At 36.4% G+C, this 288358-nt stretch overlaps 1 long non-coding RNA gene across 1 annotated transcript; it reads left to right on the forward strand.

Annotated features, from left to right (window-relative positions):
- Window positions 1-39097: 39097 nt before the first annotated feature.
- On the forward strand, window positions 39098-204960 carry LOC134738965 (uncharacterized). Its single transcript, XR_010125260.1, has 3 exons — window positions 39098-39677; window positions 43396-43531; window positions 201523-204960. It is a non-coding gene; the product is annotated as an uncharacterized LOC134738965 (long non-coding RNA).
- The last annotated feature ends 83398 nt before the right edge of the window (window positions 204961-288358 follow it).

Raw genomic sequence — 288358 nt, forward strand, 5'->3', positions numbered from 1 at the left:
AATCAGTAAGACCAAAAGCTAGCTCTTTTCAAAGATCAGTAAAATCCATAAGACTCTTGTAAGAGTAAAAACAAAAAAAAGTTGCCTGTTCACTCTGATGGTAGTTTCTTTTGCTGTGCAGAAGCTCTTGAGCCAATTAAAAAAAAAAAAAAAAAAAAAAGAAAAAAAGAAAAAAATAAACCGTTCATCCAACTAAAAAAAAAAAAAAAAAGGAAATGCAAAACTTATACTCTAAAAATGGCGAGATTTTGTTGAAAGAAATGAAAGAGGATTTAAATAAATGGAAAAAAATCTCTCTTGTAAAAAAAAAAAAGAGAGAGAAGACACAAATTAATAATATAAGAAATGAAAGAAGGACATCACTAAATATGCCACAGATATTAAAATGATAAGAAAAGAATAACTATGAATAAATCTGATAACCTAGATGAAATGGGCCAATTTCTTGAAACACACATTCTGTCAAATCTCGTACAAGAGCAGACCATCTGAATCTGTCTCTATCTAAGAAATAAATTGAATCAATAATTAATAACCTTCCAAAACAAAACGTACCAGATCCAGATGAGTTCAATGATAACTTCTAACAAACATTAAAGGAGGAAATTATGTAAATTCTCTACAGTCTCTTTCAGGATATATGAAGAGAGGTAATACTCACAAACTCATTCAGTGAAGTCAGTGTTACACTAATTCCAATACCAGAAAAAGGCACTGCAAGAAAACATCATACCAATATCTCTTATAAACACTGATGCAAAAATTATTGATAGAACATTAGCAAATCACAGCCAATGACTTCTCAAATGAATTATATACCACAGAAAAGTGGGACTTATCCCAGATCTGTAACACTGATTCAACACTCAAAAAAATCAATTAAAATATTCAGTCACTCAATAAGATAACAAAGGAAAATTACACAATCATGTGAATGGATTCTGAAAAAACATTTGACAAAATTCAACACATATTCATAATAAAAACTTATGGTAAACTAGGAATGGAGGAGAACTTCATCTTGAAGTCTATCTACAACAAAACTACAGCTAACATCATACCTAATAATGAGAAAATAGATGCTCTCCTACTAAGATCAAGAACAAGGCAAGGATGTTCCTTCTCACCATGACTTTTTATCATTGTACTGGAAGTCATATATAATGTACTAATACAAAAAAAGAAAAGTTACAGTTATTAGGAAGGAAGAAATGTACATGATAAGATATTCTATGTAGAACATCCAAAAGAATCAACAACAAAAAAAATTCCTGGAACTATGAGGTGATTACAGCAAGATTGTGTGATATAAGATTAACACAAATGTCAATTGATTTCCTATATACCAGCAAGGAGCAAATGAATGTGAATTTAAGACATATCATTTACATGAGCAAACTCCAAAATAAAATACTTAGATATAAATTAAACAAAATATATAAAAGGTCTGTATGAGAAAAAGTACATAACTCTGATAAAAGATATCAAGAAAAACTAAATAAGTGGAGAGATATTTCACGTTCATGGATAGACAGCCTCAATATTGTCAAGATGGCAGTTCTTCTGAACTTGACCAATAGTTTCAATATAATCCCCATCAACATTTCAGCAAGTCATTTTTGTAAATATCAACAATCTGACTCTCAAGTTTATATGGAAAGGGAATAGACTGAGACTAGCCAACACAATATTGAACAAAAAGAACAAAGTTTAAGGACTGACACTGCTCAACTTCAAGACTTATGATAAAGCTACAGTAATCAAGACAGTTTGGTATTAGCAAAAGCATGGACAAGTGGATCAAGGAAACAGTATAGAGAGCACAGAAACAGGTCCACATAAATACAGTCTGATCTTTGACACAAAATCAAGAGCAATACAATGGACAACAGATAGCCTTTTCCACAAATGGTGCTAAAACAACTAGACCTCATCAGACAAAAATATAAATCTAAACACAGAAATTAAATTCTTCACAAAAATTAACTCAAAATGTATTACAGATCTAAATGTAAAATTCAAAACTTCAAAATTCCTAGGAGACAACGTAGGAGAATATCTAGATGACTGTAGGTTTGATGATGACTTTATGGACACAATACCAAAGGTATTATTCATGAAAAAAATTGATAAGCTAAACTTTACTGAAATTAAAAATCTCTGCTTGGCAAGAGATACTGTTAAGAGAATGGAAAGTCAAGCTATAATAACAGAGGTATATACATATACACACACACACATATATATACACACATATATAAAAATCACAGATACGTATATATATATCCTCTTAAAACTCAACGATAAGAAAAAGAATAAATCAATTAAAAAATGGCCAAAAACCTTTACACCTCATGAAAGGAGATGTATAAATGACAAATAAGTATATAAAAAGTTGCTCCATACCATATGTCATCAGGGGACTACAAATTAAAACAATATAATACCACTATACACCTGTACGGTGGCCAACATTCAGAATACTGATAACACCAAATACTGGAGAGAAAATGGAGCAACAGGAATTCTCATTTATTTCTGGGGAAAATACAAAAGCACAGCCACTTGGAGGACAGTATGATGGTTTCTTAAAAAACTAAATGCACTCTTACTATGTGATCCAACAATCACACTTTTTGGTATTTCCTCAAAGAATGTGAAATCTCGTGTCCTCCCAAAAACATAATTGCCACAACCGTGAAGCAACCTAGATGTCCTTCTGTAGATGAATGGATAAACTGTGGCTCATCCAAACAATGAAATATTATTTAACACTAAAAAGAAATGAGCTATCAAGCTGTTAAAAGGCAAGGCAGAACATCAAATGCATATTACTAAGTGAAAGAAATCAATTTGAAAAGGCTACATACTGTATTATTCCAACCTATGACACTCGCAAAAGCAAAACTATGGAGATGGTAAGATGATCAGTGGTTGCAGATGCTGGAAAGAAGAGGGTGGTGAATAGGGGAAACACAGGATTTTTAGAGCAGTGAAATTATTCTGATGGATTCATGACATTGAATATAACCATCAGCACATACATACAAATGCACAGTTACGCATACATACATGCCATAACACAGGTAAATAAACTAATTTACCATTATGCAGACAAAATAACATCAACCTGGATATAGAGAGGACTGAGAACCAGAATTCAATTTAGCCCTAGCAGACAAAATCTCAAATCTCAGTTTTCATCCTCATCAATGATGTTTTGAAAAAGTTTTGTATTATTAAAACAGTTTTATCATATGAAAAAAATGAAAGTTTGGCTAATGAATTTATATTTTCCTGCCTAGAAATATTTGCCATGATTCTGCAAGGAAGACTCAACTTGTCCTAAGTATTACAATAATATTCAACTAGAACTATTTATTGAACTCTCCTAGGTGCTCAGAGTCAGACAGGTTGTGTTAGTCCATTTTCACACTGATCATAAAGACATACCTGGGACTGGGTAATTTATAAAGGAAAGAGGTTTAATTGACTCAAATTTGAGCATGGCTGGGGAAGCCTCAGGAAACTTAAAATCATAGCAGAAGGGGAAGCAAACACATCCTTCTTCAGATGGTAGCAGTAAGGGGAAGTGCCCAGCAAAAAGGTGAAAAAACCCCTCATAAAACCATCAGATCGGCCAGGCGCGGTGGCTTACGCCTGTAATCCCAGCACTCTGAGAGGCCGAGGCGGGGGGGATCACGAGGTCAGGAGATCGAGACCATCCTGTCTAACACGGTGAAACCCCGTCTCTACTAAAAATACAAAAAATTAGCCAGACGTGGTGGCGGGTGCCTGTAGTCCCAGCGACTCCGGAGGCTGAGGCAGGAGAATGGCGTGAACCCGGGAGGCGGAGCTTGCAGTGAGCCGAGATCGCGCCAATGCTCTCCAGCCTGGGCGACAGAGTGAGACTCCGTCTCAAAAAAAAAAAAAAAAAAAAAAAAATCAGATCTCATGAGAACGCACTATCACAAGAACAGCATGAGGGTAAACCACACCCATGATTCAATTACTTTCCACCAGATCCTTCCACAACATGTGGGGATTATGGGAACTTCAATTCAGGGTGAGATTTGGGTGGGAACATAACCAAACTATATCACAGGTTTAAGGAAATTTAGCTTCTATTTCATAAAGGAAATTATTAAGACTAAAAATATGCTCATATGAGGGCTTTGCTTTACAAATGTGACCAAACTATTTCATATTAACTGTGAAAACATTATTAGCTTTGAGAATTAATAATATGAGCAAGGAAAATCAGCTTCTTTTCCTTCCTTTAAAAATGTGCCAACCAAGATGAAAACATTAGCTCTGCTTGTAATCATCAATTTTCAATAACTCATCAAGTCCCAATGTTTGGTGATGTCACTCTGATCACCCTACTGGCAATCGGTTTTCTCTAACCTTATGATATAGTGTCCCTGATCCAGGGCCGCCACAGTAGTTAACTTATTCAATCATGCCTGCAGCAGTTCACTTTATACTTTAGAAAAATTAACCAGGAATAATGTTTCCAAATCATGTGGCCAAAACTAACTGTGCAAGGGACTATCATAACCCTTGCCCAGAGGATGAGTCAAGTTTATTAACAAGCCCATATGTCCATATCATGAATTGCCATTTTATGTGTATGGTGATGACTATAGAGGAGGAGAGGATTTGGATCTCTGCTAGAAAGTGTTGGTACATTTCCTACTCCTTTTTTAATACTTCATTCCAGAAACAATCTGCTAGGCACGTTAGGAAAATGCCAGTTCAGTCATAACTTTGAGCTGAAAATTAAGAATGTAGGGATCAAAGGAGGGTTAGTACTACTCTTAACACCCTCAGAGATGCAGGATCAAGAGTCAAGAAATAACTGACTTCAAATACGTTGAAACTGTGATGTTCACAGTTGAAGGACTGATTACAAAAAAACCCACAAAAAGTCCAGCCACCTCCAAAACTTAAAAATCATTAACATGTAAAAGAGTACAATATTTCTCAACACTTTCCACTTGTGGATATAGCTTAAGACTGAAAAGAAAGATCAAAATACTCGTAATGATTACATCATTTTTATGTATTGATGAGTATATTTTATAAATTCAGAAATGTCAAATAATGTACCAGATTGTATATTTCTGTGCACTCATACTGAATTATTTCTGACCTAAAAACAAAATAAAATTGACAACTACTAATTTAATATAAATATTTTGTGAGAAAAAGGAAAAACAATTCCAAATGAGATCAATTCATTTCACATAATGCTTCTTTGAAGGAAACTGGTGTCTGACTTTCTGTTGGAAATTTACTATCCTATAGCATTTCTGGTATGTGTACATAAATAAAATTATATATGTTCCTGAGTATTATTTTGTTTTTCCAGTTCATCTCTAGGCACAAATGATTTTGAAGAGTGGGAAGAATTTAGTCTTTATAAATAAAGAATATCTAATGGACAAAAGTAAGATTTCTGGATTATCATTAGCAATCTAAGTTGCTTATTTTCTTTAATTATGATATCTCAACCTTAATGAAGCAAAAGTAATATCTTATGAAGCATCTGTGAAATATTGACTTCTAAGATTTCTAAACATGTTTAGTTTTAAAAATTTACTTCAAATATGACTTCTAGATCTTTCAAAGTTCAGAAGACTGACCTATACTTCTACATGCCTATATTAAGAAAGGATTAAGGGAAGAACACGTCTGGAAAAGTAGAGTAAGAACTTCCAAAAATCCACTTTTCCATAAAAACAACGATAACACCGACAACATTGTCAAAATCAATGTTTTTCAGAACTCTAGAAATTAAACAAATGCTTGCAACCATCCAAGGAATGTTTATTCCACAAAAAAGAAAATTGGTGGAACTGCAAGTAGGAACAGTGAGGTTTGTAGTATTTAAGTTTCCTTATTCCCATGCACATTCACAAACTGCCCTCTCCAACAGCTTCCCAAACATGGTAGCTGTCAAAACCAGCAGGCTAGAAGCAACTTAAGGAAGTAGAACATGTTTGGATCTCCCCAAAATGCCCTTCTCCTATTGTCCGTATATGGCCCAACGGCTCCCTAAAAAATCTCCATTTGCAGGACTTGTCTTTTTTTGACCTGACACAGAGCTCAGGTGATAAAAAGCCCTCGATTCAATTTTAGTATCTTGCTGCTGACAGCGTTTAAGCTCTGCAACTACCTTGCTCTTTCCCTTCTGCTCCACTTCTGGAACTCTAATAGGGAAGTCTAGATGCCAGTTCCTTTGGTGTCTTTGCAACTTTTAAACCATGCAATTCTCTGTCCCTATGCAGGCGCCCTTGCACTGGCACCACCCCCTTATAACAATAAAAATCCCAAGCCTGTCTACTTCTATGTTTTTAGACAAGACATTTTGGACCAACCTGAGAGGCCTGTCCTGCTGTCCTCGTAAAGACTTAGTATGTAAATAATAAACTTTCCATATTTCAAAGTATTTGGTGTGTGCTTATGGCATCATTTGCCTTGACATCTGAAACAAATTATAGGTGGGAATTGGTACTGTCTCTGTAGGATGGCCTGAACAATTGCTTCAGTGAGCAAGGTGTCTAGAGAATGACCACTGTCACCATGGGTCTGTCTTCTCTTGCGTCAGCTTGTTAACTGACTCTGTTATCTGCAGGTAAGCATAGATTTTGAGCTGCTGCTTGCTGGTTAGCTTGCACTTTAAGCTGTGCTATGTCCTGCCTCATTTGCTGAATTACACCAAGCCTCTGTTAAAAAAAAAAGATCTAAGTCAGCAGTTTGGGTAATTGATATTTTGGGACAGGACCACAGGACTGGAAACTTCTTAAAGTCTCTCCTTTTTTCTTTTTTTTGAGACAGAGTCTCACTGTCTTGTCCAGGCTGGAGTGGGCAGTTGCATGATCTGGGCTCACTGCAGCCTCTGCCTCCCAGGTTCAAGCAATTCTCCTGCCTCAGCCTCCGAGTAGCTGAGACTACAGGCCCGCACCGCCACGCCAGCTAATGTTTTTGTATTTTGAGCAGAGACGGGGTTTCACCATGTTGGCCAGGATGATCTTGATCTCCTTACCTCATGATCCACCCACCTTGGCCCCCAAGGGTCTTTTGTCTTTATTCCACACCTATCTGTGTATCTTAGCATGAATCACGTCTCTCAATTCCAGCATAAGCCATGACCGATGCTATACTCAGGGGAACAACTTCTATATACCCTATGTGGTACATGGGCCCTTTGGATGGTAACATATGTGGAGAAAAAGCACTCATTATTTAATAAACAGTAATTCTTTAAAGATTTGAATTACTGATTTCTACACTCCTAAAGGTGAATGGCTCAGTTGGACCCTACAAAATGCTGTTGTTGCTGTTTCTGCCTCTGTTAAGACAAAGATCATGATTCTCAGGACTATAGGGAAATAGATCCATAACATTCCTGTGGTACAGCCACTTAAGCTCAGACCCTTATGGCCAATAAAACAACTATTATTGCCATGGCTGAGGCCCTAAAGATGCCAATACTACTGGTCTGAGGCTTTTTGGAGGAAGGAACTTAGAAATATGAGCAGGGTAGAAAGCCTACCACCCTAAAGTGTATCAAGTAATCACAGAGCTAGGGAGACAGAGAGAAAGAGACAAAAAGAGACAGGGAGGAAGAGAGAAAAAGGACAGAAAGAAAATGGAAGAGAGAGGGGGAGGCAGGGGAAGAAGTCTGGATATCGGAAAAGGAAACAAAAACAATGAAACAGAAGTCCCCAATTTGACCTAACTTGAAAACCAAAATTTGCTAAAAGAACTTATGTAACAGAAAGATACAAGGCACTGATTGTATTTTGCACCTCTACAGCAAAGGCTCTGAAATAATTTTAACACCTGCTAAATTACACAAATTTGCTAACCTTTGTGGCTTTAATACTAGAATTCAAATTACAGTTATAGCTGAGAATCTAATTTAAACACGATTTAACCTATAATTTTAGGGCAGTTCTTGAACACAAGATATAGGACAGTTATAATCCATCTTAACTACACTATTGCCTCGCTCAAATTCCCCGAGGACATAGTATTTATTGCCCTAAAATACCTCTAGTAGTCAAAATTGCTCTGATACAATATGTAATAGATTAAAATTAAATGAAACTTTTGGCATTTACAAACTGGCTTGACAAAATGGGGCCCCATAGATATTGTCCCTTCTTCCCAGTTAAAATAGTTAATACGTCCCAATGTAAATCAAGATACGACAATCAAAAATTGAAACCCATTGTATAAGAGCTATTTAGAGGAGGAATGATTATCTCCACTCATTTTCACTTAACCCAATTTTGCCGATTCTTAAATATTGAACAAATGAATGGTATCTCACAATATATTATTGTAGTCTTAATGCTAGGGCTTCATCTATTGGACCCCTATACTCAATATTATTGAAATTACCAACACAGTTGAATCAGCAAAATTATTTTCCTATTATACATCTCAATAATATATCCCGATGAATGCTTATTTCAACTGCTCTCTACAATTTGCCCTTCTCTCCAAAGAGATACAATAATCCTTTACCTGGCTATCCATGGGGTATGGGTACAGGCCTTGAAATAATTCATAACCATCATAAGCAAGATCTTCACAGCATCTAGCTTTCTTCAATAACACAGAGATGACATTGTATTGATGACATCCTTACCCAAAGAGATTCATTTGACATGCTCACAAGGAAGCTCACAAAAAAAGAGAAAGGGCCATTGCTCCACACATAGTTCGTGGGCCAACTGCCTCAATCAAATCCATGAGAATTATTTTAATAAGTTAACAGTTGTTTTATCCCTGATAGTATTGTGAAATACCTGCAATGTTAAAATAATCCTAATATATTTTAGGCTTTTATTGTGCTTTGAGTGCAACATATATTCCTCATATAAAAATTTTACTTAAGCCAATTTATGCTGTTACTTAAATTTACTGAGCTTTGAAATGGAGCTTTTCCCAACAAAAGTTTCTAGACTCTGTCAAAATTGCAAGACAACAGGCATTCCCATTTGTTTCTTCAGGCACTCTTCATTGTAGAAGCTTTGGAAACCTACTCTCATATCTTCTGGAGTATCTGAATCACCTATGATGACCGCACGTTGTCCATAGTCTTGTTCTGAAAAAAACTAGCCCCGTCGGCCAGGCGCAGTGGCTCACGCCCGTAATCCCAGCACTTTGGGAGCCTGAGGCGGGTGGATCACGAGGTCAGGAGTTCAAGACCAGCCTGGCCAAGATAGTGAAACCCCGTCTCTACTAAAAATACGAAAATTAGCTGGGCCTGGTGGCGGACACCTGTAATCCCAGCTACTCAGGAGGTTGAGGCAGAGAATTGCTTAACCTGGGAGGCAGAGGTTGCAGTGAGCCAAGATTGCGCCACTGCACTCTAGCCTGGGCAACAGAGTGAGACTCCTTCTCTAAAAAACAAAAAACAAACAAAACTAGGCCCATTGGTTCCATGCTGTATATAATTACAGCAGCAATTGCTTGTCACAAGCTGGGATCTCCTGGAAACCGAGGATCTCACAGGTTCTGGGTCTTTGATACTATCTTTCCAGTTGCATGTTATGCCTTGGGTCATAGAAGCAGCACCATACAAGCTCAGCATGGCTACTGAGGACTCTCCTGCAGGACGGAGCCAAACTCTGACATATCCCATAAGCAAGAGGAGGTAGCTACACCTTTACTCAGTTCTTCACAGATGCCTTGTTGCCAGAAAATGTCATCCTTCTTTCAGATGCCATGGCTACCTGGGAATATCCTTGTGATGACAGCAAGTGGTTCATACACATCACACTTGATATTACTGGTATTATGCAAGAGGAACCCAGGGGAGAGTTGCTACTTTTCACACCTTAACTAGGACATCCATGATAAAGGACAAGATCCAAGGGTCAGTACATTTGGCAGTCATCTTACCACTGGATGTCCTGGAAAACAATTAGCCTCAGCATATAGAATCTTGGGGTGTTAACAATGGTTGGCCTTCTGGGTCAAGCCAATGGCAGTGATGATAACTCTTTATCAAAGGTTACCCCCTTAGGAATCTCTTGACTCACAGACACTCAAAATGTAAACCAAGGTCACACATGTCTCTGCATATACTAAAGTCACAGTAAAGAGCCTCACCTCCTTAAACCCTTCAGACTTCCAGACATTGGCAATAATCATCTTGGAGAAATCACTTATTGTGGTTTCAAGTCTCTTATTTAATAAATGATAGAACTATATATTTTTCTCCTGTAAAAGAAAAGAAAATTTCTTTCTCTAGATGTCATATGGAGAGTCTCTTCATCAAGAACTATATTATTTTAATTTTAATAAAGATTTCCATATCATTTGGGTGATGCAACTTAAGACTATAGGTCAGCACTTTAGAGCTCTTTAGTTTCTGATTAATGTTTACCTTAGTCTTTTTTGGATAGAATGATGGTTTAATTACAATTTCTTCTTTTGCTGTTCCCTAATCTTGCACATAAATCTCCCTAGCCTCAGGAGGATGTCGAAAAGAGAGCTAATTTTTGCAGCATTTTTTTTTTCTGGGATCAGAATATGCCTGCTCTCTTGGCAGAATCAGTTTTTAGTCTAGAATTTTCCCTGGTAATTGTGGTGTATCTTATACGACTACCAAGATGTCTTATTTATTTTGGAAAGCCTTCTAATTATTCTCAGTGAAAAGACCAAATTAAACCACTCAATACTCTATTAACTGATGCAGAACCTTAACTAATGCTATGTCCTATGAAAAAACTATCATGAACTAGCACGAACAGATTCATAAGTAGTCTTATACAAGTGTAAGCTGTTAGGTTATTTTACATATAAAATGACAAAATCATTACTCTAATTCTAATAACTTGGCCTCATGATGGGGTTAGTGTCATCCTTTATGTGTGACTGTCACATTTAAGACACTCTCATCACACTATCAACCCCAAAATCCCTGGAAACTCAAATGCATTTCACCTACCTATCTATTCTTGATGAAGATCTATTTATAAATTCATGAGCATAGCTTTTATTTTAATGATACATCTTAGAGAGATGCTGTATTGCAGTGTCCAGTCTATCTTTAATCTACGTCTTATAATATTCTTTCATGAAAAACTGTGTAAATAAACAGACGGTAAGTTTATGTAAATTGTTAAGGTTGTATCTATGTATATGAATACATTAATATTACATACATACAGTACATGTATATGTGTGTATATACATATATGCATACATATGCATGCCATTTTTGGCTAGATAACTAGACAACTTTAGAATCATCTAAGTGAAAATGCTGTATTTTATTTACATATATATTTATTTGTAAGCTTCGTCCCAAAAATGAATCAAAGCAGCAGAATGTATGGCCTAAATGAAGGAGCTTTCACGTCACAGTACTCTGCACATTGTGTAGTATCTTTTTACATTTCCTAACCAAGTGAAATTCAAAAGAAAAGAACATGATTTTTCTTGTATTACAGCTTGATTAAGCTTCTTATTTAGAACATGACTGGATAAATTTACCGGATGTTTTATGAAGGTCATCTAAATTCCACTAAGAAAATTAAATTAATTCACAAGGGTTGGCTGGGTTTTTATTGAGTATTATGAAGAATTCCATTGTTATTACCTATTTTAAGATAATTGTTAATAAGTAGATATCCCTTGTTAAATTAACAGATTAATTTGAAAAATCATAGCTAATATAACAGTTACCCACCTGGTTATATTCTTTAATTACTCTATGGAAAAAATTACTAATATCAGGACCATCAGCAACAAGAATTAACTCAGTCAAAGCGCCCTCATTATGAAAAGAAAAACAATTTACTTTTTTTAATTTTTTTACAGTGCACTCAGAAATACAATTATTAAGCTTTTAGCACTTGACCAATATACAATTTTGTAATGAACAGATGTATACCATTTCAATTTTTCAATACGATAATTATTAATATTAAACATATTATTCCCTGTGATGGAAAACAAATTTTGAATATATTCATTCTTATAACTTTAAGAATATAGTTGTTATTGTTCTTGTCATTTTTTATGACTCATTGATTTCCCTCAAAAATTAAAAATAAAAAAGGCAACAGTTTTTATTACTGTTCAAGAAATGGCACAAACTGGATGTTAATTATTGAAGGTTTAAGAATGGGTTTCAAATATTTTTATTTCTAACTACATATTCTGAGCCAGGGGTTCTTAACCTCCAGGTCGCAGACTGGTACTAGTCCACGGCCTATTAGGAAACAGGTCGCACATCAGGCACATCAGGAGGTGAGCCTCAGGTGAGTAAGCATTACCCACCGAGCTCCACCTCCTGTCAGATCAGTGGGGGCATTAGATTCTCATCGGAGAAGGAACCCTATTGTGAGCTGCACATGTGAGGGATCCAGGTTGCACGCTCCTTATGAGACTCTAACTAATGCCTGATGATCTGAGGTGGAACAGTTTCATCCCGAAACCATCCTTCACCCACGTCTGTCCGTGGAAAAACTGCCTTCCATGAAACCAGTTCTTGGTACCAAAAAGGTTGGGGACCACTGTTCTAAGCAATCTGTGGTATAATACACTTTCTGAAGGCAAACATTTTAGGAAGCATTTGCTTTCCACTTGTAGACTGAATGTTTCTGTATCCCTGCCCCCACTTCCTATGTGGAAGCCCTAATCCCCAATGTGATGATATTTGGAGGTGGGGCCTTCGGGAGGTAATCACATTTATCTGCGGACATATAAGCAGGGGGCCCCATGATGGGATTAGTGTCCTTATAAAAGGAGGAAGAGAGACCAGGGCTACCTCACTTTAGCCACATGAGGTCACAGGAGAAGACAGCTATCTGCAAGCCAGGAGGAGGACACTCACCAGGAATCTGAGCATGCTGCACCCCAAACTTGGACTTCCTGCCTCCAGAACTATGAGAAAAAAATTGTTTGTTGTTTGCAAACACCACATGTTCTCACTCATAAGTGGGAGTTGAACAATGAGAACACATGGACACAGGGAGGGGAACATCATACACGGGGGCCTGTCGGGGGTGGGGGGCTAGAGGAGCAATAGCATTAGGAGAAATACCTAGTGTAGATGAGGGGTTGATAGGTGCAGCAAACCACCATGGCACATGTATACCTATGTAACAAACCTGCACGTTCTGCACTTGTACCCCAGAGCTTAAAGTATAATAATAATAAAAAAAAAAGTTTGTCGTTTAAACCACCCTGTCTATGTTATTCTATGATAGCAACCTGGACTAACATATAGCTCATTCACAAACATCACATTCAAGGCTAATTTGAAAACTTTTGTCTTGATTCCTTGATACTCTAATTTCTAATTAGCTAGAACTTATTTTGCATGTATAAACAACTTAAGTACCCCCAAAAGGGTGGTTAAACAAACAAACAAATGTTTGCAAGTATAAAATATCATTTTCTTGAACTTTAGTCATATACTGTGGAAGTGATAACAAATTTCAAGTTTTTGTTGCTGTGATTATCCTTGCAAATGTTAAAATAAAGAAAATTGAAAAAATGAATAGACTTTAAAAATAAAATAAACAGAAATAAATAATACAAAATTAATTAGAGCAATTCATATTTGTTGGCTGTTTTAATAATGCCCCTGAATAAAACTTTTTTGCTATTGATTTATGCAGCACAAGCTATAACTATATGGGTTTTCCCTCAAATTCTTGGCCTTTTTAAAAATAGCTTATGCTAACCAGAGGAATAATTTTACTGTAATGTCTGAGAGATTAGCTTTTTCCCCCATAGTATTTTTATGCTAGTGGTAAGCTGAATAGTGGCTCCAAAAACACCCAGATCCTAATCCCGGAGTCTGTGGTTCTTATGGCACAGAGAAAAAGAAAAAGAGTCTTTGCCACTGTGATTAAATTATGGATATTGAGAGAGAGAGATTATCCTCAGGTTGAACCTAAATATAATCACAGTATTTGTACAAAAGAAAGTCACAGGGCCAGTTGACTACAAATAGAAGAAAAGTCAGCCATGTGATAGGAACAGAGACTGGCAGAGTCAGAGAGAGAAGATGCTATACCTCTGCCTTTGAAGACAGATGGGCACCATGAGCCAAGAAATGTAGCTCTGCGTGCAGGAAAAGGCAAGACATAGATTCTGCCCTGGAGCCCCTGAAGGGAGCACAGCCTTGCCAACAGCTTGATTTTAGTCCCACAGCAGTGATTTCTGGTCACCAGAATTGTAAGAAAATTAATTTCTGTTGTCTGAAGTTGGCAAATTTGTAGTAACTTGTTACAGTGGCCATAGGATAGTGATGCAATATTGTGAATTTAGTTATTTTTTACTCGTTAATATATATTGTTTTTAGTGCTACACATTCTCCCCCACTCGCATAAACATCTGAAGGTACATGCAGTATGTTCTTTGCTTGTTTTCAAAATATCCTAATCAAAGTACAAAATTTTTCAATTGATAAATAAATTTTACTAACACTCTAAAATCCACTTCTATAAAGGTTAAATTAAATGTGTATACTTTTTGAAGCCTATTGATCAGAATCAAAGGTACTTAAATATGCATCTACTCTTCTGAATCCAATTTTGAAGGACATTTTGTGTTGTAATGTTAGAAATACTTAGAACCTGAAACAGTGTTTACTGAGGTTAAAATAGCTATTTTTCCCAAGACAGAGGTTATTCTGATATGTGATAGGAAGAACCTAGGTGGTATTTAACAACCCATTTCTTTGAATTACTGCTTCACACCAAAACAGTAAATCTCTTTCCATTTAGCATGGAGTTTTAAGATACTGACAAGTTACTATTGATTGAAGAAAGTAAATTCATTTATGACTGGAAAAGTGCCCACATTCTCATTTTAAAAACATTATCAGAGTACATATAAGACCGAAGTTCTTGTTCTGTTCTTCTCTAATCATAGTATTACATTCATTCCTAACATAATAACTAACTAACTGTATTGAGTGCTTACCATATGCCAGGCATTGGTTAAAAATTATTCCATGTAGGTAGCAAGGTAAGTAATTTATTTTATCACATTAGTCCTATAATATCAATAGTAGTTATGCTACAATTACAATTTTACTGGTGGAAAAACCGAGAAACAGAGAGGTTACAAAAACTTGCCGAAGAGTGCACACATAATAAATAGAAGAGCGGTTTATTTGCAAAGGCCGTATCCTTAACCATAACGTCTACTGAGTTTCTGTAAGCAGAGGGTGCACGAGCAACTGCTGGCAAGCCACCTAAAGCTCCTGAAGGTAGCAAGAGGGTAAAACATTTCTTAGTCGATGCTAAATATACAATGTATTGTTTACACACACACATGAATTTGCAGTGTGCAATATAATATTCATCTATGATGGATTAGACTGGCCACACGTTAGTACCATTCTCCCCAGAGCTGCATATGCTCTAACTATAAAACATTCAAAATGTTGCTTTTGTATGTAGGGTATACGAAATTTAGTAAGATACAATCTATAGATTCTACTTCTCAATAATTTTTAAACTTAATATGCAATCTAGATATATACATCTGTCTCTAGTACACGTATAAACAGTATAATCTGACCCATAAGTTCAGCATGAAAATCATTTTAAAATATATATAAACATGTTTTGAAGTTTTAAATTAAACTTTTTATGACTTTCAAATTTAAATTTATTACTACAATAATGTTTTCACAGGCTGCAAATATTCCTCTCTTGGATTTTCTGAACACCTCTAGGTTTCTGTAGTTCATCTGCCCTGGTAACCAGTTACATCCCAAATGAAAGAGTTAAGCTAAGTTGGTTTAGGCAATGAGTGGGGATGCCTCTTGCTTTTAATTATCCACTGAAAACTGGTCTACACAGTCTGATGTATGATACATATTTTGTATATTTCACGATCTCCCCTTAGACTTCCCATAGGCATTAAACAAGGTGATTTTCTCCTTTCAAGTTAAGCCTGCCTGAGAGTGCCTGTTCTGGTTTAGGGCAGGGGATGGAGGATTGGGAGGTGGCTACTTATTCACCAGCCCTAATGTTTTCTTCTAGGTGTAAGACTCCCTATTCACTTGGCACTCTTGTTCTTTTTTCACTCCCTTATTTACTCTCCTCATATCCATTTTTCTTCTCTTTTTCCTTTGTTATTTGTCTGCTCAAAAATGACATGTTTTCAATGGCTCTTGGATGTGCAGTATGCTGAATAGTAAAAGTTCCGTCCCTGTAGGGTATGGTTTTCCAAGATCCTGTGCCTACCAGGGGGTCACACTAATACTGAGATGTTCTGTTATAAAGCACATTTCGGACATACCAGATCGAGTCCTTCAGTTCAACTTTTCATTTTAGATAAAAGTATTATTTGATTTGTATCTACCTTTCATTGAATATTTCTCATCCTGTTACTTGCTGTAATTCATACTTTTTAAAAAGCTTTTAGGTGTTCTTTTTCATTTTAAATGTTCTTTTTCCATAATTACCATCTTATGTTTTTTCATCCTGTTCATGTACTATTAGGTATCCATCTATCTTTTTAATTCTATTGCAGATGAATTATTTGAAACCCTTCCCACTTACTCTGTACTACAGTCAAAGAGTTGGGCACAGTCTATTCTGTATCTTGAGAGGAGGGTAAGTAAGGAAGAACCCAGAAAGTATTTAACAACTCATTTCCTTGAATTATTGTTTCTCCCCAAAACAGTAGATCTCTTTTTATTTAGAATGGAGTTTCCAGAAAGTAATTTCTTTCCGATGAGTAGTGTCTTACATGGAAGACTTGAGCTCAGCTCTCTGTTAAGAAATTTTGTGGCCTGACTGTTTTTAGGGCCCAAATATCCTCTGTTTCAGCCCTTAGAAAAATGGTTTTAAAAGCATTGAATTGGAATTTAAAAGCAAGAATTGGAATTAGATTTTACATTTCATAACATTTCCTTTATGTGGTTGCTGTTTGTCTGAATTTAACTATCCCTTTAATAGGCTATTGAGGTTGGAATACTCTGGAATTTAGCTAGGTAGTCAATGGAATCTCTTCTGAATACCATCCGTCAAGGTTATAACCACAGACTACATAACTTTCAGACAGTAGCTATAAAATTCACCATGATCCATTCCAAGATTGGAATATCAGAGTGTAACTGAAATAAATTTTATCTAAAACCTCAAAATGCCAAATATGCACTTAGTTTTTGTTGTTGTTTGCTTGTTTGTTTTTTTCTGGGAGACACCCCCTCCCTATCATGGCTCGTGATCTCTGAAAGGGATCCCCCAAAGGGAGAAGACTGGGCTGACCTCCAGGCTCTAGTTGGGTAGATGTTAAAGTATGATCAGCCTGTATTTACCATTGCTTCACTTTGCCACATAGTGTAGATCCCGAAAACTGGTCTAGTGCTGGAAATCCCTGTGCTGCTCACTATGAACATTTGAGGGACACTGCCATAGTTCCTTCACTGCTTACACTGTTAAACGTGTTTCCTGGGACACAACTGACTCCTAGTGCCCTGAGTGTTCTGGGTCCTGTGTATTCACGAGCTAAATCATGAATCACTACCAAAAATCTTGTGCCAAAATTGGTTTAAACCAATGGTTCTCAACCATGAACAATTTTGCTCCCCCAGGAGACATTTGATTATGTTTGGAAACTTTTTGGTTGTCAAAGCAGGGACAGGAGGTTACAGCTGGCATCTAGTGTGCAGAGGCCAAGGATGCTGCTAAACATGTTACAATGCAAAGTGCCGCACCTCAAAACAAAGAATTGCATGGTCCCAAGTGTTAACAGGGCTGAGGTTGAGAAAGCCCAATTTAAACCCTTAGAACCTTAAGCCAGACTTTCAGTATGTGGTATTTGGTTTTCTGTTCCTGAGTTAGTTTGCTAAGGATAATGGCCTTCAGCTCCATCCATGTCCCTGCAAAGTATGCAATCTCATTCTTCTTTATGGCTGCATCCTCCCACAGCCAGGGACCATCTTAAGTGTAGGTCGTTATTCTGAGAGCATTGTAGTTGTGCCTACTGAGGATAAAGAAAATTGCGAAGAGCACCACACAATGCAGATTAGGCCTTCACCTCAGAATTCTGTTTGCTTAGAATTAAAGTATGGAGTCATGTTCTCATGTCTGATTAGTTTCTAAAGATTTAACGTTCCTGTTGTCTTCTGTGTTCTAGAGTTGTCTGATGAAGAAGGGATAATTTGATGTTCCTCTCATAGATGCATTTTGGTTCATAGAGGATTGTGTTCTCTCAGGTGGGAGAGTGCTAGGAAGGACAGTACCACAGCTGTGCCCATCTCCTTCCTTGTGTTTTCCGATGGGAAGAGGGAAGCTAATATGGACAGTTCGATATTGGAGTATCTATTGGGTGTCTTTCAACACCTGGCAGCCTTAGAATGACCAAAACACAAAGTGCTAATCACTTATTATCTTTCACTTTCTGTTTCAACGCACGTTAAGGTCTCTTAAATTGATGCTTTGTATAGAATAAGTGATTCTGAAGAGGCCTGCTCTGTTTCACTGTGACTTCCCCCAGCTCTCTCTGTACCTGCCAATCACAGCACTTTCTCTGTCCCTGCTTGTGACTGGGTGGGGTTATCCTTCCTCAGGAGATAACTTCCATCATGTCGCTGGTTGAATGGCCACAAAATTAGGGCCAGCTTTGCAGTCTGCTTTGCTATATATACAAAGATTAAATCGAATTACAAAACAAAGCTAATTACTAGTATTTCCTAAGGCTAAATATATTTAACTTGCTACTCTTATGTAGTTCACCCTTGCACCATCATTGAATAATTAATAGCATTGATTTTATCACAAATTCCATATGCTGTATGTGAAAATTAATTACTTTTATGAAAAAGCTATTATTGGACAGAAATGGTTCTTGGTTGTGGTGTCAGCCACCATGTGTCATTTAGGGATTCTGCAACTGAACCTAGGTCACTGCTCCTGTGTACAGTTTTGCCATCTGATCAGCTACAGTCAGGTGGCTTCATACTGGTAGGCTGGGCTCATTCCTGCAGATCAATGGAATAATTGCTCCTAGAACAGTTTTAATGAATTATGCAAAAGTTCATCTTAATTCTGTCTCAAGTAGCTCTATGATTTTGTCCATGCCTCTGATTTGCCATTTCTCCATGGTTCAAATGAGGGCATGGCAACAATAAGAGTTCACCACCTAATCTGTCAGTTACCAAATTTCCAGTGAGGGTCGGGGTAGGGTTCCTGTCATTGTCCGACACTGCTCTTAGTTGAATTAACAAGTAACCTAATACTGCAATTTCACAGTCAATGTAAGTACAGAGGGCTACATTTAACTTTCTTTTCCTTTCAGAAGCTAGGCCTTCCAGCTTTCTGTTTTGCTCCTAGACATGAAAATAGGGCTGCAGGTGGTGACTCTCATTAGCCTAGGTAGTTCATTTTCTATCTGGCAGTGAATAATCATAGTTGTGATCTATAGGCTCTGACAGGAGGTCAGTTTGGTAGTCTTCTATGTTTTTCAGTTCTACTTTTCCACTAAAATTACAAATACATGACTTACTTTTGCATTCACAAATTAAGTACCTCTCAGAGAACTTTTCTTGAAAGGTGTTTGGTCAGAATCTCTGAACTCTTTGGGATGTCTGCAGTGATCTTTATAAGAATTTTGCAGCCAATGATACCTTTCTCTATCCACTGCCTTCATGTCACCAAACACACGTAGGCAGATTAGGAGGGATTCTCCTATTGTGAGGTCAAATTTGCACCAATTTTATGGGGGTAGTCACACCTCAACAATATGACTAGATGAGTTATATTCTGTTAAAAATTTAGGTTTGGGAGGCTCTTTCCTCTAACGTAAATTTGGAAAATGTAAAATAGGAGACAGACTCCTAAAATCAGGTAATATAAGGAGATTAATATGTCATGTAACGACTGATCCCTCTGCAGTTTTGAATGGAGTATAGCAATATATTAGGTATAGAAAAACACCAAAATATTCCCACCTGATGGAATACAGCAGACCTAAGTTTCCATTAAATAGTTTTCTGAGAAGAAGGAAAAATGACTCAAATGACTCAATGTTCTCCTAATTCTGGAGGTCCCAAAGTCTATAAAGAAGCAGTTTCCATGTCTCAGTCCCGGTGTCTTCTTTTTGATGATGAACTTATTGTAGGAAATCTCTAGCAATATAATGATGCTCAAAATACTGAAACAATAATGAATTTCCTATTCATTGTATCTCAAACAAAGCCTTGTATCTTGCAGTTGTGAGTATATTTGTGTACATGAGTGTGTGTGTATAAATGTATTTACACGTTTTGACCTTACTGTTAGAAACATGAATATATTTATGTACGTAAATATATTTTCATACATGGTTTCAAATGGTTTTGATCATACCATTGTCTAACTCTGCATACATTTTGTAGATAAATGTTTTTTTTAATTATCTAAGGGATAGGCCATTGTCAGATGTAGTTAGAAGTTCCTTAACTACCCTTTTACGCATCTGAGATGATGTACAGTCATGTTCTGAGTGACATCATGCCAATGGCTTTTAGAAATGTCACTTAAACACCACTAAAGGCTTATAATCCCTGTTTAAACATCTTCAAAATGTTTTTCTCAGGCAGAAAGTACGTTTCTGTTCTTTTCCTTTAAAAGTTTATTGTTTTTGAGTTTTTATTTTTTAAGAATAAAATTATTATATTTCTTGCAATAATTAAAAGCAATTTTCTTCTTCATAATTATAATCTCACTGAATTAAATGAATGCCTGGAAGACATGTTATTTTACATTTCTTCTTGACTGAACACTCAATTACAAGGATCCTTATGACAGAAGCACTCAGACTGATGTAGAAGCACACAACCTACCAGAAACCTGGTAATGGAGCAAGACACAGAGGGCTCCCTGCAAACACACATCTTCACAGTCACAGACCATTCAATATTTGGTGTGATTTGTTTTTAAATTTAAAAATGCATATTAATTATATATTGTGTGTATGTGTGCATGTGTGTGTGTAAGCATGTGTGTGCATGTATGCCTAAATGCAAGCTGGAAATAAACTTATTCTGAAGCATAAGCATGCTATGTAAGTATTTCATATTTGTTCAGAAGGCCTATGCTTTCATACAGATATAGACACGTACATATCTATCAGCCATCTATCTATCTTTCTCTATTCTGAGTGAGACAGAGATCTACCATCTATATTTAAGCATAGTCCTTATATATATATGTAGACACACACACACATACATGTAAATAAACAGAGAGAGAAAGAGAAGTTCATTCCAGAAAATGGTTCATCTCAAGAAAAGTGACTGAGTACTAAAATAAAATATTCTTTGAGGATAAAGAAACAGCTGAGAGTTGGGGAGTAACACTGAATACAGTGCACGTTACTCAAATTTTATCTTATACCAAGTGTACTCCTCCTGGACCCTTAGAGTACTGGGTTTGAACTTAATGAACAAGAAAACTCATTAAAAAATATATTAACATTATAATGGGACTTTGAGAGTACATGGTGAAATGTACAAAGTCAGTCACTGACCCTGGTAGGATCCGGAAGTCACGCTAGTGCTTTTAGCACTTCCAGGAAAACAGTCCTCAGCACAGACAGCAGTCCCAGGTTCAGGCATTACTGTCATGGGCACAGATGGCAGCCCAGGGCCTATCACAGTGAGGCCAACGCCTTTGCCAGGTATGAGTGCCTTAGTAGTTTCTCCAGGCACAAAAGCACACGTGGAATAAAAGAGAAAACTGCCAGTTGCCAGGAAATGCCCAAGGAGACTAATTTATAGAGAAGATTCAAAACAATCCCCGAATTTCCCAGATTTTTTTGAGAAGTGTTTGGCTGGAATCCCAATACAGCGAGTGGAAGCAGAACTAGAGAAAATTATTTTCTTGTGTTTATAAGTAGCTACATAGTTTTGTATGGAGTTTGATGGTTTGGTTTCCTAGACATACATTGTTATTTTCTCCATAGTATAGGAACCTAAGAGACAACAGCAACTGGTATGAGTATCATTCTGTATGTGTGACTGTGTGTGTGGGTGTATGTGTATGCATGTATGTTTGTGACTACATAATATCAATGTCTTATCACAAAGTATCTCTGTAAAAATCTTATCACATTTTTGTGCATACGTGCTGTCAATTTATTTTAAAAGGGACATTCATTGGATTAAAACATAGAATACCAGCCACTACATTAACACTAAGGAAATGTTTTGTTTTAATTTTGGATAGATTAGAAAATAAGGATCTATTTTAAAATGCATTTGCATTACAAATGAAATACTACATATTTCAGAGGTTCCTACATTTTCTCTGTTCATGGAATCCTTTCATATTTTTATTTTTATTTTTTACCTTTTTTGTCAAAGGAATCCTAAACTAAAAGAAATATCTAATAGTTTCATGTATAGTAGTTAAGCCCAACAACTTACTAAGTATTATTTATTAACAACTTAACACCTATGGCATAGCACAACGTCTCACACTTCCAAATCGGATTGGATTCTATCACCCTCATTTTCTGCTCTCCACTGTTTTTTCTCAAAGTACTTTCCTTTAATGTTAGCTGTCTCTGAAAACCCAGGTTCGCAATAAGACACCACTATAAGGAGAGTCAGTGATCTAATGCTTATCTACGAACTACTTCAAGCGAGTAGTTTTGGAAAAGCTGCTGTGTTCCCTTGAAAATTTAAAATGACTCCTAATCTCAGTATGAAAATTTTAAAATTTTCAAGGCAACACAGCAGCTTCTCAAAAACTACTAGCTTGAAATAGTTCATAGTTAATCGTTAGTTAATATGATGAGTTATATTCCAGGTTCTCTCAGTTAGGAATATTAACTTATTGACAGATAATAGTCCTTTTAGTTAGTTGATGAATTCAGAAAAATTACAGATGAAAAATCTGGGAGAGGTATCTGAAACTCATACATCATCAGCGAAAGTTACTAGTACTCCTTACCTACGTGTGCTTGCTAATACAGCATCCCACTGAAAAGAACCTTATATCATCAGGATTTTTTTGCTGTAGATATATTGAGTATGCCCACTTACAACTTTTCACGTGATTATTTAATGGCTCGGAGTTCTTAAGAAATGACTTTCTTCTTTTATTAAAAAATTGAGGCTGAGGCCGGCAGATCACGAGGTGAGGAGATCGAGACCATCCTGGCTAACATGGTGAAACCCCATCTCTACTAAAAATACAAAAACAAAATTAGCTGGGCGTGGTGGTGGGCGCCTGTAGTCCCAGCTACTCAGGAGGCTGAGGCAGGAGAATAGCGTGAACCTGGGAGGTGGAGGTTGCAGTGAGCCGAGATCTTGCCACTGCACTCCAGGCTGGGCGACAGAGCGAAACTCCATCTCAAAAAAAAAAAAAAAATTGTTTTCCTCTTCACTATCCTCAGAGAAAAGGAAATGACTTTATCTTATTCAAAAGATGAATGTGAGTTATGTCACGTGATAGTATGTTTAAATTGGCTGATTAGAACCTAAAAAATAATATTTGAAAAATTTATGGCATATAAATAAGATTCAAAAATTAATTTGCTTTGTTTTTATATTTTAAAAATGACTCATAATCTAATATGACCCTTTAAAAAGTTAAAACAACCCTGTGAATTCACTGTGCTATACTGGATGGGCCTTAATGCGTAATGTAGGAAGAGCAGATGTACTCAAAAGTCAGTGGTAAATATCAGAGTAGTAAGTACAGTAGTTCTAGATATCCATGTTAAAATGTTTACCAAAAGGGAGCACTCAGCAATACTTGTCATTATAGACAAAGGCAAATAAAATTTGATCTTATCAAGGTAAATTAAATGTCTAGTGAATAGGGACCTTAGAATGGTATGTATGTTTCTAGGCTATGATTTGCAAGACATATCTAAGTTTTAAAGTTTTTCCTATTCTCAGACTATAGTAATATATCACCTGTAAGTGTTTTTACAGTGAAAGTGAATAAAAACCAGATAAAGTCATTATTTCACTTTAGTATGAAAGAAACAGTTTGTCTAAGAATTACTTCTCCACAGACGATTGAGATTTTATTGGCATTAAACTAAGCCATATTAATGATTTGCTGTTTGTATGAAACAATAATAAAAATTTTAATTAAAAATTCTAGCACATGAAAGTCTAGTACAAGTAAGAAGCTGCTGCTTTGTTCACTTGTAAGCAGGTGAGATATCAAAAAACAAATAAAAACTAAGATTCATTTTTGTCTGAATGAGAATTAATTTATATAAATGCATTATTTTATCTAATACCCTCTAATATGTTCCTAAGGTATTTCCAAATGCCATTATGAAGTTCCACCATTTTATAGTACTTCCTTTTAAATAATGTAAAGCTAAAATCAAATTTGAATAAAATCATAAATACATAGAATGCATTATTGCAGTGCTAAAAATGCTTAGCAGTTTTGTGTATGTATGTGTGTGTGTGAGTATGTTTTCCTTCCTCTATAATTATCCCTGTCTGTCAGCTTAGTCTATCTGAACACACAAGCTCCCTGTTGCAGCATGAAATCTTAATCTGGTGTCTTGGGGCTCTCATCACTGGCGGTTTTGCAGATCATGTTCCCAGTGGTAGACCACCAGGCCAAGACTCAGCCTTGGGTCACTGTTCCCTCCAGTGTCTCCAGAAGCAGCTCAGTGGATGAAACAGCCTCTCAGTAGTCACAAGATTCTAGCTTAATTTTTTCAAGGTTCAGGATTTATACTATACTAGGTCCAGCAGAATAAACACCATGAAAGCTCCGAACAAAAAATTGGAAGCCTTGGTTATATTTCCTAGTTTCTGTCCTGGAACCCAATGGGCCTGCAGGCTCAGCCTCAAACATAACTAATTTTTTTACTCTGATTCGGATCCATGGTGATTCACATCTTGTTTTTAAACACAGTTAACTCCTTTTTCCTATTTTATCGAAGTTTTCCAAAATTTGGCAAGTGAAGGAATGAAAGATTGTCTAACACGTGAAATAACAGCTCCAACTTGACAAGATATTTGCAGGCCAGGAAAAAAAAAAGCATAAGCAGAGTATGAATCAAATGTGAAGAGGAAATGGAGAAAATAGAGGAAAGTGATAAACATTGCTTAAATATAAAGAAAAGGGAATTTCATATTCAGAAATAACTCTCCCTTAGGGTAATGGATTTCAATAGAAAGCAAGTGCAGAGAAATTGAAAGCAGCTCCGTGAAAATTCAGGAAAATGTCCTTAATTCAATTAGGAACTGCCTGTCATTACAGCTTTCTATCAGGTCTGGACAGAGCCTGATGGGCACATGGAACAGCCTAATAATTTAGTTCTTAGTTAAAACAAAGTTAAAAAAATAAATATTTAGTTGGAAAGGAAACCTTTTTCTATAAATTTGTTCTATAAATGTTCATATTCCTTTAAACTTGAAATAACTGAAATAAAACGTTAATAGTCTACGTAAAATGCAACATTATAGTTTACCTTAACAGATACTGTTTTGATTTTTATATTTTTGCAACAACACAACTAAGTTGAAAGGATAATTTCCAGCTTTATTGAGGTAAAATTAACAAATAAAAATCATATATTTTAAGGTGTACTATGTGATAATTTGGTGTGCATATGCATTGCGTAAAGATTACAACAATTAAATTAATTAATACATTCATCACCACACAGTTACTCTTGTGTGTGTGGAGGGTGAGGACACTTAAGATCTACTCTTTTTGCAGATTTCAAGTAAAGAGTACAGTATTGTTACCTATAAAAATTAGATCCCCAGAACTGATTCATCTTATAACTGAAAGTTCCTACTTTTGGAGCAACATGTGAAATCATGTAGTATTTGTTTTTCTGCATCTGGCTTTTCCATTTAGCACAATGTCCTCCAGGTTCATCCAAGTTGTCACAAATGGCAGGATTTCCTTCTTTTAAATGTCCAAATAATATTAAATTATATATGTATATCTATACAGTATATATTAGTTTGGTGCAAATGTAATTGCTGTTTTTGCCATTACTTTTAATATATGTGTATATGTATTGTATATATGTGTATATTTGTGCATATGTACATATATATGTATACACACACCATATTTTCTTGGTCTATTAATGAACACTTAGGTTGTTTCCATATCTTAGCTACTGTGAATAGATCATTCTTTTCCATTTAGATGGCACTTGTCCTTCTACTCACTCATTCAGTAACCTTTTTTGGGAGGTTACTTAATAATTCGCCCTGCTTGCATCATATGTAAAATAGGGATGGTAAAAATAGTTCACTTACAGCATTGTTGTAGTAATTAAGTAATGTACTATGTGGAAATGTTCAGAGCTACACATAATGATGAATAAGTATCTTCTTTTGTTAACCTTTGATTGCAAAGTTGGATCTAATATGTTTTGTTTGATGGTCAGGACCACAAAACCCCCTGACACCTTACATATATTTATTACAAAAGTACTCAGGAGAGATCAGTCAACTCAGACGACAAGTGATTTTTGTTTCTATTCTAAGGTTTTGTTGCCTGTGGAAAGAATGTTACCAGGTGTATTTCATAAGATATATAAGGAGTCACATATAAAATTCTGAGATTCCAGGTACCATAATTCAAATTTAGACCAATGTTATAGCATTGCTTCTACTTTGGTGCCAAAGAAGCTTCCCAGATGGCCCATCCGTTAACCTGGCTCTGATTTTTAATAGAGTTAGTGTGATGTTTTGGAAAGAAAATTTGATTTGGAGTTAAGCAACCGAAGTTTGAACCCTAACTCGGAAATTACTTAGCTGTCTAAATTTGGGACAAGTTACTTAACTTGGCTGAGTTTCCATCAGGATGAAGATGATAAAACAAGAATCTTGTAATGATTCTGAAACTTACAGGGAACATAAGTAGGGAAAATAACTCAGTGCTTGGTCTTTCTATTTACCATACTTATGCTTCTCTCTCTTCTTTTTGATATCAGTGCCTTGGTTTTTCTTGAAGAAGCCACATCTTCCTCACTCCCTGTTCAGGCAGTGCAAGTGATCTATAGCAATCTTGAGCAATGCCACACGCCTAGGCCACCAGCTTTATGAGCACTCTCCCTGTGACTTTTGCAAGAACTAGTAGAGGAGACGTTCTGTTTGCCATGGAGTGGCCCAGCTAGTGGGGAGGCCCTATTTTCCACCACTCTGAAAATTTGTCCGAAGATGAAATCAACTGAAAGAATAAAACATATCTGAGCTGCAAGACCAAGAGTGATACCAGTCATTCCAGAAGACAAGTTTACCACATGGTTGGAATTAGTCAATAAATTCTTTTTTGTTAGTTAAAAAAAAGTTTCTATATTTTGTAATCAGTTTTAGTTGCCTCTTACTTTTTGCAAACTGAAATATTCCTGGAAAATATAGTAGCTAATCAATAGAGGAGGGATATATTTATTATTAATCTGTCTCTCAAATATTAGAGCCCCAAAAAGCAGAAGCCAATATCAATGACCTGGACCATCAGCTTTTTCAGGGTCTCAAGCCTGCTGCCTTCAGACTGGAACAGCGCCATAGGCCCTCATGGGTCTCCAGCCTGCTAGTTCACTCTGCAGCCTTGTCAGGCTCCATAATAGAGTGAGCCAATTCGTTGTAATAAAAATTTATGTGTGTACACATACACACACACACATACCCCCTATTGGCTCTGTTTGGTTCTATTTATCTGGAGAACATTGACTACGCAAAGCCCTACTTCTTAAGGTACACGTTTCATTGCAACAGAATGAGTTTCCAAAAAATCAGGCTCTTCAATTTTGCATGCCAATATAGGCCTACTAAAAATGAATTTTTATTCCTTTCGTTTCAACAATTATTAAATCATTAATGGCTTTTTATTGTTAATGAAACTGCAGCGTGGCTAATAAAAACTTAGTAGAAGAAATTTACAGTCTCCAGAGAAAAGGCATTTACTACTTATTATGGATATTACACTCCCCAAAGAAATAGGTTGAACCCCTAACTCCCAGCAGCTCGGAATGAGATGCTGTTTAGGAATAGAGCCATTGCAGTTAAATTAATATGAGGTCATATTGGAGTAGGGTGATCTCTTGATCCAACATGACAAGTGTTTTTATAAGAAAAGTGAAAACAACGTAAAGACAAACACAGGAGGAGAGATCTCCATTGGCAATGGAGGCAGAAAATGAGGTGTTACAGCTGTAAGCCAAGGAACTACAAGGATTGCCAGCAAACCACCACAATTTAGGAAACAGCAAGGAAGAATTCTCCCCTACAGATTTCAGAGGAAGAATGTCCCAGCAGACATCTTGATTTTGGACTCTGAGGCTTCAGAACTAAAAGAGTAATTTTCTGTTGTGTTAAGCCATGTAGTTTACTGTGCATTGTTACGGCAGCTCTGGGAAACTAAACACTGCCCAAGTAATATTTGTTCATTTCATTTTTTTAGATTTTACATCTAAAGTTACTCTATTTATATGGAACAGGATTTGGATGAATTTGTATAAGTTGTGGTATATTTTTTAAATAAATCTTAATTTGTACTACTATGGGGCAAAGAATAATTTTATATGAAACCAAAGTGAAGGTAGCTGAAAGTAATAGTAGCAATCTAAATTATCATGTCATTTTGTATATTATCTCCCAAAGAAAAATACATGGATACCATTTTGAGAGTATAGAAGTAGCCAATATAGTTACCTACTGACTGTCATTTCAGCCAAAAGTACCGGGTACTAGGCTTATTACCTGAGTGAGAAAATAATCTGCACACCAGACCCCCATGACACAAAATTTACCCACATAACAAACCTGCACGTGTGTTCCCAAACCTAAAATGAAAGTTTTAAAAAAAGTATTCTTTGTGATAAAGACTATAACCAACTCAATTCAATTTATTTTGATATTGAGAGCTTTATACAAAGTATCAAAATATCTAACAGAGAAATAAAACAATGAGAACGATGTTATTTTATTTTGAAGTACCTTACAAGGACCAAGAGAAGATCCTTGTAAGATAAGAAAGAAAATCAGTATCAAAAATTGCTTCTAAATTAAATAAATATCCTTACATTCTTTCTTTGCAGAAGGGGCATTCGGGGGAAAGTGAACACATTTGTACCTGTAATTAATATATTTGAAAGGTATTAAAAAATAATTAAATAAAATGTTCTGCAAGAGAGAAATTCCGTTTCAAAAATCTGACACATCTTTATTTCCTCTTTTTATTTCAAGCCCCACATTTAATTGAAGAGTATATACTATTGATTTCAAAATATATCAAAATTAAGCCACCTCTCTCTGCACTCCACTTCTGTACCAAGCCACTATTGTCTCCTATATGAGACAACAACTTTCCGGTGTTTAAGCCATCCAGTTTGTAGTACTTGGTTACACCAGCTTCTTAATGAGTTTTAACCTGACCTTCCTATTTTAAACTTTCTACATCTAGTACCCCAGCCCCACACTGACCCTGCTTACCCTGCTCTCTTTTTCCATAGCATTCAATATAATTTGCTTTTTAAATGTTAATTGCTTAATATCTTCTTTCTTCTACTAGTATACAAGTTCTACAAAGTCAGATGTTTTTGGTGCTTTCACAGTTGTACAGCAAGCGCTTTGCCTAAAGCTTTAAATGAAGTAAGTGCTTTGCTTAAAGCTTGGTATGAAGTAACTAAGTACTCAATATACTAGCTAAATGAATGAATTAATTATTACAATGTAATATATTCTACATTTCAGTTTGAATAAACAATACTGTGAGATATTTCAGTGTCACAGTATGGTATACTGGAGTGACTTGTGAAGTTGTTATCATTAACAGTTGGAAATGAGCATGCGATGCCATTGTGCAGGCATATATAAAATTAAATAGATTAAGGAACAATTTGGTTACAATATTTTAGTAACAAACTATCATTTCTAGATAGTAAAAGAAGGTAGAATTTCTGACAAGTTATGAAGCAGCTCTATAGTATTATCCATCAAGGACTAACAAGTAATAACTCCTCCTAGTGTTAGTCAATGCTGTTCTAGGATCTGAAGCAATAATTACAACATGAAATACTGGTCTCTGGGTCCACATGTCTCTTGATCTGTCTAAGTGAAAAACAATTAACAATAAAGCAAATTACAAAGCAAATAACTGTGTGATAAGAACAAAGAGAATTAAAACAAATACATTATTACAGTTCAAAAGCTGGAAAGGATGAAAAGAAGTTGATGGATGGGTACAAATAAACACTTAGAAGAAACAAGACTTGATGTCTGATAGATCAGTAGGGTGACTATAGCTATCATTAATCAATTAACCATTACAAAATAGCAAGAAGAGAAAAATATAAATATTCCTAGCCTAAAGAAAAGATAAATTTTTAAGATGATGGATATATCAATTGTCCTGTTCTGGTAATATGCATTTATAAGATTATCACATGTACACTGGAAATATGTCCCTCTAATATGTATTAATTTAAAAAATAAAATTATAAAAGCTGTAAAAAGTCATTATTGAAGAAGTCAAATGAAATGGATCTTGAAAAAAATGCCTAAAAGCTATGTTCAAGATACACCAGAAGGATTGGTTCATAATTCTGTTTCATCCATTGTATAGACTTAGAATCATTCACAGAAACAAAGGTATACAAGTCAGAAATGGCACTATAAATTTTATATGTACAGAAAAAGATTAAAATTGGAGAAATGTAAATTTTTTTTTTTTTTTTTTTTTTTTTTTTTTTTGAGAAGGAGTCTCTCGCTGTCGCCCAGGCTGGAGTGCAGTGGCGCGATCTCGGCTCACTGCAAGCTCCGCCTCCCGGGTTCACGCCATTCTCCTGCCTCAGCCTCCCTAGTAGTTGGGACTGCAGGCGCCCGCCACTACGCCCGGCTAATTTTTTGTATTTTTAGTAGAGGTTGGGTTTCACCGTGTTGGCCAGGATGGTCTGGATCTCTTGACTTCGTGATCCGCCCGCCTCGGCCTCCCAAAGTGCTGGGATTACAGGCGTGAGCCACAGCGCCTGGCCGCAGAAATGTAAATTTTGAAAGCATAATGTATAGCTGTAGCTTAACAAATAGTGGCACATTTATATTTACCAGATGAAATTGAGGTAATATAAAAATATACACATATTAGGTTGGTGCAAAAGTAATTGCAGTTTTTGCCATTGAAAGTAATGGCAAAAGGCCAGGCACCGTGGCTCACGCCTATAATCCCAGTACTTTGGGAGGTCGAGTAGGGCAGATCACAAGGTCAGGAGATCAAGGCCATCCTGGCTAACACGGTGAAACCCTGTCCCTGCTAAAAATACAAAAAATTAGCCAGGTGTGGTGGTGGGCGCCTGTAGTCCCAGCTACTCGGGAGGCTGAGGCAGGAGAATGGCGTGAACCCGGGAGGCGGAGCTTGTAGTGAGCTGTTGATCGCACCACTGCACTCCAGCCTGGGCGACAGCGAGATTCCGCCTCAAAAAAAAAAAAAGTAAGTAATGGCAAAAAACCTGCATTACTTTTGCACCAACCTAATATATTATTATATAAATATGTGCCTGTGTATTCTGATCCAAACACCTCAATAGCAAAGAAAAAACTTGATATATATTTTCATTCATCGAGCCCAGTAAGTGGTCAAAATTTACTTTGTGAGTGTGTATGATTCCATTAACATGAAATAGTATTTATTTATTTTAATTATATATTTTTAAAAGTTTTGTATTTTTAGAGAAAGGATCTCACTCTGTTGCCCAGGCTGGAGTGCAGTGGTGTGGTCATAGCTCACTGCAGCCTCAAACTCCTGGGCTCAAACGATCCTCCTGCCTCATCTTCCCCATTATCTAGGACTTCAGGCACCTGCCACCACATCTAGCTACATTTTTTTGGCGGGGGAGATGGGATTTCACTATGTTGCCTAAGCTTATCTTAAACTCCTAACTAACCTCAAGCAATCTTCCCATTTTGGCCTCCCAAAGTGCTGGTATTATTAGAGGCATAAGCCACCATGCCTGACCTTTAGTATTGGTATTACTATGTTTTAAAATAATTTTTACTTTTATTTTAGATTCAGGGAACACATGTGCAGGTTTGTTACATGGGTATATTGCATGATGCTGAGATTTGGGATATGAGGGATCCTGGCACACAGGTAGTGAGCATAGGACCCAATAGTTAGTTTTTCAACCTTTCTCACTGTCCCCCCCTCTCCCATGTAGCTGTCCCCAGTATCTATTGTTGCAGTCTTTGTGTCCATGAGTACTCAATATTCAGCTCCCACTTATAAGTGAGAACACGTGGTATTTGGTTTTCTGATCCTGTATTAATCAATTTATGATAAAGACCTCCAGCTTCATCCATGTTGCTGCAAAAGAAATAATTTCATTATTTTTAAGGCTGGGTGGTATTCAATGATGTATATGTACTACATTTTTATTATCTAATCTACTGTTGATGGGCACCTATGTTGATTCCATGTTTTTACGATTGTGAATAATGCTGCAATGAACATATGAGTGCATGTGTATTTTTGGTAGAATGATTTATTTTATTTTTTTGATATATACCCAGTAATGGGGTTGCCGGGTTGAATGGTCATTCTAAATCCTTTGAGAAATCTCGAAACTGATTTCCACAGTGGCTGGACTAATTTACCTTCCTACCAACAGTGTATAAGTCTTCTCTTTTCTCTGCAACCTCACAGGCATATGATATTTTTTGACTTTTTAATAATAGCCAATCTGACAGGTGTGAGATGGCATTCCATTGCGGTTTTGATTTGCATTTCTCTGATGATTACTGATATGGAGCATTTATTCATATGTTTGCTCATCACTTGTATGTCTTCTTGTGAGAAGTGTCTGTTTATACCATTTGCCCACTTGGTAATGGGGTTGTTTTTTGCTTGTCGACCTTTATTGGATCCTCTAGGTTTTCCAATTTATCGTCATGCAGTTTCTCATAGTATCCTCTGAAGACCCTTTGAATTTCTGTGATATAGGTTGTTATGTGTCCTTTTTCATCTTTGATTTTATTTTGGGGGGATCTTCTCTCTTTTTTTATCAGTCTACCTAAAAGTTTGTCGATTTTATCTTTTCAAAAAATCAACTTTTAATTTTGTTGATCTTTTCTATTGTTTTCATTTCAATTTCATTTATTTCTGCTCTGATCTTTTTTATTTCATTTATTCTACTAAGTTGGGGTTTGGTTGTCTCTTGCTTTTCTAGTTCTTTACAATTCAGCCTTAGATTATTTATTTGAAGTTTTCTTTTTCTGATGTAGGCACTTATAGCTATATACTTTGAGTATTGCTCTCACTGTATCTTATAGGTTTTGATATGTTGTGTTTCCATTATCATTTATTTCAATACATTTTTCTAATTTTTTCTTAATTTCTTCATTAAAATACTGTTTATTCAGGGGCATATTGTTTAATTTTCATGTGTTTCCAAAACGTTGGACTTAATCTGCGCTATAGACCAAATAAACCTAATAGATATTTAGAGAACATTTTGTTAAATGGCTGTAAAATATACATTCTTTGTCTTTCACAAGGATAGACCATATGTTAGGCTACAAAGCAAGTCTTACAAAATTGAAAAATGAAATTTATATCAAGTATCTTCTCTGACCACAGTGGAATAAAACAAGAAACCAATAACAGAGCACTGATTGGTGTGTTTTTACAGAGTGCTGATTGGTGTGGTTGCAAACCTTTATTTAGCTAGACACAGAGCACTGATCGGTGCATTTACAATCCTTTAGCTAGACAGAAAAGTTCTCCAAGTCTCCACCCAATTAGCTAGACACAGAGTGCTGATTGGTTTGTTTACAAACCTTTAGTTAGACACAGAGAGCTGATTGGTGCATTTACAATCCTTTAGCTAGACAGAAAATTTCTCCAAGTCCCCACCTGACCCAGAAGCCCAGCCAGCTTCACCTCTTATTATTACTGATGAGTAAGGACATATTCTTGCAATTTTGTTATTTCTTTTCTGGTTCTTTTGTGGTCTTCTTTCTTTTCTTCCTTTCTGTCTTCCTTTTAGTGAAGGTGATTTCTTCTGCTGGTATGTTTTAATTTCTTACTATTTATTTTTGTGTATATATTGTAGGTTTTTGTATTTGAGGTTACCATGAGGCTTGCAAATATAACTGATTATTTTAAACTGTTGATAACTTGACACTGATTGCATAAACAAATATACTAACTAAGAAGCAAAGGGAAAACTAAAAAAAAAAAACAACTCTACACTTTCAGTTCATCCCTCTGCTTCTGAACATATTATTGTTTTTATTTCTATCTGATTGTATTGTCTATGTCTTGAAAAGTTATTGTAGTTGTTTTTTAGTAATTCATCTTTCAGTCCTTCTACTCAAGACTTATGTTGTTTCCATATCACAATTACAGTGTTACAATATTCTGTGTTTTTCTGTGTACTTACTGTTATGAGAGGTTTTCATGTATTCAGATAATTTCTTATTGCTCATTAACATTCTCTCTCTCTCTTTTTTTTTTTTTTTTAAATTGAAGAACTTCCTTCAGCATTTCTTTTAGGACAGGTCAGGTGTTGATGAAATCCCTCTGTGTGTGTCAGCTGAGTTGTGTCCTGCGTTGCTTTCAGCTGTGCCAAGGCAGCACTGAGTTCTAATGCAAAGTCTCACAATCACTTCGCTCTTCCTTCCCCAAGTGTACAGATGATTCTCTCTTCCTGCCTCAGGGCCACTACCAGGGGATGGGGGGGCAGGCATTAGTAATTCAATGTTGTCTCCCCTACCCTCTTCAGTGTCTCTTTCAGTGACATGAAGTTAAAACCTGGTAGTGTGATCACTCACCTGACTTTTGGTTGTTATAAAGATGCATTTGTGTGTGTATAGTTTTTCAAGCTGGTATTTCTGTGGAGAGGACAAGTGGTGGAAACTTCGTTTGGCCATTTTACTCCATCTCCATCAATAAAAATAAGCTTTATCTTGGGTCTTAATTTTTCTACATAATTTTCACAATCTATCTGTCACTAAATCAGAAGTTATCAGGCATACCAGAAGATCAGAAAAGACTGAAACTATAAAGAAACACAGACTGAATGAAAACAACCATTATATATTGATTTTGATAAACATGTTTTTTTTTTTTTTGCACATTCAAAATATTTTATATTGAGCTTGAGTGTGACATTTTGTTTTATGTATGCATTGTAGAAAGATTCAATCAAGCTAATTAACATATCCTTCACCTCACCAACTAATTACACTGTACTCCATAAGTATACACAATTATTATTTGTCAGAAAATAAGTAAATACAAAAGTTATAAATATTTTATGTTAACATAATGATTATTTCATAAAAGTATACTACAATATTGTGCTTGAAATTTAAATCATAGAATTATCATGCATAAGTCAATATTAGGAATAGTGCTTCTATTCCAAAAAAAAAAAAAGAGCATGATTTTATTAATTAACTTGTACTTATGTTAGCTATGACAGGTGGAATTCTGGGGAATGAGAAAACATGTTTTTTGTTTGTTTGTTTGTTTCTTTTTATTATTATTATTATTATTATTTTATACTTTAGGCTCTATGGTACATGTGCGCAATGTGCAGGTAAGTTACATATGTATACATGTGCCATGCTGGTGCGCTGCACCCACCAACTCGTCATCTAGCATTAGGTATATCTCCCAATGCTATCCCTCCCCCCTCCCCCCACCCCACAACAGTCCCCGAAGTGTGATGTTCCCCTTCCTGTGTCCATGTGTTCTCATTGTTCAATTCCCACCTATGAGTGAGAATATGCGGTGTTTGGTTTTTTGTTCTTGCGATAGTTTACTGAGAATGATGATTTCCAATTTCATCCATGTCCCTACAAAGGATGTGAACTCATCATTTTTTATGGCTGCATAGTATTCCATGGTGTATATGTGCCACATTTTCTTAATCCAGTCTATCATTGTTGGACATTTGGGTTGGTTCCAAGTCTTTGCTATTGTGAATAATGCCGCAATAAAAGACCATCGAGACTAGGAAGAGACTGCATCAACTAACGAGCAAAATAACCAGCTAACATCGTAATGACAGGATCAGATTCACACATAACAATATTAACTTTAAATGTAAATGGACTAAATGCTCCAATTAAAAGACACAGACTGGCAAATTGGATAAAGACTCAAGACCCATCAGTGTGCTGTATTCAGGAAACCCATCTCACGTGCAGAGACACACATAGGCTCAAAATAAAAGGATGGAGGAAGATCTACCAAGCAAATGGAAAACAAAAAAAGGCAGGGGTTGCAATCCTAGTCTCTGATAAAACAGACTTTAAACCAACAATTATAAACATGTTTATAAAACCACTGGAGCTTCTGAACATCAAAGAAAACAATCAGCAAAAGAAAAGACAACTTATAAATTGAGAAAATGTATTTAGAAATTGTATTTCTGATAAGAAGTTAATATCAAAAATTTATAAAGAATTTATAGAATAGCCAAAAAACAATAACCCAATTAAAAAATTGAAAAAGGACCTGAAGAGACGTTTTTCCATAGAAGACTTAAAAATGGCCAGCAGTTACATGAAAAGATGCTCGACATCCCTAATCATCAGGGAAATGCAAATCAAAACCACTATGACATATTACCTCATACCTGTTGAGACGGCTATTCTCAAAAAGACAAAAGCTAATGACTATTGGTGAGTATGTGGAGGAAAGAGAACTCACTGCTGATTGGACTATAAGTTAGTGCAACCTTATCGACAATATGGAGTTCTCCATGAAATTGAAAATAGAACTGACTTATGACCCAGCAATTCCTCTCTTGAGTATACACCCAAAGAAAATAAAAATCACCATTTTGTAAAAATATGTGCCCTCCCATGTTTATTCAGCATTATTCACAATAACCAAAATACAGAAGCAACTTAGGCCAGGCGCAGTGGCTCATGCCTGTAATCCCAGCACTTCGGGAGGCCGGGGTGGGCACATCTCCTGAGATTAGGAGTTCGAGACCAGTTTTGCCAACATGGTGAAACCCCGTCTCTACTAAAAATACAAAAATTAGCCAGGCATGTTGGCGTGCACCTGTAATCCCAGATACCCGAGGGGCTGAGGCAGGAGAATCGCTTCAACCCGGGAGGCAGAGGTTGCAGTGAGCGGAGAGCACACCATTGCACTCCAGCATGGGGGACAAGAGTGAGACTTCTTCTCAAAAAAAAAAAAAAAAAAGAAGAAGAAGAAGCAACTTAAATGTCAATTGACAAAATACGCGTAAAGTAACTGTGGTACGAGTGTATGTGGGTCTGTGTGTGTATGTGTATGCATATAATCATATGTATAAAATGAATATTATTCAGCCTTTAAAAAGGAGATCCTGACTTTTGCCACAAAATGGATAAACCTGGAGGACATTATGCTAAGTAAGCCAAACACAGAAAGAAAAATATTGCATTATCTCATATGTGGAATCTATTTCTTTAAAAAGGGCAAATATACAGACACAGAATAACAGTGGTAACCAGGGATTGAGTGGAGAAGGAAAGTGGAGGATGTATGTCAAAGGATACAAAGTTGCAGATACATAGGATGAAGAAGGCTAGAGATCAACATGAAGATGTGAAAAAGACTATAGTTAATAATATTGTAGTTTTCGGGATCTTTGCTAAATGAATAGATTTTAGCTGTTCTTAGCACACAAAAAAATAAATAGCTAGGTGAGATGATAGATATTTTAATTTGCTTTATTATACTAACCATTTTACTATGTGTATCTCACATCGTGTTGCATACACCTTAAATATACACAACACAATTTACTTAACAAATAAAATAAATCAATGTTTATTCAAAAACCAAAAAAGAAAATAGATATGAAAACTCCATTTTATGTATTTAACAGCAGATTAGACACAGGTGAAGAGAAAATTAATCAGCAGAAAGATAGGTCAAAAGTAAACGTCCAGATAGAAGCATAAGCAATTAAAAGAAGGAAAATGGGCCAAGTGTGGTGACTTAATGCTTGTAATTCCAATGCTTTGGGAAGGCTAAGACGGGCAGATTGCCTGAGGCCCAGAGTTTGAGACAAGCCTGGCCAACACGGTGAAACCCCCCGTCTACTAAAAACACACATAAAAATTTTGCTGAGCATGAGTCCCAAGTAGCTGGGAGTACAGGCATGTGCCACCATTTTTTCTCGTGAAGCACAAGAATTCCTTGATCCTGGGAGGCGGAGGTTGCACTGAATCGAAATGTTGCCCCTGCACTCCAGACTCGGGGACAGATGGAGACCATGTCTCAAAAATAAATAAATAAAGTAAATAACAAAAGAAGGAAAATGTTGACTAGAGGGTAAGAGCACATGTAACATGGTGAAAGGGTCTAACATATTTAATTGGAGGAAAAGAGTTGAGAATTATTAGGAATCAATTATCAAATAGGTCATGTCTGAGAACTGTTGAAAGCCGGAAGTGACATAATGCCACAGACATAAAAATAATAAAAACCTTAAGTGGGGGAAACTAAAAAATACCAGACCACAAAACATCAAAAAGTATAAAAGAATTGTTGAAAACCAAAGATGTAAAGAAAAACTTAAAAACAGTCAGAAGTCAAGATGAGAGTAGAGATAGTGTGTCCCAAATTGGTGGGTTCTTGGTCTCCGTGACTTCATGAATGAAGCCGTGGAACCTCACGGTGTTACAGTTCTTAAAGATGGTCCGGAGTTTGTTCCTTCAGCTGTTCAGATGTGTCCGGAGTTTTTTCCTTCCGTAGGTTCGTGGTCTCGCTAACTTCAAGAGGGAAGCCGCAGACCTTCGCGGTGAGTGTTACAGCTCTTAAAGGTGGTGCATCTGGAGTTGTTTGTTCCTTCTGGTGGGTTCATGGTCTCCCTGGCCACAGGAGTGAAGCTGCAGACCTTCAGGGTGAGTGTTACAGCTCATAAAGGGGGCATGGACCCAAAAAGTCAACAGCAGCAAGATTTATTGCAAACAGCAAAAGACAAAAGCTATCACAGCGTGGAAGGTGACCCAAGAAGATTCCGCTGCTACCTCGGTGGCCTGCTTTTATTCCCTTATCTAGCCCCACCCACATCCTGCTGATTGGTCCATTTTACAGAGCGCTGACTGGTCTGTTTCACAGAGTGCTGATTGGTCCTTTTTGACAGCGTGCTGATTAGTGCGTTTACAAACGTTTAGCTAGACACAGAGTGCCAATTGGTGCGTTTAGGAACCTTTAGCCAGACAGAAAAGTTCTCCAGGTCCCCACCCAACCCAGAAGCCCTGCAGGCTTCACCGCTCAGTGGCACTCGCCCGGGACTTTGCGGCACCTAGTCCGGGCACTCTGGCAGCCCAGAGGGAGCTCGTCATCAAGCCCAGCAGGCGCCGGCCTGCCGCGCCGAGAGCAGGGGCCCGCCGAGCCTGGGCCCACCCGGAACGCGCGCCCGGCTTCAAGCGCCTCGCGCAGCCATGGATCCCGCCCGCGCCTCTCCCCACACACCTCCCCGCCAGCAGAGGGAGCCGGCTCAAGCCTCGGCCAGCCCTAGAGAGGGGCCCCCACAGCACAGCCGCGGGCCGAAGGGCTCCTGGAACGCGGCCAGAGCGGACGCAGAGGCCCAGGAGGCGCCGAGAGCCCAGAGCGAGCAAGGGCTGCCCTCACGTTTTCACCTCTCAACAGGAGGAAGTAAAGGAAATTTTACCTACGAAATAGCAATACTAAGCTTTACAGCTGATATTACAACAGCAACAAGAAAAGGTAAATTATAATGGAAAATATTTTCAAATAGTTAAAGGTAATTAACTGCAAATCACTTGGAATTCTCAACCCTCTAAAAAATAGTCTTCATTACTAACTTCCACTGTCATTAGAGTTAAAATTATTCGTGTTCCCTTTATGTTTAATGTATACATATTTATTCAGCTAGTTTGTCTATGTTTTCATCACCATGACAAACAGGTTTTGTGTTTATATTTGGTTTGATCATCTATCACAAGGGCTGCCTTATCATAGGCCTTAATAAATGTTGTTAGTCCTATGTATAAGTGCCCAAGAATCTCTTGACGATAGTCCCTCCTTAAAGTTAATCTTAAAACTCTTCTTTAAATAGGACTAAAATGGAAATACTGATTACCTTTAAGGTGAATCTATTTTTTTATATTAAAAAAGATGTAAAGTAATTTAAATGAATGCACATGTCAAAGGCATGTCTTTCAGTGACCCACATGATTATTGGTCCAATTGATATGGCTCCATTGTCTGGGGAAACACCCAGGGTTTTTGGTCTCGTGCTGAGAAAATTAGTGACACGGGCACACGTGGAGCGGATTAAGGACTGGAAAGTTTGGTAAGCAAGAAAGAAAAGAATAGTTCTTCCTTACACAGGGAGGAGGGCTCCAGACAGAATAACCCCGCATGGAGCAGAAGGCAGTAGGTTACACGTTACACTGGGAGGCTTGAGGAGGCGGTGTCTGATCTGCATAGGGCCCAAGGGATTGACTTGACCAGTTGTGTCATTCAAATAGCTCCCCCCCAAAAAGTCCCTCCCACCCTAACTTTGATTATGCAAATATGACTACTTGGCTGGTCGCCGTGATACCTGTACACATGGCCTCTACCTGGCTCACTGTCATGATGTCTGCACACGTAGCAACAAAGAAAAAGTAGTGGGAACCGCCATATTGGGTTTACCTGGCTCTGAGCCACCTGCATTTACAGGTGCAAGCAGGTCTGGTTTTTCAGACTGCTTTCTGTTAGAAAAGAAATATTTTGGGGGCTGCTTTATTATTAAAAGAAAAAGCCTTACCGAGGACTCTTTTACCCTTTCTAGCTGCCTAAAATAATTTCTTAATAACTCCTGTAATATAATCCCAGGAACATAAAAAGTACCTGAAGTTTAGTGGCGCCATTCAGAAATCTAATTTTTAGGAAGTAGCACTGTGTGCGTGGCCGTGTGTTATACTTCTTCAATTAGTCTCATTCTTTAAGTTCATTAGTTCACATCTTATACTTTTCTAATATAATCCATAAAATCAAATTTTATCAGTTACCATAGATATCTTTCTAAAATATAACTTTGGTTTCTTTTCTTTCTTTTGAAATAAAATGCATTTTACTTTTTATATTTTTATTTTTTAACTTTTTGTATTGATATAAATGTATACTTACAAGAGTTGCAGAAATAGCACAGAACGTATTTACCTATCCAGCTTCCCAAGTGGCGTTTACTTATATAATCAAAAAGTGCAATTATAAAAAATAGCAAGTTGACATTAATGCAATACTATTAGCCAATCTAGGGATTTTATTCATCTTTTATTCTTTGTATCACTAATATTCCTTTTCAATTCCAGAATCCAATTCAGGCTCACACATTGAATTTAGTTGGCATATTTCCATAGTTTCCTCTAATATGGAATATTTTCTCTGTCTGTCTTGACTTCGAAACTATTGAAGATTACTGGTCAGTCATTTTGTAGAATACATATCAATTTGCATTGTCTAATATACACTACAGAAATTATGCTGTGTTATTATTGCATTAGGAGGTATCTGATGTTGATAATATTACTGGGGTATTTATAAGAGAGGACCATGTTTCCAAAATATGAGGTACATGAATAAAAGCATTTAGGAATAATCTCTGCAAGCTTCTGTATTCCATCAAATTTAAGACATATTGATTATAAGATGCTTCATTGAGTTTACCTTCAATATTTAGAAGAGAAAAATAATGCTTTCATGAAAAGTACAATGCAATAACTTTCTAACAACTAGAAATGTTACAAAAGTCGAAAATTTTATTTTGTTTTTATTTAAATAATGGAAGTGCTGATAACATGAACAGTTATTGACCAGGTTCATAAAGAGCAGTCTGACAGTAGTATGTCACCACAACTGCCACCAAACCAGCTGTGATTGGTATTCCCTTCTTAGGTTCAGAGATGTTAAAATGGGCAGGGGGGGAAAGAGGAGAAATAAGTATTTTAGAATAAAAAAAAAGAGTAGATTAACACCCTTAAGCAATGGTAAGAAGTCACACTTCAGATTGTATACAGTGGAAACTCCTTCTTTTTTTTTGTTATGGTAGGGGAATAACATGATCATAACATGTTGTTGATATTATTACTGGGATGCTTATAAAAGAGGATAGTATTTCCAGAATATGAGGACAGTTTTATGCACTGGGATATATTACTTTCCCCCAACACCAGGAATGACAATAAGGGAAAAAGCTTCTGTTTCTTTGAGTTTGGGGATCATATTGCTAAGAAAAGAAAAACAGGACATCTATTTATATGCCTATGCTTACATAGCACTATAACCATAGTGCTAAGTTAATAGTCTCCTGCTTTAATGTAAATATTGGGAAAAGCTTAAAAAAATTTAGAAAACAAACATAAAGATCCTAAAGCCATGATTTTCCAAGCTGGAGGTCATTTTCCCATTTCACAGCCTGGTGTTTCATGGAAATGCTTTATATTCTCCACCCAATGATTGAGTAATGAATACAATTTCAACAGTAGGAAATTTAACAAGACAATAGGAAACAAAGTTAGAATTATGAGTATTCATTTACTGGAGTGGCAGATTTTTACCTGTGTAAAGTAAAAAAGTGCATTTCCAAAAATGTATGGTATGGCATAGAAAACCTGAATTAATTATTTTCATTAGAGAATCAATCTAGCAGCTTATGTTGAAGAAGCAAAGCCATTTCATTGTATCTGCGTAGACCCACCTCTAAGGGAACTGCCTGGGGCAATCCTTTATGCCTATTGTCCTGGCATAATTATTAATACCATTCTCTTTCACTGTCAACATTTTTCCAGTTTGACAATAAGTTATATGGCCATTGAACTGATAACTAAATTTAAGTTGTAAGTAATGTAGAATATACAATGTCAAAAATACATTTATTTTGACATTAATTTGCATAAGTGAAAAGCAAGAACCTAAAATTATAAATGTTATATAATAAACTCCCAAAACTTATTTTTAATTTCAAAAATGCATTTATACTCTTGAGTTTCTTACATTACTTTTATTTTCCATGCTTATTTGAGGTATATGGGATGCCCAGGAACTTTTCTAAATAAGTCAAATAGATATAAAAACATAGAGAATCTGGAGCAGTTAGGAGCATGGGATTTCCCATAGCATTTGAATCCTGGCTCTGTAGTTATCACTAAGTAACCTTGCAGACTCACTCTAAGCCTTCTCTGTCCCAGTTTTTAAATCTCTAAATTAGAGGTCATTGTAACATTTACCTTAAAGTATTGCTGTAAGAACTGAATGAGTGATAAAGCTTTATATAAATTAGAGAATGTGGCTGGCATTTTGTAAGCATTACTTAAGTACAGATAGCCCCCAACTTAACTATAGTTCAATTTATGTTTTTTTAATTAAAGGATACTGTGAAAGCAATATATATTTAGTAAAACTATACTTGAAATTTTATATTTTGATCTTTTCCCAGGCTGGTGATATGCAATATGATGCTCTCTCCAGATGCTAGGCAGTCAGCCAGGAAATCAGTAGGATAAACAACCGACATTCTTCAGCTTCTTCAGCGTACCGTGTTGTCAGATGATTCTGCCCAGCTGCAGGCTAATGTAAGTGTCCTGAGGATGTTCAAGGTAGGCTAGTCTATGCTATGATGGATGTTCAGTAGTTTAGGTATAGTAAATGCATTTTCGACTTAGAATACTTTCAATTTATCATGAGTGTATAGGGACATAACCCTATCATGAGTTGAGGAGCATCTATATTTAGATGAATAGATAGATAAAGAGGAATTAGGGGATTATTTCCTCTTATACAAGTTCAAATTCACTTGGGAAAATGGGGGAGGTTGCTGGGTTTTTAAGTACAACACTCTGAGAGAACATAGAAAGTATAAACAAGAAACTTGACCCAAAAAGAGATAGTGAATCTTTAACACACTTCAGGACTCAGGGCACCACACAAGTCTAAGGTAGCTTGCAGGAATATGACATGGGTACAACTTTCAAGAGCTTTGAATTTATTTCTTAAAAGAGCACATCATAAAATCAAAGTGAGAGCAAGAATATTTTAGCTTCCTCCTCTGTTCTCTTTATCTTTTACTCCATGTTTCATATATTAACAAACCATGTTGATACTACCTTTAAAATATTTTGAAAATGTGTCCATATATGATTACTTTCATTTATACTACATACTCCATGACATCATCACATTTATTTCAGTTGTCTCCTAATTTGTCTCCCTGTTCTGCCCTTGCTCTCTATTCAGTGTATTTTCTCCAAGTAACAAGAAATCTTCAGTTAAGGCAGAAGTCTTGTCTCTCAAAACCATCCATTGGTTTCCTGTTTCAGTCACCATAACAGTCAAAGTCCTTAGAATTGTATACAAAGCACTCCGTGCTTACCTCTTTATTTGACTTTTTTTTGTTTCTTTTTTTAAAAATTTTTTTAACTTTTTTATTTCAATAGGTGATTGGGGAACAGGTGGTGTTTGGTTACATGAATAAGTTCTTTAGTGCTGATTTCTGAGATTTCAGTGCACCCATCACCCAAGCAGTGTACACTGTACTCAATGTGTGGTCTTTTATCCGTCACCCCCACTCCCACCCTTTCCCCCAAGTCCCCAACGTCATAGTATCATTCTTATGCCTTTGCATCCTAATAGCTTAGCTCCCACTTGTAAGTGAGAACATACAAGGTTTGATTTTCTATTCCTTCACTTAGAACAATAGTCTCCAATTCCATCCAGGATACTGTGAATGCCATTATTTTGTTCCTTTTTATGGCTAAGTAGTAGTCCATAGTGTGATATATGTGTGTGTATATATATATACACATATATCACATTTTCTTATCCAGTCATTGATTTATGGGCTTTTAGTCGGGTTCCATATTTTTGCAATTGCAAATTGTGTTGCTGTAAACATGCATGTGCTTGTATCTTTTTTCATATGATGACTTCTTTTTCTCTGGGTAGATAGCCAGTAGGGGGATTGCGGGATTAAATGGTAGATCTATGTTTAGTTATTTAGGGACTCCCCACACTGTTACTCATAGTAGTCGTGTTTTAGTTTCAGCAATGCACCAAGACGTAGCAGTCTCTTGTCTGAGGTAATACCTGGAGTTCTTTGTCCTACCTCCAAGAACATTAAGGAGAACAGACACAAAAGTGAGGTTCGAGCAAAAGTTTTGATAAGCAAAAGAAGAAAGCTCTCTGCCAGCGGAGAGGGGAGCCCAAAGGGGGTGCCCCCTATGAGGCTGGGGTCCAGGGTTTTTATGGACTGGGAAAGGGAAGAAATGTGCTCAGTCCATAGACTGTCTTAGAGAATGTGTGATTCAGCTTGGCCCAGGACCTTGGCCTGGGACCAATTAGAAAGCTTGGCCCAGGACCAATCAGGGGCTGAAGCAATGATTTGTGGAGGCTACTCAGCTTGCCTCAGGACCTATCAGGAGCTGAAATAAAAGCTTGGCCTGAGACTTTGGTCCAGGACCAATCAGATGCTGAAGCGATGATTCATAGAGGCCAGGCTCACAATCAAAAAAAAGAAAGCAGAGTGCCCACCGGAACCCACCAGAGCCCACTGTGGCCATGCCCACAAAAAGAGAAGAAACTTTTTTCTTGGGAGCCCACTGACTATACAAGGGACAAAGGCATTTCTACTCTGGGCCTTGTTTTTTTTTAATCTGAGTGAGCCAGAGGTTTGTGCAAGTGTTTATCCAAATGGGCCAGAGGTTTTTCTATCTGTGCAGCCGTAGCCATGTCTCCAGGCACAGCACCATGTGCTAGTTCCCTTATGGTGTCTGCAGCTTGATTTTTTTCCCAGGCTGCTTTTTATGTTATGTGAGGATGAGGCAATGACCCATGGGCCAGGGGCTCTCTGGGGACCCTTCCCTTGCTGTCTACCTAAGACAAGCTAACTCCTTTCAGTTGTACTAGTTTACATTCCCAGCAACATTGTAAACGTCTTCCCTTTTTATCACATCCACACCAACATCTATTTTTTTTTGTTGTTTTTTGATTATAGCCATTCGTACAGGAGTAAGGTGGTATCGCATTGTGGTTTTGATTTGAATTTCCCCGATAATTAGTGATACTGAACGTTTTCCCATATGCTTGTTGGACATTTGTACATCTTCTTTTGAAAAATGTCTATTCATCTCCTTGCCTAATTTTTGATGAGATTGTTAGCTTGTTTTGATGATTTGTTTGAGTTCTTTGTAGATTCTGGATATTAGTCCTTTGTCAGATGTATAAGATTGTGAAGATTTTCTCCCACTCTGTAGGTTGTGTGTTAACTCTGCTGATTATTTCTGTTGCTCTGCAGAAGCTTTTTAGTTTAATCAAGTCCCATCTATTTATCTTTGTTTTCGTTGCATTTGCTTTTAGGTTCTTGGTCATAAAATTATGGCCTAAGCCAAGGTCTAGAAGGGTTTTTCCAATGTTATCTTCTAGAATGTTTATGGTCTCAGGTCTTAGATTTAAGTCTTTAATCAATTTTGAGTTGATTTTTGTATAAGGTGAGAGATGAGGATCCAGTTTCATTCTTCTACATGTAGCTTGCCAATTATCCCAGCACCATTTGTTAAATAGAGTGTCCTTTCTCCACTTTATGTTTTTGTTTTCTTTGTTGAAGATCAGTTGGCTGTAAGTATTTGGCTTTGTTTCTGGGTTCTTTATTCTGTTCCATTGGTCTATGTGCCTATTTTTATACCAATACCATGATGTTTTGGTGACTATGGCCTTATAGTATAGTTTGAAGTTGGGTAATGTGATGCCTCCAGATTTATTCTTTTTGGTTAGTCTTGCTTTGGCTATGTGGGCTATTTTTGGTTCCATACGAATTTTAGGATTTTTTTTTCTAGTTCTGCAATGATGGCATTGGCATTTTGATGAGAATTGCATTGAATTTGTAGATTGCTTTTGACAATATGGCCATTTTCACAATATTGATTCTACCCATCCACGAACATAGGATGTGTTTCCATTTGTTTGTGTCATCTATAATTTCTTTCAGCAATGTTTTGTAGTTTTCCTTGTAGAGGTCTTTCACCTCCTTTGTTGGGTATATTCCTAGGTATTTAATTTAATTTAATTTAAATTTTTGCAGCTATTGTAAAAGAAGTTGAGTTCTTCATTTGATTCTCAGCTTGCTCACTGTAGGCGTATAGCAGAACTACTGATTTGTGTACATTAATTTTGTATCCTGAAACTTTGCTGAATTCATTTACCAGCTTTAGGAGCTTTTTGGATGAGTCTTTAGGGTTTTCTAGGTATATGATCATAACCATCAGCAAACAGCGACAGTTTACATCCTCTTTATTATACTTTCTAGTATTCTCTCCTTTCCTTATTTTCATAGAAGCCGCAATGGTTCCATGCTTGTACCCAACAGACACATGGGTGACTCATAGCTTTGCTCTTCTTCCTTATACATGAAAACTCTCCCCCCCAACATAGCCATGTGGCTCCACAGTACACCTCCTCAGGATCTTTGCTAAACTTTCTTCTTTAGTAAACCCTTTTCTTGACTCTAGTAAGATAAGAAGTTCTCATCTGTTTTGGTCTAGATTGACAACATATCAAGGCATGTATAATAGGTAAATGCTTCTCAAACAGCCTGAGGCTTGTTAAACTTGGGCCATGTATTTCCTGTGATTAATATGTATTTCATTCAACTGTATATGAATATCTTATATAAAACAGTATAATGTATAACAATTCTGAGGAAAGTGCTTTTATGGAATAAAGCATTCAATTTTTTCTGAGCCTAACTTTGTATTTGGAGTTAGAAAAGAAGTGGAGGTATTCCATCTTTTTTTTTTTTTTTTTTTTTGAGACAGAGTTTCGCTGTTTCACCCAGGATAGAGTGCAGTGACACTATCTTGGCTCACTGCAATGTCCACATTCTGGTTTCAAGCGATTCTCCTGCCTCAGCCTCCCAGCTGGGATTACAGGCACCCACCACCACACCTGGCTAATTTTTGTATCTTTAGTAGAGACGCAGTTTCACCATGTTGGCCAGGCTGGTCTCGAACTCCTGACCTCGTGATCTGCCTGTCTTGGCCTCCCAAAGTGCTGAGATTACAGGCGTGAGCCACTGCACTGGGCCAGAGGCATTCCATCATTTAGGGGTTTCTCGTCTTCAAATATACTTCCCTTCCTGGTAGCCCTCTACAAAGAGTCAGACGTCCTAAAGAATCATTTTCTCCTTTCCAAAAACAACTCGTCTCTAGAACACTTGGTCAGTGCCCACTTAGTATACAGCATATTGTAGATTGAAGTTCATAAACCTGCTTAGCCAGAATGTGCTGTCAGCATTCTTTGCATCAGAAGACCAAACTTAGATTTGTTATGTTCGGAAAGAGAAGAATATATCATAAATTTAAAATACTGATAATTCTCTACAGAACATGTTTATGTACAAAATATAGGCAAAATTGTTATTATCTGTTAAAAGGGTGATTACTATATGATCAAAATATTCTTCGATAATACGATCAGATGTATCTTCTCAAAATGTCATGAAATAATATTTCAAAAAGCATTCTCAAAACAGGTAGGTCACAGTCTGCTAAATAAAAGGAAAAGAAACCAGTGTATATTCATTAACAAGTAGTTATTCCTTGAATGAATGTATTTTTGGCTTTTTACTCTTTTTAGTGTTGCTTTTGCTTCTCTGGACACTTCCCCCTATAAAGTGATTAGTTGCCATGCTCAGATGTCATGTGTTGAATCTGAGACAAGAGTTGCCAAAGTATGTTGAAATAGAATCAGACATTTAAAAAGACCAGCCACCTCTTTAATGACAGCTCCAAGACACTATTATTTTGATACTGAATTTTCTGCATCCACCCAAGATAAAAATGTTTAAACCTTTGTTAATAATGTAACTTAAACATTAACAATTGTTTTGGAATGCCAATTCATCTCCTTTATGTGCATTGAAGAGATTAAGTGACCTAAGATGCTTTATTTTGGAGGATACAAATATGCTGATTGCAGCAGAATCTGCCCTGGAAAGAATGTCAATAACATAGTGAATGGTGAACTCAGTGCACTGCATTTATCTTCTAGATTCATTATCAAAGTGTCCTTTGAGTTTAGCTTTTTTCGTTTAAAAAATGAAGACCAATACACTAAGGAAGCATTTTGTTTTCAGAAGTGATACTTTGGACAATTCTTATGTAGGAATTAATTAGGTAAAATGTCTTCAAGTGAACAATTGGTTCAATCACCAGATGAATTCAGAAATGTTTCTCTGAAGGCAGACCTATTATATTTTCACCTTCAGGCACAGGGGGTAACATGTCTTATTAATGCCTCTATTAAAATTGGTCTGCTTCCATAGGTATAGTACCAAATAGACAGCTCATCAAATAAAATGAATGCTTTTAAAAGGATTTTATACATACTTATGCATTTTCAAAAAACAAATTTCCATTTTGGTGCAGGAAAATGAGGAAATTTAAATACACTGAACCATTTTGCTAGCTAGAAGATAGCAATTTAAATCATTATTATTGGGAAAATACCAGATATGATTATATTATAGAAAGCTACTTAGCAAATAGCATGTTATACATTATAAGGATGAATTTTATGTGGTTTTCCTTACAGAGATCGTGCTTTTTTTCTATAGATAAATGCAATATTAAGGTTATTTAATTCGAAATTTGACTTACCCAGTGTGTATTGTTTAAAGAGATAGATTTGTGCGTTCCAAATCCAATTTAAATAATGCATAAATTGTAACGCTAACAGATAAGCTTGGTTTTCCTAAAATATCAGGATCAAGCAGACAAACCCTGTCTGGTTTTAACTTGATCAGTCATCTCTATGCTGTGGCTTGTATTCATCTGCTGGAGACATCTATGTGATATCCTCAAATAATTACAGACGTTTGTAGAAATTACATAGACTGTACACCAGAAAAAGGCAGTGTTCATAATTTGTTAACTGACAAATAAGATAAAATCTGAGACTCTTCATCATTCTTGACAATTTTGGCAATGGACATGTGATAGTGACAGATGTGTTCTGAAGAAGAGAACTAAGGTCCTTGAGGATGGATTGAGAGGATTTGAGGGAAGCCTGTGTAAGTTATTGTGAAAATGACAAATTTTATGGTCAACAGCTCTGTAAGTGGTCCTCTGTTTTATTGCCTATAATCAAGGATGAATTGGATGGGTGATTGCAGAATAAAATACTGAATAGCATCTGGTTATTACTAACTCCTCTGGGGAGGGAGAGTTACTCATTAACTGGCAGGCAGCCTCTGGTCCACCTCACTTTAACAACTAGTATTAAATCTGTGTAAGGTGGATAGAAAATCTAAATTCTTTTCAGATGCAGTTTACAGAGATGCACACCAACACTGGACAGAAAGCGAAGCAATTTACAACTACTCTGGGCAGTAAACAGGCAAATTATTAAATTTCCAGTGGTTCTCTTTGGAAAGGTAAAGGGTGTAATGCTTATAAAGGAAAAATGGCAATAGCTGGGACATCTTAGGGCTTAGACCTTCCTACACTTCTTAGAGTTGTTAGGATGAGACAGTAAAAGATCTCAGACTGCCTGTACAGTAGGTCTTGACTGTAATAATGGAGCTTTGGCTCTCTAGGAGATAGTTCCTTCAAAGAGATGAATTCCCATGGGAAAAAATATCAGTGAAACGTTAACTAGTACCGAGGTTTTTATAGCCTTAGATTGGGTTTAGGTACCTGTGACTTTATCCCACTGGAGAATGTGAAACAAAGCAATCTAGGTTTTTTTTGTGTTTATCCTTGTGTGCCATGGAATACTTCACTAGATACTATGTAGAGAACTGGGAAGAATTATAGAGATGTTATCTTAGTAATGGTGCAGGAGATGCCGTGGATTTAGGTGTACTCCTTAAAGGAGTCATAGCTGTGTGAGTCAAACTTGAATCATTCAGAGGGAGCACATCCACTGGCCCCAACCCAGAAAGCAGTGTGACTGGCGCTGTTGAGAGAAGGGATTCTCAGAACTGCCATAGATAGTGTCAGTCATGATATTCTCACAGCCTGATGGACAAGACACATTTAAAGTCTGTTTGATTGAGGCATTGGAAACTGAAAGTAAATGTACCTTGCCTGTTAGCTGCAAGCCACTCTCTACTGATGTGATCATCTTCTACGCCAGCCTCAGATGCTTTAAGAAAGATGAATAGAACTGGGACCAAGATGCCCCTGTCTCCAAAGAAAAATTAAAATGACATGCACACATTCAAGTTTGCAGGGAAACTTTGACCCTGGAATCTAGAACCCTGTAGGTAAGCTACAGCAGACCACTGAGTGTACTACACTGTGGAAGATTTCAGTGAACTATGTATGAATATTTATGCAAATGCATGTCTGGGGCAATATATAATATAGCCCATTTTCCATGCTGGTTATGTGAAGTGTTGAGTACAAGTTGTAGGAAGGACCTTTCAAAGCTTCTCTCTACCCTAATTATCTTATTAACTTTGCCTCAGTTCCCAATTCCTAAGCACCATGATACCTATCTTCCTTTATTCTTTCTTCTCACTATGTATTTTCCAGGATTGAGACTATGTTATAATTCTCTAGTTTCAACCCTTTCTTAAGTGATGTAGGTATTTTTCATGGCATTTTGCCTGTCCAAGTATTTAGCTCATGCTTAACCCATTGACTTGACATATCCCTGCTCACATAAAGGTATAGACAGAGTCCTCTACTACTACCCCTCTCTTTCCCCACAGGAACAGTTCCTCTGTACATCCCCTTAGGTAAAATGATCAAAATACGAGAAGGAGAGACAAAGTGTGGTTAGCATGAGTAAACCACATTAATACAGAGGGAACATTTGACTGCGTCAATTTTGCTCTATATGCTTTTTGTAAGTATATTTACCAGCCTTGTTGAGACCAAAATTTGGGCCAGAAATATAAGTACCTGGCTGTTAAAGCTGAGAGGGAACTATGTAGCATAATTATAACACTCTGAAAAGAAAAAATTTGAAGATGCTCATTTTGATTACGTTTAAAAACTCCAATCATGGATATAAAATTCCTAATTTGCCTACCGCATTGAACAAGTAGTACATCCTTGTATTTGTATAGCATCTGTTTCCATGGAATATAAGTAGTAAATGTTTGCTACAGAATATATATATGCAGATTTGAGTATAAAAAATATCTTTTACAAATAACATTTTATTTCCATTTTAGTAATAGCCCCAAACTCAGTCAGAAATGCAACAGTATTTTGGCTGAGGGCCTGTTTGTTGTAGGAAAACAGGGCTATTTTCCTCCTATTCATAACGTGCTTTTTCTTATATTCAATTCACAGCGTGTTTCATTTTTAGGAAAATTCATTTTGGAGAATTTTCCTTATTCTCCATTGCTTCACTATATCAATCTATGTGAATGACGTTGATTTCTTAGGGGAAAGCACTTCCCATCGAGATACATTTGGTTTACACATAACCAATGGAAGCAGAAAGGAAAAAAAAACAGTCTGATGATATTTAGAAGTAGACAAACTTTACTTAATTTACAGGAACCCCTACTTAGTTTAATGTGACAGAAAATAATGAGGAAAAAAAATTCTTGTTCATTGTCAGCTCGTTTAGATGTATCTGCATTGAATTTCAGAAATGAACATACATTAGGCTCTAAGTGTAAAATGTGTTGAATGCATCATTTGGGTGCAGTTTCTTCAGTAAATCCCCTAGAAACCAGAAGAGGCTCTTCTTCAGATTGGCTTCTAATAGTGAAGGAATTTTTTTTAATGTACAGGCTTTCATTAAACTTCATTTTTAATGGCCCAAATAAGTGACTCTTTCTTCCCAGACCATTAAAAATAGTAATAATAGGGAAATAGAAGCAAGAAAGGAGGTCATTCATAACTTAAAATTAAATAAAAATGAAATACATCCCTGAAAAAAAAAATGCTGGGAAACACACTTTGAAGACTAAAAAAAAAAAACAGCTTCCTCTTTCTCTTGAAGTATTATCTCTTGAATTTGCCTACCATTCATCTGACAGCACCCAAGGATTTTTTTCTAAAATATGAAAGTTTTAGTAGTATTGAAGCACTACCCTAACTCTCAATGTTTTAGAAAATAAACGAGGATTGATTTCTTCTTCTAAGTTACCTTAAAAAAAAGAAAAATTGATAAACCAAGAGGATTGAGTTGAGACATAAAGAAATTTCAAGAAACACTAACTCAGTCTTACCAAAGTCCTTAGCAAATTTCTTCTTCTTTTTTTTTTTTTTTAATTTGAGTGACTGCTTGTCCCTGGTAGAGTAGGGTACAGCTACATTCTATTGCAACAACAAATGCAAGGACAAACATGATGGTTAAGGTAAAAACATAGAACTCAAGAGTTTGCTGGTGCATTGTCTTCACAGAGCAATAGTTACTACAAACCTATCACCATGGGTTATATCATCAAAAGATCACAAGTGATTACAGGTAAAGTTCTCATCGATAAAGGCAATAACACGAGTTCAAATATAGGTCAGATATCAGAGAGATTCCATATCTACAAAAAATAATATGTGGTGAGTTTAGAATATGATTGCAAATTACTTGACAGTCTTCTCATTAAGGCTGTCATCTCCTAAAATCTGGTGGGCTAGTCACTATTTCAACCATTCGAGTATCACTGAAGTTATGCCGGATGATTGTTTTAGTTGACAATGGTATTGCCATAATATAATACCACAGAGTGGATGGCTTAAACAACAGAAATTTATTTTTTCTTTTAGTTCTGGAGGCTAGAACTCCAAAATAAGTTGCCAGCAGATTTGGCTTTTCCAGAGGTTTCTCTCCTTGGGTTGCAGACAGCTGCTTTCTTTCTTTCTGTGTCTTTCTTTGGCCTTTCCTTGGCGTTTGTCCTTCCCTAGTGTCTCTTCTTCCTATAAAGACATCATTCATATTGGATTAGGACCCCACCATTAGGTTCTGGTTTAACCTTAATTACCTCTTTAAAGGTGCTATTTCCAAATGTAGTCATATTGAGTGTTAGGGCTTCAACATATAAATTGGTTGGGGGCAGAGAGGTGCACTTCAGCTCTTAACAATGCCTTTTGAAGCTAGGTTATAACAGATTGCACGACCTCCAATTTTAATGCTGGAAAATTTAATTTCATAGCCTTGAGTTGTCATTTAAAATATTAAACTACCTTGAGACTACATGCCGTGAAAAACCAAAAGCTGTGTGTGGGGGGCGATGCAGAGAGCGGCCATTCCATATTTTAAATGAGACTTGAAGTATACATACAGATATATAGATAGGTTCCATGGATGTGAATATGTTGCAACATCAAGTTATTGACTTTTTACTTTCTACCTCTTGGGACCATAGTTGCAGTGTCTGGATCAAAGAATAATGTAATTATTGAATTCGAAAGTGAATGTATGAAGAAATGAACACGTGAATGCTGGAATGTCCCAAGACTTGGTTCTCAGTCTCTTCTCAATGTACAAATGTATCTCATTATTATTCCCAGTTATGTAAGTTGTGGCAGATTACATAGCTGGAGGCAATTGAGCCAAATTTGAACACATCTGTGGGATCTCAAAGCTGTCTAATGCATGTATCGATAATCTCTTTTTCAAATATATCTCCAAATGGACATATAAAAATAATATATTTATGTAACTACTGTAAAATATATGTGACTTTTGGAAGCAATAAGGATGATCAGAAAACACAGCTTTAGGTAGCTCCAAGTGCAAGCTTTACCACATATGATCTACGTGGCTTTGAGCGTCTACAAACATCGCTTCTTTAATAGGCAAAATGAGATTATTAATACCTTCCTGGAAGACTGGTTAAAAAAGTTAAATGATAAATGGATTCAATATATGAGAAAACATCCTAGAGTGTGTTAAGTACCATGCACATACACTATATTTTTATTATTTTAAGAATATAAATGCAGGGCCAGGTGCCAGTGGCTCAAGCCTGTAATCCCGGCACTTTGGGAGGTTGAGAGGGGTAGATCACTTGAGGCCAGGAGTTTGAGACCAGCCTGGCCAACATAGTGAAATCCTGTCTCTTCTAAAAAATACAAAAATTAGCTGGGCATGATGGCAGGGGCTTGTAATCCCAGCTAGTTGGGAGGCTGAGGAGGGAGAATCGCTTGAACCTGGGAGGGAGAGGTGGCAGGGAGCCAAGATCATACCACTGCACTCCAGCCTGTGCGACAGAGCAAGACTCCATCTACAGAAAGAAAAAAAAAAAAAAAGAAAAAAGAATATAAATGTAGTATAAATTTGTTGATTAGTTGTTGGAAGGTGCAAGCAAATAAAATCGGTTTGTAAATGGCTTTCAGTGACTCTGAACGCACCTTGAAGTGTATACATGACTTATGTAGCATGCTTCCTACTTGATTACATTTTAATTAATCAGAAATAATGAAAAGCATTTCATATAATGTATATATGCTATATATAACATATAGCATTTTTGTCGTAACATTTATATTTATTGAAGAAATATAATTTGAACTAACTTCAAAAGTATTTTAAGTTGCTAAGGTATTTCTACATTATTTAAATTCATAGGAACCACAGAAAAAATATTGGATAGTATGTTGTTTGGCTTGTTTTAATCTTTGTGGAAATTCCCAGGTATTCTTTTTTAATATGGCTAGGTTTGATTATTTTGCTTGCAAAATTTTTTCATTATAATCAGCTCCACCTTTTCTGTGTCCTGACATATGGTAAATAAAATATTGTTTTTTACCAAAATAGGCATGTAAAATAGATATAAAAGAATAAAGACTAGTAACATAATTATCTTTCTCTCCAATTAAAATTTGTAAAATTCTCTTAAATCATCATAGAATTTCTAAGCACAAGCTCATATTTCATTTATTTTATGAATTACAATTTACGGAGTACTATATATGTGCAATTTTGCCTATTTAAAAGCAGGTGATTTCTATGCACTGTCATATTAAAATTAATATTTCTTAACCTCATTTAATAAAAAGCATTCTATGTGATGTAAGTGAATCTTTAAATAGCACAACATATTGCAAGGTTACCAATGCCAAACATTTAGGGTCAGGAGTGCAACACAACATTTCCTAATGGGATAAAGTAAGAGAAAATTCTTCTTTTATTTTCTATCTCTGTATTTTTTTTAATCTAGAATAAGATATTTTATTCCTTAACACTCATTAAGAGTAATGGGCTTAGCCAAAATTGCAGGAATATAAAGGAGTCAAAATTAGTTACATATAAAGCATTCATCTTCCTTAAAACACTTTCAGAAGGTCAATTTCAACCTATAAAAACCAGCTAAAAATTATTCAACTACATATAAGGACTTATCCTAGAGATCAGTTCACTTAGAAAAAATTGTCTTTTGCCAGGAACGGTGGCAGCACATGTAATCCCAGCTCATTGGGAAGCCAAGGTAGGAGGATTGCTTGAGGCCAGGAATTTGAAACCAGCCTAGGCAACATGGCAAGATCCTGCCACTAAAAAAAAGAAAAGGAAAGAAGAAAAGAATGAAAAAGAAAGGTTTTTTGACCTATATGGGCATTTCAAAGTCTTAATACTTCCAAATCTGGCTCACAAATAATGATTTGTTTATATATATATATGAAAAGTCAATATAATATGTAAATTTATATATAATATTGAAGTTGAAATGTACAATGTTTGCTGTAATTATATTTATGTTTTCTTAACAATTCTTCTCTTGTACCTCAGTTATATCCGAATATTCAGCCTACACAGGACCTTTCTTAATTTTACCTTCCTTGACCACAACTACTCAACAGCAGCTTGTTTTAAATAAGCAGCCAAATGCACAATTTTTTTTTCTTTTTTCTTTTTTTCAGACAGGGTGTTGTCTTTGTCACCCAGGCTGAAGTGCATAGTGTGATCAGGGCTCACTGCAGCCTTGACTTTCTGGGCTCAGATCATCCTCCCACCTCAGCCTCCCAAGTAGCTGGGACTACAAGCATGCGCCACCACACCCAGCTAGTTTTTGTATTTTTACTAGAGATGAAGTTTCACTATGTTGCCCAGGCTGGCTTTAAAGTCCTGAGCTCAAGTGTTCTGTCTGCCTCAGCATCCCAAAGTGATGGGATTACAGGCATGAGCTACCATGCCCAGCCAAAATTTTTTTCTAAATGTTCACATATTATTGCCTAAGGCAATTAGCATACTTGCACATGTGTGTGTGTGTGTGTGTATATATATATATGTATAAAATTATGTTTCCATGAATATTTATGGAGTGACAAGTTTCTGCTAAAATCTCAACTAGTTGTTGGGTATAAGTGATCACTATTCCCATAGCCATAAAACTAACAATGAGGAGGCTCTCATTGAAAATATAGTCTAATATAGATGTACATATGTGTGTGTGCATATATATATTTATTTCTGGGAGCTAGAAGTATTACAAATATATACATATATGATCACACACACATACATACATCTATATGTGCACACACACATACATACATCTATATTAGATGCATATATATACACACATCTATATTAGATGCATATATATATACACACACACATAAATATACTAGTGTTCACCAGTCATTGTCAAAATTATTTGCAGTGCTGTCTTCTTCCAGCCTCAGGGTCTCTGCATAGAGAGTTCCCGAGGGTCTCTGCATAGAAAGTTCCTGAGGGCTATTGTTATACCTTCTCCCTGCCCTTATCTCTTGCTTATCCTGACCCCTTCAAGTCATAGCTCGGCAACCACCTCCTTAAGACATCCTCCTGTGACTCTACAGGGTATTGCAAATCACTTAACTAAGTATTTCTTATCACATCTATAATTATATGCTTATTTGTCTGATGAATACATAAGGCATTAACTATTCAAGTATTATCAGATTTTTCAAGAACTATGACAATTAGCATTTAATGAATGATTACATGTGTAATGGCTTAATGCATCATTTACTTTAATTCTCACAATGACACACCTAGGATCTGCAGAGCTAGAATTGGAACCGAAACAGTGTCAGTCTGGAAATCACAATTCTATATTTCTGAAAAACTTTCTTCTTATCTTTTTTTGTGAAGACATTTGTTTACATCACTGGGAAGCTATTAGTAGGGCATTAGAAGGAAACAGATTTTTTTTCAGTATAAAATATGTTTCATGTCACTCATGTATAAAGTGACGGTAGCATCCTTAAATCCCCAGGTTCTGAGTACACAGTTCCTAAGCTGATAATTGGCTGCTTTAGTTGAATATTTCTCACGTTTTTAAAATCTCATACATAGAGAATAGATCTGTTCATTCTTCATGAGAGTAATAGCTTGTGTCTAGTTTGCTTTGTGTCACTATCTTTATCTTCTACTCTGTTTATGACACCTTCTTTGTGCTTTTTGTCAGAGAAGCTTCTTGTTCTTCTGCTAATTCTATCAGCTGGGCTGATCAAATGATAATATTTGGCTAGTTCATGGCTCATTTGAAGAATTGTTTCCTTTTTTCCCACATAGCATTTTCTTAAAGAAGAACTTCTTGAGAATATTTTCACTGCTTGAACCTTGAAAGCCTGACTCACCACATGTTAGACAATTGAAAGTTATTATTAAGAAAATGTGGTACATATACACCATGGAATACCATGCAGCCATGAAAAAGAATGAGATCATATCCTTTGCATGGGAGCTGGAGGCCATTGTCCTTGGCAAACTAACATAGAAACAGAAAATCAAATACCGCATGTTATCACTTACAAGTGAGAGCTAAATGATGAAAACACATGAACACAGAGAGGGGAGCAACACACACTGGGGCCTGTCAGAGGATGAGGGTAGGTGGAGGGAAAGGATCAGGAACTAATAAGTAATGGGTGCTAGGCTTCATACCTCGGTGTTGAAATAATCTGTACAACAAACCCCAATGACAGAAGTTTACCTGTATAACAGACTTGCACGTGTACCCCTGAACTTAAAAGTTAAAAAAGTTATATAAATTTACCATTCACAGCCATTTCATAGGTTTAAAAAAATCACTCTTCAAACACAATTTCATTAAAAATTCTTGAATAACAATTTTTAGAAGTTCATAATTTATATTTCAGGTGCAAGAAACAAAACCCAAATAGAAGTGAACTAAAATTTAGAAAATATTCATTATGTCACTTAAGTTTTTAGGTAGATAAATCACAGAGCTGTTCAATTTATTGTCTTAATGACATTTTTAAAATGTGGCTTTTCACCTTTCTGTCATCTTTAGTAAATTGGCTTAGTTCTCCTCATGAAGCTGGCCAGCATAATTCCACAATTTGCATTTATAACAGCCAACTTTGAACCGTAAAATGTCACTGAGTCTTCCTATAAATATTCTTTGATTAGCCAGAAGACCATCTCAGAAGCATCCAATGGACTTTCTCTCTTGCTCCACTAGCTGGAAACCAAAATCGTTCTCACTCCTAACTAATAATAACAAAGGAAATTAGATCATTAGGATGACATGTTCAAGCTTTACTAAAGACAAGAGGGCTACATCCTCTTCTTTAAATAAACTAGGGATGAAGAGACAAAAAGGAGTTTTGCCTCAAGGGATATAGGGCATAAATGGTTTTTTGGAAGGCAACCAAAAGTATACCCTAAGGTTTTTTTCAATATTTTACTGTTAAAATAATCTTCAAAAATATATGAAAATGGGTGATACATGGGGTTTTATTGTTTTATCTTCAAATCAAAAATGATTATAAAGCAATTGATCATAGTAATATAGTTAAACTTTAGCTATTAACCATTTTAAAAGTAGTCAAATGAAAGTAAAACCTACCTCATTTATCATCAAACATTGAGCTGGTTGAATGTGCCAGGTACTCTCAAAGTGTGAAATACTCTCATACAGAGGAATAAAACCCAGCCCCAAACCTCATGGTGGGAGCTGGCATGATATAATAAAAGCCTCTTCAGGCAAAAATTACGTGACAGAGCCAAAGAATGCTTTTTGGAAGGTGATATTGTAAAAGCAATGAAAGGGAAGACTTTAATAAAAAAACCAAAAATGTATTCTGCCAGCTAAGGAAAAAAAAAAAAAAAGGCTTCTCATTATCTAAACATTGAAGTGGAAAAAGTGTTTTGAGTCCCCAAAAGACTAAAGTTCTGTGATATTGTTATCACCAGATATTAAATTCATATTTATCATCCCATTCAGCAGATGAACCATTCATACTTAATTAGGCACTTAGAAGATGTATGGTAAAATAGGTGTAATATAACAATCCAAATCAACATGGAACAAAATTAGAATTTGTGGGAAAAAGATCTAGATAATCAGACTTAATTTAAACCTGACTTAATAAACAAAGCTCACAAACATCCCTTATATCTACATTTTAGTTCTAGAATCTATTAGGTTTGTCATGAGCACAGCGGAATATTTTGTTTGAGCACCTGAAAGCTGAAATGTTTCATGTGTGTCCTCTTCAAGAGACATCAGATTATGCATGAGACAAAATTCAATGGTGAAAAGACACAACAAACAAACCAAACATTTCCAAAACTGTCTTTTTCTTCAAAAGCTTGTATACATCTTTGTGTCAGATAACCTGTCACTAAGACTGTATTAGGAATTTCAAATGCCTGTAACAAGGAGAAGTGCTGCAGACCTACATAAAAAATTCAAAGTTGATGTAAATATTTTCCTGGGAGCTAGAAGTATTACAAATATAAATTAAAAATATTTTAATTCCAAAGGTTAGAGTATTTGTTCTGTTAATATACCATAAAATACACATTGTTATGTATTCTTAGTTTAGTATTTGCTGTGGACTGAATATATGCATCTCCCTCAAATTGATACATTGAAATCTTAACTTTCGATATGATGGTGTAGAAGTGAGGTCTTTAGGAGGTGATAAGTTCATTGGGAAGGAATCCTCATGAATGAGATTAAAGTCCTCATAAAAGAAAACAGAGGGAGACCCCTCACCCCTTTCTCCAAGTGAGGTTACAGTGAGAACATAGCTGTCTATGAGGAAACAGGGCACCACCAGACACCATATCTGCCGTTGCTGTGATTGTGGACTTTCCAGCCTCCAGAATTGTGAGAAATAAATTTCTGTTGTGTATAATCTATTCAGTTTATGGTATTTTACTATAATAGCCTAAGCAGTCTAAGACAGTATGACTGTTGAAAAGTAGGAATGAGAAATGGGACTGTCAAAACAAGTTAGTTGTCCATTCTCAGACACACTGAGTTGACTTTGGATGTGTTGTAATGTAAACCGTCCAGAGCATATCGCTAAGCACTAGAAGAATATCACAGATTTTATGTTCTACAATCCCTCACTGATACCCTAATCTACCTTTTTATTTGTGTGTGTATGTTTGTTTGTTTGTTTATCTAAAGGCCAGATAAATAAGTCATAGTCCACCTATTTTTCTGCCCCCGTCCTACAAGTGATCAGACTCAAACTTATGGAAAGAAACTCTAATGGTCTCATTTGTTTTTAGAGCTAGTACTGAGCTCATTTATTTTATTTATTTTACTTAAATAAATGGAAATACTGGTGCCTATTTAAAGCACAACTGGACAAACCTCTGGAAACATTTTTTTGTTACTCCAAAAATGTACAATAGAACACTATAATACAAAATGCATTATTAATAACACACAGATGTCCTGAACATTTCCTTTAGAGTTTTCAATTAATGTACTGTGGTTTCAAGTTGCAATTATTTTACAGTGCAGAGTGAAGGGAATGCTAATTGTGATCAGTTCTTTCTCTGTTCTTTAGTCAAAGGCAAAGCACTCTGTAATAAAAGCAACAATATTTCCTTAGATTTGATATGAGTGTTGGGTCTAGGGACAATTATAAATTCAATTTGAAAAGGCGTATTCTTTAATATCTGGTATTTAATGACTGGAACTATTTCTGTCCAGTGTACAATAAATGACATTTCATGCTAACCAAATGTTTGAGGTTTCTTTTTGTTAACATTGGTCAATATAGAGCTGTTTTTAATAATAAATGTAGAGTTTATGACCCCTCATAATTTTACCTATAACCCTTAAGTTTTAAAAAGGTAAGGTTAAGTTCAGAATATTAATATTTTTATAATTATTCTGTTTTTTAATACATGTAAAATACATTGTATACAATTGTATAAAACATAATCTAAGAAACTGAACATCCAATAGATTTCCCTTCTTCTTATTTTACAGGTTTTGTTTTGTTAACATTGGTTCCTGCAAAACCTATATTTTGAAATGCTTTATTTAATACTTCAGGTTCTTGGGCCAAACTAAAACTGAAATAGCTCCTTTTAAAATACATTTTATTGCAATATAGTATTATATTGAAAATATGATCACATAGAAATATGGAGAGCTTCTCAATTTATTTAATGAGGCTAGTATAAGTCCAATATTAAAAAACAGCTGGCTCAAAAATGAAAAGTAAGAAGGATATAACCTTCTTATTGTGTATTTGCAAATAGAATTTATCATTGTGTTAAAAAGATTACTGTGCCATTAGGGTTTCTAATGTAAAATGGTAATTTCACATTAGAAAACCTATTATCTAACTCAGTAGATTTTAAGGAAAAATCTATTAATCTTTCGGGGTTACAAAAGCCCATAGAAGCAACAAAAAAATAAAGTTTGGTGCGTCTTCACAATAAAATTACTTGTGGATTCGAAATAGAACAAAATTTCTTTATCTTCATGTGTTTGAAAAGATATATTAATAAAAGCCCTACATTAAACATGATCATTAATATTGAATATGCTAAACATCCCTATTGAAAATAGAAAGAAGCATGAGAGCTCATTGTCACATAAACTATTTATCTTTTACTGAATCTTAATCAACACAATCCATAAAGGCAGTAAAATATAAACAACATATTGCAAAAGAAAAACAAACCCTTATTATCTCCAAACTGTACTATTTCCAAGCAAGATAAAACCCAAATAGTAAAAAACAAAAAATAGAATAGTTTAGCAAGATGACCAAATAAAAAATCAATTTACAAGGAAACAATTGCCTTACCCTCTATGAGAAATGGCATTTAGAACAAAATAATTACAATGACTTAATTTGCAATGGTAGCATGATCAAAACATACCCAGGAATATGCTTGTCAAGATATGCGAATTTTTTAAAGGACATAATAACAGCCACCAATTATATTCTGTGAGGTGGAAAGGTGTTATGCTATTCAGAAAAGGGCTTTAGTCCCAGTTGTTTGGAGAGCTCTAGGCAGCTTTCAGCTGTCAGGTGCCTCAGCTAGAGAGAAACAGCTTGTTAAAAGCCCTGCCTTTTACAGAGTGGCCCATATCAAATTGCTGATTGATAGAGGCATTGGTAAAAACACTTAGCTATTTTAGACCACTATGGGACAATATGGTGGGTGGTTGGTTTTAACTCCAGAGTTCCCAGTGCACTTTGCCAAAGTTGCCATGGAGTCTGAGAGCTTGATTTCTCCTTCTGCCTAATCCTGATTTTTTATCCTCCCTTCCACATGTTCATATCCCAAAGGCACTATCTAATAAAGTATCCTGCACACTACTTACCACCTCGGTTGGTATCTTCTTCCTAGAGAATCCAACCTGCAATACTGGGTGCCAAGAGTGGTCCAAGATATCAGGCAGTAAGATAAAGTTTTAGACCTGAATTATGATGACTGGTTGGTAAGAAGACTTCCATCAATGCTAGTAGGTAGATTACAAATAGCCCTGGTAAAGGGTGAATTTCCAGTTGTTCAGGTGGTGATTTAAGTTGGCATGGGTCGAAAAAAATCTACTAGCCAGGAATTGGGTATGTTTGGCTAACCTCTGGTGAGTACTCTGGAAGAATGGTTCTCAGAGTGTGAACCTGGAAATTTGTAAGAAATGCCAATAATCAAGTCTCACATTAAACACACTAAATTGACAGCTATGGAGGTGGGGCCCTGTGGTCCATGTTAGAGAAATGCCTACCAGATTATTCTGATATACTGCTTTATATGGCAATTAACAGGCAATTGAATGTCAATTTTACAAACTAGAAGTAACCTAAAATGAATCTATTATCTCCTGGAGCAGAAGAGCAGAAAAAGTAGACGCCAAGGCCCATGATTTTTTTGTCAATATAGACAAGAGAGTTAAACTCTGAGTTTAAGTAGTCATGCAACTACAATGTCTAAATCTAGTCTGGAACGGAGACGTCTTGCTTGATGTTCCTGAAAACATTAAAACTTTATATTCCTGCCAACCTTCTGAGGCTGTAGAAGTGGCACATTTTTTTTTTAAACTTTTACTTTAAGTTCAGGTGTACATGTGCATGTTTGTTACAGAGGTAAACTTGGGTCATAGGGGTTTAGGTAGTAAACCCATGGGGGAATTAGGTAGTAAGGCTAATTCCCATTAGTTATTTTTCCTAATCCTCTCCCTCCTCCCACCCTCCACCCTCCAATAGACCCCAGTGTATGTCATTCCCCTCCATGTGTCCATGTGTTCTCATTTCTATTAAGGATTAGCATCTGCTTGTCAAGAACACAAGACAAGGAAGACAAAGTTCTGAAAAATACACCAATAAAGGAACAATGAGCCATTTTAAGATTCAGATAATTTATTATTTCCATAGACAGTGAAGGAAAGAGTGCCCAAAGGTGCTAGCTTCCCAGGGCCCTTGTACAAGACAACACTAAGGAAAAAGGGGAGAAAAATTCAACATGGGTGATAGAATACAATTTGCTGAGGCCATTCTAGACTGCAACCAACTTGTTTCATGGCCTGCAAGCTGCATCTCAAGAGGGACAGTAGAAATCCTCATGCTTCATCAGAAAATGAGAGGCAATGAAAACATCTCTCATAATCATCTCTTTGGTAAATGGGGAAGCAAGTGAGAAAATGGCCTTGTGGAAGCTTCTTTTAAGCCTCACATGCTCTTATGTTCCAAGAGAATCACAAGGTGTCACACCAAAACTCAGATCAGTGGTGGCTCAAGGCTTTTCCATGTGACTTATATGGATATACACAAGACCATTGAGTACTGTCATGGAGTTCTCACCCCCATCACTGCCACTCTTTGTTGAAGACAATGCAAAGGCTTCTCCCTAGCAAGCCAATGTGTACCCCCACCCTGAATCAAGATCCCACCCTGAATCCTGCCATTAGCCCTATTTCTTGGGTTAAGTAACAGCGAGACCAAGTTAGGGATGTGGTCTCCCTCACACCCTCTCCATAGGTATTGATCCCCAAAGTGCTCCAAATTCAATATTCTGTATGTTGAGCACTGTCTTAGAGTCTGCTTCATGGAGACTCAACTTTTGCCGGCAAGAGAACTATGAATCCAGTACATATTCTATTTATTCTCAGATACATCTTTTGTTCATAAACTCACAGAGATTTTAAGTAGTCACAGTTGTAAAACTAGTAAATGATAAAGAAGTACAGACATTATGGAGTGGCTGCTTTTAACCACAATGCTAAAATGCCTCACTCTCTGAGAGATCTGTACATCAAAAAGGGTGAATTTTACTCAATAAAAATTTTACCTTAAGAAACAAAGACTGAAACTAAGTTAGTGAAGACATGAAACTAGTCTAACTGCTCTTCAATGGATGACTGAATAATGGAAATATGGTGCACATATACACAACAGAATATTATTCAGCCTTTAAAAAGAAGGAATTCTTACCATTTGCTGCAACATGGATGAACTTGGAGGACATCATGCTAAGTGTACTAAGCCAAGCATAGAAAAACAAATGCCATGTGATCCAACTTATATGAAGAATCTAAAAGAGTTGAACTCACAGAAACAATGAGTAGAATAGTGGTTGCTGGGGCTGCTGGTTGGGGGAAATGGAAGATGTTGGCCAAAGGATACACAATTTCTGTTATAAAATGAATACATTCTGGCGATCCAATGTTCAGCATACTGTCTATAGCTAAAATAATGTATTGTAAACTTGAAGTTTGATAAGAAAGTAGATCTTAAATGTTCTCACTACAAAAAATAGTAACTATGTGAGGTGATTGGATATGTTAATTAGGTTGGTTGGGGTCATAATTTCACAATGTGTACATATATTAAATTGTCATGCTGCATACCTTAAATATATACAACTTTTATTTGTCATTAATATCTCAGTAAAGCTGAAAAAAGAAAATCTACAGTCCATATTGACACTAGCATAGGACAAGTGTGTTTTTCTGTTTATTTAATAACAACTATATCAGCATAAAATTTTCTCTGTGTAAATCCTGTTAATTTTTGTATGAGAGCAAGAACAGTAAATCAAGCATAAAATATTTCAGATGATTTATAGATTCTAAAATTCCCTCCCTGTTTTATATGCTCAATAAACTACATGTTTTTGTTGTCCATATGGGATCCTTATGAAAACAAACTGAAGAACAGACTTAAGGTGTTATCAACTGTAATGAATAACAATTACATATGGACTCCTTTGTAGAGTACTCCAAAAAATAAAGGTTACCAAGAAATATACTAAGTATTTACATTTTTCTAAGTAATATACCAATAACTAATTTTCTATGGTCTGTCAAGTTTTTAAAGAGGTAAATGAAAAATAAAAAAGAATAAAAGTAAGTGAATAAAATGATAGAAAGGAAATAGTTGGGGGAAAAGATGAAATAAGAAAAACAATGAGTTGATAACTATTGAAGCTTAATGATGGGCCCAGAGGATTATTGTACCACTTTGTCTGTTTTTGACTGGTTGAAGCTTTCCACAATAAAAAATTTAAAATACAACAGTAAATTGCAAATTATTAAAGTCAAGATGTATGAGAGAGAGAAAATGACAATACCTTTAAAGAAAAAAATCTAGAAAAATAATCATCTCTTGGTATAAAAATCTTAAAAATACAATTAAAAAGCCATATTGACAGGATGATACAATTTACTTATTTAAAATTTTAATCATCTCTGTCAAAAAAAAGAATAGAAAAACAATTATGAAAATTGACAACTTGAGGAAAAACTTGGTTCAATTATAAGGGACATTTACTATTCATAATAAAAGGTTTCTAAAAACTAATAGATACATGACATCCAATTAGAAAACTGGCCAAAGAATATTGAACAGAAAATATCCAAAAGAACATATCCAGGTTTGCATGGATACACCACAATGATGACACTGGCTAATTCTGGGAAGGTAAATAAGATACATAAGCCGACTCAAGGGACATATTAGCATATTCTGCAATATTTATAAATGTTTTTCAAAACAATATAAAATTAATTTTGTTATTTAAGCAGTGTAATGAAAATAAAAGTAATACTATAGGTATGCAATTTTTATAATAAATAGGTGATTTAAAATTATATATATTTTTTAAATTGTACTAGTCTATAATTTTGAAAAGTTCAATAACAAGAACCACAGATTTGATTTGTTTAAAAAACATAAATTATAAACATTGGCTGATTAAGTAGAACACCTACATTTTACTGAAAAATAAAAATGTCAAAGAGAAACCTACCCATAAAAACAAGTCACAGAAACACCCTCACCTATATCCTCAAGATCTCAGGTCCAGATGCTTTTACGTGAGTATTTAAAAGTTAATAAAAAAGGAAAAATATTCATGGTATTCAGTGATCCTAGGATTACACGATACAAATCTGCTTAATTACTCTTCTAAACTCAACCCAAAGACAAACATTTACAATAATAATAAAATGTCTGGATTAATTTAATTTCTTAAAGAGACATGCAAAAACCTGACATAATATACTATCAAATTTGGTTCAAATACATATTAAAAGGATAATCCATGGTGATGAGAAGGATTTGCTATAGGAATGTAAAAATGACTTAGTGTTAGAAAATCTGGAAATACCATGATACATTAAGTTAAGTGTGGCTGTTAGGAGTTAAAATGAAAGTGACAGCTCAATTCTGATACTAGTGGCTAGAAATCCAAATTGTCGGGCAATCAGCAGTAACTCCGGACTCTGCTTACCTGTAGTGCTAGATACCTAAATATTGTCAGGATTGCCTTCATATGTTTGAGTTGTTGCAGGAATAAGTTTATAGATTTCAGTTATTTATGCCAGTAAAGAAAGCAGTTACTGACACTGAAACACAGATGCTCCTTGACTTATGATAGGGTCACATCCAGATAAACCCACTGTAAGCTGAAAATTTCCTAAGTCAAAAATACGCTTAATAACCCAATAAATTCAATGTGAAGTTGAAAAATCATTAACTTAAACCATTGCAAGTTAGAGATTGTCTGCTTACCTAAGGGTAAAAAATAGGATCATGGAAATTATGCAGCACGTTAGTATGTAAATACTTTTTTCTTAATCACAATCTTATGGCATTACACTTGAAAATCCCTTGGGTCAAACTACACAGGTTCAGCTATGTAATCAACACTTTACTTGATGTCCTAAGCTACTTAGAGTAAAATCTTAGAACCACTTGAAAAAAAAAAAAAAAAGTCATAGGCAGTTCATTCTGGAAAAAAGCAAAACAAGCTATTGAAATAAAGACACCAAGAGAATTACTTAATACATGAATCATTCAACTTTCCCTTCTGTCTAGATCTGGTTTGTCAAGAATTGTGGAGGCTCTTGAGATTTTAGCCTGTTTTCTATTGATAAAATAACCTACCGCAATTTTATAGACACTGGCAGAGCCCATTAGAGTTTTTATTCACAACAATAGCAGTAAACAGATTAACATCTTTGCTTGGGTTGACTCAACCCCAATTTTCACATGAATGAGGGTCAGTCAGACGTGCCAGCACACGCAGTGAGGTGCATTACTGGGGAAGAATATTAGGAAGATGTGATCTTATTAAAAGGGCTGTTGGCAAACCTGCCCAATCTCTAGAAGAAGAGTTATTTAATATTTATGATCCTGGAAAGTAACCAAATCTTCTCCAAAAGGGCACATTATCTTTACCTTCCAATTCTTCCAATAATGCCAACGGCATTGGAAAGATACCCTGGAGAAAATTAACCGATAAAGCTTTTGCCAACAAGATGGGGCAGAAATATTAGAGATCCATGAAGAATTGTCTTGGAATACAGACCCTTGCCTACCTTCATAAATAAAGTTTTGTTGAAACACAGTCACACTCATTCACTTATGCATAATCCGTGGCTACTTTTACATATCAGCAGCACCGTTGAGCAGCTGCAACAGAGGCTGTGTGGCACACAAAGGATAAAATATTACTATCCAAATTTTTAAAAACATATTGATACAAGTGTTAGAAAGCAGACTAAATATAAACAAGATCACAAGCAATATAGAAAGGCTTCACATGTCTTACTGAAGTTTCCTTCTTTCCTGGTAGCATTAGCTAACTTAAAATATATAAGCCACTCTCACATAAATAAAGATCACAATATCAACTAAATCTTTGTGTTTTAGGAAGTCATAATCCTGGTTTGTATGAATATAAATCTGAAAATCACATACACTTTTTCTGTACTTTTCATGGCAAAGAATGTGTTCAATTTGTATTTCTAAATTTAAAAATAATTTAATAATATCTATTGTTAACCTTTAAATTTTATCATAACTCAATTATTCTTTGATTAAATATCAATTATGATCTTTAAAATAAATAAAATGCAACATATTGAATTTTTAAATATAGAAATAAATATATAATTCATTGTTAGATCTGTTGTAGAAAAATTGCTCCACATTGTGCCAAGCCAATAGTGGTGCTACAATGTTCTGTAATAGGCAATTAAAAGTTCTTGTTGAACAAATTGATGTGTGTACCATAGGGTGACAAAGACTGTATCCACTGCAAAATGATGTTGCCCATACATCCATATCAATATAAAATTAAAATTAATTTAACAACTAAAATATGCATATTTTAATACATTTTATTAACTTTTATTTTAGATGCAGGGAGTACATTTGCAGGTTTGTTACATGAGCATATTGTGTGTGAGATTTGTGGTCTGGATGATCCTTTCACCCAGGTAGTGAACATGGCACCCATTAGGTAGTTTTTCAACCTTTACTCCCCTTTCTTCTTCTCCCTTCTAGTCGTCCCCAGTGTATATTGTTGACATCTTTGCATCCGTGAGTACCCAATGTTTAGCTCCTACTTCTAAGTGAGAACATTTGGTTGTCTGTTACTGCGTTAATTCCTTTAGGATTATGGCCTCCAGCTACATTCATGTTGCTGCAAAAGACATAATTTCATTCTTTTTATGGCTGCCTAATATTCCATTATGTGTATGTACCGCATTTTCTTTATCCAATCCACTCAAGTTGATGAACACCTAGGCTGATTCCATGTCTTTGCTATTGTGAATAGTGTCTCAATGAGCATAGAAGTCTGTGTCTTTTTGGTAGAACCATTCATTTTCCTGTGGGTATATCCCCACCAGTGGGATTGCTGGGTCAAATGGTAGCTCTGTTTTAAGTTTTTTGAGAAAATTCCCAACTGCTTTTCACAGTGGCTGAACTAATTTCCGTTCCTACCAACAGTATGTAGGTATCATCTTTTCTCTGCAGCCTCACAAGCCTCTGCATTTTTTGACATTTTAGTAACAGTCACTCTGACTGGTGGGAAATGGTATCTCCTTGCAATTTTGATTTGCATTTCACTGATGATTAATGATGTTGAGCATTTTTTCATATGTTTACCAGCCACGTGTATGCCATCTTTTGAGAAGTGTCTGTCTATGGCCTTTGCCCACTTTTTAATGGGATTATTTGTTTTTTGTGTGTTTAATTGTTTAAGTTCCTTATAGATTCTGGATATTAGACCTTTGTTGGATGCATAGGTTGTGAATATTTTCTCCCATTCCATGGGTTGTTTACTTTGTTGATAATTTCTTTTGCTGTTCAGAAGCACTTAATTAGGCCCCACTTGTCAATTTTTGGTCTTGTTGTCATTGCTCTTGAGGACAGTCATTACGCCTTTTCCAAGGCCAATGTTCTGAATAATATTTCCTACACTTTCTTCTGGGATTTTTATAGTTTGAGATCTTTAATTTAAATCTTTATATGTTTAATGCATTTTGAGTTATTTTTTTAATGTGGTGAAAGGTAAAGATCTAGTTTCACTCTTCTGCTTGTTAGTTATTCCAGCACCATTTATTGAACTGGAGTTCTTTTCCTATTGCTCATTTTTGTCATCTTTTTCAAAAACCAGATGGTTCTGGGTGTGTGGCTTTATTTCTGAATTCTCTATTCTATTTCATTGGTCTATGTGTCTGTTTCTGTAACAGTAGTATGCTGTTTTGATTACTGTAGCTTTATAGTACAGTTTGAAGTAGGCTAATGTGATGCCTCTGTCTTTGTTCTTTTTACTTAGGATTGCTTTGGCAATCTGGGCTCTTCTAATTCTGTGAAAACTTGCATTGGTAATTTAATAGAAACAGCATTGGACCTGTAGAGTGCTTTGGTCAGTATGTTCACTAACAATATTGATTCTTTCAATCCATGAGCATGGGATATTTTTCCATTTGTTTGTGTCATCTATAATTTCTTTTAGCCATGTTTTGTAATTATCCTTGTAGAGATCTTTTACCTTCTTGGTTACATGTATTCCTAGGTATTTTGTATGTATAGCTGTTGTATATGTGATTGTGTCCTTGATTTGGCTCTCAGCTTGAATGTTTCTGGTGTGTAGAAATGTTATGATTTTTGTACTCTGATTTTGTATCCTAAAACTTTACTCGAGTTGTTTATCAGTTCTAGGATTTTTTTGGTAGAATCTTTAGGATTTTCTAGGTATAGAATCATACTGTCAGTGAAGAAAGATAATTTGACTTCTTTTCTTATTTGGATGCCTTTTATTTCTTTCTCTTGCCTGACTGCTCTGACTAGGATTTCCCATGGAATGTTGAATACCAGTGGTGAGAGTGGGCTTTCTTGTCTTATTTCTATTCGCAAAGGGAATGCTTCCAGCTTTTGCTCACTCAATATAATGTCGGCTATAGTTTTGTCATATATGGCTCTTATTGTTTTAGGTAAATTCCTTCAATGCCTAGTTTGTTGAGGTTTTTATCACAAAGAGATGATCAGTTGTATCAAAAGATTTTTTCTGCATCTATTGAGATGATCACATGGTTTTTGTTTTAAATTCTGTTTATGTGATGAATTACATTTATTGATTTGCATATGTTAAACCAATTTTTCATCTCAAGAATAAAGCCTACCTGATTACAGCAAATTAACTTTTTGATGTGGTGCTGGAATAGGTTTGCCTGTACTTTGTTCAGGATTTTTGCATCTATATTCATCAGGGATATTGTCCAGTAGTTTTTTTTGTGTATGTCTTTGCCAGATTTTGCTATAGTATTGAAGCTGGCTTTGCAGAATGATTTAGGGAGAAGTGCTTCCTTCTGAATTGTCTGGAATAGTTTCTGTAGAATTGGTACTAGCTTTTCTTTGTACATCTAGAATAATTCAGCTATGGATCCGTCTGGTAAGGGGCTTTTTTTCATTGGTAGATTTTTTTATTACTGATACAATTTTGGAACTTGTTATTAATATATTTACAGTTTAAATTTCTTTTTGATTCAATCTTGGAAGTTTGTGTTTCCAGGAATTTATCCATTTTCTCTAGATTTTCTAGTTTGTGTGCTTACAGGTGTTCATAATAGTCTCTGAGGAGCTTTTGTATTTCTGTGGGATTGGTTGTAATATCACTGTTGTCATTTCTGATTGCACAAATTTTTAAATCTTATATATGCTGTAATATATGCTCAAAAATCAGATTTAAAGCAATGAGATAAAGACAATGATTTTAAATACTATGTATAAGCATAAACACTTGATTTGAAATACTTCATTAATTTTTATAATTCCTTTATAATCCAGTGATGTGAACTTTGTTAAAGCTATAGGAACTGGGGGAAAAAAACAAGCAAACACAGAGATCCAAGTGAAAGAACCTCCTCCTTGTCTGTGCTTATGGAAGCATACTAATTTATTTACCAATTTTACCTACTGGCTTTACAAATGATTTTGTTGAACTTAACGCAATTAAATGTCAACATTCTCTAAAGTCACTGTACGTTATTGGGGAAAAAGAAGAAAATAACAAATTATTTTTAAAGAATTTTTATTATACTAAAAAAAATCATTTCAAATATTAAAATTTGAAGTTATAAGATTTGTATATTGGGGAGGAGCCAAGATGGCCGAATAGGAACAGCTCCGGTCTACAGCCCCCAGCACGAGTGACGCAGAAGACGGGTGATTTCTGCATTTCCATCTGAGGTACCGTGTTCATCTCACTAGGGAGTGCCAGACAGTGGGCGCAGGTCAGTAGGTGAGTGCGCCCTGCGCCAGCCGAAGCAGGGGCGAGGCATTGCCTCACTCGGGAAGCGCAAGGGGTCAGGGAGTTCCCTTTCCAAGGGTGACAGAGGGCACCTGGAAAATCGGGCCACTCCCACCCGAATACTGTGCTTTTCCGACGGGCTTAGGAAACTGTGCCCCAGGAGAGTATAGCCCACACCTGGCTCAGAGGGTCCTACGCCCACAGAGTCTCCCTGATTGCTAGCACAGCAGTCTGAGATCAAACAGCAAGGCGGCAGCGAGGCTGGGGGAGGGGCGCCCGCCATTGCCCAGGCTCGCTTAGGTAAACAAAGCAGCCTGGAAGCTTGAACTGGGTGGAGCCCACCACAGCTCAAGGAGGCCTGCCTGCCTCTGTAGGCTCCGCCTCTGGGGGCAGGGCACAGACAAACAAAAAGACAGCAGTAACCTCTGCAGACTTAAATCTCCCTGTCTGACAGCTTTGAGGAGAGCAGTGGTTCTCCCAGCACGCAGCTGGAGATCTGAGAACGGGCTGACTGCCTCCTCAAGTGGGTCCCTGACACCTGACCCCCGAGCAGCCTAACTGGGAGGCACCCCCAAGCAGGGGCAGACTGACACCTCACACGGCCGGCCAGGTACTCCAACAGACCTGCAGCTGAGGGTCCTGTCTGTTGGAAGGAAAACTAACAGAAAGGACATCCACACCAAAAACCCATCTGTACATCACCATCATCAAAGACCAAAAGTAGGTAAAACCACAAAGATGGGGAAAAAACAGAGCAGAAAAACTGGAAACTCTAAAAAGCAGAGTACCTCTCCTCCTCCAAAGGAATGCAGTTCCTCACCAGCAACGGAACAAAGCTGGACGCAGAATGACTTTGACGAGCTGAGAGAAGAAGGCTTCAGACGATCAAATTACTCCGAGCTACGGGAGGATATTCAAACCAAAGGCAAAGAAGTTGAAAACTTTGAAAAAAATTTAGAAGAATGTATAACTAGAATAACCAATACAGAGAAGTGCTTAAAGGAGCTGATGGAGCTGAAAACCAAGGCTCGAGAACTACGTGAAGAATGCAGAAGCCTCAGGAGCCGATGTGATCAAATGGAAGAAAGGGTATCAGTGATGGAAGATGAAATGAATGAAATGAAGAGAGAAGGGAAGTTTAGAGAAAAAAGAATAAAAAGAAACGAGCAAAGCCTCCAAGAAATGTGGGACTATGTGAAAAGACCAAATCTACGTCTGATTGTGTACCTGAAAGTGACGGGGAGAATGGAAACAAGTTGGAAAACACTCTGCAGGATATTATCCAGGAGAACTTCCCCAATCTAGCAAGGCAGGCCAACATTCAGATTCAGGAAATACAGAGAACGCCACAAAGATACTCCTCGAGAAGAGCAACTCCGAGACACATAATTGTCAGATTCACTGAAGTTGAAATGAAGGAAAAAATGTTAAGGGCAGCCAGAGAGAAAGGTCGGGTTACCATCAAAGGGAAGCCCATCAGACTAACAGCGGATCTCTCGGCAGAAACCCTACAAGCCAGAAGAGAGTGGGGGCCAATATTCAACATTCTTAAAGAAAAGAATTTTCAACGCAGAATTTCATATCCTGCCAAACTAAGCTTCATAAGTGAAGGAGAAATAAAATACTTTACAGACAAGCAAATGCTGAGAGATTTTGTCACCACCAGGCCTGCCCTAAAAGAGCTCCTGAAGGAAGCGCTAAACATGGAAAGGCACAACCGGTACCAGCCACTGCAAAATCATACCGAAATGTAAAGACCATCGAGACTAGGAAGAGACTGCATCAACTAACGAGCAAAATAACCAGCTAACATCATAATGACAGGATCAGATTCACACGTAACAATATTAACTTTAAATGTAAATGGACTAAATGCTCCAATTAAAAGACACAGACTGGCAAATTGGATAAAGACTCAAGACCCATCAGTGTGCTGTATTCAGGAAACCCATCTCACGTGCAGAGACACACATAGGCTCAAAATAAAAGGATGGAGGAAGATCTACCAAGCAAATGGAAAACAAAAAAAGGCAGGGGTTGCAATCCTAGTCTCTGATAAAACAGACTTTAAACCAACAAAGATCAAAAGAGACAAAGAAGGCATTACATAATGGTAAAGGGATCAATTCAACAAGAAGAGCTAACTATCCTAAATATATATGCACCCAATACAGGAGCACCCAGATTCATAAAGCAAGTCCTGAGTGACCTACAAAGAGACTTAGACTCCCACACATTAATAATGGGAGACTTTAACACCCCACTGTCAACATTAGACAGATCAACGAAACAGAAAATCAACAAGGATACCCAGGAATTGAACTCAGCTCTGCACCAAGCAGACCTAATAGACATCTACAGAACTCTCCACCCCAAATCAACAGAATATACATTATTTTCAGCACCACACCACACCTATTCCAAAATTGACCATATACTTGGAAGTAAAGCTCTCCTCAATAAATGTAAAAGAACAGAAATTGTAACAAACTATCTCTCAGATCACAGTGCAATCAAGCTAGAACTCAGGATTAAGAATCTCACTCAAAACCGCTCAACTACGTGGAAACTGAACAACCTGCTCCTGAATGACTACTGGGTACATAATGAAATGAAGGCAGAAATAAAGATGTTCTTTGAAACCAACGAGAACCAAGACACAACATACCAGAATCTCTGGGATGCATTCAAAGCAGTGTGTAGAGGGAAATTTATAGCACTAAATGCCCACAAGAGAAAGCAGGAAAGATCCAAAATTGACACCCTAACATCACAATTAAAAGAACTAGAAAAGCAAGAGCAAACACATTCAAAAGCTAGCAGAAGGCAAGAAATAACTAAAATCAGAGCAGAACTGAAGGAAATAGAGACACAAAAATCCCTTCAAAAAATAAATGAATCCAGGAGCTGGTTTTTTGAAAGGATCAACAAAATTGATAGACCGCTAGCAAGATTAATAAAGAAAAAAAGAGAGAAGAATCAAATAGATGCAATAAAAAATGATAAAGGGGATATCACCACCGATCCCACAGAAATACAAACTACCATCAGAGAATATTACAAACACTTCTATGCAAATAAACTAGAAAATCTAGAAGAAATGGATAAATTCCTCAACACATACACCCTCCCAAGACTAAACCAGGAAGAAGTTGAATCTCCGAATAGACCAATAACAGGAACTGAAATTGTGGCAATAATCAATAGCTTACCAACCAAAAAAAGTCCAGGACCAGATAGGTTCACAGCCGAATTCTACCAGAGGTACAAGGAGGAGCTGGTACCATTCCTTCTGAAACTTTTCCAATCAATAGAAAAAGAGGGAATCCTCCCTAACTCATTTTATGAGGCCAGCATCATCCTGATACCAAAGCCTGGCAGAGACACAACAAAAAAAGAGAACTTTAGACCAATATCCTTGATGAACATTGATGCAAAAATCCTCAATAAAATACTGGCAAACAGAATCCAGCAGCACATCAAAAAGCTTATCCACCATGATCAAGTGGGCTTCATCCCTGGGATGCAAGGCTGGTTCAATATACGCAAATCAATAAATGTAATCCAGCATATAAACAACCAAAGTCAAAAACCACATGATTATCTCAATAGATGCAGAAAAGGCCTTTAACAAAATTCAACAACCCTTCATGCTAAAAACTCTCAATAAATTAGGTATTGATGGGTCGTATCTCAAAATAATAAGAGCTATTTATGACAAACCCACAGCCAATATCATCCTGAATGGGCAAAAACTGGAAGCATTCCCTTTGAAAACTGGCACAAGACAGGGATGCCCTCTCTCACCACTCCTATTCAACATAGTGTTGGAAGTTCTGGCCAGGGCAATTAGGCAAGAGAAGGAAATCAAGGGTATTCAATTAGGAAAAGAGGAAGTCAAATTGTCCCTGTTTGCAGATGACATGATAGTATATCTAGAAAACCCCATTGTCTCAGCCCAAAATCTCCTTAAGCTGATAAGCAACTTCAGCAAAGTCTCAGGATACAAAATCAATGTACAAAAATCACAAGCATTCTTATACATCAATAACAGACAAACAGAGAGCCAAATCATGAGTGAACTCCCATTCACAATTGCTTCAAAGAGAATAAAATACCTAGGAATCCAACTTACAAGGGATGTGAAGGACCTCTTTAAGGAGAACTACAAACCACTGCTCAAGGAAATAAAAGAGGATACAAACAAATGGAAGAACATTCCATGCTCATGGGTAGGAAGAATCAATATCATGAAAATGGCCATCCTTCCCAAGGTAATTTACAGATTCAGTGCCGTCCCCATCAAGTTACCAATGACTTTCTTCACAGAATTGGAAAAAACTACTTTTTTTTGGTTCATATGGAACCAAAAAAGAGCCCGCATCGCCAAGTCAATCCTAAGCCAAAAGAACAAAGCTGGACGCATCACGCTACCTGACTTCAAACTATACTACAAGGCTACAGTAACCAAAACAGCATGGTACTGGTACCAAAACAGAGATATAGATCAATGGAACAGAACAGAGCCCTCAGAAATAATGCCACATATCTACAACTATCTGATCTTTGACAAACCTGACAAAAACAAGAAATGGGGAAAGGATTCCCTATTTAATAAATGGTGCTGGGAAAACTGGCTAGCCATATGTAGAAAGCTGAAACTGGATCCCTTCTTTACACCTTATACAAAAATCAATTCAAGATGGATTAAAGACTTAAATGTTAGACCTAAAACCATAAAAACCCTAGAAGAAAACCTAGGCAATACCATTTAGGACATAGGCATGGGCAAGGACTTCATGTCTAAAACACCAAAAGCAATGGCAACAAAAGCCAGAATTGACAAATGGGATCTAATTAAACTAAAGAGCTTCTGCACAGCAAAGGAAACTACCATCAGAGTGAACAGGCAACCTACAAAATGGGAGAAAATTTTCGCAACCTACTCATCTGACAAAGGGCTAATATCCAGAATCTACAATGAACTCCAACAAATTTACAAGAAAAAAACAACCCAATCAAAAAGTGGGCAAAGGACATGAACAGACACTTCTCAAAAGAAGACATTTATGCAGCCAAAAAACACATGAAAAAATGCTCACCATCACTGGCCATCAGAGAAATGCAAATCAAAACCACAATGAGATACCATCTCACACCAGTTAGAATGGCAATCATTAAAAAGTCAGGAAACAACAGGTGCTGGAGAGGATGTGGACAAATAGGAACACTTTTACACTGTTGGTGGGACTGTAAACTAGTTCAACCCTTGTGGAAGTCAGTGTGGCGATTCCTCAGGGATCTAGAACTAGAAATTCCATTTGACCCAGCCATCCCATTACTGGGTATATACCCAAAGGACTATAAATCATGCTGCTATAAAGACACATGCACACATATGTTTATTGCGGCATTATTCACAATAGCAAAGACTTGGAACCAACCCAAATGTCCAACAATGATAGACTGGATTAAGAAAATGTGGCACATATACACCATGGAATACTATGCAGCCATAAAAAATGATGAGTTCACGTCCTTTGTAGGGACATGGATGAAATTGGAAATCATCATTCTCAGTAAACTATCGCAAGAACAAAAAACCAAACACCGCATATTCTCACTCATAGGTGGGAATTGAACAATGAGAACACATGGACACAGGAAGGGGAACATCACACTTCGGGGACTGTTGTGGGGTGGGGGGAGGGGGGAGGGATAGCATTGGGAGATATACCTAATCCTAGATGACGAGTTGGTGGGTGCAGTGCACCAGCATGGCACATGTATACATATGTAACTTACCTGCATGTTGCGCACATGTACCATAGAGCCTAAAGTATAATAATAATAATAATAATAAAAAGGAAAAAAAAAGACTTGTATATTTAACTCACTATAGTGTTTATGGCAACTAAAAAGTACACTTATAAAAATATTTTAAACAGAAGTTTGTATCTATAGCATGAGTTTCTTTCAAGAAGAAAGTTATGTTCTTAATTATTGTTAAGATGTTGGCTTTGCCTTGAATGGGGTTTGTGTATGTGTATTTGTGTGTGCCAGAAAGTTGGGTATGTGTATGTGTGATTTAATATATGCAGCATAGCAAAATGCTATTGACCCTGTTTTTATAGAAGTGCCTACAAAATCAAAATAATTGGGTTTTTCTTTTTACAATACATTTTAAAAAGTGCCTACTTTCATTTGATATCTAAAAATTTCTCACCACAGAATAATCACTATATGATATAAAATAGTTTATACTCATCATTTATTCTTTATATTATCTTTTAAAGTGTCTCATACATAAAATCTTAATTTTTAATTTTTAAAATTTTTGTGAGTACATAGTAAGTATATATTTATGGGGTATATTGGATATTTTGATGCAGGCATACGATGTATAATAATCACATCAGGGTAAATAGGGTATCCATCACTTCAAGCATTTATTTTTTGTGTTATAAATAATCCAAATGTATAATTAAATTACTCTTAATATTAACCATATCATCCCGTTGTGCTATCAAATACTAGATCTTATTTATTCTTCTAACTATTTTTTGTATCTATTAACCACCCCACCTATTCCCTTCCACTATCTCACAGTCTGGAAAGGGTAAAAATCTTATATTTAAAAACATAAGAACACATCTGTTCCACAGTACAGAAATAAAAATGCATTGCAATATGGAGGAAGCTCATTAACATGTGAAGGTGTCAATTATAACCCCTTGCACTGTGATTTTCCCTGTGTTTCCTCCAGAATCCTAAATCTAGGCCATGTGACCCTCTGGCATCTGTAATGAGTGAAAGTGGTAGTGTCAATCCTTATTCTGAACATTAGTAAATATTAAATGCTTCAACTTTTCCTGTTAGGCAAAAAATATACATGAAAGTCTAAGTTTTTTCTCACACCATTGACTTCTCTGCATACAATTTCTCCTTTTGGGGACAACTACATGGATATAGTAAATTATTACCTATAGGACTGTTTTAAAAATCACATTGGGCTTTTAAAATATTTTCATAATTAAACATTTCATAAGCATATATTTTTTCATAAGTAGATATTTTTGTAATCATATGGAAATATACACATCAATGTTGAGGATCAAAATTGTATCCTTTGGGCTATATAAATAGGACTTCTGGTTTGAGACTAATTATGTGACAGAGGTTTTGGCAGGATACTTTAATCTTTAGGTGACATATTGTTTCCAAAGTTCTATCTTTTGTAAGAAATATACATTTGTTAGATCAGAAGCTATATTTCAGGCACTGGAAGTTGTGTTGATTTGCTAAAGCAGATGACCAATATGAAATGGAATTGCTACAAATGATCCTGGTGAAAGGATAATCAAGTGTTATTCCCCAGTTCCCACTGTTTTCTGTCCAGATAAAACATATATGTCAAATGGAGATTTATAGATATTTTCACCTTTCTTACATTTTTGATAGTGGAATAATCACTTAGCGGGTCATAGGTTTATCTTCCCCAAAATACTGTTGGACTTACTGAGTGTCTCTTTGGCAGTCATGATGGCCCATACAGTGTTGCTTTATACCAAGAAAATTGCCTTCTAGCAAAATTGATTCTCACAGAATTAATTGATATCATCATATCCTCTATCACTCTGGTATAGATGACCTTATAAAATAATACGTTTGAATACTGAAGACAATTCCAGCACCAGCTAGAAGACACCTTGTAAGGGTGGATGTGATATATGCACTGAACCATGAAGTACAATTGTAAGAAGAGTGTTAATACATCTTTCTGTGTTGAAAAAAATAACTGCAGACTTAGGCTGGATTTATGTCTTATCATAAAATCTCTGGACATGGAACAATTTCAGTTCCCTAAGTTAGCAACTGTATCAGGTAATAAATTATTCACAAAATATTATCAACTAACTTTAGATAGCACAGCTGTTCCATTGATAGGTACATGTATTTTTATTTTTAATAAGAAGTTTACCTCTCTCGCACAGAATATAAATCTGTTAGTTTATGCATATCCACATATTCCATCTACTGTTATTTGATACTTAATACTTCACAACATGGTCCAAGATGGCTCCAACCATCTCATTCATATTCCAGCAGCAGGAAAGGAGAAGGGGTGAATAAAGATGTGGCCTATCTCTTATTTTTATGTCAGCCTTTTTATAACAAAGATAAAGTGCACACATTTACATGCACAACTTGATGATTTCTTACAAAAAATGCACGTAACTATTTCCCAGATTATTAAAATATTAATAGCAACTGTCTTTTTCCAGTGCTATAACAGAATATCACAGGTTGGGTAATTTATAAACAACAGAAGTGTGTTTCTCACCGTTCTGAAGACTGGGAAGTCCAAGATCAAGGCATCAGCATTCAGTGTCTGGTGAAGGTCTTCTTGCTTCATTCTCACATGGCAGAAAGTAGAGAGGCAAGAAGGGCTAAACGGCTCCCGCACACTCGTTTTATAAAGATATTAATTCCATTCAAGAGGACAGCGCTCTCATGGTCTAATCTCTTCCCCAAATATCCCACCTCTTAAGAATATAATGAGGGTTACATTCCGATGTGAATTTTGAGAAGGACACAAACATCTAAACCATAGCAGCAACCAAGAAGCTTTGTTTATGCCTTCCCCATATTAATCAAAAAAACAAAAACAATAAATAAAACAAACCCACAAACTTCTAAATTTCCAAGATCAAAAAAACAAATCCACAAACTTCTAAATTTATTCTAACAATATAGATTAGTCATATCTGGCTCATTTAAATCAAAGTTTTCAATATTTACCAAAACCTTGCATGTGGAAGCAGTATGTTCATTTATTTGATGTTTAATATACATTGCTTTAATATACTAGCTTATATAATTATTACAATTTTGATAAATTGGATATCTGAGATTTTTGAGATTTCAATTATTATAATTAATGGTGGTATAAATACTTTTGCTTATATCTTCTTTCACAGATATTTATTTCTTTTCAGCATACACTTAGAAGTCAAATAGCTGTGTCATGGAAGATGTGTATGCTTCATGGGAATAGATATTGCCAAAGCCTGTTTTAAAGGAGTTGTACCAATTTACACTCCTACCAACAGTGCATGAGAGTTTCAGTTTCTCCAAGTCCTCAGAGATTAGCTGACAAGGATTTTATAGTATCTTATAAATATATTCATAAACATAGAGATAAATGTACTATCATGAGTGAACACATTCAGAGTAACAGCAGATAAATGAAAACTATATGAAAGAGTAAATGTAAATTCTATAACAGAAGTACAATATCTTAAATTTAAAATGTACTAGACTGGCTTCTTTGTTTTATTTGTGGTGTTTTTCCTTTGTTTCTTTTTTTTTTTTTTCTTTGACAGAGGCTTGCTCTGTTGCCCAGGCTGGAGTGCAGTGACACGATCATGGTTCACTGCAACATCTGCCTCCCAGGTTCAAGTGATTCTCCTGCCTCAGCTTCCCGAGTAGCTGCAATTACAGGCGTGCACCACAATGCTCAGATGGTTTTCGTATTTTTAGTAGAGACAAGGTTTCACCATGTTGGCCAGGTTGGTCTCAAATTCCTGACCTCAGGTGATCCACCTGCCTCGGTCTCCCAGCGTGCTGGAATTATAGGTGTGAGCCACTGCGCCCGGCCTTAGATTGGTTTCTTAACACCATATTGGAGGTGCCAGGAAAAGGGTCTGGGAATTTGAAGGCAGATCAACAGAAATTATCTAACCAGAATCCTCTCACAATTCTGAAGATAGATCAACAGATTCAATCTACCAGATTCTGTCTAATCGAAGACAGAAAAAAACAAAGTCATGAATTCTGTAATCTCTGGGACATTAGCAAGAGATCTAACATATCCATAACTGAAATTCTATGAGGACAGGAGATAGAATAGAGAAGAAGAAAAACTGAAGAAAGAGAGGCTAAAAGTTTCCTAAATTTGAAAATGCAAACTTACAAATTGAAAACAAACAAAAAAACCCAGCGAACCTCACACACACACACACACACAAAAAAAAAAAAAAACACACACACACAAACCTAGACCCATCATAGTTATACAGCTAAAAAGCAAAGATGAACATGAAACCTGGAAACGGTCAGAATCAAACAGCCCATTACATAAAGGGAAAGAAAGAATCTCAGCTGACTTCTGCTGATATACAATAGATGCCAAAATACAGTGGAGCAATATCTTTAAAGTTTTGGCGTTGGGGTGGCTAGCTCCAGATTACTATATACAGTGAAAATATCCTTTTAAAATAAAGGAAAATAGACTGGGTGCTGTGTTTCATGCCTGTAATCCCAGCACTTTGGGAACCCAAGGAGGGCGGATTATTTGAGGTCAGGAGTTTGAGACCAGCCTGGCCAACATGGTGAAACCTCATATATATTTTTTATATATATTTATTTATATTTATTTTATTTATTATAAATTTATATATATTTTTATATATGTTTATATATATATTTATATATATATTTATATATATATATATATATATATATATAAAAATGTGAACAGCCACTAGCTGTTCACATTTTCATCAGCTAAGCACCGGATAAGTGAAGAAGTCTTCAAAATGACTGTAACCACAGCTACTCTCTGATTTTAGCCTCAAGAGGGACCTCATGAAACTCTCAGCCAGAAAATCCCATCTGAGTAACTCTGTCGCCCAGGCTGGAGTGCAGTGGCGAAATCTCGGCTCACTGCAGCCTCCACCCACCTGGTTTAAGCGATTCTCCTGCCTCAGCCTCCCAAGTAGCTAGGATTACAGATCCCTGCTACCAGGCCCAGCTAATTTTTGTATTTTTAGTAGAGACAAGGTTTCACCAGTTGAGACCAGTTGGCCAGGCTGGTCTCAAACTCCTGACCTCAGGTGATTGGCCTGCCTCAGCCTCCCAAAGTGCTGTGGATTACAGGCATGAGCCAACACACCCAGCCCGATTGAGGAGACACTATGATTGAGGTAGAAAATGTTTGTATCATCAAAAAAGACATGCACCATATATGTGTGCAGATGATTATGATGAGAAGAATGTGGGGTCTATTACCAGTTATATATGAATTCAAGGGTATCATAAGAACTCTGAACTACCAAGTGTGGTTAAAAAAAAAAGAAACAATTGGTCTATTGCCTGCCCATTATATAAGCAGAGTCTCTCCTGTAGTCAAGGAGAAATCATGATTGAGATTTGCAACTCTATGGAATCAGAATCAAGGCAAGGGCAGCTTTTACACTCTGATGGAAGACTAATTCATGTCTGAAGTTTGTGGCATAGTTAATTTTTTACTGCTCTTGCTAGGGTGAATGATATGATACCGTAAGTCTTCTGCACATTTATCACATGGAATCTTTCCTTTAGAAGTGTAAAAAACATACAGAATTCAATACTTGAACATACATATTAAAATATGTAAATACACATTAAAATATGTAAATACACATATTTTTTAATATTCATACTAAAAATTAGGCAACTCACAGTAACAATTTAAAACCCTACTATTTGAATGAAAAACTATCGTAGCAATATTTTAAGTTACCAGAGAAGTTATTCAAGGTGGTAAGAAGCTCCCTTCAATGGCCATTTGGATAACCTATCAGATTTGTTTTAAACAGCAACAGAAACCCAATGGTTGGAGTCACAGGGAGACTGATTTCAAAGATAAGTTTAAATATACATGAAAATGTGAATATGTGACTATGATGAGGATACGCACACATATACACATATGTAGACAAACCACACATAATATGTATTGTATATTTATCTGTGTACTTCACAGCTATTAAAGAAATAGAATGGGATTGCTTAAGAGAAAGCAAGATCTGGCTTAATGGAAAGTGTTAGATCTGCCTTTTCATCCAAAGATTTGATTACTCAAGCTGGATCCAGTGAGTGAATCCACAGTATCATTGTATTCCATTGATGAAATATGGGCTTAAGGAAATCAATATGTGTAGTTACTCAGACACTTTTAAAGGACAAATGTTTACAAGTGTATATTTATGGTCTAGAATCCTCTGCACAAAGCAATATTTTCATTTGTTCCTTCTGCACTGTTTTGTCTATCTACCCTCCTCATCTAGCACTTCAGTTAGTTGCCTTTTTCATCATCCTGGGGAATTCTCTTGTGTAAATACTCATAACCTGAAGGGAACTGACCCAAAAGAAGGGCCAAAATGCTTATGTGCACTGTGACTATCTTCACCTGCTTAGGGACTGGCTAAAGCTTGAGTTTGCTGTGATGATCTGCTATAAAAATGCTCCCCATAGAGTAACCAACCTGTGAAAGATTACTCAGCCTGCAGATTGCACAAGCTCTCTCATACCAAACACAGTATCTCTACTGAGCTAAGCGGCAACAAATATAGCATCTGACATTTACTTACTTAAATCTTAAACATATGCCCACAGGGAGTTTCAAGTAGAAACTGAATGAATACCTCATGGTGGAGGTGGAGAAATTTAAAATATCAGATAAATGATGCTTTCACATCTGGATTCTATGAAGTTCAGTGATTTAATCCATTCTTTGGCCTCAGCTTCAGCACAATGATTTCTGAGTCCAATCTTCTTTCTGTTACACTTCAATCTCTAGGAGTCATTGTTCCCAATTTGTCCACCTATATTGGGAGAAACCAGTTTGGCTGGAGAAAATAAGGCTATCATGATTCCACTTTTTAATTCAAACTGTTACAAATGTAAAACCTGTTAGGATTAAAAAAACACAAAATCAATCTGTAAGAAGTGGTGGGTATTTCATCAAATATTAAAAGGTCAAATAGTACTAAGTAATATTCCTACATTAGGAAAATTACTTAGGAACTCTTATCTTTGAAATGTTATAAAGGTCATAGAATGAATGATTTAAAAGTCTGGCAAACAAATAATTGTTTATAATTTACTTATCTTGCTGTCTTTTTTTTAGCGTACATCACTCCTTTATAAACCACTCTCACTGCAATGAAATCACATCTCAAAGATAATTAATAAACTTTTATTTACAAAATATAAAATTATCTTTAATTTTCATACAGTGTGGTCTCTGAAATATTTGAAACTATTCGTATCACTTTTTTGAAACCCTTATATATTTGCTTTCTATGACATATGCTCAGTGATTATCTTTTTGATCTCTGAAATGTACCTTAATCTATTTGCAGCTTGGAAATAGAGCTCCAGAAACCAGATGGCATGAGCTCTATAATTTATTCACACAGAACTTCTCACTATGTCCCCTTAAAAAATATGAACTTTTGGCCTGGTGCAGTGGCTCACGCCTGTAATCCCAACACTTTAGGAGGCCAAGGTGGGTGGATCACCTGAGGTTGGGAGTTCCAGACGAGCGTGACCAACATGGAGAAACCCGTCTCTACTAAAAATACAAAATTAGCCAGGCGTGGTGGTGCATGCTTGTAATCCCAGCTACTCGGGAGGCTGAGGCAGGAGAATCACTTGAACCCAGGTGGCGGAGGTTGCAGTGAGCCAAAATTGCACCATTGCACTCCAGCCTGGGCAACAAGAGCAAAACTCCATCTCAAAAATAAATAAATAAATAAATGAACTTTTGTAAAGTTGCTGATTTCATGGAAATATATTCTTCTTCCTCCCCATCTCTTTACACCTTTGATTACTGTGTTTACCAAATTCGTAGTCATTTTTCAAGATTTAGTTGATAATTTTCTTTCTCTGTGAGGCTTTTTACTCAAAATGTAAGTCAAATTCTACCAGACAGCCTTATTCCCATGGCATAGCAAAGTCCTGGGCAGATAAGAGACATTCAATTTATGTAATAAATCAAACAAGGGCTTTAGATTCAGAAGTCCTGGATTTAAATTTTGGCTCTCTTGTGGGTTTGAAATCCTTCTCTAGAAGCCTTTGCTTCTTCATAGAAAACAGAGCTAATAACCACTTTCCTGTAAGAATTGCATGAGAAAACAGAGGAACATCACCTAGGACAATATCTGGTACTTAGTAGAAGTTCTATAACCAGTTGCTACACTGACACTATTATTATTATTTCTCTGGTCTCCCACCTTTTTAAAAATAATGAAAAATAATTAAATATATAGAAATCTTGAAATGTCCTTTCTTTGTGAAGCTGTGTTACCAATCAAGATAATCACATCTCTTTAGACACCTGATATGGTTTGGCCGTGTCCCCACCCAAAAATCTCATGTTGAATTGTAACCCCCATAATCCGCGCTTGTCAAGAGTGGGACCAGGTGGAGGTACTTGGATCATGGGGGTGGTATCCCCCATGCTGTTCTCATGATAGTGAGTAAGTCTCATGAGAACTGATTCTTTTAAAGCATCCGGCATTTACTCCACTTGCACTCATTCTCTCTCCTGCCACCCTGTGGAGAAGGTGCCTGCTTCTCCTTTGCCTTCCTCCATGAGTGTAAGTTTCCTGAGGCCTCCCCAGCCATGTGGAACTGTGAGTCAATTGAACCTCTTTCCTTTATAAATTACCCAGTCTCATGTATTTCTTCATAGCAGTGTGAAAACAGACTAGTACAATACCCCTGAAATATACATGGCATTTGTTTTTCTCCTGCAAGATATTTAGTGGTTTATCTGTTTATTGAATTCTTCTCAAGTCAGAAACAATAAAAATATAGTAGCTTCTTCTTAGATCATATCAGTCCATCTTTCCAGTGTTATACTATTTTCTCTCACGGATTCAAAACTAAATCTAACTGTAGTAACATGATGATTTATATAACACAATAAACAAAATAATTATTGTGATAAGTAGTCATAGAATGTTGATGTTTGCTTATAAATGTATCATTTAGATAGAGAAGGTCCACATGATTTTTTGACTTTATGATGATGTGAAATGATAGGCATTTGGTGGAAACTGTATTTTGAGTAGCCATACAAACATTCTGTTTTTCACTTTCAGTACAATATTAATTATATGAAACATTTAACAGTTTATTATAAGATGGGCTTTGTGTTAGATGATTTTGTCCAACAGTGTGGGCAAAATATAGGTATTCTGAGCACATTTCAGGTAGCTTAGCCTAAGCTATGATGTTCAGCAAGTTAAATGTATTAAATGTATTTTGACTTATAATATTTTCAACTTATAATGTGTTTACTGGAACATAACTCCATCATAAGTAGGAGAGCATCTGTACTTTTCTCCTTTTTATCCTTCCCCCTCTTTGGGAGTTTGAAATATTTTTTAATTCACAAGAAAGCCAATTAATTGTTAAAATCTAGTTGTTGAATTTCCACTAGTTCCTCCTCCAGGTATTTAGCAGGACACTTAAAATTAGTATGAGTTTTTCTTCCACAGTGGACACTAGTTATGCAAAAAAGAAATTGCATATTAGATAAATGTTGTTTAGCCTTGATGAGTGGATGGGTACATATATTTAGTCATGTATGTTGGCTAACACTATTTAAGGGAAGAGATATGATATTGGAGATTGTATATTTCTTCAAAGGCTGTAACTGGAGAAACAAAGGGGTCAGAGGGAAACTAGTATAAGAAAAAAACATTAAAAAGAATGACAATTAAGCAGGTTTAGAAGGAAAGCAGGTCTCTGTCTATGACTAAAGGAGGAGAGAGAAGCCAGCATATTGGCAAGTCTTCTGCCCTTCAGAACACCTACACCTTATTTGTTTGGAGTAGTAGTGTTCAGCAATATTTATTTTCAAGATTGTAGGTCTGTGTATTAATCTGTTTTTACGTTGCTAATAAAGACATACCTGAGGCTGGGTAATTTATAAAGGAAAGAGGTTTAAGGAACTCACAGTTCCACATGACTGGGGAAGCCTCACAATCATAACAGAAGGCAAAGAAGGAGCAAAGGCATGTTTTACATGGTGGCAGACAAGAGAGCTTGTGCAGGGGAACTGCCTTTTATAAAACCATCAGATCTCATGAGACTTATTCACTATCATGAGAACAGCACAGGAAAAACACACTCCCATGATTCAACTACCTCCCACCAGGTCCCTCCCATGAAACGTGGGGCTTATGGGAGCTACAATTCAACATGAGATTTGGGTGGGGACATAGCCAAACCGTATCAGTCTTTAATGCTGCCTCTGCAGAAAAATCCCAATTTCTCTAATTTCTTTTATATATAAAATGTTTTGATCATGGACATCTCAATGTGTTAAACACTCAGATCAAGACCATGGGGAAATCTGAGTTATCTTTGCAATTAGAATAACCTCCCAGATAATTAACATTAGTAAATACTAAATTTCAATGCTCTATTTACCCCAAAAGATTTGCTAAAAATATTTTATTTATCAACATTCAGTACACTAACTCTATATATGAGCACCACAATTTTATACAGAAATAAGTCTTTGTATCTTGATGAACGTTTAAGGCTTAGTAGTTAACAGCATTTTTATCTACTGATGATACTAAGTGCTTTTGCAAGGTTAATGAATTTTAATATGGAGGCCATTATGTTACTCTGTCTGCTTCTCACTGTCTGCTGCACTGAAAAAAATCCAATCTATTAAAACTCAGTGTGGAGCAAAGCCATGAAGACCCACTAGTAATTGCTGGTTGACGATGTTGCACAATAGTTGGTCCAAAAGAAATCTGGCCTTGCAGATCTGGCAGAGGAGTCTAGTAAAATGCCACAAAAGTTATTGCAGAATATAAATCAGAAATTGAATAACAGTAGTCACCCCAGTGATAGAACATTGAGGTTATGTTTACTCAAGTGGTAGCAACATGGTTATAGACCCACTGGCAGCATTCGTCTCAGGCAAATTAATTAGCTTAGTCTACTCCAAAGCCACTTAGCAAAGATTGCAAATCATTGGAGAAACCAATTAAACCACAATAAAGAAGGCCATGCTGATCAGTTTGGCCATGTATTATGGACTGCAGAGTCTCCCAAGCATTCTCCTTTTATGTGCATTCACATAATTATGATCCTGGTCAGAATGGAAAAAGAGAAATTATTGAAACAATTGATTAAAATTTAGGTTTATATATGGGATGTTTGGATGTAATAAAATGCTAACAATTGGTCATCTGAGTGAGAGAATGGTTTAAACTTTTCTTATAACTTTTGTATACATTTTAAATTATTTCAAAGTATGAATTATTTTTAAAAATTAAACTTCCAAAGAATAAAAACGCATTATGAAATAAAAATAGTAATAATAAATAAATAACCTAATGCCAAACCTACCATAATAATTTTATTTTCAATCAACTCAACCTTAAAATTAAAAAGTAAATAGGAAAATGATGATATCTTTGTTTTTATTGTTGGTCAAATCACTCTCAGTGAATATAATACTTATTGAACAGAAACCCAAAAGGTAATAATACATTATGGACATTTGAAAAGCAGGTCTTGATAAAATTGTATTTTTTAGAAAGAGTCTATGTTTCCTGTTTTAAGGGCATGTACAATCAAGGCAGTGCATGGCACAAAATATTTTTTATATTTTAATATTGTTTGCACAACTGCCCAGTACTTTAGAAAAAAATCAGATCAGGCATATTTTGAAGTAATTCATGGTCTTTGGGAGTGCAGTAGAACGTAGAACAGCCACAGAGATGACATCTTCAGTGCTATTTGCAGCCTGTATATAACCTCACATGCTCTCTTGTCCCAAAAGACATCCAAAGCAGGCCTGGATGGCTTCTGAACATTTGGTGTTTTCTCATATCATCACCTTCTAAATTTAAGTTCCTTATTAGAGGAAGACAAGCCTATCAGAACAGATGTTCAGTTGAGTGGAAAGAACAGACTACAGATTGAATCAGTAAATCATTAAATGGATACTTTAAGAAAACAAATTAGTTATTTTTGTTTTTATATTACCCAGATTTTGACAAAATATGTGCCTTTTTCATATCATGATAATTTTCGTGAAGATTTTTCTCTCACACAAGCACTTACTAATGAAGATAACAGGATATTTGTTTCTGCTGAATTCAGACAAAAATTGTACATTTTCAGCCAAATTTCTTGAAAGAAATGTGAAAACATTTAGGCAACAGGAGTTGCCTGACATTGATGCCTCCCTCATTTGTGAAATGTTTTATTATTTAGTCTATCAATCAAGGCCATAGATTTTATTGGATTTAGCTACCTAATGTCTGCACCTCATTTCATTTTGGTAATTTATTTATTTATTTTTAAATGGATAAATAATTGTATATATTTATCAGGTACAACATGTTTTGAAATATGCATACATTGTGGAATCCCTAAATCAAACTAATTAACATATATATTTTCTCACATACCATTTTGTGGGAACACTTAAAATCTATTCTTTTAGCAGTTTTCAAGAATATATTGTTATTAGCTGTAATTCACTATATATTATCTCTGGAACTTGTTTCTCTTGCCTAACCAAAATTTTTTATTATTTGGTTAACATCCTCCTAACACCATTCTCCTGCCCACCCCCAATGCTTGGTAACTACCATTCTACTCTCTGCTTCTATGAGTTCCACATTTTTAGATTCCTCGTGTAAGTGAGTTTATGCGTAGTGTTTTTCTTTCTTTTAGGCAATATCCAGTTCAAATCCTCATTTTCCATAAAGCCTTGCAAGAGCACTCCTTCAAAAAGTTATCTCTCCTCTTCAGGTAGTATGGCATGATTTCCAAAAGTTTAATCCATTGAACATTCTGATCCTTGAAATGATGTATTTTCTATAAATTATATTTTCAATTAAGTTTGGAAAGAACTATAGACTACAATTCCTCTTGTAGAGATTGAAAAGGCAGATTCACTATTAAGAGTTCTGAAATTGCCAGAATTAATAAATCAAATTAGCTTGGTTTAGACTAGGTTTTTCTAATGTACTTGATGATGGACGCTTTCCCCATCCACTAAGATTTATTCACACCCTCCTGAATTATATTTCATATATCTCAATTTAAAAAATGCTATATTATGAAAAGTAGATAAAATATATAGTGATGAATTTTTTTACTATTTTAGGATGTGTTCATTTTTTGCAGTCAAATTGGTTGTTTTCTTATTTTCCTTTTTGCACATTCATGACTGCTTTGAGCATTGTGTTCTTTCTTGGTTCTCCCAAAGTACCTAACAACATGATGGTAGGTTTTCAATCTTTTTGATTTAGCAAAATTATTTTTATAAAAATATGAATTAAACAAATATAAAAATAAAAAATATGTCTTGATGATGAAACACTAAGTAATACCATGTTTAATTAATTGTCTGAAAAGACATAAAAATGGCATAAAGAATAGTGTAGGTATACACATAACACAGAGCTTAAGAAATAAAACTTGAAAATAAAAGTTGAAGATCCTTGTATATCTGTTCCTGGTGGCATTTCATGCTATTTAGAGGAACTCACCATCCTAAAGTTATTTTTCCTCATTTTTGAAGCTTTTTTAACAGTTTATTACAAGCCCTGTATCCTTAAGCAGTAGTGTCGACTTATTTTATAATTTATATAAATGGTTCTGTTTTAATTAACTTTTTTCTTATAAATATATTTGTGATGTTTAGCCTTACTAAAAAATAGTCCCAAGAATTTACACATTTAATGCTGAATAGAACCATGTTATTTGAGCACAATTATCATCATTATTATTATTATTATGGTATATGCATTACAATTTGCTGGTGCTTGAAACAATACTTCTGTGAACATTCTCAAATATAGCAGCATTAATGCTGTTGGATTTATTCCATTATACTTGGTCATAAAAGCAATTTCTGCACCATAATATATGCATATTTTTACTTTCATTGTGTCCCAGTTACCTATTACTGGGTAACAACTAACCTCCAAAACGTTGTAGTGAAAAAGAACCGCGATTTGATTTCACTGACAGAACTATGGATGTCTGGGATAGTGGAGAAGGCTGAGGTGGCTTAAATACTGATATAGCAGAATCCTTTAGCTTGTGGACTCACATCTGCTAGTCCAGGAATTAAAAGAAAAAAAAATACACATTGTAAAATCAGCCTGTGGCCTGATTGTATATGGTCCCTGAAATAGAAATCATTTTTACATTTGTAAAGGGTTATTTTTAAAAATAAAAAAAAAACCTCAAGGAAGTAATAGAAGTCTTTATGTGGTCCTCAAAACCTATATTATTTATACTATGTGGCCTATTACAGAGAAACAAAATAAAAACAAAAGCTTTGCTAACGAATATCTTGGATATGGCATGTGATGAATTTTTAAAAAAATATATTATTACAAACTCTGCCTTTACTGATAAATGTAGTACAGTTGTATTTATTGTGTTTACAAGAAGATTTAGGGTGTTTTCCCTACCATCATGTGTACTACTTTCTATTCATTATTTTTCCCTTTTACACATTTATATTTTACAATTTATTTTTGAAATAAAATGTACACAGTGAAAAAAATGTCTTCAATATCTTATTTTGTTTAAGGATCATAGCAAAGCTCTTAGTGTAACTTTAAAATAATCTATAACTTAATCTACTATTTTGAGTGAGAACCGGTCTCAAAAAAATATATATGTATATCTATCTATCTATATCTATCTATCTATCTATCTATATCTATATCTATATATTTAGAAATATATTTAGAAATAAATATATAGAAATATATAGATATATATATTTAGATATATATAGATATATATCTATATATTTAGATATATATAGATATAGATAGATATAGATAGATATATAGATAGATATACCTATATCTATATATATATAGATATATATATAATGTTCTAGTGCTATTTCAATATAAACTAACTTAACTCCTGCCATAAGTTCTGCCCCATTAGCCAAATGTATTTTTAATATTTTTCTTTGGATATAATTCCTAGGTACTTGCTTAGTAATATGATTCCATAATGCTTTGACCTAAAGCATCACATACATTTCAAAATTACCTGAATTCTTAATCTCTTATCCCCCAACTGATAGTCTTGTGCAGAGATGCACAAGAACATGGCTGAAGGCAATTTATATGCAGAATAAGTAATGCAGAGAGTGAGGCAATTATCGCAGCTGGTTATCTATAGTGATTAAATTCACCTTCGAGTTGCTCTCTTCTCCAAATCATATGACAAACACACAGGTAAAGGATTCAGTTAAAATTATAATTCCTTCCATTCACCAGGTAATACGTGTCTTCTTTCGTGGAAACAGAACTCATCTGAATGATTACGATTTGGCATTCACATAGAAAAGTGGTTCTCAAAGTTTAGTGCCTATCTAAATCACCTGAAGAGCCTCTTAAAAAATGGAGTGCTGAGTTCAAAAACAGAGTGCTGAGTCCTACTTCCAGAATTCCTGATTCAATGGGTCTATAAGAGGCCAAGCAGTTTTGTTTCTAGCAAGTTTCCAGGTAATGGTAAAGACGCGATTCTCGGCATCACTTTAAGAATCATTAATCATCGCTACTATTAAAGAATCGATCATATTGCAACACCTGGAATAATAAGGAATATTAAACATTCCCCCATTTTCAGAGCAAACCTAGCTTTATATAATCAATTAGGGCTTACCCATTCTTTTTGCCAACTTCTAGTAATTTACCAACTCTCTTAAGTATAAATTAAGCTGCTGACCGAAGTTCTTATTATATTTCCTCAATTGTGTATGAGAAATAAAATATTGAATGAAATCATCACTTGACCAGAGATTAATCCTTAGAATATTTTTAGAATGCTAAATCGTATTAGTATCTCCATTAAAGAAATTAGTACAAATTAAAGGAGATCAGGAAACTCTGTGGGACGGGTTTTGTGAATCAATTAGCTAGACTGATTATCAAATTAATACTTCCAATTATTCTTGAAAGAAATAATTAAGCACCATAGCCTGTCTGCTTAAGAAGAAGTTGGAACATAAATAGATAGAACCATGTTTATATATGTAGGGTAAGGCTGAGAGAGAAGAGAAGTCCGGTAACAATGATGCATTTCATGAGGCATCAGAAAACATCCATGATTTCATTAATTCTAGAACTGCTTAGATTTCTTGCATTTCTGAGGTTGCTACATAAAATACAGAACACCCAGTTAAATTTGAATTTCAAATGAACAATGGATTTTTTTTAGCACAAGGATGTCCTAAATATTGCATGGAAAATATATTACTATAAATTATTTATTATTTTTCTCAGCATTAAATTTAACTAAGGTTTTCATCTGCTAAATCTGGCAACCATATTCTAATTGGATCTGCTCATGTAAAACATTTGGCAGATGTATGGCTGTATATGACTAGGTAGGAATAAAGAGTTTTTTTTCTCTATTTTTCCCACTATATATCATTGTTTGTATCATACAGTGTTTAGTTAGGGAAACATAACTCCTTTTAGTATTAACAGCTCACACATTTGTTGGAAAAGCTAGGGAACAGAGGGTCCAAAAGTGGAAAAGTTACCAACGAGCCTCCTGAAACATTTATGTGGGTGGAAAATTTCCAACTGTCAAGAAAATCTGGGAAGGCCAGATGTGGTGGCTCACGCCTGTAATTCCAGCACTTTGGGAGGTCCAGGCAGGTGGATCACTTGAGGCCAGGAGTTCAAGACCAGCCTGGCCAACATGGCAAAACCCCATCTCTACTAAAAATACAAAAATTAGCCAGGTATGATGGCGCATGCCTGTAATCCCAGCTACTCGGGAGGCTGAGGCACGGTAATTGTCTGATCCAGGGAGGCAGAGGTTGCAGTGAGCCGAGATCATACCACTGCACTGCAGCCTAGGTGACAGAGAGAGACTGTCTCAAAAGAAAGAGAGAAAATCTGGGAATCCAGGCATGTCCAACTGCCAGAGTAGGAATGTGAAGGAAAATTAATAAAAAAGATTATGAAGGGCTCTTCCCTCTCCGCCTTTGGAGGTTAGCCTATGGACAACAAAAATATAGCCAATGGGTGAATGATGTTCACGACATAGATCAACAGGTCAAGAGTGAAGTTGGAATTGCAGATAAAGATTTCAGTTGCTCCCACTAACATAGTAATTTAAGCTATTTGGCACCCTATACTTCTTGTCTTAGTTGAGGGTGCTGTAACAAAAATACCATAGACTGGATAGCTAAACAACAAGCATGTATTTCTCACAGTTGTAGAGGCTGAGAAGTCCAAGATCAAGGTGCCACCAGATCCAGTGTCTGGTGAGAGCCCTCCTTCTGGTTGCACATGGCTGTCTTCTTGCTGCATCCTTACATGGTAGAGAGGGGAGAGCAAGAGCAAACAATTGTGTCTCTTCTTATAGGGGCACTAATGTTATTAATGAGGGTTCCACTCATAGCCCAATTACGTCTCAAAGGCACCACCTCCCAAAATCATCACATTGGGGTTTATGATTTCAACATTTGATGTTTTGGGGGTGATGCAAACATTCAGCCCATAGGACTTTTCCTATTTCTGTTCTTATCAGGCACTGTGGCAAGTTGTAGATTTGTAAATCCCCTGTTAATAAAGAGATCTGTCTAACTGAATTCTCACACCTGTGCCTTGGTTCATTATTTCAAAACACTAAAAATTTTTTAACGTTACTTAGTAGTAGATACGTTTCAATCAAAGATACATAGGAAAAATAAAGAATAAGACAGAGTCAACTTTTATTTTTCAAAGGTAGGGGAGGCATTTTATTTTATTTTTTAAACTTTCCTAACCCACAAATTCTCCTATTATATTTTTTATTCTTATGAAAACAAGACTAGAAGAGACTAAAGTGAAGACATCGAGCCTCCTCACAGGCTGACGTTTATTGTTGAGAAAAGTTTAAGCCCCTTCATATCTTCTGCATCTCCCATAACTTCTATTTTGGCATAATGCATAATGCTAAAAATTCTACATACTTAAATATAATGAAGGCTATAGTATATTCAAAAGTTGGATTACATTGACTAGTCAATTCAAACAACCATTAATGGTTGTCAGTCAATGTAATCCAACTTTAGAATATACTATAGCCTTCATTATATTGCATTAAATGCAGCTTAAACTTCCTGAGCAGTTTAAGCACTTTAAGCTACACTGCTAATCTGTTATAATAGACTAACCCAATGTTCCATTGTTTGTGTTCATTCTGAGTCTGCAAATTTAGTCCTTTCAATTCACTCTTTTTTTAATTTAATTTAATTTTATTTTATTTTTATTTATTTTTTATTATACTTTAAGCTCTGGGGTACAAGTGCAGAACGTGCAGGTTTATTACATAGGTATACATGTGCCATGGTGGTTTGCGGCACCCATCAACCCATCATCTACATTAGGTATTTCTCCTAATGCTATTCCTCCCCAGCCCCCTACCCACTGACAAGCCCTGGTGTTGATGTTCCCCTCTCTGTGTCCTTGTGTTCTAATTGTTCAACTCCCACTTTTGAATGAGAACACATGATGTTTGGTTTTCTGTTCTTGTGTTAGTTTGCTGAGAATGATGGTTTCCAGCTTCATCCATGTCTCTGCAAAGGGCATGAACTCATCCTTTTTTATGGCTGCGTAGTATTCCATGGTGTATATGTGTCACATTTTCTTTATCCAGTCTATCACTGATGGGCATTTGGGTTGGTATCAAGTCTTTGATACTGTGAACAGTGCCGCAGTAAACATATGTGTGCATGTGTCTTTATAATAGAATTATTTATTTTAATTTGAGATGGAGTCTTGCTCTGCTGCTCAGGCTGGAGCACAGTGGCGTGATCTCAGCTCACTGCAACCTTTGCTTCCCAGGTTCAAGTAATTCTCCTGCCTCAGCCTTCCAAATAGCTAGGATTACAGGTGCCCACCACCAAAGCCAGCTAATTTTTTGTATTTTTAGTAGAGACAGAACTTCACCATGTTGGCCAGGCTGGTCTCGAACTTCCAGCCTCAGGTGATCCACCCACCTCGGCCTCCCAAAGTTTTATGATTACAGGCATGAGCCACTGCACCTGGCCTCAATTCACTCTCTTAACCAGAAAAATCAGTCAAATAGTAGATTATTCCACAGTTAAATTATAATTAAAATAATCTGAGCAACTTAATCATCAACATTCTTTTATTTCTTAATATATATATTTTAAATTTCCTAACTAAAATGTATTGATGTAGTATTTTTTTTAAAAGTGTTTTTAGTATTCATATTTTGTACAAGTGCATGGCACATACATAAATTTAAGAAATATTAAACTTACTAAGGTAACAAGAATTTCAAGTACTTATTTTTTATATTTCCAATACCACTTCTTTTTTTATTTTCTATTTTAAGTTGTTTACCATTTTAGGGCTAATGCGCATGCAGTATAAAATGCTTACATATTATTTATGTAATTCTGGAATTAGCTATTTTGATGACAATGCTAAATTCTTATGCCTCTGGTTTTTTTTTTAATTACTACTGATAGCACAGTTAGATTTTCTACTCTCAATTTTATGAAAGTGGAAAAATATAATATTCATTTATATTTTAGGTAAAAATTTGAAAATCTATAATTTTAACAACTATTTTCCATAACCTAAATGTGACTGTATGCTTTGAATATGTATAAACAGTGAATATTTATTTTAATAAATACTGTTTTGCAGTCTATGTAAACCATGCAGAAGCAAATTTATTTGGGACTGATTACAGACTTTAATAGCTCATCTCATGAGGACATAAGCAGATCAAATTAAAGTATTAATGATACTCTGACACAATTGATTTGATATTCCAGGCAAAAATATTATCATGGATCACAATGCAGGAAAACATAGTATTGGTTATTCTAGGTAAATAAAGGGTAGGAAATTTATTATACTTTTTTTATTTTGACCCCATGGGGTAAGATTTGGTCTTAAATGCTAAATGATCATAGCATGAACCCAACAGCTTAGAATTTCTGAGCCATCCTAAAATTGCTTTAGTGATGTTTAGTAAACAAATATTTTTGGATGTTTCTTTTTACCAGGTAATATGCTGGGCATGGGGAATATGAAGATGACAGAAGTACACATTATCCCAGTTTATTAGTTTATGTTTACTATTTGTTTTATATGTTATGAAAGAAAACAAATGAATAGAAAATTCAAATAAACAGAGAAAACAAATAGTGGATAATGTGCACATGTTTACTTTAGAAAGGTGACTGGAACTGGCTTTTCTGTGGAAGCAGTATTGAATGGGAGATTTAAAAATCAAGAAGAATGGCCAGGCGCAGTGGCTCACACCTGTAATACCAGCACTTTGGGAGGCTGAGGCAGGTGGATCACATGAGGTCAGGAGTTCGAGACCAGCCTGGCCAACATAACGAAACCCCATCTCTACTAAAAATACAAAAATTAGCTGGGCCTGGTGATGAGCACCTGTAATCCCAGCTACTCGGGAGGCTGAGGCAGGAGAATTGCTTAAACCTAGGAAGCAGAAGTTGGCTAGGGGCAAGAGCAAAACTCCATCTCAAAAAAAAAAAAAAAAAAAAAGTCAAGGAAAAGATAGTCATAGGAACCACAGGGGGAAGAGCAGTCCAGAAAAGTGTGGTAGCCCTTGGTTGATGTGAAGAAATTAAGAGAAGTTCAGTTTAGCTTCAGAGTAGATCACATTAGGTGATATTGAAGACAGACGTGAATTCATATTTTATTTGAAGTAATAAGCAAACGTTGGCCCTTAGTAAACATAAAAGATAAGTCGTGCAATTTGTATTTTTGAAAAGTCATTCAGTTTGCTGTGTTGATATTGGAGAGTTATATAAAAAGTGGGAAGACCCTTTCCGTGGCTGTCACAGTAAGATAAGAGAGCTGATGGTGGCTTTCACTAGGAGAGTGGAGATGAAATTTGTGAGGAGTCAGGGAGAACAACTGTGATAGTAATAGTGATCGTAATATATAGTGGCCAAGGATATTTACAACAGGAATTGTAATGTTGCATAATGGATTCTAGGTTAGACAAAAGAAAAAAGGAATGTCAGAAGATACTAAATCATCATGAGAATAGCATGAGAATAATGGCTTAAAACTTACAATGAAATCAAATAATTGAGATACTGAGATTTTTAAGCAAGTATTATGGAAGATAAGAGGTTGTAGTTGGGAAACAAACTTCTAGAAATAAAATTCCAAAGGTAGCCCAAAATCTGAAGATGATACATCCAGCAGGGGGCTGTCTTAGTCCATTTGAGCTGCTGTAACAAAATGCCTTAGACTGGGTCATTTGTAAACAGCAGAAATGTATTGTTCACATTCTGGTGGCTGGAAAGTAAAAGATCAAGTTGCCAGCAGACACAGTGTCTGTTGAGGGCTTGCTCTCTCCTTCATAGTTGGCACCAGCTTGCTGCACCCTCACATGGTAGCAGGGACAAACAGGGTTTCTCAAGCATCTTTTACAAGACCACTAATTCCAGTCATGCCCTCATCACCTCCTAAAGGCTCCACCTCTTAACACTATCACAATGGCTATTACATTTCAACATAAGAATTTGTGGGGCACACTAACATTCAAACCTTAACAGTGTCCATGGCAGTGGATAGATAGGTAACTTGGAGGGGAAGGAAGATAAATGATAACAAGACAGACTAAGGCATTAGAGTGTTAGATAGTTAAGCTCTGCAGAGGTGGAATTCAAAGTGATTAATGACAGGCATTTAGGGAAAGGGGAACAAAGTCTTTAGTGAATTAGATGAAGTTAATAGAAGTTAAAAAATAGAGTCTGGACTTTTAAATATAATTGTTGAGCTTTAAAAGCAATCTAGAAGTTGAAGCTATAAACAAAGCTACAATTATTCATTAAAGTACTATAAAACAATGCAATCTTCTCATCTCAAATGTAGAGATAATTATATTTGATTTGAAATTACATAAATTGAATTTCAACCTTAGCATGATAAAGCCCTTTGAGAGTCTTAGAAAGAAGCTGCTGCATATATACAACTTATTACCATTAGAAAAGCAACTTGACCCTGAAATCTGTGCTTGGAATGCATTTTATTTTTCTAATTTATTATTTGAAGAGCAGTTGTAGTACAAAACACAATTCTGTTTAAATAGATGTATAGTATAGTATTTAATATGACTTCAGATTTGTTTATTGTGCTTTATTATCTAAGTAAAAGAAAAAATAATGTTTTCCTTAACAAAGCAATAAATTTATTGTGCAAAGGCAAAAATTGCTTCAGTTTGAATTTCTTGCCAAACCAGATAATTAAAACATACAAACAAGGGCTGATTTTTTTTCATAGAATATAAATACTGATATAAGGAGACATGCATTATTGGAAAGGCAATTATACATCAAGAGTTTGTCCAAAAGAGAAGATGCGTCTGGCATTTCTAATTTGATATATGAGTAATCTGAGATTGAATTTATCACAGGAAAACCTGTAATCATAGGACCTTTACAAAGATCAAATTATGGGTGATCAGAAAGCATTAGCATCACCTGTGAATCAGGAATGCTTCCGCTCTAAGGAAAAGCCTCTTGATTCAAAACTTTTTCAATTTTTTTACCCCAGTTTTTTCTTATCACAGTTTCCATCAGTCTGGCACAACAAATCTTTGGCTTAAAAAACAAATAGCAGGTAAGAAAATCTTAAAGTACAAACTCTACACACAATGCATAAATAAAGTTCAATATATTTAAAATATTTTTTATTTTCTTTGAGTTCCCTCCTAAATACTGGCTATATTTCTTTGGGTTCCTTCCTAAATGTGAGTATCAGCTAACATTATAAAACAAAACATGTAATTAAAAATTTAGTTTCATTGCTAATTATCCATTCCTAGAAGTCTAGGCTGAAAGACAGTGCTTAGTTTTAATATTCGAGTAAGGTATTTCTAAAAAACATTATGCATCTGGAACAGTGGTTTCTAAAGTCCAGGGTTATTTCCACAGACTTACATTCTTACCAGAGAAGTTTAGTTATTTATTGACATGGTAAATTATTTAGCTCTGAATTTTTGTTTCCTCTTCTCTGTGGAGGTAGATGAAGTTAGATGAAGCAAAAGATGATTTCTACCACTCTGTATTCTTTGGATTCCAGTGATGTAACTTAACTCAAAAACTTATAAAAGAAAATGAAGTCCACTGTACAAATGTGCAATGGAAATATGAAGACTTTGGTTGAAAGTTTGATTAAAATAAAACTGACATCATATAATTCTAACAGTGCTATCGAAGCCATGCATCTGATAGCATTGCTGCTTTAATTCATAATTTATAAGAATGAGGAAGAGCTGGCTAACATGTCTGCATCTGTCAACCTTAATGTGTTATGATTACTAAAAATCTGTAATTAAGTGAAGAACTGCTAGTCTTCTTTTGTGTTTAGCGGACAGATCTTAAAAAAATAAAATTATATGGAGGTGATTTGACAGAGCCTAGGAAAGAGGAGGAATGCTATAGCGTTAAGAGCTCATCCTCTGAGTTAGATAAACTGTGTGTTCGTTCTGTCTTTCCCACTTACAGGGGTGTAATTTTCAGAAATTCAGCCGGTCCCCCTAAGCCTCATATTTGTTTGTAAAATATTATTCTTAAATGAATAGAGTTTTGATAATTAAGTACATGTTATATATAAAACACTTAATGACCTTCATGTAGTTGACCTCAGTATATTACATATACATATACACAATACATGTATGCATATGTGTATTTATATGTATACTTGTAAATGTTTTCTTATTACTAGATAGATATTCAAAATGGATTTTGCTCAGAGAATTTACATCACAAATATTATTCTACTCTATAGCTTCTTCCATTAAAAAGGCATGTGCAAAATTCAAGTTCATAAAACCATTTCTTAAGTAGCGGGAAAATCACCATCTCCACTCTATTCTATTTTAAAATTTTCAGAAAAATCAGTTGACATTAAGATGGTGTATTAGTCTGTTAATTTATAAAGAATTTATAAAGAAAAAAGGTTTAATTAACTCACAGTTTCACATGGCTGGGGGGAGGCCTCAGGAAACTTACAATCATGGCAGAAGGTGAAGCAGGCACATATTACAGGGTGGCAGGTGAGAGAGAGAGAGAGAGAGAGAGAGACAGACAGATAGAGAGACAGAAAGAGGAAATCACCGCTTATGAAACCATCATATCTCATGAGAACTCACTATCACAAAAACAGCATGGGGGGAAACCACTTCCATGATCCGAACACCCCCCACAGGTCCCTCCCGCGAGAGGTGGACACTACAATTTAGATGGCAATTCAAGATGAGATTTGGGTGCGGACACAGTCAAACCATATCAGATGGTAAAAGAGATTTAATTTGCCATGTAAATACATCACAAATGTAATCTTTTACCTTTTTGTGTCTACTTTGCTGCATGTCATTCACTCATTTATCTATCCCTTGGTCACTGCAAAATGTAGAAGTGCCTACTAAACCACATTAAATTACTCTCAGTGTGATTTTTAAAATATGCTCTAATATTGCTTTAATCAGACTGTCTCAATAACCATAGCAGCTCATTGTACAGCTGTTAGATAAAAAGAGTTTTACTTAATTGCCTCGAAGTTTACTTGATTTTGGAACTGTACATATCTGAGTCACTGATAATGTTCTAGAAATGGTTTCTGCAAATTTGCAGTTTAACAGACCATTTCTATGAATTACTTATGTTTGAGTTCTGTAAATCTAATTTAAATAAGTAGCTGTTTTCCTCGATGAGCAATTTTATAAAGAAGCAACTATTAATGGGGATCTGTATATGGATTGTTTAATGTCACTATGAAGTTTTAAATTTTTTTCTTAGAGAACAGAAACACCAAATCTGAACAACAAACCAAATAAACACTTAAATTAGAAAATAAAATTAGATAAGCATAATAAAATTAGAAAAACGTGATATTTTTATTATCTTGAAGATAAATTATTTCTGCTCCATAACTTGTTTTTAGAATAATTTCTGCTCCATAATTTGTTTTTAGAATAATTTCTAAATAATGATTATTTACACATTCTACAGAAAATTATTCTGTCTGCACATTGGTTATTTCTAACTCTAGTGGGGAGAAGATTTTTACTGACTGATAATCAGCAAAATATAAAGTAACAAGAATTACATCACCAGAATTTGAGAATACCAGGTGCTCTTTAAAACACACTGACATATGGACTCTCATAATTTCCCCATATTATTTTTCTGAGATTGTTTCACAGGCAGAATTCATAAGTTTCTAAGTACTGTGATTTCAGCATTTGGCATCAGAAGAAAACAGCAGGCCTGAGAAGCTTATACTTAAAATATTGAAAAAGAAAAGTGAAGAAGAGATTTTAGAAGCAGAATATGGGGAATGTAAAGCCCCTTTTTCACTGCATCATATGCAGACTATCTTTAATTTATTAATAATATATTAACAGATAAAGCCTTTATTATTTTTAGATTTCATGTTCTATCTAAATTCATAGTGGGCTTTGCTTCTTTAGGATCCAGGTGATAATATTTGTCATGCACTGTTTCATAGCTACAAATTATGTAATATTTTCTTAGCACCCACTAAAGACAAACTTTCTACCATTCTCAGTGCCATTAAAGCACCTTGTACACATATCTATACCTTAAATTTTTTAAATGCCACCAGCCCATGAAAATACAGCCCAGTTTTAGTCTGGCATAATTTGGAGACTTCTTTTTGGCTATTGGACTTGACAATTATGGATAAAATCCAATTTGTCAAAATGCACATAATAAATTCTTACTAAGATAACACACTCTTTTGTAGGGTAAAAAGCAACTAATTTGTGCAATTGTATAAATTGATATTTTTAAAGGTTATCACCCAGTGACCTTATCATTAGCCTTATTATTGCCAACTTGTCCTAAAATGTTAACTAGGACTTTGGTCTCTCTGGCAGAGCAAGAAACTCCGTGTGGTAGAATCATCGTGGTTCTTCATGGCCTGGCTAGATGTGTGGATCTTTTCCAAAAGGAAAGCTAGGAGATAATTAATGGCTGGGTGCCATAATCTATAATATATGAGTTATACGAATTGCCTAGAAATCCTAAATAAACCCAGGTTTTACGCATTTTATAAAAAGATAAAACTTTACAGATGTATCATGTTTTATATGTAATGTATAAGATGTTATAAACTGTAAGAATTTAATTTTTAATACAGCTTAGGTTTATTTCTAAACCCAGTGCTATAGACTGGATGGTTTCATCCCACCGAAATTCATATGTTGAAATCCTAACCTCCAATGTGATGGTGTTAGGAGGTGCAGCCCTTGGTAAGTAATTAGGTCATGAGGGTGGAACCCTCATAAATAGGATTCATGCCCTTATAAAAGAGATCTCAGAGAGCTCCCTCCTCTCACCATGTTAGGACACAGCAAGAAGACATCTATCTATAAATTGGGAGGGCAGCCTTCACTTGACATAGAATCTACTGGTGCCTTGCTCTCAAATTTTCCAGGCTCCAGAAATCTAAGAAATAAATGTGTGCTGTTGATGAGCTCCCCAGTTTATAGCATTTTGTTATAGCAGCCCAAATGGATGAAGCCACCCTCTTTTTCAAGAACACAGTAAAATCTTGCTATAGTATGGTAATAGAGAGAAAGAGACTTCAAAAGGGAAAGCATTTTTAAATGACTAGTGCAAAGTAGGAAATTACCATTTTGTGGAACATAGAGCTAGTTAATACTAATAATTTTTAAGCTGGCTTTCAACTGCAGCTATCCAAGTGCCACACCTGTCATACCAGGAGCTGTCATCTGCCCTAGGCATTTTCCTCTTATTATAATTTAGCAGTATAAGTAAACCAGACATTTATTTAGGTTGATGCAAAAGTAATTGCGGTTTTGTCATTGAAAGTAATGGCAAAAGTAATAGAAACATAATTTTTCTGTGTCTGTTGATAACAGAGAAAGAATTAATTAAATGTATCTTTGCGCTTCTTTAGACAATATTGCAATACAGTAATGAGGTAATGCCTATTGCTTTAGGTGGAGACAATCTTATTCTTTAATAATTCTGAACTAATAGTTCAGAGCAGAAATTTCAGCTCAACCAATACAGCAAATAGCATCTCCCAAGACATTTATTTGCTTACTGGCACAACTGTTGGTGATAATTATTTGGCTGGTTTTCTTCCATAGAGGAGGTAATATTAGCAATGCTGCCCAGTTCCTGAATTGTTTCAAGTAAGAAAACTTTTATAATGAGGAAGTCAGTTCTATGTTGTGAATTACAAATAAGGTAAATGAGGCCCATACTTAGTTTATGGGGTGGCAGGGTGGAGAGAAAAAAAAAGAAATTATTAGCTATTGACAAACAGGCAGGAAGGCTGTCCTATTGAAGACTTTGCTAACCACACAGCATGGGATAAAACTCATTTAGAGCAGTTGTGAATGGTGGAGGAACAAGTCTGGGCTTGATTTTGACATACGGTTGATTTTACTAGTTAGCAGGAAGAAGTTAAATTAGGAGATCTACTACCAGCAACCACCAGGGTCTTCTTGTCAGCCATCATAACCAGAGCAATGTCCAAGTGAGGAGTGGATTTTGGGTCATATTTCTAGGGAGAAAAAGATAAATTAATATTATAAAGCTGTTTAGTGGGGGCAGCTGACATTTTCCAGTATTTGGTGACATAGATCTAAGATGCTAGTTCTTGGCACTTAATAGCTAATTATTAGACCAGAAACCAAGAAAAGGCTTTTCTAGTGAAGTTCCAGTGATGTTTCAACTGGAGATCCTTGTTGTGAACCCCATCACCAGGCATTTACCTTGGCAAGTTTTGTCCAAGTTAACCTGTGAAAGGAATTCTGTTGACTCAGTCTGATTGTTTGAAAAACATATAACATGAACCACATAATGGTGGTACTTCCCAAATTTGTTTATATCACTATACACAGAAAATGTGACGTTTATAGGCCACACTAGGGTTAACAGACAAGCCTGTCAAGGTTAAGGTGGGTGGTGGTGGTCGGGTATGAGGTCTTGAGCCTGGCCATCCTGACATGGCTCCTCTACCTGGGTCTAATCACACTACTTGGGCTATCTGATCTATCAAATATCTCAGTACACTAATAAACACTTTATATGTACTGCAAAGAATCCAAAGCTCTTCTTTTTCTGCAGCTGCCTTATTTTTAAGGGCCATAAGCAGAACATTTTGTAATGTAAACCGGTTCAAATCATAGTACTTGAACATGTTATTTTGGAATTTCTGATTCAACATTTCAGATGTTTTAGGAAACAATAGTGCTAATGAATTCAAGGTAAATGATAACTTTCTCTACCATAAGACTTGTAAAGTGTGTCCACACTTTACATTAAGAAGTATTTAAGTCATTAAGTCATTAAGAAGTATTCATACCTCAGGCCAAAATATTTTAGAAGAATCCTGCTGATGATCGCTGTATCAGTCTTGGCATATGGGTTTGTTTTACCCATTGTCGATATCATAAATGCTCTTAAATTTTTTCAGGTGAACAAATGGAACCTGAATACATTTACATGTGGATTCCCAAGGGCAAAGTGGAAGAAAGCAAACCTTATTTGTTTTGAGTGTCTGTCCCCAGTCCCCTACCCTGTTGTTGTGGCTGACAATAAAGCATCTCCAATATTACTAATGAGACACGCTGGAGAAATTTGGGGACATATTATTCATGTTCAAATCATCCTGGTATTACCCCTTTATAGTATATGCCAGGAGAAGGGTTATACAATAGAAACAGAATGAATACTCTAGTACTTTGAGCTACTATTGGGGAGCAACAAACACGACCTGAGGAGGGAGAAAAAAGACATCATGACTGTCTTCAAAGTTGCTTTCTCTTTCCTTTTTCTTTCCTTTTATTTGCTTTTAATTTAATGAGTGAAGGCCAGTATCTGAAAAAGCTGCCAAGAGAGACTGCTCTGTTGATAAAGTAGAAAGACAAAGCAATTTAAGAGTGAGAAATAACCACAGCCTTGGATGTGTTATTGGACAGAAAACCATCTTTTTTTTAACAGCCTAAGTAGAAAGAAACATAAGTACCATTAACAATTTAGCTTCTCCAAGAGTAAGAAACCCTCATTATCTTAATAATTTTTCTCAGCCAAGAAGCACCCAAAGGCATTATGAAAGGGGTGATAACTGATGCTTTTTAATATGTAAGTGAACATTCTGCAGGAGAGCTGCCAGTTCTGGCACCTGGGCAGAACACAGAGGCAAGGAGGAAATTTCACCACCTCACAGAGCACAAAGTGCAGAATGGAAACCAATTTTATTTACTCTCTGACCTACCAGTCTGTTTCCTTTTTTATCTATCATGTATAGGTTTCACTTACTACCTTTTAAATACATTGATTTAGTTTATATCTATGTAGTCATACAGGTTATATTTAAATGACATTATTCACAGATCTAAAACAGTTCCTGGTAACAAGTATATCAAAAGGCAAGCATATCACATAGCGTGATAACTAGACCTAATAATATGTTGCATAATTGAAATTTTCTGGGAGAGATTTCAAGTGTTCTCGCCACGCAAAATGGTTACTAGGTAAAGTGATGGATATGTTAGCTTGTTTGTGGTACTCATTTCACAAGGTATATGTGTATCAAAACACCACATTATATACTTTAAATATATACAATTTTTATTTGTCAATCATACCTCAGTAAAGCTGCGGGCAGGGGGTGTGGGCAGGGGATCCAAGCATATCAAAAGTTTGTAATATGTTCATCTAGGCTACTGTTTTCAGTGTCATAAAAAATTGCAAAATAATACAGATACATAGATAAATTCGTAGGTATTGTAATTTTTTCTTTTTTTTCTTTGGAACTATTCTTTTCTCAGAAGGCTTTTTATACATAGCTATTATTAATACTTCAGGTGTTAATAAATAACTTATTGTGTCTGCTCAAATTTCTTAAATGTATTATGAATTATTACCTAATATTTAATATTTATGTATCACTTAAGATTTAATTATTGATAATATATTATTAAATATAAATGTTTAATATTTAATTTATTATTGTTATTTAAAAGTTAATTTATTATATTATATATATATCTCATTTAATGTTGGTAATACATTTCTAAAAACAGACATTCTGCTTGAGAATGTAAATAGGGAGGCTATTTTCCATTATTTTAAAAGGGAAATAATTACAATTTATTTACAACGCTTAGCAATTTCTCAAAATGTAACAAATATACAGAAAAAATGTTTTAATATAAGTAACAAACAGTCATGCCAAGGTGTAAAATGCCTAAAGCACCACTTCTGCTTTCCGATCACCAAAAATTAACGTAGTTGTTACCTACCAGATAAAGCAACACAGCAATATATGCTCAAAACCAGTAGCATTTGCAATGTACCACTTCTTTGCTGACTTTTAGGGAGCTTTTCAAACCATTTACACTTGATTCTGATATTCCTCCAATTGTATTGGAAGTAAAACCTATAGACTTTTTCCCTTGGGGACTTTTATGTTCTGAGATATTAATATCATTTTTCCTATATGGTCATTAACTGAAACTCTTATTAAGAGTTAGATGTATACCATTCAGTTTGTATCTTAAAAACTGAGGGGCATTCTGGCCAGATGCTGTGGCTCACACCTGTAATCCTAGCACTTTGGGAGGCCAAGGCTGGTGGATTGCCTGAGCTCAGGAGTTCGAGACCAGCCTGGGCAACATGGTGAAACCCTGTCTCTACTAAAATACAAAAAAAAAATTAGCCAGGTGTAGCGGTGTGCGCCTGTAGTCCCAGCTACTAGGGAGGCTGAGGCAGGAGAATTGCTTGAACCCAGGAAGCGGAGATTGCAGTGAGGCAGGATGGTGCCACTGCACTCCAGCCTGGCGGCAGAGGGAGACTCTGTCTCAAAAACAAAAACAAACAAACAAAAATGTAAAACAAAACAAAACAAAACAAAACTGAGGGGCATTCTGACAGGTAAATACTTCTCTATGAAAATATAACTATTTGAAACAACCTTATTTCTTTATTTTTCTATTTTATTGCCTCTATCTTTGTACTCCTAAAGTAGACCCACAGATACAATCTTAGTCACTCACAAATGTCCACAATTGACTCTTTTCCTGTTACTCTCTGTAATTCTCAGGCAGGTTTTCTACACAAGGTGTCAAAAATGGTCCATAGCTTTCTTAGGTTTGTATGGTTTATGCCATTCACAAGATCATAAGAGCAGAGTGCTTCTCTCTTCCCGAATGCACATCCAATCCTGGAAAAGAACTCTGATTGACTCCACTTGAGCCATTCATGCATCTCTGAATGAATTAACATGTGAAAGGTTATAGGGTACTCGAATTGGACAATCTGGACATGAGAATCTATTCCTGTACAGATGGGGAGTCAGGAGATGACAAGGAGGATTTCTAGAAAAGAAAAATTCTGTATAGACACAAATGAAAATAACAGATTTTCATCAAATTCCATGTTCAGGGCAGTTTATCCATGCCAATTACCCTGAAAGATATATTGGGAAGTCAGCAGTGAATTCTCCTATTTCTTTCCTCCTTCCCAGATCAATACAAAAAAGAATTACATTCATCTAAATGTCTTTCTCAGATGGCTTGAATCATTGGAATGTTATATGCCATAGGAGATTACAGTTCCTACAATAAAGCAGTGCATTGACAGGGAAAAATTAAATATATATGCATGCTTTCCCAAGATTTCTAGTTATATTCATGTAAATTTGGGTCATCTCAATTCAGGGTGGGTGATTGTGTCATGCTTTCACCACAGTAAGAAATTCAGTAGTAGATTTTCTTTAATACCTTTGCCATTATGTCTTTGAGCACATGGGAGGAGGTTTTAAGACATGCGTTAGAGAAAAAAGCTGTTTCTGTTGTCAAAAGTAAATCTCTTATTATTATAATTTGCTTTTACTGTTGAATTGTGGCAAGAAAACAAATAGCACAGAAAATAGTAATATCTTATAGCATAGAAAATATTTCCTTTTTAAAAATTAGTGTACTTATACTGTGATGAAATTGTTTTCCATCTCTATATGGAACCACATATATAAAGTTAGGCAATCAAATATTAAGTAAAACTTTTTCATTAATATTTTATTAGGAGGTGCATGAAGCAAGGTTAAGAAGATGGGGGATGAAGAATGATGAATGGTAACATGCTAAATTCTGTTAAAAATGAGAAATAAGGCCAGGTGTGGTGGCTCATGCCTGTAATGGCGGCACTTTGGGAGGCCGAGCCAGAGAGAGCACCTGAGGTCAGGAGATGGAGACCATCCTGGCCAACATGATGAAACCTCATCTCTACTAAAAATACAAAAAAATTAGCTGGGCATGGTGGTGCATGCCTGTAATCCCAGCTACTCGGGAGGCTGAGGCAGGACAATCGCTTGAACCAGGGATGTGGAGGTTGCAGTGAGCCAAGATCATGCCATAGCACTCCAGCCTGGTGACAGAGTGAGACTCCGTCTCAAAAAAAAAAAAAAAAAGAGAGAAATAAAATAACCTTTTAGGTCAGATATAATAGGTGCTCACATGAAAATTACCTTCATAAGAAAAAGGAAATTAAAGAGGAACTCAAATTTTTAGTGTGTGGGAAGTAACCTGAGGTGAAAAGAGGATAGTGAGAGGTCAAATATAGTTTATGGAACCATGCAATTTCAGAAGGGGCTTGATTCATAGTGTCTATGTCATAAAGGTCTAATTATTCAATGTAGGGGACTAATCTACAAAACTTCACATAAAGCAATAATTCCCAGTGCAGATTTAGTGGCTGTTTATTTATGTCTGTGTTGAGATTCTGAACTTTTATCACAGTTTGTCTTACTCTGCACCTTTTTTGGTAACCAGTCTTCTTTGTCTTAACTCTGATTTTGTAATTTGACTTAATTTTCCTATAGGATCCCATCAGCATTTAACTTACCAGTTTTCCCTTGGTTTTCAACTTCAATAAGATTCATCTTTAAAAAAGTAATTTCTTTCAGTCTGGAACATTAGCATAGGATAAAGAAAAAAACTGAAAATGTCTTATGTCCTCAAAATCTAACATTTGGTAATTTTAATGATGTTAAATATATATTATCATATGTTCGAAGGGTTTGAATTCATGAAAATTGGCAGGTTGACCACAATTATGTAGTTAAATTCTATTTAAAATAAAAGGATCATATATGATACCTCAACCACTTTTATCTGTTCCCTACTCTGTTCTCCTTTCCCCACTCAGTTCACCAAGCAAAGGTAATCTGAAGCAATAAAGCGACACTGTAGTCATCCTACATACTCCAATGTATGTTTGGGCAGCATGGGATTCAAAGGAAGAGGCCATCAGTCACTAAGCATGAACAATAGATATCAGGGCCATTGCCATAGCTTTATCAAAGATGCAGTCTACTCCAGGCCTTTTTAAATTTTTGTTACATTACATTAATACACATTTATGGGGTACATGTGAAATTTTGTTACATGCAGAGAATGCGTAATGATCAATTGAAGATATTTAGGGTACTCATTGATTTATCATTTCCATATGTTGAGTACACTTCAGGTCCTATCTTCTGGCTAATTTTAAAGTACAATATGTTGTAGTTAACTATAGTCACCCTGCCCTTCTATCAGATTAGAACTTATTCCTTCTATCTAACTGTATGTTTGTACCTATTAATCCCCCCAATTTTATGTCGGTGTTCTCACAAGGACTATTCCTAAAGGAGGGCCTAATTGCTAAGGTTTAGACAATGGGAGTTTCTTTTGGAAATCTGTCTTTAAAAGAGGAAATGCTTCTGGGAAGGAAAGGGTAGTTGGAGATTGGAGTGGTTACTTTTACATGTCCACTTGGCTTGGCTATAGCACCCTTTATTCAGTCAAACACTGATCTAGATGTTGCTGTGAAGGTATTTTGCAGATGTGTGTAACGTCTACAATCAGTTGACTTTAAGTAAAGGAGATTATCCTCTGTACTGTGAGTGGGCCTTATCTAATCAATTGAAGCCCTCAAGAACAAATGGAATTTTCCATGAGGAAGAAGAAATTCCAGCCTTAAAGCCTGTCTGAGAGTTTCCAGCCTGCCAGCCTATCCTGTAGATTTCAGACATTCCTATCCAGATCCCATGATCATGTAAGCCAAGGTGAAGTCCTTGAAATATACCTTTTCACACACCTGGCCTCCCCACCACACAGACACATAGGATATACATATATACCTTCTGTTGGCTCAGTGTTGGTCTGGTGGATACAGAAATCCTATTAATTATTCATTTTATTCCTCTTATATCATACCAACCTCAGCCTGACAACATACCAGATTTCTCCCTTGTTCTAAGTTTTGGAGGGGTAGATGAAGTTCCTGATGCATCACGTATGTCTTGATATATTTGATAGGCCTTAAGTATTTATATTTAACAAAATGAAACCATGATCATTTTGAAGCAAAAGATATCTAAAGCTGGAATGAGAAACTTAAATGATTTCTTTATGAATATGAGATAATTTACTTGGATGTCATCCTTAGAGTAGCTTAATTTTAAGGATATTTTTTCTTCTCTAACTATACTAAATCAACAGTGGAAAAATCCCTAAACTCTGGAGGTGTTTTTATCTTACCAATCTATCTAAGACACACTCAATCATAGTCGCTATTGAATTTGGCATTTCAATTCTTCACTGTCACTTCTCATTAATTATTGGTTCTAATACTGTCTTTGATGACTTCTTCCTTGTCATTTTACATCATGAACTCACTATTTCTAATTGCTATTTTATGCCACTCTTTGGTTCATCAGTTTTTAATGTTCCACTTAATTGGCTCCATTGTTTAAATGATGTGAGGAAAAATGGGGTTAAATTTATCATTTATCTGATACATTCTGGTATGAGAGAGCTTAATTTGGTTGTTCCATTTTCTGGGTAGAAGAAGTAAGGAAATATTTTCTGCATTCTATTCAGATTGTTATTGCTGAAGTCATCTTATACTATGACCTTTTAAAATATTTTCAGAGGCTTTAGAAAAAAATTATAGGTACACTGACATTTGCTTACTGTGAAATGTTATATCATGTTCCTTTTTATGTTGTAATTTGTAGTATTCCACATGACAGATTTTTTTGTTAATTGTACATCAGGTCTCACACTCTTATAATTTAGCCAAGAATTAAAAAAGACAAGTCAAAGAATTGGTTTTAACATGCCAAAATATGTCAGGGATATATCTGTGGATTTAAAGTTAAATTACTAGAAAAAATAGATAAATATTAAAGAAGTATTTAATGTTTATAATAGTGCAATTTTTTACATAAAAAACAAAGTTTGTAAAATGTAAGCAGGGATATTTTATTGTTAATGTTAATGAAAATACAAGTATGCATTTTATAAGATGAGGAATCTAAATCATAGTAAATCTAAAAATTCATTGATTTAAATACCATAATATTCTCAATTTATGAAACCCCCCTTCAAACAGATGGAATTTAAATATATGACTTGGCCATCTATCTTTGACTCTAAATGTATTTATATGAGTCCCACATGTTAAATTTATTCCTGGAGATTATCATGACCAATAGAAGACTTTTATATATGTGTCACAATAAGCATGATATAATGTGATCTCTTTCTCCTTTATTATATACCCTTGCAGCCACCAGACTGCAGTATGTGACTTAATCCCACAGAGATATTTTACACTGAAAGTTTGTCTTAAATTGTGTTGCAAATCTTTTTGAACTCTTTACAAAATGGTTATTCTAATTCTCAGAGTACAGCCACAAGCTAGGTAGGTGTAGATCGTGGCACATGGGCAAAACTATGGTGGGTGTAACTGGAACCACACTGGATAAAAGGAAATTTGTCATCGCAAGTATCTTAAGAATGAAAAATTTTGAGGCAGTATTTTATTATTTGCAATGAATTTATATTAGTGAACTGACATATAAAATAAAATTTTATACAACATATAATTGATTAAAATCACACATACTTGGAAATTAAGCTCATGGGAAAGTTTTTGCAGAAACAAATTGTATGAGAATTTTTGATGTTGGTAAAATATTTATAACAAAAGTTAATATTTATGGGGCTCTCTCAGAATTTTCAGTCTAAATGTAATAGGAAAACAAATTCCAATATTTATCCAAGAATCATAGAGAGCACGGCGACAATATCAGCACAGATTTCCAGTTAAAAATAAAGAGAATAATGACTTCTAGCTCCATCCGTGTCCCTGCAAAAGACATGATTTCGTTCCTTTTTATGTCTGTATAGTATTCCATGATGTACATGTACTATATTTTCTTTATCCAGTCTATCATTGATGGCATTTGGGTTGATTCTATGCCTTTGCTATTGTGAATAGTGTGCAATGAACATATGTGTGCATGGATCTTTATAATAGAATCAGCAAACTAACGCAGGAACAGAAAACCAAACACCACATGTTCTTACTTATAAGTGGAAGCTAAACAATGAGAACACATGGACACATGGTGGGGTAAACAACACACACTGGGGCCTGTCGTCAGTGGGAGGGAGAGCATCAGGAAGAATAGTTAATGCATGCTGGGGTTAATACCTAGGTGATGGGTTGATCTGTGCAGCAAAGCACTATGGCACACATTTACCTATGTAACAAACCTGCACATCCTGCACATGGACCCCTGAACTTAAAATAAACGTTGATGAAAAAAATGAAAGAAATAAAACACAAATGGAATGTGAAAGATGGAGCTGTTGCTTTGCATGTCCACTTGGCTGAAAATAGCTAATACTAGTTGCTCTGATGCCCTTTTAATTCGGCATGGAGAGCTATAACTTCATTTCATGGTTAGAGATTAGTAAACATAAAATCTCACTTCCTAAATCTCTGATTTACATCTACTGATGTAATAGTTGATATTCTAAAGTCAGAAATCTTCCCATACTCTCTATCTCTACTATGTGTTTTGCAAGTCCCCTTTTTAAAAAATCTTGTTCCTCTTAATGAATTCAGAAAAGAAAGACCATTTAATACACATGGAAGCATTATTTGTCAACATTGTGTTACAAAAGTATGTTTTTATTTTACCAGCTTTATTATATGGAGTAATTGGCACACACTAAGCTGCACTTATTGACAGTGTACACCTTGAGAAAATTTGACATACGCTTGTATCTGGTGAATGCATTTACTAAAATCAAGATTTCAGACACGTCAATAATTCCACAAAGTTTCTTCATGCCTTTTTTAATCCCATCCTCCTACAATTCACCTCTATTTCAACCTCAGTCAATCACTGATCTACTTTCTGCTACTACAGATTAGTTCAAATTTCCTGGTATATATTTGAATTCATATACTATGTATTCTTTTTTTTCTTCTGGATTCCTCACTCAGCATATTTTCAGATTCATCCATATTGTAATGTATAGTTGATTCATTTGAATATATGACTAGCATTCCATTGTATGTATGTACCATAATTTGTTCATTGGTACATATGGAAATGGACATTGGAACTGCTTCCAAATTTCGTCTATTACAAATAAAACTATTATGAACTTTTCTTATAAATCTTTGTATGGATATATGCTTTCATTTTTCATGGGTAAAGTCTACCTAGGAATAGAATGGCTCAACTAAGTGGTAAATGTTTGCTTAGCATTGTAAGAAACTATCAAACTGTTTTCCAAAGTGGTTGTTCCATTTTACTTACCGACAGATGTATCTGAGAGTTCCAGTGCACACTATCACTTGGTAGGGTCAGTTCTTTTTTAAACGTGAGCCAATCTAATTGATGTTTCTCATTACGGTTTTAACTTTTATACCTGTAATAATGAATGAAGTTGAGCTTCTTTTTTTATTATACTTAAAGTTCTGGGATATGTGTGCAGAATGTGCAGGTCTGTTACATAGATATACACATGCCATAATGGTTTGCTGCACCCATCAATCCATCATCGACATTAGTTATTTCTCCTAATGCTATCCCTCCCCCAGGTCCCCACACTCCGATAGGCCCCAGTGTGTGAGCCCCTCCACTCACTGTTCAACTCCCACTTATGAGTGAGAACATGCAGTGTTTGGTTTTCTGTTCTTGTGTTAGTTTGCTGAGAATGATGGTTTCCAGCTTCATTGTGTCCCTGCAAAGGACATGAACTCACCCTTTTTTATGGCTGCATAGTATTCCATGGTGTGTATGTGCCACATTTTCTTTATCCAGTCTATCATTGATGGGCATTTGGGTTGGTTCCAAGTCTTTGCTATTGTGAACAGTGCCGCAATAAACATACGTGTGCATGTATCTTTGTAGTAGAATGATTTATAATCCGTTGGGTATATACCCAGTAATGGGATTGCTGGGTCAAATGGTATTTCTGGGTCTAGATCCTTGAGGAATCGCCATACTGTCTTCCACAATGGTTGAACTAATTTACACTCCCAGCAACAGTGTAAAAGCATCTCTATTTCTCCAAATCCTCTCCAGCATCTCTTGTTTCCTTACTTTTTAATGATCGCCATTGTAACTGGTGTGAGATGGTGTCTCATTGTGGTTTTGATTTGCATTTCTCTTATGACCAGTGATGATGAGCTTTTTTTCATGTTTGTTAGCCACATAAATGTCTTGTTTTAAGAAGTGTCTGTTCATATCCTTCACCCACTTTTTTATGGGGTTGTTTGTTTTTTCTTGTAAATTTCTTTAAATTCTTTGTAGATTCTGGATCTTAGCCATTCGTCAGATTGGTAGATTGAAAAAAATTTCTCCCATTCTGTAGGTTGCCTGTTCACTCTGATGATAATTTCTTTTGCTGTGAAGAAGCTCTTTAATTTAATTAGATCCGATTTGTCAGTTTTGGCCTTTGTTACTGTTGCTTTTGGTATTTTAGTCATGAAGTCTTTGCCCGTGCGTATGTCCTGAATGGTTTTGCCTAGGTTTTTTTCTAGGGTTTTTATGGTTTTAGGTCTTATGTTTAAGTCTTTAATCCATCCTGAGTTAATTTTTGTATAAAGTATAAGGAAGAGATCCAGTTTCAGCTTTCCACATATAGCTAGCCAGTTTTCCCAACACCATTTATTAAATAGGGAATTATTTCCCCATTGCTTGTTTTTGTCAGGTTTGTCAAAGATCAGATGGTTGTAGATGTGTGGTGTTATTTTTGAGGCCTCTGTTCTGTTCCATTGGTCTATGTCTCTGTTTTGGTACCAGTACTGTGCTGTTTTGCTTACTGTAGCCTTGTAGTTTGAAGTCAGGTAGCATGATGCCTCCAGCTTTGTTCTTTTTGCTTAGGATTGTCTTGGCTATGTGGGCTCTTTTTTGGTTCCATATGAAATTTAAAGTAGTTTTTTTTTACAGTTCTGTGAAGAAAGTCATCGGTAGCTTGATGGGGATAGCACTGAATCTATAAATTACTGTAGGCAATATGTCCATTTTCATGATATTGATTCTTCCTATCCATGAGCATGGAATGTTTTTCCATTTGTTTGTGTCCTCTCTTACTTCCTTGAGAAGTGGTTTGTAGTTCTCCTTGAAGAGGTCTTTCACATCCCTTGTAAGTTGTATTCCTAAGTATTTTATTCTCTTTGTAGCAGTTGTGAATGGGAGCTCACTCATGATTTGGCTCTCTGTTTGTCTGTTACTGGTGTATAGAAATGCTTGTGATTTTTGCACATTGATTTTGTATCCTGAGACTTTGCTGAAGTAGTTTATCAGCTTAAGGAGATTTTGGGCTGAGACAATGGGGTTTTCTAGATATACAATCATGTCATCTGCAAACAGAGACAATTTGACTTCCTCTTTTCCTAATTGGATACCTTTTATGTCTTTCTCTTGCCTGATTGTCCTGGCCAGAACTTCCAATACTATACTGAATAGGAGTGGTGAGAGAGAGCATCCTAGTCTTGTGCCAGTTTTCAAAGGGAATGCTTCCAGTCTTTGCCCATTCAGTATGATATTAGCTGTGGGTTTGTCATAAATAGCTCTTATTGTTTTGAGATACATTCCATCAATACCTAGTTTATTGAGAGCTTTTAGCATGAAGGGCTGTTGAATTTTGTCAAAGGCCTTTTCTGCATCTATTGAGATAATCATGTGGTTTTGTCATTGGTTCTGTTTATGTAATGTATTACATTTATTAATTTGCATATGTTGAACCAGGCTTGCATCCCAGGAATGGAGCTGACTCCATTGTGGTGGATAAGCTTTGTGATGTGCTGCTGGATTTGGTTTGCCAGTATTTTACTGAGGATTTTCACATATATGTTGATCAGGGATATTGACCTGAAATTTTCTCTTTTTTTCTTGTATCTCTGCCAGGTTTTTGTGTGAGGATGATGCTGGCCTCGTTAAATGAGTTAGGGAGGAGTCTCTCTTTTTCTATTGTTTGGAATAGTTTCAGAAGGAATGGTACCAACTCCTCTTTGTACCTCTGGTAGAATTCGGCTGTGAATCTATCTGGTCCTGGACTTTTTTTGGTTGGTAGGCTATTAATTACTGCCTCAATTTCAGAACTTGTTATTGGTCTATTCAAGGATTCGACTTCTTCCTGGTTTAGCATTGGGAGGGTGTATGTGTCCAGGAATTTATCCATTTCTTCTAGATTTTCTAGTTTATTTGCATAGAGGTGTTTATAGTATTCTCTGGTGGTAGTTTGTATTTCTGTGGTATAGGTGGTGATACCCCTTTATCATTTTTTATTGTGTCTATTTGATTCTTCTCTCTTTTCTTCTTTAATAGCCTGGCTAATGGTCTATTTTATTGATCTTTTAAAAAAAACCCAGCTCCTGGATTCATTGATTTTTTTTTTTTTGAAGGGTTTTCTTGTGTGTCTGTCTCCTTCAGTTCTGCTCTGATCTTAGTTATTTCTTGTCTTCTGCTAGCTTTTGAATTTGTTTGTTCTTGCTCCTCTAGTTCTTTTAATTGTGCTGTTAGGATGTCGATTTTAGATCTTTCCTGCTTTCTCTTGTGGGCATTTAGTGCATACTACTTTAAATGTGTCCCAGAAATTCTGGGACATTGTGTCTTTGTTCTCATTGGTTTCAAATGACATCTTTATTCCTGGCTTCATTTTGTTATTTACCCAGTAGTCATTCAGAAGCAGGTTGTTCAGTTTCTATGTAGTTGTGTGGTTTTGCCTGAGTTTCTTAATCTTGAGTTCTAATTTGATTGCACTGTGGTCTGAGAGACTGTTTGTTGTAATTTCTGTTTTTTTTGCATTTGCTGAGGAGTGTTTTACTTCCAGTTATGTGATCAGTTTTAGAATAAGTGAGATGTGTTGCTGAGAAGAATGTATATTTTATTGATTTGGGGTGGAGAGTTCTGTAGATGTCTATTATGTCTGCTTGGTCCAGAGCTTAGTTCAAGTCCTGGATATCCTTGTTAATTTTCTGTCTCATTGATCTGCCTAATATTGACAGTAGGGTGTTAAAGTCTCCCACTATTATTGTTTGGGAGTCTAAGTCTCTTTGTAGGTCTCTAAGAACTTGCTTTATGAATCTGGGTGCTCCTGTATTGAGTGCATATATATTTAGGATAGTTAGCTCTTCTTGTTGCATGGATCCCTTTATCATTATATAATGCCCTTCTCCATCTCTTTTGATCTTTGTTGGTTTAAAGTCTGTTTTATCAGAGACTAGGATTGCAGTCCCTGCTTTTTTTTTTTTTCCTTTCCATTTGCTTGGTAAATATTCCTTCACCCCTTTGTTTTGAGCCTTTGTGTCTTTGCATGTGAGATAGGTCTCCTGAGTACAGCACACCCATGGTGCTTGACTCTTTATCCAGTTTGCCAGTCTGTGTCTTTTAATTGGGGCATTTAGCCCATTTACATTTAAGGTTAATATTGTTATGTGTGAATTTGATTATGTCATTATGAGGCTAGACGGTTATTTTGCCCATTAGTTGATGCAGTTTCTTCATAGCGTTGATGGTCTTTACAATTTGGTATATTTTTGCAGTGGCTGGTACTGGTTGTTCCTTTCCATGTTTAGTGCTTCCTTCAGAAGCTCTTGTAAGGCAGGCCTTGGGGTAACAAAATCTCTCAGCATTTGCTTGTCTGTATAGGATTTTATTTCTCCTTCACTTATAAAGCTTAGTTTGGCTAGATATGAAATTCTGGGTTGAACATTATTTTCTTGGTCAGGTGTGGTGGCTGGCACCTGTAATTCCAGCACTTTAGGAGGCCGAGGTGGGTGGATCATAAGGTCAGGAGATTGAGACCGTCTTGGCCAACATGGTGAAACCCCATCTCTACTAAAATATAAAAAATTAGCCAGGTGTGATGGTGCGTGGCTGTAATCCCAGCTACTTGGGAGGCTGAGGCAGAGGAATTGCTTGAACCCGGGAGGCAGAGGTTGTGGTGAGCTGAGATCATGCCACTGCACTCCAGCCTGGCAACAGAGCAAAACTCTGTCTCTAAAAAAAAAAAAAAAAAAAAAAAATTCTTTTCCTTATGAGTGTTAAATATTGGCCCCCACTCTCTTCTTGCTTGTAGGGCTTCTGCGAAGACATCCGCTGTTAGTCCAACGGGCTTCTCTTTGTGGATAACCTGACCTTTCTCTCTGGCTGCCCTTAACATTTTTTCCTTCATTTCAACCTTGGTGAATCTCATGATTATGTGTCTTGGGGTTGCTCTTCTCGGGGAATATCTTTGTGGTGTTCTCTGTATTTCCTGAATTTGAATGTTGGCCTGCCTTACTAGGTTGGGGAAGTTCTCCTGGATAATATTCTGAAGAGTGTTGTCCAACTTGGTTCCATTCTCCCTGTCACTTTCAGGCACACCAGTCAAACGTAGATTTGGTCTTTTCACATAGTCTCATATTTCTTGGAGGCTTTGTTCATTTCTTTTCGCTCTTTTTTCTCTAATCTTGTCTTCTCACTTTATTTCATTGAGTTGATCTTCAATCTCTAATATCCTTTCTTCTGCTTGATTGATTCTTCTATTGATACTTGTGTATGCTTCATGAAGTTCTCGTGCTATGTTTTTCAGTTCCATCAGGTCATTTATGTTCTTCTCTAAGCTGGTTATTCCAGTTAGCAATTTGTCTAACCTTTTTTCAAGGTTCTTAGCTTCCTTGCAGCCTTAGAACATGCTCCTTTAGCTCGGAGGAGTTTGTATTACCCACCTTCTGAAACCTACTTCTGTCAATTTGTCAAACTCATTCTCCATCCAGTTTTGTTCTCTTGCTGGTAAGGAATTGTGAGAAGAGGCACTCTGGTTTTTGGAATTTTTCAGCCTTTTTGCACTGCTTTCTCCCCATCTTTGTGAATTTATCTACCTTTGGTCTTTGATGCTGGTGATCTTTCTGTGTCTGGATGTCCTTTTTGTTGATGTTGATGCTATTCCTGGTTGGTTTTCGTTCTAACAGTCAGGCCCCTCTGCTGCAGGTCTACTGGAGTTTGCTGGAGGTCCACTCCAGACCCTATTTGCCTGGGTATCACCAGCGGAGGATGAAGAACAGCAAAGATTGCTGCCTGCTCCTTCCTCTGCTATATGTTTTGCAAGTCCTTTCTTTAAAGAATATTGTTCCTCTTAATGAATCCTGAAAAGAAAGACCATTTAATACACATGACACTACTATAAAATATCATATCGCATCATCCTGTCAGGATGACTATTCTCTAAAAATAACCATACTAACAGAATCTCTTATACATAAATATAAGAGATAACAAGTGTTGGGGAGAGTTTGCAGAAAAGAGACCATTTGTATGCTCTTGATAGGAATGTGGATTGATGCAGCTATTGTGGAAAACAGCATGAATGTTCCTAAAGAAATTAAAAATAGAACTACCATGTGACCCAGCAATCCCTTTTTGGTATATATCCAAATTAAATGATATCATTATGTAGAAAAGATCTCTTCCTTCCAATGTTTATTGCATCATTATCCACAATTTTTAAGATATTGGAATCAATCTAAGCGTCCATGAATAGATGAATAGACAAATAAAAGTGGTATATGTACAAAATGAGTACTATTCCGCTTTAAAAGAGGTGGAAATCCTCTTATTTGTGACATCATGGATGAATTTTGAGAACATTATGTCAAGTAAAATAAGCCAGGCACAGAAAGACAAATACTACATCATAGATCCACTTACATGTAGAATCTAAATAAAATGAACTCTCAGAAAAAGAACATAATGCAGCATTTACCAGAGACCAATAGCATAGGTGAAGGGACTGGGGAGATATTGGTCAAAAGACACCAAATTTGAGTTAGATGGCAGGAATAATTGCAAGAGATCTATTGTACACCACGCTGACTATAGTTAGTAACAATGCATTGTATACTTAAAAATCACTGAGAGAACCATGTTCTCACAATAAAAAATGTTGTAAGTATATGAGGTAATGCATATGTTAGATTGCTTGATTTAACCATTCTTCAATGTATACATATATCAAAACACAATGCTGTACACCATAAAAATATGCAATTTTTACTAGGCATTTTAAAAATTTTAAAAACTGAGAGCAGATTTGGAAAGTTAAAGACAGAAACACGTCTGCATTTATTCGGAAAGGAAAGAGAAGTAAATTGTTAAGTATCACTCAACTAAGAAAAATGAGAAAGCCTTTCAAAGAGCAAAAGTTTTAATTTTTTAATCTGCTCTTTTTCTGCCCTCTCTGGTTTTAATCAAATATTTTAAATGATTCCATTTTCTATCCTTTTAGCATTTAAAATTATGCTTTATTTTTTGGATATTTTAGTGTTTGTTCTAGAGTTTGCAATATACTCTAAATATACAACTAATCTGTGTATACTTTCAAATAATACTATATTATTTTACAGTTAATGCACACAACTTATAGCAGAGTATTACCATTTCCTCTCCCTTATAATATTGATGTCATTCATTTTATGTATACATATTCTATAATCAATATATAATTGTGATTATGGCTTTGAATGCAAATTTATCTTTTGGATCAATTTAATTTTTTATTTATTTATTTTATCTTTATTTATTCCTAATGGGACACTGTTCTTTTGTGTGTGCGTAGATCTGATTTTGTGTTCTAGATTATTTTTCTTCTCACTGAAGAATTTATTTTAAGTTTTTTTAATAGTATGGGTCTTCTGTTGGCAGTAAATTTCCTTGGTTTTAGGTTGTCAGAGAAAAGATTTCTTCGTTTTTGAATAGTAATTTTCCTAGATATAGTATTCTAGTTTGGTAAATTTTTTCCTTCATCATTTTAAAAATGTTGCTCCAATTTTTCTTGCTGCAATGGTCTTTTAAGAGAAGGCTGATGTGTGTGTGTGTGTGTCTCTGTGTGTGTATATGTATATATTTATGGTGGTGAGTAAATTCTTTCAGAATGTTTATTTGAAGGCTTATATATGTACTATATATGTATCACATATAATATATAATATATCAGCCCTCAAAATACATATATATAAAGTATATATATAACTGTTCCTTATTTCTCTGATATATATGGTATATATCATATATATATCAGCCATTTATATATAATATATGTTTTTATTAACTTTCCTTATTTCTCTATAGTAAGGTGTTTTGTTTTCTACTTGCTGCTTTCAAGATTTTGTCTTTGTCCTTAGTTTTCAATAATCTGAATTTGCTATACCCAAGTACAGTTTTGGAATTTTTTTTTTTTTTTGCTCTATTTTTGGTATTTATCCTACTTAGTGTTCACTGAGATTCTTGTTCTATGGTTTGGTGTCTATCATTACTTTTAGAAGGTTCTCAGCCATTATTACTTCAAATATTCTTCCTCCCTTCTCTGTCTTCTCATTCTCATTCTAGTATTCCTATTACATATATGCTGAATATTTTGAGATAGTCTGCAGATCTTGAAATTTCTATTGTGTAGCTTTTTAAAATTAATTTTTCTTTTAATTTCTGTTCAAAAAGTTTATATTGATACATCTTCAGCTTTTTCACTGATTCTTTCTTCAGCCATGCGCAGCTTGCTGATGAGCTCATAAAAGCATTTCTGCATTTCTGTTAGCATTTTTTATTCCTAGAATCTCTTTTTAATTCTTTCTTAAATTTTCTTTGTCTTTACATTATTTACCTGTTAGTACATGTTGTCTACTTTTCTCATTAGAGACTTTTACATATTAATCATAATTATTTTAAATTCTGTCTGATAGTTCCAAAATCTGTATCATATATGAGTCTTGTTCTGTTTGTTTTATATCTTCAGACATTTTTTTCCTGTGTTTTGGCAAGACTTAAACTTTTCTGTTTAAAGCCAACATGATGTATTGGGCTAAAGGAACAGAGATAAGCAGTCCTTTATTTTGAGGTGTTACATCAATCTGACTAGGATTTGGGCTAATTTTAAAGTCTCTTGTAGCTATACGTTTCAGTCTTTTATTTTCTCTAATATCCTTGTTCTTGTCATTTGTTTTATCTTTGAGTTTCCCTAAAAACTCCTTCTTAAGTAGAATGTGCACCTGACAGCTCTTTCAGCTGTAATCTACTTTTATTATACAGGAACCCTGTTGATATGATGGGAGGGTGGAAGAGAGGGGAAGCATTTTATAATCTTATTATCAAATCTTGGTAGTAATGTTATATTCCCATCCTGATATTGACAACATGTGTCTACTCTCTTTTTGTTTTGGTCAGTCTAGCTAGAAGTTTATCAATCTGTATTTTTTAAAAAACTAGCTTTTGGTTTCTTTTATTTTTCTATTGTTTTTCTGTTTTTTACTTCACTAATTTTCATGCTGATCTTTATAATTTCTTTTATCTTCCTACTTTATGTTTAATTTGCTCTTCTTTTGTAGTTCTTTAATAAGAAGCTAAAGACCGTGATTTATGAATGTTCTTCTTTCCTAGTATAGGTATACAGTGTTATAAATTTCCAATTAAACACAGTTTTTGTCACATCTCACAGATTTTTACATATCTGTATCATATTATATTATATTATATTATATTATATTTTTTCAACTTTTATTTTAAGTCCCACGGTACATGCGCAGGATGTGCAGGTTTTTTACATAGGTAAACACGTGCCAGTATTGTTTGCTGCACAGATCAACCCATCACCTAGGTATTAAGCCCAGCATAAATTAGTTATTCTTCCTGATGCTCTCCCTCCTCCCATGCCTTCACTCCTGACAGGCCCCAGTGTGTACTGTTCCTGCTCATGTGTTCTCATCATACAACTCCCACTTGTAAGTGAGAATATGTGGTTTTTGGTCCTCTGTTACTGCATTTTCAGTTTACTGAGGATAATGGCTTCCAGCTCCATCCATGTCCCTGCAAAGGACATGATCTCATTCTTTTTTATGGCTGCATAGTATTCCAGAGTGTATATGTACTATATTTTCTTTATCCAATCTATCATTGATGGGCATTTAGATAGATTCCATGTCTTTGCTATTGTGAATAGTGCTACAGTGAATATACACGTGCATGAATCTTTATAATAGAATGATTTATATTCCTTTGGGTATGTATCCAGTAATGGGATAGCTGGGCCAAATGGTATTTCTGCTTCTAGATCTTTGAGGAATCACCCCATTGTCTTCCACAATAGTTAGACTAATTTAAACTCCCACTAACAGTGTAAAATGTTGCTTTCTCCACAACGTCACCAGAATCTGTTGTATTTTGTGTGCCTTTATTTTAACTGAATTTGAAATACTTTCTATTTTTTTGACACATGGATTATTGTGTTATTTATGTACAAATATCTGGATATCTCCTAGAGAATTTGTTATGAATTTCTAATTTAAATATATTGTGGTTATATTGTAGGACATACATTGTATGATTTCAATGCATTTAGATACATTGAGAGTTATTTTATGGCCTGCTTACTTGATTTGATTCCGTTTTCTCTCTGAATTTCATGTAAGACAGTTTTTCTTGCTATAAACCTTTGAACCTCTCTTTTTAGGTCTATAAACCTTTCATTTTGCAGTGTATAATTTGCTGTAATACCACTGAAGATATTTTTCACTTACCCAGTTGCTTTTATCACTACAAGTTCTGAGTCTTTTTAATGGCATCCATGTGTCTTTGAACATATGAGATATAGTTATATTTGTTTCCATATGCTTGTCTGTTAATTCTACAACCTCTGTCCATTCTGCATTCATTTTGATTGATTGATTTGTCTCTATTAGTAGTCATATTTCCCTGCCTCTTTATATGTTTGATGATTTTTATTAGATTTCAGATACTGTGAATTTTATCTGGGTAATTGATATTTTTATATTTTATAAATATTTTCTTCTAGGAAATGGTCAAGTATCGTGGGAGTCATTTGATCCTTTTTGTCTTTCTGGAAGAATTTTAGGCGGCGTTGGCACAGTGCTCAGTGTAGGGCTAATTATGCTCCACTTATTGAGGCAAGAGCATTCTGTGACCTCTGTCCAATGCAGCATGATTCATGAGGTTGTCTGGGATGCTTGGTGGGAACACCACTATTCCCAGCCCTCTTGCCAGTAATCCTTTAGGTGATTTGTTCCCTAGCCTTGGATTGTTTTCTTACACTTGAGTGCTAATCAGTATTCTGCTGAGCACTTGAGGGGGAAGCTCTACAGGTTCCCAAATTTCTCTTTAAATTTTGCAGTTCTATAATCACCAGTAGTCAGCCCTACAAATTTTAGGTCCTCTGTTCCTCTCTGACTGTCAGTTCTGTTTCCTCAATTCGGGGAGAATTCCGGTCTCCTACTGGGTTAACCTTTTCTTCACCATGGCCTCAGAACTGTCATAAAGCATAACCACGGACAACCATAAGGCTCCCCTCATTTGCTTCCCATTTCTGAAGAATCACTACTCTTTGTTGCTAAATTTTTAGTGCCTTAAAAATTATTGTTTTATATTATTTTAGTTTTTTGTTGTTGTTATTTTAGTCAGGAGGGTAAATCAAGTCTTTTTTTCTTCATCCTGACTGAAAGCAAAGTCTCTGATAGTAGTATTATCAAATACATTAAATTTTGAAATAATTTTGTATACTTTATTAAAACTTTGAGATTTAATCACTTTGAGATTATTACAATGTAATATATATGCCCTAAGAACTGTGGGGAAACTTCAAGTAATTTAATGTAGACAATTTTGTTATCAGAAAATTCTGAAACCAAACATTTAAGTGAGAAGCAAGAAGAAAGCTCAATACAGCACAAAGTAGAGTATAATAAGTTTTGATTTGTTCTTCACTTTAGCTTTTTGGATATAGGTGCTCTAAAATAAAGTGTTTTGTTTTTCTATTCCAATTTTAGTATAATGCTTAATGCCTGAGAAAAAAACTGGATAGATTACAAGCAAAATAGAACCTTAGCTTGGAGAAGGAAATCTTGATAAACACTTTTATTATTTTTATTTTTCTGAGACAAACATCTTAACTCTTCTTTAAAAATTTGTTAGTGGTACTTAACTGATGAAGAGGGCTCTAAAAATAGAGGAAAACAGTTATCCTACCACTGTGAACATTTTTCTTTCATACAGTACAATGTAACTTTTTTCACTCCTTTTAAAAATTAAGATAAAATTCAAAGTCATTACCATTAGTTAGAACCACGGGAAATAGCCTCCCAGTCAGACAGATGGCTCAACAAGCTTCTTAATGATGGTATTTTCCATTCTGGATTTCTCTACATGGAGACCAAAAAGGAAAACAAAACAAAAACCCCAGGATATCTGATTCAAAATTGGAATAGAAAATTTCAATAAAGAATAAGAAACATTGGCATGTATTTCAGAATGCACTTTAGAATCATTTCTTGCCTGCCCGTTTCCACCTTATTTCAGGTCTTCATTACTTTTCATATGAATTCTGTACTAGCCTTCTAGGTATTCCCAATTCCTGACATTCACAGCTCTAAATTGTTTTTCAAACTTCTGGTAGTGTAAGTTTCACATGGCCCAATTACTTTCAAGTCCCTGTGTACAAGCATCCAAGGTCGTTTGATTTAATTGTCACAGCTAATCAAAATTTAATGCCTGTTTTTAAGAAACTTGTTTTCAAGTTTCATCTAAACTTGTTTGTTCCTTGTTGTCTCCAAAATAAGCCACTAATCTACTCGTGTCAGACTTAATCTAACAGCCCTATTAATTACCCCACTGATATGGCTTGGATCTGTGCCTGTACAAATTGCAGTTCCAATTATAATACACAGTGTTGGAGGAGGGGTCTGTTGGAAGGTGGTTGTATTGTGGGGGCAGATTTCCCACTTGGTGCTCTTCTCATGATCAAGTGAGTTATCATGAGATATGGTTGTTTCAAAGTGTGTAGCACCTCCCCCACCCCTCTCTCTTGTTCCTGCTCTGGCATGTAACATGTCCCTGCTTCCCCTTCACCTTCTGCCATGATTGTAAGTTTCCTGAGATGCAGATGCCAGCATCATGCATCTTGTCCAGACTGCCAAACTGTGAGCCAATTAAACCTCTTTTCTTTATAAATTACCTGGTCTCAGGTATTTCTTTATAGCAATGTGAGAACAATTCAATACAAAAAATTGGTATCAGGGGTGGAGTATTTCTATAAAGATACCTGAAAACATGGAAGCATCTTTGGAACTGGATAACAGGTAGAGGTTGGAAGAGTATGGAGGGCTCAGAAGAAGACAGGAAGAAGAGGGAAAATTTGGAACTTCCTAGAGAGTTATTAAATTGTTGTGACCAAAATGCTGATAGTGACACCAACAATGAAGTCCAGGCTGCGGACATCTCAAATGGAAATGAGGAACTTATTGGGAACTGGAGCAAAGGACACATTTGTTACACCTTGGCGAAGACCTTGGTTGGATTGTTCCCCTGCCCTAGGGATCTGTGGAACTTTGACCTTGAGAGTGATGATTTAGGGTAACTGGCAGAAGAAATTTCTAACCATCAAAGTATTCAAATTGTGACCTGGCTATGTCTAACAACTTATGCTAACATGCGTGAGCAAAAAAATGACCTGAAACTGGAACTTATATTTAAAAAAGGTGCAAAGCATACAAATTTGGAAGATTTGCAGCCCAATAGAAAAGAAAAGTCTATTTTCAGGGGAAGAGTTCAAGCTGGCTTCAGAAATTTGGATAAGTAAAAAGAAGCCAAGTGCTAGTATCCAAGACAAAGGGGAAAAGGCCTTGAAGACATCTTAGAGACCTTCATGGCAGCCCCTCCCATCACAGGCCTGAAGGTTTAGAATGAAAAAATGGATTGGGGTGCCAGGTCCAGTGCCCCACTGCCCTGAGCAGCATAAGGACATCACTCTCTGTGTGCCCACTGCTCTAGTCCCAGCTGTGGTTCAAAGGGACCCAGACACAGCTTGGACCACTGCAAACCATAAATCTTGATGGCTTCCATGTGGTGTTAAGCCTGCAAGTGCACAAAATGTAAGAGTTGAGGCTTGGGAGCCTCTGCCTCAATTTCAGATGATGTATGGAAAAGCCTGGATGTCTAGACAGAAGCCTGCTGCATGGGCAGAGCCCTCATGGGGAACCTCTATGAGGGCATTGTGGAGGGGAAATGTGGGGTTGGATCCCCCACATAGAGTCCCCACTGGAGCACTGCCTGGTGACGCAGTGAGAAGAGACCCATCATCCTCCAGACCCCAGAACTGTAGATCCACTGGCAGTTTGCATCCTGCACCTGGGAGAGCCACAGGCATTCAACACCAGCCCATGACAGTAGCCATGAGAGCTAAACCCTGAAAAGCCACAAAGATGGAGCTCCCAAGGCCTTGGGAGCTCATCTCTGGCCCCTGTATGTCCTGGATGGAGACATGGAGTCAAAGGAGATTATTTTGAAGCTTTAAGGATTAATAACTGCCCTGCTGGGTTTCAGACTTGCATGGGGCCTGTATCCCTTTTGATTTGGCCAATTTCTTCCTTTTGGAACGAGAGTATTTGCCTAATGCCTATAGCCCCATTATATCTTGGGAGTAACTAAGTTGTTTTGTTTTGTTTTTTTTTATTTTACAGGCTCATAGGCGAACAGGGCTAGCCTTGTCTTAGATGAGACTTTGGACTTTGGTCTTTTGAGTTAGTGCTAGAATGAGTTAAGATTTTGGGGGACTGTTGGGAGGGTGTGACTGCATATTGCAATGTGAGAAAGACATGAGATTTGGGAGGGACCATGGATGAAATGATATGGTTTGGATCTGTGTCCCTGCTCAAATCTCAGTCAAATTATAATCACCAATGTCAGAGGTGGGGCCTGGTGGTAGGTGGTTTGATCATGGGGCATACTTCCACCTTGGTGCTGTTCTCATGATAGTGGGTGAGTTGTGAGATCTGGTCGTTTAAAAGTGTATAGTACCTCCTCTGTCTCTCTCTTGCTCCTGCTCTGGTTATGTAAGACGTGCCTGCTTCCTCTTCACCTTCTGACATGATTGTAAGTTTCCTGAGGCCTCCCCAGAAGCCAAGCAGATGTCAGCATTATGCATCCTGTACAGCCCGTGGAGCCATGAGCCAATTAAAACTCTTTTCTTTATAAATTACCTAGTCTCAGGTGTTCAAGATTTATAGCAATGCAAGAATGACCCAATACAGCCACTAACAGATTTGCTCATTCTGTATTCTAGCCGTGCATGCCCTGCTCCTTCTATAAAATCTGAGCCACCTCTCACATCCCACCTTCTGTGGTATTCACTTACCAAACACAAACCAGTGAATCTCTCTCTCTTCCAAATAGGCATTCATTTTCTTCTGTTGTTATTTAATCATCACCCATAATATTCCTTACAATAACTGTCCATCACATTTTCCAGCCTATAGGGTATAGCGCACATTTCCCAAACTCCCATCCTCCCATTCCCACTCCATTTTAGCAGTTAAGTAGGATTCAACTTCTCACATTCTACTTTAGGGAAAATAGAAGGCATACCTCTTATTTTCCGGTAATTAAACATATCCAGGATCCTTTGCTACCCTTCTCCCCTCCTATTACAATAGCAGAATTATTCTTCTTGTTACCTAAAGCCAATTACTCCACCTGTGATTGGTTCTCATCCACTCCTATCTTCTAAGCTATCCATGATCTCTTTTCCCTTTTGATATTTACCTTCTCCTCGAGTGAGTTCCTCTCACTGCCTTAAAATAAAATTTCTCCCATTGTGCTACATTTCTGCCTCTCACGGTCCCTTTCTCTATCTACCCTTCTGATCTTCAGACCAGCATTTTCAATAAGCTTTTTCCACTCATGTATTTAGATAACTCCAAGTCATTTGAAGCTCAGTATGCCCAAAATAAAATTTACAATTTCATACATTCCATCCCACTAAAAAAAAATAATAAACAAAACCCCACAGCTTGTCTATTTCCAGGGTTTTCTGTCTCAGTGACTATCACTATCAGCAAGCCAGTCACTTAGATGTCATAATTCATTTTGTCTTCTCCCTTTCATTCCATGTAGAGTCCATCAAAAGATCTGGTCAGTTGTGTATCCTAAATACCAATGACATTCACCTCCTTCTCTCCATCTCCACTTCTACCATCTCAGAAAAGCTGTCTTATTCATGCCTCCAAACATTTTAATCTGCATTTTCTGTCTACAGCATTCAGCCAAGTTCCTGCTAAAGTGTCCGATGACATCTCTAGCACTAAACCAAGGGAAAATTTTGTCCTTATCTTGCTTGACCTCTCAGCAAAATTCGGTACTGTTCATGATCCTGTCCTTCTAGAAACACTCTTGATCCTTGTCTTCCATGAAAACTTCTAAATTTTTGCCTATTTTAGCCACTCTTTTTCAGTGCTCTTTTTTGACTTTTCAATTTTAACTGGACCATTAAAACTGAAGTTTCATAAGAACTGTCTCTCTCTCTTTCTCTCTCTCTCGATCTTCTCTATTTCTACCATTTCTCATTAGATGATCTTATTCATGACATGACTTCAATGAATATTTACGTACACTACTCCATTCTCTTAGCTCATTAAAATCTCCCCTCCTGAAGAAAAGTCTTCTCAACCTCATAATGTTAATTGCCCTATTAATTACTTTTCACACCTTATATATTCCTTTATAGTACTTACTGTTTTCAATTGTAAACTTATTTACATGATTATTCTATTATTATTTTTACACCATAACACTGTTTGTTACATGAGATATAGTTTCACATTTTTAATGTTCATTTTACTGTTTATTTCTATGCAAAGGTCTTAGAACTATACCTTGAATATAACAAAATTGGAAACTAAAATATTTCCAAATTAGAAAACATTGAATGTTTAAATACATAATATTCAATGTACCATATTGGTTATGATTGATAGTCAAGAAACTCTTTACATTTATAATGTCTATAAAAATTAAGCAAATTTACTTCATAATACGTAGTGTGAAAATAAAATATCTTGGGTGCCCAAAATCACTAAGGAAAACTCAAGCTGGAAAGTGCTTAGGGCAAACTTGCCTCCCATTCTATTCAAAGTTATCCCTCTGCTCACTGCAATAGATGCATATATGACTGCCACCTTTGGAAAAGCTAGTCAGAAAGTCAAAAGAATGGAACTCTTTGTGTCTCACCTATCTGTGACCTGGAAGATCCCTCCCCATTTCAAGTCTTCCTGCCTTTGCTTCAAGTTGTCCTGCCTTTTCAGACCAAACCAATGCACTTCTTACATATGTTGATGAATGTCTCATGTCTGCCTAAAATGTATAAAATTCATAACCTCGACGGTCAGCAAGATAATCCGAAAAATAGGAGGACTATTCCAGTCTTTACCCCTCACTTCCTCCTCCCTTATTATTGGCAGCCTAGCTGTGTTGCGGGCACATTCTCAACCTTGGCAAAATAAACTTTCTGAATTAACTGAGACCTGTCTCAGATTTTCTGGGTTCCCAATAGTATTGCTTGCAAAGCAATTACAAAGATGACAAACTTAATGTGATATATTATTTCCTGTTTTACAGTGTAAATGTTGTAAGCTGTGACATAGTAAATATGTTTCAGTTATAAGGATCAATACACATTGTCTCACAAGTTAATAAGTAGATGTAATCTGGTGAAAAATTAAGAAATAAATGTTTAATTGCATTAAAATGATGGTTTTCCCAAAAAAATGATGAGCTAACCCACTTCTATACCAGCATAAATTAAATCATAATACTACATTCTTTTTCCTTTTTCTCTGCACAATACAATTATTGTGCTCATTGAGCTCTGAGAGTAATTATGGTCAATGAATTTATTTTCTCCATAATAAAGAACAAGATCATATTAGTACTTGAGAATTCAATTAGCATACTAGGCCTTTCAATCAATATATTCCTTCTCAAGTTGCGTTCTGTATTAAGATCTCCTTTATACTTATCATAATAGAAAAAATACATATGGCATTTCATTTTAAAGCAACTTTCATCTGCAAAGTCATCTGCTATGAAAATCCTGTTGAAACAAACAACACAGTAAGTATCACATATGTGTCCTTCTTACTCAAAAGTATATGTAAATGTCTATTTGCAGAAAAAGGTTTGCTTTGAAAGATCGCTTTCCAAAGAGAGCATGTTTTGTCCTTAAAATACTGCACTTTTAACAAATTGGTAGAATCGGTCACATCCTATCACATCATAGCAGTATAATTTTCTCCCCTTCCCTTCCCTACATTTATGGATCATCTCAGAATTTTTCATTCTATTCCCCTCTTTCTATCTTTAGAAAAACAATAATACTTGCTTCATTATTAGAACATAATTAATTTTAGTTGTCAATTTGTGAAAACTAAATGCTGTGGAAGAAAACGAAAAGAACTGAGAGTAGAATAGCAAGCAAGAGGCAGTTTGTTCTCGACCACCTATTAGCTAAAGTGTCTTTAATCCCTCAGAACTGTAGTTTGCCTGCATAGAAAGGAATGTTTATATATGTTATATATGTATAACATGTCTAATTTCATTAGTAAAGATAGAGAAGTCGGTGAAGTAATTAACTTTAAAGTTTTTGTTAGTTTGTTTGTTTTCCAAGACAGAATCTTGCTCTGTCGCCCAGGCTGGAGTGCAGTGGCACAATCTCAGCTCACTGCAACCTCCACCTCCCAGGTTCAAGCAGTTCTCCTGACTCAGCTTCCCAAGTAGCTGGGATTACAGGCGTGCACCACCACGCCTGGCTAATTTTTGTATTTTTAGTAGAGATGGGGTTTCACCATGTTGGCCATGTTGGTCTAGAACTCCTGACCTCATGATCTGCCCAGCTTGACATCCCAAAGTGCTGGGATTACAGGCGTGAGCCACCGCACCCCGCCTACAGTTTTTTATTAACCTGCACCATAGATAGGCATTGAGCAAATCTATTCTTCTCTATTTACATTATGCCAAAATGTTTTTATATGGCCTAATATGGTCTAATATTAATCTGTGTCTTCAAATTAAATACTATCATACATGATGGCTTTTTCTACCAAAAGATCTAAATCTTAAAAATATAATAAACATAATTTTAAAAAATAAATGGAGATGGTTTAGGACTTGTTTGGATTCAGTTTAGTTCTACCACTTACTGTCTATAACCATAAACATGTTTTATGGTCTCTGTTAATAACTTTACTCATTATTGTGTTTTCTTCTATATAATAGAGCATTTGAAAATTTAAGAAATATTTTAAAATTTAACAAAAAATTTAACAAAATTTTAAGAAAATTTAACAAAAAAAAAATTAACAAAAAATATGGCCAATATGGTAGCTGCTGATCTGATAATCAAATTAATTCATAAGATCAATAATTTCTATACAGTCATGTGCCACATAGCCATGTTTCAGTCAACGCTGGACTGCATATGTGACGAGGGCCCTGTAAGAGTATAATGAAGCTGAAAAATTCCTATCTCCTGGTGATGTCAAAGTCCATTTTTTGTTTTCCTTATAAATTTAGTGTAGCCTGAGTGTACAGTGCTTAGAGAGTCTACAGTTTGTACAGTAAAGTCCTAGGCTTTCACGTTCACTTACTACCTGTGGACTCACCCACAGCAATCTCCAGTCCTGCAACCTCTACTTATGAGGCCTTCCTGTACAGGTGTACCAATTTTTATCTTTTATACTGTATTTTTACTGTACCTTTTCCATGTTTAGGTATGTTTAGATACACAAATGCTTACCATTGTATTATGATTGCCTATAGTTTTTATTAATAATTAGTTAATTATTAATTTATTAATAGCATAGTAGCATGCTGTACAGGTTTGAAGACTAGAAGCAAAAGGTTATTCCACATAGCCCAGGTGTGTAGTAGGTTATACCACCTAAGTTTGTGTAAGTACATCCTATGGTGTTTGCACAATGATCAAATGACCTAATGACACACTTCTCCTCATGTAGCCCTGTCATTGTGATGTATGAGTGTTTTAGCTGAATGATAAAACAAGAGGATACCTCCTTAACAACAAGAAATAGAACATGTAAGGGTTAAGTCAATAAATTATGCCAGACAAAAATTGATAAAGTAACATCATTAGGTAAAAATGTTAAATAATCAAAAAGAGGTGTTTTAGTTTTTTGTTTAGTTTAACAAGTATTTATTAACAATCTAATATATAGCTAGCTTCATACTATGCTACCAGGAGTATAGAATAAGAAGATGGTAAACTCTTACCTCTGTTAATTATTGATTTAGAAATGTAATACCTCAGCATCAAATCCATAATCTTGCAGGAAAAAAATAAGATTTGCTTTTTGCAATCCCAGGACTTTGGGAGGCCGAGGCAGGATCACGAGGTCAGGAGTTCCAGACCAGCCTGACCAATATGGTGACACCCTGTCTCTACTAAAAATACAAAAATTAGCCGGGCTTGGTGGCACATGCCTGTAATCCCAGCTACTCAGGAGGCTGAGGCAGGAGAATCACTTGAACCCAGGAGGCGGAGATTGTAGTGAGCCGAGAGTGCACCACTGCACTCCAGCCTGGGTGACAGAGCAAGACTCTGTTTCAAAAAAAAAAAAAAATTGTGGTGAGAATGTAAGTTTGAAAGTAAATGCTGAGGGCAGCCAAGATGGCCAAATAGGAACAGCTCCAGTCTACAGCTCCCAGCATGAGCGATGCAGAAGACGGGTGATTTCTGCATTTCCATCTGAGGTACCGGGTTCATCTCACTAGGGAGTGCCAGACAGTGGGTGCAGGACAGTGGGTGCAGTGCACCGTGCGCCAGCTGAAGCAGGGGCGAGGTATTGCCTCACTCAGGAAGCGCAAGGGGTCAGGGAGTTCCCTTTCTTAGTCAAAGAAAGGGGTGACAGACGGCACCTGGAAAATTGGGTCACTCCCACCCTAATACTGCGCTTTTCCAACAGGCTTAAAAAACGGCGCACCAGGAGATTATATCCTGCACCTGGCTCAGAGGGTCCTATGCCCACAGAGTCTCGCTGATTGCTAGCACAGCAGTCTGAGATCAAACTGCAAGGCGGCAGTGAGGCTGGGGGAGGGGCGCCCGCCATTGCCCAAGCTCGCTTAGGTAAACAAAGCAGCCTGGAAGCTTGAACTGGGTGGAGCCCACCATAGCTCAAGGAGGCCTGCCTGCCTCTGTAGGCTCCACCTCTGGGGGCAGGGCACAGACAAACAAAAAGACAGCAGTAACCTCTGCAGACTTAAATGTCCCTGTCTGACAGCTTTGAAGAGAGCAGTGGTTCTCCCAGCACGCAGCTGGAGATCTGAGAACGGGCAGACTGCCTCCTCAAGTGGGTGCCTGACCCCTGACCCCCGAGCAGCCTAACTCGGAGGCATCCCCCCACTAGGGGCAGATTGACACCTCACATGGCCAGGTACTCCTCTGAGACAAAACTTCCAGAGGAACAATCAGACAGCAGCATTCGTGGTTCACGAAAATCCGCTGTTCTGCAGCCACCGCTGCTGTTACCCAGGCAAACAGGGTCTGGAGTGGACCTCTAGCAAACTCCAACAGACCTGCAGCTGAGGGTCCTGTCTGTTAGAAGGAAAACTAACAAACAGAAAGGACAGCCACACCAAAAACCCATCTGTACATCACCATCATCAAAGACCAAAAGTAGATAAATCCACAAAGATGGGGAAAAAACAGAGCAGAAAAACTGGAAACTCTAAAAAGCAGGGTGCCTCTCCTCCTCCAAAGGAACGCAGTTCCTCACCAGCAATGGAACAAAGCTGGATGAAGAATGACTTTGACAAGTTGAGAGAAGAAGGCTTCACACGATCAAACTACTCCAGGCTACAGGACGAAATTCAAACCAAAGGCAAAGAAGTTAAAAACTTTGAAAAAAGTTTAGACGAATGTATAACTAGAATAACCAATACAGAGAAGTGCTTAAAGGAGCTGATGGAGATGAAAGCCAAGGCTCGAGAACTACGTGAAGAATGCAGAAGCCTCAGGAGCCGATGCGATCAACTGGAAGAAAGGGTATCAGTGATGGAAGATGAAATGAATGAAATGAAGTGAGAAGGGAAGTTTAGAGAAAAAAGAATAAAAAGAAATGAACAAAGCCTCCAAGAAATATGGGACTATGTGAAAAGACCAAATCTATGGCTGATTGGTGTACCTGAAAGTGACGGGGAGAATGGAAACAAGTTGGAAAACACTCTGCAGGATATTATCCAGGAGAACTTCCCCAATCTAGCAAGGCAGGCCAACATTCAGATTCAGGAAATACAGAGAACGCCACAAAGATACTCCTCGAGAAGAGCAACTCCAAGACACATAATTGTCAGATACACCAAAGTTGAAATGAAGGAAAAAATGTTAAGGGCAGCCAGAGAGAAAGGTCGGGTTACCATCAAAGGGAAGCCCATCAGACTTAACAGCGGATCTCTCGTCAGAAACTCTGCAAGCCAGAAAAGAGTGGGGGCCAATATTCGACATTCTTAAAGAAAAGAATTTTCAACCCAGAATTTCATATCCTGCCAAACTAAGCTTCATAAGTGAAGGAGAAATAAAATACTTTACAGACTAGCAAATGCTGTGAGATTTTGTCACCAGCAGGCCTGCCCTAAAAGAGCTCCTGAAGGTAGCACTAAACATGGAAAGGAACAACTGGTACCAGCCACTGCAAAATCATGCCAAATTGTAAAGACCGTCGAGGCTAGGAAGAAACTGCATCAACTAATGAGCAAAATAACCAGCTAACATCATAATGACAGGATCAAATTCACACATAACAATATTAACTTTAAATGTAAATGGACTAAATGCTCCAATTAAAAGACACAGACTGGCAAATTGGATAAAGACTCAAGACCCATCAGTGTGCTGTATTCAGGAAACCCATCTCACGTGCAGAGACACACATAGGCTCAAAATAAAAGGATGGAGGAAGATCTACCAAGCAAATGGAAAACAAAAAAAGGCAGGGGTTGCAATCCTAGTCTCTGATAAAACAGACTTTAAACCAACAAAGATCAAAAGAGACAAAGAAGGCCATTACATAATGGTAAAGGGATCAATTCAACAAGAAGAGCTAACTATCCTAAATATATATGCACCCAATATAGGAGCACCCAGATTCATAAAGCAAGTCCTGAATGACCTACAAAGAGACTTAGACTCCCACACAATAATAATGAGAGACTTTAACACCCCACTGTCAACATTAGACAGATTAACGAGACAGAAAGTTAACAAGGATACCCAGGAATTGAACTCAGCTCTGCACCAAGTGGACCTAATAGACATCTGCAGAACTCTCCACCCCAAATCAAGAGAATATACATTTTTTTTCAGCACCACACCACACCTATTCCAAAATTGACCACATACTTGGAAGTAAAGCTCTCCTCAGCAAATGTAAAAGAACAGAAATTATAACAAATTGTCTCTCAGACCACAGTGCAATCAAACTAAAACTCAGGATTAAGAAACTTACTCAAAACCACTCAACTACATGGAAACTGAACAACCTGCTCCTGAATGACTACTGGGTACGTAAGGAAATGAAGGCAGAAATAAAGATGTTCTTTGAAACCAACGAGAACAAAGACACAACATACCAGAATCTCTGGGACACATTCGAAGCAGTGTGTAGAGGGAAATTTATAGCACTAAATGCCCACAAGAGAAAGCAGGAAAGATCCAAAATGGACACCCTAACATCACAATTAAAAGAACTAGAAAAGCAAGAGCAAATACATTCAAAAGCTAGCAGAAGGCAAGAAATAACTAAAATCAGAGTAGAACTGAAGGAAATAGAGACACAAAAAACCCTTCAAAAAATTAAGGAATCCAGAAGCTGGTTTTCTGAAAGGATCAACAAAATTGATAGACTGCTAGCAAGACTAATAAAGAAGAAAAGAGAAAAGAATCAAATGGACGCAATAAAAAATGATAAAGGGGATATCACGACTGATCCCACAGAAATACAGACTATCATCAGAAAATACTACAAACACCTCTATGCAAATAAACTAGAAAATCTAGAAGAAATGGATAAATTCCTGGACACAATACACCCTCCCAAGACTAAACCAGGAAGAAGTTGAATATCTGAATAGACCAATAACAGGCTCTGAAATTGTGGCAATAATCAATAGCTTACCAACCAAAAAGAGTCCAGGACCAGATGGATTCACAGCCAAATTCTACCAGAGATACAAGGAGGAACTGGTACCATTCCTTCTGAAACTATTCCAATCAATAGAAAAAGAGGGAATCCTCACTAACTCATTTTGAGGCCAGCATCATCCTGATACCAAAGCCGGGCAGAGACACAACCAAAAAAGAGAATTTTAGACCAATATCCTCGATGAACATTGATGCAAAAATCCTCAATAAAATACTGGCAAACTGAATCCAGTAGCACATCAAAAAGCTTATCCACCATGATCAAGTGGGCTTCATCCCTGGGATGCAAGGCTGGTTCAATATACGCAAATCAATAAATGTAATCCAGCATATAAACAGAACCAAAGACAAAAACCACATGATTATCTCAATAGATGCAGAAAAGGCCTGTGACAAAATTCAACAACCCTTCATGCTAACAACTCTCAAAAAATTAGGTATTGATGGGACATATCTCAAAATAATAAAAGCTATCTATGACAAACCCACAGCTGATATCATACTGAATGGGCAAAAACTGGAAGCATTCCCTTTGAAAACTGGCACAACACAGGGATGCCCTCTCTCACCACTCCTATTCAACATAGTGTTGGAAGTTCTGGCCAGGGCAATTAGGCAAGAGAAGGAAATTAAGGGTATGCAATTAGGAAAAGAGAAAGTCAAATTGTCCCTGTTTGCAGATGACATGATTGTATATCTAGAAAACCCCATTGTCTCAGCGCAAAATCTCCTTAAGCTGATAAGCAACTTCAGCAAAGTCTCAGGATACAAAATCAATGTACAAAAATCACAAGCATTCTTATACACCAAAAACAGACAGAGAGCCAAATCATGAGTGAACTCCCATTCACAATTGCTTCAAAGAGAAGAGAAGAATTGCTTCACTTACAAGGGACGTGAAGGACCTCTTCAAGGAGAACTCAAACCACTGCTCAATGAAATAAAAGAGGATACAAACAAATGGAAGAACATTCCATGCTCATGGGTAGGAAGAATCAATATTGTGAAAATGGCCATACTGCCCAAGGTAATTTATAGATTCAATGCCATCCCCATCAAGCTACCAATGACTTTCTTCACAGAATTGGAAAAAACTACCTTAAAGTTCATATGGAACCAAAAAAGAGCCCGCATCACCAAGTCAATCCTACGCCAAAAGAACAAAGCTGGAGGCATCACGCTATCTGACTTCAAACTATACTACAAGGCTATAGTAACCAAAACAGCATGGTACTGGTACCAAAACGGAGATATAGATCAGTGGAACAGAACAGAGCCCTCAGAAATAATGCCGCATATCTACGACTATCTGATCTTTGACAAACCTGAGAAAAACAAGCAATGGGGAAAGGATTCTCTATTTAATAAATGGTGCTCGGAAAACTGGCTAGCCATATGTAGAAAGCTGAAACTGGATCCCTTCCTTACACCTTATACAAAAATTAATTCAAGATGGATTAAAGACTTAAACGTTAGACCTAAAACCATAAAAACCCTAGAAGAAAACCTAAGCATTACCATTCAGGACATAGGCATGGGCAAGGACTTCATGTCTAAAACACCAAAAGCAATGGCAACAAAAGCCAAAATTGACAAACAGGATCTAATTAAACTAAAGAGCTTCTGCACAGCAAAAGAAACTACCATTAGAGTGAACAGGCAGCCTACAAAATGGGAGAAAATTTTCGCAACCTACTCATATGACAAAGGGCTAATATCCAGAATCTACAATGAACTCCAACAAATTTACAAGAAAAAAAACAAACAACCCCATCAAAAAGTGGGCGAAGGACATGAACAGACACTTCTCAAAAGAAGACATTTATGCAGCCAAAAAACACATGAAAAAATGCTCACCATCACTGGCCATCAGAGAAATGCAAATCAAAACCACAATGAGATACCATCTCACACCAGTTAGAATGGCAATCATTAAAAAGTCAGGAAACAACAGGTGCTGGAGAGGATGTGGAGGAATAGGAGCACTTTTACACTGTTGGTGGGACTGTAAACTAGTTCAACCATTGTGGAAGTCAGTGTGGCGATTCCTCAGGGATCTAGAACTAGAAATACCATTTGACCCAGCCATCCCATTACTGGGTATATACCCAAAGGACTATAAATCATGCTGCTATAAAGACACATGCACATGTATGTTTATTGCGGCACTATTCACAATAGCAAAGACTTGGAACCAACCCAAATGTCCAACAATGATAGACTGGATTAAGAAAATGTGGCACATACACACCATGGAATACTATGCAGCCATAAAAAATGATGAGTTCATGTCCTTTGTAGGGACATGGATGAAATTGGAAATCATCATTCTCAGTAAACTATCGCAAGGACAAAAAACCAAACACTGCATGTTCTCACTCATAGGTGGGAATGGAACAATGAGAACACATGGACACAGGAAGGGGAACATCACACTCTGGGGACTGTTGTGGGGTGGGGGAAGGGGGGAGGGATAGCATTAGGAGATATACCTAATGCTAAATGATGAGTTAATGGGTGGAGCACAGCAGCATGGCACATGTATACATATGTAACTAACCTGCACATTGTGCACATGTACCCTAAAACTTAATGTATAATAATAATAAAATAAATAAATAAATAAAAATATGGCATGTATAGATACACAATGGAATACTACTCAGCCATAAAAAAGAATAAAATAATGTCGTCTGCAGCAAAAAAAAAAAAAAGAAAGTAAATGCTAAGAGGCACATGGTATAATGCTTTATTCAATAAACATGCTCTGGATAGTCATTGAATGAAAAATATTTGTTACAACCGTCTGAGAAAGTCTCACGATAAGAGTTTGGATTTATATAAACCCTAATAAGTGATTGGCTTAGAAAAAGAAAAAAATACCCATCACTAGCAGAACATACAAACAGAAAACCAGAAGAAAATATAGAGATGAGAAAATGCATACTGTTTATTGAGTGACAGACAGAAATACACTGTTGTCAAAAGAAAACAGGCTTTCAAAAGTAGTGAAAAGAAGATTATGTTGAACTACTGTGAAATGTCACATGTACTGTGAATATGTTTTTGAACTTGATCTGAAAGGTAATGTGAATATTTTTGATTTGTTGAGCAAAAGCATTTCTCTTTGTTTAGTTTGTTGCCCAGGCTGGAGTGTAGTGACATGATCATAGCTCACCGCAGCCTCAAACTCCTAGGCTCAAGTGATTCTTTCACTTCAGCCTACCAAGTAGCTGGGACCACAGACACCTGCCACCATGCCTGGCTAAGTTTTTATTTTTGGTAGGGATAGGGTCTTGCAATGTTGCCCAGGCTGGGCTTGAACTCCTGGATTCAAACAATCAACCCGCCTCAGCCTCCCAAAATGCCTGGATAACAGGTGTGAGCCACCATGGCTGGCCCAAAGGCATTTCTATTTTTGCGTTTCACAGTAAGTTTAAGTTAAAAATGTACTAAACACAATAAACTCTATTTTTAGATTGGATACTATGCTGAAACTTTGTTTTCCTTAGATTTATTGTATAATCATAAAGATAAGGAAAATGACAAAAAATCTTGGCATTCCCATGGGATCGCTTTTTATCAGGTGACCATCTGAAGACAGCTTGGACAATAGCTGGCAGTGGATCACCTCTACTTCTGCCTGGCTAAAAATAAATGGTCAGTGAAAATTGCCTAAAACTCTATCATAAAGATTTGCTCATTTTCCTAGGCGTGTTCCTATTACTCTACACTCAGTGCATACTGTTTACTTTTGTGAGTCTTGCTATATTATTATTAAAGTCTATGGTGATATATGTTGGCTTACTTAGTTTAGTATCTTAAAGATCAATGTATCTAACTCAGTAATTTCCCCAGTAGCACAGGTATTGATGAATGGCTTGCAATAACACAAGGAAATTTTCCTTGAACTCTCACATATTATCATCTCTAAAGGTATTACACACTAATTAGAACCAACCTTCCTTGTTATTTTGTTAACTGGAGATCAATTTGCTAATCACTAAATAACAGAAAAGCATGACAGGGATAATACATACTGCCTCTGCCTTATAATCTCCAGACTTGGCTGATGTCTTGGAGCCTGTCAGGACTTCTGGATTTAGAGCACAGGCTAATGCAGTAGCCTTCATCAACAGGAGAATTGCCTACTGGAGAAGCATAATGATGTGCATCTCACACTACCACAGGCAGGACCTTCTTGACAAGCAGCACCACACTCTGGGCTTGCTTTGAATGTTTCTTTCCCATGAGATATGTGTGTACAGCTGGTGCTGGGACTCACGAGTCTCTCGCTTTTGGTTAAGTGTCATAAAAAAAGACATTTTTTTCTATGCAGATTTGAGAAAGGAAAAAAGCTATATTTATGTTTACTCTAGAAGATAATTTATCTTTTCTTGGAAAGATTGTAACAATACAAAATTCCCATAGCAGTTTCAAAAAGCAGAAGTTACAAAAAAGTGAAATTCCTCATAAAATATCCATGTGAATGCCAGAGGCTAATTTTATTCTCCCTCATGAAAACAAAATCTCAAGTGAGCCTAATTTATTAGTTCATTGATGTTGTTACTATCTCAAACTAAAAGACAAGGGTCTTTTTCTTTGCAGTAAATTCACCAATATTTTTAAATCGTTGGTCAAATGCATTATCTATTTATTTCCAATATAGAAGACAAAAATAAAAGATAAAAGTTCTGTGCATTACCAATGTACCCATATTCTATAAGTGAGAAACTGAAGCATAGAATTTATTCATTGTCTATTTAACATTAAGTAAATTTAATAAAAGCAATTTATTTCAAAAATAATTCTGACTTGGACCTATGTGGTCCATCAAATTTTTCTACTTGCTTTTCTTATGAAACATTCACAGTCTTTCTGTGTGCTGTTTGTTAAGCATATTTAAGTGTCCCAAAACTGATACTGTTATATTTTCAAATGTCATATTGTAGTATATCAGGAATTCTTTTTTAGAAACATATCATGGGACTAGAATTATGGAGGAATAAAATGGAGGTTTAAGAAAATGTCAATCCTTATAAGTTAGTATTATTAAATTAATATTAAGAATGTTAAGAAAACATGTGGTTTTGGCCAGGCGCGGTGGCTAACCCCAGTACTTTGGTAGGCCGAGGTGGGTGGATCACCTGAGGTCAGGGGTTCAAGACCAGCCTGGCCAACATGGTGAAACTCCGACTCTACTAAAAATACAAAAATTAGCTGGGCGTGGTGATACATGCCTATAATCCCAGCTACTCGGGAGGCTGAGGCCGGAGAATCACTTGAACCAGGGAGTTGGAGGTTGCAGTGAGCTGAGATTGCACCACCGCACTACAGCCTGGTGACAGAGCAAGACTCCATCTCAAAAAAAAAAAAAAAAAAAAAAGAAAACATATAGTTTCAAAGGATTATGGTTGTCATAGGTGAGGAGTCTGAAAGATTGACTGCTTAGTACTTAATTGTGAGCACTAACACTGAAAGTTAAAGGAGAGAGACAACAAAATGGGCAAACATAAAAAGCCTCCCCTGCTGTCTCCTTTCTTAATGATTCTAGATCTTTGTTAATAAGTGTGACTTTTTACGCAAGTGCATGGTTTATGGAGTACATTAGTCAGGGTTCTCCAGAGAAACAAAACCAATAGAATGTATATATGTATATACACATAGAGAGAGAGAGAGAAAGATTTATCATAAGGTATAATAACAACAGTCTTGCATGATTATGGAAGCTGAGAAGTCCCATGCTCTGCCCTCTGAAAGCTGGAGATGGAGGAAAGCTGGTGTTGGTATAGTTGGAAGGCCGGAGGGACAGAGAGCTGATGGCGAACATTCCACTCAAAATTTGACTGTCTGAGAAGCAGGAATGAGTGCCAAGGGCGTGAGAAGATTGCTATCCCAATTCAAGCAGTCAGGCAGAGAGTGAATTTAACCTTATTTTGTCTTTTAGTCATTTTCAAGTCCTGAATGATTTGGATGATGTAAACATACATTTGGGCAAATGAAGGGCCATATGCTTTACTCATGCACCAATTCAAATGCTCATCTCATGCTGAAATACCCTCACAGACATAGCCAGAAATGATATTTTACCAGCTATCTAGGCATACCTTAGCCTAGGCAAGTTAACATATAAAATTTAGTATCACAGGAAAAGACTGGAAAAATAATATAATCATCAGGAAAGGCTTATCTATATAATTTGTCTGGAAATTTTCTTCTCCAGGCCAAGTTCTGCATTGCCTTCTGCATATTGTTACATTGTATCTTTCCATGCCACTCTATCCTCTTATTCTGCTTTAATTTCTATTATTTCAATTCACCCCTTGACATAGTATGAAAGTATTTCCTTAGTTTGTTTGGTTGTTTATACCTTCCTCTCATCCACATTAGAAAGTAAACTCTATATTTTTTTGTTCATAGCAGTATGTCAAGAACCAAGAATAGTGCATGGCACACAGTAGGAGCTCAGTAAATAGATAAATGAATATTCATTTATTGAATTAATAAATGTATCCAACATTAGCATTTGGTTTTAACCATATAACCATTCCTTCCATTCTTGAAAATTTAGTTTCCTGAATTGTTGTAGTAAAGGAGTGTGTTTATTTTATAAATTGGTCCAGTTGTGCTTTTTTGGTCCACATATTAAATGGAAAAACTAAAAAAAACATAGAATTAAAGGGAGTCAGTACAAGTATGCAACAAATTATTAGTGAAGAGTGTAACAAAACTCAAGTCCACAGCATCAGACTCAGTGCAGATTAGGGAGGTGTTTGGCAAGCTTTCATGTTACCATTCACACATGGGGTGGAGTCTAGTGTAGGATGTAATGTGCTTGTGGAAGATAAAACCTGTACTTTCTCAAGGTGTACTCTCTTTGGACGTCCCTTCTGTATTTGTTCTTGCATGCAGAACACACAGGTGAAGAAAGACGTATTGTTGCCTCACAACCTGGGGCATCCAAATACAACCTGCAGGAATCCCAAAGTCAAGGAGCAACAGGAATATTCTACTTATTTCTGTCTTCATTGACTGTGCTGGAGAGTCATGATGAAAAAAAGACACAGCCCAGTGCCGAACAAAACAGAAATGGACACTGGGCTTTTGCAATGTAAACTGAGCAAATGCAGGCTATGTGAAATGGAAGAATTGAAAGCCCTGCAAAGGCAAACTAATTTTAGCTGTTAGACTTAGTTTCTGCATGTACTACAGATCAACAATGTCTGAAACTGCTGAAAGGTCTCTCTATGAGTACCTTTTTTCCCAGGGCAGAGCAAGACAAAGGATTGTATCCGACAGCACTTACAAGCTAGTTTTGAAAATCATGGATGTGAGATTTGGTGAATAAAGTGGGTGGGTGAAGACAACTTTCCTTCAATTAGGACTCTGAACAGAGAGTGATTTCCCTCCAAGCGCTCTTTGTTTGGGAAAGATTGCAAAGCTGTACTCCTAAATCGTTATTGTTGCAGCCTTTACCTCTGCTGCCAGACTTGGCATAGATTCTGCAGGCTTCCAGTGTGATGCTGCCGAGGCTGTTTCTATTCCTTTTATTATGTGTTGGCTCATTGGAAACTCTCCTGGAAATTGCCCAAATGCATATATACACCACGCCATAATGCTGCCAAGTTCTCTCCCGGGGTATCTTTACCTCATTAAAGTATGTGTGACTGTGTTTCAAGGTGCAGTTCTAAAAACTCATTTTCAATCCACAGGGCTGATTCATTTAATTAAATGATCAATATCGTCTCCTTAACTTTTTAGTTTCAGTAGTTCACTGGAATTTTATTTCTACTGCTGTAGGCTCTCTGTATAGATACACGCTTAGAATTTCCTTGATAATGTTCTCCCAAAAATGTTGCAATGGTAGACCACAAAATTAGATGACTTTGGTAAGCAAAGTCTAATTCTACTTACTAGAGTTTATGCATATCTCCACAAATATTTGTGTCTTATGTTTGACTTATTATAACACCTTGTTTTAAGGGAAGATGGTTTAATGTCTTTCTAATTTTCACAATACTTCCAAGGACCCTGATTTTTGGAGACTCCATAAAAGGACTTCTACTTCTCAGTGGCCTGATAATTACATTGAGTTTATATGTTCACTTTGTTGAAGCCACTTATCCCACTGCAAGATTTCTGCAAGACCTCTTATTTGTTCTCTCTCCAAATGTGACCCACAACAATATCATCTAATCAGTTGGGAGGTGTATCCCAAACTCATTGAACTATTAATAAGTTCCTTGTCTTTATGGTTGCCTTTACTTTAAAATATAAACTAAAACTGTTTAAAACTTATGTCTACAAAATCATTTCTCTCACAAAATTTTCCTCTGCTTTCTTCATTGTGATAAAAGGGATTTGAGTCAAAGTTGGAATGCAGGGAGAGCACTTAATTTTCTGTTTAGTTCCAAACTGACACACCTTACCCAAACTTTTTATAAACTCATGGCCTTGGTCCTTAAATTCAGATTAAAAACTCCCTTCCAATAAAGCATGTTCAAAATTAATCTGTCTGTAACTTTTGATGAATATTCTTATTCTTTCCATTGGTGTTTGCTTCTTTTTTTTTTTTTTTTTTTTTTTTTTTTGAGATGGAGTCTGGCTCTGTTGCTCAGGCTGGAGTGCAGTGGCGCGATCTCGGCTCACTGCAAGCTCCGCCTCCCCGGTTCACGCCATTCTCCTGCCTCAGCCTCCTGAGCAGCTGGGACTACAGGCGCCTGCTACCATGTCCGGCTAATTTTTTGTATTTTTAGTAGAGACAGGGTTTCACCGTGTTAGCCAGGATGGTCTCGATCTCCTGACCTTGTGATCCGCCCGCCTCGGCCTCCCAAAGTACTGGGATTACAGGCGTGAGCCACCGCGCCCAGCCTGTGTTTGCTTCTTTACCATGGTCTGTTTTTATTATCAGGTTTTATAAGATTATTATATTTTTCTTGATTCAATTTTTGAATTATTTGGACTGTGTGTTTTAGAATTTTTCTCTATCACATATGTGAAAATAAACTTGTGGGTATTATATATCCACAAAAAGTTAAAATGAAAACATTTTTAAAAATAAATAAAATTGTGGGTAAAAAGCAAAGTAAAAAAAACATGAAATCTGATTCAAGTCTTAAAATATATGTATTGAAAAAAACTCAAGTGATCTATAACTCCTTATTTCTGAGTTGAAACTAAGAAAATATAAAAATTAAAAAATAAAATATTTGATTAATCTATTGACTTTGAGTGTCTTCTCTTTCTACTCCTCCCTCTCTTTCTTGATTTATATACTACAATTTCCAAAGTCTTGAAATACCTTGTAAATTTCAAGATGCTGTGAGAGAGGGTACTCAGAGATAATGAAGGAAAAGTGTAATTTGAAGAACCTGAACTAATAGGTGGTTTTTAGTACCTAAGTTAAAGAAATAATAATATTTGCATTAGGACAAACTAAGTACTTAACAAGTATCAACTGTATAATAAATTGATAAATTAATTATAATTAATTTAAAATGCAAAATAAATACATTAGTAAATTAATTTAATTAATTGGTTACTTTGTAAATTAATTGGTTAATAAATTAGTAAATTAATTTAATTAATTGGTTAATTAATTCGATTTCCAAAGTATAAGTCTACTAGATTGTATTTTAAAATGCACCCAAGATTTGTATTCATCAGGTCTAGTAAAACATGCAGACACAGAAATGACTGGCACTAAGGAAGAAGTTTATATGCACAGTACTCTAGAAGCAGGAGTCAGTCCACACATGCAGGGCCATAGGCAGAAACACCAGCTCAGCCAGGAGGCAGAGGGAGCAAGCAGAAAATGTGAGTCAGAGCTTTAACGAGCAAGGCAGGGTAAACAACTTAGAACTGGCAAGTGTGAACAATTTCAGTGTACTCTAGATTGTAGGGGTTTCCTGAGTTGTCTAGTACCTGGCAATGGAGTGATTAGGGCAGGGAAATATTGGCCTGGAGTGTAAGAGCTTCATGGCAGTGAGTGAGCTCTGGATTGGTTAATTTGCCTAAGAAAGGTTCACTCCTGGTGAGTTGTTTGCTATCTCTAGGATTTAGCTAACTCTGGGGGAACAGTCTCCTCCAGTGTCAGCAAGCCCACAAATTGTAAAGGTATCAAAATAAAAAGACATGCTCAACAGGTTAGATAATTTGTTGTCTATTATTTTTGTTTGCTCAATTTCTCTGTTTTGGGGTGAGAGGATCTCCAGTCCATTTAGTATGGTTCTAGGAAGGCCTTTCAACAAGCAGCCCTATCATGCCTGCCATTCATGATTCGCCAACCAGATGATTCAAGTCTATTCATATCTAACTGCGCTGAACACTGTTCCCTTCATTTGGACTTCTCAAGCATAAGGCATCAAAAAGCTTTTGTTTTTTTTTCTTCTTAAGAAATTGTAAGCTGGGTTTATCAACTTGCAACCAAAATAATTGTAATGAAATAGTTTCAATTTTCTATACTGGAAACTATAACCAATACTGAGGATAAACACTACCACCAACCCTGACCTCAGTTAATGTCAAGCGTTCATGAACGGCTTCCACCAGTTCTACACAGGGTAGACAAATTTAATTCCTCCTTGTGGAATACAGAATGTAATCTGTAATATTATAATTGGGATTTAAAATAAAATAATTTTGATTTCCAAACTTGAACCTGACGATTAACTTGTGTTCATCTATTTTCTTTTCAAATTTAAAAAAAAGCCTGTGTAAGTGTATGTACATGAAGGGTGAAAAAACGAGGTTAAGATACTAACGAAAATAGTATAAACTAGTGAACAAAAAATAATATTAAGTAGATTCTGGCCTCTTCTAGTGCAATATTTAAAATCATCAATAACTTGAAAAACCAGTGCTGGCTTTGGAGATCAATACTGTAGGAAGGGGAGAGACAGCAGTATAAGGGAAGCTTAGGAAATTCTTCATCATACTCTCTTTTGTACTTATTCATTCCTAGAATACCAAGAAATGTTATATTGTATGCTTCATTTTCCCAGCTTTCATTTAAAGACTTGTAACTCCCAGTAGTCTGAAGATAATAAAAGAGCCTTTAGCCTTGTAACTAAAAATACTTTCCCTATATATTTCCCACCTCATCTACTTCACCCTTACAGACTTCTGTTCAAAAACATTTCCAGAGTTCTAAAAACATTGTTCTTGCATTCCATTTTAATTTCCCTAAATCTGACATGTTTTAAGTTCTTCATATTTAAATTAGGGGACAATTGCAGATAGTGTAAGTTTCTCACCCTTATTTAGGACTGCTGAAGTGTTAAGGAGGCATGTTTTAATGTTGTAGCTTTTTACTGAAGTGCTACATCCTACTGTCATCATGTAGCAGCAGGTCACCTTGTCAAGCAGGAGGGCTGTGTTGACACGGTGGTGCCTCTGCATTACTCTCTACTTATAGTAGGCATCTAAGACTCCACAAAATAATATGTATAAACCCTGTTTCTTTTTTTTTTTTTTCTTTTTTTTTGAGATAGAGTCTCGCTCTGTTGCCCAGGCTGGAGTGCAGTGGCCCAGTCTCGGTTCACTGCAACCTCTGCCTCCCGGGTTCAAGCGATTCTCCTGCCTCAGCCTCCCGAGTAGCTGGGATTACAGGTGTGTACCACTATGCCCAGCTAATTTTTGTATAAACCCTGTTTCTAAAAGCTACTCTGAATGAAATGATGAGATTCCTGAGCCTGTTCTAAACATGCAGTGCCCCTACTTCTCCATATATCTGTTCACAGTTATCTGTCATACAGAGCCTTTGATACTAGGGCAGGAGTCCCCAACGTTTTTGGCGCCAGGGCCAGGTTTCGTGGAAGACAATTTGTTCACTGACTGGAAGTGGGGAGAGGGAGTGGTTTCAGGATGATTCCAGCACATTATATTTATTGTGCACTTTATTGCTATTATTATTACATTGTAATATATAATAAAATAATTTTACAACTCACCATAAGGTAGAGTCAGTGGGAGCCCTGAGGTGGTTTTCCTGCAACTAGATGGTCCCATCTGGGGGGTGATGGGAGACAATGACAGATCATTAAGCATTAGATTCTCACAAGTAGCACACAACCTAGATCCCTCGCATGCACAGTTCACAATAGAGTTTGTGCTCCTGTGACAATCACAATAGAGTTTGTGCTCCTGTGGCAATCTAATGCTGCTGATGACCTGACAGGAGGTGGAGATCAGGCGGTAATGGAAGTGATGGGAGTGGCTCTAAATACAGATGAAGCTTCACTTGCTCACCTGCTGCTCACCTCCTGCTACGTGGCCCAGTTCCTAACAGACTGGTAGTGGTCCATGGCCCAGGGGTTGGGGACCCCTGTTCTAGGACATTAGTTTAGCCCTGCTCTTCCCAAAGACTTAATATATGAATACTTCTAGATCTTTTTGTTTTCTTCTAGAGACAGGGTCTCTATCACCCAGGCTTGAGTGCAGTGGTGTGATCACAGCCCACTTCAGCCTCAACCTCCTAGTCTCAAGTGATCCTCCTGCCTCAGCGTCCCACGTTGCTGAGACTACAAGTAAACACCACCGTACATGGCTAATTTTTTAAATTTTTGTATAGATGGAGTCTTGCTCTGTTGCCCAGGCTGGTCTTGAACTAGTGATCTCAAGAGATCCTCCTGCCTTGGCCTCCCAAATTGCAGTATTACAGGCATGAGCCACAACACCCTGCCTCTTACAATGTTGATGACATATTTTAGACAAAAGATAATAAAAAATATATTGCAAACATATAAAAAGATGCTCCACATCATATGTCATTTAGGAAATGCAAACTAAAACAACAAGGTACCACTGCATACCTGTTCAAATGGGCAAAATCCAGAGCAACAGCAAATGCTGGTGAGGATGTGAAGCAACAAGAACATTCATTGATGATGGGAATGCAAATGGCATAGTCACTTTGCAAGACAGTTTGGTAGTTCTTACAAAACAAAACATACTTTAACCATATGATATAGCAATCACACTCATTTGTATTGTATTTACCCAAAGGAGCTGCATAAAATGTGCACAAAAACCTACATATGATTTTTTATATCTTTATTCATAATTGCCAAAACTTTGAAGCAACCAAGATGTCCTTCAGTAAATAAGTGGATGAATAAACTGGTAAATCCATGAAATGGAGCATTGTTCACCACTAAAATGAAATGAGCCATCAAGCCATAAAAAGACATGGAGGAAACTTACATGTATATTGCTAGGTGAAAGAAGTCAATTTGCAAAGGCTGTATACTATATGATTCCAACTATCTGACGCTCTGAAACAGGAAAAATTATGGAGACAGTAAAAAGATTAGCGATTTCTAGTCCAGGAATTAGGAAAGAAAGGGATACATGGATGAAGCACAGAGGATTTTTAGTGCAGTGAAACTACTCTACGATACTACAGTGGTGGATAAATGTCATTACGTATTTGTCCAAATCCAGAAAATGTTCAGCATCAGGAGTGAGCCCTAATGTAAATAGTGGGCTTTGGGTGCTAATGAGGTGACACTGTAGGTTCAGCAGTTATAACCAAGGTACCATTTTGATGACATGTTAATAATGGAAGAGTTGTGCATGTGTGAAGGGACGGCATATATGAGACCTCTTTGTACCTTCTGCTCAATTTTGCTGTGAACCTAAAACTGCTCTAAGAAATAAAGTCTGTTTTTGGTTGGGCGAAGTGACTCATGCCTGTAATTCCAGCACTTTGGGAGGCCAAAGCAGGCGGATCACCTCAGGTCAGGAGTTCAAGACCAGCCTGGCTAACATGTTGGTTTCTACTAAAAATACAAAAAATACAAAAAATTAGCCAGGCATGGTGGCACGTGCCTGTAATCTCAGCTACTCAGGAGGCTGAGGCAGGAGAATCGCTGGAACCTGGGAGGCGGAGGTTGCAGTGAGCCAAGATCGCACCATTGCACTCCAGCTTGGGCAACAAGAGCGAGCTCCGTCTCCAAAAAAGAAAAAGAAAAAAGTCTATTTTTAAAAATACTACAAAATTTAAATCATAATCTATTGAACATACTCACCTTCAAGTTTAGTAAGTTAAAATTAAAATCACAATTATAGTTCTCTGTGTACTCCTCCGACTCTACTCACTTTTCTTCACCACCAAGGGAAAACATTCTTTAACTTCTTAGTCATTATTCAGATGTGTATGTGCACTTTTATGTCTGGCTATGCCCATATGCAACTTATGGTACTGTTTACATGTTTTGAAAATTCCCACACAGAGTATCACGGTAATGAGGGTTGTTTATGATATGTAATGATGCTAATTTATGTAATAATATTGTATACATTTTCATTATTCTAAATATTCCATTTAAATTGACCACTTTTTTTTTTTTTTTTTTTTTTTTTTTTGAGATGGAGTCTTGCTTTGTCTCCCAGGCTGCAGTGCAGTGGTGCGATCTTGGCTCACTGCAACCTCCACTTCCCAGGTTCAAGCGATTCTCCTACCTCAGCCTCCTGAGTAGCTGGGATTACAGAAGTGTGCCACCACACCCCGTTAATTTTTGTATGTTTTTAGTAGAGATGGGGTTTCACCATGTTGGCCAGTCTGGTCTGGAACTCCTGACCTCAGTTGATCCACCCTCCTTCGCCTCCCAAAGTGCTGGGAATACAGGCATGAGCCATTGTGCCTGGCAAATTGACCATTTTTAACCACATATTTTTTTTTCATAAATAGATATTGGTTTTGTCCTAACTTAAACTTTTACAATTACTAAAAATTACAATATAGCAATAGACCTGCTGTAGAACAATATGCATTCTTGAACATAAACCTAATGTAAAATAGCTTTTGCCATAAGAAATAAGCTATTTAGTTTTGTTACATAATGCTCAATTGCTCTCTAATGTTGATGTACAATTTTCAAGTACTACTTATAGTATTAGGTTGGTGCAAAAGTAATGTAGTTTTGCCATTACTTTTAATGACAAAAACCGCAGTTACTTTTGCATCACCTAATAGTATATAAATGTCTCCACTGCTCCACATACTTACCAAGGTAGTCAAATCTGGTAAAGAATTTTATTTTTCCATTTTCCTCACTAACAGTGAAATGAGTCAGGCATAGTGGTGCATACCTGTAGTCCCAGCTACTCTGGAGACTGAGACTGGATGATCACTTGAGCCCTCAGGTTTGAGGCTGCAGTGAGCTATGATTACACCATTGTACTCCACTCTGGGCAACAGAGTAAGACCCTGTCTCAAATAATAATATTAATAATGATGAAATGAGTGTGAGTTGTTGTGGTTATTGGTCATTTAGGCTTCTTTGCTTGTGAATGTTTTATTCATATACTTTGCTAATATTTCCATATTGTTTATCTTTTCCTTATTGCTTCATAGTGGTCTTATTATGGCCATTAATTATGGATATCTATATTTATTACATATAGTCCCACCTAAACTTGTCTCTTCACTGATTTTATGGGGACTTTGCATTAGTAGGAGCATTTATATGATTCTTTATGAGTTGAAATTTTTAAAATATCATGTAAGAAATTATTCTCTATTCTAAGACCACAAGAATATTTTCCTCTAAAATTTCTCTAAAGGTTTTAAAGTTTTGTCTTTTGTATGCAAGGAAATTATTTTTACATATGGTCTGACTTCAAGAAACTTTTTTTTTTTTTTTTTTTTTTAGTACAGGTAGCCTATTGTTCTGGTATCATTGATTGAATGGTTCCTTTTTACCTCATTGTTTTCTAACATCACTTTTCTCATACATGCAATGATCTTTGCCAGACTGTCTATTCTTTGAGTCTATTTGTCTATTCTGGCAATAACATTACCGTTCTCTTTATATATTCGCATAACTTCATGATGAGTTAAGCTACCTGGGTAGCCTCCACCTTTTTTAGCTTCTTAAACATTGACTTAACTATTCTGAGGCTTCTTTGCTTTTGAATTACTCTCAGGCCTCCTTACTTCTACACACATTTTAGAATCGGCTTGCTAAGTGTCTTAAAAAAATTCTGATGGAATTATAATTGAATGTATGAATATACATTAAATTAAATGTATGGATTAATTGAGGGAACATTGACATCATTATGACATTGATTCCTTCAAAAGTTTATGAACGTGGAATAACTTTTCCAGTAAATGTTTGATTTATGCTGTTACTTTGTATTTTGTTTCTATATTAAATAGTATATTTTCTTAGAACAAATTTTTTTTATTTACTACTAGTTTATAGCCTTGTTTATAGTGATCCTGTATTCAACAATTTTATTAATTCTCATTCTAATTGGCAAGTAGAAGAATCTCAGAATTTATTTTTGGTGGGGGATGAGGTAAACAAATCTATAAATTTTAAATACTAGTGTATTTACAAACCGTGTAGCAAAGATAGCTTTTGCTTCTTAGCAAGCCAGCTATCTGGGTTGTGCAGTTCTGATTTTGGCTGGGCTCCTCATACAAGTGCCTCCAGCAGCCAGCCAGCAAGCCAAGTCCTCTTCAGAGGGATCGGCTGGGAACATGGTCCACTGGCCTCTCATATCTTTCATTGTCCCCCAGCTAGCTCAGGGCAGCTCCACATGGTTTCCAGAGAAAAGAAGTGTGTGTTGTCTCTTAAAGTCTAGGCTCGGAACTGGAAAAGCATGGTGTATGCCACATAATTCTGGCCAAATAAGGCAAAAGTTCAGTTCAAATTCAAGAAAGAAAAATTGGATATACCTCCCCTTGCAAGTAGATACAAAATCACATTGGCAAAGGAACAGGGATTATAGGTAAAGGGGCCTTTTTACAATCACATAATCACACCTTTGTTTCTTGGTCTCGCGTATCATTTTTGTTGACTTTCTGGTTAGTTTTTACAAAGTAAGATGATACTTCATCACTTATTCTTTTGGGCCAAGATTCTTGTGATGCTTGTTAGAAATTATTTGTAGTAGAGGAGCTGATGGATTAATAGACAAGAGCTTTGACTGTGGTATAAATCATCACATGAATTGATGTTGGCAAAGAGTGTCAGGCTATCTATGCCAAAGCCTTTGCATTACTTCTTTTTTTTTTTTTGAGACGGGGTCTCACTCTGTCACTCAGGCTGGACCACAGTGGCACGATCTTGGCTCACTGCAACCTCCACCTCCTGGGTTCAAGTGATTCTTGGGCCTCAGCTTCCCAAGTAGCTGGGATTACAGGCACGTGCCACCACGCCCTGCTCATTTTTTTGTATTTTTGTAGACACAGGGTTTCACCATGTTGGCCAGGCTGGTCTTGAACTTCTGACCTCAAATGACCCACCCGCCTCAGCCTCCCATGTGCTGGGATTACAGGCGTAAGCCACTGCGCCCAGCCTGCATTACTTAAATAGACTTTTATGCACATTTTGTGTGTATATTACAAATTTTCCATGCTCCTATACTTCCTGTTTTTATTCTTCACATATACTTCTCTAAAGCTACCTTAGTTATGTGCCATGTTGCACGTGACTACTTCACCTTTCATTGATCAATTTTGTGTTGGCTGTTTACATTTTCTTTTTAGTACAGTAGTTTCATATTTTTTCTGCCTCTTTTTACCCCTGGCTCTTACTATCTCTTTGATAGAAAGAAGGAGTTAAATAATTTATTAAATCTCTTTTTTTTTTAACTACTTTGGTCTACGGATCCTCCTATATGTCAGTCAATCAATCTGTCAACAGTGTATTTTAGATTCTGCTGTCATAGAAATTAAAAATATAGAACAAATGATATGATTTCTGCTCCCTTAAAGTTTACACTCCAATAAGTAGACATAATTGTACTATGTGAAAGGGAGTCACCCATCTTCCAAGCTTGAGAGTCTCTTTAGTATTTTCTATGCATATGCAATCTGAGAATGGCCATGAACAGGTTGCTTTATCATAGCACATGGATCTTTTAGGAGGCATTGGGGCTTCAGTTCTCAAATTTGCTGTTCTTTTTTCCTCATACCATTAAACAAATCTGAGCTACATGAAAAAAAAAGTGAGATCATTTAGAAGAGTCATCTGCATTGCTTTTACTTTTAGATCAATTTTAATGCTTATATTGAATCCAAATTTGTCCACCACTTTTGTAAAGTTAGATTTCTTCAGTGGCAATAATTTATGTAAGTGAGTGATCAGGCGCATTAGAGAGAAAAGAATGAAGAGTCTGAACTGCCAAGTTCACCACATATCCTGACCCTTCACTTTGGAAAGAGTGAGTCTGCACAGCTCAGCAGGTAGTGACTCCTCTCATGTGTTGGCATCACATATAAGCATACGTGGGAGTAGGCACATGAACTGTATGGCCCCAGCAAGATGCACCGCCACCAAGAGTTCAATTGTCTAAATCGTATTAGCTTAGCTGGGTGTGGTGGCATATTCCTGTAATCCAAGCCACTCAGGAGGCTGAGGCAGGAGGATCACTTGAGCCAAGGAGTTTGAGGTCGCAATGAGCTGTGATTGCACCCTTGTACTCCAGCCTGGGCAACAGAGCAAGACTTTGTCTCTAAAATAAATAAATCTAATTAGCCTGGGAGTTCCTTGAGAGCCAGAGTGCTTGATTCTCTTTTGGCTCCAATGTCCCATCCTAGTGCAGTTCCTGGAAGATATTCAGTAATAGCTGGTAAGAGAATATGAGAACAAATTGTATGTGTATTGACATAATTTTAAAAAACTGCTTTCTCCTTCAAGCTTGTTTTGGTTCATAGATACTTTGAAAATGTTATTAATAGCATGATCCCTGGACATCACAGATATAAGGGCTTGCATTCACCAGCCTAATTACAAATCTATTTTCTGAGTAACATTTTGAAACAGGGCGAAGCAGAACAATGCTTATTGCAAACCTCTCAGTCCCCTTCAAGGGGGCTAACATTGAGGGAAAATGTTGTGGAAAAGTCAGCTGATTTTGAACAATGTATTAGTCAGGGTTCTCCAGAGAGACAGAACCAACTGGATGTGTGTATATATGAAAGAGAGTTAATTAGGGAGAACTGGCTCACGCAGTTACAAGGTGAAGTCCCACGATAGGCCGTCTGCAAGCTGGGGAAGGAGACAACCTGGTAGTAGCTCAGCCCAAAGCCTCAAAACCAGGGAGGATGACAGTGTAGCCTTTAGTCTGCAGCCAAAAGGCCCAAGAGCCCCCAGGAAGCCGCTGGTGCAAGTCCCAGAGTCCAAACGCTGTGGAACTTGGAGTGTGATGTCCAAGGGCAGGAGAAGTGGAAGCAAGTGGTCAGCAGGGGAAGAAGAAAGAGTCAGAGCAGGAGCGAGAGAGAGAGAGTGCGAGAGGAGGTGCCACACACTTTTAAATGACCAGATCTCTTGAGAACTCACTCACTCTCAGGAGAACAGCACCAGTAGGACGATACTAAACCATTCATGCCCTCATAATCCAGACACCTGCCATCAGGCCCCATCTTCAACATTGGGGATTATAACTCAACACGAGATTTGGGCAGAGGCAAATATACGAACTAGATCAAACATTTTTAATGAGCCAGCTGTTTGTCACTGACGTCTTCTCAGCGTCATCTCTGAGCACTGTATGATGGTTTCTTATACATCCTGGAGAATGAGTCTTCTCTCTCCCCTCAAAATGCAGAGATTGGTCAAATAACAATATTAGTATTGAATCTACTTAGTCAAAAGCAGGTTGGGCCCTTCTGCAGCAAAGGGAAGGCACATGATCACTAGGATGTCTGTTTAATATGTAGCATATGGTGAATGTCTCATTCTTGAATCCTGAAGTAGGTTTGACTGCAGATGTCCAGGAGTTGATTGAAGCTCTGCTCCAAAGGGGAGAAAAAAGGTTTTGTATGATTGAGACAGTTTCTGTAATAAGACAACCTGCTACAAAATACTTTTAGCACTGATATTATTAAAATGAATTAAATGGGAAGTCATATTAAATAGTTTGATGAGGGTTGAAGTTCCAAATTTCTGAAAATGATGCTTTTACTCACTCATTCTCACCTTCTTCAGAGACTTTGTTGCTGTTAGTGACCTAGTAAGATATGCTCTCACCTCTGGTAGGTGGAGAATCACCTGTGTAGGTGGCAGGATTAAAAGACTTATTATCACTTTTTCACCTTCTTCCTGTTAATCTAGTTCTTCTTAGGCCCTTCTCCTGATGGTCTCACTTTTGGCTATGTTTCAACATCAAGAACTGTTGATGTTTTATTGTCACTTTCTTTAGAAATGTGGAAATGTGTCCTGAAATGAGAACTTTATTACACTTGATATAGAAGTTATAATGTTGCTTACAGCTTTAATGTGTAAAGCTCTGAATTATTCTTGTTTTTGTTTTGTTTTTTGCTAGATTATCTTTCACAGACTGGATTATAATCTGTGTCTTTTCTAACAGAAATACGACCTGCTCATATATCAAGATATTACCTAATTGTTTCTGTAAATACATCAACAATTATTTAATTGACACCTATAAATAGTCATTTCAAATGAATGTTAATTTATTACATCATCTTTCTCAAAATGTTCAAATCAATATAATCAATATTTTATTGACCAAATGTGCCATATTAGTGAATAAATCAAGAAGTCTAGATCTGATTATTATAGTTACTTTCTTAGAATACAATTCAAACTTTGATACAAAAGCTATAGCCGTTGAACAAATCACATTTCTTAGGTAGTTTTGTTAAAGACACTGGTTGTTACCATCAATTAAAAATATTATTTTATTAAGATTTTCTCTGAAAGCAATGCATAAGATACACTAGCTGTCTTCATGAAGTTTACAATCTAGTGTGAAGTATTAGAAAAGGACTAGTGAGATCCAGGCAAGGATAGAGTAAGAGAGAAGATATAAACATCAGAAAAACAATAAACATGAAATTTTCAAAGCATGGTGAAATTGACATCAATGTCTTTGGTGGAGAAAAGTAGACTTTTAAGTTTTTCTTCATTAGTTCTCTAATATTCCATTCATGTTTAGGGCACCAGTTATTGGATTCTTGCATCTTATGCAGTGAAACTGTCTTTTAATACTTTAGCTCTATAGTTTACTAGCTATTCATTGTGTGTATAAGTAGTGCAGGAGAAATTAATGTAGAATGAAACTAGGCTAGTTTTTCCTCTTACCCATTTAATAAACAAATGTTGGGGAAAATATGGTCAAATATGAAAACTGTAGTGAATGAAAGATATTGAACCCAAGAACATGATATGCAAAAAATATGTAAGAATAGGGTTTCATAGAAAATATTTTACCCATTTCCATTCTCCTATCTGAAACATAATAAGTATATATTAGGAAATTTAGCCTTTCATTAAAAGTTTATGTTGGAATTTTGTTCAACTTAGCCAAGCATGTCTAATTAGCATTCCCGAAAGTTGATTGGTGCGGTGTAGTAGTTAGAGTTGCCTGTTGCAGAGTCTATCTCTAACTGTCTCAGACAGCTTCAGTCCTGGCTATTCCATACATATGCTGAATAAGTGTTTGGGATTCAACTCTAAAAATTTATCAACTTTTTATTTTGTAGATTTCAGGTAGAAATACAGGTCAATAGTTTAAGATGTTAGTTGGCACTTTTATATTTTAAGGCCAATGAATATATAGTTCTATTAATGTCCTCCAATTTACTTCCAATTTATTTTTATTTATACATTCCAGAGCCATATAAAAAATATCCTAACTTTTTACTCTTTTTTTTAAAGTATTATTTGTTTGATATTGCCCAGATGGCAAACAGTTTTAAGCAGTTTTTCACATGTTTTTGCCTACATTTTCAAATGATGTGTCAAAATGACAGAAATTTTGATGGCACCTTTATAAATAGTACTGTGATATATTACACTTAATGTTTCTATTTTCACTTAAAATTAATGATGCACATTGAAGCCCACACATTCTCTTTTAGCTAATTCATAATTTCATTCAATATGGGGTTTTTAATTAATAAGTCTTTTTTACTTAAGCTTATTTCTTCACTTTTTAAATGATTTTATTTAAGATTTGAGAAATGATGCCTTTGGACCTGATATATTTATTTGGGTCAATGTCATTGGTATTTTCTATTAAAAAAGCATATTTTAATAGGCAATGTTTTCATATTTACTATTCATGACTATAATTTAAATTTCAAATTCTTATCAAAATATTCTAGTTTGTGATAATCTCATCAAGTATGTAGCATGATTAATTTTCTACATATATTCATTTCTGCATTTTATTATGGGTTTTTTGGTTAGATATTTCTTTAGTCATCTCCAAATATCTAATATTATGCTTACCTAAATTTTTAAATCAGCTTTGTTCAGCCATAATTTTAGAATAAAATGTACCAATTTTTGGTATAAAATTCAACATATGTATGGTCAGTAATACTAGCAAAATAGCTTCGTCACCCCCAAAATTGTACTACTTAGCTCTTTCCTGTCAATTAGCTTTCCCTACCTCCCTGAAACTGGCAAACTCTATTCTTTCTAAAATAATAGTTTTGCCTAGTAAAAAATATTTTTACATAAACAAAACCATATAGTTTGCAGCCATTTGCGTTTCACTTCTTTCACTTCCTATAATGCTTTTGTTGATATTTATATTTGTTCATCTCTTTTTATCACTGGTAACATTCCATTGAATGGTAGCTTAGCCCATTTGGGCTGCTATAAAAAAATACTCTAAACTGGGTTGCTTATAAACAAGAGAAGTTTATTTCTCACTGTTCTAGGGCTGAAAATCCAAGATCAAGGTGTCCGCAGATTGGTGTCTACTAAGGGCCCACTTCCTAAACAGCTGCCTTTTCACTGTAACCTCACATGGTTGAAGATGTAAGGATCTCCCTAGACCCTGTTTTACAAGGGTACTAATCCCATTCACAAGAGCTCTGCCTAAACACCTAGTAACCTCCTGATGGATCAATTTCCTAATACCATCACCTTGGGAGTGAGGATTTCAACATATGAATCTTAGGGGTACATGAACATTAAGGTACCAGCAGGTTAGGGCCGGGCACGGTGGATCAAGCCTGTAATCCCAGCACTTTGGGAGGCTTGAGGCGGGTGGATCACGAGATCAGGAGATCAAGACCATCCTGGCCAACATAGTGAAACCCCGTCTCTACTAAAAATACAAAAAATTAGCTGGGCGTTGTGCTGCGTGTCTGTAATCCCACCTACTCGGGAGACTGAGGCAGGGGAATCGCTTGAACCTGGGAGGCAGAGATTACGGTGAGCCAAGATCGTGCCACTGCACTCCAGCCTGTGCAACAGAGCGAGACTCCGTCTCAAAAAAAAAAAAAGATAATAGCAGGTTAGTTCACTACAATTTGTTTATCCGTTCATCAGCTGAAGAACACTGCTTTCTTTCCTATTTGATCATGTTAAAATATACCCCAACAGACAGGCAAGATGAACTCTTCATGGCTAACATGAGGCACAACCAAACAGAATCAAATGGTCATGGCAGGGTGAGGAGCTGGTCACATATCCCTGTGTTACTCAGTACTGTCACAAAATTTTCTTTCCTGTAATTAAGCAAAAACCAGTTCCTAAAGAGCCTTGTCAAAACAACTACAGCTAGAGAGTTTCCCCTCTGACCCTCACAAGCTCAGCTGACACCTGGAACCTACTAATTAAAAGACTTGTAGTTGCTATTGAAAGACCATCCAACCCAGGCTTTGCCCCTTATCCTACTGTTTCGCCTCCGGTTCTGCAGTCCCACCACAGTTCTGATTGGACAGGGTATTGGTCCTTCAAACATTCTTTCCTGATACACAACCACAGACCTCAAACCAGTTTCGGCCGCCTTACACAGGATGTACACAAAATGCTTTGAACTCTGTAGTTCACCTTTTAATGTAGTTAGCTAAATTCCCCCTCATTTTAATACTAAAACTCAACCCCAAAGTGAACATAGAGTGTATGTTACATATCTGTTTACCCATTGTGCATGTGCCTGACTTCCCTCATAAATATACATAGATTTTCCCCAAACTCGCTGAAAACGTATGACCCAATTATGCAAAACAGACCCTGTAAGGCATAAACATCAGCCTCACCCTACCGTCTTTAGAGAACACATTTCACTTACACTGAAGGCTTTGCTTCCCCAGTTTACAGATTTTTTTTTTTAATATAGAAATTAAAGCTATTCGTTTTCCCTCTGCAAATCTCATGACTTTTGTTAACATTTCTTTGGGGACAATGATGGGATCAGAAGTGGCCCCCAAGCTCCTTCCCAGCCACATCTGGACCAACACCTGGTGCCTACAAGAGTCCCTTGAACTCAATTATCTTCTGGCTGCTTTCTAGGATTTAAGATATCCCATTTTTAGGTTGAAGTCTTGAAAACTTTTCTTCAGGAAGCCAGTTCATTAGGCTCTATGAGCCCTGTGGGGTGCACTTACATTTTGTAGGGTACACTTGCAATTTGTGGGTACACTCGTGCTTCCTGGGTTGTGCTCACATTTCAGGTTTTGCTGTAATGCTCACACTAAGGGTATCAGAAGGGACACCTTTGTCAGGTCCCTGCAATCAGTAATCCATGTCCTGAGGGGATGGTCTCTGACCAGCTGCCTTCAGGTACTCAGGTAAGCTTTACATTTAAAAACTATAGGGAAAATTCCTGCACCTTAAGGCTTTGGATAAACTCAACCTGAGAAAGTTTAAAGCGATGCCAAGACATTTTCTGGGACTCTGATTGGTAACATGTTTAAACATTATAGGGATCATTCAAACCACCTGTTGTTTTAAAACTAAAGTAAAAGATTGCTGCTATAAAATTTTACATTTTAAACAAGATATGCTTATCTCATTGATATCTTGAAGCTAGAAAACAAAGAAGAACCATTCAAGACTCAAAGACTGCCTTGCTACAAAATACTGTCTCAAAGCTAACTAAAACTTTTTTTCCTTTCCAGAGCTCCACCTCCTCCTTTTGACAATTCGATCTCTTTATCTTTCTGTGAGCTAAACTCTCTTAATCCAAAACTCCTCACTATTCTGACATACTATTTAGAAAAAACACTTAAAAACCCACAAAGATATAATTCCCATGTAAAAACCTCCTTCTTATGCTAAACAGAATGGCAACATTCTTATCTTAAGGGCAAAGAATTGAGTCCAAAATCTGCTGCATAGACTTTGTTTAAATAAATTTTATTTATATATATATATTTGTTCCCTTTACATAATTCAGTTACATTTTCACAGTTAACTATTATTTGTCCAATTCGGTATATTGATAACTGCCTCAAATTGTTTTACCCAAAAGTAACCTGTTAGTAGTAGCTCAGTAGTAGCCTATAAAAGCCCTGCTAATATTTGTTGGTTTTTCCTTTCTGTGTTTCATCTGAATAATTTATATCTCTGTGTATTTACATTTATTGATATTTTATTATGCAGTTTCTAATCTTCTGTTAATATCTTCCAATGTATTTTTTATTTCAGATAGTGTATTTTATCTCTAAAAATTCAATTTAATTCTTTTCACATCGTACTACTCATTATTTTTATACCATTTAAAAATATGAATTATACATCTAATAGATGTTTTAGTGTTCTTTTCTGCTAATTCTATAATATCTCAAATTTGGAAACCTACTTCTGCGCATTGATGTTTCTCCGTTATGGATTATATTTTCCTGCTTCCTTCCATGCCTGTCAGTTTGTGTTTGGGTGTTGAGCATGATAGAATTTATGTTTTTGTTTTCTGAATGTTTTTTATAGTCCTTTAACTATTGCTGGGCTTTGCATTAGATCACAGTTAAGATACCTGGGATCAGTTGGATCCTTTTCAAGAACTGCTTCTAAGTTAGAACTGTTAATTTGTTAGGATGATCAAAAAATGTCACTCAGTATAGAACTCTTCTGAGGAGTTACAAGCATTATTTCTCTTCAATACTTGTTTTCTTCACCTAAGACAATGCTGTCTCATGCAGGCAAATTTCAGTATTGGGATAAAAAGAAGAGGTTTTCCTCATTGCAAATGTCCAGGGCTGTCAATCTCTCTACTCTCCAAATTTTTTCTTATAACTTTTAACTACCTTGGTCTTCTGAACTCCAAATGTCTCCTCAACTCAGCAGGACCACTAATCGCTGTTCAATTCTCTGTGTTTGTTTTGCATTTAAGCCTGGGAACTCTATTAAAGCAATAAGCTGAGGAAATGATGGGCTTACCTCATTTGTTTTCTCTTATTCAGGAATCACTTTGCTGTACTGCATATTTCTGTTGTTGAATATAAAAACAAAAATGAAAGCATAACAACAAAAACAGTTGTTTTATATATTTTGTTTGGTTTTCTATTATTTTAAGATTGGAAAATAAATCTGGTTTTCTTCACTGTAAGCAGAAGTCAGATTTTTTTAAAACCTATTAAAAATATTTATTTCTCTAATTCCAAATTTGTTATAGAGTTGTTTCATTTCTATTCATACCGAGAGTCTGAATATCCTAAAGGTTAAGACACCAAATCGCCTGGATGTAAAGAGTCTGAATATCCTAAAGGTTAAGACACCAAATCGCCTGGGTGTAAACAGTCTGAATATCCTAAAGGTTAAGACACCAAATCGCCTGGATGTAAAGAGTCTGAATATCCTAAAGGTTAAGACACCAAATCGCCTGGGTGTAAACAGTCTGAATATCCTAAAGGTTAAGACACCAAATCGCCTGGATGTAAAGAGTCTGAATATCCTAAAGGTTAAGACACCAAATCGCCTGGGTGTAAACAGTCTGAATATCCTAAAGGTTAAGACACCAAATCGCCTGGGTGTAAATCTCTGCTTTGACAATTACCTATTAGGTGACCTTGAAAAGCCCCCTTGGCCAGGCTCACGCCTATAATCTCAGCACTTTGGGAGGCCAAGGTGGGTGGATCAACTGAGGTTAGGAGTTCAAGACATGGTAAAACCCCGTCTCTACTAAAAAATAACAGAAATTAGCTGGGTGTGGCAGCATGCACCTGTAGTCCCAGCTACTGGGGAGGCTGAGGCAGTAGAATCGCTTTTACCTGGGAGGTGGAGGTTGCAGTGAGCCGAGATCATGCCTCTGCACTCCAGCCTAGGCAACAGAGTGAGACCCTGTCTTAAAAAAACCAAAAAAAGAAGAAGAAAGAAAAGAAAAGGCTTCTTAATACCTTTGTGTCTCAATTTCCCCACAAGAACAGCTCTTCATAGAGTTGTTGAAGGGATTAAGTCAGTTAATATAGAAAAAGCACTAAAAGCCGTTTCTATCATATATTAAGATATTATTATCTCTAGTTCTGCTATCTAGTCATTTACTTATACATAAAGAAATTAGAAGGCTGGGCACAGTGGCTCAAACCTGTAATCCCAGCACTTTGAGAGGCCCAGGCAGGCGGATCACCTGAGGTCGGGAGTTCCAGACCAGCCTGACCAACATGAACAAACCCTGTCTCTACTAAAAATACAAAATTAGCCAGGCATGGTGGCACATGCCTGTAATCCCAGCTACTTGGGAAGCTGAGGCAGGAGAATGGCTTGAACCTGGGAGGCAGAGGTCGCAGTGAGTCCAGATCGCGCCGTTGCACTCCAGCCTGGGCAACAAGAGCGAAACTCCATCTCAAAAAAAAAAGAAAGAAATTAGAACCAATTTTTAGTACCATAATATTTGTGGACACATTTTATATTTTACTTTGTCATTTTTACATTCATTTTAATACATTCCTTTGTTATTTTAAATATGAAGAGGCTCACTAATCTTATGCCTCTATTTTCATAACATTTGAATGCATTACATACATAACATCTAAGGAAACCAACTTATACATTTGACCTCAATGAATCCTCATAATAGTCCTATGAGATTAAAACCAGTGATAGCAACACTATACTGATTTGGGGAATAAAGTTAGAGAAGTTCAATGATGTCCTAAAGGTCAAACAGCTGTCTCCTGAACACTGGAATACAAACCCAATTCCCTGTGATTCTAGAACCTTATCTGTTAGTGACTATGTGACTACCTCTATTAAATATCATTATAAGTAGGATAAACACAACTTCAGTTTTCCTTTGCATAGTTCTGCTTCATGCCTGCCTTGCAGACTGATTTTTATTTAATAGTGCCCATGGTCACTCACAAAAAGCCAAATTTGAATGATAAATTACATATTCACTGTTATATACATAACAGGTATTACTGACTGATGAGATTTATAATGAGCACCTAAAACCTAGAGAGTGATTTATACAGTTAAAGGAGGTGACGTCTCTAATGTCATTTTCCTATGCTTCAGTGACTTTATCACTTTGACTTTTAGAGAAAAATGACATGACACTTCACAGAGATTTGTTAAAATTTAGCAGTTAGTTATTCAGCCTTTCCCATTCTGCTGGTAGTTACAAAATAAGGTAGATATTGAAAGACAGAGGTTAAATGAAGGAAGTGTATCTTGTCAGATGCCCAACACTCCATTCTTGCCTCCTCAGCCCTACTCAGATAAAAATAGAATAATTAAATTTTTAGGAAGAATCTGTAATCTAGTGGCTCTTTAGGGCATGGAAAGGTGGGACAAGAAGGAGAATAAGAGAGATAAATGAGTAAAACAGATATGAAAGAGAAATGAAGAGCCAACATTTTTTTTTTTTTTTTGAGGTGGAGTCTCGCTCTGTCACCCAGGCTGGAGTGCAGTGGCATGATCTCCGCTCACTGCAACCTCCATCTCCCGGGGTCAAGCGATTCTCCTGCCTCAGCCTCTGGGGTAGCTGGGATTACAAGCACACGCCACCACGCCCAGCTAATTTTTGTATTTTTAGTAGAGACAGGGTTTCTCCACATTGGCCAGGATGGTTTCGAACTCCTGACCTCAAGTGATCGCCTGCCTCTGCCTCCCAAAATGCTGGGATTACAGGTGTGAGCCACCACACCCGGCCTCAGCAAAATTTCTAATCATTTCAGAACTGTACTTATTTTTAAAGCTGCAAAAACATAAATAATCTACACATTCCTCTTAGTCACTACTGAACAGGTAAAATAAGATATTTAGTATTATCCCATGCAAATGTGAAAAAGAGGGTGAATGCAAAGCATTGACTGTTCCCAGGAGAGCGGCAACTATGTCATTAAAGTTTGCATAATTGTTTTATCCATGAAGTAAAGAAAGGCACTTGGGCTCTTCAATAACAAAAAAGGAAATACTGGATGATATGCTAGTGACTCTGAAATAGTTCAGGGACTGTCATGCAGGAAATGAAATGAAATTGCCTACTTTGAAGTCTGTTGCCTTTGCTGTTCTTTCTGCTTGAAAATCTTTCTCCAAATATGCTTATGGCTTACCTTATCATAGCCACTGGAAGTCATTTTTTCACTGAGGGCTTCCAAAGTTGCCCTACATAACTTGCTAATTCTCTCTCACACACATGCACACTCACACTTCCTAGCTCCTTCTGCTTGTATTGTGTCATTTAGCACTTACTTCTACCTAATAGAGTATATATTTTTCTTATTTTTCTTTTTTATTACCTCAAACCTACCTAAATGTGGGGCTTATAAAAGCAGGAATTTATATCTAATTTGCTTACTGCTAATCACCAATGCTCAAATCAGTACCTGGTAATGGTTAACAAATACTTCTTACATTAATAAATAATGAACAAGATATTGTTTGGTTTTAACCCAAAGGGTTGAACAAAAATCCAGAAATAAATTGGAGGGCGGCAGATTAGGCTCATTGTAAAATATTAGGACTACACTCTGTCTCTTTATGAGTAAGTGGCTCCTCAGAACATGCTTCTAACATTCTTGAAGTTACTATATGATCAACTGACAGAAGTAATTTCAAGAATTCTTGCAGACTGGATGAGAGGTTGATTTTTTTTCCTTAGTACAGAGAAACTTTGATTATTCAGCAAAGGGAGAAAAAGACATTCAAAGCACCACACACAAGCTACAATACTAAAATGAAGACTAGCTTTCCCGTTTAATCATAGTTCTCATTAGTTTATTTCTGTTACTCAATCTAACTTGAAGACTTGCTTCTGTGAAACCTGAAAAATTAAAATTGAACCAAGAGAGAAGGTGGAGATAAGAGTTCTGGGAGCAGTGGTGGAGAACAAGAAAAATAAAGGAGAAACAGCAACTCATAGAGCCTTTTTTGCACTGCTTATTAAGACATACAGTTTACAATGCTGACATTTGGCTTGAGAAAGAGAAAGAGAAGAAAAAATTTACTTATGACATGTTTTATTTTTCTTAAACTTCGAAAGGTTCAAAATTATATTTATGTAGCTTTTATATGTTAATTTAAAATCTTAGTGACTGTGAAATGGTACAAAAATCAACAACAGCAGCAACAAAAATAACTTGAACTCGATAAATGCCACTTGAATCCGCAAAGACCCACGTGTGTGGTTCTGTCAAATCCCCTTGCTGCAATAGCTCTGCCAATTTATTTGACAAATGTGTAGCCCTGGACTTTCACCCCCTAGAACAATCTGAAGATGGTACTTTAGAAGTCTTTCAGGCCATTACTTTTGCATAGCAGTGCTATCAGCTTGGAAAAAAAAAAAACTATTTTCTACTTCGCTTTTTTAAAGCACAAACATAAATCAGAGTTATACATTCAACATTTTCAACATTCAGGAAAATAAAATATTAATTTTTCTTTTTCATAAACCAAATGCATTTTAGGCTCAATTCTTCTCTCTTATTTCATGGTTACTACTGTGTTTTTCCAACTAGGCCAAGAGTAAAACATTGCTCACTTTTTATAATAATACAAACCTCATTCCCTATATATTTTCACAGAAAAAAAAAAATTTGGCAATAAAACAATTTCATCATTACCCTGATGTCATGAAATTATATTCTACTGAATTGACCAGAGAAAGACGTTGTGCATAAGGCATGGTAGAGCCATTAAAATTAAAATAAACACATTCAATTTTCAGGTGAAATTTGTTCATTTGCATTTTTTTTACAATTAATAGTCATGGAGGATAATACTTTGATGACATACTAATAAAAATACATTCGCAATAATGTATTATTACTAGACTTCTCTTTATTTCTAACAACATAACAGACACTGTGATAATGACTGATGTGGTTTGGATCTGCATCCCTGCCCGAATCTCATGTTGAATTGTAATCCCCAATATTGGAGGTGGGGCCTAGTGGAAGGTGAATGGATCATGTGGGTGGTCCTTCATGAATGGTTTAGCACCACCTCCTTGGTGCTGTTCTCATGATAGTGAGTGAGTGGGTGGGTTATCACAAGACCTGGTTTTTGAAAGTGTGTAGCACCTCCTTCTCTCTCCTTTGCTCCTGCTCTGGCCATGTAAGGTGTGCCTGCTTTCCTTTCTCCTTATGCCATGATTGTAAGCTTCCTGAGGTCCTCCTCAGAAGCAGAAGTTGCTATGCTTCCTGGACAGCCTGCAGAACCATGAGCCAATTAAACCTCTTTTCTTTATAAATGACCCAATCTGACGTAATTCTTTTTTTTTTTAATTTTATTTTAAGTTCCGGGGTGCACGTGCAGGATGTGCAGGTTTGTTACATAGGTAAACATGTGCACGGTGGCTTGCTGCACCTATCTACCCATCACCTTGGTATTAAGCCAGGCATGCATTAGCTGTTTTTCCTGATGCTCTCTCACTCCTCGCCCTCTCCCAACAGTCCCCAGTGTGTGTTGTTCTCCTTCCTGTGTTCATGTGTTCTCATTGTTCGACTCCCACTTATAAGTGAGAACATGTAGTGTTTGGTTTTCTGCATTGCTGTGCTGAGGATGATGGCATCCAGCTCCATCCATGTCCCTGCAAAGGACATGAGCACATTCATTTTTATGGCTGCATAGTATTCCGTGGTGTGTATGTACCCCATTTTCTTTATCTAGTTTATCATTGATGGGCATTTGGATTGATTCCATGTCTTTGCTGTTGTGAATAGCACTGCAATCAACATATGTGTGCATGTATCTTTATAGTAGAATGATTTATATTCCTTTGGGTATATACCCAGTAATGGGATTGTCAAGTCAAATGGTATTTCATAGCACTGCAAGAACGGACTAACACAATGCCTTTTTGTACACAATATTTCTAATTATCAAAACAACTCAGATAGATCATAATTTTGACTTACAAATGAGGAAACTTAAACTCTAAATGTTAATTGGAAGCTCATATAGCAAAAAGGGAGGTATGATCAGAATTTGAAACTAAGTCTTGTTGATTCAGTAGTTGTAATATTTATTAGTAGTTATTTGGTAATATCAATGAAAAGGATAAACTGATTAGCTAGGCTAACCAAAAAATAAACAAATAAAGAAGACACAAGTTACTAATATCAGGAATGGAAGAAGGGTCATCACAACTGTCTCATAGATGCAAAAAGAATAATAAAGGCATATTATGAACAATTCTATGACCACAAATATAACTTCGATGAAATGTACCAATTAACTGAAAAGCACAATTTATCAAAACTGACACAAGAATATATAATTAGAATAGCTCTATATCTAGTTTAAAAATTGAATCAATAATTAATAACCTTCCAAAAAATAAAGCACTAAGACTGATGGTTTCAATGTTGGATCTTACCAAACATTTAAGAAAGAAGTGATAGTAAACCACAATCCCCAAAAAATAAAATTGGAAAGGACACTTCCTAATATATTCTATGAGGCAGCATTATCTTAATCTCAAAATCAGATAAAGACATTACAAGAAAGGAAAACTAGGGACCAATATCTCTGATGAACATAAATGAAAATTTTCTCAAGAAAGTATGAATCTAACAATATATAAAAATGTATACACCAGGGCCAAGTGGGATTTGTTGTAGATTTGCAGGGCTGGTTTAACATTCAGCAGTCAGTTAATATAATGCACCATATTAACAGATGAAAGAAGAAATATCACATAAGTATATCAATAGGTGCAGAAAATGCATTTGACAAAATGCAATAGCCACTTGTGATAAGATATCTCAGAAAACTAAGACTAGAACTCACTCAAGTTGGAAAAATAAAATCTACAAAAACCTATAGCTAACAGCATACTTAATGGTAGAAACTGGACAATTTCTTTCTGTGGTTGGGAATAAGGCAAGGATGTTTTCTCTCATCACTCCTATTCAATTCTATGATGGAAGTCCTAGAAAATGCAATTAAAAGAGGAAGAGTAATACAATATATAGAGATTGGGAAAGAATAAATAAAACTGTGTTTGTTTGTAGATGACATGGTTGTCTGTGTAAAAAATCCCAAAGAACTGACAAAATTACTCCTGGGACTAAAAAGCAATTATTGCAAGATTGTATAATACAACCTTATAAATACACAAAAGTCAAATTATTTTTATATATAGCCTGTAATAAACAAATATAATTTGAAATTAGAAGCATTTTGGTACAAGAATACAAATATATACAAGATCTGTATGAGTAAAACTGCAAAGCTCAGATAAAACAACAAAGATATCTAAATAAACAAATAGATGTTCCACGTTTATGAATAGGAAGGCCTAATATAGTTAAGAAGCTAGTTGTTTGCAACTTGATCTAGATACAAACAATCACAACCCAAAATTCTAGAAAGTCATTTTGTGGACATCAGCAAATGACTCTAAAGTTTATATGAAAAGACAAAAGATGCAGAACAGCCAACACAATACTGAAGAAAAAGAAAAAAGTTATAATACTAAACTACTTGAGTTTATAAATTACTATAAAGGTACATTAGTCAAGACAGTGTGATACAGGCAAAAGGCTAGACGAATGGAAGAATAGGTCAATGGAAAATAATACAGAGCTCAGAAACAGACCCAAACAAATACTATTAACTAATCTTTGAGAAAGGAACAAAGGCAATTCCATTGAGAAAGGATAATCTTTTCAACAAATGGTGCTGCAACAACTGGACATGACCAGAGCAAAGAGATTATTACAGACCTAATTAAGGATTTTGAACCTCCAGACAAACGCAATCTTTGCTGAGAATGGAACTGCCCATAAGTAAGTTCTAAAGATGTGTTCTGCAGCCTAGTGTCTACAGTTAACAATACAGTGTTGGGCACATCAAAATTTTTTAAGAAGGCTGATCTCATGTTAAGTGTTCTCACCACAAAAACAAAAACAGGGGCACAGGAAAGCTTTGGGAGGTGACAGTTACATCTGTAACCTCAAATGTACTGATGCTATCACAGGTGTTTGCATATACTGAAACTCACCAAATTGTCCAGATTAAATATGTATAGTTATTTGTATATCAATTATACCTCATTAAAGCTGTTAACAAAAGAATCAATGTGATGATTTGCATAGGAGAACACACATGATTCAGGTTATAAGGCAAGAAAGGCCAGTGGGAATGTGAATTCCTATGATCACCTCACACAAATTAAATATGGGGTTCTAGACTCTGAGATAAATTCCAGATTGCTCTCACTAATGATAACTAATTGATCGCCTAATGATCTCTTCAGTGAAATGAGGATTTCTTGAAGAAATGCATGAGTTTGTAATGACTCCCTGCCTGTTGAAAGCCTTCAATCCCCAAACTGAGTGGACCCAGTGAAGACAAAATAGTGGTATATTTCCTTTTTTTTTAAATTATTATTATACTTTAAGTTTTAGGGTACACGTGCACAATGTGCAGGTTTGTTACATATGTATACGTGTGCCATGTTGGTGTGCTGCACCCATTAACTTTCTACCCCATGACAGCAAAGAATGAACACCAGTGGTTATCCAAAAAAAGTCAAAATCCTTAGACATATTCCTGAAGAGACATAAAGAAATAGTTCCTTAGGGATAAGGGAAGCCCTAATGAGAAAATGTCATCTACATCTCAAGGTAGTTGTCAGAGCTAGATTAAAGAGCTATTGATACTCTACAATTCCCAGACTTACTGCGGGCAAGCCTTATGAAAGGCAACAATTGGGGAAAAGTTCACTTCTTCCTAATCAGCCTGAGGCATATTTCCCACAAATCAGTTGATTCATTTGGCAAACTTTTATGGAGCACCAACTGTATATTGTACTATACACTACACTAGAATCAGGAGATTAAAAAGTATGATTACAACACGTCCATATCCTGAGAAATAATCCCATCCTTTAGAATCTTAATATTTTTTCTAAAACATGATTTGGTGGATAGTCTGTTTCTTTACTTACATGACATATTTAATATAAACTATAGCAGAAAAAAAGATACTATTTAAGAACGAAGACTGCACCTAGATTGCCTGGTTTCCAGTTTTTTTTCATTTCCTAACTGTGACCTTTGCCAAGTTTCTTACCCGCTCAGTGCTTTGTATTCCTCATCTGTAGAGTGCAATGTATAATACACTGAGTACAGTGTCATAGTTATCTACCTTGTAAGGTTGCTGTGAGGATTTAAGTGAGTTAAAACCTGTAAAGTATCTAAAACCATTCTAGGCACATAGAAAGTTCTAAAGCCATGTTTGTTGCTGCTGCTACTATCACCCTTGTTATTACTGTTGTTGCCACCGTCGTTTTCATTCCAATAGGTTACAGGCTGACTTATGTTTACATAATCAATAGGAATGTTATCTCACCATCCCATGGCACATTAACCACAGCAATTGTTATTTAGTAGCTACATCTGTACTGAGAGCCTTTCAAAGATTTATATCTATTACCAAATAATACCTTGCTGTGGGGACACAGATCCACAAATATTAGTGACTTTGTGACAATCACTAATATCTCATTAGGCACAGAGTTTTGAAGTTCTTTTTTTCAACTAGAGAGTTATGCAAATATTATGTATACTCACTGCACAATTAAACCTAATTATTTTAAAATGCAAAATGACTGACATTGCACATCATCTCACCATATTTTTCCAAATAAGATAGCATAGGTGTACTGTCAACTTTATGACAAGAATATGGCAGAGCTATGCATCCTTTGGGAGAGATTTGCTACAATTACTTAAATTCCTTACACTTCAACTCCTCAGAATTTCTGTAGAGGAAGAAAAGTTAAATCTGTAACTATTATGCCTTCTACTCTGTTATATGCTCACATCTCTGTGAATCTTCATTTAAGCTGAGTGCATCATTAATCTTTAATATAACCCGAGAACAACAGTCAAATAGAATAATGAGTGGTATTGAAGAAATATATAGAACAGCATGCCCAGAAATGTATTCAACCACTCCATATCTTACATTATTAGACACACCCACTGACTTGCACAGATCCGGAATTTTTAACTCTTTGTTGAAAGCAAGGGTAGGCAAAACTTATTCATAACAGACCAGATAATATAATATGTTCAGCTTTGTGGGCCATATGGTCTCTATGACAACTACTCAACTCTGCTACTATGACATAAAAGTGATCATAGACAATATATAAATAAAACATTATGGCTGTATTTTAATAAAACTTCATTTATGAACAGTAAAATTTGAATTACACATAATTTTCATGTGTCACATGTATTATTTTCCTTGGAATTTTTTTCAAAAAATTAAAAATGCAACAAGTCTTTGCTCCCAGACCATACAAAAACACATGGCAGGCTTGATCTGGCTTACAGGCTACAGTTTCCTGAGACATAATGCATAGGAATCAGAATATTTTGAATGTAACAATTTAACCATTACCTAGAAGATTAGCTAGTAACATAAACTGCAATCATTACCTAGAAGATTAGCTAGTAACATAAAATGTCTCAAGGCAAGCATTAAAACTTCAGTCTTATTTTTATCATTTATTTATTTAGGATTCTAACTTTGAGAACAAAAATCATAGGTTATGATTTCACATCTACCACTGTTAGTTTGCTAGCCTTCAGTGAAAATTTCCAACCTCTGGCAACCTCTTTTTCCCAAAGTCTGTTATTTGGGAGATGGATTATATCACTACTATCAACTCACACTATGTATCAGAATCACCTGTGGAGAAACCAAGGCTGAACACTCAGAGATATGGCCTCAACAGGTGACACCAACCTGCATCGAGGGTTGGAAACCACTGGGCTACTGAGCTCCAGACCTCTTTCTGTTTGATAAGTCTAAGAATTTCTATTCTGTACATACCATTGACACAAATATCAGTAATAATGTAGCACTACTTCAAAGAATATTAAATTTAAATAATTAGTAGAAACCCTTTGCAAAAAAATTCAGAACTATTTAACTTCTCCTCCATGATGGCAAGATAAAAAAGAAAATATATATTTAACTCCTTTTAGCTCACTGTTGAGAGATGGACAGAATAGAAAGAAAATAAGTAAACAAATCATATGTATTTCTTTTCCCAATAGCTAGAGCATAGAAAATTACAGAGAAATAAAGCAGTAATAATCTGAAAGCTTCTATGTATTCTTATTCTCAAGCCCTATTTCCTTATTTAGGGGGTTTTGTAGTTGAACAATTGCAGCATTATTTCTCTGCTTCCAGTTTCATTATTGAAAAGACAGTTCACACAAATATTCAAAAATAAGCAGTCTACATTTTCATAATATGGTTCATCTGTTCCTAACTTTTAGTACATTTCACAGTCAATATCTTGTGTATACTCATGTGATTGACTCAATTTTCAACTGTCAGCTTCACAAACCGTCATCAAAAAAATCAGATGATCAAGCAGAGCTTGGTTGTTCAGACTTCTTACAGTAAGGGACACACACACAGACACACACACACACCCCTACACACACACACACATACACACACACACACACCTTCTTGATAAAAAAACAGTAATGTTCCAACCTTTGGGTAGGAAATGTTTATGGTTTTATAACCTGAGCAGAATGATTTTAAGATGAGTGTTTCAAAGGAGGAAACTGGTTGAAATTAGGTATAGTTTTTGAATTACTAGATCTAGATTAGTGATCACAGTGAGGAATGGGTCTTAAAGGGGGATTTGATAAGCAGGCTGTGCTCACAGTGAGGAATGAGTCTTAAAGGGGGATTTGACAAGCAGATATGTCAGCCTGCCGTATGTTTTTGTATAGTCTGGGAGCAAAGGCTTGTGGCTGCATTTACAGTCTTGTCTTCAAAAATTAAATATTTCTTGCAACAAGTAATTAAGACATTTTTGCTTGATTCCAATATTGTTTGACATAGGGACATGTAAATATGTTCATCATATATATTGCTTAACAGAAGGGCAGAAAAGTATGCCTGAACCTGGCATGACTTAACACAGAGAGAAAAAAAATGTTTATATTAATGCTCACTGACACTTTTGGTCATGCTTTTGGTCATGCCTCAGATATACCATTATCTTATGAACTACCTTAGTCTGTTTTGTATTGCTACATACAAATACCTGAGATGAGTAATTTATAGAGAAAAGTGGTTTATTTAGCTCATGGTTCTGCAGGCTGGACAGTTCAAGGACATGGCCGTGATTTCTGGCAAGGTCTTCTGTGCTGCATCATAACATGGCAGAGAAGGTCAAAATGGAAGCAGTTATGTGTGAAGAGGAAAAACCTAAGAGGCATCCTGGTTTGATAGCAACTCATTCTCAAGGGAATTCATTAAGTTCCATGAGAAATGATTCAGTCTTACCAGAGTGAGAACTCATTCACTACCATGAGAAGGTCACTAAGCCATCCAGAGAGATTTACTCCAGTGATTCAGACAATTCTCACTAGGCTCCACTTCCCAAGACTGCCATTTCAGGGATCAAATTTCAACATGAGGTTTGGTGGGAACAAACTCAAACCAAATCACAGCATGAGGATATGATCAATGCAGATCAAAATTACTGTCTGATGTATTGGGTTCACTGTGTTAGACAGAATGGTGTTTCCCCGTAGGAGCCCATTTTGAAGCCTCCATAGCTTATGTATATATTAGATTAAATAGCAAAGGGGAATTTGAGGTGATAGATGGATATAAGGTTGCAATCAGCTGACTTTAAGACAGAAAATATTAGCTGACTTTAAGACAGAAAAAATTATCCAGATAAGCAAAATATAATTATAAGAGGACTTCCAGCATGACTGTTGGAAAAATTATTCCCCAGTGAAACTGGTAAAAATTATTAAAAAAAAAAAAAAACAACTTTTTATAACCCCTGGAAATGATCCTAAAGGAATACAGTAAATGAAGAAACATCCATTCAATTAAATCTAGTAATATTCAGAATGAAAAGCAGGAGTGTGTAGTATTTAAGCAAAGTCCACTCTCCGTTGCCCTCCCAGTTCAGAGATATTATCAAAAGATTTTAAAAACAATAAGATTTAATAGCTGACTTCTCCAATCTAGACTTCTTTAGCCAAGAACAAATGGCATCTTCTCCCACAGCTTCCAGTTGGAGAGCTTTCTTCTAGGGCAGAATGCAACATCCACGTTTCTCCTCCTACTGCCAATTGTCTCCTGTTGCTGAGGTTGTTTCAGGTGAGAACAGTTGAGAGGCAAGGCTCCCTTCTTCACCCCACCCTCCACTCATGGAACAGAGACTCCATTTCGGGCACAGCATCTTTAAAAATACTGGGGCCCCAGTTGCCTTACCCTGGATCATAAGTTTCCATACCAAGAAAACCAACTCAGGAAGACCTCATGCTACGGTCTCCACTTCCATTGGGCACTCAGGTTCAAAAGTAGGAGCATCGCTCAGAGAAAGTATCCAATCATCTCAAACCTAACCACAGAGACCTAACTCAATATTTTACTAGAGGGAAAAGCAGGCCATAAAACTAATAGCTCCTAGTCTCTTCCCAAAGAAATTGACTTCACTTGCAACAGAGCATGGGGAAATTCTAGCCTATAGACATGGAGGTCATAGTGAAAAGCAACTGGGAGAAAATAGATTCAAGGCGTAGGCTGAACAATAAGCCAGTTCGTTTTAGGAGAGAACCTGAGAAAGAGAAAACTTAGAGGAAACAAATATACAACACTGATCTAAGGACCTCCTTCAAAGAAGCCCAAATCTGATTGGATTAGCCTATAGAGCACTTTATAACCCAGGACATAGTTGAAAATAGCAATCAGCCTCCAATTAATGGGGCATAACAGTTTGCTATGGTCAGGGAAAGAGATGAAGAGAGCTGTACCAAACCCACTATTGTCTCAAGGTGACTGTGGACATACCAAAAGCTGTTCCCCACTGAAGATTAACATCAGAGGTTTAACAGTCTTGGGTAGGAGAAAACAGACATCACTCAAATATTCCAGCCCTGAAAGGGAGGAGACTCGTATGCAAAGTTGCCGTAATATATTATCCAAGAGGTCTAGTTTCCAACAACAACAAAATAATGAGGAATGCAAAGAAACGGGAAAGTATGACATATAAAATGAAAAAAGAAAAAGCAGGCAAAAGAAACTGTGAGAGCAGCCAGATACCAAATTTAACAGGAAAGGCTTCATGGTAGCCATTTTAAGTTTGTTCACAAATCGAAAGGGAACTTTGTTTAAAAAGTAAAGGAAGTCATGATGACGATGTCCAACAGAAGACAAAGTATCAATAAAGAGATAAAAATTATTAAAAGAACAAAATGGAAATTCTGGAGCTGATAAACACAAGAACTGAAATGAAAATTATACTAGATGGGCCCAACAGTAGATTTGAATTGGCAGAAGAAAGAATGAGCAAACTTGAAGATAGACTGATTCAGATTATGCAAGCTAAAAAACAGAAAAAAAAAAAAAAGAGAGAGAAATAAGGAGCCTCAGGGAAATCTGGGACACCATTAAGTGCATCAACATCCATGTCCATATCCATATCAGACACATCAGAGCAAAAATGCTTAAACTCAAAACAAGGAGAAAATCTTGAAAGCAGCAAGAGAAAATTACAACAAAACAAAACTCCTCACTTTCAAGGGAACCTCAATAAGATTTAACAGCTGACTTCTCAGCAAAAACAATGTAGGCTGGAAGGCAATAGGATATCATATTTAAAGTGTTCAGTTACAAAAAAAAAAAAGCAAAAACCTGTCAGCCAAAAATCTTAGATCAGGTAAATCTATCTTTCCAAAATTAAAGTAAAATAAGAACATTCCTAGATTAACAAAAACTGAGAGAATGTGTTGCTAGCAGACCCACCTTACAATAAACTCTAAAGGAGTTTCTTCAGGCTGACGGGAAATAACCCTAGATAATAATTTGAATACACATAGAAAAATAGGAGCTTCAATAAAGTTAGTTACATAATTCCACAAGGCAGTATAAATCTATATTTTTCTTTTTCTCTTGATTTACAAAGCAGTTGTATAAAATAATATGTTACAACGTATTGTTGGGTCTGTAACACAGAAATGTAATAAATTGGTAGTATGTTTGCTAATGACAGCACAAAGGAGGTGGGTGAAAACAAACCTACATTGGGCTAAGGAAATGACTGCAGATGAGTAAATTAATAATTATAACAAAGTATCATGAGTTTGTAGGTTTGTAATATTAATACATAAATACGTATAATACTAGTACAACAAAAATAGGGGAAAAAGAATAGAGAGAATGTCTTAGGCATCTCAGTCTGCAATAACAAAATGCCATGGACTAGGAAGCTTAAAGAGTAAACATCTGGGCTGGCCGCAGTGGCTCAAGCCTGTAATCCCAGCACTTTGGGAGGCCGAGGCGTGTGGATCACGAGGTCAGGAGATCGAGACCATCCTGGCTAACATGGTGAAACCCCGTCTCTACTAAAAATATAAAAAATTAGCCAGGCATGGTGGCGGGCGCCTGTAGTCCCAGCTACTCGGGAGGCTGAGGCAGGAGAATGGCGTGAACCCTGGAGGTGGAGCTTGCAGTGAGCCGAGATCGTGCCACTGCACTCCAGCCTCGGCGACAGAGCGAGACTCCGTCTGAAAAAAAAAAAAAAGTAGACATCTATTTGCTCACAGTTTTTGAGAGTGGATGTCTGAGATCAGAGTGTCAGCATGGTTGGGTGCTAGTAAGGGCCTTCACCCTGGCTTGCAAATAGCTGCCTTCTCATTGTGCTTCGCATGGCAGAAACAAAGTGGATTCTGGGCTCTTCGTCTTATAATGACACTAATACCATCATGGACGCCTCACCTTCAGAAACTCACTTAAACCTAATGACCTCTGAAAGGTCACACCTCCTAGTGCCACCACATTGAGGGACAGGGCTTTAACATAAGAATTTGGGCAAGACACAGGCATTCAGTTCATAAAGAGTTACATAGAAATAATATTCTTATATCTTACTAGAATTGTTAGCATAAATCTGAAAATTAATCTGATAGTTAAAAATGTATGTAGTATGCCCTAAAGAAACCAGTTTTTTGAAAAACTCAAAAGATATAGTAAAATAAATAAATAAATAAATTTAAATGCTTAATTAGAAAATATTGTGTAATGCAAAAGAAATCAGTAAAGGAACAAAAACAGACAGGAGAAACATAGAAAACAGACCTTTAATATACCTTTATACCTAAATTACCTTTAATTTACATGCAAAAATCCTTAACAAAATACTAGCAAACTGAATCCAGCAACATATAAAAAGAATTATATACCATGACCAAGTAGGATTCATCCCAGGAATGCAAGGTTGATTAAATATACAAAAAATAATTAATGTAATACATTATATCAATCAAATTTAAAAATTACATGATCAGGCTGGGTGCTGTGGCTCAACCCTGTAATCCCAGCACTTTGAGAGGTCAACATGGGTGAATCACTTGAGGTCAGGGGTTCAAGACCAGCCTGGCCAACATGGTGATACCCCGTCTCTACTAAAAATACAGAAATTAGCTGGGCATGGTGGCGGGCGCCTGTAATCCCAGCTACTTGGGAGGCTGAGGCATGAAAATTGCTTGAACCTGGGAGTCGGAGGTTGCAGTGAGCCGAGATCATGCCACTGTACTCCAGCCTGGGTGATAGAGGAAGACTCAGTCTCAAAAAAAAAAAAAAGAAAAGAAAAGAAAAAAAGAAAAAAAATTATATGATCATATCCATAAACACAGAAAAAGCATTTAACAAAACCCTATATCATTTCTGATAAAAAATACTCCATAAACTAGGGATAGAAGGAAACCTTCCTCCACTTGATAATGGGTATTTGTGAAATACCCACATGTGACATCATCCTTGGTGGTAAAAATGAATGCTTTCCTCCTAAGATCAAGAACAAGAGGACACCTACTCTCACCACTTCTGTTCAACACAGTATTTGAAGGTCTAGCCAGGGAAATTAGGGGAAAAAATAAAATGATCCAAATTAGAAAAAAATAAGAAAAGCTATCTTTATTCTCAGATAACATTGTCTTTCATATAGAAAATCCTAAGTATCCACTAAAAATTATAAGAAATAACCAATGACTTCAACAAGGTGGTAGGACACAATAGTAGTATCAACAAACATCATTTGTATCCCATATATTTGTAACAAACAATCCAAGAATGAAAGTAAGAAAACAAACTCATTTACAATACAATAAAAAAAAATGTTAAGAAATAAATTTAACAACGTAGTACTAAAGTTATACTCTGGAAACTGCAACATATTTTTGAAAATTAAAGACTCTGTAACTGAATGGAAAGGCAACTTATATACATGAATCAGGTTACCAAATAATTGTTAAGATGGCGGTACTCCTCAAGAATCCCAGCTGACCTCTTGCAGAAATTGATGTATTTAAATTGTGCAACCTGGAACATTTAGCCTCTCTTAACAGAGATTGATGTGTATAGAGCACATTACAAATCTTCTAGACCATTAACTGGTCTATTTCTACACAGCAGCTTTACCAGCTTGAAAAGATATTTTGCACAATGCTTTTTAAAAACACACAAAAACCAAATATGAGTCTTATTCTTAACACTTTTACTATTCAGGAAAATAAAAAATGAATTTGTGTTTCCATAAAATTATTTTACTTTAGGCTCACTTCTTCTTTATTATTTTATAGATACTACAGTAGTTTTCCACTTACAAAAGAAAGAATTGTCAATAAAGTGGAGGCAGGAGACCCACAATAGTCAAAATAACCTTGAAAATAAAGAACAAGGTAGGAGTACTTCACAATTTCAAAACTTCCTACAAAGCAATGACAATCAACACAGTGTGATGCCAGCACAAGAACAGATGTATATACCAATGGATAAGAATTGAGAGACCAAAAATAAAACTATACATCCATAGCCAATTGATTTTAAATAATTCAGTGAAAGACGGAATAGTCTTTTCAATATGCAGTACTGAGATAATTGGATAGCCACATGCAAAAGAATGAAATAAGACCTCTATTTTACACCACATACAAAAATTAACTGGAAATGGATCAAAAAACTAAATCTAAAACTATAACACATTGGAGAAAATATTTACAAGCTTTTATGTGACAAATGATTGGTAAATATGACTCCAAAAGCAGGAAGAACAGGAGAAACAACAGATTATTTGGACTTCATTAAAATAAAAAACTTTTAAGATTCAAAGAAAAGCATCAAGAAAGTGAAAATATAACTCATAAAATGGAAGAAAATATTTGCAAGTCATGTATCTGATATGGGTCATGTATCTAGAATATATAAAATCTCTTACAACTCAGCAATATAAAGACAAATAAACCCATTTTGAAAAGGTAAAGAATCTGAATGAACATTTTTTTCACAGAAGATACAAAAAATGACTAAAAACACATGTGAAGAAGCTCAGTTTCATTAGTTATCTGGGAAATGCAAATGAAACCACAATGAAATACCACTTCACACCTGCTATGATGACTATAAGCAAAAAGACAGATAATCAGAAAGGTTGACAAAAATTTGGAGAAAATAGAATCCCCATAGATTACTAGTGGAAATGTAAAATGGTGCAGTCACTTTGGAAAACAGTCTTACCGTTCTTCAAATGATTAATAGAGTATCCTATGTCACAGCAAGTCCATTCCTGGGTATATACACAAAAGAATTGAAAACAGATATTCAAAGAAATACTTGTATTTTAATATGTATTTTTAAGCGAATGTTATTATAGCAATATTTTATTGTTATTTATTGTTATAGCATCATTATAGCATGATTTCCAAGAGCCAAAATGTAAAAATAATCCATAAACAAAATATGAGTATATCCATATAATAAAATTATATTTGACCATAAAAATGAAGTATTGATAGATACTGCAACACAAATAAGCCTTGAAAACATTATGCTAAGTAAAAAAATTCAGTCACAAAAGACTATATAATGTATGATTCCATTCATATGAATTGTGAAGAGTAGAGAAATTTATACACACAGAAACCATATCAGTGGTTGCTTAGGACTGAAGATGGTGGGAGGATGGGAGATAATAAAGAAAATTAGGAATTTCTTCTTGAGGTGAGGAGAATGTTCTAAAATTGACTGTTGTGCTGGTTGAACAGATCTGTGAGTCATTGAATTGTACACTGTAACTGAGTAAAATGTGTTATGTTAATTAGATCTTAACAAAACTTAAAATAAGTAGAAGAAGGAGGCAAAGGATGCACAGTTGAATAAAGAAAAGTGATGACAGAAGCAAGCCATAGTGATGCAGTGTGAGAAGTGCTTAGCCTGCTCGTGGTGACATTGAAGATGGAGGAAAAGGGTCATGAGACAAAAACCATGGAAAGCCTCCAGAAGACAGAAGCCTCCAGAAAAAACAGAAGAAATGGCTCTCCACTAGAGCCTCTAGAATGAAATACTGCCCTTTGTAGTTAGCCCAAGTGAAAACCATGTTGGACTTCTGACCTACAGAATTGTAAAATAAATCTGTGTTATTTTAAGCCACTAAAAGTATGGTAATTTGCTACAGTAGCCATAGAAAACTAGTGTGGATTAACTCTGGTGGTCATTTTAATATGCCAGCTTGGATAAGCTATAGTCCCCAGCTATTCAAGGAAACACGAATCTAGCTGCTGTTGTGAAGATATTTCACAGAAGTGATTACAGTGAATAATCAGTTGACTTTAAATACTGGAGATCATCCTAGATAATTGGAGTTGACCTGATTCTATTAGTCAAAAGACATTTAAAACAGAACTAGAAATTCCCTGAAGAGGAAGAAATTCTGGATGTGGACAACAAATTCACTCTGTGCTTGAGAGTATGACAAGCCCTTCCTGCTGGCCTGTCTACAGATTTTGGATTTGCCTGGCTGGTCCTCGTGATTCCATTATCTAATTGCTTATGACACATTTTTAAATACACTTCTGTTCCTTGTTCTGATTCTCTGCTTCAACCCTAACTGACAGAGTCACATTTGGAGTGTTTGGTGGTAACTGTTCCAATAGCTCTTTGTGTCAATTTGTTGTATGATCATTTGTTAGAACTTTTTCTGGGAAAGCAGCTGCATAGCACTTATGACAATGATTGAGCAGTAGGACTTCAGTCTCCTGTGATCACACATTTGAGCACCATAACCATGGGGAACAACACTATGAGAAGGCTTACGATGAGAGTCCATAGTTAATTTTGAAGGTGAGAGTCAAGAGAGTCCATGTTAAAGCAAGAGAATAAAACTCCTCATTTATTACTCACAGAAAAAGATGTAACCAAATTAATTTAACTGGTTGTTGACAAAGATATGTAATTTTATGTCTTTGTTTTGTGAGTCTTTTTGTAGATTAAGGCAACCTGAGAGAGATGAAGCTATAAGCACAATAGTCCTCTAAGACAACAAATACTTTACTCTCAAAGGCCGGTGATAAATCTAAGACACTTTTATTTTGAACCATTCCCTGCCTGATTTCATGCCAGAGTGGTAAAGCCATAGTGACATTATCTAGTTGTTCCTCTATTCTATGAATTCTGGTCAGGATTTTTCTTACTTTTAGAGAATCATAAAATAAAGGAAAAAGCCAAAAACCCTTTTCAATTATTAAAATTTTCAAAGTCCAAGTTTCAAATTTTTTCCTTCTTGATTTAAATTATCTAAAGATATCTTTTTAGTAGAGAGGAAAATAGAGGCTGGAAGAGATCCTGGGTGAAATCATGGATGCTGTGTGACAGTCTTCAGATCATGGATCTCGTGAGGATAACAACCAATACGTTGCATGCCTCAAATCCAATACCAGCCATTAGTGACTAGTAATTTGTTTTCAGCTAAAACACCACATATTCTGTTGTCAAATATTATTTTAATAATATTCTGTCATTCATCAAGACTGGTCAGCATCAGGTAGTGTTAATTGTAGTATAGAAGTGGTAGATCCATCGTATAATATGGTGATTATAGTTTATAACAATGTACAGTCATTCCTTTTTTATCCACAGGGGTTAGGTTCCAAAATCCCCACTGGATGCCTGAAACCACAGATTATTCTAAACCCTATGTAAAATTTTTATTTTTATATACATACATATCTATGATAAAGTTGAATTTATAAAGTAGGCACAGGAAGAGATTAGCAATAACAATAATAAAATAGAACAATTACAACCATATACTGTTAACAATTTAATGGACAGAAGATTCATTTTTACCATAGATCTTAGAAAATTCAGCATGATTTCTTTCTTTCCTTATTAAGTAGAGAACTTTCACCTTGTTGCTTAAAGGAGATACCTAACAGTTTCTCTTTGGCATATCCGAATTGTGCTTTGGGGACATCGTTAAGTAAAATAATGATTACTTGAACACAAGCACTGTGATACTGCCACAATTGATCTGACAAGCAATATGGCTACCAAGGGCTTAACACATAAGTACCACATAGAGCATGGATACACTGGACAAAGGAATAATCCCTGTCCCAAGAGGGATGGCATGAGATTTCATCATGCTACTCAGAAAACTTACGAATTGTTTAGTTCTTGAATTTTCTATTTAACTTTTTTGACTGCAGTTTACTGCAGGTAATCAAAATCATGGAAAGAGAAACTGCAGATAAGGAGCATTACTGTATTACATACTTGAAAATTGGTAAGACAGTAGATTTTAAATGTTCTCAGCACAAAAATAAGGTAAGTATGTGAGGTAATGGATATGTTAGTTTGATTTAGTCATTCCACAATATGTGTGTGTGTGTGTGTGTGTGTGTATGTATCAGAAAATTATGTTGTACACCATAACTATATATAATTTGTATTTGTCAATTAAAAAAATAAACATTTAAAGATAAATAAAGGAGCCATTTGCTCACTACAAAAAAGAAGAAAAAACTTTGGGTACATCTAAGTCAATAAATGAAGTTGAAAATGTAGTATAGCTCTCTTATAAGATCTGTAAAAGTAATACAGCCTCCAAATAAATATACATTATCTATTTCTTTTTATTTTTCCAGGTCTATTTTTCTGAAAGTTCTGTTACAAAGACTAGTTGCTACAAAGTCCTCTTTCTAAATATGATGTATATGTTTAATCCTGAATTTTAAGTGTAGAAAAAAGAGAAATACCTATAAAGATAAATAATAATAGCATGCAGATTAAAGTATATGACAAGCTATGTTTAGATTATTTGAATATCATTCTTTGTGCCTTGGATCAACAACTTCTTGCAGTTGTCAACTTGATACAAAGATTGTAGGTTGAAGCTGTCTCCTGAAGATTGTCCAATTCTAGAAGATTCTTTAAAATCCTCATCTTGAGGTCTCTAGTTGGAGCAGTTTTCTAATGATTTGAGGATGAACTATCTTCTCCAAGTAAAGTATATCCAAGAAACAAGTGTACTTTTGGAGTTATGCTAACTAGTTACAGTACTTGATGAGATGTTTTCATTAGAGTTCAATAACACTATCTGATATCTCTTCCAGAAGACAAGAGCTCAACATTTCAGACCATGTAAGCATTATTTAGGAGGATGTTGAAGAAATACCACATTTATTGATGACGACTAGGTGCATTTTATGAGTTCTTTGCAGTATTAGGAGATGTCTGCTTGAATTTGGCCAGAATATAGAATCAGAGTAAATTTCTAGGTGTAAGAGGCAGTCTAATATCCATTCAGAATGGAAGAACCAGTAAGATCCTAAAAATAGGCAATTTCTTTGTCATTAAAAACAATGCCAGTACTCTTTGGATTCCTATAATGTCTGAAAGCTTTGTTGATGTTTTAGCTTAAGAATTCATTGTTCCTTCTATCATTTCTGAAGATTGGGATAATATGGGCAGTAAAGTTTCTGAATAAGCAGCAAAGTGTTGAAAATCTTGTTAGTGACGGTCCCAGTAAAATGGGTATCTCTGTTACTGCAGAGATAGGTTGGAATTCCCATACTGGGAAAACAAAATCAAGTGGTATTTTTGCTAGTATCAGATTCATAGCTCTTTCAAAGAAAAGCTTCAATCCATCACCAGAATTAGAAAACACTGACAAACATATTCAAAATCAGTTGTGGAGGAGAGTAGTACAAAACTTACTTGGAGATGTCCTGAGACATTTTTCTATTTTTTAGCTATTTTTCATTTTTCTTCTTTATAATTTTACCAGGACTATGCTGCTGGCAATTGGTGAGATTTTCATCAGCGGCAACATCAACAATTTGGGTCAAACGTTTCAGCAATGCTAGTTGACTACTATAGCCAAATTGTCCTTGCTATAGTCAGTCAATGCTTTCATTAAAATTTTATGAAAGTTTCTATTCAAGATTCTCTGGTGCCAACAAACTCCTGAAAGTGCCAGAGATTATTCTCATGCAATTTGCAAAGATGTTTTTTTCTGGTATTTCTTTCTGACATTGGAGTCAAAACTAGCTTTAGACCATTCAAAATATTTGGCCTCGTGGACTGTCATGAGAGCAAGGATTTTTCTCATGGTTTTCTATCTAAACAGCCATGAATTTTACTTTAACCTCTATGTTATTTACTTTTGTGTACATTGTTGACATGCCCAGTAAAAGGCAAAAAAAAAAAAAAAAAAAAAAGAATGTTTATCTGAAGGACACTAAAGAAGGCAGAACACAGATTTACAACTATAATGTAACACAGAAGATAAAATAGTACTTTTATTCAAAACCGCAAGTGTGGAATAACTATTGTATTATGTCCTTGAGGTGCTTAATACATCAATATCCTCTCCAGGTGAATTTCTTCAGTAGGAAGACAAAATTATTACACAGATAAGTGCAAGCTATGATGAGCTCCTACTTCTTTAGACTTTCAAATATTGGTTTCAGTGTTTCTTTAGTGTCTAGTTTTAGATGTCTTGTGCAAGCTTGTAGAAAGTTATGGTTGCAACAATCTGCACCATTGTGGGTACATAATGGAGGAAGCATCTGATAGTTTTAATGTAAGGTCAGTAAAACGTATTCTAGATCCATTTATGCTTTTGTCCAATGGCTCTTTCAAAATATGCATGGAGGTGTGAGAGATCTGGTTCTCATTGAGGTGTTTGCTTGCATATCATATTCTCCATTTAAAGCTGAAGACGGTTTCCCTCATCAAAAAGACTGATCCTAAAGCTAGTTTCACATGTGCTTTAGGATCGACTGCTTAATACTATCCAAAGATATTTAAATGCCTATGGCTGATATCTCCAATGGGCTCATTCTTCCTTTGCCTATAGGCCCAAATTTTATTTCAGACTGTTTTCATAGAAGAGATTGGAGGTAGCCTTCAAAAAATCTTAGAGTTGTTAAAATGCATACTATCTTCAATGGGCTCATTCTTTCTTTACCTATAGGACAAAATTTGATTCAAGTCTATTTTCATAGAAAAGACATTGGAAGTATCCTTGAGAAGATCTTAACCAGTATGTATAGCTAATTCCAGTGGTTTTTGATGTAATAAATAGACTAGGGTAGCCCTCTGAGGACATGCCCAGGAACTTCCCACTCCACCTTTTCCATCTCATAGCTTGTGCTTCTTGTACTTAAGGTCTCTACTACATTAAGCAAAAATTGGTATAGAGTATAAAGCTCTACATCTTCTTAGAACTAAATTCTTCTGTGAATTTATGAATTTCTTTCTTTCATGTCTTGGCTTTGGAAAGTTCTTTACAAGAATGAGACTAGGGCTTAAAATCAGCCCTAAGAAGCTACTCTAATTTGAAAGAGGCAATTGAGTTGTGAGGGTTTCTTGTAGAGCAGAAGGGAAGGGAAGTAGGTCAGAAGTGGGGGGGTCAGAGTGTGATGTAGGATCATAATGGAAGGAAAAGAAATGTGGAAGAAATCTAGTAGATTTGAAATGTGATTTAGGAAGATAAAAGAGAAAGATAGTTTTATGTTTTTTTCACATTTTTTCTTTTGACTTAGCTACAAATTTTTTTACAGAAGTAATTTTGGAATCTGAATTTTTTTTGGAAGCTTCCCCTACTAATAAAAAATGATAAACATAAGAGGTTTGGAATTTTGCTCCCTGTTTTGTTCTAAGGCACTTCTCAAATGAATAATTTTCTTCATAGCAGAAGCCCCTCCCCCCAAATATTCATTGTAATCCTTAATTATCTTTCAAGAAATTATGGTATTTAGAAAGACAAATACCTAATTAGTGTTATAGTATGGACAGGTAAAAGAAGGTGAAGTCTGTCCCGGAGACGGCATAGACTGACAATTTGATAAATTCATAATTCTTCTAGTGTTCAGGAGTTTTCAAAAAGTTTCTTCCTGAACCAAACTGTCACAGAAAAATTTAGACAAGACTGTGGCAAGGTGTAAAAAAGCTTTGACAGATAGCCCAATGCAAACGTTTTCCATAACGCCTGTCTGACATGGCTTTCTGAATTTATCAGCCCTTAGAGTGAGCTTCAATGAATGGATTTATTAGGTCTATGTCCAATCTCTTCTCTAAGAATTTGGTCTTATAAGCTTATATCAGAGTATGACAAAGACCTTCCCACTCCATCCCCTAGAAAACTTAAAAACACAGCAGTGTATTACGAGTTAAAGACAGGACCCCTCCAAGGATGGGAATTTCAAACCTGGTTACAAAATCAACTAATTCCAATATGCATAGAATTGAAAGAAACTAAGCAGTGTGGAGCCTAGGAACCTGAAAAAAAAGTCAGAGTTCAGACCCAGTGCAAAACTTAGCTCAGTACACAGTTGTAGAGGCTCCTGGGAGGATGTTCCAGGCACCTTCACAGAGAATGTTGTTTAGGGTTGAGGATCTTGACCTGTGGTAGTGAGGGGGTTTCAAGTGGAGCTGCAAAACCTCCAGAATTACCAACTGTTGAATCCTCCAAAGACCAGGAAAAAAACAAAACAAAACAAAACAGGAAAACATTGATCAAGCAAAACTAAACTTTAAAGACTTACTGCAGTCAGAATACCACCTAACAGAGTCTTAACAGTTTTTCAGTAACTGAATATTAGAAAAAAGTAGGTATAGTCTCTCAGGGCCTGAGCTGGGCTTTTCTAAGGCAGATCTTTCAAATTTGAGAATTAATTGGCATTGACAGAATTTGTGACTTAATAACTTCAAATTGGTGTATACAGCAAGATGAATTGAGTTTTGAGCAGCATACTACTAGCATTGATAAATAAACTGTTTCAGTTGGCTCACTCTTATCTTCCAGGAACGAATATTTTCTGGGGAAAGCAACTAAGTTATTTTTGCTTGGCCTCAGTATAACATAGAAACAGAAAAATTACCTGAACCCAATAGATGTATTCTTTAACACAAAGATAGGAATTCCTGTTGGTTTCAGTTCTTTGCATAAAGCATTGGTGTCCTCAACATATCAAATTTATTTCTCCCATTGTTTTTAATGTATTTTTCCCAGTTATCCATTAAAAATAGGTTATCTTTTCAGTGGTTACTAATATTGCCTTCCTTCCATCAGTTACCCCATGCCTCTGATTTTATGAAAAGTTTCTTAACAGTAGAATTTAGGATTTGAGAAACATTTATTATTTTGAATGTCACTGAAAGCTCTACAAAGTGAAACCAAACAAAGTAAAAATTGAGGATCTGAATCATAATTAATGAAGACTTAGCTCAAGTGTTTACCCAGATCCTTCCCCTAATCTCTGGATTTCAAGTGAACACAATTGCATAAATCCCTTTAATGGCCCATTTTTATGCTAAATGCTCTGCTTTCCTGCTTCTTTCCTACACGCCTACACTACCACACCAAATTCATTCAAGACCAGGTCACCCTATCTAAATCCCTCTTCCCCAACCATCAGGGCAGATTGGTTAGGAAGGTTCAAAATATTAAAGAGATTGGGAACTTTGCTGATTTTATTTTCCTTCAGCTGGTGCCCAGAGTAATACATCATAAGATTCTTGGCTTCTCTGCCTTCTTCTCTGCTTCTGAAAAACCCCAACTAATCTTTTCTAGATCCTGACAATCCTCAGTATCTCTAAGCAGCTTTGTCTCCCAAAGTGCAAACACCATGAACAGTAGTACCTCTTTATGCCTCAAGCAGAGGAATGCTTTCTGCCTGGATGACAATTTTTTAGTTGACCATGGTCTTAAGGAGACCATAAAACTCTTGGTTCCCAAAGGGTAAACCTTTGCTTTGAGCCATATCCATGTATCTCTTATTCAAGATGTTATTTCTACTTCCTTACTGGCAAAGAAGACTATGGTGTGTCACCTCTCCAAGAGACAAGAGAAAAACTGTCTTGCATGCCTAAACACTATGGTTAGTAACCTCTATTGGCCATTTAAACTTCTGAATACCTCACAACACAAATATTATCATTCTTACTGTTTGATACTTGAGAAAATAGAGCATTAGAATGTTAAAAAGCTACCTTTGGTCACATTGCTAGTGAGTAATATGGACAGAATTGGAAGGCTATGCTCTTTTTATTACACTGCTATGTCATCATTGGTAGAACTTTCATGAGTCCTTACCCTGCATAAGCATCATCATTATTATTTTTATTATTATCATCATCATCATCATCACCATTATCACTTATTCTTTCACTTCTCACAGTTATTCCCTAGGCTACTTTCTATTTAAGGAGGTAGGCGGACTTTCTCTCCATTTCCTTATATGAGGATCACAATCTCTTTACTTCAAGATAATTTAATACTACTTTGAACCTGGGGGAGGTGGCATGTAAAGGGCTAAGCTTTATTTATTTTGAGGGTGAGAGAGAGGGAAAACTTACAAGCCTAGGATCAACAAGACAAAGTTGGCATCTTCCACAGAAGGAGCACCAACCTTTTTTGTTGTTTTTGTTAATTAGACTTTTTTGAGCAATCGTATGTTTATTTTAAAAACTGAGAAGAAAATAGAAGTCTCTATATACTCCTTCACTCTTCCCATTTCCTCTATTTTTTTTTTTTTTTTTTTTTTTTTTGAGACAGAGTCTTGCTCTGTCACCCAGGCTGGAGTGCAGTGGCGTGATCGTGGCTCACTGCATGCTCCACCTCCCAGGTTCACGCCATTCTCCTGCCTCAGCCTCCCACCTGTAGCTGGAACTTCAGGTGCCTGCCACCACGCCCGGCTAATTTTTTGTATTTTTTAGTAGAGACGGGGTTTCACCGTGTTAGCCAGGATGGTCTCGATCACCTGACCTCATGATCTGCCCACCTTGGCCTCCCAAAGTGCTGGGATTACAGGCGTGAGCCACCACACCCAGCCCCTTCTTCTATTATTGATATCTTGCGTTACTGTGATGCATTTGTTACGTTGCTAAATGAACCACTTGTTAACTGTGAAATGAGCCAAAATCAATACATTATTGTTAATCAAAGTTCAGAGTTTATATGAGTTCACTCTGTATGTTGTATATTCTATGGATTTTGCAAACATACAATAACATGCATCCACCATATCACACATATCACACAGAATAGTTGCATTGCCCTAAGAAAAAAAAAAATTCCTGTGTTCCTCCAATTTATCCTTCTCTCCTTCCCCAAAATGCTCAGGTAACCATTGATCTATGGTACCGTCTCCATAGTTTTACCTTTCCTAAAATGTCACATAATCAGAATCATACAGTACATTCACCTTTTATATTGGTTTCTTTCACTTAGCAACATACGTCGAAGGTGTCCTCACATTTTCTCATGGCTTGATAGCTCATTTCCTTTTAATACTGAATAATTTTCCATTGTATGAATGTACCACAGTTTATCTATTAATGATGTACTAGAGTTTATTTATTATTCTACTGAAGGGTGTCTAGGTTGCTTCCAGGTTTTGACAATTTCTGTAGCCCTTTTTCTTCTCCTAACTCCATCAATTTCATGCTGCCAATCCTTCGTTTACTGCCCCATCCAATATAATTGCCTCGTTTTTCTCACACCATCTAAACATCTTTGACTTCCCTTCATCTCTGCTTCAGGAGGAAGATTCACTGTGAATGCTGTCGTCTTCAAACTGGGCTTTGTACCTTTACCGAGCTGTTTCCACCTGAAATGCCTTCCTCCTCTAAAATCACGAAATGCGTACTTGTGCGTGTGTTTGTGTGTGTGATACTCAATATATATTTATAAAGCTTACCTACAATTTACGTATTGTTTCTGAAAGACCAAATTTTCAATGAATTTTCTTGACAAGTGTATCTTCTTTTTTGTCATAGTCAGTCAAGGGATGCAGCCCGTTTTCTGCTGTGAAGCATTCCGTGATGTTGCCGACTAGCCAGGCATCTGAACATCAAATTATTAGCACGTTTTCTAGTCTCTGTTGCTCTCAATAATAACACCAGCTCTTAACTTAATCTGCACTAGGACGTAAATTTATTATGTTAGAATTTGCCCAACACTGTCCTAACTGCTATTTGCTTTAAACATGCCCAAAAGGTATGAGATTGGAAAGTTGATTATTATTACCTCATTTTTTTTTTTTTTTGGATGAGAAAACAAGAACTCAAGAGATTGTGACTTTCTTACAAGGGAGGGAAGATAAGTATTAAACTAGATCCTGTAAACTCATGCTTACAGTTTTGTTTTTTTCTTAAACAAACCTGACCTCTGCTGCTTCTTAAAGAACCAAACCTATGTTTGTATGTATTTATCATACCTACATTTTGTTAACCTTTTTTGCATGGTTAAGTCAGAATCTTTGCTGATCTCCAAATTGGTCAAAAAATAGTTTTGTTTCATGCAACCTCTATGTCAAAGTATGAACTCAAATCTGAGCTACTACAATTATTACTTCATATACACCAACACACACACACAAGGAAATGATGAGCATACTAAATCAAATACAATTTTATTTCCTAATGAAATGAGCTAAGCATAAATATGACAAAGTGCACAGTGGAGAATAATTATCAGCCTTCCTTTATAGACAACATCAGGCTCGGCAAAGTCAATTTGAATATAAATGCAAAATATGTTGAGAACACATTTAGAGAAAAGCAATAATAGTTACTAAAATAGACTATTAAATTATCTTTTAATAACTTTATAATAGCAAATGTAATACTGTGAAAAAGCCCAAGATCTCTAATAAAATCAGGCGAGTCTGATTTGCAAAAATAAATAAGATTTAAATCAGGTTAAATTTTATAAGCAGTGCTATAAAGTGAATTTGTTCTGCTATAGTATCTGCTAGAAAGGAGGAATAGTTTGAACAACTAAGTTCTTTCAAATTATCAAGTGTAAGAAATATGATAAGCATGAAAATACACTTAAAGCATGTATGTATAGATGATACTGGCAGTAGTAGTTGTATTACTGTATGTTGCCTATATTTAGATCTGATTTAGGATGTTCATGTGGTATAAATTTTAAAATATGGTTGATATTGAAAAAGGAGCATATTTGTATGAGTGTGTGTGGTTGTGTGTGTGTGTTTTACTATGTAGGATTTTAATATTTATAATATTTGGCATTGACTAGCAATATGCCTTTTTTTTTTTAAATGGAGTATCACTCTGTCGCCCAGGTTGGAGTGCAGTGGTATGAACTCGGCTCACTGCAACCTCTGCCTCCCGGGTTCAAGCAATTCTCCTGTCTCAGCCTCCCCAGTATCTGGGACTATAGGCACCCGCCACCATGCCCGACTAATTTTTGTATTTTTAGTAGAGACGGGATTTCACCATATTGGTCAGGCTGGTCTCAAACTCCTGACCTCAGGTCTGCCTGCCTTGGCCTCCCAAAGTGCTGGGATCACAGGCTGAGCTACCGCACCCTGCCGAGATATCCTTTATGTGCCAGCAGCTAATATTTGAAGCTGATACTTTACTTTAAATACAATGTTTGAAAAGAAAAAACAGGAAAAGAAAAACAAATGTGCTCATTTAAGATTAGATTTGTGCTAAGAACATATGGATATATTGTGAGTATGAGCAATTATGGGCATAGATACAATTGTCTCACTTTGGAATATATTGCTCTAGAAAGGTGACTATAGCAGATTGCAAGAATGACTCCAATTTGTCACTCTCTCCTAGTTTCATCTTTTACCACATACTTTGCAGCATCCTCCATGCTGTAAAGTAGAGGAGGTGAGGTTGGAGTGCTGCAAAGTGGTGAGGGTTGGAGTGGTGAGGGATGGAGTGGTGAGGGATGGAGTGGCGAGGGCTGGAGTGGCGAGGGTTGGAGTGGCGAGGGATGGAGTGGCGAGGGATGCAGTGGCGAGGGATGCAGTGGCGAGGGCTGGAGTGGCGAGGGATGGAGTGGCGAGGGTTGGAGTGGCGAGGGATGGAGTGGCGAGGGATGGAGTGGCGAGGGTTGGAGTGGCGAGGGTTGGAGTGGCGAGGGATGGAGTGGCGAGGGATGGAGTGGCGAGGGTTGGAGTGGCGAGGGATGGAGTGGCGAGGGTTGGAGTGGCGAGGGATGGAGTGGCGAGGGTTGGAGTGGCGTGGGTTGGAGTGGCGAGGGTTGGAGTGGGGAGGGCTGGAGTGGGGAGGGTTGGAGTGGGGAGGGTTGGAGTGGGGAGGGATGGAGTGGTGAGTGTTGGAGTGGTGAGGGATGGAGTGGTGAGGGTCGGAGTGGCGTGGGTGGGAGTGGTGAGGGTTGGAGTGGGGAGGGCTGGAGCGGGGAGGGCTGGAGCGGGGAGGGCTGGAGTGGTGAGGTTTGGAGTGGTGAGGGATGGAGTGGTGAGGGATGGAGTGGTGAGGGTTGGAGTGGTGAGGGATGGAGTGGTGAGGGATGGAGTGGTGAGGGTTGGAGTATTGAGGCTTGGAGTGGTGAGAGTTGTAGTGGTGAGGGTTATAATTTCTTGATTCCGGGCTTAGCCAACTGACTTCCTTTGGCCAGTGAAATATTGGCAGATATAACACAAGCAGAAGTTTTAAAAAGGCTTGTAAGCCCAGGCTTGCTTGCACTTGCCCTGTGCTCTTGCTATGATAGTATATATGCTTTGCTTTGCTTGCTGGTCCCAGAAAAAGATGAAAGTCGTAGAGAACAGTGCCAAATAGTCCCAGTTGCCCCAGATGAGGCCAGTCTACACTAGCCAACAGCCTCCAACCCAAAGATGTATGAGTGAACCCAGCTACAATCAGCCAAACTAACTTTGCCCTCATAACTAGAAAGCTATCATAATAAATGATTGTTGTTTCAAGCAGTGAGTTTTGGAAGTGGCTTACACAGCAATAGCCAACTCACACAGTGATGATATGATCTCCCAGATCAAAATGTTATTCTGTAGACATGAAGAGAAAATGAAGCAGCTGACTCTGGGAAATGAAAGGAAAAACAAAGCTGTTCTGAGAATGTTTTTGGGGATTCTGTCCCTCATGGGTTTGCAGTAAAAATGATCATGCTACCAATACTGAGACTAGTTTTGTCCCACAGTTTATAAAGTTATACTGCACACTCATATTAATTTTTTCATGTGACAATCAAAAAATACTTAGTAGATGGGGCACATATTTCCATATACTTTTTCATAAGTAGATGCACTCCCATAGAGCTAAATGCAGGGCTTGTCAACTCTAGTGCATTTCCCCATTTCTGACTTGCCCTGCTACATTTTCATACAATAGAGTGTCACTAAGGAGAGCAGAGCAGATAACCCAAGTGACAGTGATAAATACACACAGTGCTATCACACAATAGTAGGAAAAAAAATGTTGCATTTCTGAAGATTGGACAAAGTGAACTCATCCAAGTTCATAGCACAAGCAAAACTCACTTTTTAAGAGTCACTTGGAAATCATTTTCCAACATAAACACTGAGCATCATCCTGAATGCTATCCTAAACCAGGTTCCCCAGTCACCGTGTGCTTTATGCCCCTCTAAATGCAATTTATGGTTGCAAAAAAATCTGGAGTCAGGTAGTTAACAAGGTCTCTGAGTGTTAATATAATAGCCCTTGCTAGGCCAGGTGCAGTGGCTCACGCCTGTAATCCCAAAACTTTGGGAGGCTGAGGCAGGCAGATCACCTAAGGTCAGGAGTTCCAGACCAGCCTGCCAACATGGAGAAACCCCATCTCTACTAAAACTACAAAATTAGCTGGTTGTGGTGGCAGGTGCCTGTAATCCCAGCTACTCAGAAGGCTGAGGCAGGAGAATCTCTTGAACCTGGGAGGTGGAGGTTGCAGTGAGTCAAGATTGTGCCAGCCTGGGCAACAAGAGCAAAACTCCGTCAAAAAAAAAAAAAAAAAAAAGCCCTTGCTATAGCTTTTCTGTTGTTGTAGAAAGTCTCATCAATATTCTGCCAGTAACTTACTGCCAAGTCATTTTTACCTACAGCAGCAAGTCAGTCCAAATGACTCCAGGAAGTTTCCCTTGTGTGAAAATCGATGAATCTATCTCCGCTTCTTGGAGACAGGAACCAGTCAGAATAATAAAAAATAAAAGCAAAAATAAAATCTTCCAAAAAAGTTGTAGAAAATAAAATAATAAGGATCCCAAAAACAATGGAATCTCAAATAAATACATAAATATTTCTTAAGAAAGAAACAATTAATTTTAAATATTAAAAAAGGAAATAAGGCCAGGTGTGGTGGCTCACTCCTGTAATCCCAGCACTCTGGGAGGCCGAGGTGGGCGGATCATGAGGTCAGGAGTTCGAGACAAGCCTGACCAACATAGTGAAACCCTGTCTCTACCAAAAATACAAAAATTAGCCACGCATGGTGGTAGGCACCTGTAATCCCAGCTACTCAGGAGGCTGAGGCAGGAGAATCGCTTGAACCTGGGAGGTGTGCACTCCAACCTAGGCAACAGAGTGAGACTCTGTCTCAAAAAAAAAAAAAAAAAAAGAAAAAAAAAAAACAAAGAAAAGAGAAAGAAAAAAAAGAAATAAAAACAACAAAAAGTAAAAAAATAAAAAGGAGGGAATTAAATGTATGTGTCTCTTCTTTTGCCAGGTAATCCATTCATCAAATATGTATAAATTTTGAGGTAGATAATTTTGTGTAATTTTCTCAGTGTTTTCTTTTTTTGAAAACAGAATCAGCTGTGTGCTGAATATTTTTGTGTAATACATATTTTACCTTTGAGTATGGGCTATTTGATTATTATTCAAGTATAATTGAAGCAACCTCATTGTCTGTGGTAAATACCAAGGTTCTTGGCCTCACAGCCAAGGAGATCGAGGTCGCAGACACACACACACAGGCGGAGTGAGTTTGGAGCAGGAGTTTAGTAAGCAAAAGGAAAGAACAGCTCTTCATTACAGAGAGGGATCTGGAGCAGGGTTGCTGGGTGGTAGAAAAAATATCAGGGTTTTCATAAATGGGCTAGGGAGAGGGGGCTACTGAGAAGGGGATGTCTTAAGAATAATCCTCTCAATAAATGGCTTATTCTCCCTCAAACCCAAAGGATGAGAGGCTATCCAGGGGAGGACTGGCAATTAGTCCACCCACATGCCGAAGACAAAGCGCATCCAATACTTCCTAGTGTGGGTAGATTTTCACTAATTGGGTAGAAGCATTTCCATGCCGTACAGAAAGCGCCTCTGAAGTAATAAAAGTGCTAGTTAATGAAATAACTCCCCGCTTTGGCCTACCTAAGTATCTCCAAAGCGACAGTGGCCCCTCATTTAAAGCAGCTGTTATCCAGGAGATCTCAAAGGCACTAGGCATACAGTACCATCTCCATTGTGCTTGGAGGCCCCGGTCCTCAGGAAAGGCAGAGAAAACAAACATTATCAAAAGACACCTCAGAAAACTGTCCCAGGGAACTCAACTTCCTTGAGTCATTCTTCCCATAGCTTTACTACGAGTAAGAAATACCCCTTCAAAGTTAGGCCTGAGCCCTCTTGATATGCTGTAGGGGTGGCCTTTCCTTACAAATGACTTCCTATTAGATCAGGAAACCTCCGAATTAGTTAAGCATGTAGCCTCCCTGGCTCATTTCCAACAGGAATTAACACAACTAGCAGAGGCCCAACACCAGGAAACAAGACCACCTCTACTTAACCCAGGAGATTAGGTACTGGTGAAGTCTCTTCCTTCTCTCTCCTGTCTTTAAGCCCGAATTGGGAGGGGCCTTAAACCGTTCTTCTCTCCATCCTCTTGATAGTAAAAGTTACCTGAATCGACTCCTGGATACATCACAATTGAGTTAAAGGTTGGAAAACTGAGGGAAAAGTCCCTGACAGCCCAGAAAAACGCCCTGAATATCACTGCAAAGAAATAGAGGATCTCAAGCTGAGAACAACCAAAGATAAGTAAATGAATGAGGGCTACTCATTCCACATAGCCCCCTCTTTGCCTTACCAAATCCTCTCAGTTATTTCCACCTTTCCCCTTGAACTTCGCCGCCAGACATCAGAACTCTTCTTTGACACATACTTGCAAGGAGATTTTGACTATCCATGGGAGTATGTTTGTAACTTCTTAGACCTATAAGGGGAAATTGTATATTCTGGCAAATGGTAAATAAATTTTGGATGGAAATAGCTTACTACATTACAATTGCAGGAATTGCTATACTTACTCTGCTGTTTGCAGTGGGACTATATACCATGACACTCACACAGTGGAATTCTGGACAAAGAATTTTACTTGCTGTAATCTTCTGCCCAACTATCACCTTTATAGCAGGTCTAATAATTACAGAAAACAAAGACAAATATGAAGTTCTTGCTACTGAAACTTTTCTTCCTCCTCCTGATAGAGCAGGTCAATCCCCTAAACCCTATAGCCCAACAAATCCAACACCTCGCCTTGGCAGTCAACCTAACTTCATGTTATATTTGTACTTCAGACTCGCTGTCAGCGGAAGTATTACCACTATCATTGGAGGATTTAGCCAAAGTTAACACTCCAGTTACCCTCACTGCTCAGTCCAATGCAACTTATCCTGATAAGCAAGTCAAGGATATATTTCTCCCAATCATCTCACAAGTTATAAAGGATGGCCACCCAGACCTGAATTTTACAGAAACCCCACCTCCTATAAAAGTCTTTGGCAATGTGGATTCAAGGCTCACATTTCCTATTTATTTCACATCCCAAAGGAAAAAAGGAACTTTCCTGAGAACCTTGTCCAACTGCTCATATGAAGTCTTTCTTAGCTGGACAGCTCAGGAAAGGCCATATAACCCCTCAGAAAAGAGACTCAAATGGTACCTTAAAGTAAGAAAGCAGCACCAGTTCCTTCTCCTTAAATATCCAAATTCAAGGCAACCTCAATTTACTAGTAACACCAACGCTTGCCACATTTCTACGGGTTGGTACTCAGTGTTGATAGATAACTCGCCTTTACCCCTAACCCAAACTTTAGCCTGGGGAGTGCAGAGAATGTTCTTAAAATTCCACCCCAATCACGTATTCACCCCCAGCATTTGAGTGGAATTTGCCTCAATATGGGAGGACCTCAGTGGGAACTACTTAAGTAAGCAAGACCCCCCATGTAGAGCTGAACTTTTGGGGATATAAAGTGTCTCTAGATCTCAAACGAGAGCTATACTTCATATGTGGAAATTTGGGGTATATGAGCCCACCAAGTCATTGGAGGAGAACCTGTGGTGTTGCAGCAATACTTTCAAAACTATCCTATGCCAATACTTCCATACAATTCCCGTTCCTTATAAAACACCCATATTGTAGTAAGAAAAGGCAGCTCACGTAATTCTAGTCGGGCAGCTCATGTAATTCTAATCCCTTTAGCAGCTGTTGTAACTGGACTCCTAGGAATCACTCTTCGGTCCGTCTCCCGAAGGTAAATGGGATTACATTTATCCTTTCAGCAAACTCAAGCTCTAGCTGAAATTACGGCTGCCAGTCAGGCATGGTGGCTCACGCCTGTAATCCCAGCACTTTGGGAGGCCGAGGCAGGTGGATAATGAGGTCAGGAGTTCCAGACCAGCCTGGCCAATATGGTGAAACCCTGTCTCTACTAAAAAAATACAAAAATTAGCCAGGCATGGTGGCACACACCCAGCTACTTGGAAGGCTGAGGCAGGAGAATCGCTTGAACCTGGGAGGCAGAGGTTGCAGTGAGCCAAGATCACACCACTGCACTCCAGCCTGGGTGACACGGTAAGACTTCATCTTGAAAAAAAAAAAAAAAGGAAAAGAAATTATGGCTGCCATTCAAGAACAACAACGGCAAATAAACTCACTTGCAGGTATCACCCTGCAAAACCGTAGGGGACAGAACCTCCTAATGGCAAGTCAGAGAGGAATATGTGTTTTCCTTAAGGAAGAGTGTTGCTCCTATATTAATGCTTCTGGTAAAGTACAGCAACATCTAGTAGAGGCAACCAATATTATCACCCACACGCCACAGCACAGCCCATCTACATGGCTCACAGGCATCAAACAAACTCTGATGTCATGGTTCTGGTCTATAGTGCCCCCACTAATACTGGTAATCTTAATTAATACTCATATTTAGACCCTATATTCTGAACCTCCTTGTAAAGTTCTTCTCTTCTTGCCTAGAAACCATCTACTTTCAAATGGTGCTGCAAATGGAGCTGAAAATGAAACCGTCCTTCTAAAATGAAACCGCCCTTCTACCGGGGACCCTTAAATTGACCCCTGGAGGAGCCCTAATTGCTGGTCCCCACACAATACCCCTCTCCAGCAGGAAGTGGCCAGAGAAGTCATCACCCAATTCCCCCTAACAGCAGTTAGGGATCCCATTGCAGAGGGGAGAAATATGTTATAGGAGGCAGAAAGAAATTATTTAGACAGTTGGGGTAAAGCGAGTCCCCGGCAGGAAACTTTCCTTTTAACAAAAAGCAGCTCAAACAGAGCTCCCTTTCTAACCTCATGCAGTTCAAGGATGCCACTTCTCTTCTAACAACAAGCAGCCTGAAAGAGCAGACAACAAAACACAGATAAGACAGCTGGGGCACAGAAGGAGGGGGGGAAATCTCCTGGGTAGTCACCAAACTTCACATTTATACTATGGGTCCCAGTAAAACAGTGGACCTTAATAAGCACGTTCCTTTCCCTTCAGGTGCACTAAGATAGGGAAGCTAAAAGCAGACTCTGGGGGTATGCCTGCAGCTGCAGGAAGATGTATGTAGGAGACAGAAACTCTCCCTCCTACATAAGCAAGACAAAGAGACACAGACTAAAAGTTGGCCTATGTGGTCCAGGAACGGAGTGGGAACTGATCAAACAAACAAACACAAACTCTGCTCTATACAGATAGCATACCTGGCTCAACTGAACCTTTGGGCACCTAGGAGGATAAGACACCCCCTCCTCAACAGCCCCCTCCTCACTAGCCCGTTTATAAAAACCCTGGCATTTTTACTGCCACCCAGCAACCCACTCGGGACCCCTCTCTGTAACTGAAAGCTGTTCTTTCCTTTTGCCTATCAAACTCCTGCTCCGAACTCACTGTCTGTGTGTGTGTCCATGACCTCCGTCTCCTTCGCTGTGAGACCAAGAGCCTTGGTATTTACCCCAGACGATGAGGCTGCTTTATAATTATGTTCTTGTAAAGCATTTCTGAAAATGGTATTGCTCCAAACTGTAAAATTGCAAGTTTAATATTAAAAGAAAATAAAACAAAAATTATGTTTTTTCTAATGCCTTCAATTCCTAAATAACCTGAATCGAAGTTACCAGGGAGGTTTTTAGTATTATTAAATACTAGATACTGCCAATTAAAATGAATCCTATATTGCTATGTAAAATGAACTTCAGCTGTTTTTTAATATTCTTTGGACAATAATCCACCCATGGCACATTTCAAGAAGTAACTCTGAAATAAAAATAGGAAAGTTCTCTACCAGAACATAAAGTTACATCTCTCTTTGATAACAGACTACTTGTAGATTTAGTTTTTATTATTATTACTATTATTATACTTCAAGTTCTGGGGTACATGTGCACAATGTGCAGGTTTGTTACATAGGTATACATGTGCCATGTTGGTTTGCTGCATCCATTAACTCATCATTTACATTATGTATTTCTCCCAGTGCTATCCCTCCCCCAGTCCGCCACCCCTGACAGGCCCTGGTGTGTGATGTTCCCCTCCCTGTGTCCATGTGTTCTCATTGTTAAACTACCACTTATGAGTGAGAACATGCTTGGTTTTCTGTCCTTGTGATAGTTTGCTGAGAATGATGGTTTCCAGCTTCATCCATGTCCCTGCAAAAGACATGAACTCATCCTTTTTTATGGCTGCGTAGTATTCCGTGGTGTATATGTGCCACATTTTCTTTATCCAGTCTATTATTTATGGACATTTGGGTTGGTTCCAAGTCTTTGCTATTGTGAATAGTGCCACAGTAAACATACATGTGCATGTGTCTTTATGGTAGCATGATTTATAAATCCTTTGGGTATATACCCAGTAATGGGATTGCTGGAAGAAAGAAGGGGGATCAATAGGGAAAAGTTCAATCCTAACAGATGTTCTTTAGTCAATTACATGTATGTGGGTGGCTAAGGACAACTTGGTTCTTTTGAGTGGCAGAGAAATATTACATCACCTAACAATTGAATGACACACAATGGATAAAACATATGTGATATATATACATACATCTAAAATCACTTTTCCTCCAAGAAAAGGAAAAATCAGTTTTCCTCCAAGAAAGGGAAAAAGTTACAAGTCACATAAATACAAAAATGCATTTATTTCAGAGACTCTTAAAACATTTAGCCTAAAGACAAAAAAAAACACAAATACCTGAAACAATCATATAGATCTCAACCCCTCCCAGACAGTGACAACACCTACAATTGTTTCATTTGATTAAAGTTACCTGTCATCAGCCGGGTGCAGTGGCTCATGCCTGTAATCCCAGCACTTTGGGAGGCCAAGGCAGGCAGATCACGAAGTCAGGAGATCAAGCCCATCCTGGCTAACACGGTGAAAACCCATCTCTACTAAAAAAATACAAAAAAATTAGCCGGGTGTGGTGGCGGGCACCTGTAGTCCCAGCTACTTGGGAGGATGAGGCAGGAGAATGGCATGAACCCGGGAGGTGGAGCTTGCAGTGAGCCGAGATCGCGCCACTGCACTCCAGCCTGGGAGACAGAGCGAGACTCCGTCTCAAAAATATAAATAAATAAATAAAAATAAAAATAAGTTACCTGTCATCTGAATGTTATATATCTATGTTATACATTTACTATGTTTTGTATTTGTGTTTAATCATGAACATATTCTACTAAATATGAGAAAGATTCTGTATGATTCTGGATCCTGCCCTAAGAACAGTGTATCCTCAAATAAAAGTCCTGTTTGTGCACTTATCTTCTCACTCTGTAGTCACTTCTAATAAAGCCACTAAATTTGCTCTTTAGATTAGAATTTACCCACATGGTTCTTGAGATCAGTGCTACCTATAGTTCACCTAGGAATGTCCCATTCTTAGTCATCCAGGAAAGTCCATAAAAACTGTCAATTAACTGTTTAGTCACAATGTGATACAAAAAAATCCCATCATTAGAAACCAATTTGCAAGGTGGGCTATGATTTTCCTACTCAAAAATGACAGGCAAAAAACCAAAATTTACTCTAATTATTTTCAGACTAGGTTCTGAGATGAGAAATCACCTCTGTACTTTTGCCCAGGATCATCTGGAGATAGAAACCACAAGGAAAGCAGAAACTTCCCCCACCATCCCTCCACCACAAGTCCTATGGTCTGTTTTAACCAGACCAGCCAGCCCTGTTTTACTCTATCTGAGTAAAGTTGTGTTTAAAGAAAATAATTCATTGGTTAAAAAAATAAAGAAAATGACTAACTTAGTTTAAGTCTTAATATTAAATATTAAGCTTAGTTCAGTTCTGAACATTAAAATATTAGGCTTCCCCCACCATCCCTCCACCACAAGTCCTATGGTCTGTTTTAACCAGACCGGCCAGCCCTGTTTTACTCTATCTGAGTAAAGTTGTGTTTAAAGAAAATAATTCATTGGTTAAAAAAATAAAGAAAATGACTAACTTAGTTCGAGTCTTAATATTAAATATTAAGCTTAGTTCAATTCTTACTATTAAAATATTAGGCTTAGAATGGTTATAAATATGTAAACCTTTTACCACTGGAGAATGAAAATTAAAGAAGTAACACAATTTTTCCAGATTAAATTTGTAAAAATTAACTTGTTTGAATGTCTAATCTTCTACTTCATTTTCTAAGTATAAATTTTACATAGACATCTATAGAATTCAGTCAATTAAAATTTAAATTAAAAAATATAGGCTACTTTATGGTTTTGTTTGGTGATTTAATTACTTCAGTCAGTATTTGTTAACTTGGCTTTTATTTCAGCATATCAATATTTACCAGCTGAGTTTTAACTTCAGTTATATAAGTATCTATAATATATTTAAAATATTCACTAGAATAGAGTGGTATAGTGGACACTGAAGACTCAGAAGAGGACAAGGGTGATGAATAAGGAATGAAAAAATACTTATTGGGTACAATGTGCACCATTTGGGTGTCAGGTACACTCAAAGCTCAGACTTTATGACTATAATTCTTTCAGGTAACCAAAAACCACTTGTACCCCTAAAAGTATTAAAATGTGTTTTAAAGTATATCATAAATACAAAAAAATTAATAAAATAAAATATTCTCTAGGTATAAAATGTTCAATAAAGTGTTAGAATTAGGGTAAAACAGACAAAAATGGAAATAGGCAAATTGTAAAGATCAGACAGACTCATCAGAGAACAATAGGTGGCTAGGACATACTGAAGAAAGAGGCGTAATAGTAAAATTTTGAAAGTCAAAATCCAACATAGATTGTCAAGTCAATTCTCACATTTTTGATGAAAAGAGAAATAATTACCATGGCAGTACAATAGTAAAACAATGTAGATGAGTGCTTAGTGGGATCTTGCCAAAGTTAAAGTGTAGCTCTGTATTTTTATTTTTCTGTTTTCAACTTTACAGTGGCTTCACATGAAAGTTAAAACGCAGAGTCCTTGACCAATTTCTGCATGGCCCTACTTTTCTGACATCATTGCACTCTTTTTTTTTCTTTCTTTCTTTTCTTTTTTTTTTTTTTTTTTTTTTTGCACATATATAGTTTGCTTTCATACTAGAATGTAAGTTCCCTGAGGCAGGGACTCACACAGTCCTGGCTTGTTCTCTCCCTCCATCCCCAGCCTGACACCTAAGTGTCTTTAAAAATGTTCGTTGACTATCAACATAATTGACTGGCTATTGGAATCATGCAGCACTGGAAAGCCAAGTTATAGAATGATTGATTTATTGAGCATTTACTCAGAGAATGGAGGCTGGACAGTCTGAGGTGTATTTTTTAGTTCACTCTTTTTAGCAAATAATTTTTGAACATATGCTTTTAACTTACCCATTTATTTCTTCATTTACAAAACATAGGATGAGAACTTATCATGTGCTAGGAACTATTTTAGGTGCTGAGAGTAAATATTTGAATCACAACAGATAAGAACTCTCTTCTCATAAACTTGGTATTTATTTTTGTTTTCTGTCCTTTTCTTTTTCCTCTTTATTTTATTTTTTGGCGTGTAGAGAAAGAATCTGTCTTTGCAGGGTGGAAAGTGCCAGGAAAAAACTAAAACTAATTAATATTATAGAGACTGACTTACCCCTCTCACTCCATTGCTGAGTGGCATCTCAAGGAAGTAACATTTGAATCGAATTTCAAGACAAGAAGGAACCAGCTAAGAAATTATTTGTCAGGAAAATGTTCCAAGTGGTAACACAGCTGGTGACAAGGCCCTAAGGCAACAGCAAATGTGGAATAATCAAGGAAGAGAGGAATACTAGTTGAAATGTAGAATGGGCACTGGGGAGAAGGTCGTGAGATGAGTTGGGGAGTAAAGAGTGATTTATATGCCGTGGTAAGAGATTTCAAGTTCATTCTACATGAAATGAAACACCACTGCAGCATTTTAAGTGGAAGAATGATGTAATACGGATTGCATTTTAAAAGATAATTTTGTTGCTAGGTAAGGAGTTGATATGGTTTGGCTATGTCCCCAACCAAATCTCATCTTGAATTGTAGCTCCCATAATTCCCATATGTTATGGGAGGGACCTGGTGGGAGATCACTGAATTATGGGGGCAGTTCCTCCATACTGTCTCATGAATAAGACTCAGTGAATAAGTTTCATGAGATCTGAAGGTTTTATAAGGGAAACCCCTTTCACTACACTCTCATTTCCTCTTGCCCACCACCACATAAGAAGTCCCATTGCTCTACCTTCGTCTTCTGCCATGATTGTGAGGCCTCCCAAGCCATGTGGAGCTGTGAATCAATTAAAGCTGTTCCTTTATAAATTGCCCAGTCTTAGGTATCTCAGGTATGTCTGCAGCATGAGACCAGACTAATACAAGAGTAGACTGTGGGGAGGCAAGAGTAAAAGCAGGTAGAAAATACTAAGGCACCATGTTATTTGTTAGGACTAAGATGGAAAGATTAGTGACCTACCTGCACAAAACCTACAATCTCTCTGAAAAACACAACACCCTGCTCATTCTAGAAGTCTGTCACTTTAAAAACTAAAAGTGGCCTCTAGATTTTGAGAAAATTCACCTGTGGCCATGCTTAAGGCCATAACATCTTCTTAAAATGTAGCTCTTATTTCAGGAAATAAAGTCATACATTCCTAGAATTTTCATGTAACAGGTAAAAAAAAATTCTGCTTTAAATTTCACTCCAATACTACAGTTTTTTTTCCAAATTTCTCAATTCTTACATATATATTGGTAATATTTATTTCCTTTTCTTTTGGCTAGTCTTTGCACTTAAATAAAATTTATTCTGAATTGTTATATTTAAAAATATTTACTGGGTTCATTTTGCACTAAAAAACAATTGTTACTACACACAATAAATAATGCCTGTGGACTTCTATATACTACAAAGGACAGGACTAGTTAAAATTGCTACAAAACAAAGTCCTGAATACTTTTATTTATGTAAAACTCAGATTCTTACAATTAAGAACACTAGGTTCCCACAGAAAGTGTAAGGCAATGGGATTTAAACATACGAAGACAGAGAGAGGGATTAGCCCCATTGAACATTAAGAAAGGAAGAAAAAAAGATCTATTGGACTTTAAGAAAAAATAAAAACAAAGGATCAACTAGGTCTTCCACAATGGCTGTGGGAAAACCTATTTTTTTAAGGAAATGTCTGAAAGAGTATACCCAATGCCAACACTTTTCAGAGATATCAGTAAAAAGAATAGAGAAGATTTTTAATTTTATGATATCAATGTATGAGAAAATTACAAGAGTAAAAGGGAAAATCATCTTCTCTCTCTTAGAAGAGTTGTACAGTGTATAAATGGCTAAAACAATGACCTAGGAAACAGTTTTTCAAGAGAGGAGTTACTGAACTTTTGAAGTTACTTTCTGATTATTATATCTTTATGACCAAAAAGGTTGTGTTTAGAGAGCTATACTATCAGATACATAATCCAGTACTAAAAGAATGGCTGTATTCCCAGAGTAGCAAAGAATCATAATATCAAAGGATAGTAAGTAAAGGTAATTCTCTTCAAGTAATAAAGTGAATTTAGATAAGCAACCGATTAGAAACAATTTTTTTAATTTATCTTTTTGTCTTCAGATTAACCTCCCTGTATATTTACTTTACCTGAGGAAAAAAATTAACATTCATTGCCACATAAAAGCACAACTAAAATACAGTTGGAAACAGTGTGCTTTTGACAAAAGAGTTGGATCACCGTTTGAGTTCTAAAGACAACATTTTTCTCAAGTATGTCAAACACATATAATTATATTTGTATTCATGTTTTCACATTCATAGTCAAATTATTTAGATAACTTATTTCAATAAAATATCTTCTTTTGGTAATATTGTGCTCTGTAAATTGAGGGGAAAATAACCGATATCTACTCCAATTTTTTTCCCTTACAGAATTATTTTCCACATAATACCACGTTCTACCTTCTAAGCACTAAATAAAGGAAAATTGATGTGTGGCTTTCAGCTGCCTATATCAAATATACATGTAGGCAAATGAGAGAAATATGTTTAAGAAATGTGTAGATCATTTGTATGTTATGAAACAACTTTGAAATATTTTTGATGTTTTATTTTGCGGCAATAATTGTCACAAAATAGGACCAAATGTGTCTGTTTAAGAAAAAAAAAAAAATCAAGGACCAGTGTAGAAGGGAAACAGTGCTCAGGCACAGAACGACAATATCCAGGAGACTTTTGTTATTGAAGGAGAAAACTTTAAAGAGAAATTTGGGCTTCAGAGACTGTAAATGCCACATGCTATTAAACTATAAAGATTGCTTTCTGAAACTGTTTATTCCTGAAAGTGAGTGGGGAAATCTTATGGCTAAAAGGAAACAGAATAGAATGAGTTTCCAGTGTGTCTTGGGATTCAGTGTTTACTTTTCACCTTATTTTCTCAGAGTAGAAGATGAAAATAGGGAGAGAAAATACAAGTTTGGCTCAGAGATCCAAAACTGAAAAGAGGAGGTGGCAAGTTTAGCTAGAAAGGTCAAAGTCCTGCCAGAAGTTTGTTTTCATGTTCACTGGAGCCGAGTTGGTTCTTTTTATTTGAGAAATCTCTTCAAGCCACAAAATTGTGAGATACCGGAAGGAAAGTGTATTTATTAGTCCATTCTCACACTGCTATGAAGAAATACCCGAGACTGGGTAATTTATAAAGGAAAGAGAAATCAAATTCGTATGTTTCATGATCAAACTCATAATCACAGTGCACCATCAGTCACTTAATAAAAATGTAGATTGTCTTTCCTTAATTGAGTTGAAGGCAATTAGAACTTAGCACAAACCACTATCCTTCCCATCCATTCCCCAAAACACAGAATGGTGAAAAAGCATGAAATTATTTCTCCCTGATGAAGACAACCACCTTCTCCATTCTGAAAATAATTTCAAGTACCTCAACTGAGACAAAATCTATTTCTAGTTCTCATGTATATTTGTGTGAGATGGTACAATCTCTTGAATGTCATGTATTTTGTTCTGCATGTGGTCATTCTTCAAGCTTGAGTATTAGGTATTTTGCTCTTTTATTTCTCGCCTGTCCTTGATGAGATCTTTTTTGCCTTAAAGATTCTAAAATTCACATCTCTGCCCTACCTTTTTTTGTTGTTGTTCATTTAGATTTGATTCAAAGTTCTACTTTATATTGCTTCCCATTTTACAAAAACACTACACATGAATAAAGAAAATCATTACTTCTGGCTGTAAACCATAACCTATCTCTTGCTTCTTCCATACTACAAATGGTAGCACAATTAACCCTTTAATCAATTTCCAAAGTTGACGGTAGAAAAAGAAGCTAATTCTCCATTTCCAATTTTCAAGTTTGTAATGATATATCTAACAGCTTCAGTCTAGATCCTCAATCTTAGCTCATCACAAAAGCAGTAACACTTGCTTTCTTGTTTTAAAATGAAATCATCATACATTGATCACACTGATCACCATTTCCCCTTTAGGCCCTAGTTGTTATAACTTGAACTAAGTGTTAACTGTAAGCTACAAAGCTCTCACCTACCAGCTTTGTCAGCTCTTTCCCAACTTTTCTAATTTGCGTTAATTTGGCAAGCTGTTTTCACAATTTGAATTTTACTATTATATAACCTGCCTATAATTTTGTCTTTATTCCTTGAAAATGCTATTTTAAGTCTCACATTCTTCACCATGTATTCCGTGCAAAAAATTCTACTTGATTCTAGGTCATTGCAGCACTCTGGCATCTCACATTTCTTTAAAGAGAGAAAGCTAGCTAAATATATGACCTTGGCTGGGTGCGGTAGCTCACACCTGTAATCCCAGCACTTTGAGAGGCTGAGGCAGGCGGATCACCTGAGGTCAGGAGTTCCAGACCAGCCTGGCCAACATGGTGAAACCCCGTCTCTACTAAAAATACAATATTAGCTGGGTGTGGTGGTGTGTGCCTGTAGTCCCAGGTACTCGGGAGCTGAGGCAGGAGAAGTACTTGAACCCGGGGGGGTGGAGGTTACACCTCCATGTTTTTTATATAAGTTATGTAGCTATATTCTTAAAGAATATTCTTTGTTCTTTAAGACTATTCTTTGACTTTTCTAAATATTTCATATCATAGTTTTATGGGTGAGAGTTTTAAAATAAAATTTATCACAATAAAATAAATTTATTTTTATTTTAAACTCTGAACAATTTTCCAAATACTTGAGGCAGAAAGTTTTCTCTCTCTCCACATTGACTCTCCATACAATAAGTACATACATATCATTTATTCTAGTGAAAAGATTCCTACTCAACATTGGAGGTCAATATGCCTTAACTGAAATCATTCAAGCATTCAAAAAATATTCATTGTCCAACACCTGTACCCATCTATGATCATTAACTCAGACTGGTTAAGGGGAGACCAATAAAATAATTCAGGTATTCCCCTGCCTTCATAGAGTTCATGTTATGAAGGGGCAGACAGAAAGCAGATAGTAAAAAAAAAAAAATAACATTTATAATTGGCTGAAATGCATAACATCCCGATTCATATGTTAAAACCCTAATCCTCTGTACCTTAGAATGTGCTGTATTTGGAGACAAGACCTTAACAGAGGGGATTAAGTTAAAATGAAGCCATTACGGTAGGTCCTAATCCCATCTGACTATTGCCCTTTCCAAGAAAAGGAAATTGGACATGTGAAGAGGCATTAAGGGTGCCCATGCCCAGAGGGCCAACCGTGAGGAGAGACACAACATGGCGGCCATCCACAAGTCAAGGAGAGAAGCTTCAAGAGAAACCAACCCTGCTGGCACTTTGATCTTGGACTTCCAGCCTGCAGAGCTGTGAGGAAGTAAATACCTGTTGTTTAAGCCATCCAATGTGTGACATTTTGTTACAGTTGCCCTAGCAAATGAATATAGCACCAAACAGTGATACATGCTACAAAAAGCAGAAAAGAAGGGATGGATGCGATCTGACTTAAGAGGCTGTAGAAGTGTCTTTGAGGAGCTGACATTTGAGTTGAGACATGAATTTTAAAAAGTATTTTTGAGGAAGCTGACATTTGAGCTGTTGAGTGAATTACAAGATCATTTGGGTGAAGATAAACTATAAAGTGCAAAGTCCCTAAGGCGAGACAAGCTTGGCTTGCTCAGACAGTGAAAAGGCCAGGGTGAGTGGAGTTAGTGAGCATGGGGGAAATTGTGCTCTAAGATGAAGAAAAATCAAAAACAGTCCAGCTGTCACTGGGTCTTGTAGGCAGGGAGAGGAGTTTATGTTGTCACTCTGAGATGAGTCATTGAAAGATATTAAGCAATCCTTTTAAGTCTGGTTTAAATTTAAGTGAAAAAATTAAAAAAGCATGCAGAGACGGTTTCCTTTTCTAAATACCCCCCAGGTATGATTTTGCTCTCATCCTGCTCAAAACGGAGCAGCCATCTTTAAAAAAAAAAAAAAATTTGAATTTCTAATATTGTGCACAAAACTTTCAAATAAAAACAGCTTTACTGTGCTTTACTACATTTTATAGAGAGGAAACTCGTTTCTAAACCATCTTTTAAGAATGAGCAGTATGCCCAGAGATAGAGAAATACTACATCTTTTATTTTGTGCTCTACTTAAATCAAATTAATTTTGTATTCCCTAGTCATTATAAAGCCCATAATTATTTAGTTAATTGGACTATAGAACAAACATAATGGATACTTTTTTTTCTTTTTTTTTTTTTTTTTTTTTTACAGAGTCTTGCTCTGTCACCTAGGCTGGAGTACAATGGTGTGATCTTGGCTCACTGCAAGCTCCACCTCCTGGGTTCAAGGATTCTTCCACCTCAGCCTCCCGAGTAGCTGGGATTACAGACACCTGCCATCATGCCCAGCTAAATTTTGTAGTTTTGTAGAGACAGGGTTTCATCATGTTGGCCAGGCTGGTCTTAACTCCAGACCTCAAGTGATCCGTCTACCTCCCAAAGTGCTGGGATTACAGTTTTGAGACAGTGCACCTGGCCACAATGGATACTTTCAGTTGATAATTTGTGAGTTTTTGCTTACAGCATTTTGTGGATTAGTCTTAAAATATCGTGTAGAAAGCATTGATACAAGAATCTATCACAGAGTGTTAGTAATTTAAAAAGTTATTGTTAGTAAAATATAACAAATGAAATATATTTAGAAGTAAAATATTACACTACTAATATAGAGAGTCCTCAGGATGAGAGTTGAGTGTCTGCAGATACTACATTTTAGATATCTCCAAGAAAGAGCTCAGGTTTTATGTTTTTTTTTCTGTTATGAGTTGGGTGTATTACATAGAGATGCTCAATTTTAACCACAGAGGGCCTCTTTATTTACTTGGCGGATTATTAAATATTCTGCTTTTTTTCCACTCTACTCTGTAAGAGTAACATGATTGTTATCAAGCAGAAGGGGCTTGCTGCCCAATGTTTTAGAAGCCAATACTATGACACCAGGTTCTTAAAAAAAAAAAAGCTTTGTATTGAAAGTCAACTCCCAAGGTGAGAGAGTGTCAATCTGAAATCTATCTCTCTGTCTTGGCTTCAAACAGTATTTGTATTAGAAAAGGTTCAGAGGCCGGGCACAGTGGCTCACTCCTGTAATCCCAGCACTTTGGGAGGCCGAGGTGGGCTGATCAGCTGAGGTCAGGAGTTCACAACCAGTCTGGCCAATATCGTGAAACCTCGTCTCTACTAAAAATACAAAAATTAGCTGGGTGTTGTGGCACGTGCCTGTAGTCCCAGCTACTCAGGAGGCTGAGGCAAGAGAATTGCTCACACTCGGGAGGCGGATGGTTGCAGTGAGCCAAGATCATGCCACTGCACTCCAGCCTGGACAGAAGAACGAGACTCTGTCTCAAGAAAAAAATAGAAAAAGAAAGAAAAAGGAAAGGAGAAAGTAAAGAAGAAGGGAAGGGAAGGGAGTGGAGGAGAAAGGGAAGGAAGGGGAATGGGAAGGGAGGGGAAGGGAGGGGAATGGAGGGGAAGGGAGGGGAAGGGAAGTTGAATTCACATGTTGAAAAAGGTGCCTGGTCCGGGCACGGTGGCTCACGCCTGTAATCCCAGCACTTTGGGAGGTTAAGGCGGGCAGATCACCTGAGGTCAGGAGTTCGAGACCAGCCTGACCAACATGGCGAAACCCTGTGTCCACTAAAAATACAAAAATTAGTCAGGCATAATTGCGCATGCCTGTAATCTCAGCTACTCCGAAGACTAAGGCAGGAGAATCGATTGAACCTGGGAGGCGGAAGTTGCAGTGAGCTGAGATTGTGCCATTGCACTCCAGCCTAGGGCGACAAGAGTAAAACTCTGTCTCAAAAAAAAAAAAAGAAAAGAAAGGAAAGAAAAAGGTGTGTGGTGCGAGGTAATTGGATTATGGGGGTGGACTTCTCCTTTGCTGTTCTCATGATAGTGAGTGAGTTCTTACGAGATCTGGTTGTTTAAAAGTGTGTGGTACCTCCCCTTTCTCACTCTCTCTCTCTCTCTCTCTGGCCACGTAAGACGTGCCTGCTTCCCCTTCCTCTTCTGCCATGATTGTAAGTTTCCTGAGACCTCTGCAGCCATGCTTTCTGTATAGCCTGCAGAACTGGGAGTCAATTAAACCTCTTTTATTTATAAATCACCCAGTCTCAGGTAGTTCTTTACAGCAATGGGAGAACAGACTAATATACTTAATGATAAATATGATGTCACTGGTTTATGTATTTACTATACTACACTTTTCATCATTATTTTATAGTATGCTTCACTTCTATTTATTACAAAAAGAAGTTACATGTAAAATAACATCAGACAGGTCCTTCAGAAGATATGCAAGAAACAGGTATTGTTATCTTGAGATGGCAGTTCGAGGTTTGTTACTGTCCTTGAACAGCTTCCAGTGGACAAGATGTGGAGGTGGCAGACAGTGACATTGATCATTCTGACCCTGTGTAGGCTAATGTATGTGTTTGTATCTTAATTTGTAACCAAAACAAGTGTAAACATTTTTTAAAAAATCAAAAAATAGACAAATGCTTGTAGAATAAGGACATAAAGAAGGAAAATCTCTTTGTACAGCTGTACAACGTATTTGTGTTTTAAGCTAAATGTTAATACAAAAGCATAAAAAAAGTTAAAACATGTAAAAGTTTATGAAGTAAAAAGCTTTCAGTGAGGTAAAGTTAACATTATTGTAGAAAAAAATCTGTATTTTATAAATTTAATGTGGCCTAAGTATATAGTGTTTATAAGTCTGCGGTCGTGTACAGTAACGTCCTGCGACTTTATGTTCAATCACCCCTCACTCATTGACTCACCTAGAGCAACTTCTGGTCCTGCAAGCTCCATTCTTGGTAAGTTGCCCTAGACATGTGTACCATTTTTTATCTTCCATATCATTTTTACAGTAGCTTTTCTATGTTTAAGGATATTTTCATACACAAATATTTATCATTGTATTACAGTTGCCTTCAGTACTTGGTACAGTAACATGCTGTACAGCTTTGTAGCCCAGGAGCAATAGGCTATGCCATATAGCCTAGGTCTGCAGTAGGGTATACAATCTAAGTTTGTGTAAAAACACTCTAGGATATTCACACAGCGATGAGATTGCCTGAGGACACATTTCTCAAAACATATTCTCATCATAAGGCAACACATGTCTGTATGTAAATTCTACAAAAACTAATGTGTTACATTTCTACGCAAGTCTCCACCAGGCGCAGTGGCTCATGCCTGTAATCCCAGCACTTTGGGAAGCCAAGGCGGGCAGATCACGAGGTCAGGAGATGGAGACCATCCTGGCTAACATGGTGAAACCTCGTCTCTGCTAAAAATACAAAAAATTAGCCAGGCGTGGTGGCGGGAGCCTGTAGTGCCAGCTACTCGGGAGGCTGAGGCAGGAGAATGGCGTGAACCCAGGAGGTGGAGCTTGCAGTGAGCCGAGATCAAGCCACTGCACTCCAGCCTGGGCGACAGAGCCAGACTCCGTCTCAAAAAAAAAAAAAAAAAAAAAAAAAGGCAAGTCTCCAGATGTGAAGAGATGGCCTCCCCATGCAAAGTTAACTCATATTTGTAGCACTTTTATTTTGGCTCTGTTTGCATCACACTTTCCCTAACAGGGTCAACTTACTCAGATCTCTAAAACCAAGTACTTATCACCTGAAAACTCCTTTGAGAGATTCTTTTGTAATATGCATATTCCAAAATCAATGTCAACATATTAAGATGTTACTTATTTTCATCTGTAAACAATCATTAACATATAGTATATTTGTAGACAAATATACTTTGATTTTCTAAGCATTTATCTCTCAAGCAACAAAACATCCCAAAAATGATTTGTAATTTTATGTTCAAATTTTTTTCATTGTCAAAGCACGTAGAAACACACATTTTCTGAATTAGTCTACATTTTTTATCTTCTAATTATTATCTAGAACTTTTTTCAGTATTGTTCTTATAAAATAGTAATGTCTTCTTGCTACAGTCAGAAAATGTAAATGTTTAGGCCAAAATAATTGGAGAAAATATAATGATTCAAAACACAATTCAGAGAAAGGGCATGATATGGGAGGCTTTTTGTGGAGAGAGAGTGCAAGAACTTTTCGAAAGGGGAGATCTAAACTTACATTTTCAGAAAAGAAAAGGAAAACAGATAAATATCAAGAACATATTTTAATAAGCCACTGAAAATCCTAATTAAATAACTATGCACTTGTTAATTTCATAAGATGCATTATATAACCAAAAGAGATTTTTGCCAGTGATGACAAAATGCCTTATAATCACCTGGGTAAGTCTTAGATTCCCCAGAGAAGATGTAGAATGTATCTTTTAGTATCAGGTCAGAGAGTCAAATTTCTCTGGAGGTTGATATCGTAAGAAATTTCAGTCCCTGAAACATGTCATATTTGTGTTTTGTTCACAAAGATGACAGATTGCTCAGGTCTCTACCAAATCTAGTATTTTTCTGTCCTAGTTTCAATACTAGGTTGCTGCTTCAGATCAATATAGCAAGCAAATTAAATCATAAAGCTCAGAAAGAGAAAGGAATTCTGTCGCTATCCATCTCATCACATAATATCCTCACCATTGCTTCAAAATTGAATTCATGGCTTCATGAAATACTACATACATTCAATCATAAATTGAAATACTGGCGCATATATATATATATATATATATATATATATATATATATATATATATATACCCACACACACATATGCAAACACATGCATATTTATTAGTTGCTTTTGTGTAAATTTTCTCTTTAAATCTCACTTCATTCCCATAACATAGGCATGTAATAATGAATTATTAATTTTTAAAGTTTAGGTCTGTGTTACTGATTGTGTTCTCTATGGCAGCCATTATTTAGGTGTTGAAACTCAACAACAAGTTTTTAAAAAAAACAGCAAATATCCTTACACTGAGAGAGACTAGAATGGAACAGGGACTGGATAGTAAGTGTTAAATGAAAAATCACACAAATAAATGTAAAATTGCAATTCTGATAAGTGTTAGAAGGCAAATACAAGATTCCTAACAAGAGAATATGAACTACTCACATATTTAAATGGAAAGTATCCTGTGATTATTGAATTGAGATCTAAAAGATGAAAAGAAGGAGTGAAAAGGAGTGTTCCTTTCTTAGGGCTGCTGTAACAAAGAACCACACACTGAGTGACTTAAAGAAACAAACATTTATTCTCTCACAGTTCTATAGGATAGAAGTCTTGTGATGGAGCAAGTAGGGGCATTCGATATGGAAAGGGTTGATTTAAGGAGACCAATTAGTGAAACAGAACTGTAAAGGATTGAGATGTAGTTAGACATAAAATGACAGGTTCTGGAAATGGATTAACAAAAGGTATGGGAAAATAGAGTTATCAAGAATGATTCAGCATTCCTTGGCTTGTGGCAGCATGTTCCAATCTTGGCCTTCGTCATGATATGGCATTCTCCCCTTGTATCTCCACATTATCTTTTGTGCATGTGTGCCTCTGTGTCCAAATTTCCCCTTATCCTAACAACAGTCATATTGAATTCAGGCCCATCCTAATGACCTCATTGCAACTTGATCACATCTGTGAAGACCTCACTCTGAAATAAGCTCACATTCACAGATATGGGGGTTAGAATTAAACATATTTTTGAGGGACACAATTCAACCCATAACAGAGAGGGTAGTTAGCATTTCAGGTCAAGGGCCCATGGCTGGAGAGAACCTGATGCATTTGGGTAACTGATGTGGCCAGATCAAAGAGAAGAATGACATGAAATGGAATTGTACATGAAGGCAAGGAGTTGGAGGCCAAGATAAAACCAACAGAAGGCATTTGAAAAGTCTGTAAGGGTAGATGGCAACTTTGGCTTCAGTGCTTAGAATGGATCACATGAATATGTGTTAGAGCAAGTAGGTGCATTTGATATGGAAAGGGTTGATTTGGGGAGGCCTGTTAGGAAACTATTAGAGTCATCCAGGTGAACCAGAAGTGGATACGATCAAGATGTAGTTAGACATAAAATGACAGGTTCTGGAGATGGATTAGCAAAAGGTATGAGGAAAACAGGGTTATCAAGAATGATTCCCTTGTTTCCACATTGCAAAATTAGGAAGAAGATAGTGTCATTTGGGGAGGTTAAAAATTAATATTTGATATATAAGATTAGGAAGATTGTGAATTCAAGTTTGGGTGTCAAGTGTGAGGTTGCATAGAGTAGACCAAGAGGAGATATTTTATAGGGCGTTAACTAAATATGTGAAGAGTCCAAAGAAATCAAGGTTAATTTTAATTAATTTTAATTGTGGGGTAATCGGTGTCATTCAAGGTAATTGAAATTCTGTCTCCTATAAGCTTATATTTTTAATATGTTATTTAAGATTTGTAAAAATATTATAAAAGAACCAATATGAAGACTTTATTAATTAATTCATTTTCTAATTGAGGTAAAATTCACATAATATAAAATTAACCATTTAAAATTGTACAATGCAATGGCCTAAGTACATTTACAGTGTTGTGCAACCACCACCTCTCTAATTCTAAAATATTTTCATCTCCCCAAAAGAAATCTCTGTACACAATAAAGCAATTACTCTCTACCCTCCCTTCCCCCTATCCCCTGGAAATCACCAGTTGGCTTTTTGTTTCTGTGGATTTACCTATTCTGGGTGTTTTATGAAAGGTCACATATTATATATGAATTCATTGTTTATGATCTTTATTATAAACACCAAGTAAAAGTATGACACCTTGGAAAATGAAATTAACTTACAGCTTTTGTAATCACCAGAGGCTTGTTTTCATGAGAATTTGTTAAATTAATCTGGTAAAACTGGTGTTCCTTTGCTTATTGCTAACCATCCTCAGTTGACAAGCATTTCCTAGGGTGCAATCAGAAAGTGTAACTGAAATAAACTAGTATGATTAATTTTGCAGTATCCATGTAATGTATTTAACACTTAAACAGGACTTACCATAACCCAGTAATATTCTAAGTTCCTTACAAACATCAATTCTCTTGACTTTGATTTCTACCCTATGAGATAGGTCTAGTGTTTTCTATTTTACAGATAAAGAATTTAAGGCATAAAGATTTACACAGAGATTATGTGGAAAATCCGGTAAATTTGGCTCCAAATATATCTTCTTGAGATAATCTGCATTATTGCTCTCATTTATTGACTAACTACTTTGTAAGAGGACTATCTATCACCAACCATTGCCATGGGACTTACAGGGCCTCTTAGGGGAGCAGTATACGTCTTTGGCCCATTGACTTGGCTTAGCCTTATAACATACTTTGGTCAATTTAATGAAAAGATATGATGCATTCCAGTCTGAGCAGAAGCTTTAAGAATCTTATGTGTTTCCACCAGTTGTCTATTTTTCTGGCACAAAATGACATTTCCTAGGTGAGGAATGATCTTTCAGTCTAAGACCCATAATGAAAGACACTTGGAGAAGAAAAACTCTACAGCCCTGAAAACACTATGTGAAAAATAAATAACCTGTTATTTTCATCCACTGCAGTCTATGAACTTGTTGTTCTCACTTAGCTGAAGATGACCATTACTGTTCTTAACCACTGGGCTATATATTTTTTCAAATATCTTGTTCGTTTATTAAAGATCAAAGTTATATCTAAGACATTGAATGTTTTAAGTGCCACACCATCACAACACCATTTCTTCTTGAAAGCATTGTTTTGTTAATTCCAACTTTCATTTTAAAATGTACACAGTTTTTCAGAGTCCATTGGACAACTGAGGTATCTTCTAATTATTTTAATAAGAATACCTCATATAAAATTAAGTCTACTTTCAAAACTTCAGTGTGTTTAAAATTTAATGATTTTATATTTATTCTTAGATTGTACAAAGAACTTGAGGGGCTGACTCATTTAATTCTTATGAAATGATTTTAATAACAGAATTCAAATGATAAAGCAAAATTTTCCGTTTTTTTCTTATTTATGGCATAGATAAATATCTACATTTTCTATATAATTAATCCATATTATTTCTTTTTTCTGTTCTTTCTTATTCTTTTCATAAATTTTTCTTTAACATTTATTCAACAATGACAACCATGGCAGAATACTTTTTAGGACTTAGGACAGGGCCTGTTACATTGTAAGAATGCAATAAAGGTATAAAGAATCAATTACTGAATGCTTCATTAAATAAATGAATACATGGTGTAAAAGTTGTCAAAATCAAAAGTCATTTCTGTTAAAAAAAAAAAAAAAAAAAAAACAAGCTAACAAAAAAGACAAATAGAGCCAGGGAAGGCCAAAAAGAGAAGAGTTCTTATGCATAAATGCCTGATAACAAAAACTACCACAAAAGACTGCAAAGACAAGCTTGCACAAAGGCCATCGCAAACTTACATAAAAAATATGTCTGCGAAAACACGTGCCCAGCCACTGCCTGTGCACCCTCAGACTGGCATCACCGTTGTTGTTTTAAGCCTTTTAGCAAAGAATAATTATCTCAAAATGATGACATAATCATCCTCATTCTTAAAAAGTCTTTTTTTACCTCCTTGAATGTGCATATCATTTACTATGATACTCATATTCCCTTTACAATGCCTTATTTTTGAATAAATATGATTTTGTTTTAGAGAGCCTCTCTCTGTTAGTTACTTAGGTTTACAATACATGTAACATTTATAAAACTGAGTAGGCATTAAGGATGATTTATAGTAAAATAAAAAACATGGTATGTGCTCCTATCTCCTTTTTTAAAACACAGAATACTTATTCTCTAGGCAGCTTCTCTCTGTTTTCTTCAGAATTTGTTTGCTTCAGTCTCTTATAGTTTTGTTTTTTTCATTCTCTCATTCAAAAAACGGGTCAAAATGGTTCACTTCACCCCTCTTCAATTTCTTCACACTTCTGTGTTCTAATCTGTTTCTACTCACAACACTTCTGACATCAAATGCATAGGAGATGTTCCTATACCAACTAATTCTCCAACTCTCCACACATCAACTGGGCGCTCTGTTATTCAGTTCAATTCTGACACTAGCTACCTGAAGTGAGTGCAGACCCCACAGGTTAAGGACTCGGTCCCCCCACTTCAGATGCCAATCCAAAATCCTAAGCCTCTCATACTTCTGGCTGATTGTCTACAAATTGAAGCTTCCCATGATGTTCTCTTCAGATTTAATAATTTACAAAAACAGCCAACATGTTAAGCAATAGCTATAAAACTTTACTTTCTATTACTAGTTTATAAAGGATAAAAATTATTACCAGTTTATTACAAATGATACAAATGAACAACCAGATGAAGAGGTACATAGAATGAGGTCTGAAAAGATCCCTAGCACAGAAGTTTCTGTCTCCATGGAATTGGAGTAGGCTACCCTTGTGGCACATGGATTTACTTGCCAACACAGAGGTCTTCTAAACCCCACTCTTTAGAAGTTTATATGAAGGTTCCATTGTATAGGCATGATTAATTATATTATTGACTGTTGGTGATTAAACTCAATCTTCAGCTCCCTCTTTCCTCCCTGGAGGTCCAGGGGTGGAACTGAAAGTTCCAACCCTTACATTATAAGCCTCTTTCATGACTAGTCTCTGTCCTGCAGGTATCCAGAAGCCCTGGCATCCAAGAGTCATTCATTAGGATACCAAAGCCAATCCTATGACTCAGAAAATTCCAAGTGTCTTAGAAGCCTTATATCAGAAACCAAGGACAAAGAACAAATATTACAACAAAAGATGCTTCTATCATTCCAATCACTCATGAAATTATATAGCTTCCTGGAGCTCTATGCTATGAACCTGGTAATGAAGACCAAATATATATTTCTTATCACAATATCACAGATCTGCACGGGGACCCATCTCTTAATTAAATAATCAAGTACATTTCTTAACATTTTTGTTTTCCTGAAAAATATATAATCATTATTATTTAAAAATCTCCTCACTGATTATGTATGTTTATTAAATACCCACTACAGGCCAAGCAGGGTGCTTGGTTAGTCTCAAAAGTATGTTTCTAAAAAATTATCCAGATTGCTACATTGCCATTTTCTTGAAGGTTTCTAATTCCCATGATTTCTGTAAATTACACTTGATGATCCACTAATGTATGTTCATCAGGCTTTTATCAAGGTTTGAGCTCCCCATCACCTCTAAAAACTCATTAGAAAGAACAGTTTTAAAAACGAAAATAAATTGCTTATTTCAAACTTAAGAACTGAATAAGAATTCCAAAATCAATGAACGCACAAGTCACTAACCAGAAATATAATTACAATCATTTTTTAAATCAAGACCATATAAAATATTTGATTTGGGGAATTTGAAAGATAATGCCTTGAAGGAATACCTGAGTTGAAGAACAATGTTTTTTAACAATTTTTTATACGTTGCACCTAGATCAATCCCAGGTACAATATTGTTGAAATGCCTGAGATGAATAATAACTACACCTGACATCTGCAATTGGTATGGGAACCTATTAAAATTCTTTCTTTCATCCTGGCTAACATGGTGAAATCCCGTCTCTACTAAAAATACAAAAAATTAGCCGGGTGCAGTGGCGGGCGTCTGTAGTCCCAGCTACTCGGGAGGCTGAGGCCAGAGAATGGCTTGAACCCGGGAGGCAGAGCTTGCAGTGAGCCGAGATCGCACCACCGCACTCCAGCCTGGGCGCTCAAAAAAAAAAAAAATTTTAACTGTATATATTTATATATTCAATGGCAACTGTAGTTTTCATTAAAAAGTGAAAATATATTACTTTATTAAATCTTTTCTATTCATTAATACATTTTCCTAACCATCCATTTTGTGAAAGAACAGAATACATTTCTATAATATTAGGCGACTTAAACATTGTTTTATGCAGCTATTATAACTCTTTCTGAGTTGCTAACTTCTATTACCTTGGCAAATGCATTGTTCTTATAAAGTTTGAAAAATTAAAGAGCAAAAACTTAGAAAAGCTGTAATGGTGGCTTCTCTCTGAGAACTAAAAGAATGATTGCATGCTAGACATGGTCTCTCGATTTGGTATGTTTCCTGCATACCTTCTCATGTAGTTTCTTGTTAGAAAAATCTATAGTAGAAGAGTTGACACCTGAGCTAGGGGAGGTGCCCAAACACTGATGGGACTTCCATCCCAGCCAGAGTCAAGGCTCTTGACAACTTGGAATAAGGAATTCAAGGAACCAGTCAGAAAACAAAAAGTATGACAATTTGTTGCAAAGCCAAAGTACGCACTCAAGAAAGGGGAGTGCAGGCATACTCAAAAAAGTGAGTAGAGCCCAGTGGGGTTTGGAGCTTCTATTTTTATGAGTTTCTTTCACCAAAGGGTGGAATATTCATGAAGATTTTCATAAAGATTTTTGGAAAAAGGAGAAAATTTCTGAGAACTGTGGTGCTAACCATTTTTAAACCAAATACGAATGTTCCTGGAACTGTCATGGCGCTGGTGGGCATATTATTTAGTATGTTAATGAGCACATAATGAAGTCCTAGGTGAAACTTAGGTCAAATCCAGCACCATGTTGAGTCCAGTCAGTGTTAGCCAGCTTGGCCCACATACTGTTTTTTGCCTTCTTACCGTCTTAGCAGCCCCTAGCTTATGCAACTGTTTCAACAGTTTTTATTTGCTAGTCATGCAAAACTGCTGCTTGGAATTTTCCATTATCCTGTGACCACCCTGGATTATTTCTGTCTCAGAGTCATTCCTTTGATACTTTGCTGCAGCAGAATGTAAAAACACATTTCTGCTATGTTAACCAACTAATACATACATATTAGTTGGTTATACAAAATCTAACTTCAAACTTCAAGAGAAATGGAGTACAAAGAGTAGAAAAGGAAAAAAAGTCTGATTTACTCTCTTTCTTCTTTATTTGCCATTATGTTTATTTTCTATAAGAAATACATTTGTTTTTCTTTTTAAGAACACCTGAATTTCCAGGCTTCCCTTTTTGAAATGATAAAATTTGTTGGGTTTCTCCTTGTTTCTACAATTATCAGCATCCTTTTTCTAAGTACAGGCAAGCAAGTCATTAATTATTATCAATAGTGGATTACATTAAGAATCAAATGGCTTCCGGTATGCAATCAATACCAGCTATTATACACAATAAAACCTATAATCAGCACACAGCCATTTCACAGAGTAGGTCAGAGATTAGTATAGCAGAAATGTGTCAGGCTACAATAATCTAAGATTGCGAAGCATAAACTATTTTTTATAAAAACCAATCCAGTTACAGTAACAAAGACAAATTTACTTTATCATATTACTTAAGTGATGATTCGGATGTAGGGGAGGGTATGTACAAACCTCTCCACCACCTCCAAAGGCATCAGTGAATCATTGAAAATGCCCCAGGTTATGTCATGGCAGCAAGAAAACTATTTGAGAAATGTTTCATCCTCTTGCTTTGTAGCTCTCACCATTATAAAGTACCACTTCAGACTCTAAGCTTCCTTTCTAAAGCTTATTGTCTGTTATATTTTCTTTCCTCAGTTTGATTTTACCTGCATGGTAGATTTGATTTATATTGAAAAAGATACACAAAATTACAGAGAACCAGAAGTGTTTGGATCATGAACTGTCTTCCAGGAACTCCTTCTTGCTTCTTGTGAATAACAATGATAACAGACAGAAGAATACTATAGTCCAGTTGTTTTAGTTTTGTTATATTTTATGTTATCTATACTATGCCACATAATGCTAGTAAATAATAACTCCCTAATTATTTATATTTATTGTACTTTTTCTAAAATAGAGCTAAACAGCTGTTTTGTTCATTTATATAACTATATTATTGTTTAACAATTTTAGTTATGGAAATCAGCAAAGTACTAACTAATTCTTCATTTTGAGGGGGGCAAATTCCATACTATGTAAATATTAAGATATTCTTAGAATACCTCTTTCATAAACTATAGGATGAAAAATCAAAGGGACAGATTCTCACAGTTAGAAAGAAATATAGTTATAATGTGTGCAAAATTTGTTAAATATACAAGCCTTCACTTCAAAAAAAAACTCAGAATAAAATAAAATAAATTTGCAGTTTTCTTTACCTTCATTAAGTGTTGATAGTGCTTTGTCCTATTGTTATTTCTGGTGCCATGATCATCAGCACCAACTTTGTGGTTGATGAATATTTTATTCTGTTTATTCTAAAAGAATGTAACAGCATCCATCTCTCTTACATTTTGAGAAATCAGTTATGGTGATATGTAGTGAGAGTTTTAATAACTATAATTACTTTCTCATCCCCTTCAAAACTGTCAACCTGAAATAGGATGTTGCTGACACCTCCAAGACTATATTTTAAAGGTTACCAATCACTTCCTCATTACAAATCAAACAGCTTGATCACCCATTGTTTATGGACATGGTCCAAAGAGTACCAGCATAGGCATCTTGCTGATCTGTGAAGACAGATAATGGAAGTCTGGGGCTGCTGAGGACACCTGACTTCTGAGACATGATATTAGAGAAGACATGCAGAAAAAGAGCTCCAGAAGTCTGTAGAGAAATTTATTCACAGTTCTGGCTAGTCTTTGGCTGGTTTATAGGTGTAGATGCACAGGGTAAGACTCCATGAAACCAAGCAAAAAACAAAAACTAATAAAACAGAACATCTATCTGGAATTGTGAGCTAAATAATTGCTAGAACTTATGAAGAGATTTAAAAAAAATCTGTGTGCAAACTAGCCAGAGAGATAAGTCCTTCTTCTACATTCTGGACATTGAGTAAAATTCCAAAAACATCACACTATAAACAAATAGATATTCTAGGGTTTACAGTAAAGGCAACTCTAGAACTGCTCAAACATAGCCTAAAACCAAAGTTTAAATTAGCATGCTGATCCTCAAGTAAATTAAGTGCCTACAAGAACCAAACTCATTAGTTTCTTAAGAAACGCAATAAAATGGAGATACCCAATATTAGAGCATTCTGAAAATCTAGAATGTAATAAAGGTTATCTAGACATGCAGTAAGTCAGGACAATATGCCCAATAAATAATAAATAAGAGATAAATAGGGAAACATTAAAGGGATGGAAACAATTAAAAATCAACCAAATGGAAGTTCTGTTAACAAAAATACAACACATAAAATGGAAAATGTATTAGGTAGACTTGGCAGCAGATGAGACACTGTAAAAGTGTAAAAAACTTAAAATGACTTTGAAAATAGGGTTGTCAAAAACATTCAATAAAAACAAAGAAAAAAATATTGAGAAATAGTTGAAGAGAGCCTCAGTGATCTGTGGAACATTTTAAAGTGTTCTAACATATGTGTGATTGGAGTGTCATATTAAGAAAAGAGAGAGAGAAAAATAGCTAAGTAATAGTAGCCAACATTTTTCAAAGAATCACAATAGACCCCAGGGAACATAAACACAAACAAATCTATCTCAAGCTAAATGATCATCAAAATGCTAAAAACTAATGATTGTGGGAAAGATACTGAAAGAAGCCAAAGAATCCAGATCACATGCAGGGGAAAATCATAAAATCTATTTCATAACTTTTTATCAGACGCAGTGGAAGTCAAAAAAGGATAATTGAAAATAACATATTTAAAGTTATGGGGAGGGAGCAGGAGAAATATCAACCTAGAATTCTATACCCATCAAAAATAGCCTTAAAAACAAAGCTCAGGCCGGGCACAGTGGCTCACGTCTGTAATCCCAGCACTTTGGGAGGCCGAGGCGGGTGGATCACAAGGTCAGGAGATCGAGACCATCCTGGCTAACATGGTGAAATCCCGTCTCTACTAAAAATACAAAAAAAAAAAAATACCTGGGCGTGGTGGCGGGCACCTGTAGTCCCAGCTACTTGGGAGGCTGAGGCAGGAGAATGGCATGAACCCGGAAGGTGGAGCTTGCAGTGAGCCAAGACAGCACCACTGCACTCCAGCGTGGGTGACAGAGTGAAACTCCATCTCAAAAAAAAAAAAAAAAGAAAGAAAAAAAAAGCTCAAAGAAAGATTTCTAAACAATAAATGCATGAGAGTATTTGTCACCAACAGACTTACACTATTTAAAAAGTTATAAGAGAAACTTGTTGAAAAACATTGAAAAAAAAAGTTGTTGATGATAAAAGGAAATAATACCAGATGGAAACACCAAGAATTGCAGTGCACTGGAAATGATAAATGTTAACAAATACATTTTTTCTCATTTAAAAATTATGTTTAAAATAATTCACTTTTTTAAAGCAAATGAGAAGGGGCTTCAGGTGGCTGACTACAGGCAGCTGGTACTCACCTCCTCCACAAAGAAGAGCTAATATAGCTAGTAGATGATCACACTTCAAATAGATCATCCAAGAGAGAACAGGAATTCAACAGAGAAGTCACAGGAAACACTTAAAGCAAGGAAAGAGAGGGGAACGAGGCAGCCTCCTTGGCCAGGCTTGGCTGGAAACCTGGAGAGGTTCCTCAATAGGAGGAAAAGGTAAGTGAGAGACCCCAATGGCCCACATTTCCATCACAGACTCCTGCAATCCTAACCACAGGAGAACCCCTTGACTCTCGTGGGCCCTAAGACTATGATACAGAACACAAAAGGCATTGTTGGATTTTTTTTTTTTTGATCGCTACCAATGCTAATCTTGTCATTTCACTTCTAGTAACTGCAAAAAAATTTCCTCAGCTTAGTTATCAACTACATTGTTAGTTTTGCCCTAGGGTTCGGAAGTTCCATGGTTCACAACTCAGAAGCATTTTACATTCTGCTCGATTTAAACAAGGTATTTCTCTAAGTTTTCACAAGAACTGTAAGGTGAAAACCATAGCCTCATTTCCTAAATAGCTATACCATCAGCCAGGAAGCTCTGCAGTCCATACCCTGATGCTTGTGCATAGAATATTCCTCACCTCCTTGGTGAAACAGTGAGCCACACACCTTCCGATAAGTTTGTTTGTTTGTTTGTTTATTTTGAGACAGAGTTTTACTCTTGTTGCCCAGGCTGGAGTGCAATGGCATAATCTTGGCTCACTGCAACCTCGGCCTCCCGGGTTGAAGTGATTCTCCTGCCTCAGCCTCCTGAGTAGCTGGGACTATAGGCATGCGCCACCACGCCTGGCTAATTTTTGTATTTTTAGCAGAGACGGGGTTTCTCCATGTTGGTCAGGCTGGTCTCGAACTCCCAACCTCAGGTGATCCGCCCACCTTGGCCTCCCAAAGTGCTGGGATTACAGGCGTGAGCCACCGCGCCCGGCCCCACCAAGTTTATTTTTAAGGTAACTTTTGTTATTTTAAAGTAGCATTGTGCAAACGTAAAGTGCAACAGCAGAAGATGAACACTGCTGGAATATTCTGAAATATCAAAATACTTACTTTTTTCATCCAAAGCTCTGAACAATCTAAAGAAAGGAATAGTGCTGAAATGTATTTATGTATTGGCTGTGTGTTATGGGGGAGTGGCAAAGAGAAAAAAATATAAAATAAAATGTAAATTGTACATGGATCCACAGGTTGCATGATTATTGTGAACATTTAAATACTGGTAATTATGTCAGATTTTCATTCATTCAATACTAGCAAAAGCTAGTACCAGAATTAATAATAATAATAACAACAACAGCTTTGAGTTGCTTACTATCTGAAATACATTATTCTACCGACCTTCTATTTGCTAGCTCATGCCATTTTCACAACTGATGAGAAAGGTACTATTATTTTTTCCTACTTTACAAGTGAGAAAATTGAAGCACAGTGATTGTACCTCATAGACCTAAACTCACAGGCAAGAATAGAGGATATGTTAAACCTTCAATCGATCCAGGGCAGTCCATTACTAGATCTTCAGTGCACCTAATAATATGACATATTGCCTTACCATGGAAACTGCAAGGATTTCTGAAAATAATGATAGCATCTTCATATTTCATTGCCTCTGCATTAACTTTTCTCTGTGAGAAATTGTGAATGCTCTATTTCTAAGTATATAGATCTAGATTTATCTCTTTCTATATATGTATATGCAGACATTTGTAGATGTATATTCATGTCATTTGTGTTGCTACTTAAAAAATTCAGTTCTTATAGGTTTTTATATTTGTCTAACTAGTAAACTTGAATTGGAATTTTTAAAAAAAAATTTTGGATTTTTTATTTGCATCTCACTAAATAATCCGTGTCTTAGCGTTACTCATCTTAAATTTAACAACATTTTATATGTTAACTTGTAGTTACAGGCATCTTGGAGGACAAGTGCCCCATTTGACCTTGGGCTTCGGGTTTTATATGTTGGCTGGCCTACTTCTGGTGTCTTGCATCTCTTTTCCCTTGATTCTTTCTTTGGGGTGGGCAGCCTATATGTGCAGTGGCCTGCTAGCAGTTGGGAGGTGAGCATGCGCAGTGTTTACTGGAGTCGTACACATGCTCACTAGAGTTCCCTTTATCTGCAGAATGACCCTGGAAGGTCATACTCCACCATTTTTCCTCTTAATGTGCATGCTTAAGCCCCTTCATCGAGCTCCTGAGGTCTTATCAGGAAGCTGCTGATCACCAGTTTTAGGTGTTTCCTATCTATAGGGACAGTGCCTTTCCACGGTGCTGGCTGCAACCTGTTAATATTTTAGCCTGTTAATATTTTAGAGAGGTGGTGTGACAACTTCCTGACCATCACCTAATGGTTGCCTGATTTTCTTGGTTGGGTGTAGGGGCCCTCTCCTGCCCTGTTGGTGTCTGACTAGCTACCCACTGGAACACTATGTCAATTTAAATTCGTAGACTAGCCAAGGAAAATAAAAGGTACCTTGCTATAACATCAAACTTATTAATTTGCTTTTAAAAATTTTCATTTATTTCTTTATTTATTATTGATACTTAAAACTCAATATTTGTTCATCTACATGGGGTTCTTGGGATATTTCGTTACACGCACAGAATGCATAATTATCAAGTCAGGGTATTTGGGTTATATATTACCTCAATTATTTATGATTTCCATATGTTGGGAACATTTTAACCTTTCTAGTTATTTAGAAATATAAAATACATTGTTGTTAACTAATAGTCACCCTACTCTGCTACCAAATATTAGATTTTTTTTTTTTTTTTTTGAGATGGAGTCTCGCTCTGTCGCCTCGGCTGGAGTGCCGTGGAGTGATCTCAGCTCACTGCAAGCTCCGCCTCCCGGGTTCACGCCATTCTCCTGCCTCAGCCTCCCGAGTAGCTGGGACTATAATAGGCGCCTGCCACCATGCCCAGTTAATTTTTTGTATTTTTAGTAGTGTTTCACCGTGTTAGCCAGGATGGTCTCGATCTCCTGACCTCGTGATCCGCCTGCCTTGGCCTCCCAAAGTGCTGGAATTACAGGCTTGAGCCACCGCGCCCGGCCCCAAATATTAGATCGTATTCCTTCTCACTGTATGTGGTACCCATTAAACAATGGTTTTTCATCCCTCCCATTCCGGCTCACACACTCTTACTATATCTATCATTATATTTCCTACTTCCATGAAATCAACCGCTTTTGCTCCCACGTATGAGTGAGATTATGTGATATTTGTCTTCCTGTGCATCTAGGCAGCTTTGCTTGGGTACTAGTAGTGGCTGCAGTGAGCCAGGCAGGCAGGTGGGTTCTTGGGCCCTTGGGAAGTGGATGTGGCAATGGTGATGGCAGTAGCAGTGATGAGACAACCCTTCGGTTCCCAAGCAGTTCACATTTGTGTTATCAGTGATAGTGACAGGCTGGGAGGGCCAGTCCCCAGGCCTGCAGGTGGCGCATACAGGTGGGTGCCACGTGTGATGGTAGCAGTAGGTTGGAGGTGCCTGACCTCAGGCCTCTGGAGAAATGTTCACGTGATGAAAGTGGTGGACTGGACTGGGTATTGGAGGGGGTGGAGCCCAGCCTGGTGGACCTGTCATCTGGCCCTCTGGTGGTGTGTGCAGGTACTGGCTGTGGTAGGCCAGGATGGGGTGATCCGCGGCCTTGGTTGAATGCTTGGGTAGGGGCAGCAGTGACTATGCTTTGGCTTTGCTACTGGGGAGGGCAGGGTAGCTTTCAGTGGCAGTCCCTGTAGGCAGGAGGAGGCTGGAGAGTGCATAGATTGCTCATGCTTTGTCCCTGGTGGTGGCAGCCTGTAGTGTCAGTGGCTGAGGGTAGGGGAGCCCTTTCTTGGGGTGTGTAAAAGTGCATAGAGACTCCATTGTTGGGGGTACCAGGATCACTACCAATTGCTTGTACTTATGCCTCAGTGATGGCAGAAGCCAGCAGCAAGGGAGGCTGCGGCAGGGTAGGCTTTCTTCAGGGTTCATGAAGATGTGGGGCCCTGTAATCAGGGGGCAGGGTCACTATCAGTGGCTCATGCCTTGGCCCCAGCAGCAGCAGCCAGCAGTGGCAGTGACTACGCATGGGACATGTCAATAGGGCTCCAGGATATGGAAATGTAGTGGCTTTTGGGCCCCAGAGCATGATGCAATCTGGTAGGGGGTGGGGTCTCAAAATGTTACTGTACTGTCGCTGCTTACGACTGGGAGGTGTATGGGACTCAGCGTGAACTCCCTCTCTGGAGCAACATCATCACAGCTCTGTTCATTTGTTAGGGCTGCCATAACAAAAGTACTACAACCTGGGTGACTTAAAAAAAATATATCTTTTGTCTCCATTTGGGGGCTAGAAGTCCAAGATCAAGGTGTCAAAAGTTCTGGGGTTTTTTGGGCAGTGGAAGAAAGTTCTGTTTTTTGGCATGGTACTGGGTCTTGGTAGAAACTGAATGCTTAACTGTGGGCTGCCCATTTACCATCTGACCTGAGCCCATCATGAACTGTTATCTGACTCACCAAGCCATAAAGTTGAGCATGCATAGCAGCACTCTCATCAAATGGAAGTGGTGTATATGTGATTGGGTCCAAGCACGCCCTGTAGGGACAAGTAAGTCATATGAAGTGGTCCAAACGCCCATTGTCCCCACCCTTGCTACATTGCCTTCTTTCTCCCAGCCTGCCCCTATGACATCATGAAACTTCCCTGTGAACAATTGATAGAGAAAGAAAATTCAGGCCTGGTTTACAGATGGTTCCACAGGATATGAAGCAACATGTAAAAGTGTGCAATGCCGCAGTACAGCTTCCTTCTTGGACATTTTGTAAGGATAGTGGTGAAGGGAAATCCTCTCAGGTGTCAGAAATTTGAGCACTGAAATTGGTTGCTTACTTTTCTTGGAAGGAGAAATAATCAGGCATGTAATTATTTACCAAATAATGGACCTGATGTTCAGGAACTTGGAAGAAACATGATAGGAAAATTGCTGACCAGGAAATTTGGGAAAGAGGCATGTCAATAGACCTTTCTTAATGAGAGAAAAAGATCTGAATATGATTTGTGTCCCATGTGAATGCTCAACAAAGGATAACCTCAAGGGAAGGATTTTAATAATCAAGTGGATAAGATGACCCGTTCTGTGAATACCAGTCAGCCTCTTTCCCCAGCCACCCTTGTTATCACCCAATGGGCTCATGAACAAAGTGGCCATGGTGACAGAGATGGAGGTTACGCATGGATTCTGCAACAGGAACTTCCACTCACTAAGGCTGACCTAGTTACAGCTGCTGCTGAGCGCCCAATCTGCCAGTGGCAGAGAACAGCCCTGAGCCCCTGATACGGCAGCATTTCCCGGGGGGATCAACCTGATGGAAAGTTGATTACATTAGACTGCTTCCATCATGAAAGGAACAGTGTTTGTTCTTGCTAGAATAGGCACACTCACTGTTAATATATTTGCCTTCCCTGCATGTAATGCTTTTGTCAAAACTACTATCCATTGATTTACAGAATGGCTTATCCGCCCTCATGGTATTCTACACAGCATTGCTTCTGATCAAGGAACTCACTTCATAGCAAAACTATAGTAGTGGGCTCATGCTCATGGATTTAACTGATCTTATGTTCCCCATGATTTTTAGGTAGCTGGCTTGATAGAATGATGAAATGGTCTGTTGAAGACTCATTTATAGTAACAGCTAGGTACAATACCTTACAAGACAAGGCAAGGTTCTACAACAGAATATATGTGCTCTAAATCAGCCTTAAATATATGGTACTCTTTCTCTCACAGCAGGATTCATGGGCCCAGGAATCAAGGAGTAGAAATGGGAGTCGCACCATCCACTATTACCCCTGAAGACCCACTAGCAAAATTTGTGCTTATTGTGCCCACAACCTAATGCTCTGCTTGCCTGGAGGTCTTAGTTCCAAAGGGAGGGCTACAGCCACCAGGAAACACAATAATTGATGCATTGAAATGGAAGTTAAGACTCCCACTCTGCCACCTCAGTCCTCTGAATAACAGGCAAAAAAGGAAATTATTGTACTGGCTTGAGTGCTTGATTCTGAATTCCAAGGAGAAATTAGACTGCTACTCTATAATGGAGGTAAGGAGGAATATGCCTGGAATACAGGAAAATTCGTACAGTGTCCCTTAGTGTTACCATGCCCTGTGATTAAAGTCAATGAAAAACTGCAGCAAGCAAATCCAAGCAGGATTATGAATGGCCCATACATTTCAGGAATAAAGATTTAGGTCACCCCACCAGGTAACAAACCATAATCAGCTGGGTTACTTGCTGAAAGCAATGGGAATATGAGATGGGCAGTGGAAGAAAGTAGTTTTAAATACCAGTTATGAGCATGTAACCAGTTACAGAAACAAAGATTGTGATTGTCACGAGTATTTCTTCCTTGTGTTGTTACGAAGATGCTTGTGTTTATATATATGTATACACATATTCACATATTTATAAACATATGTATACACATATTCACATATTTATAAACATATGTATACACACACATATGTATACACACACACACACACACACACACAAATGGTCCCTGACTTACAAATGCTTTGACATGATTTTCCACTTATAATTTTTCAACTTTACACTGGTGCAAAAGTGGTACCCATTCAGTAGAATCCATACTTCAAGTATCTATACAACCTTTCTGTTTCTCACTTTCAGCACAGTATTCAATAAATTACATGAGCTATTAAACATTTTGTCACAAAAGAAGTATTTATGTTAGAAGATTTTACCCAACTGTAGGCTAAGGTAAGTGTTCTGAGCACATTTAAAGTAAGCTAGCTATAATGTTTGGTGGTTTATGTGTATTAAATGCATTTTTGACTTAGAATATTTTCAATTTACAATGGGTTTATCAGAACATATATAATCTTTGTTTTCCTCTCTCTTATCCCCATAGATAACATAAGATCTATTAACTTTATAGTATAGTATTTAAGTATTGTTAAATTGACATAATAGTGTTTAAGTTGTGAGATATATCAGATATGGGATATCAAGAGGAAGAGTAACTATCACTCAAGGACTTTGCATTCTTTTGGGGGAAAGAGTTATTCCATTTTCAGTTGTACATAAGACAGTTGGATCATGTTAGGTGGAAGTATGACATTGTTATTGTATTTATTTGTAGATTAAGTATGCTTTAAGGAGATTCATATGGTTGCCAAGTTGACCAGGAGTGGACTTGTGATGGTTAATCTCATGTACCAACTAGGCCTGGACACAGTGCCTAGACATTTGATCAAATATTATTCTAAATGTTTATGTGAAGATGTTTTTGGATGAAATCAACGTTTAAATTGGTGGACTTTGAGTAAAGCAAAATGCCCTCCATAATGTGGATGGGCCTCATCCAATCAGCTGAAAACCTTAAGAGAACAAAGATGGACCTGTCCTGGGCAATAGGAAGTCTGTCAACAGATGACCTATGGACTTGAACTTCAACATCACCTCTTCCCTGATCTCCAGCATGTGGGCCCACCCTGCAGATTTTGAACTTGCCAGCTTCCATAATCCATGTGCCAATTCCTTAAAATAAATCTTTCTCTCTTCCTCCCTCTCCCTCTCCACACACACCACCCCCCCACACACACACACACCCTATTTGTTCTGTTTATCTGTAGAACCCTAATATGATAATGTATGATTCCATTTAAGAAGTTCTACAACAGAGAAAACTAACTTATGGTGATAGAAATGAGAATAGGGGTTGTTTCTGAAAGGGTGGGAATTGATGAGAAAGGGGCTAAGAAGGAGATTTTGAGATTAGAGAAATTATATATATATATATGTATGAATGTGAGTTACATAACTGTATGCATTTGTCAAAATCAATCAAGCTGAATACTTAAGATCTCTGCATTTTACCATATGTATTAATTAACCAAGCCTCATGTATTAAAAAAAGGAGACAAGACATAGGTCTTGCCATTGTAGATTTGGAGAAATATTATGCAACCTTTTTATAACATAAATTCTTCATGATATAATGTTACTTATTAAAAGGCTGTACTATTATATATAACCTTCTACTTGTACTACAAAAAAAAATGTGTGTGCATGAAAACATTGAAAAGAGAAAGACAAAAATAGTAATTATCTTTATTCATGGGAATGTAGATAATTTTAATTTTCTTCTTGATATTTACTTACGCTATTTCGTTTTCCAAAAATGAATATGTATTATTTTTATAATCAGAAATAATCAATGAAAGGTTTTTAAAGAATAATTTTTATAGCAGATATCTTGCTCTTACTAAAATTGCATTGTATTAGTTTTCTATTGCTGCCATAACAAATGGTCATAAGGTTAATAACTTAAACTAGTAGTCATTTAGTATCTGACAGTTCTGTAGGTCAGAAGCCTGGGTTAGCTCAACTGGTTCCTCTGCTTTGGGTTTTACAATGCTGAAATCAAGATGTCAACCAGCTGGTCTTTTTTCGGGAGGATCTGAGAAAAATCTGCTTTCAAGTCCATTTAGGTAATTAATGTAATTTGGTTTTCTGTGGTTATAGAAAGAGGTTACAGTTTCTTTGCTGGCTGTCTGGCTTTTCATTTCTAGAGAGGTGCCTTCCTCAAAGTCTCTTCGATTGCACAATTTGGGATAAGGTGTTTCTTGGTGGAATCTTGTCTGATTAATCAGGAAATTCTCCTTTTGTGTCTATATAATTTTTATATCATTTATATATATATATATATAAATTATGTGCACAGTTCCTCCCTCCCTCCTTCTTCCTTCCTTCCTTCCTTTTTTCCTTCCTTCTTTTTTTCCTTTCTTTATATTAAATCTGAGGCTCTCTTTGGCGTTACATTTTCCTTAGATACTGACAAAACAACTAAAAATGCCTGTATCTACATTGTGGTGTTGTATGTATGTGTATGTTTGTTATCAAGATAAATGTTTGATTTTGACTGCATAAATTTTAGAAATATTTAGACAACAAGCACTATATTAAACATAACAAAAATATTATGTTTTGTTATGTTTAACAAATGGCTTCAGCAAGAAACAAATGGCTTCAGAATGTAAACCTTCTTAAATTAATATGTAAATTTAGGGCTATGCTAATAAAAATAGTATAAAGTTTGAATGGGATGTGTTGTTGTTTAGGTTTTTTGTTTGTTTGTTTGCACTGCTTTTCAAAATCAACCAGAATTTATTTAGGTAAATATTAAAATAATTGTCCTGATTTCTGACAACAGCTTCTAGCATATAGAAATAGTCTTGATTATTTCAAATGTCTCTATGTATGTATAACTTTGATGATGGTTTAAATAACGGTTGAACTTTTATTTATCAAAATACAATATTTACAGTATCTAATTCTAGAAGTTGCAGTGATGTAAAAATGATGTATTCATAACAGATATCTAAATAAATCGTTATTTAAAAATACAATCTTAGAAATTATGCTGTATCTACTTAAATAAGAGCAATTGTAACATCAATTAAATAACAGTAGCTAAACCAAAAAGAGATAAATCAAAATTACTTTAAAATGACAAGGCAGATATTCTGCTGTAGTTGTGGGTGTTCAGGACTCTGATGCTATAAAAGCTGAGCCAAATTTGCAAGTGACCCTCAGCCCCTGAGCCCTCAATGCATGACTCTCCCTGGGGGACCTTATGACTCAACGGACCCCCTGGCATCTCTAGGCGTCTATGAGCTGCATGTGGAACAGCAGAAAGAAAAGGGTCCTTTTGGAAAAACTGGAACTTGAACTTAATATTAGCCTTTATTTGCCTGTTGTGATCATTTTCTTTTCTGAGTCCATGGAGCTTTCTCTCAGTCAACAGAGCAGCCATCCAACTTTCTTAAGCTCTTTTCTCAAATCAGAGTCTCATTTCAACGGGAGAAAGAAGCGCTCCATAATTATTTGTCGATGTTTTTAGCTACCTTCTTGTAGAAGTTTTGCACCTGATATGTGGAGTTCATGTTTCTACACATTTTGGGAAATTCCTTCTCTATTTCTAAGCAGTTCGTTGATTTTCTCTAAAGTTGTGTTACATGTTCTAGCTGAAGCTTCCAAATTTCCCTTTCAAGCTGCACATTTTCAGACTGCAAAGATGCCTGCTCTGTTTGGAGACTTTCTACTTATCCTGTAAGCTCTTCATTCATTTGATTTTCTTCACACCGTTTTCTGAATCTTTCTTGTTTTTCTCTTTAAATAGGTCCTTTTAAGTGACCTATTTAAGTTAACATCCACAGTAAGACTCTTTAGATCAAGCTCTGACTGATAGGCCAGTGATTACCATTTTCTTCTTCCCTCCTTTTCTCTACTTCCAGGTTCCCACCATCCTTGTGATCGCTATAGAAATTGGGCAACTGTATGGTCTTCAGCAGGGTTCAGCCAGAAATTTTAATTAGCTCCCTGTAACTTTCATGACCTCTTGTGTTTGAATGCTCTAACAGTGCTATTTGTTCCATTTTGTTTCTCATTTCACAGTTTCTTAGTTGAGTGGTTCTGGACTTTGCTGAAGATGAGAGTTTTCATTCAAGCTGTCTTTTATTTGATTCCAAATTTGTTCTCCATCATTCTGTGATGTCTTCCAGATGTTCCGCATTGACCACTTGGGAAAGTTTTCGCGAGTTGCTTTTCTGCTGTTTTTCAAAATTTATGGTGTCCTCCAGTCATGACCTGCTTCCATTTTTTTTAATGTCACCAAACACGGAGTTTGTGACATCAGAAGACTGGCTTCCACCACAGCACACCTAGATTTGTTAAACTTATGAGAGCAAGAGAGATTTCCACCTTGAGAAATGCCAATAGTGTCTCAAAAGGAAAAATATAAAATAGGACATTTATTAAGTTTGGGGCATGGCTTTGAGCAATTTAAGGAAAGTTTTTCAAGGTAGGAAACTGATTGGATCTGAAAAATTTCACATGATAGAGTTGAAGACTGGTAGGCATGGCCAGTTAAGGGTCTCAGGGGAGTTTTGATAAACGAACCAGTATCTTAAAAAGACAGTTCTTTTCCCAGATGAGCAAACTGTATGCTTGAATAATTTGGTTAACAAGAATTTTCTAAAGCAGTGACATTATTTACTTGTTTGCCATCTGATATTCCAGCATTTGAGTTTCCTGGATCAGATAGTTATTATGATGACAGGTAGTCTTGGTTCTCAGTCTCCATCCAACTTAGATGGTTGAGTAGCCTCAATGCATACTATACTCATTCTGCTTCTCTGTAAACTTCAGCTGTCTTGCATTCATGTTGCCCATTGGTCAGAGATACCCAATTTCCTGAGTCATCTCTCCAATGGTACATTAGATGTTCTTTTTTTTTGTGGATAAACACCTCAAAAAACAATTTTGGAGCTTTGAGATAGTGACATACAAATTTCTTTCTCATAAACAATGGCTTGGGATTTTCTAAAATATATTTCTAGTTTATATTGAAATGTTGCATTTCAAGCTTGCTGAAAACAATAGCATAACCTCATAACATGACAATTTATAATTGACTATTTGAAAAGTTTGAAATAGTTTATTGTTAAAAAACTGCCATTGGCTAACTCATGAGAAAGTAGATGTGCCTTTCACATTCTAACAGGAGAGAACTAAATCTTATAAACTTATTTGGCTTCCATGTGCTGCTTTAGAAAAATGCTAACTGTGTCTTCCTCTTTAATTCAAGTAATTTCACTTTTGGGTCTATGCCACTTCTTAAAAAAAGGTGAATAAAAACAGAGCGTAGATGATGAGGGCAGAATATGATGCAAGCTACCAATCTGAAAGGCAGTGAATGAAATCTAATTTTAAAACGCAAAATCAAGCAAGAGCCAAGAAAAGAAAATTGCTTTTATTTTTCTATATCCTTAGCAAGTTAGGGATTATGGTTTCACTGAATATTTAATGCATCAACCTGACTACCATAGGATATCTTGAGAGCAAACATAACATCTTAAGTTACAGAGTCCCAAGTAACTTTTGCATCAAGAACCCCTAGATTTCATTATAAGCATAAAGCACAGATGTATTATGAATATTCTTTATTCTAACACATTCTCAAACTGTAAGCATCTAATGTCTAATTATAGGTTACTAAATTTTATTTGTAACATATAAGTGAATTAATATTCTTACAGAATAAAAAAATTTGAATTGAAAAACTTTGGAGTCTTCTTAAATTAAATTTACTTCCATGTTATCATCTCTTTAACTTATCTTAGCATTTCTATATTTAGATCAAACCTCCTATCATATACTTACTGATGAATTATGTTAAAATTATTTCTTCACAGTTTCAAGTATATATTCTTTATTCCTCTAGTTAGGTTTGAAACTCTTCAATAGTTGGAATCATGTCCTCTGTTGCCCATTTTTCCTCCACACTAAATGCTATGATTTAAATGTTGGTTCCCCTCCAAATTAATGTTTTAATCTATTTGCCATTGTGGCAGAGTTAGAGGTGGGACTTTGTGGAGGTGATTGGACAATGAAGGCTTTGCCTCATGGAAGGGATTAATGTCATTATATTGACTCTCTTTTGCCTCTTTGCCTTCTACATTTTGCCATATGATAATTCAGCAAGAAGACCTAGACAAGATGCCAGCACCTTGATACTGAACTTGCCAGCCTTCAGAACCCTGAGATAATACATTTCTGTTCATTATAAATTACTCAATGTTTAGTATTCTGTTATAGCAGCACAAAATGAACTAAGCCACTGAATACTACATACCCATTATTATAAATGACTCCTAAGGGATCAACCTATCCTTTAAAAATCCTGAAAAAGTGAGTTAATAGATTGGAATTCTATACTTTTCACAACATTCATCACTGCCTTGCCATAGGATCACTCTAAGTGCTCTTGCCACAGGAAAATTATCTTACATCAACATTGTAAATTTTTATCTTGGACCTAAGGTCTACCAAGATGTTTATGCATCCTGGAAAATGGATAAAAATACAGAATTATAAGTTTTCACAAAACAAAAATATTAAACATAAAAAGTTGTGCTTTATTCTGAGATTATATTTATCAAATGCTAATTTTTAGATGGTATTTACCAATATGGCAGCTAATGTCTATGCCAATTGGCCAATTAGTACAAGTACTATATCAGTTGTTTAATATTTTTAATACAACCCAGGGAATTCATTATGGTTTTATATATTAAGATTCTCTTTTTCTGTGAAATGGTGGCAATAAAGTTGAGTTATTTTATATTCACTTTTCTTTAAGATAGATGTAGCTGAAAAACAACATCAACAACCCTATGTCAGTCTTCTCTCTGTAAAGTATAAAAGTAATTTTATAACCCACTGATGTCCAAAAGCCTGGGAAACAGACAAAACTGCTCATTTTAACTCCATGAGACTCCTTGTGTTTAAAAGTAGTTTTTTTTTTTTATTTCTCAGCTTCCAAAATTTTATTTGACAGCCTCCATGTTTGCATATAGTATCCTAAAAACAGAAAAATTTCTAGCTTAACTCCCTTGCAAAGTCTTAAATGGCTATAATTTGAAATAGGAATTATGCCATCAAATATGAAGAAAAGAAGTATGGCAACTAAAAATAAACTCTGTCTGAAACTTTACACTTTATGCCTACTTTATATGTAATATCAAAAAATCATAATAGTGAGATACGTGAAGTGTATGTTAATTTATGCCTTCTGGTATACATAAGCATAATATTTTTCAGTATGAGGAATATAAATTTTAAAATTATAAAATCTTAAAATGAGGTAAGACCTTTACATCATCTAGCCTAATCCCATCAAGTTCAACCATGATGCCTGTACTTATTTCCCTGACCATATTATTTCTGCTAAACCATATGTAATACTAAAATGTTCACCACCTCACATAGCTTCCTATTGCTGCTATGGAGAGCCTTCACTCTTCTAAAAATCTATCTAAAATTGAATTTGAGTTTTTGTCTATTAATGACATTTTGATCTCCAGTTTATCTTTATAGCCATACAGACTGCATAGTTCTTTTTCTCAAACAAAATAACATTTTAAAGGCTTAAAATATTATTAGGTCTCTCATAAAGGTTAAGGTCTTTTAGAAAACCTAACACCAAAAATTTCAAGCCCCCACCCAGCATAAAGTTAGTTAGTTACTGAGGTTTTGTATCATAAACCCCAAACTGTAGAAGGTGCTCTCTTGAAGTTGTTTAAATTGTCCATTTTGCCTGCAAAACTCAAAACCACAGACTTTCTTATTCTTAGGCTGTATACTTTTGAGAAGTGATACTGGAACATTTTCCTTACCTTATACATCACATTCTTGTTCTCTTGTTTCTTTTAACTGATGACAAGCCCATCTGCCTTTAACACATACAACCTCTGCTAACTGCCAGAAAGCAGAGGGTCTCACTCTCAGGATACTTTAAACCCATTAGTGTTTGCCTTCAGTATAGATCTCTATTTTCTTCAGCTATCCCTAATGGGTTATCACTCATTTTTGGATACCATAATACCTGAGACAAAAGACACTGTGTTACCTCAACTAAAGAATTTCTATCAAAAAGGTCTACTTTTAACAGAAGGTTTGCTTTTTTTCTAACTTTATTATTCCTTTATCCCCCTTTTACATAGATGGTATTATTAGGGAAAATTATCCATAGGTCATGGAAAAAAAAGAAGGCCTGCTCTTCTTTTGCTTCATTTGTGAAAATGGCTCTTCATTTCTAAACCCAAGATTCTCAGGCTTTATGTTATAGTTACATTTATGTGGCAACTTGGTTATGCTGTGGTGTCCATTTGCTGGTCAGCTATTTCGACTATTTAGAGGTAGCAAAAATGGAGGCAGCAACACTCACAGATTGGCAAAGCAAGGAAGCCATTCCCTCCCTACGACTGAAAGGGCAAGAAAGGAATGCATGGCAGCAGATCCAGGTGCTAGAGAACATATCAGGGCTTTCCAAAATCCTGTGCAGAAGAGAGTGAGATGAACACTCACTCTCTTCTGAAAAGGGGTGAGCAAGAGAAGAGATACCCTGCCCTCTCTCCCCTTCTATCATCCACTTTCTGCAAGTACTTCCCACTAGCCAAGTCTAATTGGGAGCCAAAAAGACAGCATCTACATGAACCATTCTCCTGAGGCACAGAGCAGGAAGTGAGGAGCAGAGAACGGAAAAGAATCAGCATGTGACCCTCACTGTAAATTACACCAAAAACATTTGGATGCATCTGTCAAGCTTTATGAAGAATGTTGTGTTTCACTCAACATGTCACCTCTCTGGGTCCTCTTCTTCTATGCTGAAAAAAAAATACTGTAATAGGAATTTCTAATTCTCCCTTCTTGCTACACTTAAGACTCTGAGAGAAGAAGAAAAAGCAATGAATAAGAAATAAATATTATGTCCCTCACTGCCCACTCGTTAGATTGCTAGCTCACCATTTTCTACAGGCATATTATTTGGGGTGATAAAAACTAATAGAACAAAGAGAAGCTGATTTCCCACTTACCTAGTAGTTACTAAGCAAAGGATGAATTCCTTTATGTGGAGATTCATCAACCCAGATTCTTTCCATTTTGTGGCCCTTTAGGGTCTATCTGTCATTTGCATCTAGTGAGTACAAAGAAATACAGATCTTTTGGGGTAGGAAGCATACTTTCTTCCTACAAGAATCGATACAGAAATGGCATGCGTTGCTTTCATGCACATTCCATTCTCTGCAATTTAGTCATATGTCCAAATCCAAATGCAAAGAAGACCAAGAAAGTAGGCTGCCTGTGTGCCCCAAAAGAGAAAATTGACTTTTGTTAAATAGCTCTATCACATACATAGGGATTATGAAAATAAACATGTATACATTTACTGATGTCTAAATAACTCCTGATGCTTAAAGTTAATATTATGACAACGTAAAATATTACAGGATAAGTAAGCCTTTCGTTTCTATGTATCTTAATGTAAAATATTCATGTTTAATTAGTGTAGACTGAGCACAAATAATGTGTCTTTGCTTTAAATTTTAGGGAAACAAGAGGGGCAAAATATTCTACCATATGTTATTTTCCCATTTAAATTTCTCAAAGGAAAGGTAGGCTATGGTATAATGGCTACAATTATAATAATAAATAGAAGAGAATATTAAAAAACAATACTTTAATTTCTGCCTGTCTAAATAAAATAGCTAAGTCTGCTAGTGCTTCTGAAAATCTATATAAAAATTTCCCTATTAATAATGAGACATCTTCAATAGTTTAATTGGAAATAATTAAATTTCCCTAAGAAAAAGGACAGATTGAAATAGCCAAGTGCTGTAACGATCAAATTGGTAACCAATTAATTATTTTTTACATGTGCCCTGCTTCTTGTTTAAGTATCATCAGTAAGTTAACACAAAATTCAGTTAAGTTTCGTTTTTTTCACTCAATCAATTTCTACACAGCTTTTCTAGGTTAGGTATTGTGCTATTTGGTGTTGATAGAGTTATTAACAAGATAATCAAAGACTTACATTCTAGCAGCATTAATGAACTTTTACTATGTGCTCATTCAATTCAAAAAATGATCATACAGAATAAGTATTATTATCTCATTTTACAATAAGAACATTTAGACTCAGGGAGAGGTTAAGTAACGTGTCTAATGCCTTATGGTTTGTTAGAGTTGAACCAAACCCCAAGTACCTCGTCTTATCCCTCTGCTGCATGTAACTAGAACTGAATTCCATATGAAACAGGCTGTTCCTGAAAATTTAAGTCAGTGAGACTTTCTCACTGCTTAGTTTACTTTCTCTAATTTTTAATTGATATTTCCTCTTATAATATTCAAAAATTGGGTTTCATTATATATGTAGTCTCACTTTCGGTTTCTAATAATAATGTGTTTTTCTAACATGGAAGATTTCTTTTCTAAAGCAATTGCTGACTTTTTGATAATGAATCAACAGTGCCATCTTCTGTCTCTGTTCTCATCAGCCATTGGAAATAAAGCCTTAAAAGACTGGATTAATCTAGATCAGGAACAGGAAGCAAGGAATCTGGAGAGTTTACAATCTTGGCAAAATGTACTACATCTTTGAACACTTGCAAAGAGACTAATTGTTTGAAAGGCCTCGCAGGGCAGAGATGTGTTAAAAACAGTGCAGTGTGATTAGTTTCCTGAAACCTTTGAGTAGCCCTTCCAACAATGGAACCGAAGAAGGAGGAAGCAGGAGGGAGGAGACAGTGACAGAAACAGGTGGCAAGGGGTTTTAATGATTTGGGTCGATGTAATTGATGGAATAAAATAAGCAACTCTCCTGTTTGTTCTGCCAATTGTTTACACATTTCCTTCTGTCTTCACCTTTAGAGAAACATGACTGATCTTGGTAAGCACTTTTGTCAAGCAAAAAAAAATAAAAAGGAAAAGATACAAATGAAACAAAATATTAAGCCCTGAACTTTTTCCTTCTCTGCATGTGAAGCATAGTTACCAAAACTGAGGCATGTGCAAAAACTTAGATAAACATGAAAATCTTGCAGGATTGAACATGTAGCTGAGAAAACACTTTTTTTTTTTTTTTTTTTGCAAATCTATCCTATTTTGGAAATGTATTTTTAGTCTCATCATACTTTCCAGCCATCTTGCAAAGTAAAAAAGATGAAAATTAAAAACTCAGAGTGTTTACCAGTACTTAGGTGAGTTCATTTAAACATCTCCATTTCACAATGCTTATCTTTCATATACCTACGCTGGGTTTAAGCTTTCTCAATAGTAGCCACTTCAAGAAATATTTATGACATTAGTCATATTGCCCAGAATACAATTGTTCTTCTATGGAATTTGAAGAAATGGTAGGAATCCCAAACAGATTTTCGAAGTTCACTTAGCCAAGGAACTCCAAACAGCAGCAAGGCAAAAGTATGAATGAAAGGTAGTTTTAATGCATGTCTTTATAAGTGTGGCTTTTGTGAGGCTGCTGTTTTCCATAATTATTTTGCATACTTGAAGATGAAGCATGAACTGCGGCCACGTGTGGGCACAACACAATCTGTAACTGGAAAATTTTCTATGTACCACCAAGGGAAAACTGCCACTTTACTTTTGCTGAATTATTGACAATCTACTTCTTTGTGCCCATCTGCTTTTTTCAGCCTTTCACTAAAATAGTATTAGATGAGTTTTCTTACTATAAATTAGTGGTCAGTGCTGGACAAAGGGGATTGGAATTGGAGTTTTCTGAAATTTAACCAAACAACTTAACAAGATGTCTCCAAAAAAACCAAGTATCTAAGGTTTGATGGGTTACCAGGCTTGAAAAGGATCTTCCATCTGTTTCTGAGGGCTTCACATGACAGTCCCTGACTTATGTTCCCTAACAGCCCACTCTATTTCACACTAGCCAGAGGTATTATACTTTAATTGTATCATATTAAACACACTCTAGAAAACCCAGAATTCCATGTTAATTCGTCAGTCAACACAAGAAACTTAGCTTCCTAAATTGGCATATCTATATTTAAAGATCATCAATGTCAACATTTTACTATTTCTATAAGCAGGGCAGTTATCATGTAATTTCATAAGCATGAAGTAATAAAATTGATCTGAAAATGCATATACATATTTATTCTCCCTTTTACAAAAGTATAATGCTTTCTACAATTGTTTTTTAATAAAGTCATTTTCAAAATATACACAATGCAAATCATTATGGGGATCTTCCTTCTCTATTGCCTCCCTCTGGTTGTGGATAAAAACTGGTTTCCTGGGCAAGAGCAAAGGCAGAGACCAGGCTGAATCGAAGAGAGCTGCAATTGCTGTGAATGCTCCAAATCTCCTTACACAGATGCTCAGAAGGTTGAGATTCTGCCATTTTGTACCCAAACATTCCTCTCAGCCTGTGATGCTGAAAGATTAAAGATTCCACGAGTACATACAACATGACTGATTGATTACACTGACTTCAGCGCAACTCACTGGGAGAAGCACGAGGCTTGAGCTCTAACCAGAAGCTCTCTCAAGCACATGGCAATCTTTCTATATCCAAGGGAGGCTTTTTTTTTCTTTCATAAACTCACTTTTATTTATGGCACAGACCCCTTCTAGACCCCTCCTCAGGACTGTTTACAAAGGGTGCCCATTAGACCACTTATATCATCTCCTCTAATTGCTGTTTATTCTATTCGCATTTGTTTTTCTCATTTAACTGTAATCACCTTATGGTAAGGGTGTTGGTGGTGGTACCAGGAGTGGCATTGACACAACTCCAGCCTTAGGTGACACCTGAGCTTTACTAACTTAATTCCTCTTGTGGTCTTACTTAATTCATTTTACTCTAGGGGTCAAAAGAATGATAAAATTTCCATAATTCTGCTTGGGTCCAATCTCTCTCTCTTTCTCTTCCTCTATCTCTCCCCCCCTCTCCCTTTCTCTTTCTCTTTCTTTTTTCTCTCCCCTGGGTCCATTTATTTCTCTTTTTAAAATCAGTAATTAGCAAAGTATCTCTGAAATTTACTAATTAACTTCATTTCTGATAACTAAGCTTGATAACTTTTCTTCTTTCTATAAAATAAACTTATCCTCTGATACATACAACCCAATTAAATGTTGACTTTCTCAGTTGTAGAGCTATCGATTTCCTAAGATTAAAGTAATCTTCCTCATTGAAACTTGAGAAAAGTCCAAGGCAATAATATGAGGGCAAAGAGGGAGTTGCCATTGTCTTATGAAAGTCAACTGAATAGATAAATGTGTCAAAAAGAACAAGTGGCGTAACGGATCATAAGTATAGCAAATCCACAGCTTATTATGAATTGTCTGATGTACATAGTTTTGAACTTTTCTTTTAAATCTTTACTTTTTTAAATTAAGTCATTTAACTATGTATTTGAAAACAATGTTTCCCCACCTTTAAGCTGCCTCAGAATCTTTCTAAGGACACCCACCAGGGACTTCTCTCAATGCATATATTCAGTTTTTTAAAAATGATGATATCTCTATCAGCAAGCAGACTGATGGCTTGCATATGTTAAATACTCTATTAGGTTATGGTGTATACATGTAATCCTAACAAAAAGCCTGTGAGGTATTAAGAGGTTTCTTTATGTACAAAGAAAAGATACTCCTGATTATTATGATCCAGGCAGAGAGGCCAAGCTGTTTTCCAATGTCTTCCAAAGAGGATGTAGCATGGTTGAAATTCAAGATCAGGTGTGTTTGCCCTGACTACCGTGTTCCTTCACATGAATAAAAATGATCTGTAGGGAGCTACTAATTCTCCTTTTCAATAACCATTTTCTTTAAACCATTTTTCTTTTTCAATAAACATAACTAACATAAGAGTGCTTGTAATCTTTCTTCAGAAATCGAGTTTATATTTTCCATTTATCCCTGCATTAACTAAGGTTTTAAAGGTAATGAATTCAGAATTTATTTGAATAACATAGTTTCAATAGAAGCACTAACAGCAGAAGCCCAGGGGCTTACAGGCAACATAACCAGGTTTAACATTTCTCCTATATTTTCTTCCGATTTGTCATAAAATATTTACATATAATTAGTTTGTTGTATGTACATTTAATTATTATGTCATGTGTTTTTACGGGCAATTTATTTATCTATGTATTAGTTTCCTCGGGCTTCCATGACAAAATATTGCAGACTGGGTGGCTTAACCAACAGGAATTTATAATTCTAGAGGCTGGAAGTCTGAGATGAAGGTGTTGGAAGGGCTGGTTTCTGCTGAGTCCCTCTCCTTGGTTTGCAGATGACTGTGACCTTGCTGCCTCTTCTCATGGTTGTTCCTCTGTGCACACACACTTCTGATGTCTCTGTGTGTGTCCAAATCTCTTCTTGGGAGAACACCAGTCAGTTTGGTTTAGGGCCCTCCCTAGTAACCTCATTTTAACATAATTATCTCTTTAAAGGCCCTGCCTCTAAATACTGGCACATTCTCAGGTACTGGGGGATTATGGCTTCAACATATGAATTTTCAGGGGACACAATTTAGCCCATCACAGTCTGTATAATTGAAAAGCTATAGCACAGAATATTGAATTGCTATTTGTGTAAAGAAAAAGGTGCCACTGTAGACATGGAAACAAATCAAACAAAGGGGGACAGGAGTAGATAGGAGTGGATTAAAAGAAGATATGCTATTTTCTCATGGCAGAGAATATGTTGAGTGCCTTAGAAACATAAACAAAATGTGAGAAATATTTTATTCTAATACAACAATGAGCAAAACTATGCTTAAGCCAGACGGCTGGAATTAGAGATTCAGGAAATAAGCATTGCAATTATATGTCAGTCAAGTGATAAACTTAAAACTCTGCAGTGTTAGTTAAGAAGAAAGATTTTAGATTTATCAAAACACCACAGTGGAATAGAGGAAATATAGCCCAAATGACAAAGAGAATATTTGTAGAAACTAAGAATAATCATTTTAAAAGAAAATAGGTTGAAATTAAGTCAAGAATGTTGAACAATGATCATAATAAAAACAACTCTGAAAGCCTATTAGAAACCTATTGCCTCTGGCTCCTTAGAATTTTTAAGAATTTGATGTCCAGAAACAGTCATGGCCCTTTCAGGAATATAATGTTGCTTTATAATGAAATTTTCAAAAATTCATAAAAGATTCACAAGTCTAAAAAGAACAATGCAGATCCTCAGAAAGTCTTACATTTAAATAAATGTAGAACATTTAAGTATACTGCAGGAGAGAACTTGAAATATTATAAAGAATTTTTAAAGAGCAAATAATTAGAGTTTTGTCTTGAAAAATGTAAGATTTTAAAATGATATGATATCTTTAAAAATCTGATAGTTCACCTATAAAAAAATGTTGCTAGAAAAGATTGGTACCAGGGTGGGCACAACTAATAGATAGGAGAATATTTTCCTATTTCTGGAAAAGAATCAGCATAGAAGGTGCTTTGTATATTTCTTTAAATTCAAGATAAATGATACCAAATGTGGAACAGATGCTATTTTGGAGACAGGAATACATATGATATTAACAAAGAGAAATTAAAGAGCAAAAGCAATTCACAAATAGTGACACATAAAGATGGGCACTATATTGCAAGATTCAAAGGAGTATGACTTGGAGAAATGAGAACTATAAATTGTCAGCCTCACAGGGATTTGAATAGCCTTTTACATATATCTGAAAGAGAATTAAAGTTTTTATGTTATAAAATTCAGGGAACAGTTAGTTTGTTAATTCAGTGGCTTGATTGGGTATAGATACAGTCTTGGAAAATAACTCTCATGACAGTGGCAGATTGAGGAGATGCTGGCGGCCAGAAACTATATTATAGCACAGTGAAGAGTTTATGAGCATCTAAACAGAAAATCGGGCAGAGCCAATGGACTGGAAGAGATGGATATATCTGACCCGCCAGAGTAGTGAGTGTCATGGTTATGAATGACACTCCAAAATGTGGAACATGGAAGAATTGCAGACAATTTTGTGATTTCTAACTGAGATGCTAAGCAGATGTTGATGCTATTAATCTAGGAAAGCAGGAAATAAATACAAAGGGCAAGTCAGATTGCAAGACTGAAGACAGGAGGAGCAAGAAAAAAATATAATATGAAAATATAATATGAGTAAGGATTTGCACGTAGTGAGCCTAAAGTTCTAGTTCAAATTGAGATAGAAAAGTCTAGGAGCTAATGAGAAAATGAATATACTCATTATTACCATTTCCTTTCACACTTCTGATAGGATTATGCTTATCACATACTGTACATTATTTTTCTGATCTTGTTGGCCTTGCTCATTGACAATCCTCTCATCTATATACCTCATCTCTCGCTTCTCATCTTCAGACAGCAAAAAATAAGTACAAAATACATACACACTTTTAGGTGAGGAAGTGATTGTCAAATTAAATTAAAGAATTTGGCTTTCACTTTCTCATTGAAAAATACACTTCTATAAATGGAATGGCTTTAAGTATTTATTCATAGCTATGCATTCATCCTGCAATGCTTCAACTAGAAAAAAGGAAGAAGAAAATGAAAAGGACCTAGGATATTAGTATCCTGTTGAAATAAAAGTAAGACTTCAATTTTTTTCCTGCCTAACAGAACACTTTTTGTCTCCAGTGAATGGCAGACCAGGCAGCCTTGTCATTTTAGAAGTAAAAGGGACGTGAGTGGCTTCAGCCTGGAATAGCGATGTAAAAGGAGATAATTAAAAAGAGAGATTTGATTATGTGAAACCCAAAAAAATGCTCACTCTCCTAACATACTTTTTGTGCAAATGTGTTCCACTCCCTATGGGGACTGAATGAAATTACACAGTGATTCTTTGGGAGCAAGGAGGATCTTCTACTTAAACAGAATCCTTATCAAGATCACCACGGGATTTGACTGAGACGGTCAGGAACAGACCTTCATCAGAGAAGGTGTATAAAGCCCAGTATGAAGTGCCCAGTGGAATCCGAACAGATGAATAACTCACTTAAAATATCTGTTAAAAGGAAACTTCCAGAATCTTGGAAAAAAATCCCATTTAAATAGCTTTTAATCACCCCTGAGCATCCATGAAATGCTTTCTCTGAGGAGCACAGGTATTTGGCCTCTCTAGGAGACTGCATTGCGTTCCTGGTAGAGTTTTTAATTTTTATTTATTTTATTTATTTATTTTGCCTAGGGTTGGAGAGTCATCTTTAAATTTCCATGGAGATGTTATTCTCCCTTGCTGAGAAAAGATATTAAGGAGAGTTACAGAAACTGATGTTATACTGTCGATTTGGAAGCAAGTATGTTCAAAAATATGCATTTGATATTCGGGAAGGTATGACTTGAGGAAGCTTCAGGGGTCTTAACTTCACATTTGCACCAGTATTTTGAGCAGAGGAGGAGAAAGAAACAAAATACAACCAGTATTCTTACCCCATTAGGTATTATTCAGTAGAACCTGAGTAACTCACTGTGAAACCCTGTTAGGAGGACTGGACTTGCCTGCTTCAAAAAGGAAAATCATTGAGTCAGATAGATGGGATAAACAAGTTGTGTGAGACAAACAGACATGATTGCACTGTCCCTAGTAAAGAGAACACTAGTGAATTTGCTACTACAAACAAAAAGAGAGAGAGAAAAATTATTTCCTCTATATTTCAGTCAATAACTACTCCATCAACCAAAAAGCCCACAGCTTTTGCTGCAAACCTCAGTGACATGTTGACCTTCAGCTTCTCCCACTGGGATGCACAATAATTTTTGTTTGAAAAATTGACTTTCCCATGATGAAAGAAAAGCGAGAAAAGAATTGTTTTATTCACCCGAGCAAAACCAGCATAACATTTCAGACCTTTGTCTTTTTTGTGAAACTCACGACTCCATTAAGATTGATCATGTCTGTGAGGCTAAAAGTTATAGTCAAGAGCTTCTAATTTATGAAAAGAATAGCAGACCTTTCTATTTAAAGTGATCATTTTCAACACGAACTAAATTTAAAATAGTATGTATTTAGATTCAGTAACTTATTATTCTTACTTTTGTATTTAAAATATCCTGTAAATTACTAAACTCTATAACATGCATATCATCAGTAACTAAATTATTTTGAAATTCTGGCATCAGTTTAGAAGAAATTTCTGCCTTTATAGGAGGTGTTAACATCTGTAAAGTTTAAAAATAAATATAACAAGATTTCATACTAAAAAATGTATTTTCAAAATTTAGTTTTTTTTTAAAGTAACTCGTGACAGTTTTTTTACAGAACTTGGTAATTTTGCTTCTACCACATATCCAGGCTCACTTTGCATTCAGCACCTTCCTTGATCACCAGTCAAACTTTCATCTTTCTGTTTCTGGAGTTCACCAAGCTCTTTCCCAATTGAGGTTACTTATATATGTATATGTTTTACCTGGGCTATTCTTCACCACACTGTTCATGTGGCTAATTCTTTTATTATCTTTAAAGGTCACCTTAAATGACAGGAACGTGTTACCTTTCCTAGCTCCAAATCCAAAATTAAGTCTCATCCCTTTATTACGTCTACCCATAGATTTTCTTGATAGCACAGGGAAATAGAGTTTTATTCATCCTTGTATCCCCAGCACCTATCATATTATGTAGTAGGCACCCAGGAAATATTTATTGCATGAATTAAGTAGAGATGGTCTGTGCTTTCAAAGAACTTTCAGTCTTCATAATGAATATGAATAATAAAAATATTAAATTAAATTTAATTATAAATGTTATATTAGGAAATACATATAGGATGCTTTCTAATGTATACTTAGAGTAAAATTCAAAGTAGAATCTAAAGGATAAATATGAATCAACCAAGAAAGAAGGGTAGGTTTTCATCTACTTGCATCTAATAGATACATTTTTGTATTGAAAAAAATGTTTCAGGTAGATATATTTTATCCAAAATTGCTTCAGACAAACAGTGGTACAAAGGGACAATGGAGTATTATCTCAACATTATTAAGCCTAGTGGACATCACTGTCCTGCATAGGATAAAGACTGTCACTGAAGACCCTGCTTATCTTTAACATTGTCCATTCTGTAGTACCATCAGGAAGTATTAAAGAAAACTCTCAGAGTACAGAGCAACAACAACCATATATGCTTGTACCTGCCACTTTTTGTCAGTAACTAAAAGAAAAATATTGTATATTGTTTTATAGAGTGCTTAAATGACATTTACCTACACAAATATCAAATTACAAACACTTTGTGCTTCAAAACTTATTTATAAGTTAGTTTGGACATATCAACATATACTTCTAATAATCATATTTCAACTTTACCTCAGTATGATTTAAACCATATAACAAATTATTATTATGACATATAGATGACATATATGTGTATATAAAAGAAAATAGCAAGAGAGGAAAAGAGAACTACAAAAGAACTGCCAGACAGACAGAAAATAATGAACAAAATGGAAATAGTAAGTCCTTCCCTATCAATAATTACTTTAAATGAAGTGGATTAAAATCTCCAATTAAAAGACATAGAGTAGCTGAATAGATCTTTTTTTAAAAAAAGATCCAACTGTATGCTGTCTACAGAAGACTTATGTTAGCTTGGAGGAACACATAGCCTGAAAGTGAAGGTATGGAAAAGATGTCTCATGCAAACGGTTACCTAAACAGAGAAGAAGTAGCTGTCCTTAGACAAAATCAACATTAAATCAAAAACTGTCACAGGAGACAAAGAAGTACATTATGTAATGACTAGAGGGTCAATCACTCCAGAAAATACAACAATTAAAAATATATATGCACGGAACATCAGAGTGCCTAAGTATCTAGAGCAAACTTTGACAGATCTGAAGAAAGAAATAGGCATTAATACCAGAATATTTGGACACTTCAATACTCCACTTTCAATAAGGGATAGAAAGTCCAGAAATAAAATCAATAAGGAAATAACAGACTTGAACAATACTATAGACCAGGGACCCCCAACCCCTGAGCCACAGACCAGTATTTGTCCGTGTCCTGTTAGGAACTGGGCCGGACTGCAGGAGGTGAGCTGTGGGACAGGTAGCATTACAGCCTGAGCTCTGCCTCCTGTCAGATCAGCAGTGGCATTAGATTCTCACAGGGAATGAACCACATTGTGAACTGCATGTGGAAGGGATCTAGGTTCTGTAATTCTCATGAGAATCAGAAACCACCCCCAACCCTCCCTTAGCATGAAAAAGCTGTCTTACATGAAACCAGTCTCTGGTCCAAAAAGGCTGGGCACTTCTACTGTAAACCCAATGAAACTAATAGACATATAGAGAACATTCCACCCAACAGCAACAGAATATACATTCTTCCAACGTGCACATGGAAAATTTTCCAGGATACATCAAATGATAGGTCACAAAAACAAGCCTTAGCAAATTTAAGAACATTGAAATCTTACTAAGTACCTTTTCTGACTACAATAGAATTAAACTACAAATAAATATCAGAAGAAAAGCCAGAAGAGTCACAAATATGTGGGAAATTTAAAAACACACTTTTGAGTAACCAATGGGTAAAAGAAAATCAAAAGTGCTATTAGAAACTATTTTCAGCAAAGAAAAATATAAACACAACATAGCAAAACTTAAGGTACACAACAAAAGCAGTACTGGGAGAAAATTTTATAGCAATAAATATGTACATTAATACAGAATAAAGATCTCAATAAACAACCTAACTTTCCATCTCAACAAACTAGAAATAGAAGAACAAGCTAAGCTCAAAAGTAGCAGAAGAAAGTAAATAATAAATATTACAGGAGCAATAAGTGAAATAGAGACTAGGAAAAAAATAGAAAAAAATTAGTGAAACTAAAAATTGTAATTTTAAAAAGATCCAAAAATTGACAAACCATTAGCTAGACTAAGAAAAAAGAGAGAATGCTCAGATAAATAAGATCAGCAATGAAAGAGGAACAATTATAAATGATGCCAAAGAAATACAAAGGCTAAGAAAAGACTTAATGAATAATTATACAGCAACAAACCAGATAATCTAGAGAAAACAGATAATCCCTGTAAATATACAACTTATCACAACTGAACCATGAAAAAAACAGAATATCTGAAAAGGCCTATAACTATAACAAAATTCAATCTGTAAGTACAACCTCTCACAAAGAAAAGCCTGAGAAGAGATGGCTGCAATGTAGAAATCTACAAAGCATTTAAAGACTTAATGTCAATCATTTTCAATTTCTTCAAAAAAGATTCAAGAGAAAACATTTACAAATTTATTTTATGAAGCCAGCATTACTTTGATTCTAAAGTCAGACAAAGACACTTCAAGGAAAGAAAGCTACAGGCAAATAAGCCTGATGAATGTAGATGTACAAACCCTCAACAAAATACTAGCAAACTTAATTTAACAGCACATTGAAAGGATCATACACAATGATCAAGTAATATTTATCTCTGGGATCCAAGGATGGATCAATATACACAAATCAATAATGTGATTTACTACATTAACAGACTTAAGAATAAAAATCATATCCTTTAGTCAATAGATGCAGAAAAAGAATTTGACAAAATTCAACAATCACTCATGGTGAAAACCAAATCAGATATAGAAGGAATGTGCCTTAACTTCATAAAGGCCCATATCTGACAAGCCCACAGTTAACATCATACTCAGTGATAAAAAACCAAAAACTTTTCCTGTAAGATCAAGAGCAAGACAAGACAAGGATGCCCAGTCTCGACACTTTTATTCAACATAGTACAGGAAGTCCTGGTTGGAATAATTAGGCAAGAAAAAGAAACAACAGACACCCAAATCAGGAAGAAACAAGCAAAATTATCTCTGTTTACAGATGACAGGATTTTATATGTAGAAAACCATAAAGAATTTCCCCAAAACCCTATTAGAACTAATAAGCAAATTCAGTAAAATTGCAGAATACAAAATCCACATATAAAATAATCAGTTGCATTTCTATACACTAATAATGAACTATCCAAAAGAAAATTTTTTTAAAAATCTCATTTACAATGGAATCAAAAAGAAAAAGATAGGAATTAACTTATCTAGGGAGATAAAAGACATACATTGGAAACTAAGCATTGATGAAAGAAATTAAAGAAGACACAAAATTGAAAGGCATTTTGTGTTTTTGGATTAGAAGAATTAATATTGTTCGAATGTTCATACTACACAAAGGAATCTACAGATTCAATGAAATTCTTACCAAAATCCCAATGGCATTTTATACAGATATGGAAAAATCAATTCTAAATTTATTTGGAGTGACAAAAGACTTCAAGTAGCCAAAACAATCTTGAGAAAGTAGAAGAAAACTGAAGGCAACACACTTCCAAATTTCAAAATGTGTTACAAAACTATGATAATTAAAATAGTATTGTGCTGGCATAAAGACAGACACACATTCAAGTGGAATAGAATAGAAAAACTAATGTATTCTTAAAAATTAATTGATTATGGACAAGAGTGCCAAGAATACCCAGTAGAGAAAATACAGTCTCCTCAACAAATGGTTTTGGAATAACTGGATATCTATTTGCAAAAGAATGAAATTAGACCCTTATCTTACTCCATACACAAAATCAACTCAAAATGGACTGAAGACCTAAAGATAAGACCTTAAACTGTAGAACTCCTAAAAGAAAAGCATAAGGGGCCAGCGCAGTGGCTCATGCGTGTAATCCCAGCACTTTGGGAGGCTGAGGCAGGAGGACCATGAGGTCAGGAGATGGAGACCATCCTGGCTAACAAGGTGAAACCCCGTCTCTACTAAAAATAAAAAAAATTAGCAGGACGTGGTGGCGGGTGCTTGTAGTCCCAGCTACTCCGAAAGCTGAGGCAGGAGAATGGCGTGAACCGGGGAGGTGGAGCTTGCAGTGAGCCGAGATCGCGCCACTGCACTCCAGCCTGGGCGACAGAGCGAGACTCCGTCTCAAAAAAAAAAAAAAAAAAAAAAAAAGGAAAACATAAGGAAAAAGCTTCGTGACATTGGTTTTGGCAATGATTTCTTGGCTATGACACCAAAAGCATAGGCAACGAAAGCAAAAACAAACAATGGAACTACATCAAGCTAAAACATTTCTCCACAGCAAAGAAAACAATTAGCAGAGTGAAGAAACAACCTATGGAATAGCAGAATTTGCAAGCCATACATATGAAAAGTGGTATATCCAAAATACATAAGAAATTCATTCAACTTCATAGCAAAAAACCAAATAACCCAACTAAAAAATAAGGGAAGGACATGAATAGATATCTCTCCAAAGAAGATATACAAAGGCCAACAGGTGTGTGGAAAGGTGCTAATATTACAAATTATCAGTGAAATGCAAATCCAAATTACAATGATATATCACCTCACACCTATCAGAATGACTATTATCAAGAAGAAAAACACAAGACAATAAGGGTTGATGAAGATGTGGAGAAACTGGAATCTTTTTACACTCTTGGTAGAAGTGTGAAATGTTACTATGAAAACAGAATGGAGTTTCATAAAGAAATGTATTAGAATTGAATTACTATATGATCCATCAATCTCACTGTAGGGATTGTATATCCCAAATTGATAACCAGAAGAATTGTAATTAGGATATCAAAGAGATACTTGCACTCTGATGTTTGTTCCATTTACAATAGCCAAGATGTGGAAACAACCTAAATGTCCATCAAAGGATAAATGGATAAAGAAATGTGGTATATACACACAATGGAATATTATTCAACTTTACAGAAGGAAGAAATTCTGCAGTATGCAACAACATTGATGCTAAGTGAAATAAGTCTGTCACAAGAAGACAAATACTGCATGATTCCAATTCTATAAGGTATCTAAAATAGTAAAACATAGAAGCTGAGAATAGAATAGAATGGTGGTTGCCAGGGTCAGCGGATAGGAACAAATGGGAAACTGCTATTCGATGGGTATAAAGTTTCAGTTATGCAGAATGACTGAGTTCTTCAAATCTGCCATATAACATTGTGCCTGTGGTTAACAATGCTGTGTTCTACACTTAAGATTTTGTTGAGAGTAGGTCTTGTTTTAAGTGTTCCCAAGCATAATTTTAAAAGAAAGAAAGATGGCATCCATCAATCTCCAAAGTCTATCCTTCCACTTAGTGATCTAAAAGAAAGATAGATTGTATTCGCCACGATTGAAGCAGAAAAGTGTACAGAAAGATTTTAGTTGTCCTAACTGGATCCTTGTGCGCAATCTCTAAGCAATCATTTTTTCCATAGAGATACAGTGTTATATGGGACAAGCCCAGGCCTCAACCCAATCTTGCTGCCAAGAAGCGAACCATGAAAACTGACATTTCATCAGGTCCACAAGTGAAAACTATTGGAAAGGTTCAGACAAAGAGGGATGAAGAATCTAAAGCCTCCACTATTTATTTATTTATTTATTTATTTATTTATTTATTTATTTATTTGAGACGGAGTCTCACTCTGTCACCCAGGCTGGAGTGCAGTGGTGCGATCTCGGCTCACTGCAAGCTCCGCCTCCCGGGTTCACGCCGTTCTCCTGCCTCAGCCTCCCGAGTAGCTGGGACTACAGGCGCCCGCCACCACGCCCGGCTAATTTTTTTGTATTTTTAGTACAGACAGGGTTTCACCGTGTTAGCCAGGATGGTCTTGATCTCCTGACCTTGGGATCCACCCACCTCAGCCTCCCAAAGTGCTGAGATTACAGGCGTGAGCCACCGCGCCCGGCCGCCTCCACTATTTATTAGACTTCAGTTGGAATTGCCAGAAATAACTAAATAAGTGCCAATGTGTGCAACCAACACTATTGGAATTAGAAAAAGAAAATGAAAAAATTGGATTGAATAGAGAAAATTTTCATTTATTTTTATAGTCAGATGAGTATGAAGCACTGAAAATCCAGAGGCACAAGTAAGAAGTAAAAAGAAAATTGAGGAGTTCAGAAAGGTACAAGAAGGCTGTTCAGTGTTGCCTATGTTGAAATACTGTCTCCAATTTTGGCAACAAGTAAAATGCTGATGGTTTTTATGAAATATCTTTATTAATTTTGCAGCCATAAACTTCATCTTTTCATAATTAAATCTAGTATTCCCACCCCTATAGTCATACATCTCCTGGGAAACTAGTATATTCCTCAACAAATTCCAACCCTATATTAAGAAGAGTAAAAAGCAAAGAAGGAAAATAAAGATATGTATACGTAACTATCTCAAATTTCATCTTCTGGCTGTCCTCTTTCCTAAGCATCTTCTAAAGTGTTATGGATTTAATGTCTCTTTTTAAGAGGTCTTTAAAACAGAATGAAACTTTTTAAAGCTCAATTTTGTGCCTTCTTGAAGCATAAAAATAATAAGCAGTTTTGCAAAAACACAGACTACGCTAGTTTTTATTTTTCTCTGAAGCATGTGGTAGAAAGAACCAACTTTCTTTGGAAATAAATGTTATATTCTGTTCCCTCATTTGTCAGCATGGTTTAGTGATTGTTTCATTCAGGCTGTATGGGAAATCTCAAGGTGAGTTAACTCCAATCAAAGATGTTGAAGTGATCTAAGCAAGAAAGCACATTTTGTGCCTTACAGTATACTCACTTGTCTCTTTAGGGAACTAACTACTCATTTCCTTGTGTTCTCAAAACGTGGCCATTTAAAGAAACTTAATTATAATAATTTTGTAAGCATTTCCTTCCTCATGTACTCATTAACTTAGATGGAATTGAAACTTTTTATAGATACCACTATGACTAGAGTCACACATATTACACATAAGTAATTACAAAGTTAAAGTTAGAACAAAAATATTATATTTATGACCACTTCATTTGCTGGTTAATTAGGGGAATTTGGAATCAGGTCAGGCTACAGAGCAATGGTGTACTAGCTAAATTTTTAGAAAATAGCGTTTGAATTTCTTTAGATTCTAGAATTTTTTTGTTTGTTTTTAAGAGTGTTTAATGTGCAGGAACTATCCTCACGTATTCCAGTCACTATTGCTTCAAAGAAAAAGAAAAGTATCTGCATTGATAGTCAAAACCAAAATTTTAAAAATAGAAGAATAAATATATAAAATTGCTTGAGTGAAGTTACAATAGAATTAATTAATAGATTAATGAATGAACTAAAAACTACATTAATATGTTAATATGTAAAATGAATTTATCTGTTAGCCCATTTTTTAAAAATGATTTTCTTCCTTTCGATTCTCTTCTTGTGGATTCTTTGTCTTTTTATCTATGGACCAACTGTCATCTTTCCTAACAGAAGACTACGCATCTCTGTGACACCTCTCAGATGACAACAAAGTTCTGTAAGGTTTCTTGTGTGGAAATGAGAGGACACATCCTCAAATCCTGCCAGCATTTGTTTAGTAAGAGTGCTTGATCATTTGAGGGTTACTTTTAAATTTCCTGAGCCAATGGTCCTCCTAAGCCAACTATTCAGTCTGTGTAATGGCTGATGAAATTAACAAGGAACAAATCAAATCCCAATTGCCTATACAGCGGTACATCAAAGATATGCATATCCAAAACATAGATAAAATCATATATACTATCTTATAGTGTGGTTTTTGTCTAGAGATGTTTTCATTTTTTACTCTTTCTAGACCAATAAGCCACACAGAATGATTTACATTAGTGTTAATGGGCCAGATGGTTTTGAACAACATTGATACCATTTAATAGGCATAAGATATACTTTAGATTTTATTTAATGTTTATGTCATCTTTATGTAACTATGTTAGAGTCAATAAATGATAAATGCTTACAATTTTCAAGTAAATAGTAAAATAGCCAATAGTTCTTGGATATGCAATTGCAGTATTCTACAGTCAACGGAATTAGTATTAAAACCAGCTTAACTTCTATGACAAGCAAGTATAAGTACCTTAGAAATATGTTGGCTTTCATAATGAAGCTATATTGATATACAATATTGAATGTATATTCTACAAATTGAAATTTTTAAAGAAATAAGCTGACTGCATTTATAGATCTCCTAGGAGACTTCCACTCCATGTGAACTTAGAGATCATCATTTTTATCATTTTACAGTGTAGTTTACCATCACATTTTGAAGTGCATTTACCATCACATTTAATTTAATATGAATAGTGTCTTTAAGTTGGGTTTAATGATCCCAATGTTTCAAGTGATAAAATTGGGGATCTGAATTTTAAATAATTTGTCTCAGGACACAAAGATACAAAGTGGCACAAGCCATGATTTAAACACAAGTGTGTTGTAGGAGACTGCATCACACAAGGCGCTAAAGTGACCTGCATAATTTTTTTTCTTTTTTTATACGGAGTCTCGCTCTGTCACCCAGGCTGGCGTGCAATAGTTCAATCTCAGCTCACTGCAACCTCCGCCTCCCGGGTTCAAGAGATTCTTCTGCCTCAGCCTCCAGAGTAGCTGGGATTACAGGCACATGCAACAATGCCCGAGTAATTTTTGTATTTATTTTATTTTATTTTATTTAGTAGAGATGAGGTTTCCCCATGTTGGTCAGATAGGTCTCAAACTCCTGACTTCAGGTGATCCACCTGCCTCGGCCTCCCAAAGTGCTTGGGATTACAGGCGTGAGCCACCGCACCCGGCCCCTGCATAAATTTTTTAGGCATTCACTCTACAAAGGGCTCACTGGCATTTTTCACAACACTGATTTGTTTTCTTGCAAAGATGTAGACATTCCTTTCTGCCACACATCTATCGTCTACAATAAGAACCTAGTTCTTCTCCAGCATGGATAGAGTGAGGCTTGTAAATTCTTCTGTGAGGCAACTTAGCTGATGTGGAGGAATGGTTCTCAGCATACGCTTTATTATTTTTCTTCATTTTCAAAGGCGAGTATATCTTTTGCAAAATCATGCAGCTTTTTTGTTTGTTGTTGTTTGTTTTTATTTTTCTTTTTACTCTTGCCACAACACAAATGTTTTACTCCTTTTCTAACACAAATTTTCATTACCTACATCCAATGTACTGAAAGACTTAAAAATGAAATACTGTCTAAGCCTTTGAGATATAAAATTGAATTAGATTTACACTACACAAAACTGTCTCTCTATAGTCCACATAATCTCTCCCATCTCAAAAATTGCATTGCTAATATATATGAACTGAAAGACAAGCCAATTCAGGAAGGAGTTGATTCAAGAAGTGCAAAGAGAAAATCCCACTACAGTGAGTTTTCAACTCAATTAAATAAGACTCAAGAGACTGGGCAAATTATTGGGGCTATTCATATTATTTCATTAGAGCAAAATTTCACTGTAATGAAAAAAGAAGTTATTAGCTAGACCTTGAAAAGGCAATTCAAGATTATTTTTCTAATGTGATTTGACTTCTTTATAAGTATTTCTTAAAGCTAGTTTTATCTGTCATAGTTTATTATAAGAGGTTTCATTATTGTTTTTCAAGAAATGCCAAATTGCTAAATCTCAATGGGGAGCTTCATGTGTATATTTCTGAAGAGCAAAGACTACATGCATTTTTATTTGGAAGTATGTTAATAGACACCATTTTCTGAAAAATTACAATTCAATAGACTATTCATAAAACATCAAAATTTTATCTCAGTGAATAAAATACTAAGTATTCAAATTATTATACTTTATTCCAAAATTTCAACTAACAAAGATTTTCTGTTTATTAGCATTCTTGCTGATATGTATCTATTCGAGATGAAATTTGGGAAGAGGGAGGGAGCTGGTCGGAGGTGATAGGATCATGGGGTTGGTTTCCCCATGCTTTTCTTGTGATAGTGAGTGAGTTCTCACAAGAGCTGATGGCTTAAAAGTGTGGCACTTCCAATCTCTCTCTCTCTCTCTCTCGTGCATGCATGCATGCACACGTTCTCTCCTGCCACCTTATGAAGAAGGTCCTTGCTTTCCCTTCACCTTCCACCATGATTGTAAGTTTCCTAAGGCCTCCCAAGCCATGGAGAACTGTGAGTCAATTAAACATCGTTCCTTTATAAATTATCCCATCTTGGAAGACACCCTGTCATCCCATGTGAATGGAATTTATGTTCCTCCTTCTCTGTAGGCTGGGTCTTTGATTTGTCTGGCTTCCTTGGTGCAAATCCAGAAGGACAGGCTGCCATCAACCCTGACATTGGGATGGACTATAAAACAGTCTCTCTCCACAATTAATTCCAGTGTTCCAACATCACAAACTGGAGAATGACTATAGTAGCCTGATATTTTTCCTCCCATGTGTATTCATTCCCTACAAATATTGATATCTTCTAAATAAACTGTAAAATTCTTTATATATAGCACATATATGACCCTTAGAAGTGTTTATTACAAGAACTTAGGTGGAAGAGTGTGTATCAGTTTGTGCTAGCTGTTCCCACATAGCAGCTCTTTTGTGAGGCACAAGGTAAGTAGCTAGATTTGTGTAACAGAACAGAACGCCCAGGAACAGACTCAAGTCCATTCCATGTTTGAATTACACATAACATCAAAAAATATTTTAATTAGGAAGAAAGTGAGAGATGATTCAACAAACAGTGGCAGTACACTTGGTTGACTCTTGTAGACAGAAAAGCACAGTTCAGAGAAGGTTCTGGTGTCATTCTCAGCACAATGTGAGTCCTAGCTTTGTAACCTAGTAACTCAGTGACTTTTGGAAGATCATTTAAACTTATTCTGTTTCAGTTAGCTTGTCTTTAAAAGGAAAATAAGCCTACCAGCTGAAGACATTGGGAGAGTTTAACAGTATCAGAAATACATACTACTTAGGAAAGCACTTGACCATAGTATAAATAAATACCTAATAAATATTAAATATCATAATTATTAGAAATATTAAATCATGGGCTGGGCACTGTGGCTCATGCCTGTAATCCTAGCACTTTGGGAGGCCATAGCAGGGGGATCACCTGAGGTGAGGAGTTCAAGACCAGCCTGGCCAACATGGTGAAACCCTGTCTCTACTAAAAAAAATGCAAAAAATTAGCTGGCTGTGGTGGCAGGCACCTGTAATCTCAGCTACCTGGGAGGCTGAGGCAGGGGAATTGCTTGAACTCGGGAGGCAGAGGTTGCAATGAGCCAAGATCATGCCATTGCACTACAGCCTGGGTGACAAGAGCGAAACTGTCCCAAAAAAAAAAGGAAATATTAAATCATTACCTCACTAGATGAATCGCAGTTAAATGTAAATGTATAAGGCAATAAAATAAAATAAATGTTTTATTTTAGGGTAAATATCTTTCTAAATATGGTCTGAAAAGCTGGAACTAGAAAAAAAAGCGTAAAAAGTACCTTCTTAGAGTTTTTCAGATTATTTTTGAAAAAATACACATAAAGGTCTTAGTAGATTATGTGCAGTGGGGTGTAGTCAATAAGTATTAGCTTAAATATAATTTGTGGAAACTGGGAGGGACGAATAAGGGACAGTGGAGATAATAATAAAAATAAATTAAAACCAAATTGAAGTATTTTACAACCTATTAAAGATAGTGTATCATATAGGGAATTGTAAGTAAGAAGGCACATATGGGGCTCTACAATTGTAGTACCAAATAACAATATATGCACTGTGGTCCCAAATTGTAAGTTTCTATATCTGTATGTGGATGTGTCTGTTTGCATGTGATTGTGTGTATGCCCACAAGGAGGGACAGATCTGAGAATATATTTAAAATATTGTTAATAATTTTCTCTAGTAGAATTTCGGATATCTTTAATGATTTCTTTATATTTTAGACTTTCTCTAATTTTCTACTGTGGATAAATATTATTTGCATAACAAAAAAAGTAATCTTTAGGTAAAATAGCAAATTTATTTCGAAAAGCAATGAGAGAATATAATCCAGTTGAAGAAAACTGTTAAGGCATTTCTTAAAGTTCAGATAAACTTGTCACATCGGGAAAAATGTCTCAGATGTTATCCTATTTGCAGCCTAACAAGACAGCCTGTCATATTTTCATAGATCCTGGCAGAAAGATGTGAAGTTTCTCGGTCAGTTTGTTACACATAGCTATAGCAGGATTCAGAGTGACATTTTGCCCTTATTTGCTGAGCCCCAATTCCCACAGGGCAACATGATGAGGGTCAGGTGTTTCCTACTCACAGTGGGATGAATTACAGAACACTGATATTAGGAAGTCCATGATCTTAGATAGATACTGCCTTGCAAATTGGCCCAACCTCCTCTCCAGAGAGAGACATTACCTTTATTACCCTGGAACTTAAATCTGCTCCAGGGAGGAGAACATCTTCACCTTTCAAGACTACTTGCTTATACAAGCATCTTGCAATGAAAATCTAGAGAAAATTGGCTGATAATGGCTTTGTTCAGAAAATTAGACCTGCAGAAATGTGACAGATCACAAGAGAATTGTCTCCCAACAAAACCGTCTCGCTAATTTGTAAAGACATGCAAAGTGAGTCTAGTTGAAGGTGTAAATCCAATAAAGCACTTTATATTTAGAAATTGCTATTTTGGACTGAAGCCTGTTCAGTCTTTGATAGCGTATATTTTTCTGGTTAGCTTCCTTTTAGCCTACTTTTCCCCATAATTTATCTGTTCATGAGAAATCCTACAAATGTTTGAGTTGATAGTCTGGGTTTTAATACATATCTTTATTATGATTAAACATTTTAAATACATTCTATGAAGTTTGTTTTGTTGTTGTTATTGTTTGTTTGTTTTTGTTTTTCTTTGAGACAGAGTCTTGCTGTGTCACCAGGCTGGAGTGCAGTGGCGTGATCTCGGCTCACTGCAACCTCTGCCTCCCAGGTTCAAGCAATTCTCCTGCGGCAGCCTCCAGAGTAGCTGGGACTACAGGCACATGTCACCATGCCCGGCTAATTTTTGTATTTTTAGTAGAGACCGGGTTTCACGATGTTGGCCAGAATGGTCTCGATCTCTTGACCTCGTGGTCCACCTGCCTCAGCCTCCCAAAGGGCTGGGATTACAGGAGTGAGCCACTGCACCTGGTCTTATTTTTTATTTATTTATTTTTTATTTTTTATTTTTTTTGAGACGGAGTTGCTCCCTTCCCCAGGCTGGAGTGCAATGGGGCAATCTCGGCTCACGAACCTCTGCCTTCCGGGTTCAATTAATTCTGTCTCAGCCTCCCAAGTAGCTGGGACTACAGGCACCTGCCTCCATGCCCGGCTAATTTTTTTGTATTTTTAGTAGAGATGGGGTTTCACCTTGTTGGTCAGGCTGGTCTCAAACTCCTGACCTCAGGTTATCCACTTGCCTCAGCCTCCCAAAGTGCTGAGATTACAGGTGTGTCACCACGCCTGGCCTGAGGTTTTTTTTTTTTTTTTTTAATGTAAAAGGAAACTACAGCAAACGACTATTTGTGGAAATCCATAGAAACAATAAAGAGATGCTGGCCAGATTTACTAAAGATTCTATACGTCTTTATCGGCTTTCTTTATTTTATTGCTCTCTCTTGTCCATAGGCATTCATAAAGCTTTATCTAGACAAACTCACAAAGACAGCAACAATAATGATGCTACAGTGGAAAAGGCCAAAGGTAAAGAAGAGGTCAGAAAAGCAAAGTTTTGATGTATTATGCTAAGTGTAAAAGACTGGTTTCATTGTTGTTTTGCTCTTCATTTCAAAACTGCATACCCTACAATAATTTTAGGTGAAAAATCAATACGAATTAAAAACAAAACTACTTTTTAAAAACCTTTGTGCCTGCAATTTTTTATTATTCTTTCAAAAATAAATATAAGCTTGACCCCTGCCCACTGGAAGTCACGGAATTTCACCTTCGTTGGTAATTTGTAGACACAAGAGTTAGCTGACTGGAGAGAGCATTTTCACCCTGATGTGACAGGGATTTATAAATGTATTATGAAATATCAGCCACGGTGATATTCACTAAGGAGGAACTATAAGCTATTCACTAAGGAGGAACTATAAGCTAATTTTTGTGAACACAAACAGGTTTTCTTATAGTTAATTGGAGAGAAGGAAAAAAGTAGTGGCAATACTTCAGGAAAAGAACTATGTATAACTTGAGCCAGAAGTTGATTTCAGAGGAAGTGAGTAGCAGAGCACAGCATGACACTCTGAAGGCTTAAATGCACAGCATTCATCTGAGTTCCTGGAAGACCAGAAAGTCAACCCTCTTGACATCAGCCTCTCCTGGAAGCAGAGCAAGCAGAAAAAGGCCTAGGGTTGGTGTTTATATTAACAAAACTTCTTTCTCCAGGAACCATTAGCCATGCTAGTAGATAGTTAAAGGAGTGGGTTTGGGCAAGATTCTCACTTCCCACAAGCAACTATGCATGATATTAGATTTACTTGTTTCCTATAACTTCAAGTTGAGAGTGTATATAAGGGAGGAGCATTAGAATGTCCAGGGTGTATTTTTCTGAAATATTATGAATATAGCTATGAACAAGTGTCTCCCAATCACCTATTTGTGTATTAACAAAGCCATATTTTGAGGCACTAAAATAATAACAATTACAGAGTCACTAAAAGAATAATTCAATCCTCCTGCCTCTCTCTTTAGTGACAGATTTTCTTTCAATGTCTCTCTCCTTCTCTTATCCCTCAGTCTGCAATCAAGCTTCCTTCAGAAAACATTTTAAAGATTCATTTAATACATCATGAATAAAAATGAGTGAGTGTTTTCCTCTTCAAGAAAGACTAAAATTTCTGCATTTATAAACTTTAAGTGTCTTAATAAAAATTGTAGAAACATAAGTAATTTTCCAAACTTTATTTATACATTGATTTTTTAAAGCAGACATGACCTTAACATTCTGGGGGAAGTATGGCAAGGTTTTATTCATTTATTAACATATGCACTTCAATGTCCATTTTATTCCCTCTCTTCCCCTTCAGTTCTCTTAGATATTTCTGTTCCCAGAATTCAGGTGCAGCCCCTGGTGACTAACTGGTAAATTCACTTCAAACATGGAGCATATGAGGGAGAAACACCAAAATCACCGACCTCCTTTCAGAATTTCTCCTTGGCTCTTATTTATTTATTTATTTTTTGAGACCAAGTCTTGCTCGTGTCCCCCAGGCTGGAGTGCAATGGCGCGATCGTGGCTCACTGCGACCTCTGCCTCCCGGGTTCGAGCGATTCTCCTGCATTAGCTTCCCATCTCCTCGGCTCTTTAGCATGTGTACCTTCACATCTCCCCATCTTATCTCACTACTAGGCTTCCTCTTTCTAGCCTGTTCGAACGTCTTCATACCTCTACATCATCCCACCACTGTAGAAATTCCAAATAGGAGTCATTTTTCTTTATTGTTTTTGCATTCATCTCAATGAATAGGCTATTTCTTTCTGGCTTAAATATTATTTAATTCAGCCTCAAGGATTTGCTAATTATATTCATCTAATCAAATAAATTTATTGAACAATAGCTGTGCATCTTTCATTATGCCAGACATTTCACTCAGTCTTCAAAATTATACCTCTCTCTGCATACTCTCCCCTAAAAATTATCACTCTCTTGAAAATTACATATCCCTGGAAATAGTGTGCATATATGTAACATATATTTTACATACATCAAACATATGTTACATATATGTGCAAATTCTTGTTCAGAATTTCCAGCTCTCTATTGCACATCTTGCTTATCTCAAATTCAATGGCTCAAAACTAAACTTATCATTATTCTATCAAACCAACTTCTCCCCATGACCCCATGACTTTTTGTCTCTGTAATGGTACTGTCATCATTCCATAGACAAAGATTTGAAATTTTAAGTGTCTTGAATTTTTCTTTCTTTATTTCCATAGGCAATCAGTTGCTGATCAATTACACACACACACACACACACACACACACACACCTGCACACAGGCATATACATGCACACATGCATTTCAAATATTGTTTAAATCTGTCCTCTTCTTTCCGTTCTGTGGTAAATATGTTACAAAAATGGTCCAAATTCTTTATCCTTCCCTGCATCATGTTTTTTCTTCTTGTGGTTGTGAGGTCTTTGACTCAGGTTGGTCATGGGACTCTCTTTGTCCAGTGAGAAGTTAGCAGATTGGGACTTAGTTTTTAAAAAGTGCTTGTGATTTTCCCCTTTGCTCTTGTCCTTGTGCTACTGGCATGAGAAGTGCCAAGTCTAGCCTGGGAGAGGATGTGAGGTTTGTGCCTCCCCATCAGGTTGCCCTAGTTATTGCAGTGAAGGCCATCCCAGAGCAGCATCAGCCAGGTGGTCATGAGACATGTGAGTGATCCCAGCCAAGATCAAGGGAGCTGAAGAGTCACCTGGCTAGCCAATTGATGAAAATAAAGTTTGTATATCATTTTGTGATCATTTGTGACAACTAATAATCTATATACTTTCCTTCTACCATGACTTAATATAGGGCCTTACTATATTTACCTAGGCTATTATAGCATTCATACGTAAACTAACCTTTTACCAAACATTCTTCATCTAATTCACTTTTCCCAATATTGGGGGTTCATTTTTCCTTTTAGATAATACATAATAAGATATTCCTTCTTAAAATCCTAAACTAATACTCTCTTGCCTATCAAGTGAATCCAAATCCCTACCCTTGGCATTAAAGGACTTCTGACACTACCTCTCAATGGATCATTATTTGTAGCATTTCTTCTACGCAGAACACACTTCCTCCTCCACCACCATGTTTACAAATAACACCCACCCTTCACAGCAGAATTGAAATCCCACTTTCTTCTTGGTTAACCAGCCAAGAGTGGTTTCTTTCTTTTCTGATCTAACTTTTTTCTTTATACATGCCTTACAGCATTGATCACATTCTGATTTATAAAATAATTGACATGTGCACAAGTCTTATCTCACCTTATATCCTGATTTATACTCAAGGGCAGAGATCGGAGCCATCCTTTACTCTTCCTCAGCTACTCTTTCTGTATGTTCCTTTCTGCATCTTGTCATGACTACTACTGCACCCCCTCCATAACCTCAAGCTTCCCAGTCTCCAAGCACTAGCTCCTGTCTCCTCCCAGATCTCAACAATTCCTCCATCTCATTAGAACTTTCAATTCTATAATCCTATACCTTTTCAGTGCCCAGTACCATCTTTTTATGACTCAATAAGGATGACATGATTCATTATACACTCTTGCATTTTACTCTCTGTTCCCTTGGACTTCTCCCTCTGTTTTAATCACCAGATAAAACTACAGTTCAGAGTAAATAAAATTAGTTGCCTTTTCTACACTGGCACTTTTGCAGCTGCATCTGACTAAAGAAAATTATACAACCATGTTGATTAATCTCACTTTAAGTTTATAACCAAAAACTTCACTCTCTCCATTAATGCTGCATGACAAACCATTATTTTCCTCTTGGCAAGTCATTTAATTTTAAGTAACCAAATCATAACATTCTCTCTTTTTCTAATCATCCCAACATTCTTTTTCTCTTCCTCATCATCAACTATTAGCCTTGTTTTTCATCTACTGGGAAAACAGAGGCAATCATAAATGAATTTCCAAATACTCTTGCTTCCATTTCATCAATGTATTTTTATTTGCACCATATATTTTGTCAATGGATTACATTCCTATCTAAGGAAACACCCTTTCTATATTTATTGTAGGGAACCCCTTCTCTCCTACTCAAGTCTATCCTGCAAGTAATCCTTATATTTTCTATATCATTAATTTTTCCCATTCTACCAGATTAATGCTGTCTGCATATAATGCTTCAATATTGCCCATCTTGAAAAGAAATGATTTTACTATGATTTTTTCAAGAGGCCTTCTTCAGTTCTTTGCTTCCCTGTACAGATAAACTCCTCTGCTCTGCCCCTTTTTAAATTCTAATTTCTACCAGCAGTTTTTAAAAATCTCTCTGCCTTTTTCTGAAAAAATGTGCATAATTGCAGCATTTAGCTCTAAGAAGTGCTGTGAGGAATAACTGAATTCATTCAAGAAAACTATTCACAGTATGGTTGGTAGGTACATAGATCTATTAATTAGATAATCTATAAATAACCTTTTTAAAATATAAAGTCAGATAATAATGTTGTTATTATATATATAGTAATGTTATATAATGTTATTGTTATCTTTATTTCTCTTCTTACTGTCTCTGGAATCCACTCTTATTGATATGAATTTATTGTGTGGTTGTAAAGGAGGCACTGGGTCAAGATCCAGTCAAAAAATACAGAAACCATGCTGGATGTTTCAAAAACAAGGGATTTAATACGGGATATGAGTAAAATAGATGCTAGAAGGCTAGAGGCATAAAAGGAAAAGGTAAAGTAACTCAGAGATGAGAAACTTCAGATAATAGCTAGCATCTCTGGGTCTAGGAGAGCATAGAGAGGAAATGCTATTTATAGGAACTGGGGCCAGGGATAGAGCTGGTGCCTAAGAAGTTGAAGAGTTGGAAGAGGCACAGTCCCATGAGACATTGCCCACAAAGAAAGAAAGAGAGTTAGAACTAGAGATGAAGAATTTATGGGTTGTCCTCTTATTTTGGTTTCTAATCTCCCACTAGTACCACCAATTTAGAAAACCCCAAAAAGAGCCAACTATGAAAGCATCCTGGAAATTGTTTGCACAGCCATAATTCCAGAATTATTTTCCAGGGCAGAGAATGGTACGTTTAGAGCTAAAAGACGTTTGGTAAATTTCTGGCAAGGAACATTTTTATAATTAGTGACTACACTAAGAAATATAACTTTGGCATAATCCTAAAGAAGTTAGCAATAAAATATCAGAAAAAAAATTACTCAAGATAACTTCATGGCAAAAGATCTAAAGGTGCTTCATTTATTTTATTCATCCATCCATTTGTGGAACAATGTCACAGTGGAATATTCTGCTTGGAAAACAATGCTATGTCTGGTTGTATGAGAATGGAAATAAGTAATATCATAAGCACCATAGAAAAAAGGAGAGAAAAGATCTTCAGAGATGATGAAAGTTGTTCACACATTGTCAAAACAATAATCGTCTTCTGGGTGAAAGAGAACATGTTTCCATTTGCAGGTAATTGTCAGCTTTTTCTTTCTCAAGCTGTGTGTTGTAACTTTATAGGTAGGGGTGTGTGTGTGTGTGTGTGTGTGTGTATACGTGTGTGTATGTGCACGTCTGTGCAGGGCAGGGTGGAGGGTTTGGAATCATACAGTATAGAGGACAAAACTTGAAGCCAGACAACTCAAGTTTAAGTCCGAGATCTGGCTCTTTTATGTTTGGCACCTAAAGCAAATAAATCCACCTCTTTGTGCCTTAAACCTCTCATAAGTAAAATGTTAGTACTTAACAATGTTGTATTCAATTAGTTGATGCATATGTAAAGTTATTTAGAACTGTATCTGCTGCCATGTAGAATTAACACTATGTAAAAGCTACCTGTTATTTTTACTGTGAATTTTGTCATAGTTTTAATTTTTTTCTACAATTTAATTTTTCCTGTACATTTTTTTCATGTTTAGTTTTCCATAACATGATATGTGAAATTACCAAATATTCCATTCTATGGCTTAATATATTTAATTTATTCATCCATTCACTCATTCTAATCTAAGTTTCCCAGCAGCAGCTTAGAATCACTCAATTGTAAATAATCCCATATGAAGTGGAAATAAAAGCACAATATTCACACCAGTTCAAATACCTGACTGAATATGTCCATCATTCTCTCTGAAGACTGCACCAAAAGATGTACTGTTTCTCTCCAACATCATACTCAAATCCTTAATCATGTAACTAAAACCTCTTCCTAAGAATCTATATATTAGAGTGATTGTAAAAAGTGGCATTATCTCTTTCTCACTGAGAATATGCTTCTCAGAAGAGGAAAATTGGCTCCAAATAGAGCTTATATTTTACTTCCCTCTTTTATAACCCTTAGATGTGTCAAGGGGACTACGTAACAGAGTCAGTCACTTCTCTACTACCAAGACTAATGATTAAAGTATAAATTGCATGAAGTTCACAAGTCATCAGAGACTATTATATATGACAGAGATTGATACTATATCTTTCACTGGTTGGCCTATAGCACAGGAATAAAATGTACATATTTCACAGATTGATACTTTAGCAAAATCATAGTAAAATGGTTTACATTACTTCTAAGACAATTCTAAGAATCTTTGCATATACTGTGTACCTGTGTGTGGACAGTATGTCTATATATTGTATATATGAGCACTACTTAATTTTCTTGCTGTCAGAAAAATAAATAAATAAATTTCCCTTATCAGAACCTCCCATTCCTCATCACCTTTCCAGTTTGCCTTGTCCTGTGCAATTAACTATTGGATATTGCATACAATGATAAATGATTTATTCAAGGCCTGTCTCTCTCCAGATTTAAATGCAACAATACCCAATAGTGGTAAAATAAATGCCAAGCCTTTTTACTGTTACCAAAAAGTTTCTGGCTATGTTTGAGTTTTATTTCTTCTTTTTAAAAAATTTTATTCTAACAAAACACATAGGATTTTAAATGTTCAGTTCAGTGTATTTGACAATTATATATGACTGTGACCCGTGTAATGATCAAATAAAAGAAGATTTAGCACATTTCTACCACAGAAAGTTCTTTTTTGTCTCTTTCCAGACAATTTTCCCTCCAGAGGCAGCCGCTTTCTGACTTCTGTAACCATCTGTCACTTCATCCCTTTGATTGCCTGGCATCATTTGCTCCGTGTAGTGTCTGCAAGATTCCTCCATTCTGCTGTGTACTTCAGTGATGGATTCCCTTTATTGCTGAGTAGCACTTATTATGTGGGTTTACCATAATGTGTTTTTCTGTTCTCCTGTTGATAGGCATTTGGTTTGTTTCCAGATTTAGTCTATTACATTTTAGAGTTATTGATTATAGATTACTGTTCCGTAGTGACATATGCATGTGTGTGTTCATGTGTGCATGTTTATATGTGTGTATCCAACATTGTAAACTAATTGTAAATGACCAATTCATTTCCTTCATGAGGAGAAATTATAAACTTTCATCTTACCTAGTTGACTATTTGTTTTCCATCATAATTACTTCTTTTTGTATCCTGTCTGAAAAATGATCTTCCTATCACCCGGTCACAGGGGAATATTTTCTATATTTTCTTTTACAAAACTTGGCTCTCGAATTTATGCTTAAATCTATGATGAAGCTTGGAAAAAATTTATTTATAGAATTAGCTAGGGGTTGACAAAATATTTTAATATGAATATCCACTTAATTTAGTATCATTTGTCTTGACATCTATGCAAATATTTTAATAATATTTACACAAGCTGAAAGACTTTTGAACTCGATACCCCTTAGTTAAATAGATTAGCTTAGAAAATAAGTTTATGTGTCTTAGAAAGCACATCATGTCACATTCACCTTTGGACAATATTTACTTAATACTTACTTAAAGGTATATTGTATAATATAATAGTTGTGATGCACTGAATTATGTGTCTTTAAAATTCACATGTTGAATCCCTAACTCAAAGAGCCTCAGGACAACTGTATTTGAAAACAGGACATTTAAAGAGGTACTTAAGTTACATGAGGCTGTCAGGGTGGGCATAATCCAATCTGACTGTTGTCCTTCTATCGGGAGATTAGTATATACAAAAAGAGACACGAGCAATATGGGTGCACTCAAAGCGGTGACCATGTGAAGAGGAAGCAAGAAAGGGCCATGGACAACCCAAAGAAAGAGGCCTCCGAGGAGTACAGTCCTGCCACCTTGATCTCAGACTTCCAGCCTCCAGAACTATGAGAAATGAATTTCTGTTGCTAAAGCTATCCCGCGTATTGTATTTTGGTATGGCATCTCTGTTCCCCCGCAAAATTCCTGTGTTGAATCCTTAACCACCCATGTGACTAGATTTAGAGACAGGGTCTTTAAGGCAGTCATTAAGGTTAAATGAGGCCATAATTGGGCAGACCTAATCCAATATGACTGGTGATACTGGTCACAGAGAAAGGCCCTGTGAGGACACTCTCTGCAAGCCAAGGAGAGAGAACTCAGGAGAAACCAAATTTGCTCACCCCTTGATCTTGGACTTCCAGGCACTAGAATGGTGAGAAATAAATTTCTGTTGTTTAAGTGACCCAGTCTGTGACATTTTGTTATGGCAGTCCTAGGATAGTAATACAGCAGCCCTGGCAAACTAATACAGAGTGCTAGCTGGAAGCAAATATTCTGAATATAGGGAAGAAGTGGCCTGAGAACAGCCTCTGGGGAAATCTAATTTCTTAGATTCAGGTTCTGATTTCAGTCTTTTTTGATCCCTCACACCATGGTCTCTGTCTAAAACTGGCTGGGATACCTAAACTGCTTTTCTCATTGTAAAAAGCAATGGTCACTAACCTATCACATTCTACTTTCGCCCACCTATTTCTGTCCTCCTCTTGGCCTCTGTCTCACCCAAAACAAACAATTAAACCCAGATACTCTGAAAATTTGTCTCTAGAAGTTCAGTTTTCACAAGAATATTCTCCATCAAATTCCTGACTATTGGTTAACCTACACCAAAACAAAACAAAACAAAACAAATTAGAAAAGGTGAGAGAATCTCTATTGATATTTCCTACCATTTTTGTTCTTTATCCATGAAGAATGAAAGAATAAGGAGATAACAGAATTTCTGACAATTTCAGCCTCTTGGTTCCACAAAGAAAAATAAGAGTAACTCTTTCCTACCTCAGCCTTCCTGGTGTGGGAGATGCTAAAGACAGTGCGGTAGAAAACACAAGAGCAGCAAAAGCAATGTCAGTGTGAATTCTGTTCTTGTCAAGTGAAATAATAATAATTACCATTTTCCTGATCATTATAAATGACTAGTGAAAAAAACAACTAGAATAACCCAAGATTTTTCCCCTGATGGGTTCATTACGCTCAGTGGTTTAATGTATGTCATTTTTTTAAAAAGCCTAAAGTTAAAGCTTCAATTTAAATCTTAACTAGCAAATAATATGTATATATATAATTGCATATGTGTATATATAATTGCATATGTATATAATATACACATAAATACATATGTATAATATAATATATACATAAAACATCATATTTGGGGAAAATAGAGTATGCCGAGATATCTGAAGACAGTCTGCATACAAAGGTGGTCTTGAAAAACTAATTTTGAATGCAAAGAATATAAACAAAGAGATAGAAAATGTCAACTTCATTAGGTATCAATATTTAAATTAACAGTTATTAAAAATGTAGAAGTACTATAAAATTAAGTTTATTACCTAATTTAATATTTATCACTAAATAGTTGTTTTAAATGAGGCAGGTCTGTACTAGTCAGACTTTTAGCCATATCAGCTTATGAAAAACAATTAGTGCATTTTTAGTAGCCTCCTTTTTTTTAATCTGTCTAGTAAGTTTTTTAACCACAAATTTCTGTACCAAAGAAATACTACATAGCAGTTATATTCTGACATTATGATTTGTTTTTCTTCTTTTTTTTTTTTTTTTTGAGATGGAGTCTTGCATCTTCACCCAGGCTGGAGTGCAGTAGCACAATCTTGGCTCACCGCAACCTCCGTCTCCTGGGTTCAAGCGATTCTCCTGCCTCAGCCTCCCCAGTAGCTGGGATTACAGGCACCACCACCATGCCTGGCTAATTTTTGTATTTTTAGTAGAGATGGAGTTTTACAGGCACCACCACCATGCCTGGCTAATTTTTGTATTTTTAGTAGAGATGGAGTTTCACCATGTTGGCCAGGCTGCTCTCAAACTCCTGACCTCAATTGATCCGCCCGCCTTGGCCTCCCAAAGTGCTGGGATTACAGGCTTGAGCCATCATGCCCAGCCTATGATTTTGTTTTCAATGAAAATAAAACATACCAGTTTACTCAAGATAAAAGTTTTCAGTCATATAACATTTATGAAATGAGCTTGAATTGTACATCCTATTTAGGTGAGTCCAAAACTTTTTTGTTTTGTATACTCGTGTTAATTGGGAGGGATAAAGAGGTAGCATATGCTATGACTTTTTGGTCTGTTGTATGCACGTAATATTTCCATGATTTTCCAAGATTTCTATGTTTATTCCTTATTTTGCCCTAGGGGTGTTTTTCTGTAGTAAATCTCTATTTTAAAATGTATTTGAATGCAAAATAACCTTAAGTCCCCAAAAGGCTGAAAAATTTGCAAGCAACATGTCACAGAAAGAAGAAAAATAAGAATGAATACATTAAACTTCATTACATTTCTATTCTTTTCTTTTTCTTTCAAATTTTTTTTCACCTCAGCAGTGCAGAGAGATACATTTCAAGTACAAACGTTATTTCTTTGATGTCTTAGCCCACTCAGGCTGCTATAACAAAATACCTTAGACTGGGTAATGTATAAACAGCAAACGTTTATTGTTCATAGATCTGGAAGCTAGGAAGTCCAAGAATGAGGTAACAGCAGATTAAATGTCTGATGAGGAGTCATTCCTCATAGATGTCACTTTTTACGTCTTCACATGATAGAAGGGTGAATAAGCTCCCTCAGACACTAATCACTTCCCCAAAGGCCTGCTTCACACCACCACATGAGGTATTAGGTTTCAACATATGAATCTGGGGACCCCCACGGCTGCTCTCAAGGGTTGGAGTTGAGTGCCTGTGGATTTTCTAGGCTCAGGATGCAAGCTGCCCATGGCTCTCCCATTTTCAGGTCTGGAGGGCAGCAGCCCCACTCCCATAGCTCCACTAGGCGGTACCCCAGTGGGGTTCCATGTGAGTGTTCCAACCCCACATTTCTCCGCAGCACTACCCTAGTGGAGGTTCTTTGCAAGGGCTCTGCCCCTGTGGCTTGGCACCCAGGCCTTCTCATACATCCTCTGAAATCTAGGTGGAGGCTGTCAAGCCTCCTTTACTCTTGCATTCTGTGTGCCTGAAGGCTTAACATCATGTGGAAGTCACCAAGGTTTATAGCTTAACACCCTCTGGAACCATGGCCTGAGTTGAACTGGAGCCCTTTGGGCCGTGGCTGGAGTTAAAGCTAAAGTAGCCAGGATATGGGAAGCAGTATCCTGAGGGTGCATAGAGTAGTGAGCCCTGAGCCTGGCTCTGGAAATCATTTTTTCCTGCTGAGCCTCTGGGCTTGTGATAAGAGGGACTTACTCAAAGATCCCTGAAATGCCTTCAAGGCCTTTTTCTCATTGTCTTGCATATTAGCACTTGGCTCTCAGTCATGCAAATCTCTCTAGCAAGTGGTTGCTCCTAAGCCCACTTGTATTCCTCTCCTGAAAAAAGCTTTTTCTTCCTCTGCTACATAGCTAACCTGCAAATTTTCCAAACTTTTACACTCTGCTTTCCTTTTAAATATAAATTCCAATATTAAGTCATTCCTTTGCTCATGTATCTGATCATAGGCTGTTAGAATCAGCTAGACTTTGTCTTGAATGTTTTGCTGCTTAGAAACTTCTTCCATAAGGTACCCTGGGTCATCACTTTTAAGTTCTACCTTCCACAAAGCCGTAAGGAATGAACACTATTAAGCTAAGTTCTTAGCTAGGGAGTAACGGGGTGACCTTTACTCCAGTTCTCAATAAATTTCTTATTTCTGTCTGAGACCTCATCAGCCTGGCCTTCACTGTCCATATCTCTATCAGCATTTTGGTCCCAACTATTTAACCAGTCTCTAAGAAGTTAAAAACTTTCCCTCATCTTCCTATCTTCTTCTGAGCCCTCCAAGCTCTTCCAGCTTCTGCATATTACCCAGTTCCAAAGCTGATTCCACATTTTCAGGCATTTTCAGGTATCTTTATAGCAATGTTCCATTTCTTGGTACCAATTTTCTATGCTGGTCTGCAAGTATTGCTCTAAAGGATTACCTGAGGCTGGATAATTTATTAAAAAAAAAAAGTTTATTTTGGCTTACTATTCTTCAGGCTGTACTTCTTGTGCATAGTGTAAGCATCTACTCCTAGTGATGCCTCAAGAAGCTTACAATCATGGCAGAAGGCAACAGAGAGCCAGTGCATTACATAGTAAGAGGAAGCAAGGGTGGGAGGAGGTGCCATGGTCTTTTAAACAACCAGATCTCTTGTGAACTAAGCAATAACTTGCTTATGACTTAGCACTAAGGGATGATGCAGAGGATTATAAGTCATTCATAAGGTATCTGCCCCCATGATCAAATACCTCCCACCAGCCTCTACCTCCAACACTGAAGGTCACATTTCGACATCATATTTTAAGGAAACAAACATCCAAACTATATCAAATAACCATAATATTTATTATTTGAAAAATTCTTGTAGATAAATTTGAGTATTCAAATCTGATTATGTAAATAAATTAAAGGAAAAATACAATTCCAGATGGTGTTTAAACTCAACCTTTTGATTAAAAATGAACAAAAAGCAAGTACCAATTATTTTTACTACATCTAAGACAAAATGTCTTCTCAAACACGTAAGAAATTTTTGTTTAATCATTTCTTTTAAAACTGGAAGAGGAAGATAATAATCATCTATTGGCTATAATAAATGTTTTAAGTGTGATGTTTTGCAAGCTTGTGATGACAGGCAGAGTGAGGTGGTCTAATTTGAAGATGATTACTTCTAACTGACTCAGCTTGAGGTCTTGTTTATCTTATCAACAAAAGATTTTTTCAGGTTGTTTGATTTAATATCTTTATAATGACAAATATCTGATCCATAGATTGGCCACCTACCTGTATACCTATTTTATATACATTTGTTTGCTGAGGTTTAATATGCAAGTATTAGGATAAAATGAGAAAATAAAAACATGTCAAAGAAAGTAAGGAAGATATATCAACTTATGCCTAATTAGTTACATTGATTGACGATTAAATTTAGTTCTTGGCATTCTGGCAAGATAACAAAGGAAACATGATCAATTATCTAATTGTCATCATCTAATGAAAAGCAATCTACTAATTCTTCAAGTAAGATAATTTTTTTTCCTGGTACAAAGTCATCCAGCCAATGTGTTGATATAATGGACAATGTATTATTAAGTAGAATGTTTGAGTCATGTAATGATGGCTTATTGACGGAATATATCAACACAAAATTGATGTCACATCAAAGTGGGTTTGTTGCTAATTACTTACCATTATGAGATAAAAGTACAGGCCTTTGATTTAAGAAAACTCATTTTGCAAATGGATATTTAAATAAAAGTAAATACATTCACTGTTAGAAATAAAACTGAAGATTTAATGTATAAAGTGATTCTCTTCAAGCAGTCAATCAATAATGTTTATGATACCTACACTTTCATGATTTTTTTTATTTTCTGGGACAATTTGCAATTTGTAATCTGCTCAACCTTTCATGATGATATGAAATTCAGTTTAAATTCATGAAAAGCAGTATGGTGCTAGTACAAAAACAGACACATATACCAATGGAACAGGATAAAGAGCCCAGAAATAAAGCCACACACCTACAACTACCTGATGATAAATAAAGTCACCAATAATAAGCAATGGGGAAAGGACTCCCTATATAGGGATGGGATAACTGGTTAGCCATATGCAGAAGATTGGAACTGGACCCTTTCCTTTCACCATATTACAAACATTAACTCCAGATGAATTAAAGACTTAAATGGGAGATCTAAAATTACAAAAACCCTAGAAGAAAAGCTATGAAGTACCATTCTGGACATCAGCCTTGGCAAAGAATTTATGACTAAGTCCCCAAAAGTAATTGCAACTAAAACAAAAATTGACAAATGGGACCTAATTAAACTAAAGAGATTCTGCACAGCAAAATAAACTATCAACAGAGTAAACAGCCAACCTACAGGATGGGAAAAAAAAATTCACAAACTGTGCATCAGAAAAAGTTCTAATATCTAGAATCTATAAGGAACTTAAGTAATTCAACAAACAAAAGAGCAAATAACCCCATTAAAAATGGGCAAAAGACATAAACAGATATTTCTCAAAAGAAGACATACATGCAGCCAACAAATATATGAAAATATGCTCATCCTCACTAATAATTAGAGAAAGGCAATTAAAGAAAGGCAATTAGAGAAAGGCGCCACAGTGTGATACAATCTCACGTCAGTCAGAATGGCTGTTATTAAAAAGTCAAAAAACAACAAATGGGTTGTGGAGAAAAGGAATCACTTATATACTGCTGGTGGGAGTGTAAATCAGTTCAGTCATTGTGGAAAGAAGTTTGGGAATTTCTTAAAGAACTGAAAACAGAACTGCCATTTAGCCCAGCAATCTCACTACTGGGTATATACCCAAAGTAAATTAAATTGTTCTACCAAAAAGACATGCAGTTGTGTGTTCACTGCAGCACTATTCACAATAGCAAAGACAGAGAATCAACCTAGAGGCCCATCAACATCTGACTGGATAAAGAAAATGTGTTCCATTAAATACTACACTAAAAAGGAAGGAAATCATGTCTTTTACAGCAACGTGGATGCAGCTGAAAGCCATTGTCCTAAGCAAACTAACACAGGAACAAACAACCAAATACCACATGTTATCACCTATAAATAGTAATTAAACATTGAATACACGTGGACACAAAGATGGGCAGTAGACACTGGGGACTACTTGAAGGGGGAGAGTGGGAGGTAGGTATAGATTGAAAAGCTACCAACAATTAACTATGGTCACTACCTGGGTAAAGGGATCATTCATACACCAAACCTCAGGAACACATGATTTACTCATGTAACAAGCTTTCACATGTAACCTCTGAACCTAAAATAGAAGTTGAAAGAAAAAAAGTCATTCATGAACGAATACCTCCATTTACCAGCTACTTTGCTAGGGTCTGAGAATTTAAGAGTCTGGGCACTATTCATCTTTCTCAGTTACAGAGCTAGCGTTGGGTTGCCCTCTGTTCTAAGACTCCCACTGCAGTGAATCTGTTGCTTCCAAAACCAAAGTTTCAGTACTAAACTCACTGTGGCAGCACCCTGAGTGGACATTTTAATGTGTCTTTTGTTTTGCAAAAATGTGTGGACATCTAAGAGACAATGCTGCAACGTATGTGGCTCAGTCCATCCAGAATGCTTTAACAAAATACCATAAACAGGGTGGATTACGAACAACATAAATTTATTTCTCAGTTCTGGAGACTTGGAAATCCAAGATCAAGGTGCCAGCAGATTCAGTGTCTGGTGAGGGCCTGCTTACTGATTGACAGCATCTTGACAGCTTGCCCTCATACGGTGAGAAAGGGCAGAGGATCTCCCTGAAGTCTTTTTATAAGGTCAGTAATCCCATTCAAGAAAGCTCTGCTTCCATGACCTAAACACCTCCCAAAGATCCTTCCTCCTAATACCCTTACCTTGAAGTTAGAATTTAAATGTGCACATTTTGTAAAGGATATAAGTATTCAGTCTGTAGCAGTATGTTTCCAGTTCTTTTAATTTTATTTACGAGTAGGAAATATACTCATGAATATGCCAATTGTCATTTCAAATGTGCCATTTACTACAGACTTCACATAGCTCTCCTCTTTCCTGAATGATTAAATGTAAATAAAATCTATCAGAATGAACATTCTAAACTCAAAGCACACTTTCATAAGTATTTTCCTAGTATAGGTGCACAGCCAGATATATCTGTCAATTTTCTCTCTCAAGAATTACTTGGTCTAAACTGGTTGTCTCAGTGTATCAGTATCAGTCATTCTTAATCCTCCAAAGATAACATTCAGAGGAATGAAATAAAAACAGAGTCTCTAATCCCTCTTTCTTTTGTGTCACTCTTTATGCAAGTAAGAAGATCAACTTTGATAGTGGATTACTGGATGCCACATGTCCTCACTGGAACATCACAGATTGAATTTAGCACAAAAATACATTTTTTCTGATGTGTAAACACCACCAGCTGAATCCATATTTCTCATGAAAGTCCTGCCACACGGCTGTGTTTTTCTCTCATCATGCAGCCAGTTTTATTATAACTCCCTTTTAGCACAGCTTCCAAAGACCTGCATCTGTCACTTGCAGCAGAGCATCATGAAGGTTCACCACTATCTTGGACCACTGGAATTTAGTTGTATTGTTGCATTTCCTGACTTAGATGCCAATAAAATATCTTTAAGTGCCTTCAAGCTAGTTGGCTGCAACTTACTTAGAGGCACCGCTATCAGCTCTCTTTTTGAGAGCTCACTCTAAGCCTCAAATTGGCAGCTTGAACACATGAGTTTGTTGGAGGTAATGACTTTGTTCTCTGGGGTTGGATTTTGACAGCTTTCCACCATTATAGCTGGGTGTAAACAAAATTGAATGGGTTAGGATTACCCATTTCTCAAATTTAAAGTATTTTTGGTGATCCAAGGAAGAGTTGCCTCTCAAAGATTATCTGACTGAAGTCAAGAAAATTTCACCTAGTATTACCATTTTAATATGATAATGTGAACTCAAATTCAAACATAGCCCAATGTTTGCTGTACCAGGCCATCTAACTGAATGGATATCTTTGAGAGAGAGGCTTCCCATCATCTCAATTGAATTTAATTAAAAGATTAAGTAAATATGCATTATCCTTATCCACCTACTTACTCATTAATACAAAAACATATGAAGCATGTGGATAGAAAGTGAGTCAATCATGAGCCCTAAAAGTTGAGGGCTCATGATTGACTCATTTTTTGTCTGTCTTTGGTCAGAATGGCCTTAAAATTACAAGCAACCATGGAGGTTTCAGTGTTTCATTTCAAAGCCAGACAACGTGCTAGTTATCTCATATGTGTTCGAAGAGAAATCAAATGCACTCACTCTTCTTCAGAATTTCCTCCAGCAACAGAGGAGACATGTCTGTGAAAAATAACAGCAATGGAATAATTTCTATAATAGAAATATGAAAAAAGGCCATTAGCATGCACAACAAGGAGTATTTCTGCCTTGATAGGACGTAGAATATTCTTGGGGGGATGATATGAGCTGAGTCATTCATTCATTCATTTCAATTTATGTATTATAAACGATATTTATGTACCATGCATTTCTGTTTTCTCTCATGTCCTTCCTTGAAGGATGAGGTTCATTTCTCTCCCCAAGGAAAGTAAGACTATTTCCTGCAGCTCTTTGTATAATAGTCCCTTTAATCCCTTATCTGACCAAAAACTTTCTCCAGCTAAGTTGTGACATCCAAATAATTGGTCTAATATCTAGGAAGGGAGATGAGTGCAGGATAAGACATGTGTTTCTACAGGGGGAGACCTCTACACTGTCTTTAAGGAAGGAAGTATGTCAGCTTTTACCAGGGAGGAGTGGGCTTCTTCTGCATGAACAGATGGTCTAGGGGAGTCTGTGAATCAAGGTTGTTCTAGCGTATCAACCCAGATGTCTTCATCACATGACTAAGTTTGCATTTCTTAATCAACACCTTGACAAGGATAACTGCCTTGGTCCATCATTTAGCCTTCTTTGAAGCTCTGGTGCTTTAATCATTAAGTTCTTGGCTTGGTCCTCAGCTTTACCTGCTCTCTGGCTGTAGTTAGGCCTTGCTATGCTATCAAGGAAGCCCTCTGGCTTTTAAATTTAATTTCAAATTACTGCCTAATCACTTTGGTTATCTTTCTTCAAAGCATCAATTGCACTTAGCAACAGCCACTTGCTTTCTCTATACTTTATGTCAGTTGTTACCTCAGATTACTCATCATCATGATAACCTGTACTTACTACTGCATTCCTTTCAATAATATACTGAAGCACTTAACAACATTGCTATCTTGTACAAGGTTCATTTTTGTTCATCTGACAAAAGTTATGGAGGCCTAAATGTGAGCTAGCAGGTAATTAAGCTTCTGAATTCTATCTCTTCTTTCTCTGACCAGTCGGTGCCAACTATTGCAGACTGGGTTCCCTGGGAAGCAAAATTTGAAAAGATTACTACACAAGAATTCTACCACAGAGTCCTTGAAAACTTTAAAAAGAATGAAATGAGGCAGGATTGGACAGGAGAAGCTAAACAGTGATTCGGTCCAAACAAAGGCCAAACCTACAAGGAGCTCTCAAGCTGTGACAGGCCTTCAGCATTGCCTGCATTGTAATGAGAGAACTGGGATTTTATATTCCTGCATCTGTCATAATTGAATGTAGGTTGTCACTTGGGTAAAGCAGCTGTCTCCAACATGGGGCATTTTCCAGAAAAGACTGTCATCTGAGGGCAGTAAGCCAGTGACATTCTGAAAAGCTGAGAGCCTACATATTTCAGTCCTAAAAAGGAGTCTGTGTGGCACATCACAAAATCCACTCTGGAAATTCAGGTGTTACTAGCCTGTAGTGCTTACAGCTACTTTCAATAAGACAAAATAATTGCATGCCAGAAGCTATGGCAGATGGCCATATGAGCCTCAGGCAGTGGTCCAGGCTCCCTGTGGTTTTCAGGATACTCAGAATTACTTGAATACTCTGGATAGGGGCCACAGGCATTCTACAAATGATGGTAGGTCCAAAAATGGCTGAGATCATTACAGAGAATTGCTCAATATTTAGCAGCAAGGGAAACAGCAGTGCAATGACTTTTAACACTAACTATCTAGAGTTAGTCCAAATTTTACGGGTCCTCCATGAGACCACCTTACTTCAGACACCAGCTGCATGCTCAAGGATCTCAGGGACATCCTCACTTCTAACCGACTGGCTACACATTTGAGGGTTCCTTTCAGGTTTGAGAATTCACTTGAATGACTCACAGAACTCTGGAAAGTGCTACATTTATGATTACAGCTTCATTATAGCAGAGATGATACAAAATCAAAACCAGCCAGAGAAAAAACACATGGTGCTAAGTCTGGCAGAGTCTCAGACCCTAAGCTTCCAGTTGTCTTCTCCTTGTGAAATCAGAAAGTGTCACCCTCACGGCACATTGAAATGTGATGATACACAGAGCACTGACAACCACAGAAGCTC

The sequence above is a fragment of the Pongo pygmaeus genome, chromosome 22 (assembly GCF_028885625.2).
Source record: "Pongo pygmaeus isolate AG05252 chromosome 22, NHGRI_mPonPyg2-v2.0_pri, whole genome shotgun sequence".
Lineage (NCBI taxonomy): Eukaryota > Metazoa > Chordata > Mammalia > Primates > Hominidae > Pongo > Pongo pygmaeus.